Source organism: Pseudorca crassidens, chromosome 10 (genome assembly GCF_039906515.1).
Source record: "Pseudorca crassidens isolate mPseCra1 chromosome 10, mPseCra1.hap1, whole genome shotgun sequence".
Classification (NCBI taxonomy): domain Eukaryota; kingdom Metazoa; phylum Chordata; class Mammalia; order Artiodactyla; family Delphinidae; genus Pseudorca; species Pseudorca crassidens.
The window spans coordinates 5,152,492-5,378,005 of NC_090305.1; the positions used below are offsets into that span (position 1 = coordinate 5,152,492).

General features: G+C 44.0%; 2 protein-coding genes, 2 long non-coding RNA genes and 1 other non-coding gene across 11 annotated transcripts; 3 read left to right on the forward strand and 2 right to left on the reverse strand.

Annotated features, from left to right (window-relative positions):
* The first annotated feature begins 901 nt into the window (after nucleotides 1-901).
* On the forward strand, nucleotides 902-99,931 carry DSP (desmoplakin). Of its 5 annotated transcripts, XM_067751945.1 has the most exons (26): nucleotides 902-1,022; nucleotides 54,919-55,079; nucleotides 55,171-55,240; nucleotides 69,935-70,034; nucleotides 71,371-71,519; nucleotides 72,224-72,398; nucleotides 75,388-75,516; nucleotides 77,283-77,333; nucleotides 78,231-78,392; nucleotides 78,909-79,013; nucleotides 80,876-80,971; nucleotides 81,300-81,425; nucleotides 81,967-82,119; nucleotides 83,298-83,452; nucleotides 84,250-84,376; nucleotides 85,153-85,354; nucleotides 85,608-85,834; nucleotides 86,502-86,668; nucleotides 87,358-87,496; nucleotides 88,009-88,202; nucleotides 89,270-89,432; nucleotides 90,521-90,604; nucleotides 91,165-91,272; nucleotides 91,849-91,947; nucleotides 92,716-95,010; nucleotides 96,012-99,931. In XM_067751945.1, exons 4-26 carry the CDS (start codon nucleotides 69,948-69,950, stop codon nucleotides 99,234-99,236), a joined length of 8,418 nt encoding a protein of 2,805 aa, XP_067608046.1. In that variant the 5' UTR covers nucleotides 902-1,022; nucleotides 54,919-55,079; nucleotides 55,171-55,240; nucleotides 69,935-69,947; the 3' UTR covers nucleotides 99,237-99,931. The 5 variants fall into 5 exon arrangements, with proteins under 5 accessions (XP_067608046.1, XP_067608047.1, XP_067608045.1 ...); XM_067751946.1 differs by lacking the exons at nucleotides 54,919-55,079; nucleotides 55,171-55,240 and having other exon boundaries at nucleotides 971-1,022; XM_067751944.1 differs by lacking the exons at nucleotides 902-1,022; nucleotides 54,919-55,079; nucleotides 55,171-55,240 and adding an exon at nucleotides 57,348-57,961.
* On the forward strand, nucleotides 90,659-90,760 carry LOC137233163 (U6 spliceosomal RNA). Its single transcript, XR_010947333.1, has one exon. It is a non-coding gene; the product is annotated as a U6 spliceosomal RNA (small nuclear RNA).
* Nucleotides 99,932-103,543: 3,612 nt separating the features above from the next.
* On the forward strand, nucleotides 103,544-120,203 carry SNRNP48 (small nuclear ribonucleoprotein U11/U12 subunit 48). Of its 2 annotated transcripts, none has more exons than XM_067751949.1 (9): nucleotides 103,544-103,760; nucleotides 106,449-106,562; nucleotides 106,810-106,870; nucleotides 108,234-108,308; nucleotides 112,922-113,110; nucleotides 113,570-113,691; nucleotides 115,528-115,616; nucleotides 115,932-116,096; nucleotides 119,018-120,203. In XM_067751949.1, exons 1-9 carry the CDS (start codon nucleotides 103,605-103,607, stop codon nucleotides 119,064-119,066), a joined length of 1,020 nt encoding a protein of 339 aa, XP_067608050.1. In that variant the 5' UTR covers nucleotides 103,544-103,604; the 3' UTR covers nucleotides 119,067-120,203. The 2 variants fall into 2 exon arrangements, with proteins under 2 accessions (XP_067608050.1, XP_067608051.1); XM_067751950.1 differs by lacking the exon at nucleotides 103,544-103,760 and adding an exon at nucleotides 104,042-104,947.
* Nucleotides 120,204-162,319: 42,116 nt separating this feature from the next.
* Nucleotides 162,320-172,548, reverse strand: LOC137231539 (uncharacterized). 2 transcript variants are annotated; one of them, XR_010946651.1, is made up of 4 exons: nucleotides 172,270-172,548; nucleotides 169,326-169,591; nucleotides 165,211-167,375; nucleotides 162,320-163,445 (listed from the first exon to the last, which is right to left on the reverse strand). It is a non-coding gene; the product is annotated as an uncharacterized lncRNA (long non-coding RNA). The 2 variants fall into 2 exon arrangements; XR_010946650.1 differs by lacking the exon at nucleotides 162,320-163,445 and adding an exon at nucleotides 163,857-164,119 and having other exon boundaries at nucleotides 167,315-167,375.
* A 26,995-nt stretch (nucleotides 172,549-199,543) lies between these two features.
* On the reverse strand, nucleotides 199,544-202,617 carry LOC137231540 (uncharacterized). Its single transcript, XR_010946653.1, has 3 exons — nucleotides 202,473-202,617; nucleotides 201,600-201,837; nucleotides 199,544-199,789 (listed from the first exon to the last, which is right to left on the reverse strand). It is a non-coding gene; the product is annotated as an uncharacterized lncRNA (long non-coding RNA).
* Nucleotides 202,618-225,514: the final 22,897 nt, after the last annotated feature.

A 225,514-nucleotide genomic window follows, 5' to 3' on the forward strand; every position in this document is an offset into this window, starting at 1 on the left:
GAAGTAAAAATAAAGTAAAAATATTACATTATTATTATTAAAGTAAAAGGAAGTAAAAATATTACATTTCGATGAATGCGTAATTCTTTTATCTCTATTTTACCTTAAGAATCTTTTCAAAGCAGGCCAAGGAAGGTCAAGGAGAGGTAGTATTAATTCATCGTGGACAGATTTCAGGTCTCTTTCTCTCTCTCTTTTTAATTGATAAAACTTTAAAGATCATACATATTTCCACTTATGACAATGGAAAAAAAGGATCACAAGAGGACAGGGTTACTTGGTGGGCAAAGGACCAGCAGAATTTTATCACTCACATTGCTTAGAATTGGCAGCACATGGTGGTAATAAAAAGCAGAGGGAGTTTTAATTGGCTTATTATTGTCGTTAAAATCCTTGCAGGCAAACCCATCCCTTATTGTCTGTACCCTCGATAATGTCTCCCTCTCCTAGGACAACCACTGCTTGGAGGTTCTGGCTGAGGATCCTGGGAAAAGAGACTTGTAGTGATGATGTGGAGATTTGAGACTTCAGGCAGAAAATGGCAAGTTTCTGGGCTTTCAGAAATTTTAAAACTTCAGGAACTAAAAATTGTTGGCGGTTCTTCATCTTATTTCATCTCTATAAAATTCTGAACGTGGAAAGAATGTGTTTCCTTGTATTCTTCTTCAATTAGTCATGCATTTAATACATATTTATTGAGAACCAGTTGTGTGCCAGCCCTGTGCTGGGACTTGAGGGATGCAAAGCTACTTAAGACTTGTCTCAGGGAGTTAGTCTGGAGTCCAGCTGGAGAGAGAGACGTCTTCTTAAAAAATGCACCAGAGGTACCACGTGAAACGTGATATAGTAGGGGTTTTCCCAACTACACAGTCCATAGGAGGCCCAGAGAAGGATGGTATTGATTTTTGCCTGGGGGCACAGGAAGCCTTCGGCTGGAGAGGGTGTCCAGATAGCAGAATAGCTGGGACAGAGAAAGGGCGTCCCGGTGAGAAATGAAATCATTAAGGATGCTGAAGAGTAGGGTGAGTTTTGGTGTCAAGGTGCTTCAGAAGAATTTAAATTGATTTCAAAATCGGGTCCATGGCAGGGCTACCCTCTTACCACTCATTGGAGATCCTGACTTGGCCTTTCTTGGGTCCTCTGAGTCTCCATTTTAAAAAAAGCTCTCAGGTCTATTAACCAGGTTTAGAAACCACTGCCTTAGGCAGTGCAGTCCCACTGAAGGCATGTTAAATAGAAAGAGAACATAACAGATTGGCATTTTAGAAATGCCAATCCCTTTGGCCACAATGTGGAAGTTGGACCGGGCAAGAGACTGGAGACAGAAAAGCCACTTTGGAGGCTAACGAGAAAGTGGGCCTTTCGGAGGCAGTGGTACTCGGGATGGAGAGGATTCGACTTGACAGCCCATGAAGATGCAGCCGTAGGGATGGGAGGAGAGCAACTCACTGACTCCCAGGTTTCCAGCACTGATGGTGCCAGGGGAGACAGCGGCACAAGCCACCAAGATGGAGAATCAGGACATGATCAGGTTTGGGGAGACGGAACAAGATACTTTGGGGGAATAATGAGTTTGCAAGTGTGTAAGTCGATGTGGCGATGTGGGAGTTGCCACTTGGGGGAGGGGCAAAGAGGAGGGTTTGACATGATAGGAATAAGTGAGTTGCCCAACAGAGCGTGAGGGGTAGACACGGGAAGAGAACATTGCTTTCAACATTGAAGGCAGGCAGGACAGTGCACGTGGGGTGGAAGAAGGTGGAGGACACAGGAAACGTGGCAAGCAGGAGCAACCAGAGGGACGGGAGGAAGATGAAGGGTTAAGTGTCCCCCAAACAGATGAGGACAGCCTGGAAGAAGAAGGGTGTGTTCATCCAAGCCCCGCTCTCCCCCAAGGCCCCCTGGGAGCGGGTGGCCACGTGCCCAGAGGGGAAGGGAGGAGAGCAGAGCTGGGCATCTCCCTCAATTATTTTTAATCTCCTTGCAGATTCTGTCAGGACTCAGCAGCATTTTCTCCCAGAGACAAAGGCTGGCAGATGCTTGGGGTGTGGGTGGAGCTCCCTCAGCCTTTTGCTGAGTGAGAAGCTCCTGCAAAGCTTTGGTGTCCTGGCTTTGAAGGAACTGGGCTTTCCAGCCTCTGGGAAGAGGCCAGCTCTGAGCTGTGCACTGCCGTATATACATTTCTTCTGATTTGGGCAGGATACGCCCAGGGCTCAGTAGTCATTCTAGACACTGCAAAAAAGAGAAATGACATTTAAAGGGAAAAAAATACATTTTCCCCCCACATCCTATGCTCTCCGCTCTTTGTGCTTTCAGTTAAATGGGCCTTCATGGTTATTAAGGAAGGGTAATCAAGGCCCCCTATTATGAGATAAAATATATTTTATTTTTTAAGCTTTTTTTTCAGCCACCAAGATTTAGTGGGGGGGTTTCTTAATCATATATATTTATTTATTTATTGAAGTACAGTTGCTGTACAATATTATATAAGTTACAGGTGTAGGATATAGTGATTCATGATTTTTTTAGTGCTTCACAGTTTTAAGGATTTATAGTTATTAGAAACTATTGGCTATAGTCCCCATGTGGTACAATATATCCTTGTAGCTTATTTTATACCTAATAGTTTGTACCTCTTACACCCCTACCCCTATCTTGCCCCTCCCCCCTTCCTTCTCCCCACTTGTAATCACTAGTTTGTGTTCTATATCTGTGAGTCTGCTAAAGATTTAGTATTTCTGATCTGAAGATTTCAGGCCTCATGAGGGACACAAATGAATTAATCTGTTCAGCACGCCCCGTAAAGTAGGGAAGAGCAATCCTCTCCGTGCTGTGGAGCTATTTTTTTGGACAGATGATTTTGGATAGATAATCAGGTGCTAGGAGTACATTCACTCGCTTATTCGTTCAGCAGATAGTTATTGGCTGCCTACCCTGTACAAAAGCGTGTATATGAAATTCTGCCCTGCCCACAGGGACACAGCCAGCCGGGGAGACGAGATGCGCCACGCGCACAAAGTTTAAAAACGCTGCCGAGACGAGGCTTAGGCCGTTGTTCTCAAAACGAAAGGCAGAAGGTAGGAGCTTCTGTTCTTAGGTCTGTCTGGCCTGGGGAGGCTGGTGGAGAAGACGGCCTGGGAGCGAGATACAGCAGAGTGGCCTCTGCTGTGTGCCAGCCCTCGGCCTCCTCTGCTCTGGGATGGGTGTAACTCTGTCTCCCTGACAGCTGTTGAAAGCACGAAGTTAAGTGTGCCTGACATTCTTCCCTGCCCCCCGCAAACCCCTGCTCGCACTGCGTTCGCAACAGCCTGCATCCTTGCCTGCCGCCCTCACTGGCTGCGTCCCCGTGAAGTCCCGCCGTGGCACATCGTGGGGACTTTGTAAATATAAAGGGCATTGTGGACAGAGAGTAGAGTGTGGTCTGAGCAGAGGCTGGAAAGCGCTTGGGGTGCTCAGAGCAGAGAGCGAGTCAACCTGCCTGGCTGGGGTAGAGGGCGTTGGGGGAGAGAACAGTGATGGGCAGATGCGGACCCCACTGGGCCACGTCCTACATGTCCGTGCATCAGGCTGAGGCTCGAGATGTTGTCCTGCTCGTACCAGGTGCGGGGGTGGGGGGTGGGGGCGGACAGGGGGAGGGGGACTGACAGGGAGATGTCAGGGCAGAGGTCAGCCTGGGTCGCTGTGTGGGATGAGGGGACAGGGCGAGGGGAGGGGGCAGAGAGCAGTGAGCACTGTGACAGGAGTCCGGGGGGGTAGGATGCTGGCCGCTCCCACAGGGCGAATACAGAGGCAGGGATACAGTTTAAAGAGGTACGTGTCTGTGTTCCCCTAAAGAGCATTTTAGCCCCTGAGGGGACAATGACATAATTTAAAACTCCAAACGAGTTTTATTCAGGTTTTACCAGGATGACCTAAGCTTCTGAGCAAGGATTGACCTGAAGCTCTGATCTTTGACTCCCAAGGACGCCTCTCTGGTAAACAAGGCCTATCTTCCTAGGAATTCTCTCTGGAGGCCGGAGGGACAGAGATGGCGGCAGAAGAGTCTAAGCCCTTATCTTTGGTGTTTACTCTGACTCCCAGGAGAGACTCCAGGCACAGAGGTTGCTCTGGAGGGTGTGTGTGCGTGCGTGTGTGACCTCCCTCCTGCTTCTCCAGATCTTATCTGCAGCCAAACACTGTCCAGTTGCTGCTGATCGTAATCTCTGTTACAAGAGTCTCTGGAGCTCAGTAAACCTGGGCTTAAAAAGACCACAGTTCACACTTGCGGGAGCAGCGCGGGTTTCAGCAAACCTCTTGGCCTGCAGATAAAGCGCTAATGGCAAATGTGACTATTCAAAGAAAGCTCCCGGGTGCCAGCTTTTAGATTTTTTTTTTCCAGGTTGAATTCATTTGGAAACGATGATTGTACATGTTGGCAAAGAGGGGGAATGAAAAAATGCCCAGTAAAGGAAGAAAGGTTAGTTATTCGGGAGGGAGAACGGGGAGGGACACGGAATTCTGAGAGAGAGAGGGTAGCAGCAGACAGAGGAGGGAAGGAAAGGACGGAAGAAACAAGGCAGGTGGGTGAGAATGCAAGGGATGGGAAAGGGAAGATTTGACTTAAATGAAATTTTGACCTTTTCACAGTTGCGCCAGAATGTATTGTAAATGTGTATTAAAATGCGCACAGAAAACATCCACTTTGTAGCTGGACACGCTGCCCAGCTTTTATATTGAGTATCAGGAAATCTTGGACTTTAGTATGGTTCAGATTTTGCATTTCTGCAGCATTATTCATGATAGCCCCAAAGTGGAAACAACCCAGCTGTCCATCAGTGGGTAAACAAAATAGGTATGTCCGTACCATGGAATACTTTTCAGCAGTAAAAAGGAATGAAATTCTGACACATGCTACCACATGGATGAACCCTGAAGACATTTTGCTGAGTGAAAGAAGCCAGTCGAAAAGAACCACGTATCGTATGATCCCATTCACCTGAAATGTCCATAGGTGGCAGATCCAGAGACAGAAAGCAGGTTAACGGTTACCAAGGACTCGGGGGAGGGGACATGGGGAGTGACTGCTAACAGATAAGGGGTTTCCCTCTGGAGTGATGAAAAAGTTCCAGAATTAGGCAGTGGTGATGGTTGCGCAACTTTCTGTGTATACTAAAAATCACTGAATTGTACACTTTAAAATGGTGAATTTCAAGATATGTGAGTTATATCTCAATTAAAAAGATAAAAGAATTTTGCATTTCTGTGACTTCCCTTCTCAATTTTGGCCCTACTCATTCTGTTTTGTTTCTATTCAAACTTTTTCCCCCTGGAAATAATATTATTAGTCACATGTTTCAAGATTCAAAAGATCTGAAAGGATCTCACTCCCCTTCATCTCCCCAGCTACTCAATTCCCCTCTCCAAATGTAAACTTTAAAAGCAATAGTACCTTCTTGCGTGACTTTCACAGATTTTGTGCACACAAGCAAATATGTATATAAAACTTGCCCCTCCCCCCTTTAATCAAATGATGGTATCCCGCAGCTCTGCGCCTGGCTTCTCTCAGTAGACAGCGTATCTGGTTAAACGCTTTCCCACATCAAGGGGAAACAGCTGAGCTCCTCTCGACCTGCCAGGGATGACCGGGCCTTGTCAAGGGAGAACAGGAGTGCGGGGGAGCGGCAGGCTGGGCTCAAGCAGAGTCAGGGCAGTGAAACGTTACAAAAAGCGGGTGAGGGCTTCCCCGGTGGCGCAGTAGTTGCGAGTCCGCCTGCCGATGCAGGGGACATGGGTTCGTGCCCCGGTCCGGGAAGATCCCACATGCTGCGGAGCGGCTGGGCCCGTGAGCCATGGCCGCTGAGCCTGCGCGTCTGGAGCCTGTGCTCTGCAACGGGAGAGGCCACAACAGTGAGAGGCCCGCGTACCGCAAAAAAAAAAAAAAAAAAAATATGGTGAGAGAGTTAGTCAGTGTAAACGCCATTAGGCCAGCTGTGTCCACTAATCGGCAGCTCTCAGTGAGGCTTCTGCCCTCCTACAGCGAATGGGAGCCAGTGGCCCTGTCCTTCTTGATGACACTTAAAAGGAATGGCTTTGAACCGCCTATATAAAAAAATAAAAATAGAATTAAAAAAAAGAGAAAGGAATGGCTTTGAGGTCTTTGAGAAAAATCGTCCTGGGTTGTAGCAGAAACACACACATCTCAAAAGGACAGAGGAAATATTTACAACTGTTAAGTTTTGGGGGTTTTTTTTCAGCAAATGCTCCAAGAAAGGGAGGTCAGAGGCCTATCGGTAAGGCGTTGGCTGGAACAAATGGTAAATTTCTTCTGGCAGCTTTGTGTTTTTCCAGAGAAGAACGCTGACGTGGGAGGTGTGCGGGCTTCCCAGGGATGGGGGCTGAGGCTGCCAGAAGACCTACTAGAGTTTGGTCGGGTCGCGTAGTGAGGGGTTTGAATGGAGTCTTTCACGTGGAGAGTTTTTGCAGTTCTCACAGGTCAGTGGCATTAAGTGCATTCACGTTGCTGTACAACCATCAGCACCATCTGTCTCCCCAAACCGAACCCCTGTCCCCATTAGACACTAAATCTCCATCCTCCCTCTTCACAATCCCTGACAACCACCATCTACCTTCTGTCTCTATGAATTTGAGACACCTCATTTAAGCGGAATTATATAGTATTTGTCCTTTTGTGACTGGCATATTTCACTTGGCATACTTTCTTCCAGTTCATCCATTTTGCAGAATATGCCAGATTTTCCTTTTTAAGGCCGAATGATTTCCCGTTGTGTGTATAGACCACATTTTGTTTATCCATTCACCTACTGATGGACACTTGGCTTACTTCCACCTTTTGTGAACAGTGCTGCTGTGAACACAGGTGTACAAAGAACCCTTTGAGAACCTGATTTCAATTATGTTGTTTATTTACTTTTGCATCTTCAGGGCTGGCCACCTGTTAGTGCCTCAATAAATACTTGTTTAAAATCTTGTTGAAGGAAATTCCCTGGCGGTCCAGTGGTTAGGGCTCCACGCTTCCACTGCAGCGGGTACGGGTTTGATCCCTGGTTGGGGAACTTAGATCCCATAAGCCACATGGCCCGGCCAAAAAAAGAAAAAAAAAAAAAAACCTAAAAAAATGTTTCTTGGGCTTCCCGGGTGGCGCAGTGGTTGAGAGTCCGCCTGCCGATGCAGGGGACACGGGTTCGTGCCCCGGTCCGGTAAGATCCCACATGCCGCAGAGCGGCTGGGCCCGTGAGCCGTGGCCGCTGAGCCTGCACGTCCAGAGCCTGTGCTCCGCAACGGGAGAGCCCACAGCAGTGAGAGGCCCGCGTAACGCAAAAAAAAAAAAAAAAAAGTTTCTGTTGAGTGAGTCCTTGACAGTGGGAATGGCCCCAGCAGCTCTGCCAAGGCGTACAACGGTGAGATTCCAGGAGGTCCACGTGGAGATAAGGGGCTCCTAGACCGGACTAGAGCATCAGGGCCCTGGAGACAACAGAGCTAGACGCTGTAATAAAGAGCCCTCCAGTCCTGGAGGAAACTGGGAGTTCGAAGTATAGTGGCTTTCCATTGGCTGAGCTGTGGCAGTCTCTCATTGGCTGGGCTGTTGCCAGGCGAGGAGAAATCTTTCTTCTTCCGGCTGGGTAGTAAAGAAGTGTGACTTCCTGCCGGAGATGCAAGGTAAGACTCTTCCGGGGAATTTCCTCAAGGTCCAGTGGTTAGGACTCAGCACTTTCACTGCTGGGGCCCGGGTTTGAGCCTTGATCCCTGGTGGGGGAACTAAGAGCCCGGAAGCCATGCAGCATGGTTTAAAAAAAAAAAAAAAAACGGAAGTTTCTTCCCGTTGCGATCTGTAATGATGCAGGGTGGTACGGTAGTGAGACCACCCCTTTCCGGCCTCCCAACTCCATTTTAGTGAGCTTTCCTTTTTTTTTTTTTTTTTTTTTTTTTTTTTGCGGTACGCGGGCCTCTCAGTGCTCTGGCCTCTCCCGTTGCGGAACACAGGCTCCGGACGCGCGGGCTCAGCGGCCATCACGGCTCGCGGGCCCAGCCGCTCCGCGGCCCGTGGGATCTTCCCGGACCGGGGCACGAACCCATGTCACCTGCATCGGCAGGCGGACACTCAACCACTGCGCTACCAGGGAAGCCCTAGCTTTCCTTTCATGAATTTCATTTTCACATTAAAAAAAGGCAGAATGAATAATGGTCAGTGTGGTTTCATGAAGAATGTTAAGTATCTCTGGTTGTAGTCTAAACAGCGATGGGGGAGAGGCAGTGACCCAAGACCCTGGCCGTCTAAGACTTCCCTGGCCTGGGGTGCGGGTTACGAAAGATCCCTGGTTCAAGCAGCTGAGTGGAACTCAGGCAACCAGATGATCTTGGGGGAGTTTGGGGGACCAGGCACAGGACACAACAAGGCCCCAGACTCCGGGATTAAGTTGAGGCACAAGATTATTCATTAGAAGAACCAATGAGAGTGGACAGGACTCGGCCAAGAGGAGCCAGACGTGAGGCTGGAGCTCTGAGCCTGGGGTTGGGCCTAAGGAGAGCAGACAGAAGGGTCCGATGAGTGGGTCCAGGGAATCGGTTTTGTGTGAAACCAGCCAGCAGGCTCTGTCTGCTTTGATTTGGGCAGCGTTGGCCTAGAGCCTGGGTTGGGGGTGAACAGCCTTAGCATTCTGATTTCAGGGCAACAGGAATCAGAAACAGGCAGGCCGCTATAGCAAGCATAGTATACTCAAAAAAATGATGTTTCATGGGGTATAAAAAACAAAACAAAACAAAAAAAACCCTCAGACCATAAAGGAGAGGGTGAAAAAAGTGAATGAGTTGAAACTTAAGGGACTTCCTTGGCGGTCCAGTGGTTAAGACTTTGCCTTCTAATGCTGAGGGTGTAGGTTCGATCCCTGGTTGGGGAGCTAAGATCCCACATGCCTTGTAGCCATAAAACAGGAGCCGTATTGTAACAAATTCAATAAAGGCTTTAAAAATGGTCCACATCAAAACAAACAAAAAAACCTTAAAAAAAATAAAGTAAAACTTAAAAAAAATTGTTTTCATCAAAAGCGTAAACAAAGCAGGGACTCAGATACTTGTACACACGTGTTCACAGCAGTATTGTTCACAATAGGGAACACGTGGAAACACCCCAGTGTCCACTGACAGATACGTGGATAAACAAAATGTGTTGTATACGTACTATGGGTATAATATTATTCAGCCTTAAAAAGGGAGGAAGGAGGAGTTATTGTTTAATGGATATACAGAGTTTCAGTTTTGCAAAATGAAAAGAGTTCTGGGATGGATGGTGGTGATAGTTATACAACAATGTGAATCTACTTAGTTTCATTCAATTATACACTTAAAAAGGCTTAAGATGGTAAATTCCCTATTATGTGTATTTTCCCAGAATTTTAAAAAAAGAAAGGAAGGAGATTCTGACATATGCCTCAACATAGGTGAACCTTGAAGACATTATGCTGAGTGAACTAAGCCAGTCACAGAAGGACAAATACTGTGTGATTCCACTTGTATGAGGTCCCGGAGTAGCCAAATTCATGGAGACAGAAAGTAGAAGGGGGGCTGGGGGAGGGGGGATGGGGAGGGAGTTGGTATTCAATGGGTACAGAGTTTCAGTTTTGGAAGATGAAACATTTCTAGAAATAAATAGGGTTGAGAGTTGCATAACATTGTGACTTTATTGATGCCAATGAAACCTACACTAAAAAATGGTTAAAGTGGTCAATTTTATGTATGTATATTTTACTACAATGTAAAAAAAAAAAAGACAGCCTAAACAAAGGGAAAAGATAAGCTTCAGACCAGGAGAGGATACCAGTTAAGTTTTTATATCTATTATTCATTTAGTATCCTGACTGGAGGCATGAGGTTTCTGGATCAGAGAAGAGACCAATGATTTGCTGACATTATCAGTCTTACTGCCAATTCCCAGCAGGCAACACAGTGAGGGCAGATGTGTCCTGCAGGTCCAGGAGCTTGTAACACAGGGAAGAGCTGGAGAATTATGGCTCTCAGAACCAGTATAGGTGCTGCCGGCACATCTGTCCCTCCCTTGCACTCTGGAGGTAGAGGGAGAGACCTTTGCTCTCTAAACTAAACCACTCCACTCTGGGGAGAGGAGAGGAAGTTCTCTGGGTTTTTACAACCATTTGGAATGTAAACAAATGGCTCTGGGTTTATCACCTTTAGAAAATGAAGAGAAAAATGGGTTTGGGGAGAAAGACCATTTCTACGTTTATAGCATGTCAATATTTGCTGCTCCAAAAGGTCTGGACAGTGCAGGGAACACTGAGAAATCCAGGGAGCATTGCCTTCCAACAATATCTGCAACATATTGAACCGATAAAGGACACCTGTACAGAATATGTAACTAAGTCCTACAATTAAACAAGGAGAAGGCAAGCAATCCTATTTAAAAATGGATAAAAGAATGTAAATTGGCATTTTCAAGAAGAATCCCAAATGGCCAATAAGCATATGAAGATTGTCAGAATTACTGGTAATTAGGGAAATACAAATTAAAATGGGCACCAACCACATATTGAATCTTTCCCCAAATTACAGAAAAACACTAAGCAAAATGTTTTGTGGTCAAGTTGTAGGAATTTGTGAAAAGAAAGAAAATGTGGTTCTTTCTTATATGAAAGGTCCAGAACAGATAAATCTATAGGGACAGAAAGTAGGTCAGTGGTTGCCTAGGCCTGGGGAGATGGGGAGGGACGTATGGGGGTGACAACTAAAGGAACTGGATTTCTTTCTGGGGCAATGAAAATATTTTACAATTGATTGTGGTGGTGGATGCTCACCTCTGTAAATAAACTCAGAGCCATCAGATTGTACACGTTAAATGGATGAATTGTATGGTCTATGAATTATATCTCAAGAGGCTGTTTTTAAAGAGGGAGGAATATACCATTTTATTCCTGCTAGATGAGCAGAAACTAAAAAGTCTGATTATTCTATGTGTTGGTGAAGATGTGGAAAGATAGGAACTCTCCCCACTGCTGGTGGAATTGTAAGCTGGTACACTTTGGAAAGCAAATTGGAAGCATCTAGTAAAAGGAAAGCTGTGCTATTCTGTGTCCCAGCATCCCTACTTATAGGTAATGAATCTAGGACACGCACACAAGGGGACTTTACAAGTATGTTCATGGCAACTTTATCTGTAAGAGAAAATTTCAAGCAACTTCAGTGCCCATGAACAGGAGAGTAGGTAAATAATTGTTTTTATTCATGCAGTGAAATACTATACAGCAAATTAAAATGGATGAATTAGAGTTACATGTGTCAACATGGATACATCTCATAAACATAATTTTCAGTGAAAAAAAATTTTTTAAGCTGCATATAGTGGGATGCCATTTGTATAAAGCCATGCAAAACATAACATACTTGTATTATCACTAACATATGAAGTCTTGATATTAAATATGCATGGGAATGACAAATAGCAAAGCTCTGGAAAGAAGGAGAGAAAGGATTGGGTACAAATACTCAGGGAATATCAACTCTACCTGGATATTTGTTTCTGTCAAAAATATTTAATGTCGATAATTGATAAAGCTAGTATATACATATTTGCAAAATCATCTGTACTTTTCAGTACATTTGAAATATCTCCCAATATTAAAGAAAAAGGTGGGTGAAGTTTTATGTTGTCAGGCAGTAGGAATTTGTGGACAGAGTGAAAGTCTGCTGTCTAGGGGAAGCTGGAGCTGGGGGAGCGGGGGGGGACTCGGGGAGTGGAGCATGCTGGGCACGCTGCTGTCACCATCTCCACCCTCCTCCCCTCAGCGAGGCGCGGGCCAAGGTGCTGGTGGGCAGTAGATGTTAGCAGACGCACGTTTGTCTCTGTCCTTGCTGTCTGGGCCAGAAGAGCACAGGCAAGGTTCCTCCCTGGGTGACTGTCTCCTGGTCCTGGAGGCTGTGGGTGGAAGTTTCAGGTCTGGGAAGGTCCTTGACTCTGCAGTACACCTAATTACTTAGAAATTGTGCCCTAGGGCCTCAACTGTCTCTTAGTTTATAGGGTGGCAGTCTGGAAGACTAGAAAATGAGACTGCTCGGATGACTCCGGCATTCCATAGGCATTGAGAAGCCACTGCTGGTTATCAGCGTTGCCATGACAACCACTGGGCACATGAATAACTTGACAGAGGTGAAAGGTCATTTCAGACACTGTTAAATGTATGTAGTAAAACCTCTTATGTGCCTGGACTATGTTCTTGAGATGCACTGGATGGCTGGTTTGAAAGGTAATTTTTCTCTTCACTCTCAAATGACCTCCTATTAATTTAATCTCTTTTTCAGTCTATTGCATTGGAATGTTGCTTAGCAAACAATTTTACCTGGTAGTACTCTTCGAAGGAGCATGCTATTAACTATGTTAAGTACGATCAGAGATAAAACCATCTCCCTAGTTTGTACAGGCTTTAAACCATGACTTCCTTACCTCCATCCGGTGCTGTGATGGGCTAACATGAGCATGGTTTGCAAATCAGACTCTTAAGAGTCAAGATAATTAAACTCAGAATAATTAAAGACTCAGACAATTAAGCTCCCAGAAAGTTGGTGTTGAGGGAAGCCATGGATGTGCTCTAAGTCTTATTTTTCAAGAGGTCAGTGTCCACAGGTGGCTTTCTCTGGCTGGCCCCCTGCTACTCAAAGTGTAATCACTGGACCGCCAGCAGCAGCTGAAAGTTTATTAGAAATCCAGAGGCTCAGGCCCCACCCAGGTCTATCGGATCAGATTCTGCATTTTTTTCTTTTTTAAATTTATTTTATTTATTTATTTTTGGCTGCATTGGGTCTTCGTTGCTGTGCGCATGGGCTTTCTCTAGTTGTGGTGAGCGGGGGCTACTCTGCGTTGCGGTGCGCGGGCTTCTCATTGTCATGGCTTCTCTTGTTGCGGAGCTCTAGGCGCGTCGGCTTCAGTAGTTGTGGCACGTGGGCTCAGTAGTTGTGGCGTGCAGGCTCAGTAGTTGTGGCGCACGGGCTTAGTTGCTCCGCGGCATGTGGGATCTTCCCGGACCAGGGATCGAACCCGTGTCCCCTGCGTTGGCAGGCGGATTCTTAACCACTGCGTCACTAGGGAAGCCCCAGATTCCGCATTTTAATATAATCTCCAGGTGATTTTTCTGCACATCAAAATCTGAGAAACCATCTTAAAACCTGAGGTGACTGCCTTCTAAAAGACATTGGCATTGTAAGAAATAAAGCTTTCAGAAAGGGGAGACGCTCCCGGGAGAGTTCAGGAAGCAAAGCTATTCTAAAAGCCACACAGAGATTCTCTGGGCTGTCCTAAAGCACTGGATTGCTATTTGTAGATTATATTTTGTACAAAGTTGTTATTCCCTTTCCCCATCCATTGAAAATACGAGTTCGGTTCCAGAAAATATCAGGAAAAAGGGTGGGGGAGGAAGGGTTAAAAATAACATGGAAGTCCCAAGTTCTCGCTGAATCATCTTCTTGTGTGATGTCCATCATGACCGTGACCCCACTGTGCCTTAGCTTCCCAGACTTTGAAAATAGCCCAGTCATTTCCCAGGGCCTGCATGGGACTCATAAGCCAGTGCTTTAAGGACTCTGCGGTCCCCAATGAGAGGCGTGGCCCAGGCGTGAGGCATTTACTGGGGCCGTTGCTGCAAGGCTGGCGGGCTCCTGATTCAGCAGCCTCCTAGCTCTCTGGGCCCAGGGTGCCCACTTTCATTTCCATCCCTGGCTTGTCTGAAGGAAAGACTGGGCAGGGCACAAGGGTGAGAGGAGGGAGATAAAGCAGCTTTGTGCACGGATGAGTCAGAAGAAGCCTCATTTGTCGTTGGCAGGTCCACATCATTCACCGACCCAAGGTTGAGAGGAGCAGATGTTTCTCCCCGCACTTCCGTGGTGGGAGGGGGACCACTGCCCGTGAGCCCCAGCTCCCTGGGGCGGGGCAGTTACAGAATGTCAGGCAGCAGGTTTGCCATCACACACCTGACAACACACAGCGATGGAGGTGAGTAAATGGCCATGACTCACAAAGTGGTTTTTAGACATAAGCAGGAAATGTCTGTAAATGAGTGACTCTCACGGAATCTCCTGGAAGAAGTGATTGCAAATGGGCAGGTCCCTGAGCAAAACATATCTCAGGTGTGCCTGGCTTTAGAAAATTCAGTATACATAATCTAAACTTCTCAGAGTAGTTGGGGGAGGAGGTGTGGTTGCTGACATTATTCAAAATGAGACTTTGCTTTACAGTGGGACTCATCTATGGCTCTCTTCATATTTTAGAATTTTGTAATGAACAGTACTAATATTATAATCTGATAAAAGATGCTGTTTTTAAAACATGAAAGGAAATATCAAAAAGAGGCAGGATGATGAGAACATTATTTCATTGAAAAAAAATAACATAAAATAGAATACTAGCAGGAGAAACACTCAGAAATGACAGTGGAGAGCTAGGATCACATGCCATGCTTAACTTTGTCACACACTAAGGATGGTCCTAAGTATTTTCTGTAATCTGTCGTAAAATCGAGGAAGAGTAGACCTGAAAGAGACACTGATTGCACGCTAACCCCTGCACACACTTCCTCAAGAAGAGGACGATGACTTACTCAGACTCACACAGTATTTTTTTTTTCCTACTGTGTGAGCTGTCATTTTATCTTGAAAGTTATGAAATTCTCAGGTAGGAAGTGGCATATGAGGGCTGGTAAATGTTGAGTTACAATTCTTAATTGTGACAGTTTAATTCATGAGAAGAGAAAGATTTAATGTCTCTAATGGGAGCATGACACATTCTAAAACAAAGGATGGTCACTACTACCTGAAATAGACGTTTTAGGTTTGGCTGGTTTGGTTGGAGGGAAGCTAATCTTCTAAAAAGACATGCATGGCTAGTCTGAAATTCAACTTCCATGAGTATCTGTGGGTAGGTGGGGAGAGAGATGGAAATTGTGTTTTGGGTGTATATCCTTGTTTTTAATACAGCTGCTTTACATTGGCCTCATGGGAAGGGGACCTGATTTTCTTTGTATCAAATCTCTAGACAAAGGAAGTGAAGTGTTGATCCCGCAAGTTGCTGCTTGTGTTGGCAGGTGAATGAATACGCTTTCCCTGGTGGAGAGCTGAAGCTTGCGGCTTCCCACACCCATTCCTGAACTGCAAGAAAGAAACCTACCCAGAAGCTGGAAGGAATCCAGAACACATGGGCAAACCTACAGCTGCTCCCTAGAGAGAGCTGCTCATTTCTCAGGTCTACTGAGTCTTAAGATTAATGAGGGACTGCTTGCCTCGGAGGCATTTCACAGAAGCAGGCTTGGTCCTGACTAGCAGCATCCCAGGCCGTCAGGATAGACACAAACTGGGGCTCTTCCGTCTGTGAAATCCCCCAAATCACAGCTGCTGACCTAGAATTTTGTAGACCCTCTCAGCCTTTTAAGGCCGAAGGAACTCAGTGGCGAACACCCCTGGGGAGGTCTTCCTTTCCTTGTTACATCTTCAGATTAAATTAAGGTGAATGATCACAGCTAAATTTGAGAAATTATTAGCGCAACTGGCAATCAAATTCTCTAGATGGAAAATACGATTCTTTAGAACAGAATCTGAGTTCAGAACCCGTCTAGGATTTTTCAGTACCCTGGGGATCAACTTAAAAATTCCATTACCTTTCTTTCCTATGCAGACGTCCATCAGGGTAATGTGGTGGGGTTTTCTTCCAAGGCACTCAACTTGACAAATCTGGTCTCAGAGAGGAAAATATTGGTAAAGGTGTCAAAAATAACAGACAATGGCATTCAAAATATTTGGCCCATCTCTAACCTTTGTCATTTGCCCTAGTGAAGTAAAGCAAAGAGCTAGTTAGTTGGGGGTTTTGGGGGGTAGATTTTTGGAATTAGTGTAGATAATAATTATTTAGCTCCTACATTTAGATCTAAGAGTGAATTTTTGCGTATAGTGGGAGGAAAGTTATACTTTTTTTTTTGCCTTGGCATCTTTGTTGGAAAGCAATTGATTGTGACCATAAGGGCTTATTTCTGGACATGCCATTCTGTTCTATTGACCCATATGTCTACGTTTATGCCAATACAAGGTTGTCCCAGGGAATTCCCTGGCAGTCCAGTGGTTAGGACTCCGTGCTTTCATTGCCAAGGGTGCAAGTTCGATCCCTGATTGGAGAATTAAGATCCCACAAGCTGTGCGTTGCGGCCAAACAAACAAACAAACAAAAAGATTGTCCTGATTACTCTACCTTTATAGAAAGCTTTGAAACCAGGTAGTGTAAGTGTCCCAACTTAGTTCTTTTTCAAAACTGTTTGGCTGTTCTATGTTCTTTGCATTTCCATGTGACTTGTAGGGTCAGGTTGTCAAATTCTATTATACCAAAAAAGCCCTCCTGAGATTTTCGTGGGGATTATGTGGAATCTGTAGATCAATTTATGGAGGACTGCCTCTTTAACAATAATTGAGCCTTCTAATTGATGTGCATGGCACGCCTCTCCATTTGATCAGATGTTCAGGTAAATATCTCAGCAATGTTTTAGGAGTTTTGTGCATAGTTCTTGCACTTTTTTGTTAAATTGATTCCCAAGTGTTTTGTTCTTTTTGGTGCTATTGTGAATGAAATTGTTCATTTCTGAAAAATGAACAAAAAACAATTCATTTCTGAATTGTTCATTGTTAGCATATTAAAATATAATTAACTTCGTACTGGTTTTGTGTCCTGTGGCCTTGCTGAACTGGTTTATTCATTCTAGTACATTTTTGGAGACTCCTTAGAATTTTCTACGTACAGGATCATGTTTTCTGTGAATAGAGACACTTCTACTTCTTCCTTTCCAGTTTATATACCTTTTATTTGTTTTTCTTGCATTATTTCACTGACTGGAGATTCCAGGACAATGCTGAGTAAAAGTGATGAGAGCAGATATCCCTGCCTTGTTCTAGGTCTTAGGAAAGCATTCATTCTTTCACTGTTGTATTTACTTATTTTTATTTTAAAAATTGTGGTGAGGCACTTCCCTGGTGGTGCAGTGGTTAAGAATCTGCTTGCCAATGCAGAGGACACGGGTTCGAGCCCTGGTCCGGGAAGATCCCACGTGCCGTGGAGCAACTAGGCCCATGCACCACAACTACTGAGCCTGCACTCTAGAGCCCGCAAGCCACAACTGCTGAGTCCATTTGCCACAACTGCTGAAGCCTGTGAGCCTAGATACCGTGCTCCACAACAAGAGAAGCCACGACAATGAGAAGCCCGCACACTGTAATCAAGAGTAGCCCCCGCTCGCCGCAACTAGAGAAAGCCCGCACGCAGCAACAAAGACCCAACGCAGCCACAAAAAAAAAAAAATTGTGGTGAAATATAAAATTGCATAACGTAAAATTTACCATTTTTACCATTTTTAAGGGTACAGTTCATTATCATTTAGTACATTCGCACTGTTGTGCAACCATCACCGCCATCATCCGTGGAACTCTTTTCATCGTCCCAAACTGAAACTCTGTACCTTTAAACAATAACTCCCTGTTCCTCTGTCTTCTCGGACTCTGGCACCAACCATTCTACTTTCTGTCCCTATGAATTAGACTATTCTAGGTACTTTATATAAGTGGAATCATACAGTATTTATCTTTTTTGTAACTGGCTTATTTCACTTAGCATAATGACTTCTAGGTTCATGCATGGTGTAGCCTGTGTCAGAATTTCCTTCCTTTTTAAGCCTGAATCATATTCCTTCACACAGTCAGTCATTTTTTTTTGCAATACGCGGGCTTCTCACTGCTGTGGCCTCTCCCGCTGCGGAGCACAGGCTCTGGACGCGCAGGCTCAGCGGCCGTGGCTCACGGGCCCAGCGGCTCTGCGGCATGTGGGGTCTTCCCAGACCGGGGCACGAACCCGTGTCCCCTGCATTGGCAGGCAGACTCGCAACCACTGCGCCACCAGGGAAGCCCACACATTCAGTCTTTTACTGTTAAGTATAATGTTAAATTGTGGAAGCTTCCTTTTATCCTTAGTTTATTGAGCAATTGTATCATGAATGTAAACTGGATTTTGAGAAATGACTTTTCTGAAGCTATTGAGATGACCATGTGGTGTTTGTCCTTTTTTTCTATTACTATAGTGAATTACATTAATTGAATTTTGGGTTTTAAAACAACCTTACATTCCTAGGGTAAATCCCATTTGGTCATGGTGTATAATCCTATCCTTTTTTTTTTTTTTTAAGAGTTACATAGTTCTAGCTCTTACATTTAGGTCTATGACCTATTTTGAGTAACTTCTTTTAGATGATGGAAAAAGGGGGTCCAAAATCGTTCCTTTGCATATTGTTGAAATGACCCTTCTTTCCCCATTGAATGATCTTTGCACCCTTGTTGAAAATCAGTTGATTATAGATGTGAGGGTTTATTCCTGGACTCTCTATTCTGATCCCTTGATATATACATCTTCTTTATGCCATGCCACACTGTCTTGATTACTGTAACTTTATAGTAAATTTTGAAATCAAGTATGAGTTCTCCAACTTTGTTCTTTTTCAGTATTGTTTTGGCTAATCTAGGTCTCAGGCTTCTCCAAGTCCTTTTTGACTTTACCTCACCTGGGAAGAAGAGCCTTCACTCAGTTGTGATTTAGTGTTGTGCATGAGGCTGGTGACTGAAGCTTGGCAATATATAAGAATCACCTGAGGAGCTTTTTAATCTGCTGCTGATAAATGGGCCTCATCCCATTATCAGAACCTCTGCAGTGTGAGACCTGAGTGTTGGTAGAAGTGCCCAGCTGAGCTCAGCCCAGTTTGCTGACCCTCAGGATCATGAGCAAATAAAATGGTGGCTGTTTTAAGCTTTGGGAAGATTTGTTACACAGCAACAGATAACTGATACAAACTCTATATCCCAGCTTGAGAACCTCTTTATTAACCTTTACTACAGAGTTTTACTTTACTGCTTTTGCTCTAAGAATGTATGATATAGTTTCTACTCTGTCATGAGTGGGGCAGGTGGAAGCTAATATGAAATTGTGTATGAGGTATATAATTTAGAACCAAATTTTTCAAAGAGCTAAGCTTCCCTTGAGGAAGTTTCTTTTCCTAAGAATAAGGACTATGTAACTGACCATATTGTCCTTTTCAGTTTGGCTGGTAGTAAACAAAAAGTAAAAATTGAGGCTTAATTATGGCAACTCTATAATTCCTTATAGCCTACATATTTATGATTTTACTTTGCCTCTTCTGTTATTAGCTTTTATTTTATTTTAACTAGTCATGTTTAAGTTACCCACGATCCTATTGTTTTATTCTTATTTGTACTTAGTCATGTTATTGTAGGTATCTTTGTGGTAAATCACTTTATTTTATTTTTATTTTTATTTTTTTGGCTGCATTGGGTCTTCATTGCTGCCCACGGGCTTTCTCTAGTTGTGGCGTTTCTCTACTCTTCATTGTGGTGCGCAGGCTTCTCATTGCAGTGGCTTCTCTTTGTTGCAGAGTGCAGGTTCTAGTCATGCAGGCTTCGGTAGTTGTGGCACATGGGCTTAGTTGCTCTGCGGCATGTAGGATCTTCCCGGACCAGGGCTCAAACCCATGTCCCCTGCTTTGGCAGGCACATTCTTAACCACGGTGCTACCAGGGAAGTCCCAGTAAATCACTTTTAGGGACACTCCCAGAAAAGCTAGTAGATGTTCTCAGTCTTTGTTTATCTACAGGATGGCATGATGCCATAAAATAAATAATTATACATGTGAAGTATATAATATACTATGTAATTAAAGATTTGATGATAATTGAATCTACTTCCCTGAAAGAGCTGTCTCTTAGCAATTAGTCTTTAGGGCAGCTGTGTGGTGTATCTGCATAGTATAATTTGAGCAGAACAGAGAAACCAAAATAAAGGAAAATCGAGCAAACTAGCCATCATGTCAGATCCAACCAAATGTCACTTATACAGAAGTATGTATCTATTTTAAAGGCTCACTTTTCATTTTTAAGCAGAAATGTTGTTACAGTCACACTTCTTTACCTGTGCTTTTCAGGAGGACCTTTTCACTTAGGAGGTTTAAATATTTGAGGACATGTCTGATTTGCAGGCAGCTCACTCTTAAATTCAAAAGTGGAGAGCCCAGAAAATCAGTTTCCTGATCCAACTGAAGGTTTAGAATCATCCACATGAAGTTGCAGAGATATTCAAAGAGGCTTGAAGTACATAAGGACCCTATGTGCTCTCTTTTAAACATGTCCCTCTTTAAAAGCTGAACTTAAACTTCTTTAGTATCCCAGGGATGTCCTTTTCTTTTCTCCTAACAATCACCTCTTTGTACTTCTTTCTCCATCTCATAGGGAGCTGGGATTCTCTATATATCACAAACGTATTTTGAGCATCTTCTGTGTGCCAAGCACTGCCACGCACATTATCTCAATGCTCATGCTTTTCTAGAGATGGATCAGAACACTGCAGTGCCCCAGAGCCAGTGTCCTGCGGGGTCAGGGGAGGACGGAACGTGACTCTAAGTGGCTTTCTCTTAAGGTAACAGAATTCAACATTCTGCTGAATAGGAAACTGACATATCTTATCCTGAAAAGTAAATTAAAAGGCTATGGAAGCCATAGTGCCTATTTTTTTTTTGACATAAGAGATGCTGGAAGATTAAACATTTTCTAGCTAAGCAAGCTTTTGAGCATCTGTCATCTGAGTTTTTTTTTTTTTTAATTTAACATGGCAAAGGAAGTAAGTGCCGCCAGAATAATAAAGCTTGGGCATAGAAAGTGAACTTAAGAGATCATTTTCTCAGCATCTTGGGGTGGCCCCAAAAGCCTGTGGATCAGTCTGCTGACTCCAAGGGTGAATCTTGCTTCTCCCAATTTGTTGGAACAAATCTTCTCTGCCTATGATTTTTGTGTATTTAGGCAGATTTTGGCATCTAGCACAAAATGTCTTTGAAATAAAAGCCTGGCCATTACCACATACTCTCCCAATATCTACCCATTCCAGAGAGTGCCGGGTACACATTGCACCTTGCTTCTGCTCCTCACATCTGCCAACTCTTCTTTTATTTTATAAAAAAAAATTTATTGCGGTAAAATATATTTAACAGAAAATTTGCCATTTTAACCATTTTAAGTGTACAGGTCAGTGACATAAAGTACATTCACAATGTTGTACAAGGATCACTATCTATTTTCAAGACTTTTTCACCACCCCAAGCAGAAACTTTGTAAGCATTAAGAAATAACTCTCTTGGGCTTCCCTGGTGGCGCAGTGGTTGCGAGTCCGTCTGCCTATGCAGGGGACACGGGTTCGTGCCCCGGTCTGGGAAGATCCCACATGCCGTGGAGCAGCTGGGCCCGTGAGCCATGGCCGCTGAGCCTGCGCATCCGGAGCCTGTGCTCCGCAACGGGAGAGGCCACAACAGTGAGAGGCCCGCGTACCGCAAAAAAAAAAAAAAACTCTCCATTGACCCCTCCTCCAGCTCCTAGTAACCTCTATTACACTTCCTGTGTCTATGGATTTGCCTATTTTAGATGTTTCATAAAAGTGGAATCATACAGTATTCGGCTCTTTGTGTCTGGCTTATTTCATTTAGCATAATGTTTTCAGGGTTCACCCGTGTTGTATCAGAACTTCATTCCTTTTTTATGGGTGAATAATATTTCATAGTATATATATAACACATTTTGTTTATCCATTCATCTGCTGATGGACACGGGTTGTTTCTACCTTTTGGCTATTGCAAATAATGCTGCAATAAACGTTGGTGGACAAGTATCTGTTTGAACACCTGTTTTTAATTCTTTTGGGATATACCTAGGAGTGGAATTGCTGAATGATATGGTTATTCTATGTTTAGCTTTTTGAGGAAATAGCAAACTGTTTTCCAAAGTGGCTGCACCATTTTACATTTTCACCAGCAGTGTATTAGCATTCCAGTTTCTCCACATCTTTGTCAACACATTATTTTCTGGGTTTTGTTTGTTTGTTTTTGATAATGGCCCACCTAATCAGTGTGAAATGGTATCTCAATGTGCTTTTGACTTGCATTTCCTTAATTACTAATGATATTATACATTTTTTAATATGCTTGATGGCTCTTTGCATATCTTCTTTGGAGAAATGTCTATTTAAATCCTTTGGCCATTTCTTAAGTTTTGTCATTTGTCTTCTTGCTGTTGGGCGTTAGAAGTTCTTTATATATTTTGGATATTAAACCTTTATCAGGTATTTGACCTGCAAATATTTTCTTCCATTCTACAGGTTATCTTTTCACTTTCTTGATAATGTCTTTTGGTGCATGAAAGTTTTTAATTTTGAAGTCTGATTTATCTTTTTTTTTTCTTTTGTTGCTTGTGCTTTTGGTGTCATATCTAAGAATTCATTGCCAAATCCAAGGTCATGAAGACTTACCCCTGTGTTTTCTTCTAAGGGTTTTATGGTTTTAGATTTGATATTTAGGTCATTGATCCATTTGACTTGATTTTTGTATATGGTATAAAATAGGGGACTGACTTCACTCTTTTGCATGTGGATATCCAGTTTTCCCAGCATCATTTGTTAAAAAGACTTCACCCATTGAATGGACTTGGCACCCTTGTTGAAAATTATTTGACCACAGACACATGAATTTATCTCAAGTCTCTTATCCTATCCCATTGGGCTATATGTCTATTTTTATGCCAGTACCACACTGTTTTGATTACTGTAGCTTTGTGGTAAGTTTTGAAATTGGGAATTATGAGTCTTCCAACTTTGTTCTTCTTTCTCAAGATTCTTTTGGTTACTTGGGGCCCCTTGCAATTCCATGTGCATTTGAGGATCGGCTTTTACCTTTCTGCAAAAATACCTGCCAACTCCCCTTTGTCCTCTTCTTATAAGTAGTATTCAAACAGCAGTGTTCCACCCCAAAGTTTGCCCTGGCACCAGCTCCCCTCAGGCCCTCTGTATGATCCTTATCACAGGCGTTGGTCCTACCTGCCTCCAAGGACAGGTTAATCATCTCCTTGGATGCAGACTGCCAAGAGTCAGTCGCTCAACCCTTTTATCAACATTATGCACGTGAGGATAAGTCAGCTTTGTGTTTCGACCCACGAAGCTCCTTTTGGAGGTATAAGGACTCCTCTGCCTTGGGGCTGATGCTTTTTTGAGCTGTATTAAGGAAGTAAGGGGAGAGCTGGTGCAGTTGTGACTTAAAGGCTATTTCTGTGGATTGAAATAATATGCTTAAATTTTATCTCTACTACTTTTGTTACTAACCCCACTTCCTGGGCCAAGGGAAAAACCTCCATGGACTTCTGGGGTGTTGGCTACTATCTCAGCATTAATTTCTTGAGCACCTAGTATGTACTGGATCTGGCAGGTAATAAATACGTAAGAAGTCCCCAATTTACAACCTCAAGGAGTTTAGAATCTCCTGGGGGAGTTTGCATGAATGTTCCAAACATCTTGAGCATTGTCATAATACATTATTTAATATCCTGGTGGATTTTATGGTACAAGTATGTGTGATTAGGATTCAGCCAAGGGAGAGTGCCACCTGAACTGTAATAATCATGAAGGGCTGTGTGGACAAGGCTGTGTATAAACTGGGACTTCAAAGATGGAGAGGATTTTCAGAAATAGGGAAGAGGAGAGAGGACAGCCTGGTAGGTGTAAGTGATGTGATGCAGGGAGATGACAACAAAATCCAAGACACAGTGGAAGTGAGTTTAATGCCTCTGTGAATCAAGAAGAATCTGTTCTAGTGTAACCCACCCATCCTGTAGAGGAGAGAGCACCCAGCTGCAGAGCCAGGGTGGGGCCAAACAAATTGAGTGAGCCTTGAATCAAAAGGAATTATCTGGAATCATTGGTGTCTCCAGACTTATGAGCTCACCTTACATGGCTTTGGTAACCGCTGTCCTTCCAGTTTCTAGAGGACTCATTGTTCTCAAGGTGAAGGTGGAATGTGGTCCTCACAGTTGCATCAGCTGGTGCAGGTGCTTGGAACAACCACCAGGCACACCCATCCGTCTCCAGCTTTTATTCTGTGGCCACCACCTTGGTCAAGGCCCTTGTGGCCCCACACCTGGAATGACTGAATTAGCCTCTCATCTGACCTCCCTGCCTCCAGCCTCACCTCTGCTCCAACCCACAAGGCAAACCAGCGCCTTCTAATGTGCCCGCAACAGTATCAACCACCAGGCATTCCTTTGCTCCAGTGTCTTAGAGCTTGAGCTGGACTTCTCGCTCCAGTGCTCAAGGCCCTCCATGATCTTTCCTACTGTAAGTGTCCCACTAACTTCCCACCGTTTCCACAAACAAAGCAAACACAATTTGCTTCACTCATTCAGTTTTTCAACCATTTTCTCACCATTTATTATGCTTCAGGTGTAGGCAGCGTGGTGGGCTGAACTGTATCCCTTCAAAATTCATATAGTAAATTCTTAACCCCCAGGACCTCAGAATGTGACTGTATTTGGAATTAGGGTCTTTAGAGAGGTAAGTAAGTTAAAACGAGGTCAGTAGGAGAGACTCTAATCCAATAAGACTGGTGTCTGTAGAAGAAGAGGAAGTGAGGTCAGGACACAGACACACACAGAGGGAAGAGGCCTCAGGGGAAACTAGCCCTGCCCACACCTTGATCTTGGACTTCCAGCCCCCGGAACTGTGAGAAAATACTTTCCTATTGTTAAAGCCACCAAGTCTGAGGTACTTTGTTACGGCAGCCCCCGTAGACTAACACAGGCACCTTTGCCAGGCCTTGGTCAATGGCAGCCACCTCCCCTCACACGCTCACTCCCCCCGATTCCCTCATGCGTCTGCTCCTCCAGCCTGACCCACTCAGCCTTTTGTGCCTCTTCTCTGACCATCCAGCCATCAGGATTCTCTCTCTTCCAATTATGACGTCTAGGCCAATTATTCAGTAATCTGCTTTTGTGCATTGTCTTGTTTCCCCAGATCATAAGACTTTTTTAAAAAATAAATTTATTTATTTTATTTATGTATCTTTGGCTGCTTTGGGTCTTCCTTGCTGCACACGGGCTTTCTCTAGTTGTGGTGAGCGGGGGCTACTCTTCATTGCAGTGTGCGGGCTTCTCATTGCGGTGGCTTCTCTTGTCGCAGAGCACGGGCTCTAGGCACGTGGGCTTCAGTAGTTGTGGCTTACGGACTCAGTAGTTGTGGCTCGCGGGCTCTAGAGCACAGGCTCAGTAGTTGTGGCACACGGGCCTAGTTGCTCCACGGCATGTGGGATCCTCCCCCACCAGGGCTTGAACCCGTGTTCCCTGCATTGGCAGGCAGATTCTTAACCACTGCGCCACCAGGGAAGCCCCATAAGACTTTTCAAGAGCGATATCCATGTGGCTTCTCCCGTGTCCTGTGAAGAGAGGGAGGTAAGGTGTGAAGGTAAAGAAGGAACCAGGATGACTGATCCTTGTGTTTTTTGTCTTGAGCAGCTGAGGGGATTGTGGTGCACAGTGAGATGGGAAAGACTGAGAGAGAAGATCTGGGTGTGCATAGGCATGCGCACACATTGTTTTCTTGTAAAAAATGATATTGTACTATACAAATGGTTTTGAAACTCAGTTTATTTAACTTAGCAATACTCATGGGACATCTTCCACATCAGTATTTGTAAATCTACTGCATTCTTTTTAACACATACAGTGTATTATTATTCCATGTACTTCCCTCAGTCTTTTTTTTTTTTTTTTTTTTGCGGTACGCGGGCCTCTCACTGTTGTGGCCTCTCCCGTTGCGAAGCACAGGCTCCGGATGCGCAGGCTCTGGGCCATGGCTCACGGGCCCAGCCACTCCACGGCATGTGGGATCTTCCCGGACTGGGGCACGAACCCGTGTCCCCTGCATCAGCAGGCGGACTCTCAACCACTGTACCACCAGGGAAGCCCTTCCCTCAGTCTTTTTAACAGAAAAACATTAATGACATTAATTTTATTAAAACTCCTAGAATCTATAACGTGAGTGAATATAGGTTGCCTTCAGAAAGTGAAGATGGGTTGGAACTCACACTTTCTATGGGAAGGACCACAGAAGCCACCTCCTGGAACTCCCAGATTTTAGAGATGTAAAAACAAAGGCCTGGGGACTTCCCTAGTGGCGCAGTGGATAAGACTCCACGCTCCCAATGCAGGGGGCCTGGGTTTGATCCCTGGTCAGGGAACTAGGTCCCACATGCATGCTGCAACTAAGAGATCGCATGCCACAACTAAGTTGTTGGTGAGCCGCAACTAAGGAGTCCACCTGCCGCAACTAAGGAGCCCATGTGCTGCAACTAAGGAGCTGGTAAGGCACAACTAAAAGAGCCTGCGAGCTGCAACTAAGGAGCTGACCTACTGCAACTAAGAAGACCTGGTGCCACCAAATAAATAAATAAAAACAAAGGTCTGGAGGATTTAATGACCCCTAAAATCATTCCCAAGATAAATGCTCAAACCAGCAGAAGAATCCAAACCTCCAGGGTCATCCCCACTCTATCTCAGTGCCACTGAAATGGAGGGACCACCACACCCTCCCCGGGGCTTGCTATACGGGTTCTCTTCCATCAGCCTATCTAACAGTCATTTTTATAAATAAGGAATCAAAAAACAGAAATCAATATGACTTTAGAGGTCAGTTGATCTAACCTCATCTTATAGATGAGAAAACCGAGGACCCGCATTGACTGGGTAGAGTTCTGATTGTAATCAATATTTCGTGTAAATGAAATCACACAACATGTGGCCTTTTGTGTCTGGCTTTTGCTAGTTTCTCTCGGTGTGTGTTTGTGTATAAAATTTTGGAGAGTTTTTTTTTTTGAACCCCTTTTGCAGATGAGGAAACTGAGGCTTAGAAAAGCTGAAAGCTGAGTAACCTCCCCGAGGTCACACAGGTAGTGAGCAGGGTGGAGATTGGGGCTGCCTATTGCACTGCTGCTTGGGAAACCCCGCCCCTGCTCCCGGGATGAGGATGGCCTGAGCTACCACCTGCGAGGAAGGTTGAGAGAGATTTCAGACGCAGATTTGAGAGGACTTGAGTGTTGAATGAGGGAGAAGGAGGAATGTGGAGTCATTTCCAAGTTTCTGGCTCGGACAGTGAGAGATGGAGGCATCGCTAAGGTGGGGAAAGGAAGAGGGAGCACAGGCGATGCTGTGGGCAAAGCGGTGGGTACCACGCGGAGCCCTGCCGCACTCTGGGGCAAGACAGTGAGGCAACCTGGGTGAGGGTATCAGAGAAGAATCCAAGCGGGCCGTGTCATTTGAAGCAGATTTTGGATTAGGAGAAAAGAGCTTTGGGCAGGTGACATTGCAAGGAAAAGCTTTCTAGGGAGAAGAAACAGGCCTGCAGGTAGTGTTTGGGGAGAGGCAGTGGTAGACTTTGGGGAAGGGGCACCATCTGTGTCCTTGAACGCAAGCAGAGCAAGGTGTTTCAGGCAGAGGAGAAGACATCCTCGCCTGGGCTTGATGAAGGGAAAGCTGTCAAGGTTGACCTGGTTGATTTCAAGTGGTTATAGAGCCTGGAAGTGGGGAGTCCAGGTCAGGGGGCTTTGCAGCAGTGCAGGGAAGAGGTGATGCAGCCTGGGTTGGGTGGGGACACGGGTGCTGGAAAGAAGAGGGCGGGCGTGGTAGAGAGATCAGTGGACATGGAGTTGATAGGCTTTGGTAACTAGATGTGAGGCTGAAGAATGGAGAGGTTGTCCAAGGTCATTCTGAAATTTGGGGGCTTGGGTTGAAAGAAAGAAATTCCGTTTTGGAAATGTTGGTTTATGACAGCAATCACCTGTCCAGGCAGTGTGGCCCAGGAGAAGGTTGAAATTGGTCTGGAGAAAGGTCAAGGCTAGAGATAAACGTTTGGGATCATCCTCATGGAGGTCGCAGCTGAAGTCTTGACAGCAGATGACCTTGTGAGGGCAGAATGAAGAGGCAGGCAGAAGGGCACAGAGCATCCCTTTGGGAAAGAGCCCCCTTAGGGGAGGAGGAGAAGGGGGAAAGGTGACCCCAAAGGCAGGTGCAGGAGAATTAGGGCGGGTGAGAGGCTCGGAAGTCTGGAAGAGGCATTTCAAAGAGGAGGTGACAGAAATAAAAAATTGCTTCAACACCCAGAGCCTCGATGATGTAGCACGCTGCCACTTCTGTCATATTTTGGCCAAAGAGTAGATACAACCCTTTCCCTTTTTCTTCTTACTACTGCTGTGACATACTGAAACGTAAATTAAAAAAAGACTTTTCCAAGTACTAAACAGAGAACAGAAACGATACAGTGAATATCAGATTTGCAAGGTATATGGTTCTAGTCCAGCACAGCCAGCTTCCTGGGTTTCATCCCAGAGAGCAGGGTTCTCCACAGCCCAGCCTCAAAGGGGGTCCTTGCCGGGCATCCTCCTTCCAAGGACTGGATATTTCCACGTGACTGGCTCCCATCTGCACCCCTCACACAGGCATCCCTGACTCTACAGCCGGCATCTGGAGTCTGGGCAGGAGGGCTGCCCACCCAGGACCTGAGTTCTCTTTTCCTTTGCCCATTGTGAGGGACCTCTTGTCCTGCCACCAGTGACACCAGGAGTCATGTCACTCTTCAGGTGAGACTGTGGCTATCCTCAGGGCTGAGAGGACAATCATAGGTTAAAGAGGTGACAGCTGTGCAGCCTCACGTAGGCAGAGCGATGAAGGGTGGGGGGGGGGGTGAGAGCGGAGGGCATTGCTGTCAGAGTCAGAGGGAGTGAGCACGACGGTGGCCCCAGGAGCCGGGACGGAGGAGCCTCTGGAAAATGATGAGGCAGCAGCAGTGATTTTTGGAAGAGCATATCAGTAGTGAGGCTGGGTTGACCAGAGCAACCACAAGGGGTTACAGAGGGAGCGTGGAGGGAAAGGAATCCACAGCCCCTTAGAGATGTTCGCCTCTTCCCTCCTGCTTTGGAAGTATACTGTTTCCGCTTTTCCTCATCCTGTGCAGTGGGGCTGCCCAGTCCCTGCTCTGCTGTCACTGGTGGGTGATTAAACCAGGAAAAAGCAGAGGCCTCTCTGTTTCTCCCAGGCTCCCTGCCCTCTGCAGCGGGGGGTGCTGGGCCTTTCTGAGCACCTTTCTGAGCCCAGCTCTTGAGACCCAATTGGAATATTCCCCCCAGTCTGGGTTTACACCTCCTGCATCTGTCCTTCCCCTGCCTGCTCTTCTGGCTTATGGCATGTGTTCTCTCCTTTTGCCCATAAAAGTCCTAAACCAGGGCTCTGAGTTCAGCTGTGAAAGGACAGGAAAGTCACACTGTGGATAAAGTTGTGAGCATCAAAGTCCGTTTGCTTTTGTTTGGGAGCCACGTGCGTCACAGGAAACAGTAGAGCAAGTCTGGTAATGCAGCCAAAATGATGGATTTTCAGGCTACGAATCTTAGTTTCTTCTTACTTGTGGTCAATCTGTTTATCCCAAGTTTTCCAAACATGCCACCTTTTTTTCTTTTTCTTTTTTTAAAATTTAACTTAATTTTTTTTTTTTGGCCGCACTGAGCAGCTTGCGGGATCTTAGTATCCTGACATGGGATTGAACCCAGGCCCTCGGCAGTGAAAGCACAGAGTCCTAACCACTGGACCGCCAGGGAATTCCCTCCTCTTTTTTTTTCAAGGGCAACCAAGCCTCTTCTTGTTGACGGTATCACAAATACACCGTTGTGTCCAAGTCTTCCTGTTGCATTCCACACAAATATGACAAAAACAGTGCTCATCCCTCAGCTTAAACTATTAGAGCAAATTCCAGGGTGGGCCTCATAGTGAGCAATCTCTTCCCCTGAGAACCTGTTTTCAAGGTAGCTATTCACCTCTCACTCCCTGTTTTTACTGCAATTACACCCTCTAACATGGCTTTATTTTTTGGCAGGACTCTGGGCTGTGGGTAACAGGGCTGTGCTTTAGGTAGCCATTCACTGGACCAGGACAGAAAGGATTTGGATTCTGAATTCTGACACTAATTTATAGTGTGACCCTAGATGAGTCATTTCCCCTCTCTGGGGCTCAGTTTTCTTATCTATAAATAAAAGGCTTGTGTAAGATCAATGATGTTCTAGTAAATTTCTAAACACCCAGTTCTTGGTGGAGGAGGGGGAGAGAGGGAAGCCCTGATTTGGAGTGTTTGTCAATTTCTGTGGTGTGAGGATCCCACCAAAGGCCCGTTTCAAGCTACCAACTTGAAATTAACTGGTTCACACATTTCCTGAAAATTTAACAGTTGGTTCTGACGAGACAGTGTAAGCCAGTTCCGTCGCGACTCTGGGTAGGATCAATACTGCACATTATTTTTATCCTGAAATTCCTTGATGTTATAGATTGAAAAATCCCCTTCAGCCCTAAAATGCTACAAGTCTATGATTCCAACACTGGGTGATTATTTTTTATTTTTTATTTTTTTATTTTTTCTATTGAAGTAATTGATTTACAATGTTGTGTTAGTTTCAGGTGTCCAGCAAAGTGATTTAGTTTTACATATATATATTCTTTTCAGATTCTTTTCCATTATAGGTTACTACAAGATACTATAGTACACAGTAAGTTCTTGTTTATCTTTTTTTTTTTTTTTTTTTTTTGCGGTACGCGGGCCTCTCACTGCTGTGGCCTCTCCCGTTGCGGAGCACAGGCTCCGGACGCGCAGGCTCAGCGGCCATGGCTCACGGGCCCAGCCGCTCCGCGGCATGTGGGATCCTCTCGGACCGGGGCACGAACCCGTCCCCTGCATTGGCAGGCGGACTCTCAACCACTGCGCCACCAGGGAAGCCCCAATGTTTACCTATTTTATATAGTGGTGTGTATCTGTTAATCCCAAACTCCTAATTTATCCCCCCCTCCGCCTTTCCCCTTCGGTAACCATAAATCTGTTTTCTATGTCTGTGCATCTGTTTCTGTTTTGTAAATAAGTTCATTTGTATCACTTTTTTAGATTTGACATATAAGTGATATATGATATTTGTCTTTGAGTTACTTCACTTAGTATGATAATCTCTAGGTCCATCCATGTTGCTTCAAATGGCATTATTTCATCCTTTTTATGGCTGAGTAATATTCCATTGTATATATGTGCCACATCTTCTTTATCCATTCATCTGTCGATGGACTTTTAGGTTGCTTCCATGTCTTGGCTATTGTAAATAGTGCTGCTGTGAACATAGGGGTGCATGTATCTTTTCAAATTTGAATTTTGTCCAGATATATGCCCGGGGTAGGATTGCTGGAACATATGGTAACTCTATTTTTAGTTTTTTAAGGAAGCTGCATGCTGTTCTCCACAGCGGCTGCACCAATTTCGTTCCCAACAACCAGCTGTGGGTGCTTTTTAGCTTGTCGGCATGCACCCAAGCCTAATTGACTGCACTTGCTGGGCACATTAAGTCCATCGGTGTCCTGATTACAGCTGGCTTGCTCTGGTCCAGGTTGGCAGTGGTCCTCCTTCTGGAGCGAGCAGCTCTGGTCAGGAGACCTTTGAACAATAATTTGCTCTGAAACTATCACGGCTTCTGAGCTGGGAGCTTGGGTCCTGATTCTCCACGAGTCATTCTGGAGCTGCTGCCGCCTTCCCTGGAGGGGTCAGAGGGGCTGTGATTCATCACCATGTTTTTCCAGCCCCAGCTTCCCAGGGAGCCTGGAAGCAAGGAAGGCCTGGGAGGCTGAAGCCCACGGAGGGAAGACAGGGAGGAGGACAGCACGGCACGCCCAGGGTGGAGCCCCCCCGCCGCTGAGAGGTGAGCCGCTGTGAGTCACCCTCCCGCCCGCCTGGGAGCCACACCCTCTGTCCAGGTTCTGAAGGGCGGGCGGAGAATTTGCCTACACCAAGCTCCCGTGATCAAGTCCGAGCAGGTTTCCTGAAAGAGCATGCCCATTAAAATGAATGGAGTTAAAATAGGCTGATCTCTCCCGAAACATGATTTGTTTTCTTTTCTAAATGTTTCCGGAGTGTTTACAGAGAATCCTGAGAGTGTAGAAAAGAGAAAAGAGGGGGAAGCATACTTTGACATCAAGGAGGTCGGGGGCTAGAGCGAGGCGGAGGCTTTGTATGATTCCACGCTGCCAACCTAAAGACACCAAGCTGAGGGCAGAGGGATGGAATGGGCGTGGATCCTCGCGCATTCCTGCACTGTGATCAAGGTCTTTCCGTTGTGTGTGTGCTACTGCTACTGAGTTAAGAAGAAAAATTCTAGAAGGGAAAGACTTGGTATGGGTTTCAGGGACACATCTCACATCCATCAGGAGGGCTGCTATCAAAAAAATCCCAAACCCCAAAACAAGTATTGGCAGACATGTGGATAATTGGAATCCCGGCACCCTGTTAGTGGGAGTGTAAAATGGTTCAGCCCCTGTGGAAAACAGGATGGCGGTTCCTCAAAAAATTAAACATGGAATTACCGTATGACCCAACAATCCCATTGCTGGATATATACCCCAAAGAAAGAGATATTTGTACTCCCATGCTCACAGCAGCATTATTCACAATAGCCAAAAGGTGGATGTATCCCAAGTGACCATCACTAGGTGAATGGATAAATGAAATGTGGTCTATACGTACTATGGAATATTATTTGGCCTTGAGAAGGAAGGAGATTCTAACACGTGCCACAACATAGATGGGCCTTGACAACATTCTTCTAAGTGAAGTAAGCCAGCCACAAAAAGATAAATACTGCGTGATCCCATTTGTATGAAGTGCCCAGAGTGGTCAAATTCACAGAGACAGAAAGAAGAAGGGCTGGGGGAGGGAGGGGGGAGTTAGTGTTTAATGGGGACAGAGCTTCAGTTTGGGAAGATGAAAAAGTCTGGAGATGGATGGTGGTGCTGGCTGTACAACAATGTGAATGTACTTAATGCCACTGACCTGGACACTTAAGAATGGTGAAAGTGGACGATTTTATGATATCTGTGTTTTACCATAATTAATCTATTCACACACACACTCACACACACACACACACCTTGGGGACAGACCTATGGGTCTGAATCCCTGTTTCATGGTTTGCCGGAAATATGAGCATGGTCAAATTACTTGACCAGCGTGAGGTTTTGTCCTCTGTAAACTGCAAAATTTTTTGACAAAGGAAACTAGGAGGTATTTTTTGGAAGAGGAAAAGTAATACGATAAGGGAAGGTTGAGTAGTAAAGAGGAGAGAAATCACTGTGAAGGTGAGACACTGGCTTACAAAATACTGCAGGAGTTTTGAAGCTCTCAAGCTAGGATGCTGAGCAAATGGTTCTTATCCCTGGCTGCACACTGGGGCATTTTTAAGAATTCTGGTTCTCAGACTGATTAAATCAGACTCTTGGGGGCTGGAACCCAGGCATCTGTATTTTGGAGTCCCCATTGATTCCTAAAGTGCAGCCAAGGTTGAGGGACGATGCTCTAGACCAATTCTTCTCAAAGTTGAACGGCATGAGAGTTGCCTGGGGATTTTATTAAAACTGATTCAGTGGGGTGTGTGTAGGGGGAGGGAACAGAGGGAGGAAGCAGGAGGCTAAGATACTGAATTTCTAAGAAATTCCCAGGAGCTGTCAGTTCTGCCGTTCTGGGGATCCCATTTGGAGCTGCAAGTCTCACGTGCTTTGAAAATGGCTCCACGTAAATAAACATATGTTATCGTTATAAAGTGCTACCATTCTTCTTTGAGAGGAAGTTCACTTGTTCAACAAATGTATAAGAACCTACTCTAGGGGACTTCCCTGGTGGTGCTCAGGCATGTCGCTTTTAAAGCTCCCCCGAGTGACTCCAGTGGGTGCCCAGCGGGGAGAACCAGAGCCATGGAGCACTGATTTTCATCTAATCAGCTGCACCTGAGGATGTTTCTCTAAAAATTAAAATGCCTGGGCCCCACCCGAGAACGAATGAGTCGGACTCTCTGGAAAAGGAGTCCGAGAAACTGTATTTTTTTCCTAGCTCCTTCAGATGACCTGATACACAGTGTGGGTTGGGAATCACTGCCATCGGCAACCTAGCAAATGAGAAAATCTAGATTTGAACCCATTTTTGGCTCTTTGGCTTTGCGAGCCATGCATGACTGTACGATGATGAGTTGCCTCAAGGAAGCCACGTGGGGTAATGGACACAACCCTGGGCTGGGCGGGTCGGACCCTGAAGGCATGACTCATGTCTTGTTCTGTGATGTCAGACAAGTTACAGAACCTCTCTGGGTCGGGAGCCCCTGTCTCTCTACCTATGATTTCTACCAGGCCTTGTGTTTTCAGACTTTCTTCCTCTTTAATTGATGTTTTACTGGTTTTCATTTGGTGATCGGTATATATACGCATGATGATCAATTTCTATATAGTTCTTAATGCAAGCATTGAAAAATTTAAAAGCTATATAATTTTTTTCCAGTTATTCTATTGACTTTCCAGCTTAAAATTTGGAGACAAATTGTTCTTAAAAAGAGGTTTTGCAAGGACTTTGAGGGCATTCTGCTAAGTGCAATAAGTCAGACAGACAAATATTGCATCATCTCACTTATCTGTGGAATCTTAAAAAAACAGACATAGAAACAGAGCAGAGAGGTGATTACCAGTAGCTAAGGAGTGGGGGTAATGGGGAGATGTTAGTCAAAGAGTACAAACTCCAGTTATAAGATGAATAAGTTCTGGGGATGTAATGTACAGCATAGTGACTATAGTTAACAGTACTGTGTTATATACTTGAAAGTTATTAAGAGACTAGATCTTCAATATTCTTACCACACACACACACACACACACACAATTATACGAGGTGATAGAGGTGCTAACTAACCCTACTGTGATAATCATTTTGATACATATGCATGTATCAAATCACCACATTGTACACCTTAAACTCACACAGTGTTATTCTCAGTTATATCTCAATACAGCTGGAAAAATATAGACCATGATTTTAAAACATTGATAACTTGTTAACTAAAATTCTACTAGGTCATCATTTAATATCATATACACTACATGCTCAAAATTTTCCAATTTTTCACAGCACTTTAACAGCATTATTAGGAAAAGCTGGGCTGAGAACAAAGTTGTCACAGAGAGCGCCCAATTCTATTAGGAAGAGCAAGGGTCAGGGAACAGTTTTATACATAATTCTACCAAAAGACAACAAGGAGATAAAGTAAGTCATAGGAAATGTTTACAAGTTAAATGCATGGTTATGACTTCCAGTTGCCATCTGGCTATGCTTCTTGTTACATTAAAAACTGCCAGCACACTCTCCCCCCAGCCCCAGCCTATGATCAAAGCCTCCTTTAAACTGATATTTCATTAATTTTTGGTGGTACTGAAAACAACCAACCAGCCGGTGAACTCACTTCTTAAAAAATGTATTTATACTTATAAAAAAATTTTTAAGGCATAGAGTGGGTATCCTACTTCTTAACAGTGTATTTCTAGAACAATTAAAATCTTGCATTTACAAAATAGTTGATAGAACAATTCCTCTGGACTGTACAAGAAGGGGGGCACCACGACAGCTGGTGAGACTCCCTTTACGTTGGTCAGATTCGGCTTCTTTCTCCCCTGCTCCACAGAGGCTGGCCTTTCCTTAGCAGCTGTATTTCTGCAGGTGCGTCTTCTTTCATTTCTTGGTTGGTCACTTTGGCTCGTTTTCCTTTCGCATCCCCTTTTCCTTTTTTCTGCATATATATATATTTTTTTCACATCACTGTTTGCAGGATCAGATTTGGATGACATTTGGTGGGTCTCTCCTTGGGCTCGGTATCAGGGAGATTCATTCCAGGACCGCTGGAGATGCCAAAACCCACAGATGCTCAAGTCCCTTATGTAAAGTGGTGTAGTATTTGCATATAACCTACGCATATCCCCCCGTGTACTTTAAATCATTTCTAGATGACTTTTTTTTTAACTACTAGATGACTTTTAATACCTAATACAATGTAAATGTTATGTAAATAGCTGTAAATACAAAGCAAATGTTTTGTAAATAGTTGTTGGATGGCAAATTCAAGTTTTGATCTGGGGAACTTTCTTGAATTAAAAGAATAATTTTATTTTTGATCTGCGGTTGGTTGAATCTGCAGATGTGGAACCACGGATACAGAGGGCCAGCTCTACTGCCTTTTTTTTTTTTTTGCGGTACGCGGGCCCCTCACCGCTGTGGCCTCCCCCGCCGCAGAGCACAGGCTCCGGACGCGCAGGCTCAGCGGCCATGGCTCACTGGCCCAGCCGCTCCGCGGTACGCGGGATCCTCCCGGACCGGGGCACGAACCCGTGTCCCCTGCATCTGCAGGCGGACTCTCAACCACTGCGCCACCAGGGAAGCCCTCTACTGCCTTTTGAGCTGAACTGCTGTCTCTCCTGGGTATCTTGGCAGAGGCTGGGGTGGAGTGCACCAGGGTGTTTGTGGGGACAGCACAGCGAGAGCCTTCGCAGAGCTGAGTGGCTGGACATTGCCACTCTTGCCACTCCCGAGCTGCTGGGACTCCTGTTGTCAAACTTGTAAAAGCAGCAGAACTCCTTTTTATTCATGAAATCTTGCGCAGAATCCGACACGTATTAGGGATAGAGGTGGGACTGTCTCTGTGAGCTGGGGGTGCTCTTGTGGAATGCAGATACATTTAACTTGAAAATCTCACTGCTTTTTCATGTAGTGCTGCAAAGACTTTTACTTGGGAGTATGAAAAATAATAAAAAGCCTCTTAGAGTTTTTTTTTCCGTAAATGGGAATTACTTGTCTCTTCCGCCGATTCTCGGGATTGGGGAGAACAAGGTAAAGGGTGGATGCTGGCAGTGAAGGCTTTGGGAGCTAATGGCTCTTACAGTCCTGACACCGATGCCAGTGAAAGAGGGGTGCTGGATGGCAGGCCTCATGGGGCGGGGGAGGGCAGCAGGCAAATCTGAAGGCCTAATAGGCACGGATATGGCCCCTGTGTTCCCACGTGTTTTGCTTTCTTCAGCCATAAGTGCGGGTAGAGAACGAGAGGGGCATATCCTTCTGAGACAGAACGTGGTTAGAATGCAGCTGTGCTCGACCTGGTCACCCTGATGACCCATCAGGCGCTCAGCCCAATAGAAAACACCCACTGAGCCATCCTATTAAGTGACCCAAGACCTTGATTAATGACCACTGATCTGTATTCATTGTTTACCAGCAGGTGAATAAGGTCTTTAATGATACCAGAGAAGAAAACATTTAGGAAAATACAGGCTAGATGACCGTATGACCTGCAGAGCCTAGACTTTTTTTTATCTGGCCGATTGGTTTGGGCTCTGCAGTAAGCGTAGCCCCAGTTTTTAAAAATAAATTTATTTATTTATTTTTGGCTGCGTTGGGTCTTTGTTGCTGTGCTTGGGCTTTCTCTAGTTTGTTGCGGTGCACGGGCTTCTCATTGTGGTGGCTTCTCTTGTTGCGGAGCATGGGCTCTAGGTGCACGGGCTTCAGTAGTTGTGGCTTGTAGGCTCAGTAGTTGTGGCTCGCAGGCTCTAGAGTGCAGGCTCAGTAGTTGTGGTGCACGGGCTGAGTTGCTCCGCGGCATGTGGGATCTTCCCCGACCAGGGATTGAACCTGTGTCCCCTGCATTGGCAGGCAGATTCTTAACCACTGCACCACCAGAGAAGTCCTGAATTGATTTTACTATTTATCACACAAAAGGGATGTACAACCTTGGAGGATTCCTTTTCTACTTGTGCTTTTGATGTAAAGACTAAGGAATCCAGACCTGGAAGGGGAAAACGATAGTAAAACCAGCTATTAACCTGTGTGGCTTTTTGATGATCAGCCTGAGGGTCGAGCCTGAGTTTTCCTTGAATGAGGGTGTCTGTGTTTATACATTTGTTTGCTGAAGCCACAGGCGTCTTGTTTATTAACTCATTCATTATTTTATTTCCTGAGCCCTTTTATGGGCCAGGCATTGTGTTAGAGGCTGAATTTTCCAAGGGGGAGGTCTGTTCTTCACACCCGGGGAGACTTGGGAGCCCAAATAGAGTATTTATAGATTTCACCTTCAGAGTTCAAGAAACACCTAATTTCCTAAAATAAAATATTACTGCTTTTAATTATGCCATGTACATAATAAGAACTCTAAATGCATTTTGGGATAAAGATAATAGTATTGTCCATGTTTCTCTAGAATAAATCACGACAAACTCTGGATTGGTTAGATTGTCATGAATCCAAATCATTATCACTTTTTAAACTAAACCCAATCTCTTTGCCAGTTAATTAACAACAATGCATTGCAGTCCTTCATGGTGGGGGGCGGCTTTTCCTGGGAGTAACAGCTGACTGACATTTAGGCTGCCCCTGTCCTTTTAGCTCTACTGCCAAGAGTGAGAGACACCACCGACGTCTGTGCATTGCTGTGAGGTTTAAAGTCTCATGTCAGAAGGATCTCTAGGCTTCTTCAAGGAAGTATTTGATAGATGTATGAAAAACATATTGAATAGCCTTTTCTTTCTTTTTTTTTTTTTTTACATCTTTATTGGAGGGTAATTAATTTACAATGAATAGCCTTTTCGAGCTGTGCAATAAGTTGTCAGTTTTTTGCTTCAAATGATTTCCTGCAAGCTCATGGCCATGTCACAAAGAAGAGTGACAATATAAGATTCGCCCAAGGGCACAGGGGTGGAGGGTGATTCTCTTCTTCCCGTGGCAAACATCCTCTTAGTGGTTGACCTTGACCATTGGCTCACTTCCAACTTTGACTGAACTGGTATCTGTCAGCTCAGATTCCTCTGAGGCTTGGACTGCGGAGAGGAAAGAGGCAGGCAAAATGAACTCACTCAATTGTATTTAAATTCATCGCACTGAACCCACTACTGTAAATGCCATTAACACCTGTAGTAATTATATTGTGTAATCTGTGAGGTGAGACACCGGCCCCCAACCCCGCAAGCCCCCACTTTGTATTCTTGTTGAGTGTGGAAGAGAGAGAAATGTCAGAGCTCTGCCCTACATTAACATTCCGCCCCAAAGAGAATTCCGGACTCAGAAGGGACGAATGCCCCTTTACAAGGTGCCACCCATCCTGCCCACTCTCAGCTCAGGGTCAGCAAACTCGTAGATCAGTGGTTTCTAGTCTTTGGGACGTGCATGCCTGAGGAGGTGAAGAGTTTCGTCATGGTTTTGCATCATCTATAACCACATACATCATGTTTTACACCTACATCTACTATTTTTCAAAAGTAGGAATATGTGCTTGTGGTTCATAAAGTACAAATTTGTTTCAAAGTATCGTTAAATGCACGGCAGTGTTTGTCACTACGTTCTTTCCTCCATCGGTTGCTAAAAGAAGCATAACTTTGTTTATGAGCAGATTTGCAATTTTTAATAATGAAGTGGTCCTCATAATTTAAAAGTTTGGAGGTCACTGTTTGAAAGTGTTAGTGATCTATGTTTAACTCATGAATGACTTCCTTCTAGCTGCATAAAATATTGAGGTGTTGACATTACAAAGCTGTTACAACTGGAATATATGAATCCTTTTCTGTAAAAGTCGCAATATTCTTAACAGCATCCTTTTCCAACTTACTCTGTCTCTCGACATTTACAAATCTAATTGGGGAAATATAAGCACACAAAAAATTAAAGTTAAGAAAATGCAAAGAGAAAAGATACAGTATTTGATCAATTACCAAATGCTTTGAACTCAGAGGAAAGAGTGGGAAGAGGGGAAAGAGAAAGAGGTGGGGGAAGAGGTGAGAAGGAGTGTCACCCAGGAGCCCGGGCATCAGGGCAGGCTGTTACAGACGCTGCTAATTACCGTCGGAGTAACCATGGACAGATAACCTGACCCCACTGAGCCTCTGTTCTACTGTCAATAAAATCAGTAATTTAATGCCTCCCTCACAGTGTTACTGTGAAGATAATTTATAACAACGTGTTTTAAATGCCTTGTACTACATCTGGTACAAGGTGTGTGCAAACTAAATGGTGGACTGTCAATCCCATCAGCACGGAAAGCATGACATTTATTTATGCTTCCCCAGAACTCAGCACAATGCCTGACTCATAATAGGTACTAAAAAAAATATTGGCTGAATGAAAAGATGGAAGGAAGGATGGATAGATGGTTGGATGAATTTAAGAAATGAACCATGGGCTTTGGTGACCTGGGAGGGTCTCACGGAGAAGCAAGGCTTAAGGTGAATCTAGCAGATATACGGAGAAGGTGGGAGAGTGTTGCATTGGGGGGAGGGGCGTGGATCAAAAGTACAGAGGCAGGAAAGCCTAGTGTGAGTAGAGGGTAGATTGGGACACAGTTGTGGAGGGCTTTGGATGCCAGGCTGGGGAGCTGCCAGTGGGGAGTCAGTGAGATTTTGAGATGGTGAATGATATGAGGAGAGAACCTTTCCAAAGGTTAGTCTGGTGCTGGCGTGTGGTGTGGAGCTGAGAAAGGGACGGGACAATTCATTCTAAGCAGGACATGGTCAAGTCCCTGACGAGTATAACAACCAAGGAAATAAAGAGAGATAAAGGAATGATTAAGGAGGGCATAGCTGTCGCAGTGTCTTCTCTATTCTCTATGAATTCTTAATGTGGTCATGTAAACCATTTACCACCACGCATACTGACGATTTTGAAATATACAAGATGACATTTTAAAAGTCATGGCATGGACTTCCCTGGTGGCGCAGTGGTTAAGAATCCACCTGCCAATGAAGGAGACATGGGTTCGAGCCCTGCTCCGGGAAGATCCCACATGCCACGGAGCAGCTACACCTGTGTGCCACAACTCCTGAGCCCACGTGCCACGACTACTGAGCCTGTGCTCCATAACAAGAGAAGCCACTGCAATGAGAAGCCCGTGCACCCCAATGAAGAGTAGCCCCGGCTCGCCGCAACTAGAGAAAGCCCGCGCGCAGCAATGAAGACCCAACGCAGCCAAAACTTAATTAATTAATTAATTAAAAAAAATCATGGCAGGTGAATGTTTAGCTGGAGAGGAGACATGCTGAAGTTGGAGGGTTGGATCCCCAAGGAGTGTGGAGCATGTGGCATCAATGGAGACAAGGAGTAAAGGTGATTTGAGGTCTAGGCTGGGTTTTTTTCTCTTGGCGACTTGGCAAGATAAATAGTGGTTAGATTAGGGTGGGTAGCAGAAATGGATTAATCCAAGAAATGTGAAACTGAACTGAGCAGCTAAATTGCTGAAGTTGCAAGGAGAAAGGTGAATTGGATGAGGTGCCGTGGGAGCCCATTGGGGGTGGGACACAGGGCCGACAGACTGAGAGAGATGGAGGAAGGAGCTGGACGGTTCCCCCAGCAGTGGAGAGCACAGTTGAAGCCTGGTGGGATGGAGCCAGATGTGGCCACTCCTCCTCTGTCACCTGGGCTGGCCTGGTGGACCTCCCCTTGTCACTCCGCTTTCACTTGACTAGGAGGAAGCAGGTGGAGCCTGGGAGGTGCCGCCAGAGCAGGCTGCCTGTGTGTGTTTCATTTTCAGGAAAGAGGTCTGACTGTCTGTGGGGGAAATTATTCTTCCAGATGAAGGAACCATTTGTGGAAAGGGCTACAGATGAGAGAGAGAGAGAGGGAGAGGGAGAGAGAGAGAGAGAGAGAGAGAGAGAGAGAGAGGGAGGGAGGGAGGGAGGGAGAGGGAGGGAAGGAGAGAGAGGGAGAGAGGGAGGGAGGGAGAGAGAGAGAGAGGGAGAGGGGGAGAGAGAGAGAGAGAGGGAGGGAGGGAGGGAGGAAGGGAGAGAGGGAGGGAGGGAGGAAGGGAGAGAGGGAGGGAGGGAGGGAGAGAGAGAGAGAGGGAGAGGGGGAGAGAGAGAGAGAGAAAGAAAGAAAGAAGGAAGGAAGGAAGGAAGGAGGGAGGGAGGGAGGGAGGGAAGAAAGGGGACTTCCTTTCTCCTATTCTTAAGGGCAATTCATTCATTCATTTACCATATTTATTCAATTAAAAAAAAACAACCCACTTTCCTTTTCTTCCCATAACAGCCATGTTTACTGACTGCTGATCTACCACAGGAACTCTCTGCCACCCCTAATATACTTGTTTTCTCCTGCACTGGGGACCAAGCAAGAAGGGTGTTTAGGTTGAACCCTCTCCTCCACAAGTTTTATGTTCTAGAAATGATAGAACATCCTGATTACTGAAGGTTTCATAAAATGTACAAAGAACCAGAGTGGCTTTTGACCTCTCAATGGCAACTCCACAAACAGAAGACAATGTCCAACCAACACTCAACAGGCAACGGGAACCCTTAGTGGGAAGATGGAGGAAACTTCCACATCAACAGTGGAGAAACAGGTCTGGAGAGCAATGGGCTCAGATTAGAGCAAGTCAGAAGATTCTAGGGAGGATTTCTTTCTCCCTTTCCCCCTTTTTTCCTTCCTTCCTTCCTCCCTCCCTCCCTCTCTCTCTCTTTCTCTTTATTTCTTTCTTTCTTTCTCTCTTTTTGAGGCTGCAATATCTTTTTTTAAAAAATTAATATATTTTTGAGGTAAAATTGACATATAACTTTATATTATTTTCAGGCATACAACATAATGATTCGATATTTGTATATACTGTGAAATGATCACAATAGGTGGTTGTGCCTAGTTAAAAATTTTTCTTCTTGGGCTTCCCTGGTGGCGCAGCGGTTGAGAGTCCGCCTGCTGATGCAGGGGACACGGGTTCGTGCCCCGGTCCGGGAAGATCCCACATGCCGCGGAGTGGCTGGGCCTGTGAGCCATGGCCGCTGAGCCTGCGCGTCCGGAGCCTGTGCTCCGCAACGGGAGAGGCCGCAGCAGTGAAAGGCCCACGTACCGCAAAAAAAAAAAAAAAAAAGTTTCTTCTTGTGATGAAGAATTTTGATTTACTTTTAGCACCTTTTTTTTCTAATTGAAGTATAGTTGATTTACAATACTGTGTTAGTTTCAGGTGTAGAGCAATATGATTCAGTTTTATATATATGTGTGTGTTTTTCAGATTCTTTTTGATTATAGGTTATTATAAGATAATGAATGTAGCTCCCTGTGCTATATAGTAAATCCTGTTGTTTATTTTATATATAGTAGTATGTATCTGTTAATCCCATACTCCTAATTTATTCCCCTCCTTCCCCTTTGGTAACCATAAGTTTTTTTCTATGTCTGTGAGTCTGTTTCAGTTTTGTAAATAAATTCATTTGTATTTAAAAAAAATATTTTGTAGTTCTCTCTTTTTAATTAATTAATTCATTTATTTATTTATTTTTGGCTGCGCTGGGTTTTCTTTCCTACCCGCAGGCTTTCTCTAGTTGCGGCGAGCGGGGGCTACTCTTTGTTGCGGTGCACGGGCTTCTCATTGCAATGACTTCTCTTGTTGAGGAGCACAGGCTCTAAGTGCATGGGCTAAGTAGTTGTGGCTTGCAGGCTCTAGAGCACGGGCTCAGTAGTTGTCGCGCACAGGCTTAGTTGCTCTGCGGCATGTGGGATCTTCTCAGACCAGAGATCGAACCCGTGTCCCCTGCATTGGCAGGCGGATTCTTAACCACTGCGCCACCAGGGAAGTCCCTGTATTATTTTTTAGATTCCACATATAAGTGATATCATATGATATTTATCTTTCTCTGACTTACTTTAATCAGTATGATAATCTCTAGGTCCATCCAAGTTGCTGCAAATGGCAGTATTTCATTCTTTTTTATGGCTGAACAATATTCCATTGTATGTATGTACCACATCTTTTATCCACTCATCTGTTGATGGACATTTAGTTTGCTTCCATGTCTTGGCTATTTTAAATAGCGCTGCTAAACACTGGGGCTCATGCATGTCTCTTTTCGAATTATATGTTTTTCTTTCCTGGATATATGCCCAGGAGTGGGATTGCTGGATAATGAGATAACTCTATTTTTAGTTTTTTAAGGAACCGCCATACTGCTTTCCATAGTGGTTGCACCAATTTACATTCCCACCAACAGTGCAGGAGGGCTCCATTTTCTCCACACCCTCTCCAGCAACATTTATTGTTTGTAAATTTTTGGCCGTTCTGACTGGTGTGAGGTGATACCTCATTGTAGTTTTGATTTGCATTTCTCTAATAACTAGTGATGCTTAGCATCTTTTAATGTGCCTGTTGGCCATATGTATGTCTTCTGCCCATTTTTTGAATAGGTTGCTTGGGTTTTTTGATATTGAGTTGTATAAGCTGTTTGTATACTTTGGAAATTAACCCCTTGTCAGTCACATCATTTGGAAATATTTTCTCCCATTCTGTAGATTGTCTTTTTGTTCTGTTTGTGGTTTCCTTTGCTGTGCAAAAGCTTTTAAGTTTGATTGGGTCCCATTTGTTTATTTTTGCTTTTATTTCTTTTGCCTTGGGAGACTGCTCTAAGAAAATATTGCTATGATTTATGACAGAGAATGTTTTGCCTCCTAGAAACTCTTCTAGGAGTTTTATGGTGTCATGTCTTATATTTAATTCTTTAAACCACTTTGAGTTTATTTTTGTGCATGGTGTGAGGGTGTGTTCTAACTTCACTGATTTACAGAAGGCTGTCCAGCTTTTCTAATACCACTTGCTGAAGAGACTGTCTTTTCTCCGTCATATATTCTTGCCTGCTTTGTCGAAGATTAGTTGACTGTAAATGTGTGGGTTTACTTCTGGGCTCTCTATTCTGTTCCATTGATCTATTATGTCTGTTTTTGTTAGCAACATTCAAATATACAATACAGGATTACTAACTATAGTCACCAAGCTGTGCATTCCACCACCATGACTTATTTATTTTATAACTAGAAGATTATATCTTGTAACACCCTTCACCCATTTCACCCACCCTCATCCCCCGACCAGGAGGGATATCTTCAAGCAGATGAAACTTATAGAATACCTGATAAGAATGTTTGTGTTGTGAAGAGATTTACTCAACTCAGGAAGAGTTTGGGAATAAATTAATGATAATTACCAACAACTAAGCAAAAGCAAAAAAAAAAAAGACAGTTATTAACTCTGGGGGGAGCGGAAGTTCTAAAGGAAAAGTCTATAATAATTTTACTTCTTAAAAAAAACAACACAGCAGCATTATTCACCATGTCCAAAAGGTGGAAGCAACCCAAATGTCCATCATCAACTGATGAGTGGATAAACAAAATGTGCAGTGGATATACTGTGGAATATTATTCAGCCTTAAAAAAAGAATGAAATTCTGTCACATGCTACAACATGGATGAACCTTAAAGACATGATGCTCAGTGAAACAAGCCAAATACAAAATAACAAATACTGTGTGATTCCACTTATATATGGTACCTAGAATAGTCACATTTATAGAGACAGATAGTAGAAGTTCCCAGGGGCTGAGGGTGGGTAGGGGGAGAGATTTGTTAGTCTTTAATGGGTACAGTCTCTGTTTGAGATGATAGAAAAGTTCTGGAGATGGGTGGTGGTGATAGTTGCACAACTTTGTGAATGTACTTAATGCCACTGAACCGTACACTTAAAAACAGTTTAAAGAGTCAATTTTACGTTATGTGTATTTTTTCACAATTAAAAAGTAAAACCTTGTCAGTTCCTGTACAAATGAACTGGATTATAATTACCTTTCTCATACTGATAAATATCAGATTTTTAACATTCAGGTGTTAGGGATCTCATTTTCAAAACTAGGTACAAAAGCTATCCTTTTCTTTAAGAATTGCATAGCTCTATTTAAAAGAACTATTATTAGAAATGTATATACTAAAAAATAGGTCTTCATTGATAACATCTATGCCTTAGATAGTATGTCTCTTATAACACATAACTTTTAATATAAAACAACTGACCATACTATATATATATATATATATATATATATATGGCTTAAAAATTGCCTTTTTTAACTTTTCATTTTGCCTTCTGTCTATGTAAACACACCCATTTTCTTTAAATGTCTAAAAATTTTAGATTTACACAGCCATGTTTTTAACATTTATCTTTTTTTTTTTTTTTTGCGGTACGCGGGCCTCTCACTGTTGTGGCCTCTCCCGTTGCGGAGCACAGGCTCCGGACGCGCAGGCTCAGCGGCCATGGCTCACGGGCCCAGCCGCTCCGCGGCATACGGGATCCTCCCGGACCGGGGCACAGACCCGTGTCCCCTGCATTGGCAGGCGGACTCTCAACCACTGCGCCACCAGGGAAGCCCCAACATTTATCTTTAATGATAATTCTGAGATCAAGATGTATTTTTTTGTCTTATTTATTTAAACATCTTTATTGGAGTATAATTGCTTTACAGTGGTGTTAGTTTCTGCTGTATAACAAAGTGAATCAGCTATACATATACATATATCCCCATATCCCCTCCCTCTTGCGTCTCCCTCCCACACTCCCTATCCCACCCCTCTAGGTGGTCACAAAGCACGGAGCTGATCTCCCTGTGCTATGCGGCTGCTTCCCACTAGCTATCTATTTTACATTTGGTAGTGTATATATGTCCATGCCACTCTCTCACTTCATCCCAGGTTACACTTCCCCCTCCCCGTGTCCTCAAGTTCATTCTCTATGTCTGTGTCCTGCCCCTAGATTCTTCAGAACCTTTTATTTTTTTTTTAGATTCCATATATATGTGTTAGCATACGGTATTTGTTTTCCTCTTTCCGACTTACTTCACTCTGTATGACAGACTCTAGGTCCATCCACCTCAGTACAAATAAGTCAATTTTGTTTCTTTTTATGGCTGAGTAATATTCCACTGTATATTTGTGCCACATCTTCTTTACTCATTCATCCAATGATGGACACTTAGGTTGCTTCCATGTCCTGGCTATTGTAAATAGTGCTGCAATGAACATTGGGGTACATGACTCTTTTTGAATTATGGTTTTCTCAGGGTGTACACCCAGTAGTGGCATCGCTGGGTCATATGTTAGTTCTATTTTTAGTTTTTTAAGGAACCTCCGTACTGTTCTCCATAGTGGTTGTATCAATTTGCATTCCCACCAACAGTGCAAGAGGGTTCCCTTTTCTTCACACCCTCTCCAGCATTTACTGTTTGTAGATTTTTTGATGATGGCCATTCTGACTGGTGTGAGGTGATACCTCACTGTACTTTGTTTTTCTTTTTCTTTTTTTTTTTTTTTTTTGCGGTACGTGGGCCTCTCACTGTTGTGGCCTCTCCCGTTGCAGAACACAGGCTCCTGACGCACAGGCTCAGCGACCATGGCTCACGGGCCCAGCCGCTCCGCAGCATGTGGGATCTTCCCAGACCAGGGCATGAACCCGTGTCCCCTGCATCGGCAGGCAGACTCTCATCTACTGCGCCACCAGGGAAGCCCCTCTCATTGTAGTTTTGATTTGCATTTCTCTAATGATTAATGATGTTGAGCATCCTTTCATGTGTTTGTTGGCAATTTGTATATCTTCTTTGGAGAAATGTCTGTTTAGGGCTTCTGCCCGTTTTTGGATTGGGTTGTTTGTTTTTTTGATATTGAGCTGCAAGAGTTGCTTGTATATTTTGGAGATTAATCCTTTGTCAGTTGCTTCATTTGCAAATATTTTCTCCCATTCTGAGGGTTGTCTTTTCGTCTTGTTTATGGTTTCCTTGGCTGTGCAAAAGCTTTTAAGTTTCATTAGGTCCCATTTGCTTATTTTTGTTTTTATTTCCTTTCACTAGGAGGTGGGTCAAAAAGGATCTTGCTGTGATTTATGTCATAGAGTGTTCTGCCTATGTTTTCCTCTAAGAGTTTGATTGTGTCTGGCCTTAAATTTAGGTCTTTAATCCATTTTGAGTTTATTTTTGTGTATGGTGTTAGGGAGTGTTCTAATTTCATTCTTTTACATGTAGCTGTCCAGTTTTCCCAGCACCACTTATTGAAGAGGCTGTCTTTTCTCCATTGTATATTCTTCCCTCCTTTATCAAAGATAAGATGACCATATGTGTGTGGATTTATCTCTGGGCTTTCTATCCTGTTCCATTGATCTATATGTCTGTTTTTGTGCCACTACCACACTGTCTTGATTACTGTAGCTTTGTAGTATGGTCTAAAGTCAGGGAGCCTGATTCCTCCAGCTCTGTTTTTCTTTCTTAAGATTGCTTTGGCTATTTGGGGTCTTTTGTGTTTCCATACAAATTGTGAAATTTTTTGTTTTAGTTCTGCGAAAAATTCCGTTGGTAGTTTGATAGGAATTGCATTGAATCTGTAGATTGCTTTGGGTAGTAGAGTCATTTTCACAATGTTGATTCTTCCAATCCAAGAACATGGTATGTCTCTCCATCTGTTTGTATCATCTTTAATTTCTTTCATCAGTGTCTTATAATTTTCTGCATACATGTCTTTTGTCTCCTTAGGTAGGTTTATTCCTAGGTATTTTATTCTTTTTTTTTTTTTTTGCGTACGCGGGCCTCTCACTGCTGTGGCCTCTCCCGTTGTGGAGCACAGGCTCCAGACGTGCAGGCTCAGCGGCCATGGCTCACGGGCCCAGCCGCTCCATGGCATGTGGGATCTTCCCGGACCGGGGCACGAACCCGGGTCCCCTGCAAAGGCAGGCAGACTCTCAACCACTGCGCCACCAGGGAAGCCCTATTTTATTCTTTTTGTTGCAATGGTAAATGCGAGTGTTTCCTTAATTTATCTTTCTGATTTTTCATCATTAGTGTATAGGAATGCAAGAGATTTCTGTGCATTAATTTTGTATACTGCTACTTTACCAAATTCATCGATTAGCTCTAGTATTTTTCTGGTAGCATCTTTAGGATTCTCTACGTATAGTATCATGTCATCTGCAAACAGTGACAGTTTTACTTCTTCTTTTCTGATTTGGATTCCTTTAATTTATTTTTCTTCTCTGATTGCTGTGGCTAAAACTGCCAAAACTATGTTGAATAATAGTGGTGAGAGTAAGAAACCTTCTCTTGTTCCTGATCTTAGAGGAAATGGTTTCAGTTTTTCACCATTGAGAACGATGTTGGCTGTGGGTTTGTCATATATGGCCTTCATTATGTTGAGGTAAGTTCCCTCTATGCCTACTTTCTGGAGAGTATTTTTTTATCGTAAATGGGTGTTGAATTTTGTCAAAAGCTTTTTCTGCATCTATTGAGATGATCATATGGTTTTTATCCTTCAGTTTGCTAATATGGTTTATCACATTGATTGATTTGCATATATATATATATATATATTTTTTTTTTTTTTTTTTTTTTTTTTTGCGGTACGCGGGCCTCTCCCATGGCAGAGCACAGGCTTTGGACGCGCAGGCTCAGCAGCCATGGCTCACAGGCCTAGCCGCTCCACGGCATGTGGGATCTTCCTGGACCGGGGCACGAACCCTGCATCGGCAGGTGGACTCTCAACCACTGCGCCACCAGGGAAGCCTGATTTGCATATATCAAAGCATCCTTGCATTCCTGGGTTACACCCCACTTGGTCATGGTATATTATCCTTTTAATGTGCTGCTGGATTCTGTGTGCTAGTATTTTGTTGAGGATTTTTGCATCTATGTTCATCAGTGATATTGGCCTGTAGTTTTCTTTCTTTGTGACATCCTTTTCTGGTTTTGGTATCATGGTGATGGTGGCCTTGTAGAAAGTGTTTGGGAGTGTTCCTCCCTCTGCTATATTTTGGAAGAGTTTGAGAAGGTTAGGTGTTAGCTCTTCTCGAAATGTTTGATAGAATTCGCCTGTGAAGCCATGTGGTCCTGGGCTTTTGTTTGTTGGATGATTTTTTTTTTTTTTGCGGTACACGGGCCTCTCACTGCTGTGGCCTCTCCTGTTGCAGAGCACAGGCTCCGGACGTGCAGGCCCAGCAGCCATGGCTCACGGGCCCAGCCGCTCCGTGGCATGTGGGATCTTCCCGGACTGGGGCACAAACCCGTGTCCCCTGCATCAGCAGATGGACTCTCAACCACTGTGCCACCAGGGAAGCCCTGTTGGAAGATTTTTAATCACAGTTTCAATTTCAGTGCTTGTGATTGGTCTGTTTATATTTTCTATTTCTTCCTGGTTCAGTCTCGGAAGGTTGTGCTTTTCTAAGAATTTGTCCATTTCTTCCAGGTTGTCCATTTTATTGGCATATAGTTGCTTATAGTAATCTCTCATGATCCTTTGTATTTCTGTAGTGTCAGTTGTTACTTCTCCTTTTTCATTTCTAATTCTATTTGATTTTAGTCTTTTCCATGTTTTTCTTGATGAGTCTGGCTAGTGGTTTATCCATTTTGTTTATCTTCTCAAAGAACCAGCTTTTAGTTTTATTGATCTTTGCTATTGTTTCCTTCATTTCTTTTTCATTTATTTCTGATCTGATCTTTATGATTTCTTTCCTTCTGCTGACTTTGGGTTTTTTTGTTCTTCTTTCTCTAATTGCTTTAGGTTAAGTTTAGATTGTTTATTTGAGATGTTTCTTGTTTCTTGAGGTAGGATTGTATTGCTATAAACTTCCTTCTTAGAACTGCTTTTGCTGCATCCCATAGGTTTTGGGTCGTCGTGTTTTCATTGTCATTTGTTTCTAGGTATTTTTTGATTTCCTCTTTGACTTCTTCAGTGATCTCTTGGTTATTTAGTAGTGTATTGTTTAGCCTTCATGCGTTTGTATTTTTTACAGTTTTTTTCCTGTAATTGATACCTAGTCTCATAGCATTGTGGTTGGAAAATGTACTCAATACAATTTCAAATTTCTTAAGTTTACTAAGGCTTGATTTGTGACCCAAGGTATGATCTATCCTGGAGAATGTTCCATGAGCACTTGAGAAAAATGTGTATTCTGTTGTTTTTGGATGGAGTGTCCTATAAATAGCACTTAAGTCCATCTTGTTTCATGTGTCATGTAAAGCTTGTGTTTCCTTATTTATTTTCATTTTGGATGATCTGTCCACTGGTGAAAGTGGGGTGTTAAAGTCCCCTACTATTTGTGTTACTGTCCATTTCCCCTTTTATGGTAATATGTATTTAATATTAAGTCCCTCTTATAAGCCAAGTCCCTCTGTAGTTAAAAAAGAGGTTTAAAAACCCTCCTCTTGTGTATTACATTTTTTCTCAGGGATACATTAAATAGGAATGCTGATTTTTGTTTTAAGAACACAGTAATTCCAGTTTTAAATCCTTAAATTTTTTTATTCCTTATTCAGTAAAGAAAAATAAAAGCTTGTTTAGAGATGACAGCTGGCACCTCTTCTGAGTGCCTGGGTGGGAAAGGACTGCAGATGCTGTCCTAGATTCTGCCTGGAGCCAAACTGCTAAGCAGTCACAACTCCCAGGGGCCGTCAGGCAGGTCTAACGAGAATAGAGAATAAAGTGTAGCTCTCCACACCCACCTCTGCAAGACAGAACGGCTTCAAGGTTTGCTGAAACTGCTTCGGAACTGTGCTATAACTTTGTCCTGAATGTGAAACGTTTCTGGCTGATGTCAGCAAGGTTTAAATGTTTCAGTTTAAATACTACAAATCATTAAAAATACACACACACACATATCAAATCAAGTTAGATTTGTTGTCAAGGGCATTGATTTACAGCAGAAGAAACAATCCTCTATACTCTCCTCTTGATTTTGCATGACTTTTTCTTGAACCCAGCTCTTGCTAAAGGGAAGCTGGGGCTAAGGAAGGATTGCTGGGAAGACCCTACAAGGACTTGCCTGCACCCTTTGGGGCAGGACTGTTTTCCTAAACACCGTTTGGTGATGGTTGTAGCTGCCTTCCATGAAGGATTGCTCCCCCCTCCAGCCCTGCCTCGCCCTCGCCCACTTGTTACCCATCCACAGGGGCTGCTGTTTGCCATTAATGTGAAAATTCTAGAAGAGGGGTGGATCGCATGTATGGAAACCTCCAGCATCTGCCCCTTGCTAGTTTCAAAAAGCCTTTTTAAAAAAACAAACAGGGCTTCCCTGGTGGCGCCGTGGTTGAGAGTCTGCCTGCCGATGCAGGGTACACGGGTTTGTGCCCCGGTCCGGGAGGATCCCACATGCCGCGGAGCGGCTGCGCCCGTGAGCCATGGCCGCTGAGCCTGCGCGTCCGGAGCCTGTGCTCCGCAACGGGAGAGGCCACAACAGTGAGAGGCCCGCGTACCGCAAAACAAACAAACAAACAAACAAAAAATAATAAGAGTAGTTTTTTTGATGTACCTTCTGCAAAGCATGCTGATTACTTTATAGTCACTGTGTTTCCAGACATCCTATGTGTCTAGTGTAGGAAAATAACAATTGATCAGATAGTTTCTTGGTTTCAAATTAATACCAATCATTAACTCAGGGAAGTTTCTTAACCTTTCTGGGACTCGCTATTTTCTTTTATTAAAATGTGGCTTTTGGTTTATACGGCTCTTCCGTCAGGGAAATGCTCCAGAGCCCAGGTGCAGTGGGTGGGTCCTGGGCTCCCAGCAGGGTACAACCAGTCTGCCCCCTGCCCCCCACCATGATCTGTTTTAGCTACTGGGTTTCATTGGTAGAAGGAGTTCCAAGACTCTCAATGTTTTGAAAACAATTCGTATAAAAGTTCTTGAAGGCAGCTTTCGTTTCTGAAATTCTTTATGGAATACCTATTTTTAATTCTTTTGGTAAAGGCTGAATAGCAATTCATAATTTTCTTCATGGAGCTCTTAGCACAATATACATCCATGTGGTATTGGCTGATAACAGGGTTTACCAGCAGTAATGTAAACCCTGAGTACGTGTTCCAATCCCAACGTGGTAGAAGGACAATCTACTCACAATGACAGTCCCTCACAAGCATAAGCTTAAAAAACTCCTTTGAGAGTATATTTTAAAGGCTAGCTTATTTGGCTATTCAGTGACTGTGTGGTTGCCCAACAAAATTAAGGTGAGTTATTGTTTAGCTTGGTGGGTTAGAAGTCACTTGGCTAAGAGTGTAGGTGTCTTCTGTGTAGCCCATACCTGTGCATGCCATCATCCACGCCCTTAACTTCCAGCCTCCCTATCTTGCAAACTTGGGCTCTTAATGAAAAAGATCTGGCAGGAAAGTATAGATGAATCTCCAATATCTATGTTATCCAATTAAATGTAGTCAAAAAAAACATACTCAAAACACAAAGGATGGACTTCCCTGGTAGTGCAGTGGTTAAGAATCTGCCTGCCAGTGCACATGTTCGAGCCCTGGTCCGGGAAGATCCCACATGCCATGGAGCAACTAAGCCCGTGCGCCACAACTACTGAGCCCACGCACTGCAGCTACTGAAGCCCATGGTCTACAGCCCGTGCTCTGCAACAAAGAGAAGCCACCACAATGAGAAGCCAGCGCACCTCAACCAACGGCAGTCCCTGCTCGCGGCAACTAGAGAAAGCCTGCACGCAGCAACGAAGACCCAACGCAGCCAAAAATAAATTTAAAAAATTTTTTAAAGTCTATTAAAAAACAAAACAAAACACCACAGGGCTTCCCTGGTGGCGCAGTGGTTGAGAATCCACCTGCCAATGCAGGGGACACGGGTTCGAGCCCTGGTCCGGGAAGATCCCACATGCCGCGGAGCAACTAAGCCCGTGCGCCACAACTGCTGAGCCTGTGCTCTAGAACCCGCAAGCCACAAGTACTGAGCCCACGTGCCACAACTACTGAAGCCCGCGCACCTAGAGCCCGCGCGTGCTCTGCAATGAGAAGCCACCGCAATGAGAAGACTGTGCACTGCAACGAAGAGTAGCCCCCACTCGCCGCAAGTAGAGAAAGCCCATGCACAGCAGCGAACACCCAACACAGCCAAAAATAAATAAATAAATATATTTAAAAAAAGAAAAAAAACCCCAAACAACTAACCACCCCAGATTTAAAAAAATTTTTAAAAACCCCACAAAGGATAGCATGATTTATTGGATATTATCTGTGCCAAAACAATGGGACAACTCATCAGTACAGAAACAGAAAATGTATTTGAGATGTTTCTTTCAGCTATTCAATTTCTGAAAAGTTAATCACCCTTCTCTGGCAAAAACGAAAAACTACTACAAACAGAAATTCTTCTGTCCCTGAAGGACGCTTGAACCAAGGAAAATAAAGAGAGTTCTGGGCTAATGTATATATTTCACAAACACTTTCCCATTTCTGAAATGGAATTTCTGTGGTTTATGAAACTGCTTTCTTCATTCAAAGCTTTGAATAGTTTCAACAACTTTAGGAGAGATCAATCGTATTTTTATAATATTGAGAACACAGATTTTATGATTTCTGGAAGATTCTAATTTATTCATACAAATGGAAAAATAAGGAAGTAAAAAATATATATATTTATTTATTTTTACAATTCCAATCCTAGTGTCTGTAGTTCTAATTTGTTAAAATACTACTTCCCTGGAAATTCCCTGGCAGTCCAGTGGTTAGAACTCGGCGCTTTCACTGCTGGGGCCTGTGTTCGATCCCTTAGTCGGGGAACTAAGATCCCGCAAGCTGCACGGTGAAGCCAAAGATAAAAAGGTAAAAGAAAAAAAAATACTGCTTCCCTGGCCGGCAGAACAGGTATTTTAGCTCACGGGCTGTACATCTTTTCTATGGTAAAGCATTATCATTTACCAACAAAGAGGAGAGATTTCCCATAGGATTCTGAGCAAGTAAATGATTCTTCTTAATCTCACTGAAATCAAGGTGCTCTGTTTCATTTAAAAACTATGTTCAGGGTACAACTGATGCCTCTTTCCTCACTGCAAGGTCATTTTTAAGTCCAGCCAGAGAGAAAGTGACTTGTCAGTGATGTGTCTCTAAAAGGACAAGGGTAGGTATCTACAAGTGGTAGGGAAAAAATAGCTGACCTTAGGGCAGCTAGCGAGGACTTTGCCAGACCGTGGACTCTAAACTGTATAAACCTCGTTGTAAGAAAAAAGCTACTTTTCAACCCCTCTGCTGTGCCCCACGACTCTGAAGACCTACCTTTATAACAGCAGACCTAACATTATATTGCAATTATTTGTTTTCCCACAGATATCCTACAGAGAGTGACCAGCAGTGAGCCTGCTGTGTGACACAGTAGATGCTTAATAACTGCTTGAATGAATGTTAAATGTCTCCAAGGGGGAGTTATACCGAGTCACAGGTGGGGTAAAGAGAAGCACTAGAGCTAAACATTTCACACCCAGCAAAGAGCTTTCGGTTTAATGAGTGGCGCCATTGCTTTATATGCTTCAGGAATGTTCACATATTTTATCTGACTTGATCCTCACTGTAGGTCTGCAAAGTTGGCAGGACAAGTATCATTTCCATCTAGCGCCTGAGGAGATGGAGCTCTTCCCAAGTAAACTGCAGCACTCATGTCAGAGGATGGTCTTCTGATCCCCAGCCTTCACTGGGGGCCGCTTGTGAGACAGTCAATTTAGACAACGAATGCGTGTATGTCTGGATCCCATCTGTCATGTCGATCTTTTATTTCATCCTCCTGTCTTCCTTAGAGAAAGGTAAATGAAAGTCGTCGTCTTCCCAGACCCGGCATGTTTGGCTAGCTGGAAGTCGGTCGCCTTCTTGGGAACATCTTAAGAACAGGAAGCAGTAAGGTAGGCCGGGAAGGAACGGTGGGCTGTGCTCTTCACCTCTACCCCTGTTTTGTAAACAGCTCTGCGGGTCTGGGTGATGTTTAGGTCTGTGAGTGCCTGGGCTCCTGACTACCCAGTGGGAGCTCTCAGAGGGACCCATTGGCTGAGCACAGCTTTCGCCACCACTGGGAGGTGGCTCATAGACGTGTGCTGTGTTTAAGGAGGATTCTACTGTGCAATTGTATGACCTTCTATTTACACATTATTGGACTGAAGGAATTCCTGAATTTTTAAAATTGAAGTTTTACTATGTTTTCAAGGACATTCTGTGTATATTCCAAAGTCTAGCATTGGTCCTTCTGTATAGGAGGTTATAACTACTTGCTGAACAAAGGAGGTGCATAGAAGTATTTTGTATATTATGGACTGACACCCCAAAAGGCTTCCCCTCCACCGACCCGTGTATATCTGGGCCATTTGTGCAGATGCTGACTTCCAGCCATTGATTCAATTTCAGAAGAAACACCACTCTTGTCTGTACATCAGTGTTTGTGAAATCATTTGAACACTTTATCACATTAGCCTTTACCAGAAGAGGAAACTGAGAAAATGATGGGAATTATTGAGTGCTAACAGTGGCAAACTTTCATCTCATGGTATCTTTGACTCCTTGGATTTAGGCTGGTCAACTCTGTGGACCATTGTAGAGAAAAAGACATTTTGTTAAAGATTTCTGCCTAAAATTTGAGGTGTAACTTGGGGTGCTATAATCTGGGACCTTTTAGAGAACTCCCTCCCCTCCCTTTACAACATGCAAATATAGTTTGATTTTTGTTCTTTTCAGTTTATAAACATTTCAGAAATATACTTTATAAGAAAGTGAGTTAACTGTCATTGTTTAGGGAGATGACAAATGTTTATTATAAAGATCTTTAAATGGTGTTTATTAAAGAGTAATTGAACAGTTTTTCCAAATTATAGAAACAGCTTTTTATGGATGTTGTGACTGGGTCTGGATCTAAACCCGAGTCACAGAGACTGCGGTGTTGTTCGCAGGCAGCCACTAATTGGGAGGGGCCCTCGATCAGGTGGCTGGAATGTTCTGGCTCTGAGTTACTCAACTGTACCCAGTGGATGATCTCTGTTCAGGGTTCTCTGCTGCTCTCAGGTAGACTGAAGTCCCAGGAAGGCCACCACCACTGACTTGTGGGAAAAGCTGTTTCAAAAGGGATGGGTCGGGGGAGAAGCTGCTCAGGGGCACGCAAGAGAGGAGTGGTCCCAAGGTTTTTTTGTTGTTTTTGTTTTTTTGGTACGCGGGCCTCTCACCGCCGCGGCCCCTCCCGCCGCGGAGCACAGGCTCCGGACGCGCGGGCCCAGCCGCTCCGCGACACGCGGGATCCTCCCGGACCGGGGCACGAACCCGCGTCGCCCGCATCGGCAGCCGGACTCCCAACCACTGCGCCACCAGGGAAGCCCCCAAGTTTTTTAAATAAAATTTGGAAGCGGTCTGGGGTGGAAGTCTTTGCCATTTCTCGTTTAAAATGACTGACCATCACCAGGCAAAATAAAAGACACTGCGATTTATAGTTTCATGGTACCCTATGGGAACTGACTGTAGTGGATTCCTCTTTATCTTCATGCTAAAGAAATTAGTTATTTACGGTGAAGACTTCTCCAGAAAGCGGTGGTTCTGGGTAAAAATCGTTTTACACGTCGGAAAACATGCTTCTGAGGCAATCTTCTGAATTACTGGAATAAAAGAAAATTCAAAAAGAGTCTCCGAACAAAACCTCATCATCTAAGCATTCTCTCCTCAACTGTTCGTAGCCAAAGCTTGGCTGGCACCGTTTTCAGGGATAAGCAGAAGTAAAAGTTTAATAAGTAACTGTCCAATCGAATGACTTATTTTTTAGCCTATTTCCATCCGGGGGCCGTAGAAATCCTCAAAAGCTGGGGCCCTGCTTTCCTGGCTACGGCGGCGACGCGCGGAGCGCACGCCCCGGCCAGCGCATGTCCACCCCTCGGCCGGCCGCGCGCTGGGAGCGCGCGGGTGCCGGGCCTCCGCCCCTTGCATGTTACTCAGGCCCCGGCGCGGAGGGCGGAGCCGCGGGCCGGTGCGAGTCGGTGACACCCGATGGGGCGGGGAGGCGCGGCGGCCGCACCCCGCCCTGGGAAGAAACCGGCCAGGTGTGGCTTCGGCAGCGTCGGGTGCCAGCGGGGAGGAGACTCGAGCCCCAGCCGACCAACACCACCACCCCGCCACGGCCCTGCTCCTCTGCGTCCTCGCCGCCCTGAGAGCCGCAGCCCTCGCTCCCGCTTCCACTCCCGGCCCGTCGCTGTCCCCGGCGCCCGACGCCCGACGCCCGCCCGCCGTGCCGCGCTCGCAGTGTCCAGAACGGCCGCGGTGGAGAGGCGCGTCCTCGCGATCCTTCTGCGCCCCCAGCCCAGTCCCCGGTTTGGGCCTCTCCTGGGAGCCCCTCGCTCTCTCCGAGCCGGCCCGCCCTCGCGTCCGCCTCGGCGCTGAGCGGCGCTCCGAGTGCCAGCCAACATGAGCTGCAACGGAGGCTCCAGCCCGCGGATCAACACGCTGGGCCACATGACCCGCGCCGAGTCCGGCCCCGACCTGCGCTACGAGATGACCGGCGGCGGGGGCGGGGGCGGCAGCAGCGGTGGTGGGGGCACCAGCAGGATGTACTACTCCCGGCGCTGCACGGTCACCGACCAGAACTCGGACGGCTACTGGTGGGTACCGGGCCGACCCGGAGCGCGCGGTGTGCGTGGGCCGGGGTCTCTACACTCCCCTAGCACCCTGGGACCGGGACGGACCGTCGACCTCTGACCGACGAGGAAGCTCAGGTCCAGAAAGGGGACAGTCTCTTTGTCCGAGGTCATGCACGCATTTCCTGTTCGCGCTGGGGCAAGACCGAGTGTCCCGGCGCACCGCGCAGACCGGGTGGGCATGTGCGCCAACCCGCAGAGGAGCGTCTCCTTCGCTGCCGGCGGGGACTCGGGCCCCCCTTCTCGCTTCCTGCGTGCCGGGGCCCAAGGCCAGCCAGCGAGAGTGCAGGCAGGGCGCGGCGGACGGCGGGGGTCCCGGCTGTATCCGGGACTGTCCCCAGCGAGGCCTCGCCTTTGTCCCGGGCCTCAGGTGGGAGGTCAGGCGGGCGTGGCTGCGACCACTAAACCCAATCTCTCGAACTGTAACCAAAAGTAAAACAGCGAGGGGAGCGGGGCCTCCGGCCTGTCGGGTGGCCGGCGTGGACGTGGCTCTCGGCTTTGGCTAGTGGCTCATCGCAAGCTCGTAGTCACCCCGAGACCACGTCCGCAGCGGCGCCTGGGCTGCCCGGCCACCCGGGGGCTTTTGTGCAGAGGCTGCGCGTCCCGGTAGCTCGGGGTTGCGGGTCGAGAAGGCCCCGCCTCGGCCTCGCCTGCTACCCAAACCAAGTTTCCCGGCGGGAGCGGCTGCCTGTCCCCCCAGCCCGGATCAGCCGCGCGGCAGCCCCCGCCAGCGAGCACACCTGTGGCCCCGCGCCTGCGCCCTTTGTTTCCCGGTTTTTAAAAAGCATCCGAGGAACAGCCTCAGTGTCTCGGTGGCAGAGCGCGGGCGCAGGGTCTTGCGCTCTGAGCGGGATAGCGCGGGCAGGGGCCCGTGGCGGGGAGGCTCCGCGTACCATCCCGGCCGGCCCGCGATGCTGGGGGCGCCCTGGGAAGAGGGCGGGGTCTGCCTCTCAGAATCATCCGGGAAACCCAGGTTGGGGAGAGGGAGGTCAATCGGGTGCGGGTGGAGAAAGATAATGAACGTACATTTACCCGGTCCCCGGAGCCGGACTCTCCCACGTGAGCCGTGAGAATTTTGCGGCTCTCACCCCCCTTTCCCGCCCCCTGCAAGTCCTTCCCTTGTAGGGCTTCGGGGGAAGAGGCCTGAGTTCCAGAACTTTGTCGACCTAGCCTTGTGGCCTTAGGCTGGGGAGGAGCAAACTGAATACACTCCAGGGGTTTTTTGTTTTGCCAGCAGTTTTGGGGGCCGGGACGGACTACTCGACTTGCAACCTGCTTTCTGCTTCGATTTATTCATTTCTTTATCTTCCCGGAGCACTTTGAAAATTTATTTTCTCTTTTTGAGCTAGCAAAGAATTGTCTCAATCTTGGAGCTCTTTCTTTAATGAACAAAATGCACCTGGGGGTTTCCAGGAAAAAATACGCCAAACCATTAGGGAGACTGGGGAGAAATTTTTGCTCGTTTACACTTTGGTTTTTAAGTTTGTTTGAAAAGTTGGCCAACCATTTAAATCTGAAACTTTACTTTTCCCTCCCAGTCTTGCAGTATTTGGAAAGCACATGCTTTTGAATCCACACATTTAAATCCAAGTTAGAATTTGCAAGGTTGCTTCTTTCCTGCATTTATGAACCAGGTGGTTTTTTTGGTTTTTTTGTTCCTTTTTTTTTTTTGAATATGCTTCTGTTATCTTAGCGTCCCTATGTTTTAAGTTGACAATAAACATGGCTGTTAATGGAATATTTCACTCCCTTGACTTCTTGTAGAAGTAAATTTGTAATTAATATCTGGGTTAATGACCTGCATAAAGATACCCGGTTTATAAGGATGCTTCACCGAACGTTAAATTTGGGCGAGGCTTGATGTTTTCTCCTAGTATAGCATCATTTCTTGTGTTCGGTTTTTCCAACCTAAAGGCTGTTGATAAACCTGTCAAGTTTTAACATCTCCCCGGGAAGGGGAAAGAGACTCTAGTGAAAAGTGACCTAACTCGGAGGGAGGTTGTTTTTCTGCGCGTTGCTGTCGAGCTGCCAAGGGCCGCGGGGCGGCAGGCTGGGGGCTTGAGTCAGCATGTGGCCGGCGTTCTTTCTGGATCCAGGTACTGGAGTTTCCCCAGGCCTGTCCCGGCCTGCGCTTGTGCTACTTGCCCTTAGAAACGAAGCGTTGTCACAATACACAGTAGCCCGCAAACGCTGAGGTCTGCATTTTAAAATAAGGACGACTGACTGGAGAGGGTCGGTGTCCGCACCGCACCTGTTTTCCTAGGGTTTTTAGCGTCTTGTGTGGAAGGATTTGTTTGGCCCTGGCACGCACTTGGCAGAAGCAGGATGGCAGCTCTGACTCGACTGCCCTCTGCTAAGTGAATGATGATGAAGGATTTTAAAAGCACTTTTCTGACCGAAAGTTTTTCTAAATAGAGGTGTTTTGTTTTTAAAGCGACAAAACCAAAAAAAAAAAAAAAAAAAAAACCCCTAAAAAACCAGTATGAAAACGACTGGTTGCATCTAAACTCCTTTATTTCTAAAACTCCCACTTTATTGGCTGAATCAGATTGGTGATTTTTTTTAATGATCAATGTGTGCATTTAGCCCTTCCCTAAATAAGCTAATTTGAGTGTGTACAGAGCCCAAATCTTATTTTTCCTTTGAAAGTGACTTTACAGCCTCTTGCCTTTGTCCTTTATTTAGTAACACTTGTCACTGTTTAGGACCGGATATTTCTCACTCTGATTATCCCTCGTTCCCCCACCTGTCTTTTGTGTCTTTGTTTTACCCTGCATGGGATCTGCAACGACTTTATTTACCTTCTTCCGCTGCTTTTCTTGATATTTTAAAGTTTGGTACATGTTTCATGCTTGATAATTTAAGATGTTTATTTTTGAAAATTTAAACTTTGGATTTTTCTTGTATGAGATGCTATATTGTTTTCAATGATGGCAGAATTACACTGGTCTTATTCCTGTAGTTAAAAGAAATTACAAATCTGTAGTGAAATTTGGTGGCCAAGTGACAAAGTCCCCCAGTTAGATCTTCCGCTGATCAAAGTGTGGAATTCGTAGGAGGCTTACAAACCAAATACAGTCACTAAGCTTCAGAAATATGTGCATAAAATGGTAATGCTTACATTTCTCCAGAACTCTTGATTTCCAAAGCGGAATATGTGTGATCACTATCTGATACCTATTTTAAAGTTTGCTTTAAACTACCTTTTAAAAGAAGCCTGTTTCTCAGCATGAAGTTAAACAGGCGCATTTACATTTAATTTTAGAGTGGAAGGGGGTCCTGAGGAGGACAGAAACCTCACTTTTCCACTTTAGAGACAAATTAAGACTTGCCCCAAGTCCCGGAGTCCACCATGGCCGAGCTGGCATGAGAATCAGGGGCTCCTCCCTCTGCCCTCTGGCATCCTGTGCGTTTAGACCATGTACTTGTGTATGAGACTGGACAGCCCTGTACTTACAGGATGAAAGTACCTCAAGTCCATGTATTCATTCATTCATTCAGCCAATATTTCCTGAGCATCTGCTGTGTGTTAGATGTCGGGGAGATTCAAAGGTGAAAATACAGAGACTTCTGGAAGGGAGCAGATGCTCTTTAGAGGAAGATAAGTACATGAGTACTATAATACAAACGGGTAATGCACAGGAGCGGTGCCCACGACTCAGAGGCTTCGTAAGGGGACAAGATAACATCTGTAGTGGCGGCACCAGTAAGACTTTATTATAAAAGAAGTGGTGTTGACTTGGACTTTGGAGAATTTCATTTGGTAAAGAGAGTGGGCAGAGAGTGCACCTGGAGGAGAGAAGAGCATGAGAAAAGTGTGAGAAGTGGAAAAGCAGGTGCAACTTCAAGGCCTAGAGAGTGGTCTCCTTTTGGAGCATTCGCTTAAGTGGGGAAACAGTGAGACGGAAGGAGGAAGGACGGGCTGGGGCCAGAACCTGGGAGATCTCGAATCACGGTGGTGGGTTAGGGTTAGGCACAGGGGAACCCTTGCAGGTCTCATCCGAGCCAGTGAAGGTCTCCTTTGAAGGAGCAGAGAGATAAGACCGACGCAGGAAGCCATAGGATTGTTGCTGTGGCCAGCAGTGTGTGGGAGGGGTTGCCTTAAGGAAGCAGTTATACCAGTGAAGGAGGGAGGTGAAAGTCTGGTCGAGGTTGGTGGCAGTGGGACAGGAGGTAGATGTGATGGAGTGACAGCTTCAGCTCAGAACTGGATCAGAGAGGCAAGGGAGAGTGAGAAAACAGGCTTAGAGTTGGCTGACTCAGAATGGTTATTCCAAATATTTTTCTGGGAAACGATGGCAAAGTAAGATTCAGTGTAGCTTAATATATGGCAGTAGTAACACTTACATAGTGACTAAGTTTGAGTAGGTTATATATTTTATACAAACATCAGATCTAGTGGTTAATAATAGTTACCATTGCCTGGCCAACACCCTCCATGTGCCAAGTATATTGTTATCTCAAGCCTCACAACAAAATTCCCATTTCACAGGTGGGGAAACTGAGGTTAAAAGAGTTAGATGACTTGGCTTAGGTCAAGCAGCTAAGTTAGTAATTGAGCTGCATTTGAATCCAGTATACCACGATGGTGCAAGAAAAGATCTAACTTTAGTTATTAGAATTCACCTCTTCTTGTAAACTCTTCTATCCAATAGGAGTTTTTACTTCTTTTTAAATTGTTGCATTCCTGGGAAATATTTCATAGCCATTGTGTTCTTGCATTCACACTCCTGTAGAGTTTCCATCTGCTGAGGAATGAAGGACAGTGGGATGCTGCGTTAAGCCTGCTGAATGTCAGGCACATCTACAGAGCAGCTTCCAGCAAGTAGTTAATCTTTTCTGTAAACATGGGCGTAATTTCATTGTCGTCCAGGCGCCTGAAATGTCTTGGGAAAGACAAAAAAGTGCTGATGCCTCCACGCTAACATCTTTGGGTGGAGCTGAGGAGGGCTTGGGTGTGTCTCGGGGAGTGTTAACTCAGCCCTCAGCCAGCCAGTCTTTCCAGACTTTTCAAAGGTTCTGGAAGAAGCGCCTCAGTCCCGAGGCCTTGGTGCCTGGGGCCCTGCTGCCCCGCCCTTTGCTTTTTCTCCGGCTCCCTCTGGCCCTCCTGGGAAAATGGGCAGGGGTGGTTCTGATGTTGAAGCCACTGCCCCACGGACCCCAAGCCTCAGCATGCCATAAAATGCCAGGGCAGTCCCATCACGTGCACCTTACCACCAGCACCTTGGGCTAGGAGGAGGGTCCAGGACCTTCAGAGACCTCAGGAATGTGAAGTCTGCATTTCATGAAAATGAGGACACCAGAGTGAGAGGCTGCAGGCCGTAGGTCTGAGTTTTTTGCCTGGAATTCAAATGTGTGACATGCAAACGTAATATCGTAAGGTACCTGAAAAAAATTAAAAAGGAGTTGGCCTCTTGGTGGATAACCAGATAACTTGTAAACGATTTTTTTTAGGCATCAGAATGAATGTAAGTTTTCACATAGGGAAGGAATTCAAAACAGAAATCCCTGTTTTGGCCTTGAATTTGTAAGGGTCAAATATTCATCCCCATTTAATAAAGGAAAGGAAAGCATCTTTTTCTGAATTTTCTAATCCCTTCAAAAAGATGTCTTTCACGGAGTTAAAATGTATCTCTGTCTTTGAATTGTCTCAAACTTTTTTTTAGGTTTCGTAGATAATTTTAGGAATTAAAAATTACCTGAGAAAGTCTCAAATGCCTCACACTTAATACCCAATCATCATTTCTTCTTCTTTCCTTTTTTTCACTTCTCACTCCACCTCCAGTGTGCTTGCAGGATATCCTTAAAATTGTGAACTGGGTGAACTGCAAAATCATGAACTGGGGTGAAAAACACAAAATGAAAAATAAAAGCAAAATCTAAGAATCATATCACAACAGCAGCTTCCCCTGTACGAACGATCTCTCAGCGAGGATTTAGTTTCTGCCGGGCTTTACAGACCTCACTGGCTGCTTCTCTCAACATCAGGCCAGCCCCGAGAGGTGACTGGGTTCCTGCAGAAACCCTAGGCCCCGCGAGTCTACTAACTTGCTCCGAGTCACAGGCTGTCCAGCCAGAAGTGGCTGAGAACGGGGTGGACCCCAAACTCTTTATGAAGTTAATGATCTGTGATCAGGTTGCCCTCCCCGGCCCCCACCCAAGCCACCAAAAACTGTGAAAATAGCAAACATGGAAAGGCAGTGGAACTTTTATTAGAGTACCGCTTCCAAAGCTCCTGGGTGAGGACAAGATGAAGGTCCAGAGGAGGCCTTCTTCCTAAAATTGATAGAGAAAACTTTTTTTTTTTTTTGGCGGTACGCGGGCCTCTCACTGCTGTGGCCTCTCCCGTTGCGGAGCACCGGCTCCGGACGCGCAGGCTCAGCGGCCATGGCTCACGGGCCCAGCCGCTCCGCGGCATGTGGGATCTTCCCAGACCGGGGCACGAACCGTGTCCCCTGCATCGGCTGGCGGACTCTCAACCACTGCGCCACCAGGGAAGCCCCCCCTTTTTTTCCCACTATTGGTGGGGAATTGGGGTGCAGTAGATGCGCTACCTGATTGAGCTTTGGAAATCAGGGTAATGAGTAGTAATATCTTCATATCAGTCTTCGATTTGCCTTTGTTTTTCTTCTACTTTCCTAAACCAAACAAACATACGTTAAGGACCTTCTGGGTGAGGAACTCTGTGCTGTTAGGTGCACGTAGGAGCCGAAAGTGACTAAGGTGTGAGACTTTGCTCTCCAGGTGTGGGCAGACAGGTGTGTAAATAATTCGTTCAGAAGGAGGGCAGAGATGTGCCAGGAAAACTCTGTGGAGGCGGAAGCACTTGGTGTGTAACTTCTGATACGTGACATTTCCACTGATGTGTTTAGTGAGTCTTGGAGGTAGGGTATTGTCCTTAAATGAAGATGTAAATTTTTTTTTTTTTACAAACTCCATGGATGTTTTTCTTTTTACTTAAGATCTTTTAAAGAAACTCAAAATAACGTATGGAACATGTTTGAAACATTGTAAGGAGCTCAGCAGATAGGTTTTAGATCAATATGAATGCAAATAAGTTTTAAGATCAGTAGTAATGCATTACATAATTATCATCATTTCCATCAAGTCTTCATTGACTTTTTCCAAGGTCATTATTCCATGAATCCGAATACACGTGAGACATAATTTCCGGCACACATCCAGGACCTTATGTTGATGGAATGAACCAAAAGAAGAGAGAGAGAGTGGGGGAGAGAGAGAGAGAAGGGGCAAAGGAAAGAGGAAGGAAGGAAAGAAGGAACCCAATGGGAGAGAAAGTATTGGGTTGGCCAAAAAGTTCCTTCTGGTTTTTCCATAGACTCTTACGAACTGTTTGGCCAACCCAGTGTATATACAAAAATAAATCCAGAGTTACGTGGCACCGGCCAAGTGTCTAATGAACAGAATAGATGATTATAAAATGACTTTCATAAAGCAAGGAGAGTAACTATTAATAAATATCTTGTAATGCTTCAAGACTCTCTTCAAAGTATTTGTCTTGTATTTTTGTCTATAATATTCTTGGGAAAAGTGTGAAACTAGTGGCTTCACAGTTAATTTTGGGGTCTTATTTTTTTAAGAAAAGACTGTTATTTGGAGGTAGTAAAATAAAACATCGGAAGCTCTTTAATACTGTTCACACGTTCATGTGGCCCAGACCATGTTTTCCTTTTAGCCTCTGATGAAGGGATCTTTATGTAAACTGTTGGAACCCTTACTTGTTTAAACAAGTTTTAGAATGAATTTTCAAAAAAAGTGTAGTCAGGTTCTTTGTTGTACGAATAATTTGTCTTTGTAAGTTTGAAAATAAGAGAAGATTTCAGAAAGGTTAAAGACTTTTAAGGACAAATGTTATATTTTCAAGGCCAGCTATTAATTTTAGTTTAGAAGTCAATATTTTTTGATTGATTTGACCCAAACGAACTTTCTTTTCTTTCTTTCTTTTTTTTTTGCATGACTTCTTTCATCTTCCATGACACGGAAATGGGACTTAAAAATTGAACTCTGACCTCGTTAGTTCAATTCCTAACATGGCTTAAAATCTCTGCACCCCTAATACCAATACGTAGCAGTGTTGAAAATTTCTTTGAGGCTAGGGATTTTTAAAGTCCTTATATGCTTGTTAAATAAGTATTTATTTTAAAATGATTTCTTCCGCTATGATGGAATTTTGCATTTTCCCAAATTGCACTGTGTGAAGAGGAAACTTCATTACCTTTACACAGAACATAGACTTCTAGATTATTTTCAGTAGGAGGAGTGAGTTTAGTGGTCTCATAAAATAAAGTTACAGATCAAAGGAGCTAAGGAAATCTTAGCTAGCACCTAGCCCAAAAGATGAGAAAACTGAGATCTAGAATATTTCTGAGGTAAACGACAAAAGACCTAAAATTATGTGAAAAAATATGATTTTTGACATAAAAAGTTCTGAATGACACACAACATGCCCGTGTTCCCTGAAGCATGCTCTCCTGGCTCTCCTGCTGAAGGGTCCAGCCCTGCACAGCATCTGAGTGAGTGTCTAGTGAGTCGAAATCCTCTCCACGGACACTTCCTTCTTGATTTAAGTACAGTCATTTCTGTGTGGATCCTTCACTGGGCGGGGACAAGCAAGCTGAAATGTGAAGGTGGATTCTCTTTTCTCATCAATAAACCTCAGGGGCCTGAGTTGTCCTTCCACCTGCTCGATTTGATGGTCTGTTTCCCAAGGATGTTCAGACTGAAGTGAGATGCTTACAGATGACAAACGGGACATGTAGATCTTACTTTAAGGACCAGACACAGTCTTGAAAAGTTGTGCCTAAGGAAATTTGGTTAATTAGATCATACTTTCCTACAGACAAATCACAATACCAAAGATTCTTCATTACATTGTTCTAACACTTTAGCTTTTCTTTCTTTTTACTTTTAGAAAGATTAGATTTTTGTGAAGACGGTTGTTAATCTATTCCTAAAATGCCAAGGCAAACACATAGGGTTTTAGTGGCTATCAAGGGCATGTATGGTGAACATAGGCCTGTTGGTGAAGCATGAATAATTCTTTCCAGTATCATTAACAGCATATGAAGTTACCGTTTTGGTGTTTTTTTGTTTTTGTTTTTTTTTACCTTTTTGTTTTTTAAGTGCAAGTCCACCAATATTTTAAGCCAGCGTTTAATTGCCTCACCTCTTTTTCCTTAGTTCATTTCTAAGTGTCATGTAACTAACTACTCTAGTAGTTGGGTAAAAAGAGCCGAAGAGTTTCATATTTTGTTGGCAAATGAATTTAGTGTCATAAATTCATTTTTAAAAGACTTGTGTATACACTTTGGAACTTTCATTCACAAGTGAGTTTGGCCTCTCTGCTTCTTTTTTATTTTTTGTACATTTTTATCCTGGAATAATTTTAGGATTATAGAAAAGCTGCAGAGAGAGAGGGAGTTCTCCTACACCTCACCCAGTTTCCCCATCTCCCTCTGTCTTAGCACTCACTGTGTTAGTTTTTACAGTAGCGCACGTTATTAAATCATTTCAGAAACTCTTGGCTTCCCACTGTGCTAAGAGAGAGCCCTTTCCCTTGTATGCAAGGGACTTGCATTCTCTGTGGGAATCACCCTCTGAACCCAACTGCTGACCAGAATTACTAAATGTTTCAGAAGAAAGGGCCTCTCATGCCCCTTCATCAAAGAAAACAAATCTAATTACACAGGACCTCCCTAATTACTTACCCATCCTAGACTTCTCAGTGATGTTTCTGTATTTCTCCCTTTGTCTCTCTTTTTTCTTTTTTCCCTTTGTCTCTTGAATTTCTTTCCTCCCTGTTATAATGGGTGCATTTTGGAAAGTGTTCTAAGTCAAGTGGAATTTTGCACAAGTTTTGACAACGGATGGAGTCCTGTTAACATCTCAGCAGTCCGAGAAGTGTGCCAGGTTTCCGGTCTGATTCTGAGTGGCAGGCAGAGAAGGGCAGCATTCATGCGGGGGGGGCGTGTGTGTGTGCGGTGCCCTGGTGTTGATGGGTGGGCAGTGCCAGGGCCTGCCTGGAGGAGCTGCGGCCTCACCTGGCACTGGTTCCCAGGAGAGCTGGTTTCTCACCCACATACTTTCAGCCAGGGCTGGCTTGCAGGGAAGCCTGGCCGGCAGAGAGAGAAAGCGCCTGTCCGATGTGAAATGAGGCGGAATCAAGGGGCAGTGGGAGGAGTTTCCCACATTCTTGTGACTTTACCCTATCTCTGCCTAGTACAGCCTGTGCTTTTCAAACGTTTTTTTTTAAACAGTGAAATTCTTTCTTCATTATTTATTTATTTAAAAAATTTATTTATTGGGACTTCCCTGGTGGCACAGGGCTTAAGACTCTGAGCTCCCAATGCAGGGGGCCTGGGTTCGATCCCTGGTCAGGGAACTAGATCCCACAAGCATGCCACAACTAAGACCTGGCGCAAATAAATAAATAAAATAAAAATTAGAAAAAAAATTGTATTTATTTATTTTTGGCTGCTTTGGGTCTTTGTTGCTGCGCGTGGGCTTTCTCTAGTTGCGGAGCACGGGCTCGGTAGTTGCGGCTCGAGGGCTCTAGAGCACAGGCTCGGTAGTTGTGGTGCACGGGTTTAGTTGCTCCGCCGCATGTGGGATCTTCCTGGACCAGGACTCGAAGGCCCCCAGGATCCGTGTCTCCTGCATTGGCAGGCGGATTCTTAACCACTGCGCCACCAGGGAAGTCCGGAAATTCTTTCTTTAAAACGCACACAGACACCCTTCCCGACACAGACACACATAAAAGAAAGTTCAGTACATTGAACAGGCGTCTGTTTTATCTGAAAGCTCAAGCCGGCCTGGCTGGTAGCTCAGAAGCCCTGGAGGAACTCAGCTTTCTTGTAGGACATTCATAAGACCTTTCCTGAACGTTAATAATTTAATGTGCTTTAAATCTCTCTTAAACTAAGCCGTAGCGGGCTGTGCTGTAGCATAATGTATCCTGGCAAATTAAAAAGTAAGACTTGTTTTATGATAGATTACTCTTTTTACTTGTATCTGGAGCAAACTGAATTTCTGTAATCTCTTTCTTTAAAATGTAGAATATCTACAACATTCTTCTTAAATACCACGGTCGTTTTAAGGTTTCTGCTGCCTGTCTTCCAGAATAGCGCTACATTTGATATACACATGTGGGTGAGCATCATTGTACAGGATAATATTCTGGGGTCATCCTGAAAGGAAAAGTGGCTTCTTTTTGCATTAAAGATATTTAAATTTCCCATCACTTTCTTTACCCCATCCTTCCTTTACCATTATCAGCTTTTTCTGGTTGCAGAAAATATTTTTGCAGAATAAGCTTTTCTTTCGTCTCCTACAATTGTCCTCAGCCAGACTGGTCAAAGAAACCCTGCAGCTCTGGGTCTGATGCCACCTTTCCCAGGACTGGTGATGGCATTGATGTGGGATGAAGGGAGAGGGGTGACAGAGAAGATGCTGGAAATGTGTTTTCACAACTCAAAAGGATATTTCTGGATTAGATTTTATACCAGAAAAAAAAAAAACAAAAAAACTTGGTGTGAAGGTTAGTACAATTTGAAAAAGTTCTGTAGATTAGAAAATAGTATTCCATCATTTTTAAATGTCTTGCTTTTGGTAATTGTACTGTGGTTATATAATGGAATGGCTTTGTTCTTAGGAAATACATGCTGGAATATTTTGGGATAAAGAAGCGTGATTGTTCTCAAATGGCTCAGAAAAATGTATATATACTATACATAGATATACACACATACAGGGGGGAGGGGAACAAAGAGACATGGCCAATGTGAACAATTGGGCAGTCTGGGTGAAGGGCCTACTGAAGTGTTTTTGTCTTGTTTTTGCAGCTGTTTTGAAAGTTTAAAATGAGTTCAAAATTGAAAAAAAATTTTCATATTTTCTTTCTTTGTGTTTGCTCATCAGTCAAACCGGAACGATGTCCAGGCAGAACCAGAACACCATCCAGGAGCTTCTGCAGAACTGCTCGGATTGTTTGATGCGGGCCGAGCTGATCGTGCAGCCGGTAAGCTTTCTTTTTCTCCTAAAGTACTGTCCACACCTGATTTTGTACCTGGTTTTGCTCCTGGTTAACTTAGACTCAGAGCCCTGACCTGTGCATTCTCTCCCCGCCCTCCTAGTGTTTAGAGATGCTTTTTCTCAAAACAGACGAGAGCGGGATGTCTATCTTCCTAACTTACTTGCAATGTTGGCTTAACAATGGGAACCAGTTTTCACATAGTTTTTTTCCCAACAAATATTTACACTACGGATTAACACCCTTTTGGAATTGCAACAACCTGTTGTCATTTCTCTGATTTTGTAATGCTTTCTTTTCCTAGAGGTGCAACCTGACATGTTTATGTCACTGGATTGTCATGGGTTGTGATGTACACCATCAATTGAATGTCTTTTTTCAGGAAAATTTACCATCTTGTGAGAACAATTCTACATGAGAAACATTACAAAATATGAATAAATAAGCAACTGAAAATTGAGGGGAAATGGTAACATTCGTGAAAGCTCACAGTATTTCTTGATGTTACAGAGATAACTTAGGATCTTATTGAAACAGGCTTAGAAGGCACGAGACCCATGATATTTTCCAAGTATCCGTCACCCAGCTCCCCACAAAGGTGGCCATCTCACTAAGTATCACCCATCATGAAAACCAGGAAATTGATTGGCTCAATACAATTAACTAGACAGCTTTCTTTTTAAGAACCAAAAAGTTATCTCCCACAAGTTGCAGGAAGAGCTCAGTTTGTGTGTAAAAAAGACCTCATCTGGGGGCTTCCCTGGTGGCGCAGAGGTGGAGGGTCTGCCTGCCGATGCGGGGGACGCGGGTTTGTGCCCCAATCCGGGAGGATCCCACATGCCGCAGAGCGGCTGGGTCCGTGAGCCATGGCCACTGGGCCTGCGCTTCCAGAGCTTGTGCTCCGCAGCGGGAGAGGCCACAGCGGTGAGAGGCCTGCGTACCAGAAAAAAAAAAAAAAGACCTCATCTGGTACAGTGTTCTTATCACAGTGAAATTACAGTTAGATGAGTGTCCTGTGAAAATAAGAAAGATAGGCATTTAACACTGAAGTAAGAGAAAGGTCAGCACTCTGTGAATATGCTTTTAAAGGGGTCTGAAAATTTAAAATATAGGCTACAAATTTTGCTTCATGAATCTCCCTAATTTACCTCCCTATTTCAAATTAATAAGACAACTTTCAGTTAGAGACTTTTTGCACTTCCGTGGAACGGGGCAGGGGACTTAAATATTTAAGTTTATAGCGGAAGCTTTTGCTTCTAGTAATACGCGTGAAGCTTTTCTCTCCAGTATTATGTGTTTCCTTCATGTGACTTCTTTCTTGTAGGAACTGAAGTACGGAGATGGGATACAGCTGGCGCAGAGCAGAGAACTGGACGAGTGTTTTGCCCAGGCCAACGATCAGATGGAAATTACCGATAGCTTGATTAGAGAGATGCGGCAGATGGGCCAGCCCTGTGATGTTTATCAGAAAAGGTATTGCCCACAGAGCGAGCGTGGTGCCCGCAGGCCTCGTGGAGTTGCACTCAATCCCCTGACCCAGGTCTTCCCTGAAGAAAGCACAGATATTCCCCAGAAAGGGCTCCCTTGCTTGGTATTAGAGCTTAATGTGTCTCTAATACAAATTGACCAAACCCACTACCTTCATCTGTCGTGGAATCACAAAGCTGCCATGCGAAGAACTAAACAGACCTGCCCAAGAGGGCGTGCTTCTTTTGAAGAGTGAGTTTGCTCTGAGACGTTCACTGTGCTTCCACTTAGGGGGCAGCAAAGACCTTTGGCACAGCGATTGACTTTGAAGAGTCTAAAATTAAGTCCAGCTCAGTTTAATGCATACAGAAATGAGACTCACAGAGTTGAAAATGCCGTTTAAAGCAGAGGTGTGTAGTCTGATTTTGAGATCACACTACCCAGGGCGCATGGTCCTAGGAAATTCCCAGGGTGGAACTTGTGAGAAGGTACAGGATGCTGCCAGGTTGGGCAAAGGCAGTTACACTTGCTGTGATGCTTTAGGCTTGGAGCATCAGAATATTTAAGGCTTTGCATGTGATCAAGAAAAAAAAAAATCTATGAGTAAAACATTTGTGATCTCTGTACTGACACTGAGGGGGCCGATTGGCCAGGACATGTTTCATGGGCTGTTTTCCGGCAGTGGTGTGATTGTTTTCCTTTCCTTTCAGACTGCTGCAGCTCCAGGAGCAAATGCGAGCCCTTTACAAAGCCATCAGTGTCCCTCGAGGCCGAAGGGCCAGCTCCAAGGGAGGTGGAGGGTACACCTGCCAGAGTGGCTCCGGGTGGGATGAAGTCACCAAGCGCCTCACCAGCGAATGTCTGGGGTGGATGCGGCAGCAGAGGGTAAGCGGCTTCCGGTGGGAGGAGGTTGGTCCTCAGAGATCGTGGCCAGGTGTGCAGACCTGGCGGGATGGGGGTCGGGACATCAGCTGGCAGCAACCACGTGCTGTTTTCGGCATTTCCTCATATTCTTTTACTTTGAAATAAGTGAAAATTCAGGGATTTTTTTCTTCCCCGTGTGGCTTAGGGAACCAGCCTCATTGCTTTATAGTCGTACTTTATCACGTAGGTAGTATTTAACACGTATCACTGAATTGCTAGATGGTGAAAATCTAGTTCTCACCGTTCACAGCTGGAAGATCTGTTATGGTAGTTCATGCGCCAAAAAACTTCATCGCTGAGCTCTTCAGGTGTTACTGAGAGGTGCTTAAGAGAAAAAAAGCGAACATTGTGGAGGTTCATTTAAAATATTAACAAATTGGAGGAGCTGGACACGCAGTAAAACTGGACCTTCTGGTTTGGTCTCGTTGGTTGCCTAACCTTATTATATTTTTGAAGTGTCAGCTGTCTTGTGCAATCATGACATCACTTCTGTGGGAGAGAAGTGAAATACTGGCATCAGAGGTGCTGAGCCTTTCCCTAGCACTGGAGTTTCTACAAAGGATGTTTCAGTGCTAATTATTGGTTTGTTGTTTTATGTAGTAATTATGTGCCGTAATGAATGTAGATGGGAATTTTGTAATGAAAACGCGATCCTGATGAGCTGTCCTTCTCGTGAGGAGGCGGGCGTGTTAGAATGATCAGTTGTGCAGAGATGCGGTTGTCGTTGTTGGAGAGAGTGGTTTCATTACTTGTTGTTGGGCCAATTTAGCAGTGGTTCTGAAGTTTCTCAGCCACTTAAAGATTTTTGTAGGTGTTCTTTGGCACGTGTGAAGACTTATGCAGCTAAACATGCATGTGTGCATTCCTTCATTCAGTTAACCTTTTCTCCCACGTATTATAAAGACTTTATAGCGCTTACAAGAAGGTGGGGTTTGTAGAGGAGGAGAGTCAGTTGTAATCCCAGAAACCTAAATACAAACCTATTTGCATGTTTCCCAAGCCCCTTCTAATCTTTGAACACACATTTCTGGAACATTTACTATGTTTTGGCAGCATGCCAGAAAATGAGGTTCAAAGCTTATGTCCCACAGCCCTGAAAAGGAATATTATTGAAGAAAACAAGATACATACAGCCAAATGCTAAATTTTTCTGCATGAGCTATGCTAAAACCCTGCTCAGATGGGAGTGGGGGAGGGCTGGCACTCCCGTCCCTGCGGAATGGAGCCAGGAGAGAAGGCTGGGCCAGGCTCATGGGGCTTGGACTGCATGGGGAGGGTCAGTGACCAGTGACAGACGTTAGGTGAAACAGCCTTTGAACCAGATTACTTATGAAACGGCAAATTCCCTCATTTCTTCTTAGTCACTCTGACAGTTCTAGAACATGACAGCTCATAATTTGTCATTTTCTGTATTCATGTTGGGTGTAGCCTTGTAAGAATCTTTTGTAGCTCAGCATTTTAAAATTTTGGAAAACGGCATTATCACGTGGACGCAGTTTTCTGTCATGGCGGGTGGTGGGGAGAGGGGGTGGGGTGCACCCCTCTTACAGATGCAACTGATGAGCCGCTGCTTTTCAGATCAGGTAGCCCCCAGGGTTTCAAAGGGATTAAAAGCAGTTTTATCACTTGCTGCTTGTTTGCTCTAGCGTTCCTCTTATCCCTTCTTTCCCTAAGCATAGCCTGCATTCTTCCTCTCACTCCCAGGGGACTGAGCTGTAGGGCCAGCTGATAAGGGAGAAGTGTCCCCAGAGGCACAGTCCTTACGCAGTCACACAGCTCCTGGGCCAGGGTTGTGTTTCCCTGATTTGTGTTTCTGCTGATGGATGGGGCAGATACTGTACACCTGGCTGGTAATGAGAGGTGGGTTCGGGAGCCTGGTCATCTCATTAATTTCCCAGTGTACTCGCTTGTTTCTGCTTTAAAGTCGAAATGAGCCACGGGAGAGAAAGGTCAGAGTCCTGGGTAACTTGCAGTTGTCTGGTGGCTGCCCTTTCTGAAGGCTCGCCAAGTACATGAGAACATGGATGTGGCTTAGAACAATGTGTGTAATGTTCTTGCTGCAATACCAGTCTGGAATGTTTGCCCTCAGCATGTCCGAGAGATGACACAGGTGATTTGGAAATTTACATGAGCTCACGCAAAAGGAAGACAATAGACTCGCCACAGTACGAATCTTGTGAAATAATATGTCTGATTCTTACTGTGTGGCATTCTTAAATTGAAGTAGTGGAGACTCAAATTAGAAAGTTAGATTTCATTTTTAAAAAGCTAACATAAATCCACCATCTTCATATTGCCCACATTCATTGAAATGAAGGCATTGGGTATATATTGTAACTTCTCTTTGAAATGGGTCATAGGGAGTTTTGCATCCCGAAAGGCAATGCTAAATTCTGGATTTAAAGAGTCAAAAATCACATTGCTCAACACAATTTAAAGAAATAAACAATGAAAACTTCTCTTGGGTCAACTGTTTAGCTTGGGAAGTAGTACCTGACTGAGCTTAATGAACTATTATTAATGCACATTTAAAAATAACTGAATATTGAAACGTCTATCAGTATCTTATAACATTGTATCATACGTAGGTGCGCACCCACAGCTGTATATACACACAGGCCACTTGCATGTGCACAGGTAGATTTTTAGAGGACACGATCTAGGTTTTAAGGATCTCATTTTGGATTCATCTCTCCTCAGCCCATCTTGAGCTAGGGACACATAAGTTGAGGGGACCTCCAGCTTATTACTGAGTTGGGCAGCCCTCCCTAGCTTTTTGGGAATTCCAAGCCTTTACAATTTTTTTTCATTTCAAAAATATTGACTGTTTACAGCTTCAGTTGTATCTCAGTGGAAGCTCTGTATGTCCCTGTGTATGTACCCGACCCCTGATGATGCTGTAGGTGAGGGGGGTCAGACATTGAAGGGCCCGCTCTCTCTCCCTTGGCAGGCGGAGATGGACATGATAACCTGGGGCGTGGACCTGGCCTCGGTGGAACAGCACATCAGCAGCCACAGGACCATCCACAACGCCATCGGGGACTACCGCTGGCAGCTGGACAAGATTAAAGCCGACCTGGTACTTTGGAACATTGTAGAGTCTTCCAAGAGTGTACTGAAGGATGCTGTAGTTAGTTGATCCCAGGCAGTTTGGGCTGAAACATGAGTCTGGGATTTCTTCCCCAACAGACTGGAACATTTTTTTTTAATCTTGGCATTTTTTTTTTAATTGAAGTATAGTTGATTTACAGTGTTGTCTTAGTTTCAGGTGTACAGCAAAATGATTCAGTTATACATACATAGATATCTTCTTTTTCAGATTCTTTTCCCTTATAGGTTACAAAATATTCAGCATAGTTCCCTGTGCTATACAGTAGGTCCTTGTTGGTTATCTATTTTATATCTAGTAATGTGTATCTGTTAATCCCAAACTGCTAATTTATCCTTCCCTAGAAATTTTTAAAAATCCCATTTCATAAATGGGGATGTGGAATCAGAAAGACCGACTAGGGATCGCGCTAACCCTCCAGGACTAAACACACACACACACACACACTCGTTTATGCCACTGGTACATGCATGTTCTGAGGGGTGGTAGTTCTCTTCTGCACAAAGCAGACCGTCTCTTCAAATAGAGAAAATGCGACAATCCTCTAGTTTTATTTTGGTGAATCCTCGGTGCAGTCCTTGGTGAAGCCTTTCCTATGTGGTAATTAAACTGTATTTCTAATAAGGAAATCGTGTCTCATCCTGACATTTTTCCTTTGCTGAAAGGACTGACTTGAAGCTGGGTCCAAGATTACAGCCTAAAATATTCATCTGATTTTAAGTACCTGGCCACCCGATCTCTACACTTTAAATCACTGACTTTTTAAGAATTGAAGTATAGTTGATTTACAATGTTGGGTTAATTTCTGCTGTACAGCAAAGTGACTCAGTTACACACATATATATATACATTCTTTTCCATATTCTTTTCCATTACGGGTTATCACAAAATGTTGAATATAGTTCCCTGTGCTCTATAGTAGGACCTTGTTTATCCATGCTGTATATACTAGTTTGCATCTGCTAATCCCAAACTCCCCCTCCAGCCCTCTCCCACCCCTCTCCCTCTTGGCAACCACAAGTCTGTTCTCTATGTCTGTGGGTCTGTTTCAGTTTCATTGATAAGTTCATTTGTGCCATTTAAATCACTGACTTTTGGGGCTTCCCTGGTGGCGCAGTGGTTGACAGTCCGCCTGCCGATGCAGGGGACGCGGGTTCGTGCCCCGGTCTGGGAGGATCCCGCATGCCGCGGAGCGGCTGGGCCCGTGAGCCATGGCCGCTGAGCCTGCGCGTCCGGAGCCTGTGCTCCGCAACGGGAGAGGCCGCAGCAGTGAGGGGCCCGCGTATCGCAAAAAAAAAAAAAAAAAAAAAGTAAATCACTGACTTTTGTACGTGGCCCGGAGATGCTCATCCCCATTTTTTCCACCTTTTTTTTATTTTTTTTGCCTACTTTTGTCTACCTGAGTATCTGATCAGATCTCTCCCTCTTTTCTCTAAGATCTGAGGAGTCCTAAATGATATTTTCAAACTTTTAAAAGTTTGTTTAACAGTGATTCTTTAAGCGACAGTGATGAGCCCTTTCCTTTTAGAGATGCCACCACCAGGCCAGTGAGGTTTGCCTCTAGATCAACTGAGAAAGGTCCCTGTGGGTGAAAGATTTCATAGAGCAAATTCTTCTTTCCACCAGGGAATCTGAAGTTAGTATGTATTTGACAGAAGGAGATTTAGAAGGGCTGTTCTCTCTATATAAACCCTCAAGGGGAATTAAATAATTACTCACTGTTGGTCTTCTTCTAGCGTGAAAAATCTGCAATCTACCAGTTGGAGGAGGAGTATGAAAACCTGCTGGTAAGATGACTTATTTCTGAAGGCTCTGTGTTCAGTGCAATTCGGTTGTATAAATGTGGACCTGGGGATAAAGCACCTGCTTGGCGTTATCCCTAAGGACCCAGGAAGTGCCTGGAAGTGTACCAAGGGGCTTATAGATGCTGATTTTATTTCTACTGCTGTGTTCCCTTTAGAAGGAAATTTGAAAAGAATTTTTTTCTGAAGACAGTACTTAGTTTTTGCAAGTTTAAGTGTCACATAATTAGCACTTGTTAAGTACTTGCAGTTAAAGCCATAAAGCTTTTCCACTTGTGAACTGTAGCCTTTTTAGGAAGTATAAGCAAAAGTAAGACTTGTTTTCCTTAGAGAGAGGTTTATCAGACCATCATCACCATTTTATGACAAACTGAATCAATTACTTGACTCATAAGGAGAGATATGTCCATTCTTCTGCCTATTTGTGTCACCCTGTCTTCCCTTTTCCAGTATTTCCTTGTTGGCAGTGATACTATTTAAATAACATGGCCAGTGGTGACACAACTATTTTCCAAGATGATGGCCCCTTGACTTTTGGGGATGTGGGAGAGGGCAGAAAAAGCTTGATTTATCTTTTTTAATAATCTGTTTTCTCTATATAATCTAAAACTAATTATTGAAGCCAAACACCAGTGTCTGAATCAAGACCCTTCTGGATTAGGCTATTTCTTTGAATCTAAAATTGACCCCTTACTCATCCTAAGTCTGGGTGAGTCCTTTTCACCTACCAGCTGATCAGGGAATGCAAAAGATGAACATTTGACCAATTCTTGGGATTTTTGTTGGTAAAAGGGATCACCGAGGGTTTATCTGTGAAATCTGCAGGGAGCATCATTCATTTGCATATTGTTGTCCTAACGCTGCTTTGACCTTCCTGTGCAGAAAATATCCTTTGAGAGGATGGACCACCTGCGACAGCTGCAGAACATCATTCAGGCCACGTCCCAAGAGATCATGTGGATCAATGATTGTGAAGAGGAGGAACTGCTGTACGACTGGAGCGACAGGAACACCAACATCGCTCAGAAGCAGGAGGCCTTCTCTGTAAGCCCCGGGGGTCGTGCGGTGCTGATGAAAGCACTTGTGATCGTTTAATCGGCCACCTGTGATGCAGCCTCAGTGGGGTGGTCGTGAAAAACCATTCCTTTCTGAAGGCTTTTCCGTGACCTAAGAGAGGCAGTTCAGGGCTTAGCATCTCAGAAGACAGCAGACGGGGTGAGATTGGTTCGGTCAGACATCCTCGAGTGTGTGTACCGCAGAGTGTGGTGGCTTAGAACCGAGAATTAGAAAATCTCAGTATGTGTTGTAGCTCTGTCCCTTCACCTGGGTGAATTCAGACAAGCCGTGTCACCAGTCCGGCCTCAGCTGCTTACTGGATGATCTCAGACATCCTTTCTGGTCTTAAAAATGCTAAGGTTCTTGAGGAACACGTAATGCAGTTCTTTGACATTGTTCATTTCCAAAATGCAGTTTTGTGTTTGACTTCCTTTAACAATGGCGGGGGGGATGGAAGGCTGCCGGTGACTTGTTCTACAGGACTTGTTTTTCTTTTATTCGCAGATACGCATGAGTCAGCTGGAAGTTAAGGAAAAAGAGCTCAATAAGCTTAAACAAGAAAGTGACCAACTTGTCCTCAGTCAGCATCCGGCTTCAGACAAAATCGAGGTGGGCTTCGTGAGATTTATATTCTTATCAGGGGAAAATAGGGGACCCTTTTCAAAAAATAAGACTATACAGATGAGCGGTTCTGACCCAGCATAAAGCCGTGACAAGTTGATTTTATCAATACCCTAGACCGGGGGTTGGCAAGCTTTTTCTGGAAAGGACCAAATAATAAATATTTTAGACAGGCAGGCCATTTGGTCTCTGTTGAAATTAACTCTGCCATTGTAGTGTGAAAGCAGCCATAGCAACATGTAGATGAACGGTTGTGGCCGTGCGCCAGTGAAACTTTATTTATAAATGCAGGTGGTGGCCCGGATGTGGCCCTTGGGCTGTAGTTTGCTGACCTCTGCCCTAGACTGCCATCTCTGGGCTGTGCTCAAGGCTGACATTAGCTGGTAGCACTGGTATGACCATTTTGATTGTTTAAAAAAATCCAGATATTTCCGTATCAGTTGGTAAGCATCACTGCCTTCGTCCCCCACAGGCCCTCTTCATGGCAGGTACCTTTGTAACTGAAAGTAGGGGCGGTCCAGCTATTTGCTGCTCAAAAGCTAACAAAGGGGCTTCCCTGGTGGCGCAGTGGTTGAGAGTCTGCCTGCCGATGCAGGGGACACGGGTTCGTGCCCCGGTCCGGGAAGATCCCACATGCCACGGAGCGGCTGGGCCCGTGAGCCATGGCCGCTGAGCCTGCGTGTCTGGAGCCTGTGCTCCACAACGGGAGAGGCCACAACAGTGAGAGGCCTGCGTACCGCAAAAAAAAAAAAAAAAAGCTAAGAAAGAGGCAAGGTTGGTGGAAAGGAAAGTGTCCTTTATTTTGGATGCCGGCAACCTGTCCAAAGGCCACCTCCCCCCACTTAACAATCAGGGGCCAAGAGCTTTTATCGATGCGGGTTGGGGGCTACCTGTCGAAACAGCACAGTCAGCTCTGACAGTCATCTTAAAATTTGTCGTGCCGTGGTCTGATCAGCGTCATCTTGATTGTTTTAAGTGCAGTTAGTCTTTAGTTCGAGGATCGGTTTGTCCCCATTTCTTTGAGGCCAGTTCTTAGAACTGTGGCAGCTTATGTCATGGCTACAGTCTGGTCATCATGTAGTTCACTTCTTCCACCTGGTGTGGGTTTCAGTCTCTATTAGACAGCTCACAGGATATTGTTCAGAATATTATCTATAGCCCTTGAGGAGGAACTAAAGGTCCTTGACTAAGCTTAATGAACAAACTATTGTTATTTAGTCTTGTTGGACTGTTCCTTTGTTTCTGCATTTTCTCACTTCTCTGATTAAACTTATTCTTTGGCTAAAGTTTTTTCACAGACAGAAGGCAGGTTGAGGACATGGGGGGCAAGGACCATTGTGTCCTGCTCTGTTTCACCTTGGACCTCCGCATGATCTAGCAGCGGTACAGGAACAGGGCTTGCTGCCCCAGTGCTATCCCTGTTCTGACTGGTCTGTTTTGATTGGTCAGTAGCCATGCCATTTGGATGAATATTTTGACTAATACTCCTAATCGTATCCATTTGTTAAAGCTGTTTTTTGGGGTTTTTTCTGGTTTTTTTGGCCACCCAGCTTGCAGGATCTTGGTTCCCCGACCAGGGATTGAACCCGGGGCCACGGCAGTGAAAGTGCTGAGTCCTAACCACTGGACCACCAGGGAATTCCCAAAATTGGTTTTAAAATTTAATTTCTACCAAAGCAAGAGTGCCCTGTTGGGAAATTCTGGTTTCAAGTTTTAGAAAAAAGTTTGCTTGATTTGGAATTAGATAAAAAATGCTTCATGGTTTTCATTCAGGCTCACCTATCTATGAAATAACGGATGCCTCTCTATGGCTGAACGGTGGAGAGACAGCTGCTGTTTTCTTGTTTCAGGCATATATGGATACTCTCCAGACACAGTGGAGCTGGATTCTTCAGATCACCAAATGCATTGATGTTCATCTCAAAGAAAATGCTGCCTACTTTCAGGTTTTTATACCTAGTAATCATTTAATTGTCTTTTGGGTCTTCACAGCTTCTCTTCCGAATGTGTTTGAAAAAGCACTGAAAACAATCTTCACACTATGGTGTGAAAACTATTTATTGGTTTTTAGTTTAGAGGAGCACAGATTGGTCACCAATCATTCAAGTAGCCTCTTGCTCTCAGATAAGTTAATGTACTTTCTGCTCAAATTCTTTCCTTTAACCACCTATCAGATAGACTCGTAGGGAAGATAATCCTTGAAGTTGAAATAGTAGGTGATGCTGCGTATTGAGTTGCTTTTAATTGACACGGGGTCACCCGCATCCTTAACAGTTTTTTGAAGAGGCCCAGTCGACGGAAGCCTACCTGAAGGGCCTTCAAGACTCCGTCAGGAAGAAGTACCTGTGTGACAAGAACATGCCCCTGCAGCGTCTGCTGGAGCAGATCAAGGTGCTAGAGGTACTGTCTCAGACCCAGGCCCTTCCCCGGGAATAAAACAAATGCGCCCACGGACTCAGTTCAGATTATCTGCGTTTGTATTGCTCTGTAGAGCCGCGAGTGCCCAAAGCTCAGGCAAGCATTGTCTTCATTTTCAGTGGTTTTTCTCAAAATACATTTCTTTGCACGATCAGCTGCTGTGGCACGTTACTTCTGCTTCAGTAGTTATGGGTGCTCAGAACAAAACCGGAGAGAGCACTGATGACTTAACATGAAAATCCCTTCGGAAAAGCGTACTTCACATGTTGTCGGCATAGCCTTTTTGCAAAGTGATGTTCTTTCCCGCCCACCTAATTCGTGGCTGTGTTGCCTCTGTAGCGGCTTCTTTTGAAAGGTACCTGTGGTCCCTGCAGACAGATGAATGGGTGGTTTTTTACAGCTAATGCAGCTACAGCGGTATCTAATTTGTAATGTCATGATAGCTATAGTAATGCCATTTGAAGGTCTTATCTCACTTTCAGAGATTATCTATGTTCGAGTATGATTTTATTTGCAATTGCAGCAAGAATGGGAGAAAATCCTTGAGAACAAGCGCCAGGTGCAGAACTTGGTAAACAAGTCCAAGAGGATTGTGCAGCTGAAACCTCGGAACCCGGACTACAAAAGCAATAAACCCATTATTGTCAGGGCTCTCTGTGACTACAAACAGGACCAGGTGTGTACTCGGCTAATCAGAATGCTGCCAAAGTTTTCCCTTTCTTTACGGATGCATTTTTGTCCAGGGCAGAATTTAATTTAGGTTTCAGTGAGCACCCTAGTAAATGTCTTTCTTTTGTATACAAAGTGGCAAGCTGTTGAAAAAATGCAGTGATTTTTGTTCTGAGTTGTATGATAGTTGCAAATAAGTAGGACAATAGTTATTTTTAAACTATTCTAATTCTGTTTTAAGGCTTAAGCCTTCTTTTCTTCCAATATGCAATTAGCATCTGTGATCCCTCTTTAAATTTCTGAAATATAAAAAAAAAAGAGACACGTGGTCATTATGCTGCATGTAAAGGGAATGTCATTGCAGATTTTATGCATTAAATGAGCCGCATCAGTTCTGTAGGCTCAGTGGTAAATACAAACATTTATATAGAAAGATGACTTGGTTTTAGTCATTATCTATGTAATTCCCTCTATTTTCTTATAAAAATTATGGAGGACTTAAGAAATAAAAATGTGATGAGTTGGTGAGATGGACATTATAAAACCAGGAGTTTATTCTACCATGCAGAAATGGTTTTAGAACTTGGGTGGAGAGAAGTAAGAAATCCAAAGGGAGACTGAGATACCTCCATGTCGAACTTGTTACATTTTAGTAGTTAAGATAGTTGGCATATTTTAAATACCCATTTTAAGAAGCTATATAGAGTTAATTTAGAAAAGAAGCTATTTAGATGCTGGAGTTAATTTAGGAAGTTATTTTTCTGGGGACCTGATACCAAAATTTTTTTGTTTTTATTTAACAATTTTAAGAGCAAATGAATGAGACAAGTGACTCCCACGCACTGAACTCTACGATATAAAACGCAAACTCACAAAAGTAGAAAAGCCAGGGGTTGAGTTTTTGCTTTCCAGAAGGATGGCTCACTTCACCGGGGGACTCCCCTGGCTGTCCCCTGGAAAGTCACTCTACCTAATTCCCTTCAGACACACCTTGTAGGCTCACCTGTCTTATTTAAAGCATCAGTCCTGTTGGGTTGTGTCCAGATCAGCTTCAACTGAGGCAAAAAATACTAAGAGCAAAGCTGAAACAGCACATCATCACTGCTGCTGCTTCTGTTCTTGAGCAAAAAGATAAAAACGTGGGCTCGTGGATAAAGCCAAAACACAGTGCTGCTTGCCTTGCAGAAAATCGTCCACAAAGGGGACGAGTGTATCCTGAAGGACAATAACGAACGGAGCAAGTGGCACGTGACTGGCCCGGGCGGCGTGGACATGCTCGTGCCCTCCGTGGGCCTCATCATTCCTCCGCCCAACACCCTGGCCGTGGACCTCTCAAGCAAGTACGTCTTGAACTTCCTTCTGGCCGTGACATGAACGCGGGTGGGGAGAAATAGGGCAGAGGCTGATACGAGACATACCGCTTCTTACTGCTGTCACCTTCCCCCAGAGGGGGACCCGGTGAAGGTCCCTTTGCCTTGTCTTGAGGTTTTCTGTTGCAGATACTGTGGTTGTCTTGGGAAGATGAAAAAGAATGTCTGACAGCAAAGGAGCTCATTCTGGCCATGCACTTTAAAGACGGTGTTTTGAAATTCTTCTGCGTTTTAGACCATCAGTAGTTTGGCCTGTAGCCACAAATACAAAATGCGCTTGGCATCAATATTTGGCCATCAGTAGGTGGCGCATTCATTTGACAGATTGTCTAGGGCACATTCTTCCAAACCTTTTATGATGGAAGTCTTCAGCCCGCTCAGGGTGGGGTGAGGGAACCCTGTGAGCCCGTGTCCAAGCTCCAGCAGGCGTCTGTGACCCGAGACCCATTTCTCACTGTTGCCTGCACGGCGCCAGACCTCCGTCAATTAAAAAGTTGTTGACAAACAACTCAACAACCACAAATTGTACTGCCTGTTTTGACCGAAATGATTCCAATGTATCGAAACCCATGTCGGTCATGGAGAATGTACTTTTGGGTATTAGTCTAAATCCATTGAAATGTTGAATGTTTTGCAAATGCTCCATTCACCCATTGCTCTGTTCTCCTTTGAGTTTTCTGTGCCCTTGGGGGAGCGTGGCCAGGTTTCCCGTTTGGGATGAACTTGGAGAGCCGGGCTAGCGTGCTTTTTCCCTCTGCACCTCCTAGGATCGAGCAGTACTACGAAGCCATCCTGGCCCTGTGGAACCAGCTCTACATCAACATGAAGAGCCTGGTGTCCTGGCACTACTGCATGATCGACATCGAGAAGATCAAGACCATGACCATCGCCAAGGTACGTCCTCAGGACCACCCGCTGCCTGGAGGGGCCCCCCAGCTGCTCCCTGACGTGCGGTTTCTACCAGGCAAACCTAGCTGTGCAGCTGATGCTTTTGTGTGTCAACACGAGAGTCGGCTGAGCCTTCCTTAGAGGTTCTAGTCCGTCCAACACAGGATGGGAGGGATTCACACCCGGCCGGTTAAGAGACAAACAGAAGTACTAATTAAAGTTACCGGACAAGCCAGAAGTCCCTGTGGGAAAGGCATGAGGTCCTGTGGTACTCAGGGTCCCACTCTCCTTAGATGTAATGGAAAGTGAGGGCATAGGTATTGACTGGATAGCACAGAAGTAAAAGGTGGGCGTTGAATTCTTGGAAGCATTAGTTACCCTAGATCAGTGGTTTTCAGGTAGTGGCCCAAGAATCCAGGTGAGGGAGTCCTTTGGGATGACAGGGACAGCAGGGAGGAGAGGGGCAGGGAATGGGTAAGTTGGGGGCTTCCCTTTACCCCTTTAACTCTTTTCAGTCAGAGCAGCTTTGCTGTGATCTGCTTGACATTTGGGGCTTCTGAGTCCTATTTCCTTTGAGGAAGAAAATTCCATAGGAAGAAGAAAATTGACAACCCACTGCTTTGGTTCTTAGGCGCAAGCTCTAAATCATCAGAGACCTTTTCTGCCTTAATGGGTCTTTGAGGGGCGTTGCCTCAAGCGCCACCAGAGTAGTGCATTTCCCAGGAAGCTTTCTTGGCCACGCTCTGGGGCCAAGAAACACTCCCCGCCTGGTTTATTTCCAGCTGAAAACGATGCGGCAGGAAGATTACCTGAAGACAATATCTGACCTTGAGTTACGCTACCAAGACTTCATCAGAGACAGCCAAGGCTCAGAGATGTTTGGAGATGATGACAAGAGGAAAATACAGACCCAGTTCACGGATGCCCAGAAACACTACCAGACCCTGGTCATACAGCTCCCCGGCTACCCACAGCAACAGACAGGTTGGTTTAGAGCCAGTCCTTCTTTGTAGCCACCATACATGCCGTTTTCAAAAGAAAGTACGTAGTTTGCCAAAAACTAGTTGCAGAATCACTCCTTTGAAAGATCGTATATCAAAAGTCATTGAGATGCTAGGTTTTCAGAACCAAATCAAAGGAAGTAGCGACACTTTCATGCAGCATGGATGTTTTCTTGAAGCCTTGCGCCCTTCTAGCCAAGAAGTCTCTGATTTTTGTTGTCCTAACATTTTTACAGTAACCACAACTGAAATCACTCATCTTGGTTCCTGCCAAGCTGTCAACCATAATAAAGTAACTGAAACCAACAGAGAAGATGACAAGCAGGAAATGTGCTTGCTGATGGAGCTCCAGAAGATTCGCAGGCAGATGGAGCTCTGTGAGAGCAAAATGACCCTTAAAAACATCCTTCTGGCAGATCAAGGGTCTTCGCACCACATCACAGTGAAGATAAGCGAGCTAAAGGTAGGTGTCCATTAATGTTTTGCTTGATTCTAGGTGTATTTATATTTAACTGTGAAGTAGTAAAAAAAAGACCTCCTGGTTTAAATATTTATAGGCAAGAAACCTTCATTTTCAAGAAAAGAGGCTTCTGGCACAATTTCCTTTTTTCTTTCCCATGCTGCCGAATCTGTGGAAAGATACCAGGCTGGGGATTCAACCACCTTTGCTGTTAGTTTGTGGGCCACTCAGTCCGGCTGCAGTGTTTTTCCTTTTCTGCAATGTAGTGCTTTGTAGATTTCGAAAGTTTTCACAAACATTCATTTGGCTTCTGCCTGAAACAACCTATGATGTGGGCTAGACAGGTAGAATGATCTTACTTGTAGACAGTAGGGGGTGGGGTAAGAGCTGCAAGGCATCGGCCGAGCTGGGACTGCAGCCCAGGCGTTTCAGTGTCAAGCTCAGTGATCTCTTCCGCTCAGCCAGGCCCGGGCACTGCGCTGGAATCTACGAGGTATATATTCTAAGGAAGAGGGTCACATTTACCCAGTGCTGGTAAGGCCTCCCTGATGAAGGACATGAAAGGTCAACTCTCACTTGAGTCGTTCACATTTCGTGGGCCTTTTGAGGACATGAATGACGGTGAGAAGCATACAGCTAAATCAGAAGCGCTTCCCTTCTTTTCGGACAGGGCTTACAGAATGATTCTCAAGCAATTGCTCAAGTTCTCAACCAGCTGAAGGACATGCTGGCTAACTTCAGAGGTTCGGAAAAATATTGCTATTTGCAGAATGAGGTATTCGGATTGTTTCAGAAACTGGAAAATATCAATGGTGTCACAGACGGCTACTTAAATAGGTAAACGCGACTGACACTGACCTCAGATATTTGGCTTTTCTCAAGCTTCGTTTTCTGAGACTTCATTTGCTTTATGTGCTGGTTGCTGGAGCTCTTGCCTTATGGGTTCTCTTTTCATTGGAGCCTCACTCACATTCTTCTGTGCTTTTGAGAGAGGGTCCTCCAGCCTAGGGTGCCAATCCCACTGTTCTGAACTCCACTGTCTCTTCCAGCCAAGGCATCCTCTAAAGGCCAGAACTTAGAATTCTTCCATTGATGCAAGATGGTGTTCTGAGTCATGAAAGAGGGAAAAAATGAGGGCTTCCCTGGTGGCGCAGTGGTTGAGAGTCTGCCTGCCGATGCAGGGGACGCGGGTTCGTGCCCCGGTCCGGGAGGATCCCGCGTGCTGTGGAGCGGCTGGGCCCGTGAGCCGTGGCCGCTGGGCCTGTGCGTCCGGAGCCTGTGCTCTGCAATGGGAGAGGCCACAACAGTGAGAGGCCCGTGTACCGCAGAAAAAAAAAAAAAAAAAGAAAGAAAAAAAAAAAAAGAAGGAAAAAATGTATTGCTCTGTAACTTATAAAATAAGCAGGGTAAATTTTTATCTGCTTTCATATTGTTCCCTTTTACGAAGAGTGGCGAGAGCCCGAGAGAGTTTCCAAGTCTAATTATGTCGCCGGCAATTTTATTTTTGCCTCTTTGGCACTCGACAGCTTGTGCGTGGTGAGAGCACTCCTGCAGGCCATCCTTCAGACGGAAGACATGCTGAAGGTTTACGAAGCCAAGCTTACTGAAGAGGAGACTGTTTGCCTAGATCTGGATAAAGTGGAAGCTTACCGCTGCGGACTGAAGGTAAGGAGAAGGGTTGAACAGCGAGCGGCCCGGCTTATGGGAAAGCATACAGGACTACTCAGTCCCCGGTGGTAGAGCCTCACTAAGTCTTCATGGGTTTGGAGGATTACTGGATTTCATTGGCCACACGTGGTTGACATCAGCCGTTATCTCTAGAGCACTGTTGTCCAGAGCGTGTTGGCAGGACCTACGTGAGAAAGTCCGTTTGTGGTGAGATTAGTCTGGGGAACGCGAGTTAACCACAGTTAAGCTGGTACTGTAGTACTTCTCAGAACCTTTAATAGGTTAATAGATTTTATAATTTTTCAGGAACGGAATGGAGTGTGATATGTAGCATTTCTCAAACTAATTTACACATCGAATCTTTTTTTTTTTTTTTTTAACCGAGTTGGCACAAGGAACTAGGTCACTGGCACAAATATAGGAGATGCAATCAGTAGATATATTTTCCTTGTGGTGTAGCATCAAGCGGGAATGCGGTTAATTTGTACTTTTTTTTCCTCCTGTGACAGAAAATTAAAAACGACTTGAACTTGAAGCAGTCCTTGTTGGCCACCATGAAGACAGAACTGCAGAAAGCCCAGCAGATCTACTGCCAGACTTCACAGCAGTATCCAATGTACGACCTGGACCTGGGCAAGTTCAGTGAAAAAGTCACACAGCTGACAGATCGCTGGCAAAGAATCGATAAACAGATAGACTACAGGTGTGCCAACCTCCTTCCATACTTTCTTTCATACTTTCTTACATTTGGTTGTTCCCAAGATAATGTCACTTGAAGTCATCACTGTAAAAAACAGTGGTTTTGTTTTGTGTGTAAGTTCAGCATCCTGGGAGCTCTCTTCACGCACTGGCTGTGGGCAGCTTTGTTGACAACAGGAAGAGAGTACATCCAGTGGCCGAGCTTGAACCAACCTGTGTCAGAGGCCCTTCAGGTTCTTAGGGAAATAATGGAAGCCATTGATCAAGTTCTTTTGTGCCCTGTAAACTCCTATTATGACTGTTGGAAGGAGTAGCTCCTTTGAGGGAGCATTTTCCAAGAGTTTGTGAAAATTAAATCTTACACAAAAGAAATGCCTTACTGCAAATGAGGGTTTAAAAACATCTCCTGAATCTTGCTTATCGTTTATTTTACGAGCAGTGCTTCTTAAAAACATCTCTATTGATATATAATTCACATGCCGTATAACCCACCCACCAAAAGTGTCCAAGTCACTGGTTTTTAGTATATTCAGAATGTGTAACCATCCCCACGATCTAAGTTAGAACATTTTCATCACCCTAAAAAAAACCCTCATATCCACTGGCAGTCCCTCCCCATTTCCTCCCAACCCTCCAGCCCCAAACCACCACCATTCTACTTGCTGTCTCTATAGATTTGCAAATTATTCTGGACATTTCCTATGAATAGAAAGATACAATATGTGAATGTTTTTTTTTCACTGAACATAATGTTTTCCAGGTTTATCCATGGTGTAGCACGTGTTAGTACTTCATTTCTTTTCATGACTGTATAATATTCCATTGTATGACTGTATCACATTGTGTTTATTCTTTCATCAACTGATGGACATTTGGGCTGCTCCCAGTTTTTGGCTACCGTGAAAAGTGTTGCTACAAACATTCATGTATAATTTTTTGTGTGGATGTATGTTTTCAGTTCTCTTGAGTATGTGCCAGGTGGAATTGCCGGGTCATGGGGTAACTCTGTGTTAAATACTTTTGCAGAGCAATAGCGATATTTAATAATTTTATTATCTCTGTTTGCCCCAGATTATGGAACCTGGAGAAACAAATCAAGCAACTGAGGAATTACCGTGATAACTATCAGACTTTCTGCAAATGGCTCTGTGATGCCAAACGCTGCCAGGATAACTTAGAATCCATGAAGTTTGGAGATTCCAGCATGGTCATGCGATTTTTGAATGAGCAGAAGGTATAAGGCAATTTGTCATTGCATAGATGTCACTGGGTGTAACCTGTGTTTTCCTCTGGTTTTCGTAGCAGTACTTAGGTTTAAAATGATAAATTTTTAAAAAACTTTATTGAAGTATAGTTGATTTACAGTGTTGTGTTAGTTTCAGGTGTACAGCACAGTGATTCAGTTATACATATATATACATTCTTTCTCATATTCTTTTCCATTATGGTTTATCACAGGATATTGAATATAGTTCCCTGTGCTACACACTAGGACCTTGTTGTTTGTCCATTCTGTGTATAATAGTTTCTGTCTGCTAACCCCAAACCTCCAGTCCATCCTTTCCCCCTGCCACCCTTGGCTACCACAAGTCTGTTCTTGCTGTCTGTGAGTCTGTTTCTGCTTCATAAATAAGTTTGTTTGTGTCATATTTTAGATTCCACAGATAAGTGATATTATATGGTATTTGTCTTTGTCTTTCTGACTTACTGCCCCTAGTATGATATTCTCTAGGTCCATCTGTGTTGCTGCGAATGGCATTATTTCACTCTTTTTTATGGCTGAGTAGTATTCCAGCTGTGTCTATATACCACATCTTCTTTATCCATTCATCTGTCAATGGACATTTAGGTTGTTTCCATTTCTTGGCTATTGTAAATACTGCCACTGTGAACATGGGGATGCATGTATCTTTTCATGAAATGATAAATAATTACTATTACTAGTCCATTTTATGAATGCTTAAATAGTGTCCAGAGGAAAAGCAATTGAGAAATTTACAAAGAAATGCAGTTGTGAACATGGAAATAATGTAACGACCGTCATAGTAAAGTATCTTTATAAATTGAGGTGATAGGACCAGAAGAGAGTGCCAGCCAGATAGTAACCTCTTAGATCATAAGAACTTGAAGATCTTTCTTCTATTTTCTGAATAGAAAACATGCTCATCTCCTAAGGTTTAACTGTGAAACTATGGGGTCTGAACATGTAGTCATAAACTGAGGGAAAAAAAAAACAAGTAACAGTGGTTAAAGAATGAAAAAAACATTTATTTTAAATATGTCTACACTTTAACATTTATAAATATTTCCTTTTCTGTATAGAACTTGCACAGTGATATAAGTAGCAAACGAGACAAATCAGAAGAAGTACAAAAACTCGCCGAACTTTGTGCAAATTCAATTAAGGTATGTACGTTTCACAAAGAATGTTGGTGTTTCATCAAGAATATTATTAACCATGTTTGCTTCGGCAGCACATATATTAAAACGAATGATACAGAGATTATTAGCCTGCCCTTGTGCAGGGATGACATGCAAATTCATGAAGTGTTCCATACTTTTTTTAATAAAAGAATGTTATCAACTACATTATTTTCGGATTCACTTTAAAGATTACAGACTTCTTGAGGACAACGTTTATGGTTTTTATATAATCTCTCGTGAACAAACTGTAAATGCTGTTATCCATTAGCTTGAATTGATTATACATTAGCAATATCTACGGGAATGGGCCGGTCTTCATCCTTTAGACTGGTGGTGTGTGCAGAGATCTCCATTTTGCATATAAAGTGGTGCTGCTTGGTTTAATAATGTCATATGATGCTTGGACACTAGCAGCACGTGATGGCCTTTGGGGTTGGACATTAGAAGTACAGCTTGGTGATTTAAAGCTTGGGAACTGTAGCCATCAGTGACTCCTTTTAAGTCAATTAAGTATGTTTTTCTGAAACATTATTATTCTGCAGGATTATGAACTGCAGCTGGCGTCATACACCTCAGGACTGGAAACTCTACTGAACATACCTATCAAGAGAACCATCATTCAGTCTCCTTCTGGGATGATTCTGCAAGAGGTAGATATGTCATTACCCATCTCTTAGAGCTCACCCCTCCCTCTGCATCTTCTCTTTTCCCTGTCTTTCCTACCCTCCCTGAATTCATCTCTTGCCATAGGGTATCCATTCAAAAAGGTTTAATAGGTTATCCTCTCTCTAGTGTAAGTCATCAGCATAATGCATTTTAGGGAATGATCAATGAGAAGTCTGGGTCTATTGCTCATACATTAGAATCTTTGCAGAAACTGGGCTTAAATTCTGGGTTTAGTGAGGGGGACATTTAAAGAGTGGAAAATATCCAGTCGATTTCTAAAAGACAACTTCTTCTCAAAGGTGTCAGAGAACATCACCCATCAGATGGTTTAGGGGGAACACCTGGAGTGGTGAGGATGAAGTGTAAGGTTTTTGGCCCTTTGTTTTATTGTACTTTATTCTTTTATTGGGTTTCGGAATTAGCACAGGTGAAAGAAGGGAATTCACTCCTTAAAATATAATTTCACTATTGGATTGTTTTAGAAAACAGTTGGGCAGCTCGCGTAGGACTTCTTTTGAACGCAATGCCTTTGATTTTTCCTTGCACTTCTTTTCTCCAAGGCGGCAGAGATGCATGCTCGGTACATAGAACTTCTTACAAGGTCTGCAGACTATTACAGATTCTTAAGTGAGATGCTGAAGAGTTTGGAAGATCTGAAGGTAATTTACTTATTTCCTTGGAGGATCAAAAAAGAAAATAGAATGGAACTTAATTATTACTGCCTCGTTATAACATGAATTTGGACATACTCATTGGCAAAAGTGTATTTCCTCTAAACAGTTAGTATGATATAGTTTATTCATAAATCAGGTGTCAGTCCTATTCTCCAGTACACTGCTCGGAATGCACTCAGGTAGTATTTTCAAAATTATAGCTATTTTTCCTTGCCGTAACCCCCAGTAATTTCATTTAATGTTTGGTCAAGGAATTTGCTTTCTTTCTCTCTTGGTGTTAAATTAAGAAGAACATCCAGGACTGGCTGGATTTGAATTTTCCATGTCGAGTGGCTGTTTAATTTACTCCTCATTTCTAATATTCGAATTGAGTTTATATGGAAACTTACTTGATACCTGGAAATAAAGGAAACATAATTTAGGAGATCATAAGCTTTTGGTCTTGGAAGAAATTCCCTCATTCACAGATGAGGAAGCTGAAACTCAGAGAGGGTAGATCCCTTACTAAGATCACGCAAGCAGTTGACGGAAGAATTATGACAAGAATACAGATGTCTTGAATTTTTTGTCTAGTAGCTTTTGCCTTGTATCAGTGTCTACATGTGTGCTCGTGTGTGCGTGCTTGTCTGTGTGTGTGCAGGTGTGTAACAGGAAATGAGAAAGCACGTTGGTCTTGGGGGGAGGAAGTACCACTTCTTTCTTATGATGTGAGGCATCTTTCTTTCAACACGCTTTCTGATTTCCCTTCCACAGCTGAAAAATACCAAGATCGAAGTTTTGGAAGAGGAGCTCAGGCTGGCCCGAGACGCCAACTCTGAAAACTGCAGTAAGAACAAATTCCTGGATCAGAACCTGCAGAAATACCAGGCGGAGTGTTCCCAGTTCAAAGCAAAGCTCGTGAGCCTGGAGGAGCTGAAGAGACAGGCTGAGCTGGATGGCAAGTCAGCCAAGCAAAATCTAGACAAGTGCTACAGCCAAATCAAAGAGCTCAATGAGAAGATCACCCGGCTGACTTACGAGATCGAGCATGAAAAGCGAAGCAGGAAAACCGTGGAAGACAGGTTTGATCAACAGAAGAACGAATATGACCAGCTGCAGAAAGCGAGGCAGAGCGAGAAGGAGAGCCTCAGCTGGCAGAAAATAGAGTCTGAGAAAGCCATCAAGGAGAAGGAGTTCGAGATAGAGAGGTTGAGGGTTCTTCTGCAGGAGGAGGGTACCCGGAAGAGAGAATATGAAAATGAGCTGGCAAAGGTAAGAAACCACTATAATGAGGAGATGAGTAATTTAAGGAACAAGTATGAAACAGAGATTAACATCACAAAGACTACCATCAAGGAGATATCCATGCAAAAAGAGGATGATTCCAAAAATTTCCAAAACAAGCTCGATAGATGCATGAAGGAGAATCGAGATCTGAAGGCTGAGATTGTCCGGCTCACCGACAGCGTCCTGCAGACCACGGAGCAGCGGAGGCGGGCAGAAGAGGATGCCCTGCAGCAGAAGGCCTGTGGCTCCGAGATGCTGCAGAAGAAGCAGCATCTGGAGATGGAGCTGAAGCAGGTCATCCAGCAGCGCTCCGAGGACAGCGCCAGGCACAAGCAGTCCCTGGAGGAGGCTGCCAAGACCATCCAGGACAAAAACAAGGAGATCGAAAGACTCAAAGCTGAGTTTCAGCAGGAGGCCAAGCACCGTCGGGAATATGAGAATGAACTGGCTAAGGTAAGGAGCAATTACGATGAGGAAATCATCAGCTTAAAGAACCAGTTCGAGACGGAGATCAACATCACCAAGACGACCATCCACCAGCTCACCCTGAAGAAGGAGGAGGACACCAGCGGCTACCGAGCCCAGATAGACAACCTCACCAGGGAAAACCGGAGCCTCTCGGAAGAAGTAACAAAGCTGAAGAACGCTCTAGCCCAGACCACGGAGAACCTCAGGAGGGTCGAAGAGAACGTCCAGCAGCAAAAGGCCGCGGGCTTGGAGATGTCGCAGCGGAAACAGCAGCTGGAGGTGGAGCTGAAGCAGGTCACGCAGGTGCGGATGGAAGAGAGCACACGGTACCGGCAGTCTCTGGATGATGCCGCCAAGACGATCCAGGATAAAAACAAGGAGATAGAGAGGCTAAAGCAGCTGACAGAGACGGAAGCAAAGCAGCGGAAGTGTCTGGAGGATGAGAAGGCCAAGTGGCAGAGGGCACAGTGTGAGCTGCAGAAGGCCTACAGCAGTGCCACGGAGACAGTCAGCAAACTGAAGGTGCAGGAACAGGAGCTGATATGCCTGAGGACGGACTACGAGCGGGTGTCCCAGGAGAGGGCCGTCAGGGACCAGGACATCGCCCGCTGCCAGAGCTCCCTGAAGGAGCTGCAGCTGCAGAAGCAGAAGGCAGAGGAGGAGCTGGTGTGGCTGAAGCGGGCGGCCTCCGAGGACTCCTGCAGGAGGAAGAAGCTAGAGGAGGAGCTGGAGACCCTGCGGGCGTCCCTGAAGGAGCAGGCGATCCAGGTCACCAGCCTGACCCAGCAGCTGGAGCAGGTGTCCATCGTCAAACAGAGGAGTGAGGACGAGCTGCAGCAGCAGCGGGACGTGCTGGACGGCCACCTGCGGGAGAAGCAGAGGACCCAGGACGAGCTGCGCAGGCTGGCCTCCCAGGTCGAGGCCCTGCAGCAGCAGCTGCTGCAGGAGCGGGAGAACGCCAGGCAGGCGCATGTGCGGAGCGAGCATCTCCAGAAGGCTGTTGAGGACAAGAGCAGGAGCCTGAACGAGAGCAGGCTTGAAATCGAGAGGCTGCAGTCGCTGACTGAGAACCTCACCAAGGAGCACCTGCTGCTTGAGGGGGAACTGCGGAACCTCCGGCTGGAGTACGATGACCTCCAGCAGGGCCGCAGCGAGGCTGAGCATGACAAAAACGCCACTATCTTGGAGCTCCGGAGCCAGCTGCAGATCAGCAACACCCGGACCCTGGAGCTGCAGGGCCTGATTAATGATTTACAGAGAGAGAGGGGAAATTTGAGACAGGAAATTGAGAAATTCCAAAAGCAGGCATTAGAGGTATTCACAAATATTTGATCGCCGCTTCACTTCCTCTCAACTAACTCCCTCCACGGTCCTCCCAGCTGGGCTGTGCTCTTGCTGCTGGGCTGGATGCTTGCATACGTCTCGCTTTTCTTTTTGATGCTGTGCTGCTGTCTGTCCTAATCCAGACGCTACTTCAGGGTCATTTCAGTGCCATTTGCCCTTCTCTTCTACTCCCACAGCGAGTGCCCGTCCCTGTGTAACCCGCACTTGGCTCTGCTCTTCCAACTTTGGCTGGGGTGTGACATCTGAGCTCACTTCCTCTCAGTGTTCCACTCTGTCTTCTAGAAGGTGGCTCTTTGTGAGCTGTGACGTAACGTTTGTAACTGAAGTTTTCCTAAATAAAAGCCACATTAAATGGGTTTTCTGTGCAGTTTGAAAATCGCTTTCTTGCTTGCTTCTGTGATTTTTCTGCATGCGTTATTCTCTGCTCTTTCCATCGTGGCCCTAATATGTTTCTTTTTGTTTGACTTTTCTTCTTTTAACCCCTAATTAAAACACTCAACCTCTTGAACTTCTAGTACGTTTGACTTCTGTAGACAATATTTGTGTGGGGCTGGGTGAGGGGTGTGCGTACGTCTGTAGATTTGTATTGCTTTATTAAACATGTGAGTATAGCTGTAACAGGTGAAGTGTAGGTACAGCAGGTGGGATAACCTGGAATAAAACTCCCCATATCTGTTCAAACCATAATTACTATTAAGAGTAAGCCAGGTCTACAGCTGCTCCTTTTTCCTTCTGTGGAAAAATATAGAAAGTACAGAAGCCATTTATCAAAGTGGCAACATGTATCTACAGAATTTTTTTCAGGAACTTGTAAGATAACAAAATTAACAGTGTGCTCAAGGAAAAGAAAAGGGCCGATAAGTAAATATACTTTTTTTAAAAATATAGGAAAAGAAGTTAAATGATAATGGCCCTGTGATATGATCACATCATTATTTTTTCCCATTTCTTTCTTTTTTTTTGCATTCTAGGCATCTAATAGGATTCAGGAATCCAATAATCAGTGCTCTCAGGTGGTGCAGGAGAGAGAGAGCCTCCTGGTGAAAATCAAAGTTCTGGAGCAAGACAAGGCCAGGCTGCAGAGGCTGGAGGATGAGCTGAATCAGGCCAAAGTGACCCTCGAGGCAGAGAGCAGGGTGAAACAGCGCCTGGAGTGTGAGAAACAGCAGATCCAGAACGACCTGAACCAGTGGAAAACACAGTGTTCCCGCAAAGAGGAGACTGTTAGGAAGATAGAGTCCGAAAGAGAAAAGAGCGAGAGAGAGAAGAACAGCCTTAGGAGTGAGATTGAAAGACTCCAGGCGGAGATCAAGAGGATCGAGGACAGGTGGCAGCGGAAGCTGGAGGATTCCAGCAGGGAGACCCAGTCCCAGCTGGAGATAGAGCGCTCCCGGCTTCAGAGGGAAATCGACAAACTCAGGCAGCGCCCGTATGGGTCCCACCGCGAGACCCAGACTGAGTACGAGTGGTCCGTTGACTCCTCGAAGCTGGTGTTTGACGGACTGAGGAAGAAGGTGACGGCGCTGCAGCTGTACGAGTGCCAGCTGATCGACAAAACAACCCTGGACAAACTGCTGCAGGGGAAAAAGTCAGTGGAAGAAGTTGCTTCTGAGATCCAGCCTTTCCTTCGGGGAGCAGGCGCTATCGCTGGAGTTTCCACTTCCCCTAAGGAGAAATACTCTTTGGTAGAGGCCAAGAGAAAGAAATTGATCACCCCAGAATCCACAGTCATGCTTCTGGAGGCCCAGGCAGCCACTGGTGGTATAATTGATCCCCACAGGAACGAGAAGCTGACTGTTGACAGCGCCATAGCTCGGGACCTCATCGACTTCGATGACCGCCAGCAGATATACACAGCAGAGAAAGCCGTCACTGGGTTTGATGACCCATTTTCAGGCAAGACGGTATCTGTGTCCGAAGCCATCAAGAAAAATTTGATTGATCGGGAAATCGGAATGCGTCTGCTGGAAGCCCAGATTGCTTCAGGGGGTGTGGTGGACCCTGTGAACAGCGTCTTTTTGCCGAAAGATACAGCCTTGGCTCGTGGGCTGATTGACAGAGATCTGTATCGGTCCCTGAACGATCCCCGAGATAGTCAGAAGAACTTCATGGATCCGGTCACCAAAAAGAAGGTCAGTTACATGCAGCTGAGGGAAAGGTGCAGAATCGAACCGCACACCGGTCTGCTGCTGCTGTCAGTACAGAAGAGAAGTATGTCCTTCCAGGGAATCAGACAACCCGTGCCCATCTCCGAGCTGGTTGATTCCGGTATATTGAGACCATCCACTGTCAATGAACTGGAATCAGGTCAGATTTCTTATGATGAGGTTGGTGAGAGAATTAAGGATTTCCTTCAGGGTTCAAGCTGCATCGCAGGCATCTACAGTGAGACCACAAAACAGAAGCTTGGCATTTACGAGGCCATGAAAATTGGCTTGGTCCGACCTGGTACTGCCCTGGAGCTCCTGGAAGCGCAAGCAGCTACTGGCTTCATCGTGGATCCTGTTAGCAACTTGAGGTTACCGGTGGAGGAAGCCTACAAAAGAGGTCTGGTGGGCATCGAGTTCAAGGAGAAGCTCCTGTCTGCGGAACGAGCTGTCACCGGCTACAACGACCCTGAAACAGGAAACACCATCTCCTTGTTCCAAGCCATGAACAAGGAACTCATCGAAAAGGGCCACGGCATTCGCTTGTTGGAAGCACAGATTGCAACCGGTGGGATCATCGACCCGAAGGAGAGCCACCGCCTGCCCGTTGACATAGCGTACAAGAGGGGCTACTTCAATCAGGAGCTCAGTGAGATTCTCTCGGATCCAAGTGACGATACAAAAGGATTCTTCGACCCAAACACTGAAGAAAACCTTACGTATCTGCAGCTGAAAGAAAGGTGCATTAAGGATGAGGAAACGGGGCTGTGTCTTCTGCCCCTGAAAGAAAAGAAGAAACAGGTGCAGACATCCCAAAAGAATACCCTCAGGAAGCGCAGAGTGGTCATAGTTGACCCGGAAACCAACAAGGAGATGTCTGTCCAGGAGGCCTACAAGAAGAGCCTCATAGATTACGAAACCTTCAAAGAACTGTGTGAGCAGGAGTGCGAGTGGGAAGAAATAACCATCACTGGATCAGACGGCTCCACCCGGGTGCTCCTGGTAGACAGGAAGACGGGCAGTCAGTATGATGTTCAAGATACGATTGACAGGGGCCTCGTTGACAGGAAGTTCTTTGACCAGTACAAGTCCGGCAGCCTCAGCCTCACTCAGTTTGCTGATATGATCTCCTTGAAGAATGGTGTCGGCAACAGCGGTGGCACCGGGAGTGGCGTCAGCGATGATGTCTTCAGCAGCTCGCGACATGAGTCCTTAAGCAAGATTTCCACCGTCTCCAGCGTCAGGAATTTAACCATAAAGAGCAGGTCTCTGTCCGAAACCCTGGAAGAATCGAGCCCCATTGCAGCCATCTTCGACACGGAAAACCTGGAGAAGATCTCCATCACGGAAGGGATAGAGCGGGGTATCGTTGACAGCATCACGGGGCAGAGGCTTCTGGAGGCCCAGGCCTGCACGGGCGGCATCATCCACCCCACCACGGGGCAGAAGCTGCCCCTCCAGGACGCCGTCTCCCAGGGCCTGCTCGACCAGGATATGGCCACCAGGCTGAAGCCTGCTCAGAAAGCCTTCCTCGGCTTTGAAGGAGTGAAGGGAAAGAAGAAGATGTCGGCAGCAGAGGCAGTGAAAGAAAAGTGGCTCCCCTATGAGGCCGGCCAGCGCTTCCTGGAGTTCCAGTACCTCACGGGGGGCCTGGTTGACCCCGAGGTGCAAGGGAGGATGAGCATGGAAGAAGCCATCAGAAAGGGGTACATCGACGGCCGGGCAGCGCAGAGGCTGCAAGACCCCAGCAACTACAGCAAGATCCTGACCTGCCCCAAAACCAAGTTGAAGATATCCTATAAGGATGCCATGAATCGCTCCATGGTGGAAGACATCACCGGCCTGCGCCTTCTGGAGGCCGCCTCGGTCTCCTCCAAGGGCCTGCCCAGCCCTTATAACATGTCTTCTGCCCCAGGCTCCCGCTCCGGCTCCCGCTCTGGCTCCCGGTCCGGTTCCCGCAGTGGGTCCCGGAGAGGAAGCTTCGATGCGACGGGGAATTCTTCCCACACCTACTCCTACTCCATTAGCAACAGCTCTATTGGGCACTAGTAGTCGGTTGGAAATGGTTGCTAGACCTTGGCTTTCATTTATATGAATTTTCACTTTACTAAATAATAGAGAAAGAAAACCTTGTGCTTGTAGGATAGTGATAGAACTTTCTAGGCTTAAGAAAACGTAGCCATGGGGGGAATCAAATGGTAAAGGCTGTTCTGGCTTTTTATCTTCTTAGCTTACCTGAACCAATGTCATACACTGGATGTAGCGTATAGGAAATAGTAATCAGTTGTAAGGAAAACACAAATTGAATCTAGAGTCTGTTTCTTCTCTTCTGTCTTTAGATTTTTGAGTGATGCTTCTTGAACTTCTTATGGCCTATAACCCAGATTTCTGTTCTTGGAGATAAAAATGAAATTGACCTTGTAGTCATCAGTCTGCGTCTCATCTAAATATTTCCATTTTCTGTATGAGGAGAAAATTACCCTATCCCCCCGCTCCCCCACACAAAAAGAATCCCCCTCAAACCCCAGCATTTTGGAATGCGTCTCCTCGGATTGCATGACCCATATACTCTTAAGTGTACCTGTTTGGTTTGGTATTAATTTGACTGTATGTGCATGATAGTAGCAATCTTTGCTGTCCTTTAGCCAAAGTTTTCTGTTCATTTTGCTTGTCATTTTCTATGTACTTTCAAAGGTGTCTTTATGAAGTTTGCTATTCTGGCAATAAAGTTTTAGACGTTTGAAGTTTTTGCGTTTTGATTTAATAATATGTTCCTACACACAAGGGCATTTAACAGAAGCTTTTTATTGTAAAATGTGTCTGAAACTGTTTACTAAACATCTATTAAGGAAGACCGTTAAAAAACTGTTCTAGTTCTGAGTTCTTGTTAGAAGCTGGTCTTCTGAAGGTAGTTTTTTCAACATTTATGTACCAGGTAGAGTCCTTGAAAGAAGCCTGTGTAAGGAGGCCAGGCAAGAGGTCAATACCCACTTCTGGCTTATTCTGGACAGTGAATAGCATGGGGAGAAGTCACTGTCATACCCTTTAAAAAACATGAAGTGGCTAAGATTCCATTTTGGGTAGCCTTAAACTACATGGTTGCATTTTAGTCCCCAAAGAGAAGGGAATTGACCTTGAATCTATGAAACTGATTCCTGAAGAGTTCTTGGTTCTCTGTTGAAGGACAACGAAATATAAGCCTATTCTTTGGATCAAAGAAAACTTTTGAAATCCGGACATTTGCTATTAAATTAATAATACTTTACTGAATGCCTGGTATGTCTAGTGTTGGGCTGGGCACAATGAGGATTCAGTAGAGTTTATAAGACCCTGACTTCAAGGCACGTACAGTCTGGATGGGTACAGAAGACACATGTAAAACAATGAGTGGGACAACTTTCATGTATCAGAAGCATGTATTAATACAATCAGACACATTTGATGGTACAGTAGAAACTAGGAAGACAAATGAAATGCTAATTGTGTAGAACAAAAACGATCATACTCTAGATAATCCTTAACTTATTGGTGGGGGGGGGCTTTTGGTACTTAGGGTGAAAACAGCACTCGTTTCTTCCTTACCTCGCCTCTCTTTTTCTTCCTCTTGGCCCCCTCCCAATTTGGAGGATTTGTTATTAATTTCATTCACTGAATATTGAGTTCTGTGTGCCACACATGGTCCAGAAGCTGTGGATCTAATGGGAGAAGTACCTGGTGCAAAAATAGCCCTTGTAGTTTAAAAGGAAGGAAAGTGCCTGGGAAATGCTATGTTGAAGGAAATGAAGGAGGATCCTTAGGCCAGAGCTGGGGGACTGCATTAGCTCGGGCTGCTGTGACGAGATAGCACAGACCCGGTGGCTTAAACAAACATTGATTTTCTTATAGCTCTGGAGGTCAGAAGTCCAAGGTCAGGGTAGATGCCACCAGGGTTGGTTTCTGGTGAGAGCTCTCTTCCGGGCTAACAGGCAGTGAAGGAGCTCTGGCATCTCTTCCTCAACTTAGAAGGACACTAGTTCTGTCACATGACGGCCCCACCCTTATGACCTCATTTAACCTTAATTACCTCTCCAAATACAGTCACATTGGGGGTTTGGACTTTGAATTTTGGAGGGGACAGAATTCAGCCCAGAATGGAGGCCTAACCTAGAACGGGGGTCAGGAGACCTCTTTAGGAAAATGGTGATTGGACAGATTAACATGAATCAATGGAAAGGAGTTCTTCAGGTTGATATGGTACACCCCCTCCAAGCTGCTGCCAGAGTTGTCATTAGCTGTGAAATGAGAGAGCTGGATCCTGGAGAGAGGGCATACTTGACCCGGGCTGAGTTTTGATCTGGTTCACGTATACTGTACATCCACAGACAAGGGAACTGTATATGTAAATTTTCAACAACAGTCATCACTTCACACCCAAAAATAGACTCACATTTTCCAGGAGGCTTGGCAAACTATGTAATGGCAAACAAAAAGTAAGGATGCTGTGAGCAGAGTATGAATAGACTGCTTCTCGCCACACATCCACTTGTAGCTACTGGCCTGTTTCCATATTATCACCTTTATTTGTGTGTGTGTGTGAGAACTGTGCTATTTGCCTTTGAGAATAGTTGTTCACAAAAGTATACTCCACTGTATACTGCCTGATGGAAGCAAGTGCAAAGGAAAGCAAAGATTTGGCATCAGGCTTGAAAAAAAAAAAAAAACATAAGAGGGATTAGATTCTGGTAGTTAAAACCATTTGGGGAAACCAAAAGGGCTGGTTCCAGGTCTTGGGTAGGAAATGTACAGAGTAAACTTGGGTTAATCAAAGCAGGGAAGTACTTGAGGACTAACAGGGATGTGTCAAAGAGACACAGGTGGTTATAGTGGTTTCCACTGGTCAAACTTGGGACCATTTGAGCATCAACAAGAATTATGATGGTTAAAAAAAAAATTAAGTCCAAGATACAGGATGGAAATGGACATTGATTATTAATGGGCTGAATCCATATAACAAATACTCAGTCTTTAGTAAATGCCTCTTGCATTGTTCACTTTGTGTTGACAGCATCATTTAGGCTATGTCAAATACCAGTGATCTTACTATTCAGAAGAAGTCCATGGAACCATGGAAAAATTTTTATTACTGATTTGATCCAATTCAATTTTCTCAAAAATATCAGTATTTTGTATTCACTTTATAATTTCTGCAAACACATTTTCTGCTTATAAAACAAGAATTATGATGGTAATGGAGTATGTAATAACGAATTTTAAAACCTTTAATAATGGTTTTTAAAAAACCAAACCGTGATTCCATAGTGAAACAAACAATAGAAAAAATGAAGGCGTGGTAAGAATGGCAGCTAATAAACGTGGGAGCATGACAGAGTTACAGAATCATCGGGTATGCAATCAGTAATGTAGTCACAGATTCAGTGAAGGATTGTGTGAGTTTGCTGGGAACGGGACGTTCACATGGCCTCAAAGTAGCATCCCTCGGATTACTTACCAAATACCAAGAGGAAAATGTACAGTTACAATGGAGCCATGCAGTCACTGTCTTTACCGAGTGATCAAATTTAGCATTACTGACAGCAGGAGAATCTAAGATATGTGTCCTCTATGAGGTGTGATAAAGAGGTACACACGTCTTGCAAAAAATGCTTAACACTGAATCTAGTCGTAAGGGGAAGATCTAACAAGTCCAGAAGGAGGAACATTCTACCAGACAACTGGCGGGAAGTCGGGACAAAATTCAGTGACAAGTTACAGAGGAGAGTGGAAGAGACTGTTCTGCAGTAAAAGAGCCGATTATAGCTCATGGGTTGAAAAAAATAATAAAAACGGCTATCAAAGGAATTTCGGGGGCAGCTTGGGAAATTTGAATACGAATTATGTTAGATGATACTATGAAATCATTAATTTTCTAGGTTTGATCATATATGATGCTTATGTCGGGCTATGTCCTTATTCTTGGGAGATGCATACAGACGTCTGTGGGGGTGAAGTATCCGCAACTTTCAAATAATTCGTCAAAAATCAGTGTGCGGGGCTGTGTGTATGGAGACGGTGGGAGAGAGGCCAAATGTTAAGCAGTTAATGAACTGGAGGACGGCTATGCGAATGCTCATTGTACTACTCTTTAAACTTTTCTGTAGATATAAGCGTTTTTTTTTTTTTTAAATTGGGGCGGGGAACGCCGTTCACGGAAGGCCAAGTGCAAAGGCATCCACGAGCCTTACGAAGGTAGCGACGTCGGGAAGGGACGGAAGAGACTTCTCAGAACAGCTTCCGCCCTTCCCGGGGCCCTTCCCTGTTGGCGGATCCAGTCACGTGGCTACGTGGCCCCGCCCACAGCTCCCAGAGGCCCGCGCGCGCCGCCGGCCGTTGGGCCGCTCCTTCCGGGCCGGCAGGCGGGTAAGTGGTCGTGCCGCGGCCATGGATGGCGATCCTCCACCGGTGGAGGAGCGGCGGCGGCTGCGGGAGGAGCTGAGCGAGTTCGTGGAGAGCTGCTGCCGGACGCTGGAGGAGGTGACGGCGTCGCTGGGCTGGAGCCTGGACCGGCTGGACCCCGGGGAGGAGGAGGCGGCCGAGGTGAGGGGCGCGGGGTCCTCCCGGGGGCCCTCAGCCTGCGGAGCCCCGGGCGGCGGCCGCGGCCCCGCGTCTGCAGGGCTGTGGGCGGCGCGGGATCCGGCCTGCAGCGCCCGACGCCCCCGGGATGCTCGCACCCACCCCCGGGCTGCGCACCCCTGCGGAACCTCGCCCTAAGGAGCCGAGGGATCGCGGCGGGTGCAGAGCGGAGCGGATAGCCGGGCTGGGGTGTGACTAGGAGATAAGCGGGCGGGTTCGGGGTGCTGCTCGCGGAGGCGGCGGCGGCTTGCCCTGTCATCTGTCGCGTGGATTCCGCACTTGCACCAGACTCGGTGTCGGGAGGGCTTGGGAGTGCAGGTCATCTTTCTCAGTCTCCAGACTGTGCACCGATTCCACGATTATTAAAGGATGTCAACCTAGAGTCGGTACTAGTAGCTCTCCTGGACGTTAGAAAGAGATGTAGGCAAGAGTATTGGGGTGAACAATCCTGATTTTTTTTTTTCTTTTTAATGGGATGGGAGGAAGGGAAGTGCTCCAGTGTGGCATCATTATTCATGCGGTCGACTATTCTTTTTGGGTTTACCATTTTGAAAAAACACTTTTGGGAATTCCCTGGCGGTCCAGTGGTTAGGATTCCGCGCTTCCGCTGCAGGGGGCCCGGGTTCAATTCAACCCCAGGCCTGGGAACTAAGATCCGGCGTGCTGCCCGGCCAGAGGAGAAAACAGCAGCAACACTTTTATTATTTGTTTAGAGGTATATTTGAAGCTGCGAATTCCGTTGAGTGGGGCCTGCGAAGCCTTTCCACACCACTGTTTACCCAGCGATTTAGTAAATTTAGATTTCTTTTATTAACAGTTAAATAGAGCTTTGTATATGCCACTTACTATAATTACCTCCTTTAATATTCATAGTTACCCTATGAGGTAGGTACCGTTAGCCACTTTTTACAGATGAGGAAACAAACCAGAAGAGGTGATACTTTGTCCCAGGACACATTGCTGAGAGGTGGCAGTTAGGATTTGAACCCCCAGGCATTCTGCTCTGAGAGTCCCTGTGCCTACTTGATATGCTGCCGCTCTAAAACTCCTCTCTGAAGTTCCAAAATTCGGGCAATCGGCTGTGGGTGTGTATCTGACCTTTGCAAAACCAGTGTCTGATATTCAGGAGAGGAACTGGCTTAAACATCCTGGTAAGTGACATTCATACTTCCTAGACGAGGTGCAGTCCAGATAGGCAGTGAATCTTCACTTTTCTGCTGGAGTGTTTTCATACTGAAGTTGAGTGAACAGCGTCACAGTTCCCATCCTCACAGAGCTCAGCGGCTGGTGGTGGTGATGAGGGGGAATACAGAGAGATCAGCCGCTACATTGTAATGTGATAAAGTCTGTGAAGGCTGGGTTGGAATTGCTGTAGTGCCGGTTATTGTAGGCTGTGAGGGGATGGCCAGGACTTCCTGGGTAAAGTGAATTCTAAGCTGATAAATGAAAGTGAGCTGAATTAGCTAGTGAAGCACAGAGAAAGCATCAACAGCATGTGTAGAAATCCAGAGACAAGGGTGTGGTGAGCAGATCAGAAAACCTCCGGTAGTTAAGGATAGCTAAGAGCACAGGCTATGGGGAAGGAGGGGAATGATGGTCAGTAGGGGCCAGACCTTAAAGATCCTTGTGTCAGCCGTGTTAAAGAATCTGGATTTTTTTTTTTTTTCTTAATGAGAACAGTGGGGGAGGCATGGAAGTTTTTGTTTTTTTCTTTAATTTATTTATTTTTGATTGCGTCGGGTCTCTGTTGCTCCACATGGGCTTTCTCTAGTTGCGGCGTGCAGGGGCTACTCTTCTCTGCTGTGCGCGGGCTTCTCATTGCGGTGGCTTCTCTTGATGCGGAGCACAGGCTCTAGGCGCGTGGGCTTCAGTAGTTGTGGCTCGTGGGCTCAGTAGTTGCTGCACGTGGGCTTTAGAGCGCAGGCTCAGTAGTTGTGGTGCACGGGCTTAGTTGCTCCGCGGAAGCCCCGCATGGAAGTATTTTAAGCCAAGGCATATCATGATTATACTTGCCTTTTAATAAAATAATAATTGCTTATATTTATTGAATACTTACTATTTACCAGGTCCAGTCCAAATTGCTTTATGTGTATAAACTCATAGCTCTGTGAAAGAGATCCTGCTGTTACACCCCTTTTATAGATGAGGAAACTGAGGCAAAGTAAGGTTCAGTACCTTGACTAAGTTCATATAGTCAGTAAGTGGCAGACCTGGGATTCAAGCTAGCTGCAGTGTGGAGAATGGAGAACAGCCAGACCGGAAGTGGAGAGAGCAGTTAGGCAGTGGCCCTTGTAACCCAGGAGGGAGGTGATGATCTCCTGCATGGGGACATGGCAGTGGGCATGGATTATGTGGAAGGATTTCAGAGTTCGTTAGGAGGAAAAAAAACTAGCTGATTGGTAGGTGAGGTTGTCCAGGCAGTGAGTGTAAACACATCTTTCAAGAGTTGGGCTTTGATGGGTTGAAGAGGGGCAGAGACTGTAAGGGGGAGAGAGAATGAGGGAGGGTTTTTTTTTTTTCCTTCTGTGTACATACACTCACACAGGGGCGTTGGGAGAGGCCTACGGAAGAGGATATAAAAACATTTAATGGTATAATTATTTCCTTAAAAATTATGTACCTTTTTTCTTTGCTTCTGTTTGATCTTTATAGGATGAAGTTGCCATATGCCCTTATGATTCCAATCATCGCATGCCTAAGTCGTCTCTAGCAAAGCACATGGTATCTTGTAGATTGAGGAAACTGGGCTATACCAAAGAAGAAGAGGTACCATATATCTATTATGTGTATGTTGTGTAATTCATACCTTAATAAATTCACAGTATTTGGAAGGTACAGTGTGATGTTTTCTGACAAAATAATAGTCATTTGAGGGGTGCAATGGTACTTGCCTCATTTTTCAAATTATTGCAAGAAATGTTTAAATGATATTAATCTATTGTTGGTTTATCTCAAATCTTAAAATAGTCATGATACTGAAAAACACTAAGATTTTGTTTTTTTTATTGTTTAGGGTAAAATGTATAATTCTGACTTTTTCTATGAGAATGTGAAGATACCTTCAGTTACCTTGAGTAAGTATTAATATAATTTTAAAATATCTTAGTGTAGCTGTACCTGTATAGGTATTGATATTTCTTTTTTTAAATTTATTTATTTTTATTTATTTTTGGCTGCATTGGGTCTTCGTTGCTTTGCGCGGGCCTTCTCTAGTTGTGGCGAGCGGGGGCTGCTCTTCATTGCGGTGCACGGCCTTCTCGTCGCAGTGGCTTATCTAGTTGTGGAGCACGGGCTCTACGCGCGTGGGCTTCAGTAGTTGCGGCTCGTGGGCTCTAGAGCGCTCTGTAGTTGTGGCGCACGGGCTTAGTTGCTCCTTGTCATGTGGGATCTTCCCAGTCTAGGGACCGAACCCGTGTGCCCTGCATTGGCATGCGGATTCTTAAACGCTGTGCCACCAGGGAAGTCCTAATGTTTCATTTTTGAATTATCAAGAGAATGGACTTTATATGTATACTTATGGTTGATAAAGAAGGGTTTTCTTTTTTTTTTTTAAGATTTTTTTTTTTTGATGTGGAACGTTTTTTAAAGTCTTTATTGAATTTGTTACAATATTGCTTCTGTTTTATGTTCTTTTGGTTTTTTGGCTGCGAGGCATATGGGATCTTAAGCTCCCCAACCAGAAATCGAACCCGCACCCCCCGTATTGGAAGGCGAAGTCTTAACCACTGGACTGCCAGGAAAGTCCCAAGAAGGATATTTCCTATAGTGACACTAGTTTGCTCAATCTGAAATTTAGAGACCAGGCTTATAATAGGCAATGAAAATCTTCCAAAGCTTTGTACAGTAGGACAGATGCCTTCCTTCTTGATTATAACAAAAATCTGGCCACACGCATAATTTGACGGTAGAACTGAGGATGGAAATGTGTTCCAAGTGTTCACAGCATACATAGAGGTTAAAATCTTGGACTTTGGAATCAGAATGCCCTGAGTCAAGTAATTTTGTCACTAATAGTTGTGTGACTTTCAGTACGGTAATTAACCTGTTAGTTGCCTAAATTTCTTTATAAAATGCGGATGATGATAATAGCACCCTTGTGAGGATTAAATGATGTAATGATATATGTAATATGGTTAGAATACTGCCTGACACTTAGCTGGAATTCAAGAAATGTTAGATATTATATTGGTTGATAAAATTTGTAGCAGCTACTGCTGCGTGCTTGATTATAGTATTTTCTGAACTGCTTGAAGTCTGGTTACCTACTGGATTCTAGGTAGATCTGAAAGAATTCTGCATTCAGAGTACCTTGGCAGCACTGTGGGTGTTAAGATTCTGGAAGGTTTCTCAATGTGCCCAGGGAGCTTGGATTGGAACCCAGTTAATTTCATTGTGGACACTGACGATTCATATTGTATTTATGGATTTTTTTGACAGATAAGGACTCACAATTCCAGATAATTAAACAAGCTAGAGATGCAGTTGGAAACGATGGTGATTATTATAATCAAAGTAAGTGGCATCAAAGTTTGAACTAATTAATAAAACTTTTTCTTCCATAGCACATGTTTCTAATTTTCAAGAGAAATCTTACGAGAACAGTTATGAGAAAGGCTAAGTTTTATATTTGACATTAGACTCAGTGCTTGGTGTCAGCTTCATTTGTTAGATATATTCCACTGAGATACACCAATCTCACCAGAACACTGTTTTAGCTAGGGATTCATGCTTTGGAATTACCTAATAGGTGAGATTGCCTCGTAGATAATTTTTTTTTAATTATGATTATTTAGTAAATAAATCCCACTGAGTAGACTGTCTCACCCTGACATTTCCCCTCTCTCTTGAGAATTAACCCAGTGTTAAATGTAGGAATGTCGAAATGCAACGTAAGAGGAAAGGCTCGGGCTAATCTGTCCCCACAGCTACTCCTCGGTGAAGCACAAACAACGGTTTTATATACAATTTCAGAGGGTTTGTGGATCCCTGCATGCCCAGGCTGGCTTAAGAGTTTCTGCCTGGGACTTAACTTCAGCAGAGACTAGGTTAGAATTTTTAAGTTTGAGCTTCTAGGAAATTGAAAGAAACCTTAATCCTTCAAAATCATAGAAGAAAACAAGTAAATGCAGTTAACAGATTTCTGACTCTAGGTAGACCATCCAGCCAAAGCTGACTGGCTCTGATAAGAATTCTCAGTTAACTTCCTTAAGCCTCCTGAAGGTAGCTTTCTCTGGACATCTTACCTTTTTCTCCCTCACTCTTCTTTTTAGCTGAATGATACTCACTAGCCCATAGTTAGGATTTCTTTTCTCCTGTGTTGATGTTCAGGGTCTTAATCCCATTGTTCTAAGCCAGTATCTGGGCTTCATTTCTCCCTCAGTTGCCCTGTGGCTGCAGAAGGAAGAAGTCTTCTTAGTCTGCATTAGATTGGTTCCTCGGAACAGCCAGAAGCATATTGCTTGTATTTCCTGTTTTGAAGATCCCATTTAGTACTTTTTGTGCTAAATTGCAGGTTTTATTCTTTGAGGGAGACATTTGACTCTCATCTTATTTGAAGAGATTACTGAGCTATAGTCAGTCAAGCCTTTTTTGACCCCTGTTCAGTTAGTGAACCAATTAAAAAAGTAAAGGATTTTGGTTTTTTTTTTTTTTTTGGAGGGGTTATTAGTTAAAGGACTTTTTTTGACCTTAGCTAGTTAGATAGATTTACTGAATTTATTTTAGAGTTGAAAGAGAATTTGGAGATAATCTAATCCAGCTTCTGCTTTTTACAGATCAGGAAACAAATCCTGTCTGATAGAGATGATAAAGTTCTGGGGTGCTTGTTCTAAAGGTTCTCAGTGCTTTTATATTTTAGAAGAGAGTTTTTTTATTTTTCAAAGCTCTCTTATTCATTTCATTTCCCTTTGACAACAAACTTGTGATAGGTTGAACAAGTATTTGCTCTTTCATATTAGATGAAGAAATAGAGGCACACAGAAGTGAATTAACACCCCTTTGCTATAATATAGGAAAGCTGGATTGAGAGCCAAGTTCTGAATTTTGCAGATTTGCACATTGAGTTTAATTCTTTACAAAAGCAAATAATTACTTTGAATGAATAGTTCTTTCAATAGATAGTTAAAAGGAACTTCTATTTGATTTTGAATTTTTGTATTATCTTAAATTAAGACTTCATTGTTAAGAATAACATGTTATATGATCTGTAACCCTCTTTTTAAAACTTTTTTTCATCTATGTAGAGTTCTGCAATTTCTCAATAGAGATTAATTTTTGTGGCGCACTTATGTCTTACACATCTAAAATTTTTTACCCCAGGACAAAAATCTCTTTAATACTTTCTTATTGATGTTTACTTTGAAGGAAGAATAACTAACATTAATAGTTTTACATTTTCCATTTCATTAATGTTTTGTTTGTTATATACTAAATTGTCAGATTTTATGTTTTCATTTCATCAGTCACATCAGATCTAAACTCAAGGTATAGAGTTCTCAATTCGTTAATCTTTGTCAAAGCTTGAACAGCCATTAGATCTACTTATTTATTTTCGGATATAGTTACTTTGGTTAATTTTATCACCAAGATACTAATTTCAGTCATAAACAGTCATTTTATATAGTTGGTGGTTTATCTTTTTCCTTCAATATTAAAAATTCAAGTTTCTGTACTTCAGTTTCATGGCATCTGTTTGGGTGGTGGCCGTGATTTGAACGTCAGTGTACTATGATAAAGAACCCCAAAGAGACAGGAGATTATGGTTCTAGACCTGATCTGTTCCTACCACTTGTGAGATGTTGGCAAATCGTTTTACTTCCAAGGACCTCATTTCTTCATCTCCAGCGTTAGGAAATTGACTCTGTATGAATTCTTTGCAAAATTCTGAGTTTGTACCTTTAACACGAGTTAATGTTTAATATTGTTAAATATATTATTATTTAATATTAATATTTAATATTGTATCTCACACGTTTGAGATGCCCTGTGTTGGCAGAAAGGACTAACACAGAAGAATGAGAGTTCAAGTTATTGAAAAAGTAGATTAGAGTTTCAGTTTGGGATGATGAAAAGGTTCTGGAGATGGATAGACATGATGGTTGCACAACAGTATGAATGTACTAAATGCCACTGAACTGTACACCTGAAAATGGTTAAAATGGTAAATTTCATGTGTATATTTTACCACAGTTTTTAAAAACTACTATAAAAAAAGGTAGATAGAGGGTCACAGAATTAGTATGATTACAGCTCATTCAGATATACCTCTGAATTGTATAGAAACTTGCGTTGGAACTTTTACATTTTGTGGAAATGTAAGCTTATTTAAGTGTGTTTATTTTTTTGTGTGTCGGAAATATCTATGTTCTGAATGATTTGAATGCAGCTTGTTTAACTTTTCCTGTACTTTTTCTTTTTCAGTAATTGGGGTGAGTATAAAGAGGAATTAGGAACCTGAATGTACTCCTTATTTAAAGATATGCAGTATCCTTTTTGCAAATGATATCCTTTTAAAAGTATCACTCAAATTTCTAAACTTTATCTTAATCACTGTCACAATATTATAGTCTTGATTTGGAATTTTAGTTGAATTTCAAAGAATTTAACTATCAGTCTTGACCATACAGGAATTTAAGATGAATAAAGAAAACTCCAAAATATTTTAAGGAGGAAATTATACTTCTTTGTTTAAAAAGAGCAGAGAGAGGTTTATGTGGAGCTTGTTTATAATACATCAGTGTTTTCTAATCTTTTGTATTTTTCTCCTAGAATATATAACCTATATTCAGATAAATTCGGTTTATCAAAGGCATCTCATTTTTATATTATAAAATTAAATGTTTTAACATCTGGCTTTCCCTAGCGTCTACCAGAATTAGAGTAAGATTGATTGAAAAGGAGGGAACCCTCCTTCCGCACTAATTCAGAAGCCTTCTGCTAGTACAGATGCTTACCTGTAGCTGTTACACCACGGACTCAGAGTCAGTGTAGCTCGCGTCTTAATTTGTAGACAAATGTAAAGTCATCTCTCTTCCTGTGTGGTAACGCTTAGTTCATAGGGCGCTCTCATTTGAGTTTTTGTTTTGCCTCTTTACCTAGGAAGTCAGTGAGATTAAACTGTATCAAATATAAGTATTTGAGAAGAGCTACTGATTTTACATTGTTCTGTGAACCTGAGTTATTACTTTAGGGTAACTAGCAAACATTAAAAGGATTCCTTTAGTAGCTCATGTTCTTTGTTTGCATTTGTGAATAATGAAGTCTAGAAAGAATCATTTTAAATTGCTTTATTTACAGTTACAGTAATTTTTTTGTTTCTTTGAGAAAATTTGAATCTCAAAACAAATTTTCTTCAATGTTTAATACATCATATCAAGGTATTGTATTTACTTTTTTTCATTAATGAGCAGATTTTAGAAAGTTCTATGACTTTGGTGGGGGGGGGTATTGTTAACGTTTTTCACTTAATTTGGTGAAGTCAATATGCTGCTGCTTCCGAAAATTAAATCAGGGTTAGTCTCAGTCTGTCTTTCTCTGGTCTCTTGGGATTTCTGCTACTTAACTGTTTCTTGGTCCCTAGCTCTAAGTCATTGCACAAATGGGATGCATTTTGACTATGGAACATCTAGCTTGATGTCTGTCATAAAAAATGATATTTTTTACACATTTTTCATATTTCTATAGTTTATCTTCAAAGGGACTGTAATGTGTATTACCTATTAAAAACATTTTTTTCCCAGCTTTTATGGGGAAAAGCATATAGACAGAAAGAAAGTTAATATCTACCTTTACAGTATGGGTAGCCTTTTCAAAGTTTTTTTTCTTAGCAAATTGTCTCATAGTTATTACTGCCTGCCTTCATGGGATCTGTCTTAACATTGTTGGAAAGAATAGCAAACGTCCACAACAGCAAACATTCTGTGGATGTAGCATTCAGGATAGAGTCAGTGTTGACCGTTATCACACAGATTGATGTTTTGTATGTTTAGGGATTACTATGAAAACAGATTGCTTGTGTTAATTTAATGTTGCATTATTACAGCGCATGTTTAAAGATAAGTATAGTAGATCATAAATCCACAAAGCTTCATGTATTGTTTATCCTTGTGATTTTATTTTTACTCTAGGGATGTATTCTTCATTGCCTGTTGAAGTTCCTCTGAATCACAAACGGTTTGTTTGTGATCTAACCCAAGCCGATCGTCTTGCCCTCTATGATTTTGTAATCGAGGAGACAAAGAAAAAACGGTCAGATTCTCAAATTATTGAAAATGACAGCGATCTCTTTGTAGACTTGGCTGCCAAAGTCAATCAAGGTTTGAGACGAATATCATAGTTTTCTATTTCTTAATTGTCATTCCGTCCTTTGAGTGTTATTAAGATGACTTGTCAGGCCACTTTGAGTTGGAATAGGATGGTTTTGTATCATCTGTCATTCACATATATATTAAGATGTTTACTTAGTACTTGAAATTTTGCTCTCTGATTGTTACATTAAGCATACCTTACTTCTATAAGAATGTTCCTTGAGCTGGGCTATTACTTTAATCTCTGTACCTAAGCACTGTTATATTCAATTAATGGTTAGAGAAAAGGAGTGATATAAACCTCAGTCCACTTATATAACAGAGTTTTCAGAATATTTTTGAGTGCTCTATTATTACAGTACATTACAGCGTGTTGAAATGTTGGATGATTATGGTGTGCTTTCCCACTAATTCATAAGAATTTATAGCTTCTGAGGATGTAATAATTTTATTTTGTTCTTTTATTAGATAATAGTCGAAAAAGTCCAAAATCTTACCTTGAAATCCTGGCAGAAGTGAGAGATTATAAAAGAAGACGCCAGTCCTATAGAGCTAAGAATGTTCACATAACCAAGAAGTCATATACTGAGGTATGTTTGGCATAACTTTATGGAGCTTTGTCGAACACAGAGATTTCCCTTAGATACTTATCCTCTGTCCCGTGGATGTCCACAGTTCCTTAGAGGTTTTCTGAGCGGAAGTGGCTCCACGGTGGCCACACCTGCTTTGTATTTGCTCCATCACTCTCAGACCCACCCTTTACCAGACAAAGGCTTTTCAGGGTATAAAGCCCTTCTATAAAGAGGTTGTGCAGGGCTTCCCTGGTGGCGCAGTGGTTGAGAGTCCGCCTGCCGATGCAGGGGACAAGGGTTCGTGTCCCAGTCCGGGAGGATCCCACATGCCACAGAGCGGCTGGGCCCGTGAACCATGGGCGCTGAGCCTGCGCGTCCGGAGCCTGTGCTCCGCAACGGGAGAGGCCACAACAGTAGGAGGCCCGTGTACCAAAAAAAAAAAAAAAAAAGAAAAGGTTGTGCAATCTTACAAAAACACTGCTTTTGAGAAAGTGGTATTACATCTCGATGAGGACATAGATTTTGGCTTTAGACAGACCTGGGCTTGAGTTTTGATTCTGCAATTTATCATTGGCTCTTTGACTTGGGCAAATTATTTGAGCTTTTCAAGATTCAGATTTTTTCATTTTATAGTAATACAGACTGCAGGGTTATTGTGAGAAGTAATTGAAATAATGCTTATGGACAAAGAAATTGTTCAGTGAATATCTTTTTTGGCAGAAATTTTAGTGTACGTTTATGTACTTTACTAAACATTTGGGCTTAAGAAATGTCTTGGTATAAATTATTTGTAATTTATATTATAAAATAATTTTATGTATATTATAAAATTTAAGTACATTAACCTCTTGATGTATATCTAGACTTATTTTCAGATGTAATTTAGTGGGTAGAGTTGATGAATTTTGGTACACGAATCACCTTGCCTAAACACTGTAAATAATTTCCTCATTGAATCTCTAATTGTTCCCATGTTATTTCTTCCTTCCTTTTATGATTTCAGAGACCTTCCATAATCTGGCCTCATTTTACCAAGCGTTTTCTTTTGTTTTAGTCAAGCATGTCTGTTAACGTGTATCTGACCACACGTATTTATTCTTACCTCAGTATCCTAATACACGTTGTCTCATCTGTGGTGCCTTTTGTTTTGCTGTTTAGAAACTTGATGCCCACTCACTGTTTCCATGAGGTGTTGATGGCTCTGAGCCATCTGCTGGCTTACTGCACTCATGCTCTGTACCGACAGCTTAGCACTTGGTTTTATGCTGTGCTTTTTACAATTAAAGTACATGTTTTAGACTTACCTTACTCGGGCATCGCCCTAGTGAGTCTTACAGTCCCTCAAATCCTTGGTGGTTCAACACTTGTTTCTTCTCTGGTCTCATAACCTTGAACTCAAGTATCAGTGTCGTTGCTAAGTGCTCTTTACAATTTTATGGTTAACTTTTTTTTTTTAATAAATTTATTTATTTATTTATTTAATTTTTGGCTGCGTTGGGTCTTCGTAGCTACGCATGGGCTTTCTCTGGTTGCGGCGAGCAGGGGCTACTCTTTGTTGCGGTGCACAGGGCTTCTCACTGCGGTGGCTTCTCTTGTTGCGGAGCATGGGCTCTAGGTGCATGGGCTTCAGTAATTGTGGCACGTGGGCTCAATAGTTGTGGCTCGCGAGCTCTAGAGCACAGGCTCAGTAGTTGGGGTGCACGGGCTTAGTTGCTCTGCGGCATGTGGGACTTTCCCGGACCAGGGCTCGAACCCGTTTCCCCTGCATTGGCAGGCGGATTCTTAACCACCGCGCCACCAGGGAAGTCCCTGAGTAGCTCTGTTATCTGAAATTCGGTACTTAACTCTCTGTAGGTGATTCGGGATGTGATCAACGTGCACATGGAGGAACTCGGCAGCCAGTGGCAGGAGGAGCAGGAGAATGCAGAGGATGATGTGGAGAAGTACGTCAGTGCGTCAGTTGGTGAAAATAGTTCTGTTTTTATTCTGTCACCTGTAATCGTTCAACTGAACTTTAGCACCTCCGAGACCATTAGTAGCATGCTGTAATTCATCAGAACGCTTACTGTTCTTGATTTTACCACAGTTGTGAAACATGCCATTAAGAGCTACGTTTCTTTGCCCGCCCTCTTATCTGGAGTGCAGGGTTACACGTATTTAGTCTCTGTCTGTCACTGGTCTGATACAGAATATTGAGCTTTAGGCTGGTCTGTACTGGAGACCACAGTTAAAACTGTTTAATGTTCTTTCTGTTTCAGGAATGAAGAAAGGCGGTCGGCTTCAGTAGACTCACGGCAGTCTGGGGGAAGCTATCTGGATGCGGAGTGTTCACGACATAGAAGGGATCGGAGTAGGAGCCCGCATAAACGCAAAAGAAACAAAGAGAAGGACAAACACTGGGACTCAAGAAGAAGGAAAGAGAGGTAAGCCTGGCACTGCGTCATTCGCTGTCGAATTGTTGATGCTTGAGAAGCAAAAGGCCCTTCTCTCATAGGCCATGCTGAGGACATGGCTTGTAAGTAAATTAAGGTGAGGAGAGTAAACAATTGATGAAGATTCTTAACATTCATCCTGTTTCAGTTCAAATATCCACAGCTCTACCTGCCTGATTGGTACGGTTTCCCTTTTTTATTACTTGTTTCCTCACCAGGAGATGGGAAAGTAATGTCTAGGTAGAAAGTTAACCATGTTAAAAAGGTGTTTGCCTAGATCTTTCTCCAGTCCTTTCTGTGTCCCACCGTCCCTTTCTTGTTTCGCTTTCTCATCCTTTCTTTCTCTTGCTAATTCATCAGATAAAGGATGTTATAAAGTCAGAGAGGAGGTCTAAGCTTTAATGGCAGTCAGTTTTGCCCTTGTTGGTATTCCTGATAAAATTCTGAAAGCTGCGGAGATATAAAGTAATACTGAAATAGTGAATTCAGATCGACCGAGGTCTGTTCCTGTATCCAGCTGCTTACTGGGCATCTACGTGGATCTCAAATTTGTCAGGTCTACGCCTGAACTTGACTTTTTCTTGGTCTGCTCCTCTTCCGCCAGTACTCCTGTCCTGGTTAATGGACGGCCATCATCTGTTCACCTAAGCCAGCAGTCGAGGACTCATGCTAGAAGCTCCCTTTTACTCCTTACCATCTGGTCCTAGTCGTCCGTTTTGTGTGAAGATGCCTCACATGCGCCTCCTCTCTCTGTCCTTAAGGCTGTCATCTGGAAAACGATGGCTGTGCTCCTCACTGTTCTCTCTGTAGGCTTGTCCCACGTGGATCCATCCCCGCCCTGCTGCCAGAGTGGACTTGCACCTCTTAAAACTCCTCAGTGGTAGAGTTCACGTTCTTCGGAACAGCTCTCGAGCCCTCCCGGAGCAGGGCGCCTGCCTACCTACCTTGTATTTGCCCCTGCCCCGTGAACTACACAACTTCTGCTCTGGCCAGCCCGCATTCCTCACAACTCCCCACCCGCACTGGGCCTCGTCCGTGCCTTTCCACCTCGTGTTCCGCTGCCTGGTGGTTGTTGTTGTTGTTGTTGTTGTTGAATATTTATTTATGTGTTTGTTTGGTAGCACCGAGTCTTAGTTTCGGCATGTGGGCTCCTTAGCTGCAGCTCGCTGCCATTCGAACTCTTAGTGGCGGCATGCACATGGGATCTAGTTCCCTGACCAGGGACCGAACCCGGGCCCCCCTGCATTGGGAGTGCGGAGTCTTACCCACTGCGCCACTGGGGAGTCCTTTAAGCCTTCGGTAAACTCATCCTTTAAGACCCAGCTTAGTCATGTCCATGAAGCCTTTTTCACTCATTCAGACAGAGCTGATCTTTCCCATTTTGTTACCGCTCTACCCAGCACCTACTTTTTATTGAACATAAGTTATTTCTCTCTCTACTAGACTGAGCTCGTTGAAAGCAGGTCCATGTCTTATTTAGTATTATTTGCACAGTGCTTGTCTAGCAATTGGCTTTTTTTTTTTTTTTTTTTTTGCGTTACGCAGGCCTCTCACTGTTGTGGCCTCTCCCGTTGCGGAGCACAGGCTCTGGACTCACAGGCTCAGTGGCCATGGCTCACGGGCCCAGCCGCTCCGCGGCATGTGGGATCCTCCCGGACCGGGGCACGAACCCGTGTCCCCTGCATTGACAGGCGGACTCTCAACCACTGCGCCACCAGGGAAGCCCTAGCAGTAGGCTTTTAAGTGACACCTCTCCAGGGCCAGTGGTGATCAGGATATTAGTAAGACTTACTGGTTTAATAATTTTGCTCATCTTATTATCATTCAGTTCATGGAGTTAAAGCTAGCTATAATTTAGTCCTCTTATAAAAATGAAATATTTGCTTAGTAAACCCTTTTGATTCATTTAATGCATGATAATCTGTGATAATTATGCACACGTTAACTTTTTTTTTAAATATATTTATTTTATTTATTTATTTTTGGCTGCATTGCGTCTTTGTTGCTGCGAGCAGGCTTTCTCTAGTTGCGGCGAGCGGGGGCTACTCTTCGTTGCAGCGCGCAGGCTTCTCACTGCGGTGGCCTATTGCAGAACACGGATTCCAGGCGCACGGGCTTTAGTAGTTGTGCGGGCTCAGTAGTTGTGGCTCGCGGGCTCTAGAGCACAGGTTCAGTAGTTGTGGCACACAGGTGTAGCTGCTCCGCGGCATGTGGGATCTTCCCGGACCAGGGCTCGAACCCATGTGCCCTGCATTGGCAGGCGGATTCTTGACCACTGTGCCACCAGGGAAGCCCCTGCACACGTTAACTCTTGATTAGCTATCAGAAATTGTGCTGTCTCACTTCTTCTGGTTGTCAGTGCTTCTTCCACTTAAGTAATTTTTGACATGTCCAGTCAGTCCCTATTGACTTACATATGTTAGATAACCTCAAAATCTAAACATGAGTAATCTTCCTTTAGAGAGGATGAACTGAGTATTAGCAGGAAACACTTCTCACTAGGATAGTCTTTGAGGGCCACCCTTGAGAGGGAATGAATTGTGGGAGCTGAGATGGGGGCCAGGGTGAGTAGATCAGACATCTGAACTCCTCCTATTGCTCTAGCATCCTGTTTGCAATGAACTCTCAGGTCATCGACCGGGTACCTATAGTCAGAGTTAATTTTAAAGTGTAACTCCAAACGCAGGTAAAGAATCCGTTTTCCTTATCCCCATCTCAATTTTGTCCTGTAGTTTTAATGAAGCATTTTTTATATCTACTCCTAAAAAAAGTCACTGATCAGTTTTAAGGGCATGTTTTAACTTGTCCTGGTTTATATCTGATGTTAGTATATTACTGTGAATTATTATTTTAAAGCTTTGATATTAAAATGCCTGTCATTTATAATTTTTTTTTCACCCCTTTCATTTCAGGGATGGGGAAAGACATCATAGTCATAAAAGAAGAAAGCAAAAAATATAAACGAAGTATTTGTGCGTGTATTAATTATGCTTATGCCATGGTAACCAGTATGCTGATGTTTTTATCATAATTGCTTTGAGTAGGAGAATGTGCTTACATGAACTGTTCAGTGCTCAGATCATTATTTTTCAACCAATACTTACATCTCAAACCATGAGTACATTGATTATGCCCTAGAAATTTGTTTTCCTTATATTTTAATGGATGATTGCCTCCTATTACTGATTTTGTTTCATTCTTTTTTTGATAATTTATGTTTCAGAAAATTCTTTAATTAAAGTGAATATTTAAACTATATAACTAATACATAAATGCATTCTTACTGTAAAAAATTAAACCTTGGGCTTCCCTGGTGGCGCAGTGGTTGAGAAGTCCGCCTGCCGATGCAGGGGACACGGGTTCGTGCCCTGGTCCGGGAAGATCCCACATGCCGCAGAGCGGCTGGGCCCGTGAGCCATGGCCGCTGAGCCTGCGCGTCCGGAGCCTGTGCTCCGCAATGGGAGAGGCCACAACAGTGAGAGGCCCGCGAACCGCAAAAAAAAAGAAAAAGAAAAAGAAAATCCTTACAGATAAGGCTAAAGAATGCTTGGAGCACCACCTGTGATCCCTGTGGCCACCCCAGGGGGTAACCACAGGTGAACTGTAAAAGGGAAAAGCAACCCAAATATTCATCCAAAGGGGAAAGGCCTGGCTAAATAAAATGTGGTGTAGTCACGATAGATTACTGTATTGGACTTAAAGAAAGAAACTGTATTATCATGACTAGATCTCAGAGACATGCTAAATGAAAATAAACAAGTTTCAGAAACATATGTACAAGTTATATCTATGAACAAAACAATACTGTACATCTTCTCTGGCTGTATATGTACGTAAATATATTTCTAAAGGTTCAGAAGAACTCATCCCAAACGCCCAACGGTGATTATTTGAGGGAGGAGGTATAAATGGGAGAGAGAAAGGATGGAAACCAGGATTGGGAGGATGGTCAAAGGGAACTTTAGCTTTATTCATTATGCATTAATTTTTAAAAAATAAGGTAGTATATGTGTTTCACTTGTTAATTAAAAATATACTGTCGTTTTGTTTTTTGTAAATAAAGTTGATTGAGGTACTGTTTACATACAGTAAAATACATTCATTTTAAGTGTACATTTCATTGAGTTTTGACAAACTGATACCCCCCCACACCATGTATCCTTCATCTCAGTCAAGACAGAGAACATTTCCTTCTCCCTCAGAAGTTCCCTTATACCCCTTTTCCCAATCAGTTTCTCTACCACCAGCCCTAAACAACCACAGATCTTCTTTTTGTTACTGTTGATTAGATACATCTTTTCTAGAATTCATGTAAGTGGAGTGCTACAACACAGTACTTGCCTCTTCACAGACTGATCCATGCTGTGTGTGTCAGTAGTCTGTTCCTTCTCGTTGCTAGTAGTATAGTATAGTCTATCGTATGCCAGATTATTCAGTTGAAACTTTGGCATTGAATGTTAAACATCTCATGTCTGAAGAGCAGTATCTGCGAAACCCAGGTGAAGGATTCCAAGGTGGGTTCCAAATAGAAAGGAAACCTTGATTACGTGAGTAAGTAACTGACAACTCCAGAAAGGTTGACTGGTTTTAGATCAGATTGGCTGCTAGGTTCAGGTGTGGAAGAAGCTCTCCAATTTATAAGGTGAGAATCAACGGGTCGCTTGCCAGTATGGAGCCCTATTTAGTGCCGTTGTACTTAATTTCTAAGTATATAAAATTCAGATTGAAAAGTCTTAAAAACAAGGACTTCGGAGTTACCATAATGTTGAGCTGTGTGACATTGCTGCCTTTGTAGGTCAAATCCATTTGAATGATCAGCAGTTTCATATAGTATAACTTAATTCATAATATTGTTTTTCATTATGATTTCAATGACTTTACTAACTAGAAGATGGACTTGGGCTTTTAGTAGGAGAGAGAGAAGGGGAAAGGAATAGGGTGGTGGGATCGGGGAAAAATAGGATAGTGTTTCTTTAATGTCTTGCTAGATTCACTTGTTTGCAAAAATTTGCCAAATTTTTGTTAAGGTGTCTCCGTTCATGAGGTATATCGGTCTGTAGTTTACTTGTAATGTCTGTCTGGGTTTTGGTATCAAGATGATGATGGCTGGGAAAGTTTCCTTCCTCTTTTTTTATCTGGAATTGTGAATAATTGATACTGTTCCTTTTTAAAAGGTATTTGGTAGAATTTACCAGTGAAGCCATCTGGGACTGGAGTGTTCTTTGTGGGAAGGTTTTTATCTATGAATTTAATATACTGAATCTATTTCAAGGTATCTGTTTCTTCTTGAGTCAACTTAGATAGAAAAAGAGATTGAATTAAGCCCACATTAAGCAGAAGGAAGAAAACAATAAAGAACATAAATCAGTGAAATAGGAAACTGGAAAGCAATAGAGTGAAAGAAACCAAAAACTAGTTTTTCAGAAAGGTGAATAAACGTGATAAGCCTCTGGGCAGATGACTCTAGCCAGGAGGAAAAAAAGAAATTAGTATCAAGAATGACTGTGGAGGTGTTGCTAAAGATTCTACAGACTTTAAAATGATAGGGAATATCATGCCAGTAAATTCAACAATTTAGATGAAATGGGTAAATTCCTTGAAATACACAAATTACCTAAGTTTACTCAAGAAGAAACATACCTCGGTCAATGTAATTCACCATATTGATGTGCTAAAGAAAAACCCTATGACCCTCCATAGATGCAGAGAAAACACGATAAAGTTCAATACCTGTTTAGGGCTTAAAAAACACAAAACACTCTCGGCAAACTAGAAACGGAAGGGAACTGCCTCACCTTGCAAAGGGACATCTACAAAACATTGTAGATGTTTTAAAGTGAAGGATTGAATAATTTTTCCTATGACTGGGTGCAAGGCAAAGATGTCTGCTCTTGCCACTTCTATTCAACATTGTACTGAGGTCCTAACTGGTACAATAATGCAATAGAAAGAAAGAAAATGTGTATAGATTAGAAAGGATGAAGTAATAATTGTCTAAATTCACAGATGACATAATCACCTATGTAGAGATTTACCCAAAAAAAACCCTACTAGAACTCATAAATTTAGCAAGGTCAATTCATAAAAATCTATTATAACTTTTATATGCTAGTAATGAAAATTGGAAATAGCATCAATAAGCATAAAATACATAGGAAGAAATTTAATAAAGTATGTGTGAGACCTGCATGCTGAAAACCACAAATCTTCCTGAGAGAAATTAAAGACATAAATGAAGAGGTGCTGAAACTGAGGGTAGTCATCAGTTAGACCCATTAAACTGTAGCTTGCTTAATAAATAATGAACTGTAACTGCCTTCACTGATCAAGCTGGCTTTAACTTTAAGAAAAACTCCCTGCCTTCCAAGCATCAGGTAGCCTGGACAGTAAGATGTCTGCCCGAGTTGGTTTTCAGGAACTTGGTGTCAGCTGCGTCCAATTCAAGTTCGAGCTGGTTAAGATGGGTTGGGACCCTTGAGACCCTCCAGCTTGGGTGAATGTCCAATCGGTGACCTTTTGACGTCAAAGAGCTGAAAACTCCACCCTCGGAGCGTGTAGATGCTGCAGTTTTCTGAGTGTGAGTCCCATGGAGAAGCCTGTAGCTTAGTGGCGCCTGCGCATAACCACGATGACCTCCCCTTTTTCTTCTTGCCAGTCACCTTTCCCACGCACCCCATGCCTCAGCTTTATCCTGTAAGTATCCCAAGCCCTGGGGAGGTGGATTTGAATTGTTCTCCCGGCCCCTCGTGAATAAACCTCTTCTCCACTGCAGACCTCAGCATCTCAGCGTTTGGCTGGCTGCGTGTCGGGCAAACAAACCTGGTTTGGTAACAGCACCATGCTCACAGATGAGAAGATAACATGTTTAAGGTACCCGTTCTCTCTAGATTGAACAAGTTTCAATGCAATTGCGGTACATTCCCAGCAGGCTTTTTTTTTTTTTTTCTTTCTTTCTTGAAAGCATAATGCATTTTAAAAACTGATAAAATATACATAACATAAAATACATCATTTTAAACAGTGTTAAGTGCACAGTTCAGTGACAGTAAGTACAGTCACATTGTTGTGCAACCGTCACCTCCGTCCATCACTAGAACTTTTCCAGCTTCCCAAACTGAGACTCTGTCTCCATTAAACACTCCCCATCCCTCCCCATCCGTCCCCACCCCAGCCCCTGGCAACTATCATTCTCCTTTCCCTCGCTATGAATCTGACTATTCCAGGGACCTCACATAAGTGGAACCATGCAATGTTTGTCCTTTTGTGTTTGGCTTATTTGTCGACAAAAAAATCTCATGAGAGTTGTGCGTTAAGTTTTATTCGGGGCAAAATGAAGACTATAGCCTGAGAGCATCTCAGATAGCTCTGAGAAACTGCTCCAAAGAGGTAGGGGGACAGGTCAGCATTATATGTGATTTCAGTGAAGGGGACTCTGTGCAGTCACATATGTTGGCAGATGCTGGCTGCTGGTCACGAGGAGCAGATGTCACCATGAATGACTTCAGTGCTTTTCCAAATATGAGGAAATGCAAGAAGTGGGCTCATAAAATCTTCTGAAAATATCTATCTGAAGGCCTGTTCTGCCAGTTTTTCTCGGAGCACAGAGGGCCTCATTCCTGATCTCCACCCTGAACTCCTTTCAGGGCGTGTTGAAGGTCAGTGGCTGCAGTTGCTTGTGACCTAATCCTCGTAGAGGCAGACGGCAAGTACCAATCTTTAGCTGGAACGCTTCACCTCAAAGTTCACCCAATGTTGTAGTATGCCAGCAGGATTTTTTTTTTTGATAGAAATTGACTTAAAAATTTATATGGACATGCAGTGGATCTGAAAGAGAACAGTTTAGGGAGGAAAAAGAATAAAGTTGGAACACTTATACTACTTGATTTCAAGATTTATTACAAAGTTACAGTAACTAAAACCGAGTGGTACTGGCACCAGTGTAGCCATGTCGATGAATAGAACAGAAAAAAAAAATCTAGAAACAGATACACAGATATGTGATCAGTTGGTTTTCGACAAGCCACTGAGGTAATTGAACGAGGAAAGGGTAGTTCTACCAGCAAACGGTGCTGGGACAACAGGACATCCTCATGGAGCACAGTGAACCTTGGCTTCTACCTTCAGTGATATACAAACAGTCTGAAGTGAACCGTAAACTTACATGTAAGAACTAAAGTATAAAATTTCTAAGAGAGAACGTAGCAGAAATTCTCTGTGACCTTTGGTTAGGCAAAGATTTCTTAAATAGGACACAGAAAGCATAAACCATAAAAGAGAAAATCCCTCGGTTGGATTTTATCAAATTAAACTTTTGCTCCTCAGAAGACACTGTTAAGAAAATTAACAGCAATTCCAGTTTCCTTCAGGGAAGGAACTTAACACTGAGGCTTTCCTATTAACAAGTCATGGCAGGCTTTCCTGTCTCACTTTTTTCCATCTGGAAGGACTCTGGGTTCTTCTTTGACTCTGTAAGGCAGTTTAAAGCACGTGTGTGGGTTTTTTTTGTTTTTTTTTTTTTAATTTATTTTTTATTTTTATTTTTGGCTGTGTTGGGTCTTGGTTGCTGCACGTGGGCTTTCTCTCTAGTTGTGGCGAGCGGGGGCTACTCTTCGTTGCGGTGCGCGGGATTCTCATTGCGGTGGCTTCTCGTTGCAGAGCACGGGCTCTAGGCGCACGGGCTTCAGTAGTTGTGGCGCGCGGGCTTCAGTAGTTGTGGCACACGGGCTCAGTAGCTGTGGCTCGTGGGCTCTAGAGCGCACGTTCAGTAGTTGTGGCACACGGGCTTAGTTGCTCCGCGGCATGTGGGTTCTTCCCGGACCAGGGATCGAACCCGTGTTCCCTGCATTGGCAGGCAGATTCTCAACCACTGCACCACCAGGGAAGCCCCGGCCTCTTGACTTTTTCACCGATACATTCGATTCATTTCCTCCTGACTTAAATTTCTTCTTTCCTTTAAAGGAAATCGTGTTCATCCTTTCAGTCCCACCTGGAAATCTTGCCTGGTTAATCCAGCTCTCACTTTTTATGGAAACCTTAAAACACCACCTCTATGTATGCCTCTTCTTATGAGGACACTAATCCTATCAGATCAGAGCCCCACCCTTATGACCTCATTTATCCTTAATTACCTCCTTATAGGCCTTATCTCCAAATACAGTCACACTGGGGGCTAGGGTTTCAACATATGCATTTTGGAGAGGACACAATTCAATCCATAGCACTAGCTGGTGCATAGCAGAACCTGGTCTAGAATCCAAGCTTCCTAACTCTTATTCCCAATCCCTTTTCTGAATACTCATAAATATTGCTTCTCTTGACCCTGCTATTGAAGTGACACACTTACAGATTTGAGGGAGTATTAGAGGCTTCTTTAGTTTTCCACACTGAATCTACTATACTCTAAAGCAGGGGTTGGCAAGCTACGGTCCACAGGTCAAGTCCAGCTGGCCACCTGTTTTTGCTCAGCTGCTAAGAATGGTTTTTACATTTTTAAATGGTTGGGCAAAAAAAAAAAAAAAATCAAAAGAAGAATACTATTTCATGACACATGAAGATCATATCAAATCCAAGTTTCAGCACTTATAAAAAATGTTTCTTAGAGCACAGTCATGCCCATTTGTTTACATATGGTCTGTGACCGGGTTGGAGCTACAAGGGCAGAGCTGAGTAGTTGCGGCTGAGATGCTGTGGTCTCCAAAGCCTAAAATGTGTACTGTCTGCCACTTTATGTAAAATAACTTGCCCACCCCTGATCAGAAAGCCTCGGTTTTGTTCTCTTTTCTAAAAGAATGATAAATCGTGTGTGTATTTTAAGGTGAGTGACAGCATCCTGCAGCTTTTATTTTGACAAATTTTTGGATGTCCTAGTACCATGCAACATAGTCCTATAACCTGGGGGCTCTTATGGGGCGCTTCTCACATGTCCCACTCAGGTCTGTGCTCAGAAGGGAGCCTGGGCTTGGGATCCAATGCTCTGCTTTTGCCGTCTTGGAATTCTTAATGATTTGTCTTTGAATTTGTGTCTTGGGAGTGCAGTCAGATGGGATAATGGAGCATGTGACGGGGTGAAGCGTCTCCCCCTCCCCCCTCCCACCTCCCAGGGATGGTCGTTAGTCCCCACTCCTCGTCCCTGCTCGGCGGGGGCAGCTTGGGCACATTTACCCCAGGGGAGGGGGTGTCCGGTGGGTGTCCGACACTCCATCTGTGACCGTCCTCATGCCTGTCGGAGCGTGGCATTAAAAACAAATAAAACCCACCATGACAGGTCAGGAGAGATCATGGAAGAAAGGAAAAGCCTTTTTTGTTTTCCTGCGTTTTGAATAAGGGGCCCTGCATTTTTATTTTGTTCAGGGCCCTGTGAATTATGTAGCTGCTCTGCTCTTCTGACCCATAGCCTGGTGGTATTGAATAACTATACGGATCTATTTGTCTGCTTTAGAGAGTGTTGTTAGTACATAAAAAGGGAGATAGGTGGCACTTGTCTTTGCTCTTTTATTTTCACTCCCAGTATCAGCATTTTAAGATAATCACTCTTTTGATGTACTAACATTCTTTAATATCTATTTGGCAAGGAAACAAGGCATTCGTTCCGGAATTAAAGGCTAACATGGTCAAAAGTTATGAATTTTCCGTTTGGTGCAGAGTTTAGCCATATTACAGATACTTAGTGAATGTTTCTTTTTATGGTCTTTCCATCTAAGGATGGCCAAGTGTTAGATGAATGTACTATTCTGAGGAAAAAATGCATAAAGTTTTTAAAAAGTCAGTTTTGCTGAGACAAACTATGCATCCCTTGAAGGGCAATTGTTTTTTAATAACAATTTTGATATATTACAGATCAAATGGAGTGCCCCAAACAGGAGCACAGCACATTTATACGTGTAGATACTAGGCCCCCCCAGTCTCTTTGTCACGGAGCCCCCAGGTGATTCTGACGAAGCCGGCCTGGTCCTAGTTCATAGCCGTGGAGAACTCCCCCCCGATCCATTGGCTTGACGCAGTCAGGGTCGAATACATTTCATCCTCCTTCAAGGGTCTTAAGAAATTCTGATCTTTGAGGCAATTGTTTGATCAGTGGTTTGGGGAACATGAGGCTGGAATTGTCTAGAAGAAATTTTATTTCATTTATTTCTTAGAGGGGAAGGGATATATAATGAGCAGAAAGGATTTCTTTTGGTAAAAGACCTACGTGAATAAAATGGTAGGTTTCTGCTTTTAAAAACATGTCTAGATGAGTTCATTTCTGAATAATTTTGATATTGAGTTTTACTCTTACGTTAGAAGTTCATATCTTCCTTTATTCATTGGTCTTGCAGGGAAGAAGGCAATGATATATGAGGATTCTTGGTTATTCTTGATTATTAGGCAGTTGGGCAATCATTCTTGATTATTAGGCAATTCAAGACCTTATTAGTCAATTTACAGTTGATATACATTTCCTGCCTCTCCCCCCAGAGCCCGTTTCACTCTCCTAAACATCTCCTCCATAAGCAGGAGCAAGGGATTAGCAATGAAATACAAGCACATGCAGTGTTGCTGTGATCTGCTCAATGTATAATTTGGGGATGCACTGAATGTACTCAGTGTCCTTGTGGTTGTTAATGCTCTCTGACTTTAAAATGAAATGCAGACAAAACCCCAAATCAGATAGCAGTCAGTCACTCTAATGAGAGTTTGCATAAATATATTCCCTCTGCTGGGTTTTGAAATTTTGAAACGTATCTCTCATAGAATGAAAGGATTTGTTTACCTTAAAGGAACTGAAAGTCTCAGAATGCAGATGATGGGGAAGGTTTTATTTTTTATTTTTTTTGAGGGGGATTTTCTGATATCCCAGTAATCATGCTACCCTTGTTTAGTCTGGCTCTGAGCCTGCTTTGTCATTCTAGGGCTGGAACAGGGACTGAGGTTTCTTCTCTCAGTCATCTCTCTGCCTCCATGAAAAGACGGGGATGGAAGTTGGGGGCTGGAACATCAGGAAGTAAAGAGCTCTTCTCAGAGCCAGCTGGGGCCTGGTGCTTGCCCTACCTGAGCACGGAGGTCCCCTCCCTCCACCATGCTTCCGCAGCTTTAGGAAACCGCTGTGAATCCAACCTTCTATCCTCCCTGAAGCTGAGCCTGGATCTTTTCCCCACCCTGTGCCTGAGGGTGGGGAGAGTGCCTTACTTGGCTTGCAGGCCAGTTAGGGCTGGAGGATGGAGGGCTGGTACCAAATGTGACCAAGAGAAGCTTAACTTTGGGCTCTGGAGGTAGGTTTCTAGGGAACTCTGGATTGGAGGAGTTGAACCCCTCAAAAAATGTGAGTTCGCTACATGGCATTAAGAGATATTATGGTTGGGACTTCCCTGGTGGTCCAGTGGTTAGGGCTTGGCCCTTTCACTGCCGTGGGCCCTGGTTTGATCGCAGGTCGGCGAACTAAGGTCCCACAAGCCGCGTGGCTCGGCCAAAAAAAAGAGAGCGATGTTATGGTCGACTGTGAAGCCCACATTTCAAAAACGAAGACTCAAGATTTAATCGCAACTCTTTCACCAACCAGCTGTGGCTTTAGGCACGTAATGTAACTTCTGAGTCTTAGTTTCCTTATCTGTTAAAAAAAAGGGACTTTCTAAGATCCTTCCCAATAATATGTCTTGGGTCTCTGATGCTCTTAGGAAGACAGTCATTGTCACCACTGATTAGAAATACTGTAAAATGAACAGAGCGTGAAGAGAAAAATTGAAGATATAGTTTTGTTTGTTTGCTGTAATAAAGGTATACCTGGTTTTTGTCCTCAGTTTCTGGCCAAGCCTCAAAAATGCTTGGAATTTCCTGAGACAAGAGTGTCTTTGTTATGCTAATGAGGTGGCTCAAGGTGGGCCCCTAGAAAGCTTCAGGATGGCGACTGGTCGCCAGAAAGACCACATGGTTAGAAGGTTGGAACTTTGGGCCAGCCTGACCTCCAGGGAGTGGGGATGGGGTAGAGATTGAGTTCAGTCCTGTGGCCACTGACTTAATCAATCATGCATAGTAATGAGGCTCCGATAAAAGCTTTGGAGACCGGTTTGGGTGGAGCTTCCTGGTTGGTGAACACACTCATGTGGCCGGGAGGGTGGTATGACCAGCTTCCACGAGGAGGCGCCATGGAAGCTCTGCTTTCCCCCAGACCCCACAGACCCTGCCCTGTGCATCTCTTCATTAGGCTCTTTCTGAATTTTATCCTTTATATTATAATATACTGTAATCACAAGTAAAGTTTTAAATGACCTCTGTGAGTCATTCTAGCAAATTATTGAGACTGAGGGGATTGTGGGAACCCCCCAAATGCATATAGCTGGTTGATCAGATGTGCAGGTGGCCTGGGGACCCCACTTGTGGCTGGAGTCTGAAGTGAGGGTTGTATTGTGGACTCAGCCCTGACGCCTGTGGAGTACGATGCTCACCCCAGGTAGTCAGCGTCAGAACTGTGCTGCAGGACACCCAGATGGTGTCAGAGACTTGGTTTCAGAACCCCGTTTGCCTAGAATTAATATGAGTTATAATTACATGGACTGCCCACGCTTTATGCCTTATTACTATGGAGCTGAATACTACTTGTATTTGAATATGTCAACTTAGACTTATTTAATATACAATTATTTGACTACAGTCCTAGACTGTTCATGGATACTGCAGCTTCACAGTTTGCTGCTCATTTATTTTGGTCATCTACTCACATGGTATGTTCGTGACTTGAAAAAAACAACATGCCAATGAAACTGAAGGAGTTCTTTCATTCCTTCATTCTTTCTTGTTTCTTTTCTTTTTTTTGCTTTAAAAATTAAGTCATCAGGTATAAATACAAAATCATTGATAATTCCAATGGCAGATCTCAATGTAGACATTTGATCTTAGCCGAAAGGCTGATTGGCAAAAAAAAGCTAAAAGGCAATTCAGTTGTCGGTGTAGAACTAGAACCTAGAAATGCTCAGGTAAATTGTCCAGATTCTGATGATTAGAGAAGGAAAGTGTATACGATAGAAAGTGTGTATGATGGCTGTGCTCATCATACAGGATTTTCCTCTACTTCCTGGGCATGTGGGAAGACTTCCCCGATAGCTCACAGTTTTGCTAGCACCATATCACCAGTTCTGGCCAATGGGCTGTAAGCAGAGGGAACAAGTGTCACTTCCAATCAGAGGCACTTATGAGCAGGTGTGAATATTCCATGTCCCATTAAACGCTGAAGCTATGTTAATATGGTGGCATCACAAGATGGTACAGCCTCCGTCAGCCTGGGTTCCTGAGTGACTGCAGAGCCTTCTACTGAACCACATTGGACATGCCCCGTGAGGAAGAACTAAATTTTCATTATGTTAAGTTACTGATAGTTCAGGATTAATTTGTTACCACAGCCCATCCTCGGTTACCCTATTTAGTGCCTCTGTGTCCTTTTTTAGTATAGAGCTAAGTACCAGTCCTGGACTGGGCTCCTGAATGAATCTGATGACTTTGAAATTCTTGGTGGAAGATCTGAGCCTTGTGTAAAGAGAGAAATCCTCTGACATCTTACATTAGAAATAAGGAGCACTACTTAGCCAGGATTTCATGTTGCTTTTTCACATAGTGACTGGGTGTTGGAGCTGCAAAGACCCTTAGAGATCATTAAGGTCACTTAGCAGACACCATTTGTTGCATATCTAAATCCATCCCTTACCCTTTCTCTCTTGCTTACAGAGCCCATGTGCTCAGGGATAGGGCCTCCCTGAGCTCAGAGGTAAATCCTCATTGGTCTAAGCTAGTCATGTGATCTCATCCCTCTTTCCAGTGATTGGTTTAGGACTGAAAATGTGACACAGGTTCTGGCCAACGGTACATGAGAGTCAGTTCCCTGGGGGCTTCCTGGGAAAGGCTTTCCTTGCTTCTAAAAAGAGATATCTTGTGGGGAAAAAAATCCACTTTTTACCTCAACACATGGCTGTGTGAAGTGTGATGCTTGGCTCTGGTAACCATTTCTGATCACGAGTGGAATCAACAGAAGAAGAGGAGCCAACAGGCTGAAGACTGCAGGGTGGGGAGAACTTTGGATCCTGATGACGTTGTTGAGACTGAATAAACTAACCCTGGGAGAGCCCCACACCTGGACTTCTTAATACGTGAGATAAAATGTCCTTACCTCTATAAGATGTTATGGAAAAACCCGAATGAACTTTTTTTTTTTTTTTTTTTTTTTGTGGTACGCGGGCCTCTCACTGCTGTGGCCTCTCCCGCTGCGGAGCACAGGCTCCAGACACGCAGCCTCAGCGGCCATGGCTCACGGGCCCAGGCGCTCCGCGGCATCTGGGATCTTCCCGGACCGGGGCACGAACGCGCGTCCCTTGCATCGGCAGGCGGACTCTCAACCACTGCGCCACCAGGGAAGCCCCCGAATGAACTTTTTGGTTAACCCAACATTTAAAATTTTTTTAGTTTAAAAATTAAAAAAATATTTTACGAGCTCTATTGAGGTATAATTGACATATAACGTTGTGTAAGTTTAAGGTGTACAGTGTGTTGATTTGATACATTTATGTATTGCAAAAGGATACCACCATAGCGCTGGCTCATACCTCCATCCCCTCAAATAATTACCATTTCGTTTCTGTAGTGAGAGCATTTAAGATTTACTCTTTTAGCAAATTTCAAGTGTATTTCAGTGTTATTAGCTATAATCACGGGGCTGCACATTAGATCCCCAGAACCTGTTAATCTTATAACTGGAAGCTTGTACCCTTTGACCAATATCCCCCCATTTCCCCCACCCCGTCGCCCTTGGTAACCTTCACTCCACTCTCTGTTTTTCTACCTGAAGCTGAACTGTTTTTCTGCTAATTATACGTTCCCTTTTGTTTGACCCTATGTTGTATTATAATCTTTTAAAAATTTCTTACCATCCCGTCTCAGCTATGCTAAGAGTAAGCAAGGATCTGGGTGGTCTAGGAGCAGCAGACACTAGTGGTGGAGGCATTGATACTTGAAGGAAAAGATCTCCAAGGAGCAGCTGAAACTCACAAGAGTTGGAGTTGCTCAGTCACCTGACCCAGGTATTCTTTCAGAAGTTCCTGGGTTATTAGAACAACGGAATTCCCATATGCACAGATAAAAGCATTTGTTAAAAACAATGGGATTTGGACAAATTAATGTACACTCATTTCTTCCAATGCCCAGACATCCTGCCAGGCTGGCTGGGGAGCTGTAGAGCACAACAGTCTTTGGGGCAGCTCAGGTTGTGCGAACTTCTGGGGTACCCCTTGGCTGTGTGGTAACTCGTGGTACTTCAATTCCTCATCCACGGATCCAGCATCAAATGAAACAGGGATCACCTATTTTAAAAACATATTTTCAATGAACCATGGCGGGCTGCTCGCCCACTTAGAGTGCTGTACCATATTTGGCGGATGAGATAGTCATTAATCAAGAACGGTAATGGTTGGCTATTTTCGGCAATACTGAGATGGTTTGTGGGAAGAGTACTCTGTCTCCTAATTATTTAAAAACAGGCCAATCACCAGCAGAGTCTTAGAAGGCTTGGTTCTTCTCTGCCTGCTGCCTTCTTATCTCCCTGATCCCAGCACCTCCAAGATTGCTGCGCCACAAATGGCAAAGGAAAGACAGGAGGGAAACAAACCTTCCAGCTTCTTTTCATTTGATAAAAGATGAATATATATGTATCACTGAATCACGTTGCTTTATAGTAGAAATTAACACAACACTGTAAATCAACTATACTTCAATAAAATAAACTTTTTCTAAAAAAGCTTTTTCCCATGTAAAAGTGAAACAACATGTAAAACATTGCCCAGCTTAAACGGTTCTTGGCTCCTTAAATAGGTTGATTAATCAAACCTCGAGTTATTTTAGAGACAGCACTGCACATGTGCAAGACGGGAACTCAGGAACCAAGAACCTTCAGTTCCTGGAACTCAAAGGAAAGAAGCGTTGCCACTGGAGCCCTTTACAAAGCAAGAGGTCCTTCAATAAGGAAAACCTGGCTTCCAACAGCATGAGGACCTTATATGGAATGATTGAAAACTAACCAATCAGCTTCCAAGTTTGAAATTCCCCTATCTCCTTAAATTTCGCCCCAGGCGCTGGGTCACGGAGACGGATTTAAGCGCGTTGTTGGCCAAGCTTACAAGAAGGCTCTTTTCTCAAGAGCCGGTGCCGTAGTGTTGGCTTTTATGCGAGGCAGACAGGGAGCCTTTGCTCCGTTACGAAAAGTGGTAAGTGCTCAGATTTTATCCTAGATGTATTAAAAACGGAGAAAAAAGAGACCTCCAGTTCAGTAAAGATGATAACGTTGATTTTATATCTAAAGAAATTGATCAGGTTGTAAATCTGTGGCTTCTTTTGTGCTTCTTAATAGGACTGAGCGCCTTAGAAGGAAATTTTTATTGTATTTTTGAGGCATTGAACGCTAAAAACGAGCTAAAAGGGAATCCCGTCACTGGAGTGCTGTGGAATCAGACGCAACCATCGGCGCTGATGGCTTTCGGCTCCCTCGCTGTGAGAAGCGTCCAGAGTGACCGAGCTGTGTTGGTGGTTCACGCCAGTGGGGCAGCCCCTTTAACCAGGGTACTCCAGCTCCTGCGGCTGTGGAAACCCAGAACCATCTTGGTGGAACTAACCACGGCCCATGCCGGGTGGGGGAGAGAGGAAGCCAAAAAGAGATGATAGGTAAGAGCGGCGTTTATCAGGCTCCGCGGAGATGACTCTAAATAACGCTTCCCACCACAGCCTGGCTCTCATAAAGGGACCCACAAGGCCTCCATCACTCCCCTTGACGCATCCCTTATTCGGTGTTTCCCATTTGCCTCAGAGCCGCGTAACTCCGTACAGGGTCAATGTTTCCATCCTTTTGGAACAGTTGGGATATTTGAGATCATTGTGTGGTTAAGTGCTGATTGGAGTTGGCAGTAATATGAAATTTGCTTTTTAAAAATGGGGGGAAAAATCCACACCCCATGATTTGGAAGCAGCTCATGTAATTGAGCAGCTCTGTCCTGCCTGGTGACTCCCTTGACAACTGAGGAGTCCTGGGATCCCCGTTGAAATGGAGGTGGTGGCCCAGACACAAGAGCAGATTTGAGATTGCCGTGCAGAAGCTGGAAGCCTGCTCAGGGAGAGCTTCCAAACGTCCTTTCACACGAAAAACACTTGAAGACATTTTCCTTCTCGTTTTACGCCATCTTTCATTAATCTCATAAGCCCCCCTCCCCCACGTGATCTTAGTTAAGACTCTACTAGGCTTAGCACCTGGCATCAGAACCCTCTTGGGAGGCACGGAAGCCTTTCCTCTGAGCTCCCACAGCATTTGGGCTATGCTTTTTATTAATTGTGGTAAAATATAAATGTTACTGTTGTAACCAGTTTTAAGTGTACCGTGCAGTGGCATAAGTGTATTCACGTTGCTGGGCAACCATACCGCCATCCATCTTCAGCACTGTTTTCATCTTGCAAGACTGAAACTCTATACCCATTAAAAATAACTCCCCGTGCCCCTCTCCCCTCACCCTCTGCCAACCACCATTCTACTTTCCGTCTTTGAATTTGACTACTCTGGGTCCCCAATTTAAGTGGAAACATACAGTGTTTATCCCTTGCGTCTGGCTCATTTAGCGTAACGTCCTCAAGGTTCGTCTGTGTTGTGGCATCTGTTGGAATTCCTTTCCTTTCTCAGGCCAAATCGTACCCCGTTCCCTGTGGGTACTAGAGTGTATTTCGGCCTGTATTTTTAATCTAGCACTTATTAGCTGCTGTCGCTTAGTTTGTAAGCTGCACGGGGACAGAAAGACATGAAGGATTCAAACTTTAAATCCATTCACCTTGGCCTGTGGCAGGGTATCCAGCCTACCATAAGTACTTATTATTCAAATAGGCCCGTCAAGGCTAACTTGACACAGACTCCCCAGAGTCAGAGTAGGGGGCGTGACTGACTGTTACTGTGAGTGAGTGAGAAGGGATAACCTGGCCCGAGTCGTAGATTGATTGACTGATTGGCTGATTAAATAATTCATTCACCCAGCAGATACTTCATGCGCTCCTGTCATATGTCAGGCAGTTTGATAATGACTGAGGCCACAAGGCAGATATAGTACTTGCCTTCATGGAGTTTTTGTTTTTTTTTTAATTGACGTATAGTTGATATACAATGTCGTGTTAATTCCCGGTGTACAGCACAGCGATTCAGTTATATACATATATATTCTTTTTCAGATTCTTTTCCCTTATAGGCTATTACAAAATACTGAGTATAGTTCCCTGTGCTATACAGTAGGTCCTTGATGGAGTTTCTGATGGAGAAGAAATTAAAACATAACTTCCCAAATACATACATATAATAAATATAAGCTGTGATAAGGGCTGGAAAGGAAAATTATAGATAGGCTTGTTGTGATACAACAGAAACATATACTTCTTCTAATGAGATTTTAAAACAAAACAAAAAAAACGTTCATTGGATTTCTGACCTTCGGACTTCCCTCTGTCGATTTCAATCAATCTTAAAACCTTCCTCTAAAACCTAGTAGTGTGAACAACCAAAGGATAATAAGAGTCTGCAAAAATCCCCAGCTGCAATAAACAAAGGAAAGAGCTGATTGTTAATCGAGGTAAGAAATGAGTATCCAAGACGCAGCTGAGCAGCTCTGTCCTATTGCCCAGCAACGCCTAACTCCGCCCTCCCAGAAACAGTATCTGGGAGGAATGAGCACGTGAGACCCGGACAGATCATTACAGGTGATATCCAAACTGTAGAGCGGCAGAAGAGAGGCTGCTCAGGAGAAGACGGTGCCCCCAGCAGGTGACCTACACACGAGGCTGTCAGGACAGTGGAGGGGGAGGGCTGAGCTGGACAGACGCCGCCACTGAGAGGTCTGGTAGGGGTGGGAGCCAGCAAGGGAGAAGAGTGGCCAGAGACAAGGCAGAAAACCAGGTCATATCACGAAGCCAGGAGAAGAGGGTGTGCCAGGAGGAAGGACGCATCTGCTGGGATGAGCTGGTGAGTCCCTGGGTGATTCTGGGGTTGAGCTCTGGGCACTGTCACTGGTTGTGGCAAAATGGAGGTGATGGTTCCCTCACCACGAGCAGGTTGAGTGGAGTCAGATGCTCCAGCGGATGACACCCAGTGCTTTGGCCAGGGGAGGTCCCACTGCCGTCCATCCACAATGGTTGGCAGAGATACGTAGCGACTGTCCATTGAGATAGTCTCACCCGCATGAGTCCCAGTCATCACCGTGAGCGTGGAGTTGGATTAGCCTCCTGCACCGCACGACGCAGCCTCACCATCCTGGTACCTGTAGTTTCCTCATCGTCTCCATCTGAGTCTGGCTTCTACTCTCTGTTGCATGAAAAAGCTGAACATCTGAGATTAAAAGGACGAGTCTATTGAGAGAAGCCCCGTAGCCCCACCCGGTCTGCTGTGGCCGTGGACATGACCCCACCCTGCTCTGAGGAGGGGCTGCCTGCCTTCGCCTCCCCCCTCGGCTTCCACCAGGCCTGGTTGAGGAAGCTGGCTGATTCTGGGGGAGCGATTTGAAGGCCACTCGGCGGGGCGGGGCGTCTCCTAAAACGTGTCTTCGTCTCGAAGGCAGAATGTGAGAAAAAGGTTAATCCTTTTTCATTTGGCAACAGTATTTCTAGTAGTTTTGTGTGTTCATTTTGTCATCTTTTAAAAACAGGAATTACTATGAACCATGTTAACAAACGATACTCTGGCAGGATGTTTTGTAGTATTTGTTTTCCTTCCTTGTGGCTTTCTTTCTCCTCTCCAAGTAGCTAGAGGTTACTTGGGTGGAAAGGAGACCTGATCGCCCAGAAATTTTCTTTCTGCTTTTCATTTACAAACCTCTTTGGGAACTGTGTCCTGCTCTCAGGGACGGCAACGTCTCAGAGGGGAACAGGCTACAGTATCCCCAGCCTTGTCAAATGTCCCTGTGCCCCAAGAATTTCGTAGGCGCATTAGGGCGCTTGACATCTGGAATCTGCTTAGACCAACAGGGGCTTCCTGTCATCAGTCCTCTAAGATTAGCAGAAATAGCCTAGTGACTCTCCAGTGCAGTCAGGTGACCCGAAGACTGGTCACTCGCTGTCCCAGAGGTGCTGGTGACCAAGCACTGCAGGACCCATCCCATTGCCTTGGTCCAGCGAAGACCTGCCACCTTTTCACTTCCCTGTAGACGGGAAGAGCGCCCTACTAGGGATAGAGGTCAAGTTCCCCTCCAGCCCAGGGAATGTGGGCACCAAGTCAAAATGAATTTGATCTAAAGAAAGACTTCAGAATCCGTTTTCTCTGGTGTACTTGAATTTGAGGTCTGAGCGTAGTCATTCCATCTCGCGTTATGTTAATTTGCAGAAATCAAGGTACAGTCAGCTCTGGATTTTGTGATCCCTGGGAAGGAATAGCACATAGAAGACCCCACTGTTAATCCCAAACTGCTTTTCCTCCTTTAATGGGGGCTTGATCTTTCCTAAACAATAGCAAGATATAGCTCTTCTTTTCCCCCTTCCTCTTGTAAGTTAAAAATCATATACAGCCACTTTGGAAACACAGTCTGGCGGTTTCTTACAAAGTTAAATATACACTTACCACATGATCCAGCAATCCCACTTCTAGGGTATTGACCCGGAAGACTGAAAACGTATGTCCAGACAAAGGCCTGTACTTGACCGCTCATAGTAACTTTACGCAATAGACAAAAATTGGAGTCAATCCAAACGTGCCACTGGTAAATGGCACCCAAACTTAGTACACTTATAGGCACTGGAAGAGCACTCAGCAAACTGAAGGGAGTATTGACACAAGCGACCATATGGGTGAAGCTCAAACGTATAATGCTAAGTGAAAGCAGCTTAGGTGGAAAGCAGTACGTACTGTATGATTCCACTATATGAAATTCTCTACAAAGCAAACTACAGTAACAGAAAGCAGAGTGCTTGCCAGGAGTGCGGTGGGGATTGACTGCAGAGGGGCACGAGGGAGCTTTTGGGAGAGCTGGAAACGTGCTGTGGCATGAGCGTGGTGATTGGTACCATGACTGTACAATTGTCAAACCTCATCACACTGGATACTTAAAATTGATGAATTTTATTGTATAGAAATTATATCAAAGAAGCTGACAAAAATCATGAGGGAGGAAGGAATAAAGATGAAAGTAGGGGCTTCCCTGGTGGCGCAGTGGTTAAGAATCCGCATGTCAATTCAGAGGACACGGGTTCGAGCCCTGGTCCGGGAAGATCTCACATGCTGTGGAGCAGCTAAGCCCGTGCGCCACAACTACTGAGCCTGTGCTTTAGAGCCCACGAGCCACAACTACTGAGCGTGCTCTCTAGAGCCCGTGTGCTGCAACTACTGAGCCCACGTGCCACTACTGAAGCCTGTGCTCTGCAACAAGAGAAGCCATCATTGCGGAAGCCAGGCTGTCTGGGTCGAAGTCCAACGTGAGCCAATGGGAGCCCTTCCCCGTGAGTCCTCCCCTGAGGCAGGGGAGCCGCACATGCTGAGCTTTCCCTTTCGTGTCTGCCTCTCACTCTCACAGCTTTATTGCTGACCTTGGGCAATATTTATGACCTGTGTGCTATCAGGGTGCTCAGGCTAGATAACAGAGAAACAGACCACTAGGAGGGAGGTATAATGTGAGAGAGAGAGAGATTTATTTATTTTAAGGAATTGGCTTCTACAGGTTTTTGGTGCTAGCAAGTCTGAAAGCTGCTGGGCAGGCTGGCTGGAAATGCACAAGTGTGGATGCAGTCTTGAGTCTGAAGGCTGGAAACTCAGGTAGAATTCCTCTGTTGCAGTCTAGAGGCAGCTTCTAGGGAACCTCAGTCTTTGCTCTCAAGGCCTTCAACTGGTTAGAAGAGGCCCACCCACATTAGGGAGGGTAATCTGCTTTATCCTAAGTCTACTGATGTAAATTTTTGTTTTTGGCTGTGCCACATGCCTTGTGGGATTTTAGTTCCCTGACCAGGGATTGAACCCGGGCCACTGCAGTAAAAGCGTGAGTCCTAACCACTGGACTGCCAGGGAATTCCCCAAAGTCTACTAATTTAAATGTAAGTCACATCTAAAAAAAAAAAACCCTTTATGGCAACATCTCAACTGGTGTTTGCCCAAACAAATGGATACCTTAGCCTAGCCAAGTTGACACGTAAAACTAACCTTCACAAATGGATACACACATCTTCATTAGCCTCTTTCCTACCATTTAAAGGCATTAAAAATCTGGGTTTGGACTCTAGCTCTGCCATTGGCTACCTGTGTTACCTTGGGAAAGTTCCTTGTCTCTCTGGGGCCCCATTTCCCCCAATATAAGCCAGGGGCAACAGTAGCATTGTTAATAAGGATTAAATGAGTTAATATAGTACATTCAAAGAACCTAGAAGAGTACTCGGCACTTATAACCTAATTACTTTATGCCAGGCACTATTCTAAATTTTACAAATATGAACTAATTTTCAAGAAAAATTTCTAACCATCTTAAAATTACATTTATTCGTTAAGAAACCCCCCAATCGTGGCGAATGAATGACTTGAATTCAGGAAAGTGGAGGGAAACCGTGTTTGAAGTAAATTGGACACGATAAAGATAAATTGGGTTTTAAATCCAAATGTTCAAAAACAAAACGCTCCAGAATCTTCTCCTCCTTACTTCCTAATTGACATTTTCAAGTCCTGCCACTTAAGATAACTTGTAAAAACTTCTTACTCAGCGATATTCTTGTTTTGCTGTTTTATTTAATCATTAGTATGGCAGAAGGCCATAGATGTTTCTTTTGTTGGTAGTTTATAAAAAACATCTTTTCATACATTATACTTTAAACATACATTTGTGGGCTGGTGGGAACTCAGTCACTACCAATCACATTTCCATGGGAAAATGTATTCTAAGATCTAAGCAAATGACTTACAAACTTTTAGTAAATAACCTGTCTCAAATTTGCCGTCTATTGTAAATACAGTCAATATAACAAAGTGGGTAAGGACGAGGGTTTTGGAGCTTCCAAACAGCTTTGAGACCCAGCTAGGCCATCTGAAGTGGTGTCCTCATGGGCAAATTGCTTAAACTCCCAAAGCCTCAGTTCCTCAACGTGTTAATGAAGGTAACAAACACAACCTCATAGATTTGTTGTGAGGATTAAAATGAATTTTTCTAGCACATAATAAGTGCTCAATAAATGAAATTATTCTACTCTAGAGATCATAGTATTCTTAATATTTCAATTATTTGGTACCCAATACCCTTATATCAATACCTTGCTTCCCAAATGAAAGAAGTGGGCAGAGATATTAATAGTTCCTCTTCCAAACTCTCTAGGGATATGCCTTTATCCACTTTTCTCCAAAGAGTATTGGTTTCCATTGAAGAACTTCCCATAACCCACTGTCATCTGGTTTTAGTAAGCACCACTGAGGTCAACCATGATTTCTGCATCACCAAACCCAAAGGACACTATGCATCTTTAAATTACTGGGTCTCTGTGCTGTGTTTGACTCTATCATACCCACCGTGATGGTCTGAATTGTGTCCCCCCCAAATTCATACACTGAAGTACTAACCCTTAGTGCTTCAGATGGTGACTTATTTATTTGGAGACAAGAACTTTTAAGAGGCATTTAAAAATGGATATATGTGTATGTATAACTGATTCACTTTACACCAGAAAAGAACACAACCTTGTAAATCAACTATACTCCAATAGAAATTTTTTAAAAATTAAAAAAAAGGGGGTCATGAAGGTGAGCCCTAACCCAAGATGACTGGTGTCTTTATAAGAAAAGGAAATTAGGATGCAGACACAGAGGGAAGACCACGTAAAGACACAGGGAGAAGGCGGCTGTCTACAAGCCAAGGAGGCGTCAGATGAAACCAACTCTGCCACCCCCTTGATTTTGGACTTCTAGCTTCTAGAAACATGAGAAAACAAATTTCTATTGTTTCAGCCACCCAGTGTGTGGTACTTTGTTATGGCAGCCCTAGCAGACAAATACAGCCTCCCTTTCTGAAACTCACTACGGCCTGGATCCCCACTCCACACTCTCCTTCTGGAGAGATTTTCGTCCTCTGCTCATCCTTAAATATTGATTGTTCTCAGTGTTGACGTTCCTTCTTATTACATAGGCTCTGCCCAACAGATGTCACTTATTCTTAGGTTTTAACTATGTTGACAGTAACCAGTTCTCTTGTATTTTAACTATGTTCACAATAATTACTGAGTTCCGCCTAGCCCTCTCTTCCAGGCACCATGTTTATGTGTAAAATTGCACATCTTCCCTGAATACTCTCCACATATTTCAGACCCCACTGTCCCAAACCATGCTTGTCACCTTTCCTCTAAATTGGCTCTGCCTCCCCCATTCTGGTCGTCTGCATCCTTTTCACGCCAGCGTCCTCCCGTTCACCCACAATAGAGACCTGAGAGCCAGTCTCCAGGTGTCCCTTTCCTATTACCTCCTAAGTATGTGTTAAGCCCTCCTGTCCTTTCTATATTTACCACCCTGCTCTAGTCCCAGGGGTGGGGGGGAGGGTGGGCAAGCATCTCTTGGCTAGATTCCTGCCACCATCCTACTCTTTCTGCCCTCAGCCTGCTTCTCAGATCAGTCCCAGTTGTAGTTGCCTGAGTAACCGCCTGGCACTTACCCTCCCCCGTGCTCTTCCCCGGAGAGCACCACGCATCCTTTGAGTCTGATTGGGTATCACCTCCTCCAGAAAGCCTTGCGGACCTACTTAGGGCGAGACTGGACAGGAAAGGACTGACCGAGAAGATGCTATTCAAGGAGAAGCTGGCAGGCTGGAGGGGCAGTGTGCTCCTTCAGAGCGAGTCTTACATTTTTTTAAAATTGGCTTCAGCTTCTGCCATTTTCCCAGAGGTGTTCTCTAGGGCTCGTTGGGTTTATACGAAGCTGTCTACTGCCACCTTATGGCAAAAAGTTGAAAAACTCCCAGGCATCTCCGCTGTTGCAGGAGAGGAATTATTCTGTGCTCAAAATAAGAACACTACCTCTTGCTATGCGCTGAAACTCTCCTCTCTCACTCACCCAGAGACAGTGTTGGGAATAGTTCCTTCTGTCTGGCATTGTCATTTCTTCTCTCTCTATTAAGTCATTTATCATCCATCTTAAAACAAAACAAAACCAAGGAAAAACCAAATACCTTACATTAACCCTAGACCTCTCTCTAGTTACCACCCCATTTCTTTGCGCTCCTTGGTGGTGAACCTCTTCAAAAGAGTTTTCTAGGTTAATGCGCCACGGCTAGCCGGGAGGGAGTCCGGGGTAAAGTCTGGACCTGCCGAAGAGGCAAGAGACTTTTTCTTCCCTCTTTGTTTCCTGGTGCGCGAGGAGAGGGGATTCAGAGCGCCGCTTAAAGGAGCTCCAGAGACGGGCGCGAGCCGCGGCTAAAAGCGCGGACCCCAGAGACGGGCAGGAGACGCTAAGGCTGCTGCCGCCACCAAGAAGCCTGTGTGCGACCACAGGTCACTATCCACACCCCCCTTCCGGGAGCCTGTGCAGCCCGCCACCGCCAGGGTCCCGGGATCCAGGGACAACTTTCCCGGGAGAATGCACGGCGCGCCTCAGGCTGGTGCAACGTTACGCCGGCCTCTGCCGCCGCAGGCCCGCCCCTCACTCCGTGCCCCTCCCCCCCCCCCCCCCCCCCCGGCCCGGCCTGAGTGAGCCAGAGCCCCCGAATCAGCTTCTCCTTTAACCCCGTCCTGTCTGAGCAAAAAACAGACGCCCTCCCGGGATCTACACGCAGAGGTGGGGCCAAATCCAAAGCTGAGCCCCTGGGAGTTGTGCGAACAAAGAGGAGAAAGGGAAATCTCTCCCAGCAGCCTCAGGAGCAGCGGATTAAAGCTCCACAATCAACTTGATGTACCTGCATCTGTGGAATACATGAAGAGACAACCAATCATCCCAAATTAAGGAGGTGGACTTTGAGAGCAAGATTTATTATCTTTCCCTCTTTTCCTCTTTTTGTGAGTGTGTATGTGTATGCTTCTGTGTGAGATTTTGTCTGTATAGCTTTGCTTTCACCATTTGTCCTAAGGTTCTATCTGTCCGGTTTTTTTTGCTGTTTTTTTTTTACTTAAAAAATTTTTTTTCTTAATAATTATTTTTATTTTAATAACTTTATTTTATCTTTCTTTTCTTTTCTTTCTTTCCCCTTCCTTCCTTCCTTCCTTCCTTCCTTCCTTCCTTCCTTCCTTCCTTCTTTTTCTCCCTTTTATTCTGAGCCATGTGGATGAAAGGCTCTTGGTGCTGCAGCCAGGAGTCAGTGCTGTGCCTCTGAGGTGGGAGAGCCAACTTCAGGACACTGGTCCACAAGAGACCTCCCAGCTCCACATAATATAAAATGGCAAAAATCTCCCAGAGATCTCCATCTCAGCACCAATACCCAGCTTCACTCAACGACCAGCAAGCTACAGTGCTGAACACCCTATGCCAAACAACTAGCAAGACAGGAACACAACCCCACCCATTAGCAGAGAGGCTGCCTAAAATCATAATAAGGCCACAGACACCCCAAAACACACCACAAGACGTGGACCTGCCCACCAGAAAGACAAGATCCAGCCTCATCCACCAGAACACAGGCACTAGTACCCTCCACCAGGAAGCCTACACAACCCACTGAACCAACCCTAGCCACTGGGGACAGACACCAAAAACAATGGGAACTACGAACGTGCAGCCTGCAAAAAGGAGACCCCAAACACAGTAAGATAAGCAAAATGAGAAGACAGAAAAACACGCAGCAGACGAAGGAGAAAGATAAAAACACACCAGACCTAACAAATGGAGAGGAGATAGGCAGTCTACCTGAAAAAGAATTCAGAATAATGATAGTAAAGATGATCCAAAATCTTGGAAATAGAATAGACAAAATGCAAGAAACATTTAACAAGGACCTAGAAGAACTAAAGGTGAAACAAACAACGATGAACAACACAATAAATGAAATTAAAAATACTCTAGAAGGGACCAATAGCAGAATAACTGAGGCAGAAGAACGGATAAGTCACCTGGAAGATAAAATAGTGGAAGTAACTACTGCAGAGCAGAATAAAGAGAAAAGAATGAAAAGAACTGAGGACAGTCTCAGAGACCTCTGGGACAACATTAAATGCACCAACATTCGAATTATAGGGGTTCCAGAAGAAGAAGAGAAAAAGAAAGGAACTGAGAATATATTTGAAGAGATTATAGGTGAAAACTTCCCTAATATGGGAAAGGAAATAGTTAATCAAGTCCAGGAAGCACAGAGAGTCCCATACAGGATCAATCCAAGGAGAAACACGCCAAGACACAGATTAATCAAACTGTCAAAAATTAAATACAAAGAAAACATATTAAAAGCAGCAAAGGAAAAACAACAAATAACACACAAGGGAATCCCCATAAGGTTAACAGCTGAACTTTCAGCAGAAGCTCTGCAAGCCAGAAGGGACTGGCGAGACATATTTAAAGTGATGAAGGAGAAAAACCTGCAACCAAGATTACTCTAACCAGCAAGATCTCATTCAGATTTGATGGAGAAATTAAAATCTTTACCGACAAGCAAAAGCTGAGAGAGTTCAGCACCACCAAACCAGCTTTACAACAAATGCTAAAGGATCTTCTCTAGGCAAGAAACACAAGAGAAGGAAAAGACCTACAATAAAAAACCCAAAACAATTAAGAAAATGGGAATAGGAACATACATATCGATAATTACCTTAAATGTAAATGGATTAAATGCTCCCACCAAAAGACACAAACTGGCTGAATGGATACAAAAACAAGACCCATATATATGCTGTCTGCAAGAGACCCACTTCAGACCTAGAGACACATAAAGACTGAAAGTGAAGGGATGGAAAAAGATATTCCATGCAAATGGAAACCCAAAGAAAGCTGGAGTAGCAATTCTCATATCAGACAAAATAGACCTTAAAATAAAGACTATTAGAAGTGACAAAGAAGGACACTACAGAATGATCAAGGGATTGATCCAAGAAGAAGATATAACAATTGTAAATATTTATGCACCCAACATAGGAGCACCTCAATACGTAAGGCAAACACTAACAGCCATAAAAGGGGAAATCGACAGTAACACATTCATAGTAGGGGACTTTAACACCCCACTTTCACCAATGGACAGATCATCCAAAATGAAAATAAATAAGGAAACACAAGCTTTAAATGATACATTAAACAAGATGGACTTAATTGATATTTATAGGACATTCCATCCAAAAACAACAGAATACACATTTTTCTCAAGTGCTCATGGAACATTCTCCAGGATAGATCATATCCTGGGTCACAAATGAAGCCTTGGTAAATTTAAGGAACTTGAAATTGTATCAAGTATCTTTTCCGACCACAACGCTATGAGACTAGATATCAATTACAGGAAAAGATCTGTAAAAAATGCAAACACATGTGGGCTACACAATACACTACTTAATAACGAAGTGATCACTGAAGAAATCAAAGAGGAAATCAAAAAATACCTAGAAACAAATGACAATGGAGACACGATGACCCAAAACCTATGGGATGCAGCAAAAGCAGTTCTAAGAGGGAAGTTTATAGCAATACAATCCTACCTTAAGAAACAGGAAACATCTCGAATAAACAACCTAACCTTGCACCTAAAGTAATTAGAGAAAGAAGAACAAAAAAACCCCAAAGTTAGCAGAAGGAAAAAAATCATGAAGATCAGATCAGAAATAAATGAAAAAGAAATGAAGCAAACGATAGCAAAGATCAATAAAACTAAAAGCTGGTTCTTTGAGAAGATAAACAAAATTGATAAACCATTAGCCAGACTCATCAAGAAAAAAAGGGAGAAGACTCAAATCAATAGAATTAGAAATGAAAAAGGAGAAGTAACAACTGACACTGCAGAAATACAAAAGATCATGAGAGATTACTACAAGCAACTATACGCCAATAAAATGGACAACCTGGAAGAAATGGACAAATTCTTAGAAATGCACAACCTGCCAAGACTGAATCAGGAAGAAATGGAAAATATGAACAGACCAATCACAAGCACTGAAATTGAAACTGTGATTAAAAACCTTCCAACAAACAAAAGCCCAGGACCAATTGGCTTCACAGGCGAATTCTATCAAACATTTCGAGAAGAGCTAACACCTATCCTTCTCAAACTCTTCCAAAATATAGCAGAGGGAGGAACACTCCCAAACTTATTCTACGAGGCCACCATCACCCTGATACCAAAGCCAGACAAGGATGTCACAAAGAAAGAAAACTACAGGCCAATATCACTGATGAACATAGATGCAAAAATCCTCAACAAAATACTAGCAAACAGAATCCAACAGCACATTAAGAGGATCATACACCACGATCAAGTGGGGTTTATTCTAGGAATGCAAGGATTCTTCAATATACGCAAATCAATGTGATACACCATATTAACAAATTGAAGGAGAAAAACCATATGGTCATCTCAGTAGATGCAGAGAAAGCTTTTGACAAAATTCAACACCCATTTATGATAAAAACCCTGCAGAAAGTAGGCATAGAGGGAACTTTCCTGAACATAATAAAGGCCATATATCACAAACCCACAGCCAACATCATACTCAATGGTGAAAAACTGAAAGCATTTCTACTAATATCAGGAACAAGACAAGGCTGCCCACTCTCACCACTCTTATTCAACATAGTTTTGGAAGTTTTAGCCACAGCAATCAGAGAAGAAAAGGAAATAAAAGGAATCCAAATTGGAAAAGAAGAAGTAAAGCTGTCACTGTTTGTGGATGACATGATACTATACATAGAGAATCCTAAAGATACTACCAGAAAACTACTAGAGCTAATCAATGAATTTGGTAAGGTAGCAGGATACAAAATTAATGCACAGAAATCTCTGGCATTCCTATACACTAATGATGAAAAATCTCAAAGTGAAATCAAGAAAACACTCCCATTTACCATTGCAACAAAAAGAATAAAATACCTAGGAATAAACCTACCTAAGGAGACAAAAGACCTGTATGCAGAAAATTATAAGACACTGATGAAAGAAATTAAAGATGATACAAATAGATGGAGAGATATACCATGTTCTTGGATTGGAAGAATTAACATTGTGAAAATGACTCTACTACCCAAAGCAATCTACAGATTCAATGCAATCCCTATCAAACTACCACTGGCATTTTTCACAGAACTAGAACAAAAAAATTCACAATTTGTATGGAAACACAAAAGACCCCGAATAGCCAAATCAATCTTGAGATCGAAAAACGGAGCTGGAGGAATCAGGCTCCCTGACTTCAGACTATACTACAAAGCTACAGTAATCAAGACAGTATGGTACTGGCACAAAAACAGAAATATAGATCAATGGAACAGGATAGAAAGCCCAGAGATAAACTCACGCACATATGGTCACCTTATCTTTGATAAAGGAGGCAGGAATGTACAGTGGAGAAAGGACAGCCTCTTCAATAAGTGGTGCTGGGAAAACTGGACAGGTACATGTAAAAGTATGAGATTAGAACACTCTCTAACACCATACACAAAAATAAGCTCAAAATGGATTAAAGACCTAAATGTAAGGCCAGAAACTGTCAAACTCTTAGAGGAAAACATAGGCAGAACACTCTGTGACATAAATCACAGCAAGATCCTTTTTGACCCACCTCCTAGAGAAATGGAAATAAAACCAAAAATAAACAAATGGGACCTAATGAAACTTCAAAGCTTTTGCACAGCAAAGGAAACCATAAACAAGACCAAAAGACAACCCTCAGAATGGGAGAAAATATTTGCAAATGAAGCAACTGACAAAGGATTAATCTCCAAAATTTATAAGCAGCTCATGCAGCTCAATAACAAAAAAAACAAACAACCCAATCCAAAAATGGGCAGAAGACCTAAATAGACATTTCTCCAAAGAAGATATACAGACTGCCAACAAACATATGAAAGAATGCTCAACATCATTAATCATTAGAGAAATGCAAATCAAAACTACAATGAGATATCATCTCACACCAGTCAGAATGGCCATCATCAAAAAATCTAGAAACAATAAATATTGGAGAGGGTGTGGAGAAAAGGGAACCCTCTTTCACTGCTGGTAGGAATGTGAATTGGTACAGCCACTGTTGAGAACAGTATGGAGGTTCCTTAAAAAACTACAAATAGAACTACCATATGACCCAGCAATCCCACTACTGGGCATATACCCTGAGAAAACCATAATTCAAAAAGAGTCATGTACCAAAATATTCATTGCAGCTCTATTTACAGTAGCCTGGAGATGGAAACAACCTAAGTGTCCATCATCGGATGAATGGATAAAGAAGATGTGGCACATATATACAATGGAATATTACTCAGCCATAAAAAGAAACGAAATTGAGTTATTTGTAGTGAGGTGGATGGACCTAGAGCCTGTCATACAGAATGAAGTAAGTCAGAAAGAGAAAGACAAATACCGTATGCTAACACATATATATGGAATCTAAGAAAAAAAATGTCATGAAGAACCTAGGGGTAAGACAGGAATAAAGACACAGACCTACTAGAGAATGGACTTGAGGATATGGGGAGGGGGAAGGGTAAGTTGTGACAAAGCGAGAGAGAGGCATGGACATATATACACTACCAAACGTAAGGTAGATAGCTAGTGGGAAGCAGCCGCATAGCACAGAGAGATCAACTCGGTGCTCTGTGACCACCTAGAGGGGTGGGATAGGGAAGGTGGGAGGGAAGGAGACGCAAGAGGGAAGAGATGTGGGAACATATGTATATGTATAGCTGATTCACTTTGTTATACAGCAGAAACTAACACACCATTGTAAAGCAATTATGCTCCAATAAAGATGTAAAAAAAAAAAAAAGTTTTCTATACTTGCTGTCCTCACTCCTTTTTCTCGTTCTCTCTTGGGTCTTTTTCCAATCAGGTTTTTGCCTCTAACACTGCGTCTAAACTGCTGGGTCGGGGCCACAAGTGACTTTCACTCTCCAAATCCAATGACCAAGTCTCAGTCCTCATCTTGACCAAGTGTGGTTGACATCGTTGCTGAGTCCATTCTTGAAACATGTTCCCCACTTCCAAGACCCTGCTCTCCACTGGTTCTCCCTTCTATGTCACAGGCCACCCCTTCCGAGTGTACACTGCCCGTTCTTCCTTTTATCTCTGAGCTCTAAGCACTAGGATGCCCATGGCTCACTCTTCCCCGTCTACATCCACTCCCTAGGCCGTCTCATCAGTCCCTCCATGTTCAGTGCCATCCATGTGCTGACCACTCCAAACCACTCCAGCCGTTTCCCCTGAATTCCAGACTTGACATCAACCCTGCATGTCTAATAGGGATCTCAAATCAAGCACAGTTAAAATCAAACTTTTGGTTTCTTCCCAACTCCCCATCCCAACCAGCCCTTCTCTGGTTTTCCTCATCTCGGTAAATTGCCACATCATCTTTCCAAAGGCTCATCCTTCACTCTTTTTCTCGTACTCACATCCAACCCACTGGCAAATCCTAATGACTTTATCTAGCATTTTACCAATTCTCACTACCATCAGCCTCGTCCAAGCCAACATCCCCCTCAGACTATTGGAAAAAACTTCCCACTAAGGTCTCCATATTTCTAACTTGCCCCCTTAAGGCTTATTTCTCCGTGTAGGAGCCAGGGGCCAGCATGGTCCTTTTAAAATGGAAGCAAGACCATATCATTTCCCTGCTCAAACCATCTCGTGTCTCCCCATATGACACAGAGTAAAATACAAAGTTCTCACATCAAGGCCCTGCACGTTCTGTGCTCACCCCAAGCTTCTGATCTCACCTCCCGTCACTGTGGCCCTCCGTCACCCTGCTCCAGCCTCCTTAAGCACATTCTGTGGGGTCCTGCCCTCAGCCCTCCCTGCTCCTTCCACCTGAAAAGCATTCCTTCTATCCTCCAGGTCTCTACTCAAAAGTCATCTTAGGAGAGAGCCCTTCCCAGACCACCCTATGGACCACTGGGCTGTTCGCTCCCTCCCCAACTTGATATTTTCCTCTGTTGCGCTTCATGACCTCACATAGCTAATGAGATTGTAAGTTTCACAAGCGCAGTGGTCTTGGTTTATTTGCTCCGTGCTGCATCCCCAGTGCTTAGAGCAGTGCCTGCCACATAGTAGGCATGCAGTAACTACTCGTGGGTTGAATGAATGAGGACCATTGTCCAAGGTAAATCTAATTCTGAAAGAAGAAATATACTCTCTCTAACTCATCTACTTCTGCTTGAATAAAGCAATGGCAACGGTATCTTTACTAATCAATCATTTATTTATTTAAAACATTTCAAGATTTTATTTTTTTAGAGCTGTCTTAGGTTCACAGCAAAATTGAGAAGGTGCAGAGATTTCCCCTAGACCCCCTTCCCCACACATGCACCGTCTCCCCCGTAGCCCACCGGAGTGGTAAGTCTCCTACGCTGAGGAGCCTTTGTTGATACGTCATCATCACCCAAAGGCCATTGGCCACATTAGGGTTCCCTCTTGGTGGTGTACATTCTAAGGCCTTGAACAAATGGACAGAAGACGTTCCTTGACTTACAGTGGGGTTATGTCCCAATAAGTCCATTGTAAGTTGAAAATGCACTTAACACCCCTAACCTACTGAACACCACAGCTTGGCCTCGCCTACCTTAAATGCGCTCAGAACACTTACATCAGCCTACAGTTGGGCAAAGTAATCTACCACAAAGCCTCTACTATAACAAAGCATTGAATTTCTCATGTCATGTATTGGGTGCTGTACTGAAAGTGAAAAACAGAATGGTTGGCCTCAGAATGGTCTAAATGTACCGGTTAGGTCGTTTACCCTCGTGATCGCATGGACGATGGGGAGCTGCTGCTGCCTGACAGCATGAGGGAGGATCGCACTGCATATCCCTAGCCCAGAAAAAGTCAAAATGCAAAATCTGAAGTATGGTTTCTACTGAATGTGTATTTGCTTTTGCGCCATCGTAAAGTTGAAAAACCGTGTCGAACCATCGTAAGTCAGGGACCGTCTGTATGATGACACGTATCCATCATTATCATATACAGTACTTTGACATCCCTAAAAATCCTCTGTGCTCTACCTAATCATCCCTCCCCTCTAACCTTTAACAACCACTGATCCTTTTACTGTCTCCATAGTTTTGCCTTTTCTGATATGTTATATAATTGGAATTATATAATACGTGGTCATTTCAGATTGGCTTCTTTCACTTAGGAATAGGCATTTAAGGTTCTTCCATTCTTTTCACAGCTTGATAGCTCGATTCTTTTTAGTCCTGAATGATATTCCATTATCTGGATGTACCATAGTTTTTTTTATCCATTCACCTATGGAAGGACATCTTGGTTGCTTCCAGGTTTTGGCAAATATGAATAAAGCTGCTATAAACATCATATGCAGGTTTTTCAAGTCCTTTAGGTAACTACCAAGGAGCATGATTGCTGGATGTATATTAAGACTATGTGAGTTTGTAAGAAATTACCCAAGTGACTTCTAAAGCGGCTGTACTCTTTTGCGTTCCCACCAGCAATGAATGAGCGTTCCTGTTGCTCCACAACCTCAGCAGCATTTGGTGTCATCAGTGTTCTGGATTTTGGCTGTTCTAAAAGGTATGCAGTGGTGTCTCACTGTTGTTTTAATTTGCATTTCCCTGCAAAGTAAACAGCGTAATGTGGAGCATCTTTTCACGTGCTTATTTGCCATCTGTATATCTTCTCTGGTGAGGTGTCTGTTCAGGTCTTTGGCCCATCTTTTAGTTGCAGTGTTTATTATTGTTGAGTTTTAATCAATTTTTAGTTTAGTGGGGTTTTTTTTCCCCGTGGAGAGAAGCTGCCATTGCCAGTTATTTTTCTGCCCTGTGGAGGTGGGGCAGGCCTTTGTGGTGACTTGGTTGAGGCCACCCATCCCTCTCTTCAGCAAACTAGAGGAAGATAAAGAACTTCCCTTGCGGAAAGCAACGGAAACTCTAGTCTTTTCTCTTTTGAGGTTGAATGTAATTTGGATCTTTACCGATTGAGAAGGTTCCTGAGTCAGGTCAACGGAGAGATCTCTCCAAGGCCTTCCTCAGCCCCCAGCCACGAGGAGAAGGGGACCTGGACTCAGTGGGATGATCTAGGGTGTCATGGGGAGAAGATGGTCCTGAAGTAGTGCTGGGTGGGGACACCTCACTGCCAGCTACAGGGTGTGTGTTTGCAGTGGGACCTTGGGGATCTGGGCTGGTTTGGGGAGTAGAGTTATCCTTGGAAAGTGGGATTCTGCTTGAAGAATTGCTCCATCTTGAAACCCACAGTAGCATCAATGATTTCTTTGAATCAGACAAGATGAGTTATTTGCTTGTAGCTCTTGTGATCCCCGCTGCCTGGCCGGGCAGCTAATTCTGGAACAGCTGCGTTCTGGGGGTGACTGTGGTTTCCTTCAGCCCCAAGGGCATTTGTCTGGCTTTTGCTTCATGATTGGATGGCACTGGCCTTGGAGACACTAATAAGCCCATGCGCTTTTGGACAATGATAGGAGGTTGGTGGGAAACCGCAAGCCGGGGATATTTAACTTTCTACTAATCTGGTGTGTTAGAGCCTGAGGCGGGTTCAATTTGAAAAATACAAGTGATGCTGCCCTCCTTGTGCCCTGAGCCATGGGGAGGCCCCTTCTAGTTAAGTAACAGCCTGGTGTCCTCTATGGCATCAGGCTGGGCACCGCACACCTGCGTATGCTTCTTCTGTCACATGGCCATGTTATCACCCATGTCCCTGGATCCTACAACCTTCCATGACACCCAGGTGAAACCCGGCTGGGAGTAATCCAGGTCTTCCTTCTGCCCCTATGCTGTGCCCTGGAGAACATCACAAGACCCCAGCCCAGTGCTGCTAGGGGTGTATGGACCCCAATCACTACCATCCATCCCGTTCACTTCCCTCTTTCTTCACATCTTCTTTGCTTCCCTCAAAATGACCGCCTGACCATTGCCCCTTTCACTCTGAAAGCAGAAACCAGCCGACAGAAACTCCTGCCACCAAAGTTGTTCCCTTATCAGCATCCAAAATAGTAACAGCTGATTGGTACTGAGAGCGTATAGCCACTCAGGCTGCCTTAACCCCTTCACCTGCTGACCCGTTTCATCCAGTGTTTGTCTCGTTTTACGATGAAGTAACTTGGCTGAGGTCACACAGCTAATTAGGGGCAGACCTGGGATGTGAACTCAGGCCAGTTGACTCCAGGGGCCCAGCACCTGTTACGGTGCCTGGACACATAGGTGCTGAGTGAAAATGTGTTGAGTGAATCAGCACATGAATAAATGAATCTGCAAAAACAGGGGGGTTGAACTCCAGCTTGAGTTTACAATGCAGGTCACCTCAATATCAGACGCAAGTAGAAAATGACAGTGATTTGGGGGACAGGAAGCAGTGAAACCCAGTAAGTTTATATTTATTTATTTTATGTATTTATTTTTGGCTGCGTTGGGTCTTCATTGCTACACGTGGGCTTTCTCTAGTTGCGGCAAGCAGGGGCTACTCTTCGTTGCGGTGCCTGGGCTTCTCATTGTGGTGGCTTCTCATTGTGGAGCATGGGCTCTAGGTGCACGGGCTTCAGTAGTTGTGGCGCACGGGCTCAGTAGTTGTGGCTCACGGGCTCTAGAGCACCAGCTCAGTATTGGTGGCACACGGGCTTAGTTGCTCTGCGGCATGTGGGATCTTCCCGGACCAGGGCTCCAACCCCTGTCCCCTGCATCGGCAGGCGGACTCTCAACCTCTGCGCCACTAGGGAAGCCCCATTTACACCTTTGACTGGATGAATTTCAGATCCCTTTTAAACTGACTGTGATAAATGTTGAAGGTTAAGGGTGCTAACTGCTGGTCCCGTTCCCCTCTCTATTTGATGGAGAACAGACTTAAGGGGTCCAAATGGGGTCTAAGCGCTGATTTTATTAATGGTAACAAAGCAAGTACCCAGTGACCCTCAAAGTGCCTGGCCCTGAAATGCCAGGTCAGAGAATGTTCTGGACCTCCCACTTCCTGCCCCGAATTGACCCTGTGTGGATGGACAGGAAGGCCAGGCCTGGTTTACCCATGGGATCAGTCAGGGTTCTCCAGAGAAACGGAGCCAATAGGATGTGTGTAGAGAGATACACATCGAGATATCTATGTAGAGAGATGTATTGTATTCTAAGGCACTGACTCACACCATCATGGAGGCTGGCAAGTCCAGAATCTGCAGGACGGGCTGGCAGGCAGGACCCCCAGGGAGGAGATGAGGTTGCAGTTCAAGTCCAAGGGCGTCTGCTGGCAGAATTCCTTCTTGCTCAGGGGAGGAAGGCATTTGTTCTATGTGGGCCTTTAATGAGGTGAGGGCCGTCCACACTAGGAAGGGCAATCTGCTTTCCTCGAGCTCTATGAATTTAAATGTTAGACTGACCCACAAAGCACCCTCACAGAAACATCCAGAATAATGTCTGATCAAATGTCTGGGTACCACAGCCCAGCCAAGCTGACACACAAGATGAATCATCACGCCCACCTAGCCTCAGTCATCAGTGGGGGAACAATCCCCCTTCCCCAGTAAGGGGTCTGGTTGGCAGGGAGGGGCCTGCCCTACGGGGGAGAGGGGGTGGAGAGCTCACTGTCCTTTGAACTCCACGGGTCTAAAGGGGTGAGAGGCAAAGGCTCTGCTGGACAGGGCAGGTACTACCTGGAATGTATTAAAGAGAACTGGCAGCAGATTCCATGTTTTTGGAGCCCTCTTTAAGAAAAAAATGGCAGGCTTCCCTGGTGGCGCAGTGGTTGGGAGTCCGCCTGCCGATGCAGGGGATACAGGTTCGTGCCCCGGTCCGGGAGGATCCTGCACGCCGCGGAGCAGCTGGGCCCGTGAGCCATGGCCGCTGGGCCTGCGCGTCCGGAGCCTGTGCTCCGCAGCGGGAGAGGTCACAGCAGTGAGAGGCCCGCGTACCGCAAAAACAAAAAAACAAAAACAAAAACAAAAAAGAAAAAAATGCAAAACCTGGCACCAGGCTGCAGAAGAGGCCCTGAAGCCATGCTTCATTTCCACGCAGTGAATCACCTCGAGGACAGCGCGGGTGGGACAGGAGGGCACAGAGGCCCTTTGCCCAGCGTCCCTGGGGAGGGCAGACGGATTTGCACTGCAGTTGGTGGCTGAGGGAATGAAACCTTAATGGTGATGTTGGGTGATCGTGGGAGGGAGCTCTGGCCACTGGGGCTTTGTCCTGCCTCTGCCTCATGACTCACTGCCTCCACGGATGAACAGTTATCTGAGCTGGTCCGACTCCAGATGTCTTTCCTCTAAATCGGGGATTGGCAACCTTTTTCTGTCAAAGGCCAGAGGGGAAATATTTTAGGCTTTGTGGGCCATACGGTTTCTGTCTCAACGACTCCCCTCAGCTCTTGGAGCACAAAGCAGTCATGGGCGATGGATACATGAACACGGCTGGGTTCCGATTTAATTTTATTTACAAAAATAGAGGATGGGCCAGACTTGGTCCCCAGGCTGACCCTTGCTCTAGATCACAGGTTTTTAATCTTTAAAAGCAATCTTTTCTTTAAATAACATCTTTAATCACACCCCAAATGTAAACCTGATGAAAGTCGTTACCCCCAGCAAAGTCCGGGTTGGGGGGGGCAGCCCAGAGCCCGGCTCTTCTTGTGGTGGCCTCGTGGAAACCTTCCTGGAGCCTCTGGGACCCCACGGAACCCAGTGTGAATCCACCACCCCACCCTCACACACTCAGGAGCGACCCTCACGGCCTTTGCTGTAATGTTACCTCTTCTCCAACTGTATTGGAATATCATTGAGAGCATGGACCATGGTCTTTTCATCTTCTTCCCTCACCATCGTGTCTGGTACTGTCAGAGGCTCTGACACAGTTGTTTCACATAATATATTGGGGAGCTTGGGCTAACATGAGTCAGTCCTGGCTCAAGACAGCCCGATGCTGAGTCATGGAGTTCTAGAGCTGGAAGGCAGCGGGGTCCGTCTTCTTCCCAGATTGTTGCCATCCACCATTTGTCAGGTGAGAGGATGAGGCCATGTGTTCCTTACATCATTCACTTCTGAACTTTCCTCTCGTCCAGACCAGGGTTTAACTTTCTCACAGGTGTTCATTTTGGTTTGTCCCTGATGTTTCTGGAAACAACCTTTTGAGGTTCTCATGGGAACGATTAGGAGGAAGTGGGCCAGGTGGTGTTGGTGTATGTGTGTGTGTGAAGGGGATGGAGGGGGGAGGTTAAGGGGGTAGTTGTTCAGTGTGTCCAGTTCTTCAGTAGAAAAGGGGATACATGCTGCAGCTATAGGAAACACAACTGCCAAAGATGTTGCGATGGGTAATTTTCCGTGTCAACCTGACTGGGCCATGGGATGCCCAGATAGCTGGTTAAGCATCATGTCTGGGCGTGCCTGTGAGGGCGTTTCCAGGAGAGGTTAGCACTGGAATCAGGGGACTGAGTAAAGCCGGTGGTCCGCCCGATGTGAGAGGGCCTCAGCCAACCTGCGAGGGCCTGAGTAGAACACTTGGGCGGAGGAAGGGAGAATTCACTCTTTCTGCCAGACTGCAGGGCTGGGACATGTGTCTTCTCTTTCCCTCCGACTGGGGTGCGCACCCTTCAGACCCAGACTGGAAATCCACCACTGGCTTTCCTGGGCCTCCAATTTACATAGAGCAGATCAGGGGACTTCTCAGCTTCCATAACCACATGAACCAACTTCTCATAATAAATATACTTATATTTAATATAAATATTATATGTATCTTATTGGTTCAGTTTCTTTGGACAACCCTAACACAGTACCTTATTCACTGTGTCTAAAATAGTGCCCAACACACACCCTCAGTATTGGGTGAATTGAATGGCATGGCAGGCAAAGGAGTCCTTATTGTCCCAGGACTCATGATCTGAGTTCCTGAAGTTATAGAGTTCCCCAGAAAGCAAAACTATACACATGCTGAAAATCGTAAGTAATGAATTGGCCACAGTAAAATCTTCCTCTGCTCAAACATCTGTCCCAGATACCAAAGATCTCTGATTAGAGTCTGGTGTTAGAGACACTCAAAACTTTCGAGCGAAATAAACAGACTGCATGATGACAATGCAAATCTGGCCAAAGAGGTAGAATTTTCCACGAAGTTGGTGAACATGTTGGCAGCTCACTGCTCAGATCTCGTGCAAAGCTGTCAGCAAACAAGACTCTGGAAGCATGGAACCAGTTAAGGAAAGAAGACGGGGAAGTTTACAAGATAATCAGGATAGATTCTTCAAAATGGGATGATTTAGACATGAAAGGATGCAGAGAAACCTTTGGGAGAGTTGATGACACCTGCAAATATTTTTGTAAAAATGACCGTTCTGTAAAAACTGGAGACTATGTTGCACAATAATAGAATTTTATCTGAAAAATTATTCTCCTCTGTAAAACTTGATTTATTTCTAGTTCATTTTGAAAACTAGCTGAAGTTGAAATTGTAATGGAAATGTTGCTAGATATACTATAAAAGCAATTATTTAATTTCATTTTTTTTCCAGATAAAATCTCAACCCAAACCTTTTTTCATTATTTCCTTGGTACGAATTATCCTCCAGCAATGAGGACTGTTTTCCATGATGTTAGGGTGGGAAAAAACCTTCCTAAGCAAGACACAAAATGCCAAAGGAAAAGATTTTCAGAATTGACCGCCAAAAATGTGATACTTTTGCATGACAAACTAATAATGGGCAGATGACTTACTGGGTGAAAAATCTTTGTAACACATATAATCACAAATGGCTAATAGCCATGATATAGAGAAAGCAACTACAAATCAATAAGAAAAAGAAAAGTAATGCAGTGACAAAACAGGCAAAAGCCATGGCTCGTGGATTCACAGAAGAAGAAAAAGGGGACGGGGTGGGACGAATGTGTGAAACAAATCTGTGAAAGGATTCTCACCCTTAATGGTAACCAGCAAAGTACAAATAAATCATCACAACGCCACTTCAACCCATGGGTTGCCGAAGTCTCAGAGATGACGCCCAGTACTGGTGCAGGTGCTAATAAAAACACACTATCACACATATTTTCTCCCTTTTGGAGACACAGTTTAGTAGGGTTGAGCAAAATTAATATGTGTATGCTTTTTAATATAGCAATTCCACTTCTAGGAAGAGAAATCTGCCCCATAGAAATACTCACACGTTTACAAGTTGTTTGCTAAAATATTCTCGTTGCAAAATTGGAAATATAGCTATTACTGTGAATAACGGCTAACACTTATACAAGACCTTCTGTGGGCTGGTACTTTTCTGGGCACTTTACATAAATGAACTCACTTAATGTTCTGTGACACCCCTGTACGTACTTTTATTATCCCCATTATACAGATGAAGGGCCCGAGACACACAGGGTGAAGCAGTTTATTTGAGGTCCCACAGCTACCAGGAGGCGGAATTGTGATGTGATCTGACTCCCGGTGGGCTGGCGAGATTGTGCTCTATACCACTTGCTCTACAACCTGCATTCAGAATAGGACTGATTAAATCAGTAAACCACAGGACATCCTTATAAGGAACGCCAAGACTATTGTAAGATGAAATGAATAGGTGGCAGTGTAATCCCATTTATGAAATATACAAACTGTGTGTGTGTGTTGTGTGTGTGTTTATGTTGTGTATATGTAAATGCATGGATGAGGACAAACTGGAAGAAACGCACAGACCCTTCTTAGAGGTCGCACCTGCTAAGGGACACGTGACTGGGGTGCAGGTGCAGGGAGACTTTTCATTTCTACTCTATAAATCTTTGAATTGTTGATTTTGTAGGAGAATATATTTGTGACTTGGATAATTTTTAAATGTAGAAACCAGACACTTGAGGGCTTGCAGGTACTTCTGACCTGGTGTGTGAGTAGCCGAGTCTGAGACTCAGTGATCGTTGGCCAGTTTTAGCAGGGGGTGAAGGGCGACCTGCAGGCAGGGAAGCCTCAGGGGTTGGGGGAGAGGCGCAGTGAGTGAGAGCTGTGGGCTGGCAGCTCTGCCTTCACTGGATTCTCCCAGCCCAGGTCATGGGGATGAGAGAGAAAATGGGGTTATTTTTCACCTGTCACATACACACCACCATTTATGCACGGTCTGTGTCTAATTGTAATATTCTGGTCTCTTTCTGTTAGGGTCCCCTTGCTCCTCTAGGGAAGCCCTTTCAGGGCAGGATCTAAGCCAGTCCCTCCCCAGCTTGATCTCATGGCCCATCCTTTGGCCCTTAAACATCCTTTGCGAGGTTGCTAAGACCAAACCCAGCAGCAGCCTGTCCCCGCCTCTGCCCACAGTTCAGGAACCACCCAATCCTGCCCTGTTTAGACTTATCAGGCATGAGTCAGACATTGGTCCTCTGGGTACCGCAAGCAGGGGACACACATGATGTTTTCTAAGTGGTTCCACTAAAGCCCTTTTCCCTAGGCTTACAGTGAGGGAAATGAAGTGAGGGGAAAAGTCCCCGGCCTGAGATCTGCCTGTCTTCTCCCTGCACATCAGCTCCATCTGTGATGGAGCAAAAGAAGATTCAAGTTTATGTGTGTGGACACTCTAGGCCTCATTCCTAAGCTCTTCCTCAGAATCCCCCAAACAGTTGCCCCTGGGCCACCTCCCAGATCTAGGCTTCATGTCCTGGAGGTGCAGCCTGCCCCTGGGAGAACAGACCCCAGACAAGAGGGTGTGCAGACTCTAGAAGTGATCTTGGGGCCATTTGGGCAGGGATTCCAGGATCCTGGGTGCCTGGGCTCTTCCCTTGGGCCTGTGGACTCTTCGCCCTATGAGATGGAACACACCTAAAAGCTAAAGCAGAACCCCTAAAACATGGGGCTCAAGCTAGGGGTCTTCTTCCAGGAGTCTAATGGCCATTCTTGACTGGGGAGTCCCTAAAGGACGCCATATTTCTAGGAAGGATATCTTGGCTCCTGAGAAAAAAAGATCAACAATGGATGAGAAGGAAGGCTGGAAGAGTTGACAGGTTGAGTGGCACAGTTCGACTGACCAGGGTACAGTGGTTCCAGCTATAGAGTGAGGCTGTGCTTGACCAGTTCACCACCTAGTGGTTCCCCCTCCAGCAGCCCTCACCCCAACTTCTGGTGCCTGTGCATGCCGGGAAGAAACGGGCTCTAATATAAAGAAAACAACTGTATCTAATTTAGGAGCACAGCAGTTCTGGTGTGGGAAGTGTGTCTGAGGGTGGACTGGCCTTGAGGATCAGAAAGCATTTCCCCGAGATCTGAGAAGGACATCCTCAGAGGTCGGAGGTGTGGAAGGCTTCTGCGAAGTAGGAGGTGAGGGCTTCCAAGATCAGTGGCACTCGGGGCTGGGGAGGCAGAGACATCGCAGTGGGGGAACGCCCCAGTGGTGGGGCAGAAGGGTGGACAGGGCAGCGGACTCCGGATGGGAGGGTCTAGAGAGAGCAAGCAGCGGCCCTGACTATAGGTGAGCTCACTTGGAGCCCAGAGAGAAAGCCTAGGGAACAATCTGGTTACGTGCATAATTCTCATGAGGCCCTTGAGGACTATTGGAGAAGGTGATCCTGGGAAAAGACACACCTTCCTGTGATTCAAGAAATGAGGAAGGGGCTTCCCTGGTGGCGCAGTGGTTGGGAGTCCGCCTGCCGATGCAGGGGACACGGGTACGTGCTCCGGTCTGGGAAGATCCCACATGCCGCGGAGCGGCTGGGCCCGTGAGCCATGGCCGCTGGGCCTGCGCGTCCGGAGCCTGTTGCTCCGCAGCGGGGGGGGCCGTAGCAGTGAGAGGCCCGCGTACCGCCAAAAACAAAAACAAAAAATAAAAAAAAAAAAAAGAAATGAGGAAGCAAATCAGAATCAGAGCATCTAGATGTGGAGGGAATAGAACATGATTGACTCGAACATGCAAGTCAGGAAGGCCTGTGGTCATCTGGTTCCAGATGCTTTCGGGAAAATGTTTTCTTTTCAAAAGCAACTTAGAGAATTAACTTACGTTTCATAAATAGGAGCGCATTATGTACTTGTGGTAGGTTCTTAGTTATAGTTCGTGAAATACTGGGGTGCATGAAAGGAGACGCTTCCTGCACCCAGGAGATGCTCCCATCTTCAGCATGAGGCAATTAAAATGGACTTTGCCATCTCAGCCTCCGTTGTAATCTTTTTCCTTTTAGTTGTCAGGAAGACAGATGTTTCCAATTTAGCCTTGAAAAGTACACAGTAATAAAATAATCTTCAAATTAGCATGGCGGTAGGGCCTAGTGTTTAAAATCCATCTTGAAAAAAGTCTCTGCCTTTGCCTGTTTGCGTTTCCGTCAGGAAGATGGGGTTGCCAAGCGAGCATTATCATGTTATCTTTCGAACTTTTATGTTCAGATTCTGACTTAGACATAACATTCTTTCTTTGAAGCTCTCTGCAGAAGCTGACCCAATATTTAAATATTTTTCAAACATGAAGTTCCTTCTTCTCTTTTTTTTTGTGGTCAAAAAAATCTGCCTTTCTAATGAGACCTCATTAAATCTTTTTTGAATATTTGTGAAGCTTTTTAGAAGACACTAGAGACTTGTTCCACTGGTTAAGCCTCTAAAGGATGAAAGACTGCAGGAGAGAGCCATGATTTAACTCAGAGAAAATTTGAATGAGCAGTGGAAAATGACAGATGCAGCATAAGGGTAAGACCTGGCTGACCATTTATTTTTTATTATTTTTAATTTTTAATTAAAGTATAGTTGATTTACAATGATTCAGGTGTACAGCAAAGTGATTCAGATAGATAGATAGATTCTTTTCCATTATAGGTTATTACAGGATATTGAGTATACTTCCTTATGCTATACAGTAGGTCTTTGTCGTTTATCTATTTTATATATAGTAGTATGTATCTGTTAATTCAAAATTCCTAATTTATCCCTCCCCCGCTTTTCCCTTTGGTAACCATAATTTTGTTTTCTGTGTGGGTCTATTTCTGTTTTGTAAATAAGTTCATGTGTATCATTTTTTTAGATTCCACATATAAGTGATATCATATGATATTTGTCTTTCTCTGTCTAACTTACTTCACTTTGTATGATAATCTCTAGATCCATCCATGTTGCTGCAAATGGCATATTTCATTCTTTTTTATGGCTGAGTATTATTCCATTGTGAGTGTGTGTGTGTGTGTGTGTATGCTATATATATATATATATATATATATATATATATATATATATATATATATATATCTATCTCACATCTTCTTTATCCATTTATCTGTAGATGGACACTTAGGCTGCTTCCATGTCTTGGCTATTGTAAATAGTGCCGCAGTGAACATTGGGGTGCATGTATCTTTTTGAATTAAAATTTTCATCTTTTCCAGATATATGTTTAGGAGTGGGATTGCTGTGTCTTATGGTAGTTCTATTTTTAGTTTTTTAAGGAACGTCCATACTCTTCTCCACAGTGGCGGCACCAACTTACATTCCCACCAACCGTGTAGGAGGGTTCCCTTTTCTCCACACCCTCTCCGTTTACTATCTGTAGATTTTTCGATGATGGCCATTCTGACCGGCGCGAGGTGGTACCTCACTATAGTTTTGATTGTTTAGACTATCCCAGTGAGATCCACAGATGTGGGCTCTGGCCGCGGCCAACCCCCCTGGCTTCTCAGGAGTGAGATCCACCTCAATTTTCGTTCCATCGTGGGTAACCTTGAGCTAACATGTGCTTGGTGCCTGTCTTCATACAGCTCCAGGTCTTGTTCAGCGGAGGGAGAGTATTGTGACGGCTGCCATTTCTTTGGGACCTCTGTTGAGAGGCACGATCTCCTTCCCCTCTCCTTGAACCTGGGCTGCCCTGCGGCTGCTCCCACAACCGAGTACCATAGGGAACCACGGCAACTCCCAGGTCTAGGCTTGGGGAGTATTGCAGCTTCCACTCCAGTCTCTTAGAGGGCTGAGCTGCCAGGGAAGAAGTCCCTCCAGCCTGCAGGAAGGACCCCATGGAAAGGCCCTGGGACTCCATGGAGAGGGAGAGGGATCCAGCTGAGCCCAGGCTTCCAGATTTTTCTGTCAAGACACCAGGCATATGAGAGAAGCCTTCTTAGATTCTCCAGACCAGCCTCCAGCTGAACAGCCGCTAGTGACCCCAGGCAACAGCACAAGCAGCAGAAGAACTGCCCAGCTGGATCCTCTGCCCAAATGCCTGACTCAGAGAACTGTGAGTGATAATTGAGGTTTTGAGCCACTACATTTTGGATAGTTTATTTATATGGCAACGAACAGCTGGGACAGGAATGGCTGACACCCAGGAAACAGGCAGAGAATTCAGGCATTGTTCTGATGCATCTGGATGAAACCCATTCCTGTGGATTGCACTGTAAGAAAAACCCAGAAAGAAGGATTCCTGTAAACATTTCTCCTGTCTCCAGAAGGGAGTCACAGACACCTCCGAGAGGCCCAGATCTGACTAGTGCCAGGTTACCTGTCTGCCTAAGTCTCTGTGCTTTCTGCTAAGTCTCAGCCCCCCTGCAAATAAATTTTCAAGGGACAGGCGCTACCCGTCTATTAACTGTGCAGGTCTGAATCTTCCTGGTCATGCAGCCTTGGCTCAAGCCAGGACCTGCTGCCAAAACGGTATCTTACTTGTACTCCAGTACCCCAGGCCCCATCTCTTTCCGTCCAGTGTTCCCGATCGACCACATAACTCCTTCTCCATTACAGTGTTGCCGAAAGAGTGATGGGTGAGGTTGGTCTCCCATCAAATGTAACCCTAATCCATATCACAATTGTCTTTCTTTTTTTGCGGTACGCGGGCCTCTCACTGTTGCGGCCTCTCCCGTTGCGGAGCACAGGCTCCGGACGCGCAGGCTCAGCGGCCATGGCTCACGGGCCCAGCCGCTCCGCGGCATGTGGGATCTTCCCGGACCGGGGCACGAACCCGTGTCCCCTGCATCGGCAGGCGGACTCTCAACCACTGTGCCACCAGGGAAGCCCCACAATTGTCTTTAACTGGGAGTTTTCACCATGAGAATTCTCATAACAAGTACAGCTATAGTTGGGGGAAAGAAAAGAACACAGTAGAATGCAGCTTTGTAAATAGGATAAAAAATAGCTTAAGTTACACAATTTCCCAGCTGCCGAAGCCTTAGTATATAGCACACAGACAGTAAAATAAACAAAATCAACATTATTGAGTCAGCATGAGTAACTCCTGGCTCTAGAGCCATGGGCATAACAGAGAATTTCAGCTGCCTTTAGCTGGATCGTGTTTGCCAGGTGATCCTCTGAATGTAATGACTTATTATGAAACTGAAAAAATCGAAAGGGCCAGTATTATTTCCTCTCTCACTAAGGAAAAGGGTGTTAAATTGATTAATATAACAAACTCTATTTAAGGATTATAACAACTCCTTTTCCGCTGGTAGATGTAGCATGAAACTGGATTTTCTATCAATCAGTTTTTTTTTTTTTTTCAATCAGTTTTTTGAAGTTCATTTTCTGAGGCTTTTTCTGTTCTGAATGGTGACATTTTGATTTAGGGAATTTCTGGATAGAATTTTAAAAACTCAACTGGTTTAATTTCCCTAGAAACGATTTCAAATCACATTTGTTATGCTCCTTCATTCGGTAGGAATGTCCTGGGTGTGTACTGAATTGACATTTGGGTTTCTGTTAGAGTCGTGTGTGTATTCTAGGAGACTCAGGAGTTCTCGATGAAGATTTTCTGTTTTCTATTTTAATTTCTATGACACTATAAGACAGTATTAGCATATCCTAGATCAAGCACTGCCACATAATTTCAGTGCCTCTGCTTGTTCAAATTTAATTTATAAACTTGTTTTTAATTTATAGTTGCATAAGAACTATAAATTATAAACTTGCATCACTGTAAAATTGCACCCCTTTAGTCCTAGCTTTATGTTTACATATATATTACTTTATTAAGCACGTTTCTTTGTGCCAAGCACTAGTCAAAAAACTGCATGAATTATTGCCTTTGCTCCCCACACATCAGTGAAGAAGTTACTACTGTTATCTCCATATTGTATAGGAGGAAACTGAGGCACAGAAGGGTAAAGCTAAAGCACAGAAGACTCAACTCAAAATTTCTTAAATAACAATAGAGATTTGTCAACTCACATGATTGAAAAGGCCAGAGGTAGCGTGAGCTTCAGGTACGGTTTGGTTAGGACGCTGGCTCAGTGTGTCTGTAATTACTTTGGCTCAACCCTTTCTGTGTGTCAGCTTCATTTGCTGGTTGGCTTCTGTCAGGATCACAGGAGGGCTGCCTTCTTCTGCCAGGGCCACATGTTTCCTCATTTGCGTTTGGGGAGAAAGAATCACTTTCACCACTTCTGCTGGCTTTGCTGTGATTGGGTGGCTTCCAACTAATCTCTGTGGCCAGGCGAATCCTGCACTGATTGGTTTAGGCTTGAGGTAGTTACGTGCCAGGGGATGCAATTATCACAATTGGCTCCATAGATCCACCAAAACCTACCCATGGAGCTGGGGGAGGTGTAGTTCCGCACAAACTCCGTGGTCGATACACGATGGACGCCTGCTGACATGGAGATGAGGGCAGAAGTAATCACAATTGTCACCCTGTTTAGTAAGTTGCCCAAGGTCCTGTGGTTAATTAGTGGCACCTAGATTTCTAGTCCAGCAGAACTGTCTCCAGGGTCAGCTGTTTTAACCCTTACAATACATATCTAAGTACCTTTTTAAAAAAAAAATTATTTATTTATTTTTGGCTGCGTTGGGTCTTCTTTGCTGCGCATGGGCTTTCTCTAGCTGCGGTGAGTGGGGGCTACTCTTCGTTGCGGTGCATGGGCTTCTCACTGCGGTGGCTTCTCTTGTTGTGGAGCACAGGCTCTAGGCGTGCGAGCTTCAGTAGTTGTGGCACACAGGCTCAGTAGTTGTGGCACACGGGCTCAGTAGTTGTGGCTCGCGGGCTCTAGAGCGCAGGCTAAGTAGTTGTGGTGCACGCAGGCCCAGTTGCTCCACAGCATGTGGGATCTTCCGGGACCAGGGCTCGAACATGTGTCCCCTGCACTGGCAGGCAGATTCTTAACCACTGTGCCACCAGGGAAGGCCCTAAATATCTTTCTAATAAAAATTACTTGAGTGAGCATAAAGTCCATTCAATACGCAATTTTGAAAAAGACTAGGTGAAAGAATATTTTAAAAGGAGAAAAGATAAATAATTCTGTATCAGTTACCTACTGCAGTGTGACAAATCATCTCCAAATTCAGTGGCTTATCTTTTGTGGGTTCTGTGGGTCAGGAATTCAGGAAGGAATGGCTGGGTGGTTCTGACTCCAGGCTCGCAGGTGGCTGGGGTCAGGCAGGGGCTGAAGCTGGAACAGCTGGGGCTGGCCAGACATCTCTCTTTGTTCACTCTCAGAGATGCTCCCTCTGGTAGCTCTGCATGGGCTAATGTGGGCTTCCTTCTAGCATGGTGGCCGATAGACGGTTGACATGGTCACTCAGACCTCCGGAAGCAAGTGTCCCAAGGGAACCAGGGGGAGTCTTTACCACCTCTTACGACCTAGTCTCTGAAGTCACACAACACCCCTTTCACTAGAGTGACGAACCTGCCCATGTTACGGGTTGGAAACATGGACCGCCACCTCTCTGTGGGAGGAATGTCAAAGTCAGTTGCAAGTAAATGGTGTGGGATGCGAGATACCGTTGTGGCCATCTTTGGTAAATACAATCTGCACAATGTCCGCACCTCTGTTATCAGTGGGTTCTCGAGATCTTTGCAATGGAGTTAACCCCTAATAAGTAGCCTATACGGGTGCTTGTGGAGCCCCCTAGCTGCCGCTGCTGCCACATTTCAATCGACCTCTTTAAAATATGGTTTCAGAGGAGAGGAGTAATTCCTTCGTCACCACTATTGCATCACACAGGGGTTTACTATTGCGGACCATTTTTTCAACTGCAAGAACTTTGTTCTTCATGTTTATGAGTTAGAAAAGGACAAAATTGGGAAGTTGGGAGTAGAAAAGGAAGATAAAGTGAATGAAAGATCAGGAAGTTTCCACTAAAACTCGGGAGAAAGAAAGGAAGATGAGGAACATGTAATTGGGACTTGAAACAAATTCTGCTCTCTTTGGGAGGGGGGAGCTGCGGTATTAATCAGAGCTGCTGACAGCTCCTGATTTGCCTTGAAAGGCTGCTGGGCAGGTCAAATTGTGTAACTTCAGGCAGCGGGACAGGATGTGAAGAAACACCCACTCACCCATGCTGTGGGGGGAATAAGGGCTATGCAAAGCTTCTCAAACATCCAAGTAACTCCGTGTCTGTAGAATCAGAGCAAGAATGAAAAATTCCATGTTGTAACGTTAGTTACAAAAAAGGCAAAAAACTTTGCATGCTCATTATCCATAATAAAGAAAACAAATATCTTACTAAAACCAGAAGAAGGGAGATTGTAAAAGATTAAGAGCACGATAAATGAAACTTAAGAGCAGAAGACCATAAATGAAGATTTCATATGTATACAGTATCATTGGTAAGTTACAGACAGAACCACCATAGGATCCAGTGATCCCACTTCTGGTTATTTCTCCAAAAGAATTGAAATCAGGATCTGGGAAACATAGTTCATTCCCATGTTTATTGCAGTATTATTCACAAAAGCCGAGAGGTGGAAACAACATAAATGTCCATCTGCAGATGAACGGATAAAAAAAATTCTGGTGTACACCCACATTGGAATATTATTCAGCCTTAAAAAGGAAGGAAATTCTGACACATGCTACAACATGCATGAACCTTGAGAACAGTGTGCTAAGTGAAATAAGCCAGTTACAAAAGGATAAATAGTGTGTGATTCCATTTATATGAATTCCTAAAGTAATACAATTCAGAGACAGAAAGTAGAATGGTGGTTTCCAGGGGCTGTGGGGAGAGGGAAATGGGAAGTTGCTGTTCAATGGGTACAGAGTTTCAGATTTGCAAAACAAAATGTTCTACAGATCTGCTGGACTACCATTATGCCTGTAGTAAACAATACTGTACTAGGACTTCCCTGGCGGTCCAGTGGCTAAGACTTCGCCTTCCAATGTGGGCAGGGGGTTGCGGGGTACAGGCTTGATCCCTGGCTGGGGAGTGAAGATCCCACATGCCTCGTAGCCAAAAAAACCAAAGCATAAAACAGAAGCAATATTGTAACAAATTCTATAAAGACTTAAAAAAAAACAAACAATACTGTACTGTACACTTAAAAATTGGTTAAGAGGGTAGATCTCATGTTACGTGTTTTTTTGCCACAATAAAAAAATATCACTGGTAATTTATTTACTCCCTATGTTGTTGTTATGCTTACATTTTGTGAGTATAAAATCTTATTATAATGGCATTCATATATTTACTTGCAGTTTCTCCCTTCCCATCTTATTTTTGCCTTAACATTTCTCCAAATTAAACCACGCCCTAGGCTCTCAGAAAACTAGCTCTCATGGATGGGGATGGGACACTGCACTGATGCCAGCATCTTAGGGTAACTGTACATGGTTGTAATTTTTTAAAATTAAGATTTAACGAATAGTGCATCTGAGTCTATAATGTGAGCAATTTTCTAAAAGCGTTTTACTATAGGAAACGTGCAACTAAGTGGGAACTCTTTTAATGAATTACTTTCATGGTTCATTACCCCTCTGTTGCTTGTGTTTGCAGTCAATTTTCAGAAATAATCTTTGCACTTCCAAACGAGCACTCAAGGTCAGGAGAGTGACTCAAGCTTTAAGCTAGCAGAGCAGGCTACCCATACCATTCTAATTATTTCATGTCTTAAAAAGAAGACATTTGACTAAAGTGATTTGTTCATGGTTTAGTACTTAATCCTTTTTTTTTAAAAAAATCAACCTCCCACTTCTCCACAATAGAATAAAAAGCATCCTTTTGGCATATAAGGTAGTATTCTGACAGGTTCTGAAAAGGCTGGTGACCAGGAACTCTGCACTGGGAGGTTGTGGCTCTAATTTTATAGATTTTTCCTTTCCCATGAGAATGGATCTTGTCTATAGCAATGTCTCATATTTTAAAAAAATCTAACTGCTCAAGTTATTAGCTACGTAAAGAATTATTAGGAAGAAGGCCACTGAGGACTCAAGGTTCTATACCAGATGTGTCTCAGGGTTCTGTAAGGACCTTCCTAGGTTACCACATCCAGACCCTCAGGGACAATCCATTTCTATCTGTTTCCTTTCTGAAACAAAGAAGAGGGGGCATGTAGACTGGAGCCTTACCTGACAATGTGATAGCCTCCTGGAAATCCAGACTGGAAATTAGGAAACCTGGGACAGGGGGTTGCAGTATCTGTGATCTTGGCCTCTGTGTTTGTCAGCTTGGCTGCCAGAACAAAGTCCCACAGACTGGTGGCTAAAACAACAGACATTTATATCTTGCAGTTCTGGAGGCTGGAAGTCCAAAATCAAAGTGCCAGCCAATTCAGTTCCTAACGAGAACTCTCTTCTTGGCTTGTAGACGGCTGTCTTGTTGGGTTGTCCTTAGACTGCAGAAAGAGGGAGAGAGAGAGAGAGAGAGGGAGACAGAGATCTCTTCCTCTTCTTACAAGGGCACTAATCCCATCATGAGGGCTCCACCCTCATAACCTCCTCTAACCATAATTACCTCCCAAAGGCCCGTTTCCAGATACCATCATGTTGGGGGTCAGGGTTTCAACATACAAATTTGGGGAGGGGCATAAATCAATCCATAGTAGCCTCCCTTAGTTACCTTTCTTCTGTAATAGAATCTGAGCTCTGATTTCCTGGGAAACATTCAGGAAGAGATCGATATCTTGGTTTTAATATTTGAAAGGTGATTCTTCTAAGCAACTTCTCAGGAATGTCAGAGTTTACTTAGATGATGATTCCATGTTGTAAAACTCCAAATCTACTCTGAAGCCTTAGATGTAAAAGTTAGCCTGAGGTATATTTTAATGATTATTATCATTTTTTGGAGAAATTATTACTATAAACACACATTTTTATTACCATTCAAAATTCCTTTTAACTTGTGGAGTCCACTTGATGTTGTAGAAAGAGTTCTAGTCTAGATGTCCCAAAGCTTGTGTTCTAGTTCCGGCTCTGGAACTTGCAGACCTAAACTATCAATTTTCCCATCTTTAAAAAATCTCTCCCCTTCATAATATTTGGGAAAGAGGGATGGATGTCTCCTATCTGTTCCCAAGGTGTTCATCTGACTTCTTAAAGCTATATTGCCATCTTTTCTACTTTAGGCTCTAATTACTTCACCATTGGTCTCAGACACCCATTATCTGCAGTGTGCATGAGTGTGTGTGTATGTAAGCATGCATGTGTGCATGTTGTGTAAAGGACACTGATTGAACAGGATCTTTGCTTTTAAGAGATAATTATCCAATACCAACCAGCCTAGGAAAAGGTGGAATACATTGAATCATATAAGCAAACGGTAGAAAGAGCAGGGATGCCCAGAACGAGGGCTCCCTCTTTCCCCTCCTTCTTCCTGCATCCCTTCGTTCTCCTAAATTATTCTTCTCCTTAGGGTTTGAATCATGGCTGCCGCTCTCACACACATCTTCCCCTCTTTTCCCTCTGAGAGGAAAGGGCTTCTTCTAGCTTCTGCTGATCAAAACTGGGAGAGATTTCTGATTGACCTGGCTTGCACCCTGGGCCAGAGCTCCCCTTGGACTCATGTGACATGGGGGTGGCACCCTGCATCTCACATGTGGACCACCTGTTAGAGCAAAGCAACATTCCCAAAGAAGAAAGGAGGGCCAACATGATCACAGTGGGAATTGGGAGCTGGGCGGCCACCTCATTTCTCCATCTGTTTCTACTCTAGTAAGACAGGGCTCACACCCCTCTTTGTAGCTCTGTGGAGCTTCTCTTTACAGCCTTTCACACGTTGCTATCTGGGCAGATCAACTTTTATTGCAGGACTGGGGAAAACGAAAGGGAATGGCAACATATAGTGAAAAGACTTGCAAACCGTGTGCTGACGTTGCCCATGGTCTAAGGACAAGCATGCAAGGTAGTCAGCATCCGGCAGGGAGCTCTGTTCTGAGGCACCCAGTTTCTGCCCTCAGGCCCCCAGCCCTCTGTGCCCTATGCCTCCTCCCTCCAAGCTCCACGTCGACTCTCTGCCTGCTATTTGGGAAACCCAATCACAGGGATTGTTATGCCCCAGAATACACCTTTCTCCTCCCAGCAGTACCTTCCCAAAGCCTTAGTAAGTCAGTCTAGAAATAGCATCCTAGGGGCTCTGGGTCTTTGCTACTCCAAGCCCCCAGACTTGCCCAGGCAATAGACTTTGATACCATGGCTTCACCATATCCTGTGTCAGAGTCTTCTATGAGACAGTCCTGGCGGACTCTCCAAGGCAGCTCTCCTTTGTGCCCTGCCACCGGTGTGAGTTGTGAAAGTGCATATTTATTTTCCTGATTGCCTAGCAGAAAGAGATTAATACTTTCCTCATGGTTCTGTAATTGCAAGGCCTACTTATTCACAAAGGAATAAGTTCACTTTGGATTTCAAATTGTTTCCCAGGGAGTCTGCTGGGGATAATAAACAGGGCCATTACTCAGCCGTACTCAGGGGCTGCTCCCTTGGCTACTAAAAAGACCTTGCCAGTATGCTGAATTTTCTACTTAGAGAGACTGGATTAACTTCTTAGATAAGGATCATGCTTCCTAATCTCTGTCTGGGGAAAAGAGGTTTTTTTGTTTTGTTTTGTTTTTTACTCTCTCTCCATTATGCAAGTTATTTTCCTTTGAGTATTCATAGCAAGCTTGAAAATGTCTTTGAAGTGTTATGGTTGATCTAAAAATGAATGTAAATTTTGCATTCTATTCCATTATACATCTGTTTATTATATAAGTCATGTTTTAAATTATTTTTTATTGAGCAAAATATATTTTATGAAAAGATGTGTCATATCCATATCTTGTTATCCTGTTATTCTCTAGCTTTGAGTAATTCTTGGCAGTAAGTTTGAGAAGTCGGGTAATATGGAATTACAGCCTTTCTTCTCCCCTCCCCTCCAATCTCCAATCTTCTGGAGCAATTTTGAGAGCCCAAGCCTTTGTAAAACTGAATCTTAGGGACACATAACCTCACCCAGATCTCAGGGAGTGATGAGTGGAGAGGGCTCTGCAGACAAGCTCAGGGCAGTTGGCAGGCTCTTTGGCATATGCAATGCCGATACCTTCTTTCAACAGCTTCCAGAATCGGGACTTGAACTTCATGTACTTCCTGGCCTCTTAGGAATCACTGATTCAGATATTTCTCAGCTGGACGGAGTACCACCAACTCCTGGTCAACTCCTGGAGACCCTGGGTCGGATGTGTACATGAGTCAGGACATCCACACTCCTTTGGATCTGGTGGATGGGTTTTGCCGTTCAGTATCCATTCACTCTTCTCTGATAACCACACCCCAGTACTGCTCTGGGGAACCACCCGTAATCCACTTTCATTCCATCTACTTTTGGTGGTTTTGGCTCCTTTGAGGTACAGAACATATGACTCAAGTCTGGCCAATCAGGGTGTCTCAGTTCCCTGGCCAGGGACCCAATATGACTCAATCAAAGTAAATAAAATGAAATCCTATTGGGCTGAAAGCCTGGAAGATATACAGTCTAGATCTTCTGTAGACATCTTGTGATCAGGAAGAGAGAGACTGTCTGAAAATAAGGCCAAAACACAGAATAGGCTACGTCCAGTAACTGTGTGATGAAGAGAAACTGGGTCCTGGCAACACTGTCTGGCATTTACATCCAGCTACGCTTGAGGACAGTACTACCCCTGAACTTTTCAGTTATCTTAGCTAATAAATTACATTTTTTTTTTGCGTACGCCTATTTGGGTTGGATATTTGGCCTTTTGGAACTGATTGAATTCTAACTATATATTCCATGTAAGCAGGCATCTTGTCTACCTGATTTACCACTGTGTCCATAGAACTAACAACAAATGGTTGGCACATAATAGGTACTCAAGAAATATTTGTTGAATAAATGAGCGATAGATAAATTAGTACCAGGAGTAAGAATTAGCAAGTAGCAGGTTCTTGAACAGGGAATTGGCTGAGTTAATGTTGAGTGGAAGTCATAAGGAATCCTCTTTCCCAGGTTGTAAAAGTGTCAGTACTTGTTAAGTGGTAGTGAGTGCTGATCACATTTTTGCCTGCTGTGTGCTGACCCTCACACCACGGACAACTAAGGGTAACACCAGGAGATTTGGTAGGAACAGTTTCAGGTGTTGGAGCGTACTGGTTCCTTTTTGTGGTCTACAGCGAGGGCTTACAATAAAAGTACAAGCTTAGTCCAGGTACAATTGGTGATTGCTTAATTTTGAAGATACTCCCCAGACCTAAATTCATGTCACTAAGAAATGAGTTGATAGGGTATAGCCTTTGAGTCAGGCTTTACCTCTTAAGGCCTTCTCAGATGTGACTATGGACAGTAACAGGCAAGGAGATCTTCCAAGAGAGACAAAGCTCAAAAAGATACATGCACCCCAGTGTTCACAGCAGCACTATTCACAATAGCCAAGTCATGGAAGCAATCTAAGTGTCCATCAACAGAGGAATGGATAAAGAAGGTGTGGTACGTATACACAATGGAATATTACTCAGCCATAAAAAACAATGAAATGATGCCATTTGCAGCAACATGGACAGACCTAGAGGTTATCATATGAAGTGAAGTCAGACAGAGAAAGACAAATACCATGTGATATCGCATACTTGTGAAATCTAAAAAAATGATACAAATTAACTTATTTACAAAACAGAAATAGACTCACAGACATAGAAAACAAACTTATGGTTACCAAGGGGAAAGGGGGGCGGGGGGAGAGAAATTAGGAGTTCAGGACTGACATACACACACTACTATACATAAAATAGGTAAACAACACGGACCTACTGTAGAGCACAGGGAAGTATACTCAATATCTTGTACTAACCTATAATGGAAAAGAATCTGAAAAAGAATATATATATATGTATATGTATAACTGAATCACTTTGATATACACTTGACACTAACACAACATTGTAAATTAACTATACTTCCCTAAAAAAAAAGAGGGAGAAAGCATGGGCCATGGAAGAAAATAGGTGAAGAAGGGTCTCCCAGGGCTATCCAGATTGACTAACCGATGATCAAAGTCCAGTGCCAGGAAGGGAGCCTTGCTACCCCTGTCCAGCTGGACAGGACATGTGCTTTAGATTGGTGAGCACTGAGTTATTTCCAATTCTTGCCTTTCTCAAAAGGTGGTTTCACAGCAGTTATCTTGTTCTCTCCCCACCTTTGTATAGTATTGAGTGTGTCAGGGGTTGCTAAAATGATCATTTAGCTGTAGACTATCAGGTTACAAGGCAAGACAATTTGCCTTGACTGATAAGACTGCATATCTTCCAGAGATTCTAGGCTTGGTGCTAGATTAGATTTAGATGATCTTCTTTTGGAGAAGTGGTGAATGTATTTTAAGTAGACGTGGCGACTTTACAAAGTATGGGAGGAAGAGTGTGTGTGTGTGTGTGTGCGCGCGCGCGCGCGCATGCACGTGCGTGTGTGGGGCTGTGCACATGCGCGCATTCTGGTCAGCCCAGAGGAGTGGACGGTAATGGATTTCAGTTGTTTTTTTGCCACTCAGCAACCATTTACCTTTATTCTGACAGCCATGTGTGACTTCCCTCTGGGAGGTCATCCCTTCCCCACTCCCTTGATTACATATCCACATGTAGAGTTGGGGCATCCAATTCCCCATCTGCACATGACCCAGGCGAAGCCAAAGAAACACAGTGAGACTTCTGGAATCTCTGGGAAAGATATTGCTGCTGTTTCTAGCTGGAATTGAAGCTTAAGTAAGAGAAAGCCTGGAACTGCTATAGCCCCCTTCTGACCACAGAGGGAGAGTTTATTTGAGGATAAAGCCAACATACGGAGGACAGCAGAACACAGCAAAAAGATAGCGATTCTGTATCTTGATGTCATATTTTAAATCTCTACATCACAGTACCTGAAATCAACTCTAGCCTTAGATTTTTCAGGTAAATGAGCCAATCTATCAAATCTATCAAAATTCCAATTATCAAATCCATTCCAATCTATCAAAATATACATTTTGGGGACTTCCCTGGTGGGGCAGTGGTTAAGAATCCTCCTGCCAATGCAGGAGACACGGGTTTGAGCCCTGGTCCGGGAAGATCTCACATGCTGCGGAGCAACTAAGCCCGTGCACCACAACTACTGAGCCTGCGCTCTAGAGCCCTCAAGCAACAACTATGAGCCCGTGTGCCACAACTACTGAAGACTGCGTGCCTAGAGCCCATGCTCTGCAACAAGAGAAGCCACCGCCATGAGAAGCCCGCTCACTGCAACGAAGAGTAGCCCCCGCTCGTTGCAATTAGAGAAAGCCCTTGCGCAGCAACAAAGACCCAACGCAGCCAAAAATAAATTTATTAAAAAAAATATATATATATATATATATACATTTTGTTGGATTCCCTGCCAATTTCAACTGGAGGAGTCTCAGCTGATACCCTGAACAAATGCCACACTCCTGGAGATGCCGTGACGGTGATGCCCTGAAGGAGAGTCAGGGCCAAGGACGCTCGGGTGCACGTAGTTGATTCGGGAGGTGATTCCTGGAAGTAGAAATGAGGGAGTGGGGAAAGTGAGACAGGAAGGGTCCATCCCACTGGGGACCTCTGATGAACTGTGTGAAATGCAACTCAAAATTGTCCCACCAGGAGTTGGGGAGCCTGCCATTTATACGCTGGCCGTGGTTCCCAGTTATTTGCAGGCTGACCCTAGGAGTCTTAACTCCAGCATACACGTGGATTGCAAATAGTTGAAACGATTTTGGAGCAGATTTCCATAGTTTTAGAGAAAACTCAAAACCAGCAAAGTAGAGGGGCTCTGAGAAATTGTATGCACAGACCCGTTCATCACAGATGTGCCAAAGCTAGGTGGACAAAGGATGTGGCGTGGTGTGCCGCGAGTGTCAGCTACACGACCCACTTCCCATTTTTTCCTTTCAAGTTCCTCTGATAACAGACCTCTTTAAATCAGCAGGAGGAAGAGAAGAACCTGCTTACCCCTACCTTGGGATTAGTCTCTTCCAATGTAACTCTTCCAAATCAGCAAATTGATGCCTCCAATACCACAGTGGTGCAGCAGCTCTTCATAAGAGGACTCCGGAACAATTTCTCTCTGCTCCTACACCTACCTTTGGTTTGACCAAGGTGAACTTGCCAGTGGGATGTGAGACCTTTCTAAATATGAAAGAAGTTTAAGCAGCCAAGATGCAAACTTGGATGGATCCAGAACTCAGTGGACATGGAACCTGACTACCCTCTTCTCAAGAACCTGAGACAAGCCAGGACAGCTAACACTTACAGTGGATGAGGTCAGTCTAATCCTTGACCTATTTGAATTCCAAGTCGAATCTCTGCTAATATAGGCTGGAAGCCAGGTCGAGAGGGGCCACATCAGAATGTAGGGACATAACCTGAGGACTTCTTCCTTAGGCTCCTTCCTCCAGGAAAACAATCACGTAATGGGTATCTCTTCTCAGAATCTATAGGTAATTGTGTATGCCTATGTGTAGAATCATTAACCAGTAAATTAAAAAAAATTTTTGGAGGCTAACTTGGCTGACAGTTGGCTGGCCAACCACATATATCTGTTGCTGTCTTTTCCTTGAGATAAGTGTGGGAGGGGAGTGGATGTGAAATCTGTTAACTGATGGGATCATTCCTCCAATTGTTTTGGGTCTTGAGGCATCTGAACTACAAGTCTGTGATAACTTAATTTTACGGTGTAGAGACTGCCTTGGGTAAATGGCCAGTGGGACAGCAGACAGGAAGTAGACTGAGAGAGAGAGAGAGAGAGAGAGAGAGAGAGAGAGAGAGAGTGAGTGAGAGAGAGAATGTGTGTGTGTGTGTGTGTGTGTGTGTGTTAAAGCGAGATCTTCCCTTGTGCAGACCTACTGGGCTACCTCCTACCCAGATGACCTCTCACTGCTAGCCAAACCTTCCCAGATGCCACTGCTGAAGTAGTAGACACAGCCCCTTGGCTGTATCTTTGCTTAATTGTTTGAATATTTTTGCTTTTAAATGGCCTCAGTAAGAGTGAAAGCAACTACATCCTGCCATGAGAGATGTTTTGTCTTTAGTGAAAAAAAAAACAAAAAACAAAAAAACCTCGTCATGAAGTAGAAGTATATGGTATCTCCTGTACCATTAAATCACTCCCTTTCTGTCTTTCTCTGTCCCTTCTAAAGAGGGAGTAGGAAGGGGCAGAGGCCCCTTTAATCCAAGACAGCCTTAACCCCCATCACCAATTTTAGGCATTTAACCAAACTATTTCAAGTCCTGAGAATATTCTTCTATTTCCCCCAAAGGATTCAGCATTTAGGAAGGCCTTGTTCTGCCAAAATAACTAGTTAACATATCCAGAAAAAGGAGAGCCCAAACTTCTGAGTTGCATTTCTGCTATGACCCTACTCTGCAAAATAGTGCTCGTGGTCTGCAGAGATTTCTGGAAGCTCTGTGTCTAGCATGATGCCCTTTGTTACAATAACTGTGACATTTTTACCCTGGACAATGGAAGACCCAGAGAGTCAGCTTCATTCCTGATTCCTGAACTCTGTAGGGAAACATGCACATGGGCCCCATGCTGCTTCCTGGACTCACGGAGCATTTAATAACGTCAGACACTTCCAAAGATGGAAGTGCCCTGTGCTGGGTCTCCATTCATTTCAGTCACAGCCTCTTGTACACAGATAATAGATTCTGCCTCATAGAGCATCCCAGCCATCTTATTATGGCCTGCAGTTTATATCCTGGTCCTGGAAAGTGTTATCCCAATTCCACCATGTCCTCAGATATATCCTGGAAGAGTATTTCAACAGCTGTATTTACGATAGACACAGAATCAGGAAGAGATTCTCTGTAACACAGAATCTCGTAGGGCAACAAGGAAGAGCTGAAGGACACCCTTTAGGGCACCAAGAAGCTGTTCAAAGCATAGGTGCCAGAAAACAGGAGATGTTGCTGGCTTTCCTATGGACATACCTAAACCACCTGCCTTTGCTGAGAACTGGAAGACTGTTTCCAAGGGCGATTTGTATTATGGAAGCAGTCAATCCACCTGCATCCTGCTTGGTCCGTTCTCTCCTGTTTTCTGCCAGTCTGCTCCGTCGCCACCCATCCTCCATTCCTTATCCTTTTGTTCAGCTCGATGGAATCAGAATGCATGCTGGGAAAAAGCCTCTAGTTCTATTGCCATCCTAGCATAGGTATGCAGGAGGGCTCAACAAATATGCGATGAATACATGAAGATGTGTTTGTTTACATATTTTGGGCAGACTTTTATAACATTCTTAGACTTCTAGTACTTTAGTCAAAATGCACCTCACCTCTTTACACTTGGGGCACTGCCTTAAAACCCAGAATTTAGCTGGGATCCTGGATGTGTTTCCCACCTGAAGGCCGCCCTGGGGACATTCCTCCTCATTTGTGCCTGAACCAGGTGAAAACAATGTAGGATTCCAACAGAGGCAAGTCTCTCAAAAGCGCTGCATCTCAAGACTTGCACTTTGGGTTGTATCTTCCTGACAGCAATTCCATTTGATTTTATAGGCGCTCATTTTTATTTTTAGGTACAAACTGAAGGTACCAAAAAACCAAGAGCTTCTGCCTCATAAGCAGAACAATTTAGTAACTATCAACCATAGAAGAGAATTTAGACCAATTTCCTTCATTACCAAAAGTATTTTTCATGTAAATAGTCGTTGCATTCAGTCATTTAATTCATCTGATAATTTTCCAGACTGTCTCCATTACATTTGCCTAGTGCTGGACTTGCTTTTGGTTTGACTTTGTTTTTGTTGGCATAGTTTTGCTGAAGCTAATTTCTAGATTTTCTTATCGCCATCCTCAAATTCAGACTACGGGCTGAGTAGAAGGTGGAATTAAGTGTTATATCCCCTAAATGTCTCTAAATGCTAAACTGTGGCCTCAGCTAAAGACAGATCCTGATGAGTATGTCCCACCAGTGGATGGTCCTCTCCTTGGGGGATAAATATATTGTTCCCTCCTTTTTCCAGGTGGGCTTGGCTGTCTGTTCAATAATGTACTGAATACAGCAGAAGAGGCAAATAAGCAGTGGGGGTCTTAATGTCTTAATTTCCAACTCAGTAATTAAGCAACTTAATTATTAAGCTCAGAGGAGGTGCTACCAGTAAGTCGGTTAGACAGTTCTTTGGTGTGAGGGATCGTCCTATACACTGCAGGATGTATAGCAGCCTGAGCCCCACCCTACCAGGTAACGTGACGGCTCCTACACCTGTCAAACACCTCACCTGGTTGAAGGGCACTAAAGAAATAAGGACTTGCTTTTAAGAGAGTGTCTGGGAGTCACATGGCAAATCTATGCTCACCTTCCTGAGGATTCCTGAAGGATGGATAACTGATAAATAAAGCTCTCGTTCTCCACTTAGAAGTAGCTCATTCTGCATCATGTGACTTGGACTTTAGATTGGTCAAGTTCTTTTGTTTTTTAATTTATTTTATTGACATGTAGTTGACTTACAATGTTGTGTTAATTTCTACTGTACAACAAAGTGACTCAGTTAGATATATATTCTTTTTCATATTCTTTTCCATTATGGTTTATCACAGGATATTGAATACAGTTCCCTGTGCTATACAGTAGGACTATTCTATATATAATAGTTTGCATCTGCTAATCCAAAACTCTCAATACATCCTTCCCCCACCCTCCCTCCCCCTTGGCAACCACAAGTCTGTTCTCTATGTCTGTGAGTCTGTTTCTGTTATCTGTTTCACAGATAAGTCATTTGTGTCATATTTTAGATTCCACATATAAGTGATATCATATAATGTTTGCCTTTCTTTTTCTGACTTCACTTAGTATGATAATTCTAGTTGCATCCATGTTGCTGCAAATGGCATTATTTCATTTTTTTATGGCTGAGTAGTACTCCCTTGTATATATGCACCACATCTCTTTATCCATTCATTTGTTGATGGACATTTAAGTTGTTTCCGGTCTTGGCTATTGTAAATACTGCTGCTATGAACATAGGGGTGCATGTATCTTTTTGAATTATAGTTTTGTCTGGATATATGCCCAGGAGTGGGATTGCTACATGGCCACTCTATTTGTAGTTTTTTGAGGACCCTCCATACAGTTCTCCACAGCGACTGCACCAAGTTTCATCTCCAGGTCATGTTCTTGACCCACACACAGAATAGCTCCAGAAAATTCTTCTAAAAGGCCACAGCTGCTCAATTTCATTTCAAGGCTTTACTTTAGCTCTAGAGTTTATCATAAGCTATTCTGCATCTAGGGATTGGAAATATATATATATGTATATATATATATATGCGTTGAAAATAGGGCTGTTTTCAGGACCAGGTCTGATATGTATGGCGCTTATGCTGGAGTCTTGGACCCTCTTGGCCTGGGCCAGTTTCAGGGCATGGGGTGCTATTCTCCATAATTTACATCTTGTCCCTCTGTAGGCACCCAGGATTGGACTGCTGTTGATCAGATGGGTTGTGTTTTATGGGGAAAAAAAAAGATCCTCGCTTTGTTAGGATAAAAAAAAATTTCCCAAACTAACGAAAGCTTAAGGAACCAAATGCTTATTAGATGTGATTATCAAAGTGAAGCATTGTTTTAGAATGTTGTTGACACAGGTCTTGGGACTGTGTGTTCATAAACATAGCGCTCTCATGGGTGGAAGAAAATTCCAATCTAGGTTATTTTTAGAGAAAATTGTAGTTCTTTGTTATGCCTAAAATAGAAAGGATCATATTTTCAATGCCTTTGTAGCTGTATCATGTTAATGAGAACAGTCAAAATATGTGGCCCTCACTGAGGTTAGATACGGTCCTCATACGAGAAGGCACACGAGCAGTTCCTTTCTAAAAGATTTAACACTTATTTATTATGTCCTACGTCTAACACACTGCTAGGGGCTGAGGGAATACAGAAATGTGTGCTGCACAAGTTACATTTATTCCCTTCCCACCAGGAGTTCCAATGAGCCACATTCAGGGGCAGCTGGGATTACGTGCCACCATGACAATTACCATGGCTCAGAAAACCTACTGCTGGTCATCAGTCGCATCACGGTAGCTTCATCCTCAAGCCACATGATCATGCCTCCCACTTTATACTGTCTACATGTGGATCCCAACACTGCACCTGTGGGAGTCTTTCTAAACTACCCTTCTAACTGGAGATTTAATGTTTCGGGATAAAGCCTTCAGCGATACAGTATAGTAATTTTTTCCTAAGTAAAAATTACTGAGCTATCTGAACACATTGCTCTGAATAGCCAGATTTCTCAGATGGCTCTGGGTCCAGTCCTTTGAGGGGATGGGACGGGACACATTCTCCGATTTGTTACCTTGTAAATGATTGACCATTTTTTTGTTTTGTTTTGGCCGCGCCATGCAGCTTGCAGGATTCTTAGTTCCCCAACCAGGGACTGAACCCAGGCCCTTGGCAGTGGAAGACAGAGTCCTAACCACTGGGCCACCAGGGAATTCCCTGATTAACCATTTTTGATTCAAGATTCCTACTCACAACAAGCATTTATTGAATGGCAGTTCTGGGTAATGTGGCACTGGGAGATACAGGATGACTTGGCAGGTCTCCACCCTTCCAGGGTTACGGGCTAGACCAGTGACTCTCAGCCCTCCCTGGCTGTCTATCAGAATCATCTGGCAAGTTTTAAGAATATGTAGAGGGGACTTCCCTGGTGGTGCAGTGGTTAAGAAACTGCCTGCCAATGCAGGGGACACGGGTTCAAGCCCTGGTCCAGGAAGATCCCACATGCCGAGGAGCAACTAAGCCCATGCACCACAACTACTGAGCCCTCGTGCCACAACTACTGCAGCCAGCGTGCCTAGAGCCCGTGCTCCGCAACGAGAAGCCACCACAATGAGAAGCACGCACACCGCAACGAAGAGTAGCCCCGGCTCGCCGCAACTACAGAAAGCCCGCGCGCGGCAATGAAGACCCAACGTAGCCAAAGATAAATAAATAAATATATTTAAAATAAAAAAGAATATATAGATGACCCCATCCCAGACCAGTTAAATATGACTCTCTGGGAATGGGACCCAGATAACATTTTTAAATTTTATTTTATTCTTTTTTAACTGTATGAGCTCACCTATATGTGGAATCTAAAAAAAAAAAAAAAAAAAACCCAACTGATAGTCACAGAGAACAGATTGGCAATTGCCAGAGGCAGAAGGCGTGGGGCTGCATGAAATGGGAGAAGGGGTCAAAAGGTACAAACTTCCAGATATGAGATAACTAAGTGCTGGGGATGTAACGTGGTGACTACAGTTAATAATCCTGCCCTGCATATTTGAAAGTTGCTAAGAGAATAGATCTTCCAAGTTCTCCTTACAAGAAAAAACATTATAACTATGTGTGGTGATGGATGTTAACTAGACTTATTCTGGTAATCCTTTTGCAATATATACATACATCAAATTACCATGCTGAGCACCTAAAGCTAATACAATGTTATATGTCAATGATATCTCAATTAGAATATTTTTAAAAATAAACAGCTCCTTAGATGATTTGAATGGGCGTCTGGGATACTAATCTAGACAAACAGACCTAGACAAGAACAACTTGATAAATATTATAATAGAGATATAAATAAAATGTAAGGAAAGGCTGGAAGACGAGATTAGCTTCAAATGGGAACACCAAAGATCTCTTTTTGGAGAATGCAAGTTTGGAGCTGGGCCAGATGGCTGAAATTTTTGAGTTCTTATGTCTGCCTTTCATAATTTTTTTTCCAGTTTTCTCTCCTATTAATAGGCTATTAGCTTTCCCTCTCACAGCCATGAGTGTATGTCTCTAGCAGCCCATTTCTTTCTTTCTTTCTTTCTTTTTTATGGGATAGGCTGTTTATTAAGCACTTGGAAACAAAAATCTACCAAGACATGGTTCTTGACCCAAAGAACACAAAATTCCATCAGGGAGCATGAGGGGAGTTGAGTGAGTATAAGGGTAGGATCAAACGATTAGAACAGAGTTAAAAAAAAAATTAGTGAAAATGTCTGTGTATGTCTGAAATGTTTGTAGGCATATTAAAATTTCCAAAAGACAACTGAGTTCTTTCTTTGTGCAGATTCCATTCTAAGTAGTTTGCATGCTTTGACTCATTTAGTCTTCATAGTTTTCCATGAGGGAGGTCACTGTTACCATCCCAATTTATAGATGAGGAAACTGAACCTCAGAAGGGTTAAGGAATTTGAGCAAAGTCACAAAGCTAGTGACCTTGGGGGAGCCAAGTGTTTGCGCCACGGCAGTCTGCCTTAACACTGTGCTAATAATGGCATATGTCAGTGCTTCTTAATGTACATAACTGACAGAGGATTCCTACTGAGAATAAATAAGGAATTCCTACCATCTGCAAGAGGCAGACATCCCCAAAGGAAAAACAGGCAAATTGTTAAGACCAGAAATTTATCAGTTTAACCTAGACTAGCAAAAGAGCATTCCAAGAGATATTCAATCTGGCAGGGTTAAATGAAATTGAGACCACATATATCCTCCAAGTAGGTCCTCCTATTTCTATGTACACATCTCCAAGAAACCTTCACATAGGTACACAAAGGAATATAAAGTTGTTCGTCATAGCTTTGTTGGGAAAGGCAAAAGGCTAAATCAACCTAAATGGACATCAAAGGGAGAACATAAAAAAGAAGGTACATGCCTGTAAATCTTTCTGGAACTCAGAAAGAAATGAACTAGGTCCGCTTATATATGTATAATAAATCTCAGAAACATGACGAATTAAAAACGTAAGCAAAACAGAAGGTATAACAAGACGTATGTAAGACCACACACAGAGGAACTGTACATACGGTCCACAAATATCTATATGCAAATAAAGGCATATGCAAATAAAGTGGCAGTTAATTAAAAGAACATGTTAAATGCACAGAATGTTCAAATACCTGTGAAAATCCTGAGTGATGAGCTCTCCTTAAATAGGAGAAATTAATAGCAACAACAACAATAATAATAGCAGCCAGTACTTATCAGTACTTCCCAGGTATTATTTCCAAGAATTTTTAAAGTATTAGCTCACAAAAATGAGATAGGTACTATCGTTACCCTAATTTTACAAATGAGAAGAACAGCCATAGAGGGTTAAGTATGTTTCTCCTGATCACATAAATTTTCGATGTTGAATACAAGATTTAGCAGCCCATTTCTAATGTGATATTTCTAAGCATCTGGGGCTGGGAAATCTAATTTCTAAGTTTCTTGGGATGGAATGTAAATTAAGAATAAATAGTTTCCACTTCCCACTAAAGGAACTAGAACTCCTTGGAGAAATGGCCGACTCCAGGTCTGGGGCAGGAAATGTATATGGTGAACCTGGGTCATCTTGTTACGCCAGAAGGAAAGGAAGCTATCAAGACAAATGGGGTCAGGTCACAAGGACACAGATCCAACTGGAGGAGGCTGCCATGGGCCAAAGAAGGGAAAATTTGAGTATCAGTAAAGCTAATAACTGCAAAGGATCGAAATAGGTTAAACTTATAAACATCCAAGGGCTCATAATGACACTAAAAAAAATGAAAACAGTAAAAGCAAAAAGCCCACGAACGTCAACGGTCAATTGGAATTACAGGGCCCAATGAAAATTCAAAAGGAAAGGAAAGCATCAAGTGTTTGTCCTTCCTTTCTTATATTTATCCTCTCAGGGAAAATAAAGACGTTTGGGGAAAACGTCTCCTTTCTCAGCAGATTTCCAGTTACTCAATGAAGAAGAAATTAGAAAATCCCATTTTGCAACCCCTAATGAGTCCAGGCAATAGGTCATCAATGGATTGATGTCCCTATCTATCTATCTATCTATCGTCATCGATCTCAACTATCTGCTGATGCATCACAAACCACCATCCTGTTGGGCAGCTGGGGTCCCTAACGTAGCTACATTCTTCTGGGAACCCAGCCAGGGCTGGAATGTCCAAGATGGCTCCACTGACATTGGGGGCTGTCACCAGGGAGCCTTGAGTATCCTCCAGGGGGTTCTCTTCATTCACAGACTGTCCCAAGCTTCTTCACGTGGTGGTTGGTTTCCATGAGGGTGGGGGCAGAAGCTGTCAAAGCTGGTGGGTCTCTTAAGGACTAAACCCACAAGGGACACAGTGTCACCTCTGCTGCCTTCTATTGGTTGAAGCAAAAAACAAAGTCATTCCAGGTGCAGAGGGAGAGGAAACAGACTCCAGTGCTGACGAGAGGCATGGCCAGCCTTGGGAACAGTTTAACACTGTCTGCCTCTTAGCCACAATAGTTTGCATCCCTTCCACGTGCAAAATACACTCAGTTTCCCCCGAATGTCTCCATTTTGTCATCATCTCAAAGTCTAGGATTTTGTGATCTAAACCAGGTCCTCAAGTGCAACTCCTACTGACCTGGGAACTATGAACTAAGGAGATAAGTTATCGCCACTCCATATGCCCAACGTGCAACGGCAAGTCAGCAGTGGGCACCCCTGGTTGAAAGAGGGAAGAATGGGAACCACATGGCAGTCACTCTTCCACAACAATTCTGAACCCAGACAGACACATACCTGTTCCCACAATTCTGGGGCCAGAGGTGGGAGGAATTACTGGTGGTGATCTTTGGAGACAATATATTACAGATACTAAAGTCTTTAGCTGAAAAGTTGGTGAAGAACTTCATGCTGGAGAGTTCGGGCTGACACTCTGTGAATCTAATAACCAGTCTGGGCAGTTCTCAAAGTGGGGCAACCAGAATTCTGAACCTTGTGACACGGCATCACTCAGCAAATATTTCTGTCCAAAAATTGATCCTGAATCTCTTCAAACATTTAGATCAGACAAGTAACTTACAGGAAACACGACAGCTAGAGGAACAAGTTAAACAGCACAAAGGAGCAAATAGCCGGATCTAGAATGCACGACATTCTATAAGATAAATGACCTTGTTTCCTCATCAAATCAAAGACATTAAAAATAAACAGAGATGGGGCTTCCCTGGTGGCACAATGGTTGAGAATCTGCCTGCTAATGCAGGGGACACGGGTTCGAACCCTGGTCTGGAAGGATCCCACATGCTGCGGAGCAACTAGGCCCGTGAGCCACAACTACGGAGTCTGCACATCTGGAGCCTGTGCTCCGCAACAAGAGAGGCCACGATAGTGAGAGGCCTGCGCAGCACGATGAAGAGTGGCCCCCGCTTGCCACAACTAGAGAAAGCCCTCGCACAGAAACGAAGATCCAACACTGCAAAAATAAATAAATTAATTAATAATTAAAATAATTAATAAACTCCTATCCCCAACATCTTCTAAAAAAATTAATAAAAATAAATAAAATAAACAGAGATGGAAAAAACCTAAATGTCCACTGACAGAGGAATGGATAAAGAAGTTGTGGCACACATATACAATGGAATATTACTCAGCCATAAAAAAGAACGAAATAATGCCATTTGCAACGGCATGGATGGGCCTAGAGACTGTCATATGGAGTGAAGTTAAGTCAGACAGAGAAAGACAAATATCATATGATATTGCTTATACGTAGAATCTAAAAAAAATGGTACAAATGAACTTATTTACAAAACAGAAATAGAGTCACAGATGTAGAAAACAAATATGGTTACCGGGGGGAAAGCAGAGGAGGGGCATAAATTGGGAGACTGGGATTGACAAATACACACTACTATGTATAAAATGGATAACTACTAAGGACCTACTGTATAGCACAGGGAACTCTTCTCAGTACTCTGTAATGACCTATATGGGAAAAGAATCTAAAGAAGAGTGCATATATGTGTATGTATGACTGATACATTTTGCTGTACAGCAGAAACTAATGCAACATTGTAAATCAACTATACTCTAATAAAAATTAAAAAAACCTAAAAAACAGTGACCAAGACAGACAGAAAAAACAAAAACCAAACAGAGAGGAGCTGTTAGAGAATAAAACAGCATTAAGAGGCATAGCAGTCAAATGCAATGTGTGGACCTTATCTGAACCCTGATTCAAACAAAACAACCGCAAAATCACACCCTTCAGGCAATCAGCAAACTTTAATTATAGTCAGCCTACTAGATGATATCAAGGAATTATTGTTAATTTTATTAGGTGTGATAATAGCATGGTGACTATGTGAAAAAGAAATAAAAAGGTCCTGTCAGTTGGAGATGCATACGGGATTGTTTACGAGTAAAATACCATAAAGTCTGGGGTTTGCTTTAAAATATTCCAGACAAAATAAATGGGGCAGGGCGGGAGTGGGGCAAATAAAATAAATAGATAGAATGTTGGTAATTGTTGAAGGTGGCAGATGGGTAGATAGGAGTTCTTTCCACTCCTGTGCATGTTTGAACATTTGCCTAATAAAAGTTGAAAAAAAAGAGAGAGAACATTTTTCTGAATTGGGGTGAACTCGAGACTTCTCTAAATAAATAAACAAAGTGCCCGTGCTCGGGTGCAGCAGCTTTCGGGGTCTCAGCAATGACACATGGCCCTGAATTTGGCTTATTTCTGCATCTCAGCTGGGTGAGGGGGGAGTGGAGATTGTGGTTAACTCAGGATGAGACAAGCTTTGAGTTTATTTAATAGCTCGAATCCACTCCTTATTCCTGGCACTCTTTATTGAAAATCAAATAATCCATTGGCTTATGTTGGACCAATCTGTCAATCAATCAATCAATCAATCAAGGATTTATGGGGTTCCCTTACTTTGAAAAAAATAATATTTATTATTTTAAAGTAACACATGCACATAGTTTTAAGAAGTCAAACAGTTCTACACAATTTGCAACCAGAAAGAACCAGTGACTCTTTGCTCTTCCCTACTTGGCTTTCCTCTTGCCAGAGGGGTGTGACTTCTAACTTTCAGTTCTTTCACATGGTGTTTATTTCCATATGTCAAAATAATCTGTTTATCCTATTTCTCTCTTTGACTTTCCAATTTTAGATGTCACCCTTTGGCCTCCTACTGAAGCAAGTGAGGAGTTAGCTCTCTTACATCGCCCTCCCCACACCCAGACTTGTGTCTTTCCCTATTTTCCCAACACCTTTGGTTTTTTTGTTAAATCAATTTTCCGTGTTTGCACCATGAGAACCAGGTAAATATTGTTCACAGCCCAGCCAAAGAGCGAACTCAGAGTCTATTTTCTTTCTTCTGAAATGTTTCGGTTTCTCAGATGCTATTAATTGTCTCATCTGGTCATCTATTCATTGGCTTAGTTTCCTGGGGACCTGTGGCTCCGACCCCCTATTGCAGTTGTGAAAGTCCAGTATGTTCTAAAGATACTCAAACATGTCAGGTGTTTGATTCCATAGTTTTTTTCTTTCCTGGAGATGTCTCTCTTGGATACCTCTATCCTCCAGCTCCAGAATGAACTGGTCACTCTGCAGGCCCACTTTGCAATGACACATGGAGCTTCCTTTCATCTCTTTCCTTTGCTAGATCCCTTGCTTCCTGGATTTGCTCCCATGTGTAGGGGGAGCACACTTTCCTGTAGTTTCTTGAGAGAAGACATGTGGGGGGCAGGGATAATGAGTGTTACATATAAGAGAAAATGAAGAGGCAGGTCTGTCTTATCACAGGTCAAGTTCACCTAGTTTTAGGTCTTATGTTTAAGTCTATGTTCCATTCTGAGTTAATTTTTGTGTATAGTGTGGAGTCAGAGTTCAACTTTATTTTTCTGCATGTATTTTTTTTAATTGAAAGTATAATTGATTTACAATATTGTGTTAGTTTCAGGTGTACAGAAAAGTGATTCAGTTATATATATATATATGTATTTTTTTCAGATCCATTTCCATTATAGGTTATTACAAGATACTGAATATAGTTTCTTGTGCTATACAGTAGGTCCTTGTTGTTTATCTATTTTATATGCAGTAGTGTGTATCTGTTAATCCCATACTCCTAATTTATCCCTCCCCCCTTTCCTTTTGGTAACCGTAAGTTTGTTTTCTATGTCTGTGAGTCTGTTTCTGTTTTGTAAATAAGTTCATCTGTATTATTTTTTAGATTCCGCATATAAGTGATATCACATGATATTTATCTTTCTCTGACTTACTTCACCTAGTCTGATCATCTCTAGGTCCATCCATGTTGCTCCAAATGGCATCATTTCATTATTTTTTACGGCTGAGTAATAGTCCATTGTGTATATACACCACATCTCCTTTATCCACTCACCTGTCAATGACACTTAGGTTGCATCCATGTCTTAGCTATTGTAAATGGTGGTATTATGAACATTGGGGTGCATGTATCTTTTCTAATTAGAGTTTTCATCTTTTCCGAATATATACCCAGGCGTGGGATTGCTGGATCATACGGTGACTCTGTTTTTAGTTTTTTAAGGAACCTCCATACTACTCTCCATACTGGCTGCACCAGTTTACATTCCCACCAACAGTGTAAGAGTGTTCCTGAAAAAGCTGTTCATTCCCCCGTTTAATTGTCCTGGTCACCCTTAACTTTTATTGGCCAGTTTTAATTATTCTCAGCTTTTTATTTTTTTCCCCCGATATCAATTAAACTTGGTAATAATCATCCAATTTCGTTGTCCTCATAGTCACTATTTCGTCTATATTTCTTGATCAGTATCAATGCGAAAATTCTAAAGTATTACCAAAAGGAACCCAGCAGCACATTAAAGCAAATGCATTACAACCAACTGGAGATCATGTAGAATTCAATTTTTCTTGTTTTTTTAAGAAATCTTATTGATTTCCCCCCCAAATTATGGTAAATATATAGATTAATTTGGGGAGAATTGCTGTTTAATAAAATTGAGGGTTCCCATCTAAAAACAACATATATTTTATCATTTATTCAACTCTTACTTTGTAAAAAAAATTTTATAAAGATCTTTTACATCTCTAACTCAGAGCTAAAACTATAAATCTCTTAGAAGAAAAGAGTAAATCCTTGTGGACTTGAGTTAGGCAATGGATTTCTTCTCTATTTCATGGTACTTTTATAAATATAATTTTTTTCATCTTTTTCTGACTGGCTACTGTTTATATGTATCTAGTCACATTATACTGCATTTCCTTGTATAATACTTTTCAGTTGATTTGCTTATGTTTTGTAGTGATATCCTGTGTGGCTTATATTAATTGGTTTCCCAATGTCAGTCTTTTCTTTGCTATTCCTAAGGGTGATTGAGCTGGAGTTTTCTTCTGTTATTATCTTTGACAGGTTTTTGTATGAAGGTATGGCAGCTTCATAAAAAAGAATTGGGATGTTTTCTTATTTGTCTATGATCTAGAAGAGTTTAAATAGATTTGGGAGTTATTTAGCCCTTATAGGCTTAGGCCTCTGCAGGGCCATGTGAGCTTTCTCAGGGTGAGTGTGTGTGTGTGTGTGTGTGTGTTCGGGGGGCGTCGTTAGATCCTTGACAGATGTCTTAATTCTTTCTATGGTAATTAGACTGTTACCCTTTCCCCCCCTCTTCTGGGGTTGGTTTTGCGATTTATACTTTCCTAGGAAAAGCATCTGTTAAAAATGTACATACATATATACAGGCTGAGTACAAACCTGATATATCACACCCACTGATGTGTTCGATTTCACTGGTACACCATCCAAGTTCGCCTCAGATGCAAGTTGCAGTAATTCACCTGCTACCTCCTACCTCGGGCGATCTGGGCTCCAGCCACTGTCCATGATGAGGTCCCCATTGGCAGCTGGACAGCAGGTGATCCAACTCCAAATTCCCAACTCAATTTGTTTTGTTACCCGACTCCCATTTATATATCTTAAAAATAATACTGGCTGGTGTTCCCCCCCCCCTTTTGGCTTCTTCAGGGTTTGAAGTGGGGGAGTGAGAAGATATAAGGCCAGGAAGCATCTCACTCGGTTAGCGCTGCTGTGGGCTGCCATGGACTCTCCTTGGGTTTGGATCCGGGTGGCGGTGATGGGCGCGGGTAGAGCTGCTCCCTTTTGCACTCTGGACACACTCAGGAGGTACAAATCCTGAGCAGACTAAGATGTCCATAGCAAACACACTCCCCTTTCTGCTGACTGGTCTCAGTGAGGACATGTATCCCGATTCTAGTCCATGGACTTGACAAGATGTTCCCAGGGGCCACTGGTGTAAAAAGATTCGTAGCCTCTGTCCTGTCTGTAGGCGATGTCTGTGCTTGCTATAGTCACCTTGCTACCTACCCGTCTGAGGATGAAGCCAACACATGGAAGAGGGCAGAGCTAAGAGAATTGCAGGAACTGGGCTGACATCCTGATGGGCCTAGAGCTGCCCTACTTGGGCACTTTATATGTGAAAAACTCAGTCCCTTATCATCTACAACAACAGGTACACAAGGATGTTAAAGTTGAGCTCTGTCTGTTTCATATTCACCTAATGCACCATTGTAATCGATGCCAGCTACTCCCACAAGCCACAGTAAAAATCACTTGTGTAGGCCTTGAAAAAGCACTGTCAAAAAAGCAGTTTTGCAACCTTTGGTCCCTCATATAACCAAGAGTATAAAAAGCAAGGATCCAGGAGGTTTGAGATCACAGGTTTTTGGAGAGAGTGGTTAGTGTTCTGTGATTTCTACTCTCATCCCATGAGGAAGTGATGGGAGTGCCTTTCCCACTTTCCTTCACTTCCAGCCCTAGGAAGAGAGGCTTTAATGGGACCCCTCAAGGAAGTAGATATTTAACTCCTGGAGCTTAAGGGACCTGGTAGAATGATGTGTGATTCATGCCTAAAAATAGCTAAAGGATGTGAGACCATGGTTGGGAATGGCCTGGACCCTCAGGGGCAAAGAGTTCCATGGAGCAGATGTGTACCTTGTCTCGTGGTAGTTCCCGTGGGTTCTTAGATGTTTCCTGTGATGGGCTGAATTGTGTCCTCCTAAATTCATATAATGAAGTATTAACCCCCAGGACCTCAGAATGGGACTGTATTTGGACATAAGGTCTTTAAAGATGTAATTAAGTTAAAGTGAGGTCATTGGGGTGGGCCCTAATCTAATCTAACTGGTGTCCTTATAAGAGGAGGGACTAGCACATAGATTTGTGTCTGTACAGAGGATAGACCACGTTGAGACCCACAGAGAGGATGGCCATCTACAAGCAAAAGTGTATGCGTCTGCTTGGGCTGCCATAATAAAATACCACAGACTAGGAGGCTTAAACAACAGACATTTATTTTTTCACAGTTCTGGAGACTAGAAATCCATGATTAGGGTGCCAGCAGTGTTGGTATCTGGTGAGAGCTCTGTTCCTGGTTTGCAGATGTCTGCCTTCTCTCTGTGTCCTCACATGGCCTTTCCTTCACATGATGGGGGAGGGTGGGGGGGTGGGAGGGACACTGATGTCTCTTCCTTTTCTTACAAAGACACTAATCCTATCAGATTAGAGCCCCACCCTTATAACCTCATCTAAACCCTAATTACCTCCCTAAAGGTCCCATCTCCAAATACAGTCACATTGGGAGTTAAGGCTTCAACCTTTGAATTTTGTGGGGCGGCGGGGGGGGGGGGGGGACGCAATTTAGTCTATAATACAAGAAAAGAGACCTCAAAAGAAACCAACTCTGCTGCCATCTTGATCTGGGACTTCTAGCCTTTAGAAATGTGACAATAGGGACTTCTCCAGTGACGCAGTGGTTAAGAATCCACCTGCCCTTGGAAGGGACACGGGTTTGATCCCTGGTCCGGGAAGATCCCACATGTCGCGGAGCAACTAAGCCCGTGCGTCATAACTACTGAGCTCGCATGCCTAGAGCCTGCGAGCCACGACTGCTGAGCCCGCGTGCCTAGAGCCCGTGCTCCGCAACAAGAGAAGCCACTGCAATGCGAAGCCTACGCACCGCAACGAAGAGTAGCCCCCACTCACCGCAACTAGAGAAAGCCCGTGCACAGCAACGAAGACCCAACACAGCCAAAATAAATAGATAAATTAATTAATTAAATAAATTTAAGTATAGTTGATTTCCAGTATGGTGTTAGTTTCAGGCGTACAGCACAGTGATTCCCCTATCTATCTATCTGAAAAAGAATATATCTATGTATGTATAACTGAATCACTGTGCTGTACGCCTGAAACTAACACCGTATTGGAAGTCAACTTTACTTCAATAAAAAAAATAATGGATGTAATTCCCATTGTTCTACATCCTGTCAACACTTAAAAAAAACTAAGTGGCTTAGACATGCTATTGGTGATGGGGGGTTGAAGCCAGGTGACCAGGGATGTAAAAGCACCTGGGGAGAGAGAGGTGGGAGACACCCAGCGTTTGACAAGGAAAGAGTGAGGAAAATAGGAATAGATTCGAGACTGTGGTCGTGAACCCTTCTCAAAGGCTATTACTTTTCCTAATTTTAAAATCCCAAAGAAAGGCTTTTCTGAATTTGCTTAATTTGAGAAAATTTTGAAAATATATGAAGTTTGGCAGAAATACCAGAATAATTTGATTTTACAGATCCTAGTCGATAGTCGTATTTGTTTGCTAGGGCTGCTGTTCCGGGCAGGGCTGGTTCTTTCTGAGGCTGTGAGGGAAAAATCAGTTCCAGGCCTCTCTCCTTGGCTTGTAGATGGCCATCTTCTGCGTGTGTCCTCACCTGGTCTCCCCTCTGTGCATGTGTCTATGTCCTAATCTCTTTGTAGAAGGACACCTGTCCATGACCTCATTTTAACTTAAATACATCTTTAAAGGTCCTACCTCCAAACACAGTCTCATTCATAAGTACTGGGGGTTAGAACTTCAACATATGAATTTCTTTGGGTGGGAGCAGGACACAATTCAGGTCGTAACCCCAGTGACCATCTCAACTGGGTTGTACAGCCAGATGGTTCCCTGTAACCAATATCGCCCATCTCCATTGCAAGAACGGTCCAGGTGGCCACTGCTGACCCCCGCCCTCAGCGCTCTCTCTCCTTCCTCAGTCCCTTTCATCATCTCCATGGTGGCACATGTGTTATGCCCCTGGATCCTAGATTTGAACTGACTGCTCATTTATCCTGGGCGCACCCGCCTATTTGAATCATCTCAGGGCCACTCCTATTTCTTCCCTTGCTCGTTGGTCACTTGAACTTAAAGGCATTAAATAAACCGAGAGTTCAAAGCCACAGTGTGTATAATAATGTTTGGGCTTGGGGATGCAGACAGGGAACTTACCTAAAATGTCACAGTGTTTGTGGTCCTCTGGGTGAACTGAGGCATGCCTGGGATGGAAAATGCAGGCCAGCGGAAGTTTTCCCCTGGGAGAGCCGTGCTCCTAGAGAGACATCCTGTTGACTTTGAGTCATTTCTGAGACGGTGTGTCAGCTCATGTTTTTTGAGAATTTGCTAATGACATAGTATCTCTATTAAATAGGTCTATAGAAAGGTAAAAATAGGTTAAGCATCTTGTAAATAGCTCTGGCTCACAGCAAAGTGGTGAAAGAGTAGTCAGTTTGTTTTAAGGCAGAATAAAGCTACTCTTCATCACCCCCAGCCACGCTGGTAATTCATCCCAGGACAAACAAGACATCTCCCAGCTAAAGAAAAGGAAAACCCTGTTCTTGACTAGATGGCTTCAGAAATATGCTCGGATTGGAGAGTTCCAACTTTTCCGGGACTGATTCTTACAGAGTCTAACCCTTGTGGTTTTTTGGTAGGAGGTAATTTCTGGGCTGGTTATGATTTGAAGGCGCTGGCCCACAGCTCAACCTTGCTTAAATTAGAACAAGATGTCACCAGTGGTCTTGCTTCCACAGTAGACACTTGAAAATAGACTCTCGTCGGACAGACGGGGTCAGGCCATTCCGTGGGACTCCTGTTAGTTTCCATGACTAGAAATGACATCAGCCTTCTGTCACTGCGTTTCAAGTGCCTTGTATCGTGGAGGAAGTGTGAGTTGTTGTGGGTGGTTTTTTTTTTGTTTTGTTTTGCTTTTTTAAAGGAATGAAGGCAAGGGCAAAGAATTTTTCATAAAAACAAGTGACAAATTTCACTCAAGTTACTGACACATAAAAGGAGAAAATTAGTTTCTGCTTTGAAGCTAACCAGAAACAAATGGGACTGGTTCTCCAAAGGAAAAGTTGGAGTTTAGTTATGATACATCTCCTCCCAGAAATCTAGGAAATTATACATACTGTACCCTCTGTTTATAAGAATATGAATAACACGATTGTGTGCACAGGGTCAAGTGCAGTTCAGATGAGAATTTACTGCTGCGGAGTAGCAACAGCATAAAGGCAGAGAGAGCCACCATTAACCCCTTATTCACACCATCCAAATGTTTTCCTTTTACGAAATACTTAGATTGAAAGCTCCTTGAAGCCAGGAAATACATCTTCGATGTCTTTTCGATGTCTCCTCACATCCAGCTCGGGACACAGGGGGTGGGCACACGGTAGGTATTCCAGGGAATGATCCAGGAGAGAAGCAGTGTTTGCTTTTTTCATGGAGAGATGGGAATGGTTTTATCTGAGCTGTATTGTTCTGAGTCCTCTGGGGGCTGAGCAGTTGAGGGCTACAAGAACCATGAACTTTGTTTTTAATATATATTCTTTTCCATTATGGTTTATCCCAGGAGATTGGATATAGTTCCCTGTGCTGTACAGTAGACGTTGTTGTTTATCCGTTCTAAATGTAATAGTTTGCATCTACTAACCCCAAACTAAAAATTAATAATAATAATAATGTCTGTATGTGTATAGCTGAGTCACTTTGCTGTACAGCAGAAATTAGCACAACATTGTAAATCAGCTACACTTCAACTAAAAAAAACATTAAGAAAAGAACCATGAACTCGCTCTAAGTGCGGCCGCTTCCTTCCACGCCTCCCGATAGGACAGTCCCCATGACTGCAACTGCTGTGTGCCCGGCTCTGTGCTGAGTGGGCCCCAGGCCTCCTACCCATTGACCATCCCAACCACCCAAGAGTGGGCACCGTCTTCACTTTGGAGATGAGGAAAGGGCGGCCCAGACCGGCTAAGCAGCTTGCCTGAGATCACGTAGAAAGGGACATGACCAGAACTTGCACTCAGGCTGGTCTGAGTCCAAAGGCCACCTCACCGTGCTGCCCTCCGCGATGCTCCCAAAGGGGTCATGCTTTGTTCCCAAAGTCGAGTAATGTGAAACACCGTGTGGTCACAGTTGGAGAGCTTGGGAGTAGAATCAGGCCAGCCGAGGGGTGGTGGGGATCTCGGGTAAACCCCAGCCTGTGACCCACTCCCTGGAGGGCTCTATTTCAAACAAGATTATCCTGGGCAGCCCTCAGCGGCAGGGCCACCAAGATCGCCAGAGCCAGGAACAGATGTGGGCAGAAGGAAGAAGCTGAAGGGGAGCGGGTGGAAGGCTGGGGCCGGAGCAGCCCCGGGGTGTGGGGGGTGGCGTGTGGGGGCAGGGAGGTGATGTTGAACTCCAGCCCTGGCCCGCCCTTGGGCCTCTGCAGGGGGAGGAGGGTGGGACCAGTTCAGGGAGGACCGTTTATAGGCATCTCAGGCCCTTTTACAGCACCAGCCGATGGTGCCACTTCCTTCTCCTCTAGTTTAAGGCCCCTCTGAGTCACGCGGGGCCATTCCAGCCACCTGCAGTCCCCAAGCTGGGGTGGGGAGGAAACGCAGGGTGGGCAGTGGAATAAGCTGCATTTGGAGTTGGGCGAATCCAGCTGTGATTTGGACCAGCTGTGGGCAGATCACTTACCAGCTCTGCATCCTCCTTGGGGGTAACCATGCCCACCTTACAGAACTCAAATCAAAATGGGTCCAAGCGTGTGAGGCGTTTAGAGTCATGTCTGCCACCTGAGAAATGTCTGAGGACTGTTATTGCCTGTTCTAGACTCACCCGTGCCCCGCCCCCCAGTTAGGAGGCTGCCCCTTGTGTGACCCTCCTGGGTCAGCCTGAGCTGGGGCACGCCTGCCTTGAGACCGGAGCCCTGGGCAGGAGGGAGTTTTCCTGCCCTTCTCCTGTGTTTCTGACTGGGATCCTAGTTTGAGGACGGGTGGTAATAAATTATTGGCAGCAGGAACGGCAGCGGTCTGGAGCGCAGTCACGGAGGACCAACTCTGTGCCAGGAACTGCACTCGGGACAGAGCAATGGCACGCATGGCCCCTGCCCTTAGGGACCTTACAATCCATCCGAAGAGAAAGGCACATTAGATAGTAAGTTAAGAACCCACATATGTGAGGTGCTGTGGTAGTGGGAGGCACCGAATGCTCTGAAGGGCAGGACACGGAGCAAAAGCTGGGGGCCGAGGATGACTTCCCCAGGAACGTGCTGCCTCGGTTGAGTCTTAAAAATGGAGTAGGGGCTTCCCCGGTGGCGCAGTGGTTGAGAGTCCGCCTGCCGATGCAGGGGACACGGGTTCGTGCCCCGGTCCGGGAAGATCCCACATGCCGCGGAGCGGCTGGGCCCGTGAGCCATGGCCGCTGAGCCTGCGCGTCCGGAGCCTGTGCTCGGCAACGGGAGAGGCCACAGCAGTGAGAGGCCCGCGTACCGCAAAAAAAAAAAAAAAAAAATGGAGTAGAAGTTAAACACGCCCCCCAGTGTTTACAGCAGCACTGTTTACAATCGCCAAGACATGAAAGCAACCTAAGTGTTTATCAACAGGTGAATGGATAAAAAAGATGTGGTATAAATATATATATACACAACAGAACACTACTCAGCCATGAGAAAGGATGAATTAATGCCACCTGCAGCAACATGGATGGACCTAGAGATTATCATACTAAGTGAAGTCAGACAGAGACAAATATCATATGATATCGCTTACATGTGGAATCTAAAAAAACATGATACAAATGAACTTCTTTACAAAACAGAAACAGAGTCACAGGCAAAGAAAACAAATTTATGGTTACCAAAGGGGAAAGGAGGGGGAGGGAGAAATTTGGAGTTTGGGATTAACAGATACACACTACTATATATAAAACAGGTAAACACCAAGGACCTACTGCAGAGCACAGGGAATTATAGCCAATATCTGGTAATAACCTATAATGGAGAAGAATCTGAAAAATAATAGATAGGTGTATATATATGTGTGTGTGTGTGTGTATATGTACACACACACACATGTGTGTGTAACTGGATCACTCTGCTGTACACCTGAAACTAACGGAATATTGTAAATCAACTATACTTCAGTTTTTAAAAAATGAGTAGAACTTAGCCCATGTGGTGACCTCGCACCGGTCCACTTGGCTAAGCTGGAACTGCTCTCCCCAGAATCCCCTTTCCTGCAGGGTCCTGGGTTATGACCGACCACAGGAGACCCTTGCGGGGGGTCTGGAAGGTGGGAGAGGAGCCGCAGCCATGTTTGTGTCCAAACGTCGACGCAGGGCCAGCTGGAGCTCACCTGCGGTCGCAGGTCTGTGGACTTACCTTGCGGGTTGAGGCAGCAGCCAGGCTTGCAGGGACTTCCGTTGCTACTGGCCTGCCTCCTTCAGCCCCTCTGACCCCTGGACTGGGGCTGTGTTCAGCTCTGTGAAGAAGGGCACCAGCCTCCCCGAGGGCATCACCGTGCCATCGACGTGAGAGGCCGGCCTGGCCCCCCCACCCCCCCAGCTTTCTGGGCTCCCAGAGAAGCCACGCTGCACCCCACCTTTCCTTCCCACCTGCCCGCCCTGCGGACTTCAGCCTCAGCACCGAATGCAGAAACAGCCGTGAGGACACCATTTAACAGGCTCCCGCCGGTTGTTTGTGGGACTAACCCCCGTTCTATGTCACTCCCGTGGTTCTGTTTCTCCTGTGGAAACTTGACAGGTAGGTAGTTAAAGATGTCTGGGAAAATGGACCCGGCAGGAGGAAAAGAAGGAGCAGCGTCGTGAAACGGCAGAGGCTGTGCAAGGAGCACAGGTGGCTTGGTTATTTCCAGAAATAAGACGAAAAACAAGGAGAAGATGAGACTAGAAAAGGAGGAAATGGCCAGGCCATGGGAGGGACTCGAATGCCACGCAGGAAGTTTGGCCAATACAGGAAACAGCTGAATGTTTACACGTGCAGAAAACAGGCTTGGAGCAGTTTACATTACGCTATTTCTTGTTCTCTGAATAGCGTTCCACAGGACAAATCTTCTTTAGCATATGCTACTTGCTTTAAGAAATGCTGTTTTCGGGCTTCCCTGGTGGCGCAGTGGTTGAGAGTCCGCCTGCTGATGCAGGGGACACGGGTTCGTGCCCCGGTCCGGGAAGATCCCACATGCCGCGGAGCGGCTGGGCCCGTGAGCCATGGCCGCTGAGCCTGCGCGTCCGGAGCCTGTGCTCCACAACGGGAGAGGCCACAACAGTGAGAGGCCCGCGTAGCGCAAAAAAAAAAAAAAAAAAAAAAAAAAAAAGAAATGCTGTTTTCTATTGTCAGAGCGCAAGACTTAGGTAACGTATTCTATGGGGCTAGGGTAGGTCATGATGTCTAATAAGTAAATCGCGGATGTCAGTGGCTTTACATCACAAAGGATTTTTATTGCTCACATCATGCTGGTCAGATGGCTTCCTTGGGTGGCTCCTTATCAAGCCGTGTCTCAGGGTTCCAGGATCCTTTGATCTTGTGACACTGCAATCTTAAATGTGGAGGCTGTGAGACTGCCAGAAGAGGGGACAAGATGGTGGCCAGTCCTGCTGGGGGGTGAGGGCAGGTGGGTCATCACCGGGCACGAACTTCCGACAGCTCACCCAACTGCTAGGAGGCTGGGAGACATGGGCCAGGAGGAGGAAAATAAAACAAGATCTGGTAAGTGCATGGCATTGTGCCTGCTGCCCTTATCAGCTTGGGAGCGCTTTTATTTATGGCTGCATCTCAGTAACACAGTAACTGTGTTAGCACATAGGTGGGATGCGTGAGCTTTTTTTTCCCATTGCACGGTTCAGATTTTCTACTCCTATTTCCATGCCTTTGTATATTCACAGACAAAAAAAATTAACTCTGATTTTCACATCACAACTGAATGCTGTTATCTGAGCCCTTAAAACGACACTTCTACTTTTATCTAGATGAGCTGGCCCTCTCTTCATAAACAACCTTTGTGTGGGACCAGGTATAGAAGGGACTCTCTCTCGAACACGTTTTCTTTGTTCTCTGGAATGATCACCTGGGTAACAGGGATTGTTTGGCTTAGAGAATATCAGCTAAGAAAAATGTAGAGTGGGGCTTCCCTGGTGGCGCAGTGGTTAAGAATCCGCCTGCCAATGCAGAGCACACGGGTTCGAGCCCTGGTCGGGGAAGATCCCACATGCCGCGGAGCAACTAAGCCTGTGCGCCACAACTACTGAGCCTGCGCTCTAGAGCCCGCGAGCCACAACTACTGAGCCCGCGCACCTACAGCCGGTGCTCTGCAACAGGAGAAGCCACCACAATGAGAAGCCCACACACCGCAGCGAAGAGTAGCCTCCGCTCGATGCGACTAGAGAAAGCCCGCGCGCAGCAACGAAGACCCAACACAGCCAAAAATAATTAAAAAAAAAAAAGTAGAGTCATAGTTTTTGATGATTACGTAAATGTGGAGAAAAAATAGGTTATTGGGATCCAAGAACATAATCACTCTTCCCATTTCTGTTCATCACCAGAGGGAGGATATCACTGGTATTTTGATTTACAGTTTTGAAAGCATTTTCCTATAGACACAGTGTTACAAATGGTGATGAGGTGTACCGCAAAGAGAACCACCAGTTGTGTACTTTCCAGGCATATGATGGATTAAGTAGGTGAAATCAAACCATTTTTACATTAATTGTTGCAATTGCTGTATTATAAATTCCAGACAAAGGACTTACACTTTTGAAAAAGGGCCTATTCTTTCCAATATTTAAGTGGTCCCAATTGTAAAATTTTCATGGCATGATGTCTTTAAGACCAAAATGGTAAAGTACTTGGAAAACTAGAAGATACTGCACAAAGTATCATAATGTTTTAATTTTCTTGTAGAAAACCTCAGACTGAACATGTGACAGTGCAATGGTTAATTTTATGTGTCAACTTGGCTAGGCCATGGTACCCAGATGTTTGGTCAAACACCCGTCCAGATGTTGTGGTGAAGGTATTTTTCAGATGAGTTCACCATTTAAATCAGTAGACTGAATAAAGCAGATGCCCGCCATCATGTGGGTGGGCCTCATCCAATCAGTTGAAGGCCTTAGAAGAAAAGGACTGTGGTCCCCTGAGGAAAAAGGAATTATGCCTCCAGAGACCATCAGACTCAAGCTGCCCCAACAAGCTCTTCCCTGGGTCTCCAGCCTGCTGACCTGCCTTGCAAATATCAGACTTACCAGCCCCCAGAGTTGCATGAGCCAATTCCTTAAAATAAATCTCTGTGCGTGTGTGTGTGTGTGTGTGTGTCTGTGTCTGTGTGCGTGCACATACCCCATGGGTTCTGTTTCTCTGGAGAACGCTGACTAATAGAGATATATTTTCTAAGCAAAGGAAAACAGACAGTATTTACTAATTTGCATCTAAAATATTTGGGATTATACACCCACAGAATGTTCTTTGAGAGACACTAACCCAGTTGATGAAGGAATCTGATGTTTCTTGTTGATTTATCTGTGGCCATCCTCAGACTTCTCCTATTTTCTGTAAATCCTTTACAGCACGTCCCACATCTGCATTCTCTGCTTGAGGGCAGAGCAGCCAAAACACTCTTAGTCAGGAGAACCCATAATCCAGTGATAAAACCAAGACGGTTCACCCTTAAATCTGCGGGGAGGATTGCTCATACTTCGTGCAAACTCTTCTTTCAACTCTGATAAGGAATTACATTCATGTTAGGTACACATGAGATACATTCCCGGAAACAAAGGAAATTGGCACTAACTACTGTTAAATAGCATTTAGGACACAAGCCAATGGAAGAAATGAAAATTTAAAATATGATGGAGACTCCTCTGACCTACCCCTCTCCGCCCAGGCTTGGCTGGAGTTCTGACGCTCTGTGTGATGTTCCGTGCTTGCAAAATGTTTGGGTATTTGAACCAGAAGGCTCATGCAAAGAATAAAATGTCAGCTTTATGAAGGTGATTTGTATAGCGTGAGGTATTAGCTCTTAAACAGAAGGAAAACAGAAGGAAAGAGGTCCTGTAAAGAAGTAAGGCTGCTCAGGAAGCAGACCTGGTGACATGTCTAAAAGCATTCATGTCTGTCGAAGGAATTAAAATGAAACAGAAGTGAGAAGCCGTAAAGAAGTGCATGTAACAGAGGCTAATTTCCATGTCTTATCTAGGATACATCTTAGGAAGCAGCCATTCTTTTCTGTGTTACGTTAGAAGACAGTGAGTTTGAAAAGATTAAAAAGGAAAGGGAAGATTAAAATGCCCGGGGGGGGCGGCGGAGAAGAAGGACCAAATTAGGACTTAAACTCGTTCAAATCATTGTACGTACCCTCTTTTTCTTTCCTTCCTTTGGAATCTTGGGAAGTGGTGTGTATCTCCTAGATTAAAATGACCCATCAGAAACCTCGTAATGTCAGAAATTTGAGCCTTATGTAACATCCGCATTAAAGGCACAGGCTACAGTGAATGCAGCTGCAGCCAGGAGTGATACTCGAGTAGATAAAAGGGAAAGGGGACTGCAGTACCGGCGTGGACTTAAAACGAAGGCTTGTCTTTGGGAAGGCACAAATGAGAACAGACGGGGAAACAGAAGAGAAATTTGCATGTACAGAGGAACTATGATAAGTTAAAACACGCAGGGAGTCAGAGTCTCTCTGGTTCCACGTAGCCTTACTGTGTGGGATCTCGGCTGAATGACAGTCTACCTTCCGCCTTTCTAAAGACAATAATAACTATTTTCATTTACATACTTATAAGGCAACGGTCCCCTCCCCTGCATAGTTAGCACAGCGCTTGGGATGCCACAGGCTCTCGATAGGCGGCTGGGAGATCAGATGATTTCCTCAAGAGATGTTCTAAAATTAAACCAATATTGTGACTTACTATCCCATGCGATTGTCAGAATTAAGTCCTGGGAGCTTGTTCTCAGTCTCAGGTTTTTGTTTTTGATTGTGTGTCCTTGGGCAATTAAAAAATCTCCCCAGGTCTCAGTTTCCTCATCCGTAGGGTCGACTAGATGGTCTTTTGATTCTTTCTGGCATTAAAGTTCTGATTCTATGAAACTAGCTTCTGGGTACCCAAAGCTTGAACTACATAAACCTTATTTTACAATTCCATCCAGTTCAACCATAAATATGCAAATAAATATTTATTAAGTACACACTATGTGTGAGTCACCACACTAGGTGCTGGAGGTCTATGAGTCTGAGACTATGAAAGCCTGCCCTTGACGTCAAGAACAGACCCGCAGAAAGGGTGGAAGTAAATACTGGAAAGTTCCAGAACTCTTGAGGGAAGCCCTCCTTCTTGGGATGGTGATGTTTTAGAACTAGGGAAGCCGTGGTGTGTTGAAAGAAGGAAAGAGGGATGGAGGCTCAAAGGGTAGTGAATTCACATTATCACCAGAGATGGGGGAGAGCTTCACAGAGGAGGGAAACTCAGAGAGTGGTCGGGAAAGAGCACGTGTCTCTTGAGCGGGATTGCAGGGTTATGTACAGAAAAACAGCAAGGTCAGCTAGAAACGGTAAGCGTAGGCCATTTGCAGAGCGCCGTGAATGCAGAGCTGAATTGACTGTAAACATTTCTGAGCAAGGACGCGAGAGGATGTTACGTGGCAGATAAATCAGAAAACAGAGAGGAGGGGTGGAGGCAGCAGCCGCTCAGGAGGTGAGGCCTTGGGGTTGGCTGGCAGTAGCAGAGCCATCTCACCTTCACCCGCAGCTACCAGAATGCGTCGTGAAAAATGACGCCTGGTGAATCAGTGTGGGTGTGGGCAGTCTTTGGTACCCAGACTTGGTGCTTCTGAAGCTGCTTGCCTGTTTTGCTAGGGTCTCCCCTGAAAGTAGCTTTCCCAGCCTGCACTTGATGCAGCCCACGGTGGGGGAATTTGGCTTTCCTCCTGGCTGATCTCCTGTTGCTATATTTTTGGGCTGTTCCGCAGTGGTTTGGTTCATGTCTGGATGAAATAGCTCTGAAGGGAGTGGCTGTGGCTGGTTCTTTCTTTTCCCCATAAGGACACATCACATCATAAGGCGGCGTCGGAAACGGCAGGACCAGGGTCCCTCTGGCTTTGATGGTTGACTTAATTGCTTTTAAAATTTTTTGGCTGGCTGAGATAGCAAAACAAATGAGGCGGAAATCTTTATTTTTAGCTCTTCATCTTAATCACGCTGATTAAGTGATCATTGTTATTATATCAGGAAGAGGATGCTCTGATGCATCCCGTCTCTTGTTTTCTTTCCTTCTTTTCAACCTGCCTGCTCATCTTTTTGGATTGTTTGTTTAAGCACCTCCTAGCGTTTGCTATGCCTCCTTGAAGTGGCAGCCCCGGAAATTTCACACCGCGAGGGCGGAGGGCAACAACCCTGGATAAAGGGGCTGAGGACTTGCATTGTGTCTCACTGGATATCTCTCTGGGAGTGGCCTCTGCTGGGACACTGAGTGGGGGGATCTGGAGGCTGCCGACCCCTGATCACTCCTGCAAAGACCCCTCCCTCCCAACTGTATCTGTGTAACTGACCCCCTCCTCCTTCCAATTTTGTTTTAGACCATTCAGCCACTGAAAGGCCTTTTCTCATTTTACTGCTTTCTTCCTCAAGATTTTTGCTCTCTCATTCGTCTTTGGCGAAGTTTCTGTGCATGTGTTTGTGTTTTTATTAGAAGGTTTCTATTGGAAACTTTCTTTTCTGTACCTTATTTTTTCCCAATTGTATCTTCATTTACACAATCCTGCCCTTTTGCAGACTAAACAATGGCTCATTCATTCTCCAGTTTTAGATGTTTGGATCTCCTGACACACATGTCAAAACAGATGTTTTCCTGCAAGTGTGACTGTCAAAGGTAATTCAGCTTTGTCGGCAACCGTTATTTTAATGAAATTTGGATTTTTTTTGGCTCTCTTTCCCACTTGTGGCCTTTTACTCATTTGGAAATATCATATTCACTATATGGCAGAATTCTATGTTATCCCCCTGTGGTTGGTATCTTTGCCTCTAAGGCCAACTTTCTAACTTTTCTGTATGTTTGAATGTAATGCTTCTACAGTGGGAGGGAAAAAGCTCAGTTTCTGGTAGTTACATTCTTCTAAACAGTTGCCCCAGGAATGATAAACCCAACATTTTCAGTAGAGTTAACATACTGCTTTATCTGGTGGACAACTAAAACACACACGCACACACACCACAATGCAAACCTTATGCTCAACAAAGAAGAAATTACGATGCACAAGGGAGGGAAAAAAAAACCCAAACAAAGATAAAAGGCAGACCAAAAACCTCCTCAAAGCAGGGCATTTGTTTAAAGTTGCTGAATTACACATTTTGGGCCCTAAAAATGTTTGTGAAAAGTGCTCTGAAATTATTAGACCACAATATTCCTTTTGAGTCTGAAAAACATTTTGAGATTCTGTGGCACGGAGCATGGAGGCTGGGTGACAAGAAAGCGACAGAGAGCTGAGGCTGTGTCCCTGTTTTGGTGGAAGCAAGGGGGTGACAGAGCTAACAAGATGGGAGGTTTGGTCAGAGAAAGGAGACGTTGGCCATTTCATGCTTCAAAGGAATTCCAAGGTTCTGCATGTGACCATGGGGAGTGTGGAAGTAGAGTGGAAGATTGCTGGAGCTCAGGTGGGCAGGGACCCATGAGGTGGGCAGGCTACCAGGTGGTCTCCATGGGTGTCAATGTCACCCAGCAAGCTAGCAGCTCAGGATGGAGAGCAGAGCCATGAACCAGAAGACTGTGCCTCTTCTCATGACCCTCTATACCGAAATGGCAACCCAGCATCCATGCATCACTCATTCAAAAGTTAATGTGACTTAAGTACCAACCATAGTCTAAACCCTTTTACTGGGGTTACAAGAATACATCCGACATGGATCTGGAACCTGGGAAGCTTACTGCCTGCTTGGGGTCGGCGGGAATGTGCCAGTTATGAACTGAGGGGCTCATAGCTCACCTAAAGAAGGCAGCCATAATTCTGTGTTAGCAAATCTGATGTTTTTTTCAAGTCAGAAATGCAGACTTACAGGATAACGATTTCCCAACTTTAAAATTTTAGCAAACAATCAAAACATTAAGAGCACAGTACGGGCCAATGATTTGTGGCCTCTGATTTAAATAATTGGAGCTACAGGCAACCTTGTGTTCTTCTGGTTCTGCCCCTAACTTGCTAGTGATCTTAAACAAAACACCTAACTTCTCTGGACCCCTGTGACCTCATCTATAATGGAGCAGTAAGTGTACAGGACTTGCTCTGGAATCTTTCCCAGGTCTATGATTCTATGATTTCAATGTCTAAATAGACTTCTGATTAATTTCTGTCTGCAAAGAAGGGTGGGAAGCAGAGGGACCGTATCTTTTACGCTCCTTCTTCTGAAGTGTGTGTTGTCAACAGAGGGCTGCCACTCTGGGGGAATTCATTATGGTGACCAACGTTGGCTAACTGGATCCTAAGACAGGGCCAGATTTGGGGGCTACCATGATGACCTTTTGCTTCCCTTACTCTACCCCATGTTGTGGTGGATGAGGGAGACATGGCGCTGTAATGGGATTGTTTAGACAGACATCTGCTAGAATCTCAGATCTTTTTCTTAATGATCTCTGTGATTGGAAAAGTCATTTTCCCTGAGTCCCAGTTGTCACCAGCCGTAGAGCTAGAAAAGAGAATGAGAGAATGTCCTCCCAATAAGAACTCGTACGCTTCCCTCTGCCCCAGGAAAACATGGTATTTCTTGTATGTATGTCTGTTTATTTGTTTTTCTGTTTTGCCTTGAAGTCTACAAAGTTTAGCAGAAACCAAAATACCTGGACCAAATTAATTTAATTCTCTAAAGAACTGCTTTGACTAAATTATAATTTAATGCCACAGCCTCAGATCTTTTTTTTTTCCCCTTCAAAATTGCTGTTAAAGGTATTTAAAAAGGTGGCTCGGTATTTCCTGTGTGGCAAGGTAAAGGGAGAGCTCCTGTGAAGTGGGCTGGAGGGGTTACTGTGGGTCACCATTTGGGTCCTCGCTGAGCTTTTGCTTTGCTGAGCAAGGTATACGCGGAAAGGCATGAGCTGAATTGCCGGGACCAATAAAGATGATTTTTTAGAGGCTGTGGGTGAGGAGTAGGGGAATGGAGGGAGGGGAGGAAAAGAAAACTTAGCCGAAGGGTGGCCAGAGAGGAGGCCTTGGGACAGACAAGGGCAGAGAGAGCTAGCACAAAGTTGGATGAGACTTTGCCGTGTGCTAGGTGACATAATCCTTTCCTTCATCCGCTCGTGAAATCTTCAGGAATATCGACACCACTTACGGATGATTTTTGCTACTGATTATTTTTGCTACTTTTTTGATGTGATGAGTCAACTTCAAGGTGTGTGGGGTAGGCAGAGGCCACCTGAACAGTCCAGCCACCTAAACAGTCCAGCCACCCGTGGGTTACACTGATGGAAGTTTCCCCATAATATTTTCTCGCCAGATATTATCGCCAGGAAACAGTATGTCTTGCCAAATAAAAGCACATGCTTCCTTCTGCTGAATGAGAACTATATAATTCATTGAATGTTTTGTTTATTTGTTCAGCTTTGGCTAAACAAAGTTAGAACAAGATTTAGTGCTCCATTGTATATCACCCATTCCTAGTACATTTCTTTTTCTCTCTCTGTAATTTCTGATCTCTGTTTCCTATGTTTATTTTGACTGTATATCTTGTATGTTTTAAAGATAACTCAAATTAGAGTTTTAGACCCCCCAGATCATTTGTGGAAGCCAAGAAGGGTCTAGACCAGAGCCATCCAATAGAATATTCTGTGATGATGAAAATGTTCTGTATCTGTGCTGAACCCTTGGGGTACCCACTAGCCACATGTGGCTCTTGAGCATTTGAAATGCGGCTGGTGAGACTGAAACGTTGAGTTTTTAATTTTATTTAATCTTAAGTAACTTAAGTTTCAGTAGCTACCCGTGGCTGGTAGCTGCCATGTTGGACAATGCAGGCCAATTGTTTATAAATTATCAAATGCTTCCGAACGTCAGAAAAGGGGTCCTTCTTAAGTTTAAATGTTCTTTTTTACAAAATTGATATACTCAGAAAAATCTTTGTATATAATAAGGAAAAAATATTGTGTTGTATAATATGAAATTTTAAGGAGGTTTAAACCCCATTTATTTATAAACATAACAAAATTAACCGAGTATTTCTTATTTCCTGGAGCTTTGGTGGTTCCACTATCAATTTACATCCAAATATTTACTAAATGTTTGAAAATATGATTGTCAAACCATCAGAACTAGCTGATAATTCTTATTTTAAATAGGTAGTTTGCGGGACACAACTGAAAATAATAAATTTTAAAAATTTTTATTTATTTATTTGTTTCTTTTCGGCTGCATTGGGTCTTCGTTGCGCGGGCTTTCTCTAGTTGTGGCGAGCGGGAGCTACTCTTCATTGTGGTGCGCGGGCTTCTCATTGTGGTGGATTCTTGCGGAGCATGGGCTCTAGGTGCACAGGCTTTAGTAGTTGTGGCACACGGGCTCAGTAGTTGTGTCTCGTGGGCTCAAGAGCACAGGCTCAGTAGCTGTGGCGCACGGGCCTAGTTGCTCCACGGCATGTGGGATCTTCCCGGACCAGGGCTCAAACCCGTGTCCCCTGCATTGGCAGGCAGATTCTTAACAACCGTGCCACCAGGGAAGCCCTGTGAAAATAATAAATTTTAGTTCTATTTCTTGACCTGGGTGGAGTTTACCCAGGTGTTCTCTTTATAACTATTTGTTTAAATGTTTTTACATATTTTATGTACTTTTCTGTATCTGTTACTTTTCACAGTAAAATACAAAAATTTTTGAAGTTTAGTCTCTTTCATGTTTAAAGACAATATGATGAAACTGTAAAAGTGTCCATTTCATAGACTGATTTAGGAAAACTCATAGGGAAATCTAGAAATAAATCCAAGAACAAATGAGAATTTATTATATAATAAAAGAGGTATCTCAAGTCAGTGGAGGGGATATAGGCATTGCTTAACAGATAGTGATGGGAATATTCTTACTTATTTAGGATAACATGATGCATTTGAATTTACATTTACTGGGATCAAACTCTTGCCATTTGAATTTACATTTTTCCCATCAAGTTTTTTTAAAAAATGGTGGCCGCTGTCCTGTTTAGCCATTCAAGATCAAGTTATGTCATTTAAATTTACATTTACATTCCAGATATTTAAGTTAAGAGCAGATTTTGATAGCCCATTTCCCCAAGAAGTCTCTATCACATTCAGTTTTTTTTTTTTTTTTTTTTTTTTTTTTTTTTGCGGTACGCGGGCCTCTCACTGTTGTGGCCTCTCCCGTTGCGGAGCACAGGCTCCGGACGCGCAGGCTCAGCGGCCATGGCTCACGGGCCCAGCCGCTCCACGGCACGTGGGATCTTCCCAGACCGGGGCACGAACCCGTGTCCCCTGCATCGGCAGGCGGACTCTCAACCACTGCGCCACCAGGGAAGCCCCACATTCAGTTTTAATGAAAGCTGAAAAAGTAAAAATCTCAAAAGGTTATAAAGCTGGAGTGGGACATCAAACAAAAGTGACTAAGAAACCTAAATTAAAAAAATGACTTCTGGAAAGAAGTTTATTAATCTTAAGAAATATTTTTCCACCTTTTACTGGCAGATTTTAATTTCTTTTACTTAATCTCAGTAGGTTGAGATCCTTGCCACCCCCAAATTAATTCTAGATAGAATTTACACGGAAGAAAATGAAGGAAACAAATCATAGAAAACATTGGTGAAGATTTAAAAATAATCTTTGAGTGGAAAAGAGCTTTCTATAAGTTTGACTCTAAACTTAAGGAAATCTTTTTGTAGCAGCAAACGTCATAAACAAAGTGAAAGCACAAACTTATTTACAACAAAATTGACAGTCTGATTTCCATAAAACACAAAGTGCTCTTTCAAATTAGCTTTTAAAATACTAACACAAAAATGAGCAAATTGCCTAAACAGGCCATTCCCATGAAAGAAATATAAATGGCCAATGAATATAAGATACTCAATATCAAATATTAAAGAAATGCAGATAGAAAAGATCATTATTTTTAAGAACATAGAATACTTTCAATTGGCCTGCAGAATTATTTTAATGTATACTATCTCTTCATAAATTTTACACTTACTATGTGTACTATTAGCAGAATCTTGGGCAAGTATTTTCTGTGATGATGACCTTTTCACCAATTAGAATGGCTTCTTAAAAAAGAATATTAATTGCTTGCATTCGCACTTTGGGGAAAAACAATTTGACAGTTTTTTATAAAGTTAAACATATACTTACCATATAATCCAGCAATCCCACTCCTAGGTATTGACCCAAGAGAACTGGAAACTTTTGTTCACATAAAAACTTGTCCATGAATGCCCAAGACGGGAAACAACCCAAATGTCTTTTGACTGGTGAATGGATAAACAAACCATGGTACATCCAAGTACTGGAATATTACTCAGAATGGAATAATAGGGAGCAAATTACTGGTTCACGTAACAGTGTGGATGAATGTCAAACGCTTTTTGCTAAGTGAAAGAAACCAGACTCAGAAGACTACATTTTGTGTGGTTCTAATTATATGACATGCTGGAAAATGCAGAAGTTATAGGAACAGATCAGTGGCTGCTGGGAGTTGAACGTGTGGGGAGGGGTGACTACAAAGGGGCAGCTTGGGGAGTCCTTTGGGAGTGAGAGAACCGTTCTGTATCTTGAAATTGGGGTCTGACTTTATGCGTTTGTTCCACTCATAGAAGTGTGCACCAAAAACAGGGAATTTGTACGTCAATTAAAAAGGTGAGTAGAAAGCTAAGGTAATTCTAAATTAACTGTTGCATCAACAAGCAAATGACATCTTTTTGTTCGTTTTTTGACTTAGAGTTGGTTACCCGGGATCTTTTATTGGAAATAAACTTTAGATGTAAACATCTAGATGTTTAGATGTATAACATACATCTAAACATGCACAAATTATAAACATACAGCTTGATTATACAAGTCATAACTCTCATGCACTTAACTAACCACCACCCAGATCAAGAGAAAGAGCATCTCCAGAGGGCCCTCCTCTACCCGCTTCCTCTTTCCCAGAAGGAACCAATATTCTGACTTCTAACACTACAGATTAGTTTTGCCTGTTTTTGAACTTCACGTAAACAAAATCGTGCTGTATTGAATATTGCACTCTTAATAGGCTTATTCTTATTCCAAACGAGTTTTTAACATAACTAAGTGTAGATAGGTCAGTTAACAATGAGGAGACTGGATTGGGTAATTACTATGATTTCTTATAGTTCTCAGATTTGGAGTCTGTGAGTTGAGAAAATTGTGAAATATTTTTTTGTTTGAAATACATTTTTGGCCAAACAAACTAACCATCTTTTTTTTTTTTTTTTTTTTTAAAAAAGCGAATCTAAAGGCATTTGGGAAGTGCACACCATATTGTTTCCTACGATCTCTAGAATTATATTTTTCTCCAGGATTATTTTCCCTAGTATGGGTAGACATCAGTCTTAAAATTGGCCTGATATACTGATCCTGTCATATGATACCTCCTTGGTACTTTACCAAAAGATGATCTATGAACTTTTCTTGCTTTGTTCTTTTGAGATCATGCTTGACTTTGGCACAGCTATATTTAAAGTTGTGGGGAGAAGAGATTTCTTGAAAAATATGGTACCGAGGTCTGCTCTAAAATTGAATATTTGGAAACCTCCAGTAAAAGTAAATCCATATGGTAGGTCTGGTTCCAGCTTGATTCCTGCACGATTGGGTCCAAGATTCTCTATCAATTTGTGTGAGTGTGTGTGCATGCACGCACAATCTTGCATGTGCCCTTGGTGGTGGAAGTCAATTATACTGGTTTTGTTTTTGTTATTCTTTCCAGTGAGAGAACCTGGAGAATCAGTTCTGAGTTTCTGTGTTGGGCCAGGTTTTATTTTCTTAGCAGTAACCACACCACGAAAGGGAGAAACAAAACAATCTCTGACCAAAAAAAAAAAAAAGGTCTTGAAAAATAATATCACTAACAAATACTAACTTTTTAGAGTTCAATGTGTTCTCCAACTAATTCAAAGCCTAAATTAAATATTACACCCTTAGATCCTTCATACAAAGCCTGATGGACTAGTCACTCTTTCCATTGTTGCAGGTTACCCACACCACACAGCTCAAGTGAAGGATGTCCCCCGCTGGGTGTGACCTGCAGGGCCACCACACCATGGCTTCCTTGGTTATGGGAACCCCAAATACTCCAAGGGTTGACCTTTGTGAACAGGGCTCAGCCAGCTGATTCTTCAATTGTATTCCCTCATTTCCTCTTTCTACCTCTCCATGTTAGAATTCTAACGCTGGGTTTCTTGCTTCACGCTGAGAGTTTTAATGCAAATAAAATGTTCTGTTGTTGTTGTCAGTTGCTGAATTTGAGAGTGTGGAGCGATTCACATCTGTAATTATCAACTAACCCCATAGGACTCAGTGAGTTGGAGCTTAGGGTCTACAATTAAAATCATAGAATTTTAGTGTTGGAAGTCTAATCCTTTTCACTCTGCAAATGAGTTCCTGGGCTCAAAGAAGGTACACAGTTGCCTAAGGTTCCATTGGTAATCGGTGGCAGAGGAAGGCTGGTATCTTGGAAGACTCTGACTTTCCAGCCAAGCCCACTTTTCCTGTTTTCCTTTTTATTCTCCCAAAATATACCGAGGGAGTTTGGGATTATTGCAGTGGAAGAATGTACATTTGAGTAGTGTCTTGGGAATTCTAGTTAAGATGTTTAGTTAAAGGGATTTATGGGACCATGTCAATAGATGGTCTGAGAGAGGGTAGATGCTGGGAATGGTCTGAACTGGCAGCTCAGTGACGTCGTCTAAAACAAGGCTTCTTTTCCATCTTTCCATTTAGTCGTCTGTGGTGTCCTCTGTGTGGCTATAACACGGCTGTCAGCTTCTCCCTGGTCTGCCCACTTCTTCGTCAGAACCACAGAAGTGAGTGAGGGGGTCATTCTGGAAGCCCCCAGAAGACCACCCCTCACCTCTCCTTGGCCTCAGTGGCTGTTGGGTTCACTCCTAAACCTGCAGCTGTCGGTTAACTTAAGCCTGTGTCATATGTATTGTTCTGAGATCACAGTCCCTTAAAGCATGTATGTGGCACTGAGGAAATGTAGGTGACAGAAAGCAAACCGACGTAGTTGCCAAGAAAATGAAAATGCATGTAAGGAGGCAACGCTGAGGTCTATTGGAGTTGCAAACGGCAGAAGTCAACCCGAGCTAGCTTGAATAAAGGGCGGGAGTTAATTAATGGGTACAGGAGTGTCTCATGGAACCTGGGGACAGGGAAGCAGAGGGGTGTGGAGACAGAGGGGACGGGAGTCAGGCACCAGGAGCCATCAGTCACCACAACTGTCACTTCCTCTCTTCTCTTCTCGTTTCTCTCTCTCTCCCACCCTCTCTTAGGCTCATCTTCTCACGGGGCTTTATTGTTTATAGACCGTCAGGTCCCTTGCGTCAGTGCAGATGGCAGAAGATGGCTCTCTCTCAACTCTGGTGTATTCATATTTCTCCATCTTCTCACATAAACAGAAACCGACTTGCAGCCTCTGATCTCCAGTTCCTCATTCCTAGGAGGATCTATGTTGGCAAGCTCGGGTCAGGCATGTGCTCTGAGGTAAGCAGGATGCACTGGTCCAGGTAAGACCCCTGGACCCACCTGTGTGGGGTGAGGGGCGATGGGGTGCCTGGCAGGGCCGATGGTCCTTAGAGATGCCAGGCTAAGAGGGCCGCCCCGAAGTCCCCACTAGAAGGGGGATTTTAAGCTCTGGATGATGTTAGTTCCCCAGGGCACTCCTGGTAGCGGTTGCAGTCGATGGGGAAATGCCGTACGAGGGGGACATCTCTCAGTTAACCTGCTTCCACTCCCCCGGGATTCTCAGGTCTGAAGCATGGAGGTAGAGGTGTGTGTGTGTGTGGTGGGGGGAGAAGCAGTGGCACCGGTAAGAAAGGAGAATCCTTTCTTCTAAATAAATTCAGAAATTTGAGGAAATTCTACTTTTCACCATAAAACCGAAAGGAGGTATTTTGCTGACTCACAGGCAAACTTCTAGTGTTGGAAGCAAAAAACTGGCAATATTAATGTGAGCTGGTCCTCAGGGATCTCCGTCAAGACCACCTCTCCATCCTGACAATCCCTGCAGAGGCTGGGCAGCCGCCTCCCCGAGATGCTATGATCCCAAGGTCCTCAGACGTAGGTGTCCCGCTCTCTGTTTGCTCTTGGCAGCCCTGCCCTTTCCTCTGGGAGCGTGAGTCAGCGGCTGGGGTGGCAGGTCTGAGGCCTGAGAGCAAAGTCAGACATGACTCTTCTGGGGCTGAGATCTGACTATTACAGGGAGGGACTGTTTGGACCTTACCTTTGAGGATAAACCTATCCGAGAGCTTTTTTCCTTTTTCTCCTGTTTTATTGTTTTACAACTTCCTCCTAAACCTAGAACAATAGCCTTATAAACAGGCAGGAGATCCATCTGTGTCTATTGCAGGGAAAAGGAATTGAATAGAAGACGGTGCCTTTTGTTATCTCATTTAATACAGACTGCGGTTGCTCCCCTTGAGAAGTGAGAAATTTCAGAGATCCTTGGCCGGACCTTAAGGTGGCAATGGGTTTTAGCCAAAGTTTAAGGGGTTAAGAACATGAGTAAACTCCAAGGCAGATCTCATTAAGGAAGCAATGCTAAAACCCAAAGGAATCTGAAAGCAGAGGAGGGGAAAAGAAGGGGGACCGGAAAGAATTAGGAGGAAAACGGCTGAGATCAATGACGGCCATTGTTAAGCCTAAACTGTGGATTTGTTGGTTTGGATACTTGTTACTAATCAGGAGAGCCGGGCAGTAAGTATTTTTATAGCACCGTGGACTTTACAAAGCTCTTTTTTTTTTCTCACATTCGTGATATTGTTTCATCTCTAAAGCCACATTCTGAGGTGGGCATTACCCCCATTATGAGGGTGAACAGAGTGAGAGTCGGTAAGGTAAATACTTTGCTGAAAGCCTTTTATCTCGTAAGTTTTGGAGCTGGGATGCAGATTCAGATCTTGAATGCATTCCACTGTCTGAATACTTTCTCACTACAATGCAATTAGAAAGCTCTTCAGCCTCTGTTATCGCACTCTATTTTCACAATGACACCATAACAGATATATTCATTTCTATTATGCAGATGAAGAGATTCAGGCTAAATGAAAATAATATTTAACATGTACTGTTTGTTTTCTTTTTAATTGAACTATAGTTAATTTACAATGTTGTGTTAGTTTCAGGTATACAGCAGTGATTCAGTTAAATATATAGGTATATATATATATATATACATACATATACATATATACATATATATACACACATATATATTCTTTTTCAGCTTCTTTTCCATTATAGGTTATCACAAGATATTGAATATAGTTCCCTGTGCTATACAATAGGTCCTTGCTGTTTACCTTTTTTTAAAAAAAATTATTTATTTATTTTTGGCTGCATTGGGTCTTCGTTGTGATGCGCGGGCTTCTAATTGCGGTGGTTTCTCTTGTTGCGGAGCACGGGTTCTAGGCACACGGGCTTCAGTAGTTGTGGCACACGGGCTCAGTGGTTGTGGCGCACGGGCTCTAGAACACAAGCTCAGTAGTTGTGGCACATGGGCTTAGTTGCTCCATGGCATGTGGGATCTTCCCAGGCCAGGGCTCAAACCCATGTCTCCTGCATTGGCAGGTGGATTCTTAACCACTGCACCACCAGGGAAGTCCTGTTTACCTATTTTATATATAGTAATGTGTATATGTTAATCCCAAACTCCTAATTTATCCCTCCCCCCCCCACTATTCCCTTTGGTAACCATAAATTTGTTTTCTATATCTGTGAGTTTATTTCTATTTTGTAAATAAGTTCATTTGTGTCATTTTTTTAGGTTCCACATATAAGTGATATCATATGATATTTGTCTTTCTCTGACTTTCTTCATTTAGTATGACAACCTCTCGGTCTATCCGTGTTGCTGCAAATGGCATTATTTCATTCTTTTTTATGGCTAATATTCCATTGTATATATGTACCACATCTTCTTTATCCATTCATCTGTTGGTGGACACTTAGGTTGCTTGCATGTCTTAGTTGTTGTGAACAGTGCTACTATGAACTTTGGGGAGCATGTATCTTTTCGAATTAGAGTTTTCTCCGGATATACTGCTGGGTCACACGGTAACTCTATTTTTAGTTTTTTTAAGGAACCTCCATACTGTTCTCCACAGTGGCGACACCAATTTACATTCCCATCAACAATGTAGGAGGGTTCCTTTTCCTTCACACCCTCTTGTACTGGTTCCTTATACAGGTCCAGCTCTGTTCTAAGTTCCCCACACCGTTATCTCCTTGGATTCTTACCATAATTCCACGATCCTCCACTTTAATTGTGGAGAAACTGAGTCTTGGGGATGCTAAGAAATGTGTCCAAAGCTGCTCCACTGTAAAGTTCAGCCTGAGCCTCCACCAGAGGTCTAACCTGGAGCCTGTGTTTTCAGCCACCTGCCAGGCGGTCCTTGCAAGGCCCTGAGGCCAGGCTCACGCTTCTTCCCATCACAGCAGGTGTGGCTGTGTTTACTCTCTCAGCCAAGCGCTAACCGCAGCTCAGTGCATTTACTCACTCACTAAATGTTCATCAAGTCCCTGTGAAATGCTGGGCCCTTGATCCGTGCGGAGGAAGACCTGCCCAAAATACGCGTCTGCCCTCAAAGAGCTCAGGGACTCACGCGTGAGAGCCACCATCACACTGGGACAGAGGAGCACGGAGGGGTGTCCTGCATGCCAGGGTCACCTGAACACGGAGCCCCAGAGCATCAGTGAGTGTCAGTGCACCTCCGTGGGGCACAGTGATCACAGTGAGGGCTGAAAAGTGGGGTCCATGAAAATGTTCTTATTTCTTCTAAAGGCAGAAGAAGCAAATTAACTTTTAGATTGAAAAATCTGCCTTAATATATTATATATTTTTTTAATTTTATTTTATTTTTTTATTATTTGTTTTTGCGGTACGCGGGCCTCTCACTGTTGCGGCCTCTCCCGTTGCGGAGCACAGGCTCTGGACGCGTAGGCTCAGCGGCCATGGCTCACGGGCCCAGCCGCTCCGCGGCATGTGGGATCTTCCCGGACCGGGGTACGAACCCGTGTCCCCTGCATCGGCAGGCGGACTCTCAACCACTGCGTCAACAGGGAAGCCCAATATATAATATTAATATATGTGTCTTTATACCAAGGGGCCAGGAAGGCAAAAATACCTAAGGCCCACGAGAGTCATAACGTGTCCTGATTATATGAATTTACTGTGAAGAGAAGCCCTTTCCGGAGTCTTCAACCCTGTTCCACTACTGACATGTGACGTGGGCTCCTTCAATCCAAGTCCAAGGCTGCTAAGAGCGTTCTAGTCATTGCTATTGCAGGTCTGCTCAGCTTCATGTGTCCGTATCACTTTCACAGCTGCCTTGGACTATTCTTCAGGGACTGACTTGTGCAAGGAGGTTGGAGAGAGCGCAAGGCCTTGCCTATGCTTCATCATCATCTCATCCTCCTCGTTCTTTTTTTTTTGCGGTACGCGGGCCTCTCACTGCTGCAGCCTCTCCCGTTGCGGAGCACAGGCTCCGGACGCGCAGGCTCAGCGGCCATGGCTCACGGGCCCAGCCGCTCCGCGGCACGTGGGATCTTCCCAGACCGGGGCATGAACCCGTGTCCCCTGCATCGGCAGGCGGACTCTCAACCACTGCGCCACCAGGGAAGCCCATCCTCCTCGTTCTTGAAAACATTTTGAAAAATCTTAAAAAGCACATTTTTCCTTGTAAGAACTTTGCTGATTTGTGTGTGTGTGTGTGTGTGTGTGTGGTTGTGAATCTGGGGAGGCTTAGCTAGTAGGAGGTGGGCAAGGAAGAGAGCGACAGCATGGGAAGCCGATTTCCAAGGTGTGGATTTCTCTGGGTCATGGGACCTGCGGTGGGTTGATCATGTAGGTTTCCGCGCGTTGCCACTTAGGAAGGTAGAACGTGGAGGGTCACCGCAGCAGGACTGCTTTCTAGTTTCAGAAAGTCTGAAGGCTCTTTCACACAAAACAAACCCAAACACAAAAACCCCATCTGGAAGGATAGCTCTAGTTAAGGCTCTACCATCCTGATAAGCAGTCACTACTCTGAGCTCCTAGGATTTGCCCCTGGCCTTTGCATTTTCCTCCAGATGGTCCATCTGGAGATGCCCAAGGACTGAGGCTACTTGGATAGACTGGCCTGTTGAGGGCATTGGACCTGTTTTGCCAGAGCTTCTCCCCAGTGTTTTGGAAGCAGGTGAGTTGGGATTGGCCAAAACTGATATGACTCATGACACAGGTTACCAGGGTTTGGGTCAACTTTTTATGACCATGAAAAGAAGAATTGTCGCCTGTCGCTGCTAGGAAATTGGCATGTGCCAAGTTTATCCTTAAACTTGTGTTGCTAGGGATATTCTGAGCAATAATTAAGGCAATGATTCATTTTTGCGTCTCCTGGAGTTTGATTTTTTTACTCAACCACGAGTTTGTACAACAAATACAAAACTGAAATCTGCTTACGTCACCCACTACTTACTCACAACTCTACCTCAGTGGCTTCCTGCTGGTCTTAGGAGGATGACTGTAATGTTTATCAGTGGCCACTAGTCCCTTTGTGGTCTCTTTCCTGTCCGGCTCTCCAGCCCCATCCCTCGATGCCCACTCCCTCTGGGGCTCCACCCAGCCCGGCTTCTAGTTCTTCAGATGGTCCAGGGAACGGTGGTCCTCCACCTGGACTGCTCTTTGCTCCTTCTCCACTCCACTCTTCCTATCTCTGCTCCACTATTCCTTAGTGATGCCTTTCTTGACCTCCTTCATTAGGTTCAACTCTCTTGACGTTATGCTCTAGGGTAGGATGTTCTCCTGTAGAGCCCTGATCACAATGGTCTTGCCAAACTTATTCTGTGATTCTTTGATTCACATCCCTCTTTCCTACTAGATTCCCTGTCACAAGGGCTGACATCACTCACCTCTGTATCTGGACGCCTAGAATATGATAGGTGTTTAAGAAATATGTATTGAATAAATGATAAAAGGGATAAAAGGAAGATCAGGGCAAAACAAACCCTTGTTAAGAGATTACAAAACAGTGCTTCCCTGGTGGCGCAGTGGTTAAGAATCCGCCAGCCAATGCAGGGGACACGGGTTCGAGCCCTGGTCCGGGAAGATCCCACATGCCACGGAGCATCTAAGCCCGTGCGCCACAACTACTGAGCCTGCGCTCTAGAGCCCACGAGCCACAACTACTGAAGCCCGCACGCCTAGAACCCGTGCTCTGCAACAAGAGAAGCCACCACAGCGAGGAGCCCGCGCACCGCAACGAAGAGCAGCCCCCCGCTCGCCACAACTAGAGAAAGCCCATGTGCAGCAACGAAGACCCAACACAGCCAAAAATAAAAATAAATAAATTTTAAAAAAGACATTACAAAACAAATCATTCCCTTGAATATACAAATCATTTCTTAGAGCAAAATAGGCTTATCACTCTCAGACCTAAATTATTCAAAGAATGCACAGTTGGGTTTGTGTTTTTTTTTTTTTTTTTTTTTTAAGAATCCTATAACTAAGCCTCACATACAAAATGATAGATGGCTATTATGTATTTTTTTCCTTCTCTGTATTTTTCTTAATGGAAGCACAGGGAACTTTCCAAATATCACTGTATGATTGGAAAAAGTGAGGCAGTGCCATTTTGGGGGGAGGAGGGGAAGAAAGGGGAAAGATTCTGAAAAGGGTTTATGTTTTCTAATCAAAGTCAGATGTAGAACTGATTTTGTGTCGCTTAAGGAACACACTTCATTTTCTCCATCAGTGGTCTTGTCCGGCATTGGAGGTTCAGAGGAAGTCCCTTGAAGATAAGTGTGTCCTTCTAATTCTGTGCGTTTTATAAGTTAGCCGTCTGCTTTCAGCAGAGCAGAAACAGCACTCCAGGCAGACCTGAGACAACTGCTTGAGAAAGATTTCCCTTACAAGCTAAATGTTACATTTCCACTCAACAGAAAGGTACTGCTGTGTGGCCATAAAAAGCTGGCCCAAACCCTGTAACCTTTGCAGCCAGTGGTGTTATTTTTGGTTCGTGCCAACACGGATCACAGCTGTGACTCAACAGAGCCGCTGAAGCAAGAATTCAAAGAGTTTAAAGAACAGCGGACTCAGAAATGACTTTTTTTCCCTTACGGTGTCATTATGCCACATTTCTTGTAGTTTACCTTTCACATTTACCAACTGCATACAGAGGAGCTGAGCTGCTGTCTGGCACATGAAATCCCGAGCTGCGTCAGCGCACTTCCCCAAACCCCACTGCAGGCGAAGGATGATGGAGCGTTCCTTTCTGGGGTGTTTGTTTTACGTAAGTAATGACTTACTTTTTCAGAGGTAAAAAAAAATCCTTGTTGATATATTTCTCCCTCAAATAAACCCAAAATAGGGTAGGAGTTTGATTTAAATGTTGGTAATTTCCCATCTGGAGGTGACAGAAAGCCCATATCAATTGGTTCTGTTTTGGGTTTTGCTTTTTCCTCCATGTATGTTAATTACATGAGGGCACGAACTTAGAGCAAAACAGGCATGGACTCCAGTAGACAATTTATGAGTCTGTTTATCAACATCCTTTAGAAGTGTGGCTTCGTTTTATTGATCACCACTTAAACCTGAAGAACATCACCGGTTTTCCCCTTTGGGGATGCATAGGAAAGGGGACGCAGAAGAAATGACGGAACTTGTCCCTTATCTACTAAATTACTGCAATTTGAGCTTTGTGGTTAAACTTAAGAATTCTAAGGACTAACATGTTAAGGTGCTATTTTTGTTGTTGTTATCTGTGAGCGAGATCGTTAATCGAATGTTTTACAGAACCAAGGGAAAAGGCAACACATTTGATCTATTTTCTCTTTGGGAAATAGACCCAGATTTTTTGTTCTGCTGTTGTCATCACTCAGGTCTGCCACTTAGAAAATGCTCCACGGCAAAAGCTATGCTACGCTAGGCACGCTGTCACTGAGACCAGACTCAGCTCTGCATTTGAATGTACTTGAATGTCAGTCTAAAAGGTGGAAATATAACTGTGGAGCTTTTCTTCCAGTAGCAAGGGTGTTAGCTTAAAAGAAATTATATTTCAGTGACATTCCTTGGATGTGGTACATGTATAAATCCTCTTTATACACTGTCTTCAAGTATTTACCCTGCAGAAAATGGAACTAGGAGATTCTGCAGAAATCCTGTAGGTTTATCATTTTATTTACAGATGCAGAAAGTAGCACCAAGAGGTTAAGGAACTTTGCCTAAAGTTACACAGCTAACTGGTGGCAAAACTGGGACTCGCAGCTAAGTTCAGAATGTCCTTGAATCACACCACCTGCTTTAGAACAAATTGGTCCAGAGAACTGACTGTTCCCAAGAATTCAGATTCACAAATCTTAAAAAAATTATTTTGATCACAAAATGTCGTCAGAGAAAACACTGAGAATATTAAGTGAACATGGAGAATATTAATACAAATGGACACTGTGCCTATTGGAAAAAAACAGAGTATTGCCTGTATCCTTATGTGTATCATGATTTTGAGATTATTTTGGAAGTTGCTGAAATTCAGTTTGGCAAAGCAATTCACTTTGAAAGACGTGTTAGGAAACTAAAGTTTTCTTTACTGACTTTCTATCAACAAATGAGCACTGAAATGTTATCTATAGAAACGAAGATTCATTTGTTCCTGGCACACATGAGGAGCTCAACAAATATTTGTTGAATGGTTGAATAAGAACTACAGTGCTGTGGAGGTTAGCCTGCAACTATAGACACATTAATAAGGTGTTTAAACCACAGTGTTGAGCAAAACAGGCCAGACACAAGTCAGCATCCTGCATGATTCCATTTATATGAAGTCCAAAACCAGGCAAAGCTACTTAGACTGTTAGAAGGCAGGACTGTGGTTATCTTTGGGAGGAGTAGCTGCTGGAAGGGGGTCTAAAGGCTGGTCATGTTGTTTTTTGAACTGGGTGCTGGCTACACACGTGGGCTCAGCCTGTGAAAACTCATCAAATTTGCATCAAGACATATGCACTTTTCTGAATGTAGATTATACTTCAACAAAAAGTAAAGAAATATATATAACATTTCATCTTAGGAACAGAACAATTTAATAAATGCTCAGCCCATGAAAGAAATTCCTGTAGCATAAGTAAAAAAAAAAAAAAAAAAAAGCAACAGAAGGTAGGGTGAGGGTTTTACTTTCCAAAATGCTGTAAAATGTGCAACTCTTACACTGTCGCAGAATAAATAGAACTTTGACTTTGGTTTCAAAATTTATGCAGCTGCTTCCATAGACTTTTGACAGTTTTATCACATATTTCGCAGTTACAAAGCACGCTTCAGACATGAGGATGATAGATGCAGATGTTGGTAGGGCTTATATATCTACAGTCTTGTAAAACTGAGAAAAAGAATTCAGCAAAAATAAACCATTATGGGACTTCCCTGGTGGCGCAGCGGTTAAGCATCTGCCTGCCAACTCAGGGGACACGGGTTCGAGCCCTGGTCCAGGAAGATGCCGCAGAGCAACTAAGCCTGTGCGCCACAACTACTGAGCCTGCACTCTACAGCCCGCAAGCCACAACTACTGAAGCTCACGCGCCTAGAGCCCGTGCTCCGCAATAAGAGAAGCCACCGCAGTGAGAAGCCCGCGCATCTCAACGAAGAGTAGCCCCCGCTCACGTCAACTAGAAGAAGCCCGCGCGCAGCAACGAAGACCCAACGCAGCCAAAAATAAATTATAAATAAATAAATTTATAAAAAATAAAAGAATAAGCCATTCTGCTGGTCTATTGAATTACTTTGTCAGCTTTATGAAAGCACTTTGAGCATAACTGACTAAATATATAGTGGAGAAGAATAATCTTTCTAAATTAGTAAATTAGTTTTCATTTTGAAAAGTCAGATTTAGGTAAATACCTTTTTTAGGAAAGAATATATTAGTATCAATGTATACAGAACGTAATTTTTTTTTTTTTTTTTGCGGTACGCGGGCCTCTCACCGCTGTGGCCTCTCCCGTTGCGGAGCACAGGCTCCTGACGCGCAGGTTCAGCGGCCATGGCTCACGGGCCCAGCCGCTCCGCGGCATGTGGGATCTTCCCGGACCGGGGCACAAACCCGTGTCCCCTGCATCGGCAGGCAGATTCTCTACCACTGCGCCACCAGGGAAGCCCCAGAAGGTAATTTTTAAAAGAAACAGTTGATGCCTTTTAAAGTTGACATGAGAATAGAAATCATGGTCTAACTTCCAAATACCCCTACCTCCCCACGCCCTTCCCCCACTGCCACACCCTTTGGTTGTCCTGTGAGCCATTTAAAAGAAAGAAAGCAGAAATGGTGGGTAAGAGGACTTCCTCACGTGAAATTTTCTTGAGATTATCAGTGACTGAACTACAAAATTCACTTATTTAGGCTTTTTACCATTTTGATATATAAGCTCCTCTACAAGAGAGGCTGATGCGTATTTATGTAGCCATCTTTCAAAATTTAAGAAGAGGGCTTCCCTGGTGGCGCAGTGGTTGAGAGTCCGCCTGCCGATGCAGGGGACATGGGTTCGTGCCCCGGTCCGGGAAGATCCCACATGCCGCGGAGCGGCTGGGCCCGTGAGCCATGGCCGCTGAGCCTGCGCGTCCGGAGCCTGTGCTCCACAACGGGAGAGGCCATAACAGTGAGAGGCCCGTGTACCGCAAAAAAAAAAAAAAAAAAAAATTTAAGAAGAACAGAATCTCAAGACTTCTGCAAGGACACAGGCCCTACCTCTTTTCCCCAATACACTGCACTTTGGAGCTAGATGTCCTGTTAGCTTAGCCATACAAAGGAATCCTCTTATTTAAGATGTTTGTTCATTCGACTTTTAATGGCCCTATTTCTTGCTTTTTTCAACATAAGTTAAATTGTACGTGAATTCCAACGTGCTGATCGCAATAAGCTAATCCAACTTATAAATCCAAAAATGCACTTTTTTGGGGGCTGCATTTGGTCTTCATTGCTGTGCGCGGGCTTTCTCTAATTGTCGTGATGGGGGGGCTACTCTTCGTTGCGTTGCGCGGGCTTCTCATTGCGGTGGCTTCTTCTGTTACGGAGCACGGGCTCTATGCACGCGGCCTTCGGTAGTTGTGGCGCGCAGGCTCTAGAGCGCAGGCTCAGTAGTTGTGGCACATGGGCATGTGGGATTGCTCTGAGTCATGTGGGATCTCCCCGGACCAGGGATGGAACCCATGTCCCCTGCACTGGCAGGCAGATTCTTAACCACTGTGCCACCAGAGAAGGCCCCAAAAATGCACCTTTTAAAAAATAGAGACTTTCCATGAATTCTTCTCAACAGAATGTGTGGTGTGTATTTCTAGGTGAATTGAAAAAATAGATGTGATCTAGAACAAGGCAACAGCTATATATTTTTGCAATACTTAAACAATTAACTCCCTTGGCAATTCCCTGGTAGTCCAGTGGTTAGGACTCCGAGCTTTCGCTGCCGAGGACATGGGTTCAGTCCCCGGTCAGGGAACTAAGATCGCACAAGCTGCGTGTCGTGGCCAAAAACAAAACCCCAAAACAAAAAACAATTAACTGGCCTATTTCTTTGTAAGGAAAACTAATAAGGAAATAGGCCTTCCCTAAAGAATTCAACCTAGCTGTAGCATCATATTAATAACTTTATTTAGCACTTTACAGTTTACAAAGCACTTTTCCTATTTTTTCCCTTCTTCAGTCCTCACAACAATTTCTGTTGATACCAGTTAAGTATGATTCTTATTCTTATTTTACAAATGAGAAAAGTGTGACTCAGAGGCAGTGCCAGGGCTGTCTCTCTGTGTCCTCAGCTGTGTTACATCCTTTTCACTGCACTGCACCATCTTGTAACAAGAAAGGGAAGAAACTTTTTCTAAAAACAATTTCTTTGCATATGATATGATATAATTAATATACTGAGAATATGATTATTTTAAAGTTGGACAAAGTTATTTCAAAATAATAGTTCATTTTATTCATCAGGTATTCGTTTAATACCTCTTGGGAGCTACAACAATGCTGGCTTCTGGGAGGAAAACACACATGGGCTCTGCTTTCTAGGAGGTGACAGAGTTGTCAGAAAGACACTCTAGATTAAATAATTATGCACAGATAGATAAATAGTTAAAACTACGATAAATATTATAAAGAAAACCTAGAGAGCACTATGAGAGATGATTACGGGGGGACTACGTGTAGAGTGGGAGAAAGTGACATTTAAGCATTAAAATAG

Excerpts from the sequence above, each read along its gene's own strand:
- DSP (XM_067751944.1), top strand. The coding sequence starts at position 57,768 with ATGAGCTGCAACGGAGGCTCCAGCCCGCGGATCAACACGCTGGGCCAC. Across the intron at positions 83,453-84,249 it reads GCCGTGGACCTCTCAAGCAA|GATCGAGCAGTACTACGAAG; the intron begins GTACGTCTTGAA and ends TGCACCTCCTAG. Across the intron at positions 91,948-92,715 it reads AGAGTTTGGAAGATCTGAAG|CTGAAAAATACCAAGATCGA; the intron begins GTAATTTACTTA and ends TCCCTTCCACAG.
- SNRNP48 (XM_067751949.1), top strand. The coding sequence starts at position 103,605 with ATGGATGGCGATCCTCCACCGGTGGAGGAGCGGCGGCGGCTGCGGGAG. Across the intron at positions 115,617-115,931 it reads GCAGAGGATGATGTGGAGAA|GAATGAAGAAAGGCGGTCGG; the intron begins GTACGTCAGTGC and ends TTTCTGTTTCAG. Across the intron at positions 116,097-119,017 it reads TCAAGAAGAAGGAAAGAGAG|GGATGGGGAAAGACATCATA; the intron begins GTAAGCCTGGCA and ends CTTTCATTTCAG.